The 260,905-nt window shown below is 40.5% G+C and overlaps 13 protein-coding genes and 3 long non-coding RNA genes across 51 annotated transcripts; 5 read left to right on the top strand and 11 right to left on the bottom strand.

The window, feature by feature from the left end:
• Nucleotides 1-24,368: 24,368 nt before the first annotated feature.
• Nucleotides 24,369-30,766, bottom strand: LOC125968455 (uncharacterized). Of its 2 annotated transcripts, none has more exons than XR_007481322.2 (3): nucleotides 30,563-30,766; nucleotides 29,466-29,603; nucleotides 24,369-25,208 (listed from the first exon to the last, which is right to left on the bottom strand). It is a non-coding gene; the product is annotated as an uncharacterized lncRNA (long non-coding RNA). The 2 variants fall into 2 exon arrangements; XR_007481325.2 differs by having other exon boundaries at nucleotides 24,369-25,205.
• Nucleotides 30,767-58,901: 28,135 nt separating this feature from the next.
• opa1 (OPA1 mitochondrial dynamin like GTPase) lies at nucleotides 58,902-73,819 on the bottom strand. Of its 11 annotated transcripts, none has more exons than XM_049716915.1 (31): nucleotides 73,652-73,819; nucleotides 72,477-72,801; nucleotides 72,258-72,354; nucleotides 72,021-72,143; nucleotides 71,057-71,110; nucleotides 70,187-70,263; nucleotides 68,750-68,908; nucleotides 67,291-67,344; nucleotides 66,949-67,053; nucleotides 66,728-66,814; nucleotides 66,386-66,499; nucleotides 66,203-66,283; nucleotides 66,057-66,131; nucleotides 65,888-65,959; nucleotides 65,471-65,570; nucleotides 65,254-65,384; nucleotides 64,999-65,071; nucleotides 64,770-64,842; nucleotides 64,538-64,653; nucleotides 63,748-63,812; nucleotides 63,506-63,582; nucleotides 62,957-63,122; nucleotides 62,649-62,801; nucleotides 62,444-62,552; nucleotides 61,809-61,888; nucleotides 61,263-61,403; nucleotides 61,065-61,181; nucleotides 60,894-60,987; nucleotides 60,645-60,755; nucleotides 60,382-60,454; nucleotides 58,902-60,294 (listed from the first exon to the last, which is right to left on the bottom strand). In XM_049716915.1, the coding sequence occupies exons 1-30, from the start codon at nucleotides 73,708-73,710 to the stop codon at nucleotides 60,390-60,392; spliced, it is 3,153 nt and encodes a 1,050-aa protein (XP_049572872.1). In that variant the 5' UTR covers nucleotides 73,711-73,819; the 3' UTR covers nucleotides 58,902-60,294; nucleotides 60,382-60,389. The 11 variants fall into 11 exon arrangements, with proteins under 11 accessions (XP_049572872.1, XP_049572875.1, XP_049572881.1 ...); XM_049716918.1 differs by having other exon boundaries at nucleotides 68,750-68,905; XM_049716924.1 differs by having other exon boundaries at nucleotides 72,021-72,128.
• Nucleotides 73,820-74,263: 444 nt separating this feature from the next.
• Nucleotides 74,264-94,154, bottom strand: atp13a3 (ATPase 13A3). 4 transcript variants are annotated; one of them, XM_049716895.1, is made up of 34 exons: nucleotides 93,932-94,154; nucleotides 90,353-90,440; nucleotides 89,484-89,570; nucleotides 89,220-89,393; nucleotides 88,707-88,934; nucleotides 88,540-88,610; nucleotides 88,360-88,443; nucleotides 88,025-88,094; nucleotides 87,758-87,892; nucleotides 87,288-87,360; nucleotides 86,881-87,012; nucleotides 86,612-86,794; nucleotides 86,307-86,464; nucleotides 85,850-86,038; nucleotides 85,518-85,579; nucleotides 85,188-85,338; nucleotides 84,733-84,849; nucleotides 84,543-84,560; nucleotides 84,226-84,379; nucleotides 83,974-84,094; nucleotides 83,648-83,772; nucleotides 83,336-83,496; nucleotides 83,018-83,137; nucleotides 82,859-82,938; nucleotides 82,740-82,782; nucleotides 82,542-82,651; nucleotides 82,349-82,445; nucleotides 82,027-82,099; nucleotides 81,776-81,953; nucleotides 81,375-81,553; nucleotides 81,200-81,288; nucleotides 81,036-81,116; nucleotides 80,384-80,467; nucleotides 74,264-78,226 (listed from the first exon to the last, which is right to left on the bottom strand). In XM_049716895.1, the coding sequence occupies exons 3-34, from the start codon at nucleotides 89,532-89,534 to the stop codon at nucleotides 78,035-78,037; spliced, it is 3,783 nt and encodes a 1,260-aa protein (XP_049572852.1). In that variant the 5' UTR covers nucleotides 89,535-89,570; nucleotides 90,353-90,440; nucleotides 93,932-94,154; the 3' UTR covers nucleotides 74,264-78,034. The 4 variants fall into 4 exon arrangements, with proteins under 4 accessions (XP_049572852.1, XP_049572851.1, XP_049572859.1 ...); XM_049716894.1 differs by having other exon boundaries at nucleotides 90,367-90,440; XM_049716913.1 differs by lacking the exon at nucleotides 74,264-78,226 and adding an exon at nucleotides 79,604-79,761 and having other exon boundaries at nucleotides 90,367-90,440.
• Nucleotides 94,155-96,220: 2,066 nt separating this feature from the next.
• On the bottom strand, nucleotides 96,221-98,464 carry LOC125972376 (sulfotransferase 1 family member D1-like). Its single transcript, XM_049726035.1, has 7 exons — nucleotides 98,202-98,464; nucleotides 97,877-98,005; nucleotides 97,651-97,748; nucleotides 97,392-97,518; nucleotides 97,230-97,324; nucleotides 96,539-96,719; nucleotides 96,221-96,401 (listed from the first exon to the last, which is right to left on the bottom strand). Exons 1-7 carry the CDS (start codon nucleotides 98,350-98,352, stop codon nucleotides 96,289-96,291), a joined length of 894 nt encoding a protein of 297 aa, XP_049581992.1. The 5' UTR covers nucleotides 98,353-98,464; the 3' UTR covers nucleotides 96,221-96,288.
• A 1,285-nt stretch (nucleotides 98,465-99,749) lies between these two features.
• tmem44 (transmembrane protein 44) lies at nucleotides 99,750-104,196 on the bottom strand. Of its 7 annotated transcripts, none has more exons than XR_007484172.1 (11): nucleotides 103,959-104,196; nucleotides 103,435-103,561; nucleotides 103,275-103,365; nucleotides 102,990-103,150; nucleotides 102,602-102,688; nucleotides 102,347-102,517; nucleotides 102,119-102,244; nucleotides 101,924-101,989; nucleotides 101,698-101,824; nucleotides 101,547-101,641; nucleotides 99,879-100,017 (listed from the first exon to the last, which is right to left on the bottom strand). XR_007484172.1 is itself a non-coding variant. In XM_049731931.1 (11 exons), the coding sequence occupies exons 1-10, from the start codon at nucleotides 104,141-104,143 to the stop codon at nucleotides 101,573-101,575; spliced, it is 1,140 nt and encodes a 379-aa protein (XP_049587888.1). In that variant the 5' UTR covers nucleotides 104,144-104,194; the 3' UTR covers nucleotides 99,879-100,017; nucleotides 101,547-101,572. The 7 variants fall into 7 exon arrangements, 4 of the variants coding, with proteins under 4 accessions (XP_049587887.1, XP_049587885.1, XP_049587889.1 ...); XR_007484171.1 differs by having other exon boundaries at nucleotides 101,547-101,578; XR_007484170.2 differs by having other exon boundaries at nucleotides 101,698-101,817; nucleotides 103,959-104,194.
• A 553-nt stretch (nucleotides 104,197-104,749) lies between these two features.
• Nucleotides 104,750-109,064, bottom strand: lsg1 (large 60S subunit nuclear export GTPase 1). The gene is made up of 14 exons (XM_049731909.2): nucleotides 108,833-109,064; nucleotides 108,184-108,310; nucleotides 107,955-108,075; nucleotides 107,783-107,869; nucleotides 107,613-107,699; nucleotides 107,468-107,528; nucleotides 107,215-107,391; nucleotides 106,618-106,956; nucleotides 106,375-106,476; nucleotides 106,155-106,298; nucleotides 105,936-106,059; nucleotides 105,703-105,782; nucleotides 105,422-105,592; nucleotides 104,750-105,331 (listed from the first exon to the last, which is right to left on the bottom strand). Exons 1-14 carry the CDS (start codon nucleotides 108,923-108,925, stop codon nucleotides 105,152-105,154), a joined length of 1,893 nt encoding a protein of 630 aa, XP_049587866.1. The 5' UTR covers nucleotides 108,926-109,064; the 3' UTR covers nucleotides 104,750-105,151.
• A 601-nt stretch (nucleotides 109,065-109,665) lies between these two features.
• On the top strand, nucleotides 109,666-111,746 carry fam43a (family with sequence similarity 43 member A). Its single transcript, XM_049731934.2, has 2 exons — nucleotides 109,666-109,785; nucleotides 109,900-111,746. The coding sequence occupies exon 2, from the start codon at nucleotides 109,929-109,931 to the stop codon at nucleotides 110,955-110,957; it is 1,029 nt and encodes a 342-aa protein (XP_049587891.1). The 5' UTR covers nucleotides 109,666-109,785; nucleotides 109,900-109,928; the 3' UTR covers nucleotides 110,958-111,746.
• Nucleotides 111,747-113,415: 1,669 nt separating this feature from the next.
• On the bottom strand, nucleotides 113,416-124,409 carry LOC125976079 (uncharacterized). 2 transcript variants are annotated; one of them, XR_011087623.1, is made up of 3 exons: nucleotides 123,832-124,409; nucleotides 115,902-120,659; nucleotides 113,416-115,087 (listed from the first exon to the last, which is right to left on the bottom strand). It is a non-coding gene; the product is annotated as an uncharacterized lncRNA (long non-coding RNA). The 2 variants fall into 2 exon arrangements; XR_007484173.1 differs by having other exon boundaries at nucleotides 115,902-124,409.
• A 3,146-nt stretch (nucleotides 124,410-127,555) lies between these two features.
• LOC125976080 (uncharacterized) lies at nucleotides 127,556-133,613 on the top strand. Its single transcript, XR_007484174.1, has 2 exons — nucleotides 127,556-128,782; nucleotides 130,478-133,613. It is a non-coding gene; the product is annotated as an uncharacterized lncRNA (long non-coding RNA).
• Nucleotides 133,614-144,426: 10,813 nt separating this feature from the next.
• xxylt1 (xyloside xylosyltransferase 1) lies at nucleotides 144,427-157,426 on the bottom strand. The gene is made up of 5 exons (XM_049731933.1): nucleotides 157,274-157,426; nucleotides 155,981-156,579; nucleotides 154,914-155,061; nucleotides 151,800-151,932; nucleotides 144,427-145,124 (listed from the first exon to the last, which is right to left on the bottom strand). The coding sequence occupies exons 2-5, from the start codon at nucleotides 156,497-156,499 to the stop codon at nucleotides 144,728-144,730; spliced, it is 1,197 nt and encodes a 398-aa protein (XP_049587890.1). The 5' UTR covers nucleotides 156,500-156,579; nucleotides 157,274-157,426; the 3' UTR covers nucleotides 144,427-144,727.
• Nucleotides 157,427-157,803: 377 nt separating this feature from the next.
• Nucleotides 157,804-163,235, top strand: LOC125975992 (serine/arginine-rich splicing factor 11). 12 transcript variants are annotated; one of them, XM_049731916.2, is made up of 12 exons: nucleotides 157,804-158,115; nucleotides 158,764-158,897; nucleotides 160,951-161,060; nucleotides 161,127-161,207; nucleotides 161,288-161,334; nucleotides 161,418-161,551; nucleotides 161,618-161,699; nucleotides 161,902-162,015; nucleotides 162,112-162,198; nucleotides 162,325-162,396; nucleotides 162,470-162,644; nucleotides 162,714-163,235. In XM_049731916.2, exons 1-12 carry the CDS (start codon nucleotides 157,994-157,996, stop codon nucleotides 162,915-162,917), a joined length of 1,362 nt encoding a protein of 453 aa, XP_049587873.1. In that variant the 5' UTR covers nucleotides 157,804-157,993; the 3' UTR covers nucleotides 162,918-163,235. The 12 variants fall into 12 exon arrangements, with proteins under 12 accessions (XP_049587873.1, XP_049587872.1, XP_049587884.1 ...); XM_049731915.2 differs by having other exon boundaries at nucleotides 161,902-162,027; XM_049731927.2 differs by having other exon boundaries at nucleotides 157,806-158,115; nucleotides 158,807-158,897; nucleotides 161,902-162,027.
• Nucleotides 163,236-163,315: 80 nt separating this feature from the next.
• LOC125975929 (ankyrin repeat domain-containing protein 13C) lies at nucleotides 163,316-178,908 on the bottom strand. Its single transcript, XM_049731910.2, has 13 exons — nucleotides 178,247-178,908; nucleotides 176,998-177,039; nucleotides 173,965-174,069; nucleotides 169,197-169,282; nucleotides 168,523-168,568; nucleotides 168,225-168,291; nucleotides 167,774-167,918; nucleotides 167,508-167,639; nucleotides 167,227-167,388; nucleotides 166,985-167,064; nucleotides 166,011-166,109; nucleotides 165,737-165,837; nucleotides 163,316-165,420 (listed from the first exon to the last, which is right to left on the bottom strand). The coding sequence occupies exons 1-13, from the start codon at nucleotides 178,623-178,625 to the stop codon at nucleotides 165,290-165,292; spliced, it is 1,575 nt and encodes a 524-aa protein (XP_049587867.1). The 5' UTR covers nucleotides 178,626-178,908; the 3' UTR covers nucleotides 163,316-165,289.
• An 891-nt stretch (nucleotides 178,909-179,799) lies between these two features.
• On the top strand, nucleotides 179,800-188,487 carry LOC125975945 (cystathionine gamma-lyase). Of its 4 annotated transcripts, XM_049731911.2 has the most exons (14): nucleotides 179,800-180,073; nucleotides 181,876-181,957; nucleotides 182,220-182,315; nucleotides 182,379-182,488; nucleotides 182,657-182,791; nucleotides 182,867-182,924; nucleotides 183,143-183,220; nucleotides 183,753-183,905; nucleotides 183,978-184,099; nucleotides 184,199-184,251; nucleotides 184,756-184,903; nucleotides 186,011-186,082; nucleotides 186,163-186,234; nucleotides 187,298-188,487. In XM_049731911.2, the coding sequence occupies exons 1-14, from the start codon at nucleotides 179,891-179,893 to the stop codon at nucleotides 187,313-187,315; spliced, it is 1,380 nt and encodes a 459-aa protein (XP_049587868.1). In that variant the 5' UTR covers nucleotides 179,800-179,890; the 3' UTR covers nucleotides 187,316-188,487. The 4 variants fall into 4 exon arrangements, with proteins under 4 accessions (XP_049587868.1, XP_049587870.1, XP_049587869.1 ...); XM_049731913.2 differs by lacking the exon at nucleotides 186,011-186,082 and having other exon boundaries at nucleotides 179,801-180,073; XM_049731912.2 differs by lacking the exon at nucleotides 186,163-186,234 and having other exon boundaries at nucleotides 179,801-180,073.
• Nucleotides 188,488-210,511: 22,024 nt separating this feature from the next.
• ptger3 (prostaglandin E receptor 3 (subtype EP3)) lies at nucleotides 210,512-216,220 on the bottom strand. Its single transcript, XM_049732204.1, has 2 exons — nucleotides 214,925-216,220; nucleotides 210,512-213,196 (listed from the first exon to the last, which is right to left on the bottom strand). Exons 1-2 carry the CDS (start codon nucleotides 215,777-215,779, stop codon nucleotides 212,864-212,866), a joined length of 1,188 nt encoding a protein of 395 aa, XP_049588161.1. The 5' UTR covers nucleotides 215,780-216,220; the 3' UTR covers nucleotides 210,512-212,863.
• A 121-nt stretch (nucleotides 216,221-216,341) lies between these two features.
• zranb2 (zinc finger, RAN-binding domain containing 2) lies at nucleotides 216,342-220,435 on the bottom strand. Its single transcript, XM_049732210.1, has 10 exons — nucleotides 220,270-220,435; nucleotides 219,652-219,704; nucleotides 219,272-219,380; nucleotides 219,101-219,183; nucleotides 218,941-219,017; nucleotides 218,501-218,674; nucleotides 218,233-218,393; nucleotides 217,732-217,791; nucleotides 217,158-217,310; nucleotides 216,342-216,974 (listed from the first exon to the last, which is right to left on the bottom strand). Exons 1-10 carry the CDS (start codon nucleotides 220,323-220,325, stop codon nucleotides 216,911-216,913), a joined length of 990 nt encoding a protein of 329 aa, XP_049588167.1. The 5' UTR covers nucleotides 220,326-220,435; the 3' UTR covers nucleotides 216,342-216,910.
• Nucleotides 220,436-224,269: 3,834 nt separating this feature from the next.
• LOC125976203 (hydroxylysine kinase-like) lies at nucleotides 224,270-229,055 on the top strand. Its single transcript, XM_049732206.2, has 5 exons — nucleotides 224,270-224,371; nucleotides 226,026-226,330; nucleotides 226,486-226,628; nucleotides 227,695-227,875; nucleotides 228,163-229,055. Exons 2-5 carry the CDS (start codon nucleotides 226,030-226,032, stop codon nucleotides 228,609-228,611), a joined length of 1,074 nt encoding a protein of 357 aa, XP_049588163.1. The 5' UTR covers nucleotides 224,270-224,371; nucleotides 226,026-226,029; the 3' UTR covers nucleotides 228,612-229,055.
• Nucleotides 229,056-260,905: the final 31,850 nt, after the last annotated feature.

The following is a 260,905-nucleotide window of genomic DNA, read 5'->3' as shown; positions in this document are numbered from 1 at the left end:
GAGGGCCTGAGGATTACCCTCCCTCTGAGCATTAGCCTCTTTCCTGGAGATCTCTCCCTCCTCTCTTTCACCTCCAGCCCTCATCAAGTGCGCCCCCACTCCACCCCCCGATTGTGGCCCTCAGCACTCCACCTTTCCCGTGGGAGTTTGCAAAGCCAGGATAACCTTGAGACCTCAGCTGGTCGGCTGCCAGAAACATTAAAGAAATTCCCTCCTTCCCTCCTTTTGTCTTTCTAGCCTCACCTCTCTGGTACACCCCCATTCCACCACCCCTCAAGGCCTCCTCCTGATCACTGGGACATTACTATTTTTTTCCTTGTTGTATTAGTCCGCCTGCACAGACCCCCCTCCCCACCCCTCCTTAAATTTTGGACCTTTTTTGCCTTCTCAGCCTCCTTCAATTGTCACAAAGATTAGCCCTTTTTCTCTCTGCTTCGCTCGCTCATTTCCTTCTTTCTCATCTTCGACAGGAGCAATAGGGTGGGGGCTCAAGCAAAGTGAAAGAAGGGGCTGTTCACTTGATCTCCAGCAAAGATGACTATTATTTGTAGAATGTCGAGCTGCCAATTTCAATTTAGCCTGCCCTGTTATCAGGCCAAAAATAGACGCCTTATTTGAAAAGTGGAAATCAAACTGTCCTGACATGGGGGGGTGGGGTGGGGGGTGACTGACTGACTGATTGCAAACTAACTGTTTTGGTGGCAGCCTGCATTTTGCCTGGCTTTTGTCTTTAGTCTCTCACACCCCTTCGTTTGCCCTCTCGCTATTCTCTCAGTCGCTTTCACGGCTGTCATATTCCTTTAGCGCCGCAAAGGTCAAGTGCTGCTCACTGCCTGTGAGATCTGAGCGAGCTCAGGAATACTCAGCCACCCGCTTTGCGGCAACAAAGCTCCTCGCTGCGAGCTCCCCTGCACTGCCACCAGCCAGCAGGGGTGGCAGCAGCAGTAGGAGGAATGCATTTATCCCCCAGCAGTTAGCGCCCTCCTTTCATGCTCCCGGCTTCCCCAAGTCGATCTGCTTTCAACGCGCCGCGACGAGGGGCCCCATTTTGGTGCGGGACAGCAGCGGGGTTCAGCTCCCAATGTTTACGGTTACGAGTGACGATAAGTAATGAAGACGAGCGGGAGGCCGAGAGGAATGGATGGGAAGAACATCAAAGGATAGTCATGATTTACATCTTGTACAAGTGGGAGAATATTTTTTGACTGTGGTAATATCACAGCACTCTGCTTTCAGACATGCTTTATTTTGAGACCACATTTCAAAATGCAGGCTTTAATGCGCACCTTAGGTTTTGACAAGGAAATCGAGAACGTCTGCACACAACCGGGGCTGCTTTTGTAATCCTTTCCCATGACATAACTACACTGATGGAACAACGAGGGAGTGGGAATTGAATCCCTTCTCAAATTCGCACATATACTCACACACCGGTATGACCTCATCACCTGGGCATGGCAGGTTTCACTTTGCTACACCCCCAACAAACCATACTCAATTTAAGTCCCTGTCTCATTGCACAGCCACACCCATCCCAGACTCCATTGTTCGCCATCAGAGAGCGTCACCTTTCATCCAGGAGAAGCGTGAACATTCACTGCCAGAAGACTGGGCGGTCCGTTTGCGTAATGTCTCAGCCTCGTGCAATTTCAGCAGTTTCGCTTTCGTCCATCAAGCCTGTGCGTGTTTCAGCGTACAACTCCTTCAATTTAATTCATATTGGATAAGAGCAAATTTAAATACATGCAAAGTGACGTGAAGTAAAGTTAAATAATTGTGTCAAGATTAATTTTTTTAAGACATTATTATTTCCTGATCAATAAATTTAGTTAACAACTGTACCATTAGCTGCCTGTTTCATTTTACCATTGTTTTTCTCTTAAATATCTACAGCACGAAACGTTACACAAGAATGACCACTGTTTGTTCATTAGACTTACATTAGGACAAACAAAAGCAGTTTTGTAAGCAGTTTGCCAAGGACATGTTTAGAATTCTAAGTGATTCCTATAGACGGAGGCGCTACACATCCTTGCTCTACTTAGCCCTCTACTTATTAGTATTCTGTTATTCAGCCTGTGGCACATGTAACATGGATTGTGGGTGGAAAATGGTTTTTAACTCTCTTGCTGCTCCATTGAAAAATTAAAGATATTAAAAACGCAATTTCAAAATCTCATGTATAGATATAGCTGCACACAGGTAGCCGACACTCCCTATAACACAACCGCAGTGCAAAGGTTTATGGTAGCGCCATTATTACAGATAAAATGTGTACGCAGGAACATATGGAACTCCTCAAACTGCACCGAGGGGTTGAGGGTTCAACGAAAGGGCGTCACCGAGGAAGTTGCTCCCGTGTCCTGAAGCAAGGTGACTTAACAGGATTAAACAATAGCCTATCAGATGATGTTGGGATAACAACATCTGTCAAATGAGCCACTTCACTGCTCTATTTATCTAGGAATAAAGCCCCTTGTTGCAAGCACATCGGTAGCAACTTGAAAGGATTTGCCTTGGGCTCAATGGGATGCTGAAGTGGAGACATCTCAAAGCAACGTAGGAGGCAAAGGGCAAGGCCGGGCCCAGCCATGTTGTAAGCATGGATATTTTCCACACAAGCCCCTTCAACTTGTTCTCTCCCTTTCACTTCGTTCGTGCATGCTCAAATTCAGTGGTGATCAAACCAGAGATGACTGATCCACCCCCTTCTTTTCCATTAAATATTTTTCTGAGTAATGTTAATTGTCCTGTGGAAGCCACAACTGGCACACAAAGCGCCAGTTTATAATTCACGCTAGAGAGGAGATTAAGAGGAAGCTCTCGGCAGGCTGGCCTGAGTGACTGAGACAGACACTATGTGATCTTGGGCCAGATGTTCAAGGCTTGCTGAGGAAGCGTATGTGTGCAATTGGGTTTCTTGCTCCCTTGCAGAGACTAATTCATGCCTTCACCAGTTGCACCAGACACACAGGTGAGACACGGCGAGTACTGTTCATGTGCAAAGCCCGAAAAGGGTCTCGCACCAGCCTTCCTGTTAATGAGTGTAAGGAGGCGGACAAGGAGGCGGGGGTGTTGAATGGAGGAACCAGTCGAGAAAGGGTGGGACCAGAACTTCTGCCAAGCCAGGTGTGAGGCTGGGGGCTATGCAGGTAAAAACACGAAGTTCTGCAGCACACGCAGCAATGCCGAACAACTTCCTACTTGTCTCCGTGCAAAGTGCTAAAATTATCAGTACTGATTGGTGACCTCACCTAAATAATTGAAAGGGGGAACTATCATGCAGGAACCCAAAAAATAGTGATGACATTCAAATTGTGATGAAGATGGAGGAGAGGGATTATGAATGAACGGGCTTCTCGGAGGTGTTACCCTCTGGCATGGGAGCCCTGGCTGCCTGTCTTTCATCATCAGCATGCAGGATCAGAGCGTGTCTTGCACATCAGCTCCTGTGTGGAAATGTGTGTGTGCGTGTGTGTAAAGCGAGGGCACGTAAGGGCCCAGACTGCCTGCGGGGCCCCCCACGCAGATGAGCGGGGCCACAAGAGGCTTTGGCAGAAAGCGGAGAGGAGTGTGTTCATGGGTGTGTTTTGTGTGCAGTCAGGGGAAGGAGAGAGAGCATCTATCCGTCTCTGAGGAAGGGAGGAAAGGTGCAGAGAGAGTGAATCAGCTAGCCTGGGCTTATTCTGTCTCCTATCAGCCCCTCTAACTCACCACTCCCTTTGCAACATGCTCATTCCTTCCATTCTTCTATGCACGCTCCTGACTGCACTCGCATCCTCCCGCCTCTCATTCTCAGACAGTAGTAGCTGGGGCTGGGAGCCTGCTCGTAGAGGACACATCGATTTGTTTCCTGTTGTGGGGGCGGCTTCAAAATACATATGAACACACACCAGATTGCAAGATTTTACTCTGTAAAACTCCCTAAAACCTGACGTTTGATCTTTTTTAAAATCAGCAACAGCGGGTATAAAACGTAAACACACGCCTGTCCACTAGGATTTTGTGACAAAATTATTTGTTTCCCTAAAATGAGTTGCCCAGGTAATACCTCACATGAACGCTGGAAAAAGTTAGAAAAGATAGATTTTTTTTCAGCACAAAACCTAGCACTTAACTTTGAGTTTGACTTTTTATCCACACTGTAAGTCCTGTAGCTTACCCAAAAACCTTATTAGGCAACCAGACCATCAACTGCACGCATGCACACTGCATACTAAGTTTGTGCACAGTGGATAGAGATGGTGAAGATGTCCCTGTTAAAATAAGGTTCATTCCTAATTGTTGGACTCGTTTGACTTTGGATCTCCCACTGACAAATGTACTGAATATACCATATTGAAGTCAAGGCGGAGGGGAGTGGGGGAGGGGGGGGGTACATAAAAATGGCACATCTTATTTTGAAGAGAATGTACATTTTGAAATTTGAAACAAATTGCACCGAACATATCAGGCTAGAGTTGCTGAAACAAAAAAAAATTAAAAACTCAAGCTAAACTTGCCACAAGAATCTAGTTCTGGAAAGGCACCAGTATTAACATACAGGCAGTAAGATTGTGATAGACACTCAGACAAGGGCAATGCCATCATTTAATCTATGCAATATGTGCTTCAAGGTTCCAACACTTCTAATTCATGAGAAGAAAAGCAGACTAAGATGGTAGTAGCAGGGGATTTAGGGAATTGGGTGGGGATGAGGAGGAGGGGGGGCACAATCAAAGTGAAAAACAGTCGAAAAGGGAGACTTCGGTTAGCTTTTAAGCAAAAGAAAAAAAGGGGGGGGGACTGATGAAAAGCCAAATATGCCACATTCACAGAAAAGGGGGCCCTTGTTGCTGTGCGGAACCTTTGAAGAAAGGGGGTGGGGGGGGAGAAGCTGAAAGCAAGAGTGTGTGTGAGCGTGGAGGTAGGGGGTCACTGTATTGAAGCACATTATGTCATGGCAGTCAAAACAGCGTAAAGTTGACAGGACAGGACCCATAATCATAAGTCTCCCTCCCTCCCTCGGCCCCCCGCCTGGCAGTGAAGCATGCAGAGTGTGGGAAAGAGCGGCACAGGCACGCGCCAGATAAGATCTTGCCTCTCTGGGCCTCTCCACAGATGCAAACAGGACCCCACTGGCACGCAGTAAACCCCCCCCCCCCCCCCCCCCCACACACACACACACACACACACTTATAACCCCATACACATAAACAATCAGACACAAACACGCCCTCTGTGACCAGCGTCACCCCCGCTGACCGTGGACAGCCGTGCATTAGGGTGCATGTCATCACTTCCTGTCTTGTCTTTGTTTATGACATCATCCATCCTACAGAATGCTCCTGTCAGCCATCTGGACCACCCACTCAAACTGACAATGAACTGTAATAGGCTACATTATTAATACTTGTAAGCTTTTTTTGTAGACGGGAGGAAAAAACACTGATATTGCTAATAAAGTGTGGCAACTTGTGGAGGCTTGTTGGAATTGTATACTGATGAAATGATTAATGTGTATGAAAGTTCTGTTTTAGCATGACTGCAAATTCCAGAGTTACCCACAATAATGTTGGTGTCATTTAAAACAGAGTCAAATGGATTTGTCAATTACAATTGAACTTACACATACAACTTTATCCCACCTTTCCCAGTTCAAAATCACTTTCAAGCTGAATAAAATGTATGTAAGACAAGAGAGGAATGTTAAATTCCTTCAAGTTTAGTGAATTGTTGCAAGACATCATGCGTGATGATTTTATGCAAAGTCGATATTTTCTCTGCACGCTTTGGTCGGTTTGAGGTGTTCAAATTTTAAGGTTCCATGATAAAAATCCTTAAGGATTTACTCTACTAAGACATCCAACCTCTTTCCTACCCACAAATATTTACTTCCATTGAGATACAGGCCCCTTTATCTCTTTTATTCCCATGCGATCAAAATATAACTTGCGGACTGTGCTCAAAGGTATATTTTGATTGACATCAACAGCATAAAAAAATTATGCACCTGAGTCATTTCAATGGAAGTACCCCAGGCTCAAATGCAATGTTACCTGGAAAAAGAGAGCAAAGTCTGATAAAACATTGCTCAACTCAGACCAGTAAATGAACAACATGCCTAGAATCCTGGAACATATTTATTACTGCATTCCAATATTTACGTACCTCTTTTGAACAACATAACCACTATCTTGTGAGTTGCAAATTTCAAAAAACCTTCCAGGTCTTCACAGACATGGAAGGAAGGCGATAGTCTACTCAATTAGGAATAAAGTAATGTAGAGTCAAGGCCATCTCAGCTGTTGCACTAGATGGACTCTGAATATCTCAAACGGGAAACCCCTCTACTTATTGTGCCCCCCTCTTTCTCGAGGGCACCGTACGGTAATTGGGGCCCTCACATCAAAAAAGCCTTCGTTAGAAAGCCTCTAATCCGCCGCCTTCACACACAGGCTCACCCAACGCTTTCGTGCAACTCTGTGTCTGCCATGCTGAACAAAACGTGTTGAGGAAACATCAAAGTACCCGTTCATGCACGTCCCCAAACTCGGACTTGTGTGTGCACGTGTGCCTGTGTGGTATTATACAGCCATGTATGTGCTTATGAAAAAAATGGAAATATATATATATTTTTTTTTTACTGCCAAGTCATCTCAAAACTAAACATCATTTTCTCTGCCTTAAAGAACATCCAATTGTCACTTTGTAAAAAAAAAAATTGGACAATAGTACCTTAATGTCAAATAACCATGCACATATTTTCAACTGTTTCCAAAAATATAATTTCATTCAACAACTTGCCTCTATGCCACTAAACTCTTGAGCAGCTGTCTTCCTCATGTCTCCATTGAAAGAAAAACAACTGGCAGAAGATAAGAGGCACGAGGTCGATGAACCGCACCTATGACCACCATGGCATCACGCACAAACATCATGTACATTCCCACCCATCCCTTCCTATTTCTACTGACCTGGCTCATCAGTCCAGCTGACCTCTTGGGCCATCATACACACACACACACATACGGATACACACACATGAGGATGTGCTGACAAGGAAGTGACTGCTGACTCTTAATTAGCAGGAAGATGCGGTGTCAAGGTGTCACAGGCATGCAGGGAAGAATAACAGCACAGTTCTCGTCAACTATCGATTGCCTCCTGCAAAGCTTTGTTGTTATTGTTTTTTAACACTGACCACTTTTACCTCTCTGGATACCTTGTAAATGAACACACACGTGAAACGTTTAAAATTCCATACTTATAAATGGGAAGAACTGTTGGGAAGAAGGCGAAGGGACATTTTAATTGGCAATTTAGTAACTTCCAGTGCTCAAGTAATAAGAAAAAGAAAGAAAGACTGGGTCTGATGACTTTTAACTCGATTCGTTAAGCCGTCCCCCCGTCTTGTCAGGTCTTTAGTGTGGTTGCTCACACATGAACCAACATACACACGCTCAGTCATAAGTGCGTACGGGTGGTCTGAGGGCACGCTGCGTGCTAACTGTCAAGGAGGGCTTGACCTTGGCTTCCTTTTAAAATGCTGCCAAGCAGAACATTTATTTAAGGAAACACTGAGGGTGAACAGCGACAAGACAGACCTACAGGTCACACAACAAAGAGCGAGACAGTGACATTCAGAACCACAAGACCACATTCCTGATTTCTCTCTGTTCTGGATTATTATACATTTCACAGAGATTATAGTGGCCTGACCTCTTCTTTAATAATAAAATCATGGTTCTTCGCTTACATAATGAGCTTGATTACGTCGAATGACACACACAGGAGAAACGGATTGCGTCGTGTGACTGTTTTATCTCTGCTTTTCATCACCATGCTAGACTGGGAAAATGCCTTGTTTTCAAGTAGAGAGCACAGTGTTGAATGTTAGGAGAAAACCTTCACTCATTTGGCCGATTTATTAGCTTGCATTTGTGTAAAAAGGTTATCTAATGGGATGGACAATGCACCAACTGAAATGGGGTCATCGAAAAGATCGATATAATGTTACATAGATGGCTCACATAAATAGCAGTATGGTCGCTGATGTCAGGCCGAAATCTCATAAATCACAATATGGTAAATTTCCTATTTAAACAAAAATTATACTATTGGTCAGTCCACTAGTTTGGATGTTATTTATACAAATTACGGAGAGCTTTGATGATGCAATATCAATGACCTTTATAAGATTTCCTAAAAAATGTTGGAGGTACAAGAGTCGGTCGGCTCGAGGCCAGTAATACGATTTGTTCAGTTACATTTTTTGTACACTTTAGTCAACTGTGTGCCTGTGCCTGTGTGTGTGTGTGTGTGTATGTATGTGTGTGTGTGCGTGTGCGTCAGGCAGTGAACATGAGTTTCGTTTTAATACTTTAATACAATAAGGTGTATACAAATTAAAATAAAGTCATAATTAGCAAATAAATGTTACTGGACCACAAAATAAAATCTGCAGAAAAAAAAAAAAACACCACCCAATCATCCAGCACAGTGCTGTGGTCATACCATTTCAGTCTGGCAGCATAATGAATAAGCTTTCTTTATTTAAGTTTTTTTCCAGCATATTAAATTATCGACTGAATATAATTTTGGTGTCTTGCATAAATTTCTCACTCTTGCTATTAAAAGTAACATTTTCCGCAAAGCTTGTGGGGTCTTTTATACTGCTCATCCTCAACTGTCCGCTCACAATTTTCTCTGATTCTCTGACTGTATAAAGAACAGAAGTTGAATATATGTGTAGATGTACAAAAACAGTCGCACAATATCTCCATATTGTTTTCAAGTGCCAAGGGTGGAACCTTCCTCCGCCTCCTCCTGTCTCTCTTCCTCCCTACTTTCCCTGAGAGCCTCTGCTTGGTCGGCCGCAGGGCTGAGGAATGTGTGAGAGCCATGTGTCAAATCCCTCGACTGTGGGAAAGTGCTGCTCTCTGCTGAACTCCCTCCTCCCTGGCTCTCTCATTCCGTTTGACCGCTCTCCAGGCGAGCGTCCAGCCCCGCTCCAACCTTGTGCAAGTGTGTGTATGTGTTTGTGCGTGTGCCTGCCTGCCTGCCTCACAGCACTCAGGAAGTGAGCGGAGAGCGTCTGCCAGCGGAGCGCCGCCTGAACTGCTGTTTCCTGCAGACGGTTTCTATGCCAACACTAGACACTCCACAACAGACAAAGACATCCACAAGCAAATACACATAGCCAAACTACACAAAGCGCTTGTCAGAAACAGCCTTAAGAGACATGGAGGCACCAAAAACGTTGACATGGTCTCTTTGTGGAAAGACTGCTTGCCTCAATAAGATGATTTGCCTGTTTCCAGGTGAAAAGAAATTCATTTTATTCAAACCTCTGACCACATCATAAAGCTGTCATTATATGAACCCTAATTGTACACTCATTTTTGCAAATCAAATGCCTGAACAAAATAGTTTGTGGTCCATCTGTCTGTCCGCCATCCATCCATCCATCCATCCATCCATCCATCCATCCATCCATCCATCCATCCATCCATCCATCCATCCATCCATCCATCCATCCATCCATCCATCCATCCATCCACCCACCCACCCACCCACCCACCCATCCACCCACCCACCCACCCACCCATCCATCCATCCATCCATCCATCCATCCATCCATCCATCCATCCATCCATCCATCCATCCATCCATCCATCCATCCATCCATCCATCCATCCATCCATCCATCCATCCATCCATCCATCGTGGACCATATAATACATAGAGAAATTACAGACTGCTTGGCAACTCGACACAGATGTCTCCATAATGAACGTTTAGTTTTGGTTCGTCAGCAGTTGGCCAACAACAAAACACATTTTTAATTGGGTTGCTTTGTTTTTGTATGCAACAAGTTGTGTTTCATTTTGATCTTTCTTTTAGCAGCTTTGGCAGAAGACACTTTCAGTTGCCTTTCCAACGAGACGCTCCACAAGGTCTAAAATTACACGTACACCTGCCACACGTCTGCTGGCCTACCAGCGTCATAAAACATGTCTGTCGAGGCACGTTCACTTTTACTCCCTCTCTTGCTCACACTGAACTGATGACATAAGCAGCTCTCTCTCCATCTGTCTTCCAGCTGGTGGACGACTACCTGTATGTCTGCCGTGTCTCGTCATAGATGTCCAAAACAAAATTGACACCTGTTCAGATTCCAAATCCACTGGAGACGTATGTGATATCGGTCCCATAAATGCCTCGCTGATCCAACTGCACTCAGGTTTCTGCTTCTCAAAATTCAATGTAACGCGAGTACATCAACAGATCTGAGAATAATTATTTTAAGAAAACAAAACCCCCCCAAAAAACGACATCAAAACAACTTTAAGGCTGGTTCAAAGTGGCTGTTTCCTCACCTCCTCCGAGCACAAGCCCACTCAATCATGCGCCAACACACATACACACACATCTATCCCCAGTTAGAGCCAGGCGCCAAGAGCAGATCAACAGTTTGTGTATTCGGCCATCTCCACATCCACTTACAGACTTACAAACACCCCACACAGATATGCAGTCATGATGTTTAAAAAAAAAAACAAAAAAAAAAACATGTCCACACAGGAAGCAGATAAGGCAATCGTGAATAGTTTCTCATATACAATGCAGACATGGGAGTCGTTGAAGGTTTACTGTTGTTCAAGGAGACTCCGACAGCAAACTGTCAGAGCTGGCATTCGAACATTCGCTCACTGGACTGGATTCCATCAAGTGAGCAACAATCGCTGGAGAGTACAGCATTATCACAATTACTAATCATGCTGGTTGGGCGTTCAGAAGCCAAAGCATATATTTGACTTTTCTTTGCAAGGACTATTATTTCTTTTTACGTGACATATTGTCCATACATCTTCAAACAATCAACAACTTAAAGGGTAGCCCCGAGGAGCGCCATTAAAGCCCACTTAATGGTCCTGTCGAGGTGGCTTTGCTTTATGGCACCGTGTGGTTCAAAAGAGGTCAGATGATTTACATTTGGAAAAAGCCTGGACATGCCCGAACACCCGTAAATATTCGGAAGAGTACAGTTTAAACTATCTCAGTTTCCTCTGTTTCCATTTAATTGGACATTAGATCATGACATCATAGAGATAGCTAAGATATTTCATGTTATCTTTGTGGGGGGAGGCAGTTGAAAAGCTGATATGACAGAAAGGTCAAGGAGACTATGGCTATTGAAGCCTAATTTTATATTAGTATAACCTGCAGTCAGCTAGTTGAATTCCTAAAGTGTTGTCTTTATTTTACACGAATATTGGAAATAGAAAATAAATACTGAGGAGGCCCAAAAGGAGGTGCTTGTAAGGGTTAAGAAAGGCACCGCGGTCATCTTATCAGACGTGCAAGCTGTGAGCGATCTAAGTGGGCTGAGAGACAAGAGGAGTGCCTCTGTTGTGCCCTGTGATCCAAGACGACATTTTATGGCATACTCCAGATTGCTATCAGTGTGGGAAAAGACTGCAAGGCCACAGGAACTGTGCTTAAGCATGAGTGTGTCTGTGCACATGTTTGTTTGCTTTGTGTGCAGTTTCTCCCAGTAAAGCAATCAAGAGGGCAGAGGATTGTATGTTTAGACAAGAGTGTGTGTGTGCGTGTGTACGTGTGTGTGCGTCCGTGTGTGTGTGTCTGTCTGTGCACGTATGCATGGCTGCTGTGGAGCCTGATAAGAACTATAAACATCATCCAACAGCAGGCGGGCAGGTTCACCCACACGGGATGATAAAACAGAGCTTTGACCCTAACCGACCACTTTATTCTCATGTTGTGTTGATATGACGCCATAAAAGACACTTCTGTGTGCCGCAATCAAATCTAGAATCACCGCCATTCCATCACTTTAAACAAAACTAATCACTCGGAGCTTGCGATGTCAGTTCTTTATCCCGGATCGTTTGGTTTTTAGGCAATCCGGGATTCTTCAAAGCTGCTGTCAAAGGTCAGCAACTTTATAGAACTGGATTGTGTCTCAAAATGACCCCCACACTAGCACTAGCCAACCAAATGTGTCACACCTGGAGGAGCTGTCTTTTAAAATGCAAATAATATTTTTTCCTTTCGGAACTAATCTATTAATATAGGCAATTATGAAAACGTTTTTATAAAGGCGTCCATCATTTATTGATGTTTGCCATCCAGAGTTTGGCCTCTAATCCTTGTGAGTATTGCAGATTCACTGCACCACACTGTCTCGCCAAGAGATAAATTATTCAACTCATTTGATCATCTTATGATTTGTCTTTTGTGTTGCAGCAAAAAATCTTTTCCAAAAGCAACAAGATTCACCAGTGGGACTGGAGTGGACCTTGTCCGGACCTGAACTGACAGATGAGGTGAGAAAAGATGGCGTTATGTACACATCCACTTATCCCCAGCGGAGTGATGCAGACAGTGACATCCATAAAGTTGCAGTGCGACTGCGAGGTGATGAGGTCACGGCTAAATCGGCGGCAGGTTTGGCTATTAGTTGAGTCACAGATGAGTTCATAAGAGAGACACACTCCACGGGGTCAGTGGCTAAATCATGGTCTGTTTCAGCAACACTCTCTTGCGCTCATAAACGCACACACTGACGCCACTCACAGGCAGACTCTTGAGATGACACACTCCAGTGGGGCCACGGTGAGTCACCTGTGCAGCCTGAGGCGAGGCGCCAAGATTTGTGCAGGTCTTTGTGGATTCTACTCGTCTGGCTCCAGTGATATCATCATCGGGAGACAGTCAGGGCAAAGCTGGCTGATAGATGGCACACTTACTTCCATCCTTGCAATAAGACCAGCACACACCCAAACTACTGTCATAGCACATCCTCATTGTAGAAAGTGCATAACGGAAATAACAATATAAAAGATGGTGGTTGTATGCTAAACATGTACGCAAACTCAAAATGTGGCCCGTAATCAGAGCGAATATAGACATTAAGCAGTCATTACACATCAGCTGTACGGATTGGATGCACCATCGAGGCGTACTTACCCACTTTATGAGCAACCATAACATAGCAGCGCTAGATCAATTTTACTTCCCCACTATGGGCGAAAAACAGAAATAGAACATAGTTAAGAGCATAGCGACAGTGCTTAACACATTTATTAGACTGCATGTCATAAAAACAACCGGTAGCTATTTTTATGTATCAATTAAAAAATGTATTTATTTATTGGTGGCATTATTTTAGAATATTTTCATTTTATTCTGTTACTAATTTATTCCCTAGTTGTACTTTCAATTTATCCGTCCGTCTTTCAAGGTTCAAGGAGTTTTTACTGCCACACATTTACACGATATGGCACGAAATCAGATTGCTACTGTCTGAGTTTAGCAGAGGAGGTCAGATTTGTTCTTGTCCAAAAAGAATGAAGCAATGAATGTGCAGGGATGAATGGGCACGGGGGCTATGACAGTAATTTTAAGTAGTTGTGTTCTGGTAATTTGAGCAAATACAACATTTTGAAATCAGTGAATATTTGAATTATTGTGATTTCAATATCAATCCACATAATCATGATGCGAGGATGAAGAGGCTCAGATAATAGATGGGTCAAAATTACTTTTGAAATAAAAGTTCACATCCTACCACTGACAAAAAAAAAAAAATGCTACAAGTTCTGGTAGCTGGTATCATCTTTCTCATTAGTCAATGTTATGGAATGCCAAGACTCCCATGACTTGACCATCAGTGTAAAATCACATTGATGGTGATACTAACCCTCAAAGCCCTGCCCCAAAACCGCATGACCCAACTGTATCACTCTAGCACCGTACTGAACGGAACTATCATGGGGAACATCACCCATGGAGAGTCACAGGACTGGAGTTTAACATTTATTGCAGACAAGCCTTTGCTTGTCACGTCATCTTGTAATGTAGGTCAGCTGATACATCGTCACCCCGTGAACAGAAAATGTCCCGCGCCTACTTTGTGTTGCGACCATATGCATAATCAAGTGTGACTGCACTAAAGAGGTGTGAATGTGTTTTACACTTGCAGGTCTAAAGGACAAGCACGAGTCACAAATTATTTTTCCAAACAGTAGCATCCATCTACTCTACTAAGTCTCAGTCATTCCAATAAGGACCTTGTGATTGAAAAACAATTCTGCCAATCATTTTTAGCTAACATACAATAGGTACAAAAAATGCACACTACATGATTCCAGGGGGGGAAAAAAAACTGTGCCTGTGCAAACAGGAAGGCCCTATTGCATGTCATCATCTTAATCTCATTTATATTGCCTAAAATGGAGCTCATTTCGTGACTGGTAGTTGAGCCTCACACAGTCTTTAATATAGAACTTGCAACAGCCGATGGAGATCAAACAACCCCCTTTGAAATGGCTCAATCCATTTCAGATAGACCATTTAACTCATCTTAAACAAAAGAGCTCTGCTTCTTCTTCTATTGAGAGAGGCATAGTGGCGGAGAAAGCGATGTGTTGACAGAGAGGATAGAGCAGAGCATGCTCACATCCCACATCTGCCCATCGGACTGGGGCTGCCAGTGTAGCAGATTGAATGAGGGATTGGGGTGGTGCTCAAGTGGGTTGAGGGCAACCTGCAGTCTACGTGACCCCAATCACACTGGAATTAAAGAGCACTGAAAAACACAAGAATGCAAAAAAAAAAAAAAAAAAAAACTAGCCATCTGTAGATAACAGGGAGAAGAAATGGCGGAACACTGTTAGCTAGGCTGAAAAATCACCAAAGTGTGCAATAAGTCTTTTTTTGTTTCCAGTAAAATACCTACTAAATACTTCAGTAAATACCAAGACCTTCCTTTATAGACCTCCCTTTATATCGTTACACACAGAGACTGCAAACAGACATTGCAAATAATTGTTTGCCCATTAAAATATATAAAGCGTGTTGTGAAATGTGGCACAGTTGGCCATATTCGGTTCCTTTTCCCTTTGATGATTCCTTACAATTTTCTAGCTCGGCCTGTTTCTCAGCCTTTGAAAATAGGAGCATTGTTTCACGCAAGGTTCGCACTGAGGCTATGTGGAATGGAGAAAACTATTTTACATTTCAATCGACTGTTTAATCTCTAAGTTCCCGTTTTACCAGCACAAAACACAGATACTCCCTTAATTCAACCATTGAGATGAGATAATTAAGAGATCAGTCAACAGTCCCAATCGTTTTGCCCTTTTGTGTTTTAGACTGTATATGTTGCTTTCAATACCATTGTGAAAATCAGTTTTTTTCCCACCATGAAACCTAAAACATAGCTTTTCATATAGAATAATGAATTTAAAACACAGAAGTATTTTCTGTGTTTTATTTGTTGTTGTATTGTGCTTATTTTGGGTTCCTACAGATTAGCATTGAAAATAAAGCTTGGAAAAGTCTTAAAGTCAATGATCTTATATTATTCGGACTCAAAGGGGTTCCTACATCAATTCCTTTTAATGGCTGACCATTCTTATAAGTTTCAGTAGGAACTCTGTGACAAGGCCCTTGACATTGAAGGACCCTGAGCTCAACTGGCTTGTACTCTAAAGCTGATCTTTTATTATTTGTAAGTAGGAAATTGGCTTTCTTGGTAGGCTCAACAAAGGGCTTGCACTTCTGTGGTTTATTATTTTATTTCCTGAATTCTGTTTAAGAGCAACGACATGGGGCCGAGTGAATTAACATGGACACAATGGTTAGTCGGCAAAGTGGCCTAAACGTCTGCAGCCTCCTTGTAGTTTATCAGGCTTGACTAGTGGGGCCATTGCTCCTCCTAAAATTTCAGCTCTTTACATTTCTATGCAGCAGCTCATTAGCTAAGTAGCATTCCCTCTTTTTTACCACAACTTGGCTCTTTGTCAGGAGGTCTGTCTTTGTCTCCCCTAAATGATCCCACACAAGGCCTATTTTCTGGTTAATACATATTTACAGCCATGTAAGGTTTTTGTGAGAATCCTGTAGTTTTATTTTGCAGGCCATCATTCTAGACACTGTAAAACCATTACCAAGCTGTTTAGGGTAATTGTTTGGCCGTATACGAGTACCATTTGGGGTACTCAATGAGTCCGCGTCTTTAGAGTTGGCAGATGGCTAGACAACACATGCAGGAGATTCCCAGGAACACTGAGTACATTTCGAAACCTCAAAAGATTTCTTTTTTTCAAAGTCGGGTTTGGTAATGTGAGACAGTATGAGAAAAGTTTTACTTCAATAAAGATAAAGGATAGGGAATGTCTGTTGTGGAGATTTCACAGGATTTACTGCAGACTTAGGAAAAAAAATGCTACAACATGATTTTTTGTCTTGATAAATCAGACAAATCAAAAGCACCTTGTTAATGATACACGTGTCAATGTTGTAACATGGTTTGTGGTATTTTTCATTTGTGGGTGGGTGTGTTTACAGTAGCCTCCTGGGGGGTAGGGTCACCCAGTGTCTTTCGTGAATTAAAGGGCCCAGCTGTGATACTGCCTGAAAGGAACATGAGCACAGACAAAGGCGGGGATCCCTGCGCTCCCCCCAAAACAAAAGAACCAGAAACAAGAGGCTGAAACCACACAATCATCTCACCGTCTACAATGGCCAAGCTCCTGTAACAAGCAGGATCAGGATGATCGGCAAGGGCTAAGCCAGCATTGGCAACAGGTTTCAGTAGAAGCGATTAATTCCACTCTGCTTAACACACAATTAATTTCACTCTCATCCAAGAGCTCAAAGCTCCCCAATAAGAGAACCAATTCCGCAACCAAGATTAAAAGGTGAGGCGGCAAAGGTTCTTGAACAGATGGCCATTGACCAAAGAACTTGGTGCATAATGATGAGTAAACGTATACGCGAGTCGCGCCGGAGTCCAACAGTCGCCCTTTTCACATCGTTATAGTATCGAACGTTCTAGCGCTCCTCTAAGGACTCACAACTGGCTGAATGACCATGCGGTGAAGCTATTTGTCACTACATGCAGGTGCCAGTCTTTTTGTTGACATTGCATGAAAAGATCTTTGGTACTAAGTCAGGATTTGGATGTTATTAACATCCCAAAACCTAAATTGAAACAATAAAGTTAACCAACCCGAAAAAGAGAATCCCTGCTGGCTTTTCCATTTGAGTTCATGTGAACAGAGGTAATGCTCCTATGGGCTTAGTTGACTAATTGTGGGTTGACTCAACCACCTGCTAGAACCCAAAGGAGCCAAGGAACTGCAGAATTGTACTGCGTTAGATCCCTGGAGTGCGGACATCCTCCTGGGCTGCCGCATTTCATGCCCCAGAGACTATCATATATGTTTGGTTGCAGAATTCTTAGGCTGGATGCTGGAGGGATGATTTCCTCCGCACCCTTTCTTCTCTACAAGAATAAAAGTGATCTGGCAGGTAAGTCAGATTTGGTCTCTTTCATATCTAATTGTAAAGTTGTGTATCTACACTGACATTCACTGACCATGATTGCTGACACTACTTTCGACTGAAGAAAATAAAAGAAGCCCTGAGCATATTTGATGACTAGCGGCCTACAACCAATCAATTGGCTAGTATGGGGCAGAGATAAGAAACGACTGCTGGCCAGTCGAAGCCTGTGACCTTCCAACCATCCATCTCTGTCCACATCTGGTCCTGTTAAGCGTTTGGTGCTTCGTTCCTCCATTAAGTTCTTCTCGTTTGACAATGCAGGCAGATGCTGCAATCGGATTGCCTGACCAGCTTTGCCTATTAAGAGGACGATATCACGCCCACCTACCCTCTATGTTCATCTCGGTGGGCAGCTTAGAAGACTTTAGGAGGGAGAGTGTCCACAATCCCTTTCATAGTGTCAAGACCCCAAACTAGACTTCTCTAGAGATGAGTAATGGGATCTACTGCCCTATATTGAAAACGCTTTGAAGACAACTCTGGCGCTTTTCAAGAACAGCACAAAAGATAATTTCAAAGTGTGGTCAAGCTGTGGGAGTGATTCGATTTCACACTTCTTAGGTCAGAGGCACATGTGCATTCATTATCACTGAAAAAATTAAAAGTATTTTCTTCAAGTTTTAAAAAGAGGCGTTATTACCAAGTGCTGTATTAATAGGCAAAAGGTAAAGCCCAATCTCCAAAACGTTTGGATTCAGGTGGTTCTTTCTCACATGGTTCTGTAATGCAATTTCCCCCAAGCTGAAATTCACTCAGCCTTTCTGAAAACCTAGACACACAACCCTCTGCTCAAACAAACTATCTGCCTAAACCGCCTGTCACTTACGTGAATTTGTTTGCACGGAGAGTTTAACTCGGCAGGGCATGGAGGATGCCCATTGTGTAACTATGGAGGGGGGTGACTCAGGTGTGTGTTTTGGATGAAGGTGTGTGGAGGGGGGCACCTATGTCAATACTCAAGCATGCCCTTCGTTTACACAGAGCCAAGCCAATCCCTGGCACACCTTCCTTCTTGATAGGCAAACAGCAGGTCAGGACTTCATGGGATGAGCATCCTGCAGAGTCTTTATTAGTTTGGTCTAATGTTGGGAATTATACTACCAGTGTGAACTTTGTGTCATTAACAAAAGAGAAGTGGAGACAGACGGAATAAAAGTCAGCAGGAGCTAACCACCTAAGACAATGTGATTGAAAAGACAACACCTCAGGCAAAAACGAACCATTCTACAGAAATTGAGTGATGAATGGCAAAGGTAAGTAAATGTTCATGTGCTTTTGTCTTAAATCTGTTTATCTATTGCACAAGCTGAAATAAACTTTGAGATAATACAAAGAGACCAGCAAAATGTTCATTTTCCAAACCTGAGAAAGACCTTCACCTATTGCAAGTGCTAGGCCACTTTAGGCCAAACCACAGGAAAGCCTAAAATAGTCTAAAAGTTATATTTTCCACAAGGCTTTTGGATTATGGAATGGCTGAAGTCATATTAGTTGGAGCGGTCAGCAGCTATTGGAGTGGTCAGCGTGGAAAATTCCCTGTGCTCCATCATTCTGATGGCTGTGTCCAATTGCATTGTGCCGGAACAGCAGGTAGCCCTAGCTTCTGGGGTCGCAGTTCTGATGGCCTCGCCCCATTGGCCCAAGAGCTCCGGCCAAGGTTCATGGGTCAGGGCCTTGTTCGGACACGGGCTTGACTCCCGTCCAATGGATCAAGCTGCGCGGCGATGGGCAGACGTGTGATTTATGGTGGTGCCGGACGAAGAGAATGCAAAGCGGCTGCCCTTAAATCTGGCACAGTTGTTGTTAAAGTTTCTTTCATCTGGGAACGTGTTTCAAAACCAGCCGTCTGTTGGCAAAAGTAAAAGAATTACACAGGCTATCCTTTTGGAAAAGTGAACATCAGAGATTCCAGTCCACCGACATTTGTATGTCAAAACTGAGGTAATTCAAGGCCAAGCCCAAATCAATGATTTCTACTGGTTGATATCAGGCATAGAATCTTAGTCCATCATAGGGTCTACAATATGATTTCAAGGAAAGGCGACAGTTGCTTAATATAATCACAAATGTCAATCATACAACAAAGAAACTATGTCTCTCTATATGACCACAACCAATAGGCTGACATTTCCTCTTAAAAAAAAAAGTCTCATGACCAGAGAAATGGCTTAGCATGTGGTACATCTTGGCAGGACACACTTCGAGGTCATGTGGTAATCTATGGCAGTCTGTGATCGTATTCACTTGGCACAATCACCAGCTGCCATTGGCGTGTGGGTGGACAGTTTGTCTCTCTTCCTCTGCAAAGCGGATGCCTACGGCCATGAAACTACGTTGCCCTTTGAGCTAATTGTTTGTGGGTTGACTTTAAATTTATTGACAGTCTTTGTGATATAGTGCTTCTATTGTGTGCCTAGCCTATTGTGAACAGCATTAACTATGGCTCCTGCTTGCCTGGTCTTGGCTGACCAGGGGCCAAAAAGCAGTGTGATGCCCAGCGGGAGTGCCTTGTCCAAAGGCAGAAGAGGAGACCTTTACAGGTGCCTCCGCTCTTCTTAGCAATGGCCTGCTGCTGAAAATTTGTAGCTCCTGTGGATGTCTTTCTCAGACTGTCAGCTGTGGAGCCCCTGATGGGAGATTTGTTGATATGATAACTCGATTAGGGTGCAGAATGGATGACATGGTGGCAAAGAGCAAGTCTGCAAGGCCCAGGGAGCCGCTGACTCCTCTCCTTAACCTCTCCTTGGGAGACCGGCACTCCGCACAAGCTGCGCATGCGGCTGCGAAAGCCCTCGCTGAGCCTATGGTAATCGGTCTCCCCGGCCACAATGGAGCAGTTCACCAAGAAAGCAAAGAATCGCTACCCTTGAAATAATGGAACTTAGACACCAGAGGGCTGAAATGACCAATTAAGAGCACTGAATGGGAAAGTCTTAATTATGTGGATTTTATTTGAGGATTTATCACCCAAGCTGGCTTGTCTGTCTTGTACTTATTTTCCCTAATTGGCCCTGCACTATTTTCTACTTAGCTAGAAAACTAATTGATGGAGCACTGAACTGACAGTGGATCGCTGCATACAGCTTACACTGGAGTTGAATAAAAAGTTGTGGACTCTGTAAATTGGTAATTAATTACAAGCCATCAAAGCCTAACTATTCTGGTTGCTGTTGTGGGGATATAGATGAATCCAAGATAGTCCGGCTGGTATTATCAACAAAGTCTCAAAGGAAACCCTTAATGTGCTCTCCACACTTGCTCCACTTCTATGGAAAGCTCACGGTTGTCGCTGTAAACTCTCATGGTGGATTTTATTCAAAGGCACTGTTCATTTCTGGCACATCTGCTCACGGGCAACAGAGTTGATCAATTACTACTGGAGAGTCCATTAGAGTTTAAATGAACTTTAATAAAGGCAGTCGGCGGTGTGAAGTCATGGCCAGCAAAGGTAATCTCTGTTGGCCTAATCCAGGGATTTCAAATTTAGTTTTGTTGAGGGGTACATCGTAGTTATGGTTTCTCCCAGAGGGCGGTTCTGAATATGAACATATTGAAATGTATGACCGCCTTACAAAAATCACATAAACAAATAATAAACTGATAGATACATTTTGAAATCAGAAGCTAGTTATTTGTTTGTTCAACTATTTTTTACTTTATTTTAAAGTGGGGGATGGTAGCAAAATAGACTATTGTAATATCTCATAATTTTTTTTTAGAATTCCCCAAAAAAATGCTGGAGGGGCTTAATTGGGGCTGCACAGAGTTGAATATTGTACTAAAGCTTGATTTGAAGAACATCTTGAATTGAATCAAAATTGCAAAATCTGTCGGAAAAATAATTATATTTTGTCCTGAAATCATCCAGTCATCTTTAAGAACAAAAAATTAACGTATGAAATGCAAGAGATGCACAAATTCCAAAGTGATATTTCACAGGCATGCTTGAAATACTAGACTTCCATGCTGGACATTTGTCAGCCAACAAACAGGATCAACTCAGAATACAAACACTCACAGACACCCAACAAGTCATTCAGCCTATCTTGAAAAAGGCCAGGCTGCAAATTAGCATCACCAGATGATGACACAATCCTCCTGGATCAATTAGGCAATTCTGGGTGTGGAGATAGTGACTAAGCAACACAGAATATTGATTTTTGTTTTTATGTGACCCTGGATGCTAAATGCAGGAGAATGTCAGACAATGATTGCTTCATGTTTTCTGCTTATCTGTGATCACTGATGGAGAACTTTGTAAGACAGTGGTTTAGTGGATAATAGCCCTGATGTCCCAGAGGTCAAGAGAAATCACGGCCTCAGAAATTAGCACAGCAAATCATCCCTACACATTTTTTTGAAGCACAACACACAAGCTGGACTGGGTGCGTTCCATATGTGGTAAGATTTTGAAATTCATAAAAAAATTAGTTGTACACACAGTAATCTGTTTTAAATTGGTGTTAGTAGTGTGCCAATGCGCACACTCGTGTTCTCAACAGACTGAAATGTGACATATTCCTCAGTATCAAGGGCACTATCACCACCTCCTACTATGTGCTCAAACACTTGCTGTTGTTTTCACACACACTCACAACCACCTCAACGAGTAGCGTCGTGAGTGACGCAAGAAAAGAACGTCATCAAATAACAGTGAATTATGCTAATCTGAAGGCAATTTTCACCAGATTTGCTGTTGGCAGAACAAAAGCGTTCTCCAATAAGACTACATGTTTTTCCCCGCACAAAACCAATATAGCATTTCATACAGATTTTTTTTGTGCAGAAAATTAGGAATTATATTTACACACTGAATGAAGCGGACACATTCTCTCCGTGAATTAATCTTCTGTCTACATGCACCCTGTCAGTCTAAGCTTGAAATAGTCATCTTTGAAAGGGAGATCTTGAACTAGTGAGTGTCCTAACTAGTACTTCTCATGCAGAACACTGATGAGTAGAACATGGTCATCTGAACATAGCAATCATAGGCATGGCATACACTTTCAATCCATTGCATTGTCTGAGTACCCACCTTCAACGCCTCTAATGGGAATAAAGGAGGAGTGGAATATAATGACACAATCAAAAATGCCTCTTCACATAGTACGCCTCCAATGAAAATAAAGAAGCATGAGGAGTGGAACATAATTGCTTCATGATAAAACAATATCGAAAATGCCTCTTCAAATAGTACGCAACAGATGCACCAAGGTTTGTGGTGGGCGGTTGTTATGGACGGACAAGTTGAGGCTTGCCCTCCAACAGACACATGTTCTCTATTGTTAAGCCAACTCCTTTCCTGCCCAGAGCTCAATGTGACCTGTCGAAAGTCACCCACTTGCTGTCAGACTTCAGAATGACGAGTCAAGGAAGACTGGGCTGGGGGAGGCGGGGAGGATGCAAATAACAGTGAGGAATCTCATAGAGCAAGCGGTGTGCAAATGTTTGCATTTTCATTTCAGTCGAGATGGAGGCGGGAAAGGGGGGGGGGGGGGGTAATAGTTAAGAATCAGGAATCCCCTGCAGGTATTCAATGGCTTGGAGCATCCAGCAGCTAGCTGGGAGACCTAAACCAAAAGTACAGAGATTTCCAAAGTGATGCGTATAATAAAAGTCATACAATATAGATTACGTTCAGTTTCACAAAACACAGGCATTCCAGAATTCTGAAACTCTACACCACTACTGAGGCTATCAATCAGCCAGAAGCTGACATGTGCTGGTAGTGGTGGTGGTCAATGTTTGGGTGGAGCAGGTCTGATGGACAGCTGCCCCTCCTTTAACCCCAGCAACGGCATCAGCTTTGTCTGTGGGATCCACTGACACATGTCCTCTCTTGTGGGCCACATAGTCAGACCCGCCAGGCGCCAAACACTTGGAGGGCTTTTACCTCAGGTGCTGACTGACTGACGGAAGGACGGACAGGTGAAGACTGACTCTTGCAGCGGCTTCATGTAGAAGGTCGAGAGGAGACGGTATGGCAGGTGAGGCCTTGAGCACGAGCGAAGGATGAAACAATAGGGAGGAAAAGGACGCTTCTGACTTCCACAGCGGGATGGGAGTGGGTGGGACGGCTGTGGCAAATAAGAGAAGCGGGACAACTAGTCAGCTGTCAACTTTACAGCCAGCAACAGACGCCCGGGCAAAGCGGCTTGATTGGCGGCTGCAGGGACTGTGGGCGGGCAGTTGTCAATCACGCAACTGAGCAAGGCCTGGGGCGCACCTGTTCACCTTTGAGTCCGCTGACCTTTAAATTGAGGGGGGGCAGTAATGTTATGACGAAAGCAGGATGGGGATATTGTTATTCTGCATGTAAAAAGGATCCTCAATATAGATCACCTGAGTGATAGCAGTCCAGGTGGGTAACTCAAAGACTTTCTGTGACTATGCATTTTATGGGCTTTCCAAATGTGCCTTAAGGCTCAACAGCCTTAAACAACTCATGGAGAGGCTACACCTCTCATTAGCATCATGGGACAAAGGTCTGTAGAAAAGGAAGGATATCAAATGAAGTGGAACCTTTGCAAGTCAAATGCCCTAGAGGTTGTTCGAATCAAAATCCAACAAACAAAAACAGCTGTCATGCATTGTCAGCAAATGTTGTAGCACTTCAACTCAGCAAGTATCAAAGTCATTGATGATGAAACTCATGAGTCATTCTGGCCATCTTGCTTTTTCGCAACACATACTGGAAAAGATAAAGCGCCTTTGTGGATGAAGTCATGTGAAAAGAGGAATAAATGTCAATAGCTGCGTGAGTAAAACATTCACAGCAGGAAAATGTGAACTAAGGCATTTAAGTTCTTCTATAGGTCTATCTTTGAACATATTTGCAAGAATTATTTTCAATTGTATTTAGAAAAACATATGTGGATTTATTTGACAGTATGTTTTGGAATTTTACAAAGTGGGTTAAGTCAAGAAACCCTGAGCAATGAGCATTGTCTATTTTCAATTTTACAACAAGCAATGGTTTAAATGACTTACTCTTTTAATGAAAAATATTACCTTTAAAAAAAATGTTTTTATTTATTCAGATGGACGGTGCACATTAATGGACATGTTCAAAGAACTCTATACATACAAACATTTTTAAATGCGCCGAAGTGAGCTTTGCTAGTAACTGTCTCAGGAAAAAAAAAAAAAACATTCTAAAAATTGCCCATACAGGTTTACGATGAACAATGTCTCCCTTTTGCATTAAAAAAGGGAAATGTTCCTGGATCTCCTCCCGAAGGCGTTTCCATTTGGCAAGCTAACACTGTCACATTCAACAATGAAACTCATTCAGCGACTGCTGAGCACGGGTGAAGAACTGTACAACGGGAGTAGGTGTGGGAACATGAACCAACCATCCTGTCCAAATCTGCGATTCCCTACCTCCTCCACACATGAGGCAGCTGTCACACTTTGGGAGCTTTGCAGTGCCGCATCCACAATCTGAGCATTTTTGCCTTCATTGGGATGAAAAGTGCTGCAGTGGGCCGAGTCCTCAGGAGCAACGCTTGGCTGGAGCTTATTTTGGTTTGTCTTGCCCAAATAAACAAGCTGGGACCTCGCGGCCGCAGCTGTGGGCCTCTCCCTGGCTAGCCTCCTTTGCTGTGATTCCTCCACTCACACATGGAGAATGAAGGAAAACAAGTAAGGAGGGGGGGGGGGGTAGACAACTAAGCCAAGCCTGCAGAGGTTAGAACTGGACCAAATACTGCTTATAATCATTCGGGTCTTTCCCACGCCTGCAGGCCTCGTGCGTGTGCAGCCGGCGGCATGCTTGCTTGCCAGAAAGTGTTCACGTCCAGTCATCCTTCCACTTAAGGAGGGGATGGAGTTCAGCGTCTCTCCTTCTTTGTAAGAGAGAGAGAGAGAGAGAGAGAGAGAGAGAGAGAGAGAGGGGGGGGGGGGGGTATTTTGGAAGTTTCTGTGCAAAACGAAGGTTTAAAAGCAGAACGGTGAGAGGAATCCAGAACGCCATCTTTTGACCTACCGCTCACGAAAAAAAGTTTCAATAGTGCATTTGGAGTTTGACAGCTGATTAAATTAAACTAATGGGCCGAGCATGCTGGGACGAAGGTCACAGTGTGGCTCTTCCTACAGAGCCACTTTTGGGAATAACCTGTGACCTTTCTTGCAGAAATGAGACTGTGTTGCATGAAAAAAAAAACAGTGAGCATTAAATTTTCATGTATGGACCATCTTGGGTGAAAATATCGATTGCGTTCAACTTTAGATGCAATTATGTCAAATATTCCATCTTAAACGTATGTTGCCCAGATCTAAATGTGAAGTTTCATGGATGATAACAATCTATAGTCAATTTCCTTATTAGTTCATCAGCACACCACCACCAACGTCCCCTGCAAACAACTGAATTCCTCCTACACACGCCGACACACATCCACAACCGCCTACACATTTCATTTGTCCCCTCACACACACACATCCATCACCTCTAATGAATGCTCAACCAACCACCAACTCCGACATACACCAATGGATTGAACAAATACAACAGGCAGCAGTCTTCTGACCTACTACACCCGCCCACCCGCCTACACACACACTCACAGTCCCACGCACACCCTGTCTTGCTCCGTTTGCACTGTCAGCCTAACGCAGAGCTGAGTCAGCAATTACCCAGTGGCGTGTGTGTGTCTGTTCAGGCCTGCAGCTTTTCAAGGAGCACCGTGGAGAAAGGAGGGAGGAGATGGTCATCTCCTTCGGACAGATGGGCTGAGAGGGAGCTCCTGGGCAGGTAGTCATCCCCAGAATGTGGGGGCGTCTTTGGGGGGTCTCACCAGGGTGTGAATGGCTTTTAATGCCTCCCACTCACACCCACAGAGACGGTCCAGAGGGGGGCTATTGTCACTAAAGAGCGGGCCTCCCTCCTTCTTTGACTTTTAATGCTGAGTGGGTGCATTTTGGGCAGATCGCTGCCTCCAAACACACCTGCGGGAATGCACTCCAATGAATATGTAACATGTCAGCAAATGGAGCGGCATCTGCCATGTGAACACAAGCAGCCTTCCTCTGTGAATATGAATCTCGGGCTTCAAATTTGCAGATGAATTCACGGAATCTCGGCTAAGTCTGAGCAGCAGGAACAGTCTGTCTGTTACTTGACAACAGTTGGTTTGCTTCCATGCCAAGGTGCACCTGCATTCAACAGATGCCCGGAAAGTAAAGAATGAAGACGACAGCTTTAGGGTAGCTTTACGGAAGTGGAGGACAAAGTTGATGTTGAGCCAACTATTTTCTGCGTTGATGTTGGACAGAGGTGTACTAAACTACTATTAAAATCTGTGAAGCTGATGGTTTTTTGGACAGTTAAAAAAAATACATTCAAGCACCATCTGTTATCAAAGCATACATTTAACAATATGAATACACACACACACACACACACACACACACACACACACACACACACACCAATCCATACACACACAAACACAAACACACACGCATTTTAATGACCCCAATCCTTGGGTCCCTTGAAAGATGCTATACGATATGATTTTTCCTGCATTAATAGTTTAAACTGTAGCTACATGTCTAACTATAATCCCAAAATATTTCACAGTTTACAGTAATTTGTGGACGTAAAAAAGCAGTTTCTACCATTTTGAACAAATTGCAAATGCTTTGGCATTTCCATGCAAATGATTATGTCCAACTGATTATGTCTCAACTGCTTCTGACATCATGAGTCACTTATGTAATGTTGATCAAAATATATCGTAATGAGTCTCAATCAAATTGTCACACACCTCACAACATTTTGGTATGAGTTCATTACGTAAGTGTTATGTCTTAATTCAACCAGTTTTCTCATATATCTCATAGCAAGTTGAAAGGATTCCCGTAACCATACAGTAATTCTGGTTATTGATTGCGCTCATGCTGTTGACACACTTGTCATGGAGTCAGAGAGGAAGAGCAGGCACCACCACGACTGCGAGGTGGTGAAAAAGTGCTGTGAAGCAGAGATGCGATGTGCCGTGCTCGCCAGGGACTCCGTCTGGGCTCTGTGACGAGCCTGATGGCTCCGTGTCAGCGTCATTATGTGGGTGCGTGTTCGGGAGCTCTTTCAGCCCAGACGGACGTGACACACACTTTGAAACGCGTGTCAGGAGGCCACCCACGCCCGACGGCAGCAGAGTGCCAGGCCGTGACACACGGAGCGTGGTGAGGTGACAAATTTGACAAGAGATGGATCGGTGCCTTCTCGCCACATGTCAGTCACGTCTCACTCTTCTCTCTCTCAACTTGGCCGCTTACTCTTCCTCTAGCTCAGAATAGGAAAAACATTGGCGTTTTGAATAAACGCAACGTAACCTGACCTCCTTGGAGTATCATTTTCCGTCCCTAAACGTAGATGTCATTTTTCACATTTAGTGCCTTTGGATGTAAAACGAGCGCCACGAGGCCAAGAATGCTTGATTTGTTCTTCCCTAGCTCCGTCCAACTGTGAACCGACAAGCTTCACCTCAAGTCTTCAAGGAAGACGAGATCTTTGGTGTGTTCCGAGATCTCGTCCAAACTCTTAATCACCACAATTAAGTGTCAAGCCCAAGTGGCAAAGTAAACATCAGGCACACTTGGGCAGGCCTCCAGAAATAAACCACACCAGGCAGTAAAAACTGAGAGTGGAGGAGGGCCAAGTGTGCCAAATTTCAAAGGCAACCAATAAAAAGAGCAAATCTGGTTTTCACATTTCAGCTGACAAAAAAAAAAAATGTCGGAGATATCATGCTACGGTGATTTCCGGCAAACAGTGCCATCGCCAGAGCTCACTAGAACCTGATCTCTCTTCGAGCGTGGGGATTTGAGGCTACTAAATCTACAGTAACTATAAAATCAGTCGCCGTCTTTTTATTCAAAGTACATTTTGTGATTCATTGGGGTACCTGTGTAAGGTATCCTTTCACCTCCATGACCTCAAACAGTTTATTTTTTTTAAGCATGTTTCTACTATGAACTGCTCAACACAAATTTAACTGGGCAATGATGTTAAGTGTATTTGGGGTGCCTTGAGAAAGGAATCTCATTTGTCCCGTCACCATACTTCTGACTCAAAAATCTTATCAGCTGAAATGGAATTGGTATTGTCCGTCCATCCGCTCAGAGAATAATCGCAAAAAATAGCACTATAAATAGTATACTTTATAAAAATATATAGTAATAAAAACCAAGCAGAATATAAAGAAAGAGTTTCTGCCATGTCTCAAGTCAATGGAAACAGTAAAATACAAACATATGGATACATATGCATGGAGTTGTAAACTCAGTAAGTCACAGTATTTTTTATTTTTTTCTTCTGAAAGAATGTATGTCACATTGTCTGTAAATGTGTGTTGCTGCACCATTTGTGTTCAAATATCCAATTCTGGAGGGTTACAACAATGACAACAATCGTGCTACTCCTTAGCCCGACACGACCTTCGAGTACGAGTTATGTTTTAAATATTTAACATGTACCCCTCTTTGTTGTATGTTGATTTATCTTATTCATCCTGGCAAACTCTTTTCTAAGACTAACTCACACTCTGGAATTTTTGTGACACATCTTGCATGTTACAATGCCAACAAAGCCAGAGTCAAACATATTGTAAATATAAATAACTTTACTTGCTGGACATGAAAGATTTCCAGCATATAGACTTGCCCAATACCTCCCCAAATATCAATCAGACCTCAGCGACTCCAGCAACCTGATAATCCCTCGTCAACATGTCCTGATCAGATTGGGTTGCCCCCAGACTCTGATCTGCCACCCTGAATCAGTCTATCCGTCTATCGTAGAGTCCCTTTGGCCAACATGGGTCCCGACAAAGCCCTAATCCATAACCTCCTGTCACAGAATGCTGCCCTGCAACACCCCCTCACGGTCGAGCATTAGCCTAATCCACCAGGCCGCAGCTCCATAAGAATGGAGCGCCCACGCGGTTTCACCCCGGTTCTGTTTGCTCGTTGCATCTGAGTCAACACACTCTCCCGGAAGAATGAACAACGCAGAAAAGACCAGCACACCAAGACATCTTCAGACAACTACCACACTGTTGACTGCACCCGCCATCAGAGGATCCTTTTTGTTGTCTTACCTTGGGTGGTGATGCGGGCTGTCTGTCGGCCTGTCTGGTAGATCTCTGGTGTGGTAATGTGATCCGTGGAGCAAACATTAGACTTCTCGATGTACAAAGTGTGCAAGGCGCTGGATGCTGCCTTCAAGAGGTTCATATCTGCAAATTTACACAAAACGGGATAGACGTTTGTGAAACTACGAAATAGGGGACAAAACAGTGCAAACATCTGTTGCATTTCCTGAGGCAGGTTTTCACAGCACAACACACAAAAAAAGCAAAATGTACACTGTATGCCAGGTATGGGCAACTAGTGAGGGCTCATTGAGGCAGAGTTGAGAATTAAAGATAGGGGTTGTGTTTTGGGAGTGGGGGGGTCTACATACAACTACTTATTTTATGTCAAAATTGAATAGCTTGATTTGTTCGTGGCTTTATTGTTGGTTTGAATCAAAAAGACATTTTGTTTTGAATGTTACAACACTATTTCAAGTGGCCTGGCTGACCCCAATGAATGAACCTGTGACTCATTGAAGAAATTTAATGTGGCCCAATTGTATTTTAATTTTCCTGTCATTGATAACACACAAGTGCAGACAAAAGTCATTTAATTTCTGCCTGATATATCGTTGGTATAACGATACGAACAAAGATTTTCAGTCCAATTAAAAAAAAAAAAAATTCAAAGCACATCTGACGAGCTTCTGTATTTAAGAGAGTAGAAAAATAAAATAAATAGGTAACAAATCTTATGTTTATAATAAATAAGAACTACAGAAGGCTCTAACTTGTTGCAGACTTGTTAGAGAAATAAAACACAATAAAAAAAAAGAAAAGAAAGGCAGACTGACATAGATACTGCCGATTCCAAAGTTAAGAAAAAGGTTATCCACCTGAGACTCAATATCAGGTAACATCAGAAGCAGCATTAACGGTGGGTTAAAAAGTAAGCGTTGATCATAAACAATTCACCTGCCCAGTTAACCAGGTGAGAGAACAAGCAGTAATAGGGTACTTCTGAAGTTAATGTTTGTCACCCAAATCGTTTGTTCCTGCACATAGATTTTATATGGACATACACTAATCTAATGCACAACGTGCATGGTTAAAATCGTCACCTCTGGAAAAATCCGCACTTTTTTAATGGGCTTTACTTCCTCGTTGTATTCCTTTCATTGCAGATGCGTCTGGTCGGTTTACTGGTTTCTCTAAACTCGCATGCAGCTTTCAGAACCAATACTGTCCTCTAGCGGCAAACGTAACAACTGCGCCCAGTGATCACCTCAAATAACAGGGTCAGTTAGCATTTAAATATTCATTTTGAAGTCTATAAAATTACTGCTCATTTAAAAATATACGTTTTGGTAAATATTTAAGATAGATAGAAATATATAGATAGAGCAGTCGTGATGCTCTCACTGGTCCAGTTTAATTTTCAGAGGTGTCTGAGTCAAATGGGAGCGAGTTTTTCCTGAACATCAATTCCTTGGGTCCCTCCCCTCCTATTCCCATGCCTCAGTTACAGTGCCGTCTCTCAGCAACTTTCACTTAATCCCGAACCTAAATGTGATGAGCACATCTCCCCAAGGGCCCATCCGTGCAGAAGTTCACATTGTCTGCAACACATATTGTTTTGCTCGAGATGAACACACAAGAGATTATGGCAGCACGGGGAGTCGTTCTGCCTAAGGGCGAGGGAGCTGGCAATAGGACATTTGAGGATGTCCCGGGGATTTGTCGGCATCTCGTATGGCTCCTGTGGGGAATATTCAGGAGTCATCCCTGCAGCTGAGGTGTGATGGGAGACTCAGCAATAAAATGGATTTGTACTTATCATACACAGAACTAGAGCTGCAGGAACAGTCCATTTCTATCCCTCGAGGTACATCTAAATTAATGTTCAATAATGTACCAATTATTGGACTCATTTAACTATTTGTACCTTTTCCTTGACTCAAATAGTATAAACAGGTATGTGTGTTATTGGGCTTTTTCTACTGCCACATCCTGTCTGCATCCAACACTTAGGCACTCGGTCCCTCAATTGGCGTTTGCTCCTCATCGGACGGTCTAACACACAGCAGCTACGTTAAGATCCTGTGCCCCAAAGCATTTTTACCTCCAGAGAAAAGGCAGTCAGGATATAATATTGGATCACCTTGCAATGCCTGCAGCGCCACTGAGCACACATGCACCACTCCATGTCTGTGTGTGTCCTCTCATCTGAAGTCCTTTTTGCACAAGAATTTTCCCATTAAGAATCCCCTTCAATTACTTCACAGATTACACCGCCCTTGTCCTCACTTTAATCTGGCCTCGAATCATCATTATTGCACTCGCAAGCTCAATGAAGGCAATAGAAACATAAAGCCTCTCTCAGCAAGCAAGCACAACACTCTCCTCTTGTCGCCTTTGTCCGCTTTCGGATTATACATTCATTTTTGCTAGGCGTGTGGTCAAACTTGGCCCTGGGAAAAGCCGCGTGTATTCCTCTCTTTCATGTGCCCCTCATGGTTGGGGTATCTAATGGTCATAACCGAAGCGGCCATGCTGGGAGTGCATTTGAAGGAGCGGTCAAGGAGCCCCTAATCCTCTCATACACAGTTTGTAGTGGCGGCCCCCAATACAAGAGCAGATTTTGTTGCAGGAAAAGAGTGAGAAGCTCGAGTAGGTGGTTTCTAGCTTCTGAGGAATTTTGATTAAAAGTAGAAAAACTTTTGAATAAAAATATACAGTGAATCCATGTTCATTGGTCGTGGCCCCTCTTTATCATACAGTTTTAAGTGATCGATGTTTATTAGTTTTAACAGTACACAAGCAAGAATTAAGAGTCTGGCACCTTGAATTCAGTATCATGCTCAGAATTAAAAACAAAATCTTTACTGTACATAATAAATACACAAGTAATTTGTTTCCTGTAGTATGAGCCACACGAGTCGGAGTAGCCACTGGCGGAGCTAAGAAGGGGGGGGGGGGGGTGGTACTGGCCCCATTTGAAATATGTTTGGACCCCCCAAGTGCCAGGTCAGATAATTGACTTGTGGGTATTTTGTATTTTTTCCAGGATTTTTTTTTTCCGCATTTTAACCCGTCCCCCCATAGAAAACACATTATGATAATCAGCGATTTCTGAAGATTTTTTTAGGGTGTGTAATTGTTCTGGTTTGTTTTACTGACCCCCTGACATATCCTTTGAGTTTTGGAGATTACCAAAGTCAAGTGTGGTGCGCTTCTCTGAACCATTAGTCGCTCCTCTCGCAGCGAGAGAGGTGCTCACAGCACAAGTGAAGAAGATGTTTTTTTTTTTCTTGAGCAGCCAGTAGCAAAATAGTGGGGGAACGTTTCTAAACGTCGGCGGGGGCCTCTCCCGACAGATAGCAGCAGGCTGCCTGCCTTCCGATGTCCCCACACCCGCCCCCGCCCTCCAGCAACCATCCAGTTCACCCTCTCCACCAGCACCTGGCCACTCGACGCTTATAGAAAAGAGGAGTAACTTGGGAGAACAAAGAATGCCGATTTGTGCATGAGGAACATATACAGTGTCATTTTTAAAGTCCAATGCAGTTTATTATGGGAAGCGGACTAACTTCTGATGTGTTTTGATTAAGAATATTTGCTGTTCTGTAGGTCAATAATTTTTAACACATTTTATTCCACTTTATCATGACTGGTAATTTTGAGACAACATATGATTATTTTTTAAATATTTGGTGTTTTTAACATATTGTGTATTTGACGCTGCATTGTAATGGTTTGTGTGATGTCAGGATGCCAAATTGACCTCAGCACATGAAGAAAGTTACACCTGCAGCATTTGGTCAATTTCAGGGAGTCAGGTGAAATAACCCAATATTTATGTATAAGAATTAGGTTGAATTATTTTTCATTTTGTGATAGGGAAAGATTTGGTTAAAAAAAAAATATTCAGTGAAGAAAATGTCAATTCCGTTACCGATTTCCTGTCAGAATCACAAAACCATTTAGTAAGAAACATGAAGGATCCGCACCTAGTGTGCCACAGCAAATGTGTTGGGATGGATCTGGCCCTTGGACCTTGAGTTTGACACCTGTGAGGTAGCATGCTACATTATGTATGCAAAAACCCCAGTTAAGGGGACCATACTGACTTGAACCACACTACTTGATGGTACTGTGACTCTTATTCGTTGGATAGGCCAGCAATCTTTTGGGATGGATCTGGCCCTTGGACCTTGAGTTTGACACCTGTGAGGTAGCATGCTACATTCTGTATGTAAAAACTCCAGTTAAGGGGACCATACTGACTTGAACCACACTACTTGATGGTACTGTGACTCTTATTCGTTGGATAGGCCAACAATTTTTAAGTGAAAGAAACTGAGTAGGACACGGTACGTAACACGAGGAAGCCTCCATCATCTACCACCCCCCCTACATCTTCGCCCGTTACACCGACTTCCCGTGTCACCATGTTGTCTGGTCCCGCAAGGCTGCAGGTTTCTGGTCCAGCGGCCCGGGACAAGGCTGCCATTAACTGGAGGGCTGTGCGGAGGGCGCGGGGGACAAAAGAGCCAACACGCTGTCCCTGCCCTCAGACAAGGCCTGAAACAAATGTTACAGAGCCAGCGCAGAATGGAATCATCCGGCCGGTGTCACTGAATACATTTACCTACCTCAGAGTCCTTTCAGACCGCTGCTTTGTTTTAGCCTAGGAAGAAAGGAGGCGGTGAATGGAGGGGGTCGGGATGGGGGGGGGGGGGGGGGGGGGCAGTGGGCAATGAGAAATAACACAAGGAGAGAAGGGAGGAGAATCAAACAAGCTCCTGGTTTCCACAGCGACGGCCGCAGCGCCGAAAACACCACAGGCTTTGGTTGTGTGTGTACGTGTCTTCCCCCACAAGGATGACGGGAGGTCTTGTTGATTGTTGTGTTTTTGTTTTTCTTTTTGGCTTTCCCTGCTCCCCTTTCAGATCTTTTGTCCACTCTTCTCCTGGCTGGACTCTTTTGGTGGCTAATTGGAGAGCCGGAGAGGAGAGCAAACGCCACACAAGACATCCTATAAGCTCCTCCACTCCACTTTTTTGACCAAATCATTGAAAGAGCGCACATCACAAAGTCACATTGCGGATTGGAGTGGCTCACTGTTGTTGTTTTTCCTCGTAAAAATACTTCAGATGTTTGCCTTCTTTGCGCAGACAACAGAAAGGACTTGAGAAGGGAGAGTTGAGGAATTAGTATCATACACAGTGATGATGTTTGGCTTTGTTGCACCAAACTCAATAAAGGAGGACACGACTCAGTCCCACATTTGTGATTAGAAAAAAAGTGTGTGCAAACACATTTCACCCTCAAAAAGTCAGCGTGCCATTCCATTAAGCTGTTATGATTTTTTTTTTAATGACTAAATAATAAATCCTAAAATGTTGTGTCGTAAATATATCTAGCTGCATAAATTCTTAGGAAGAAAAGGCAATGCAAACAATATTAACCATACAATATTATTTATTAACGCTACTATTATTTTGCACATGCACGTTACAGCCACAAATATGCACAATCTATTAAGGATTTATTTGTATTATTCTGTGTTGGGTTTATATATTTACTTGGATGTATTTATTCTAATATTCAAACATGCACATTTTAAAATCCACGCTTACTACTTTTTTCCAATGCATTGAACTATGAATAACTTCAGTATACGATTCAAAATAGATTAATTTTAACATATATATTCCACATATACCTATTACAGACTAATAACTCCAATAGGTGTTTGTCCTATGAATGCTTCCCCCCCAAATACCAAATGAAATCTCATCTTGTGGCCCAACAAAAAGTAATTAGTGAGTCGTTTTCTCCCATAATCCCTTGAGCTAATCTCCTCCAATCCACTGCCTTTGATTCAGTCATCTTTTCACACATATTCTAATCCATTTTGCTTTGGACTTTTTGTGTAGCTCGCGGTCTGCCTGCTTTTGCACAAAGAGCAGTCACTGAGCTATGACATTAAAAGCTATTGTCGAGTGGCCTTCGGCCGCCAACCCCTAATATGGGCCCGCATTTGCGGAGGAAGTGCTTGTTTTCATCCCTGTTGTCATGACGATGAACGCACAGATGCTGCACACAGCCTCTCATAATGATTTTAAGATATGTCAATTCGTTCTTCACTTAAGGACAACATCATCATCTCTCAGATCATAGCAGCTCTCATAACTGAAAAATCACAATTAATCACAATTAATAACGGACTCTTCACTCTTTTGGGATTTATGGGCCAAAGGCGCAATAGATGGACACTATCTTTTGCTTGAAATCTTATTCGGAGCGGCTTTAAAAGCTCTTGCTGTCATAAACAAAGCAAAAAATGCATGCATATTGATGATGCTGGGACACGTGTGAATTTGACATCATCCACAGAGCCCCTCATCCCTCTTCACGACCCCGATAGTCGCAAGTGTTCAATACATTATTCATCGGTTTGGTTGTGTCACATTATCTCATCCTTTGTCACAAGTTGTCCCACGTCTGTGCGTGTGTGTATGCCTGTTTGACTGCTTCAGACATCCTCTTGACTGTCTGCCGCCGTCTCACCACTTACAAAGAGATATGTTTGCCATACATTCATCAGGGCAGTATGTCTAATGAAGCAGGGGGGGGGACTTTTTGTCGCAAGAGACAGACACCTCTTTTAAACGTGCATGACGGCTAATTGAGTTTGTCCGTGAAGCGTTCATTCACTGTCAGACCTTTGACAAGAGACGAGGGCCGCGTTCAAGATGAGCCAAGTTCTCCCCTCGTCAATCTTTTTCTCAAAAAGTCAACAAGCGGGCCAGACGTGCACACACACACGCACACCAGAGTGCAGCGCCGAGGGGTCTGGGACATCCCGCAGGCTGCATCCTGTTCCTGTTGAATGGCCCTTGTGTCACAAAGCACAATTTGGCGACGCTTGCCTGGCTACCTGCGTGGGACCTGAACGCCTCCCAGGATGACTTGTGGTCTTAGCTTTGTGTTTTGTTGGGCCCAGAAAACTCTTTCTCCCTCCTCTCTCTCTCTCTGTTACTCACTCTCAAGTGGTCTGCAGAGAGTGTCCGGCTTGGGAACCTGGCTGGCTGCCTTACTGCTAACCCACACCCCTCCACGCACACACACACACACACACACACACGCACACACGCACACGCACGCACACACACACACACACACACACAAACACACGCATGCACACACCCACATCCCTACACGACAGGCCTCCTGAATTACCTTATTAGCTGAGTGTTTGACACAGTAGTTGCTCATGGTCACTCCCTCATTTGACACATACAGAGTAACATACGGAACAGAGGGTGGCTCGTTTATACACATACACGCACGCACACACACACACCATGCTGACAATAGCAGAGCTGAATAAGCAGTGTGCCAGTGAGAGGGCAAGAGGCATGGGAAGAAAGCATTTTTGCCAAAGTCAGGTTTGGCTTCACAAACAAGCATTAACACACACCGTGCACACACAGTTCTTTTGTCACTCATTGAGGGGGGTACACACAAATAACCATCCACGCCTTATGGAAAACAGTCTACTGAATATGGTCAAACAATACTGGAGTTGATATGATACACACTGGCCTGAAAAAGTTTAATTTTTGAAATTAAATTAAAAAAAATTGAAAATTTAAGTGAGGTAGGTACTGGGTGTCACTACGATGAGTCGCGCCTCATCTTGCTTCTTTGATTATCTACATGTGCGCGTGTATGGATTGAGACAACATGCTGGCTGGTAACTACAATCCACCGGAGGGCTCCTGCTCATTACCCAGAGGTCACAGCCCCTGCCTGACCACTTCCTGCTCGACCGCCCTTCCACAGGCGCGAGCACGCTGGGCTGCGGATCACACTTGCTGCTCACTAACAATCCGGCTTCCTGCCCCAGATGGAGGGAAGACACGTCGCGCTGGAGAGCGCTGGCTTCTATCTACTCCTTGCTGTGCTCACTTCCTGCTCTCTCACGCTCTCACTCTCATTCATGACCCTCCTGTCAATTCACAACAAAATACTCCCAGGGACATCTTGTTCTAAACTTCCTCCCCATACTCCTTCATATTAAGCAAGCATGACTCATATGGACCTCAATCAGGCTTGAATGAGGAACGTTCCACAAGTGGCCCTTGTAAAGTTAACTGGAGGAAGTGTGCATATAAGCAAATTGTGCTATAAATGACTTGACCTAATTATGCTTGTTTGACTTTTTCAGTCATTGCCATAACAAACTAGAGCGCAAACAAGAAGGGACAGCCATCTATTCATTTTGTGTTGCAGTTGTCCTAAAAACTGTCCATTGTCAACATTCATCAACACTATGAAGTGTGTTGACAGTTTGAAATTGTACTGTAGACAATTCCCACCCGGTTCACACAACCCTTCGGATCGAAAGCCAACAGCGAGCATCCAGTGAGGAGCTGGGCTAAAAAAGCAGCCAAAGTGAAGAGTGATGTGCTGAATGGAATCCGAGGACATCTTATTGATGCCAGATGGGCTTTGTGAGTGCAAGATTGGCCCCAAGAAAGAGGGCTTGCACAAACATTATTGTTTACCGCCGCACGGCCATTGTTGGAGCGGCGTCCGTCGGTGACGTCGCCGCATCCTGCCAAATTAGAGCGCAGCGGCAGGGGTGCTGCTCTGCCTTTGCTTTCATGGTCGCCGTAGGACTCCGCACGGGCTTTTTTGTGATTGGTCAGCAGTCGTTACAATGACCCTCTGGGAGACTGACCCCGTGACTCACCGCTGGAGGCCCAGCCGAGGCCTGAACGAGGTCAGACGAGTAAAGGCCGCTGGGCAGGACGGTCCGAGGTTGTTGACTTGGGGACCTGACCCTGGCCCGCTTCCCTCCTGCAGGGTCAGGTCTGAAGCTCAGAAGACCTTGGTCTCCTGCTGAGATCAGGGGATGAGCAGCTATTCAGTGAAGCTGAATCAGGAGCTTTTGTCCGGATCAGCGCTGACCAGCGGGGACCTAACGGGTCAAGCGGGCCAGGATCCTGCTGCTGGCCGCTGAGAGTGAAATCAGACGCTCTCATTAGGGAAGCCATTCTACTCCGGAGAAATGTGTGAAAAGTTCCAATTAGCTGGAATTAGTGGTGGGGACGCCCAATTGATCATATTGATCACACTGCTGGTCTTCAGTCCAATTCCTTATATTCACCAAGGCATGATGGCAGCATACAGCATCAGCCATGCAGCACTAACACCGGAAGAGCGACCAGATGGTCAGTCCTCCTTTAGCCATCAACCAGCTAAACTGTCATTGAGCGTTGACCTCCACCAATGCCACTAGCGTAAATTGCGAGATGTGAGAAAAAATGATTTGGCACCTTCCGTTACTTCATGTAACAAATGTACTGCCAATCCTGGAGGGGGGGGGGGGGACATCTGATCTATCATTGTTGTCATTTTCAATTGGTTGAAATTACAACAAATATCCACCTAGTGGTGAAAAAAGGGTGCAGAGGTGATGAGGTGACTTGATAAGCCATCAAGACAGGCTGTATCTTGTTCCACAAGACGTCCATCTCCCCCCTCATCCGTCTATCGAGCATTCGGCGCATCCATCTCTCTCTGTCAACAAGCGATGACCAAGCTCAGGGCCGCAGAGGAAGCCCCTGTCAAGATAGGACCCTTATCACGACCCGCTCAGCCCCGCCTGTTCCCATCATCCATCAGGCGGCCAGCCACCTGGACGACTGCTGACCCTCGCTACGTGCCGATTGGACATTGAAGCGGAGAAGACACGCAGGAGTGCAGGAGATGAGACAGATAAGGGGCTTGCTCACATTCTTGGAAGTCATACTTTTCTTTGCATATACCATAATTGAGAGGTCATCATTGTCCTTTTGACTCAAGGAGGAGCACCTGGTCTCTTCTCAAGAAACATCGAAGCTATTTTTAACTCCTGCAGTGATTGCCCAATTTTGCTCATTACTTTCATGCTATGTACGTAGCAAGAACCTGTTTAATTTAGCTATTGCAAGGGGAGAGTGAACTTTTACACCAACTGTGGCCTGACTAGTTTCCATTGTATCATTTCTGCAGTGTTGTACTATGATGATATTGTATCTCACTCTCCACTCACATCAATGTCAAGCGATGTTGGCCAAGCGGCTCCTCCAAAGCTGGAATGGAATAGTACAAGTTTGCACGATCATACACGTCAGACAGACATGTCTGGATCCTAGTTAGCATTGGCAGATGTCTGCTCTCTATTTTCTGTTTGCGTTTGAGTTACGGAAAGTCCTGATGCATCCTCAGAGACCAGCTCCTCCTCCGCCTCTTGTGTTTGCTTTGTTTGTATTAGCAGTCGGCTGGAGTGAATTAAGGATGAAGAGAGGAGCATCCATCTCCGTCTGGATTTAGCTTCCCGCTCGTGCAAAAATAAGTGGCCAATTAAGTTGGCGGCAACCGTGTGCGCTTGTCCCTATCTGACTGCAGATTAATGACCGGCCAGCGCTTTCCCTCTCCACGCCCATTTATCAGAAGCAGCAACTAGGTCAGATGATGATTAAATGTTCGGACCGCTGGGTCCTCCTGGGGCCCCGGGTCCTAGCATCGCCGTCGGCTCCTGGCTGGATTTAATTGCTGGCCTTTCTCCTGCCGCCGAGAGGAAAGGAAGGCGATTGCATTGGCAGCTCCTATTAGCCCAAGAGTGCTGCGATGTCTCCCATCTTGAAGAGCCCACTTCATTAAAAGATTCCCACTTAGGCACAATTGGACCTTTCTCACTGTCACTGTCAACCACCTAGTACACTTTGACAACCTGCTGTGAACTAGTGCAAGTACCACTCCAAAAGTTAAGCAATGATGATTGGGGTCCTATTAGAAAAGTGAAGGAATTGGAAAATAGAATTAGTTTGCTCGACTTACCGCTGTTACTTGTAATAACATTTTCTATACTCCTTTTGTCATTTAGGGTTGGTAGAGAGTGGGAGCCAATCCGTGCAGACTCCACCTTGGACAGGTCACTAGTTACTCACAAGGCACATTCACAACATCACTGGGAACTGAACCCACGTTGATAAATAAATTACCCAGACTTAGCTTTACTTGACACACTAGCCTAATTTGTATGATTCATAAATTTATAATCTGAAAGATAGTCACAACACAGACACAGTAACAAGTGTAAAAAGAAGTTAACCACTATTAATACACAACTGTAACAAAAACTACTGTACATGATATGCATGCAACAAAAAGCTTAGCATTACCACAGTCAGCCTACACTGTCACTTTGGATGCATGCGCACACACACTTCACGTCTCTTTTAGGCCGGCTCATTGATCAGTGGGTGCTCTTCTTTAAATGTGATTACTGAGTGCAAGGCAGCAAGAGAGCACTTGATGAAATTAGCCTAGCAAGCGCATGTAATGGAATTTATGTGTGTGCGTGTGTAAGGGGGGGTCAGTCACTCTCACATGAGCGTCTGTCAAGACAGCTGCTAATTGACTACTGAGTCAACAAGGAGAAGTGTGTGCATCTTTAACAGTATTACTCTACCTAGTATTACCTACACACGTTCTTCTCTAAGCATTTCTATAAACTCTTCTATACTCACTAGATTTGAACGTAGAGTCAAATCTTCACAGTCTTTCATAAGATTTTCTCAAGCTGTATTGAGCCAAGCCACATAAAGAGCTCTTGGGTGGCATATCACCAAATGATATAGTAATGAAAGAGCAATTTTGCAAGGCACCTTAGGTAATCAATCGCAAATGTGGGAAGCTCTGCGTAATACTGATCTCACTTCGACTATATACAGAACATTTTATTTAAACCACCAAAAATAAAAAACGGGTATCGCTGGCATGTGAAAGGATTTCATCGCCGCCAGTGTGACCCGGCCGGGCCTTTCAGCCGCAAAGCTTTTCAAGCGGCGGCTGGCCGGACAATACGCGACTGGTGTCCGGACTCGGACCGGCCCCTGAGCCGATTATGAAGCACTAACATCGCCCCCCCCTTACCAGGCCTGCAGGGTCAGCGGCCAGGATGACCTGTGATCTCCCGCCATGTTTGGACACGTCCGCGCACAAAGCGTCTAATTAGAATATGCATGGGAAGGAAGGAGGGCAAGAGGGCTCCGGACTGTTGCAAGCGCTGCCATGTGCGTCTACGTATGATGTTGGCATGGCGACCTGGTCAGTGACTGCCGGACCACCGGACCATCTCCCCCGCATGTGTCCTCTCTTGTCCGAGGTCTCATTGTTAGGAGGCCAGGGGGAGGAATTACACCAGGGATGATCCCGTATTACTGGGCCGGGCCGCCATTCAGGTTGCTCTTAGTTTTGTTGGGCTGCTCTGGTTTTATCCTCCTCTCTGAGTTGCGCCACTGAGCCCAGCTCTTTGATGTCCTCATAGACTGACCGCCATACGGCACAACAAATGCAGCACTAATAATTTGTAGCCTTTGAAAACATTTTCCATTGTTAAAATGAACAGAGCAAGAATTTGTTTTCAAATGAACTTGTGGAAGAAGACTTGCCTTTCTGGATTGGGTGTGACCAATATACGGCAATTTTATAATTGATGTTACGATTATGTTAGGGTAAACATGTTAGGAACATGTTATGTTAGGAAAAACAAAACCCAGCACAACTGTGTTCAATTTACAGTTTCCTACTTTAAATAAAGTTTCCTGATGATCAGAGGCTGCTGTTGTTAAATTGTTACAATGCAGTATGAAGAGAAATTGGACATTTGAAACAAAAAAGGGGAAAATCTCTTGATAGAAAGAGAAATTGTATTATTGAAATGATGCTGTTTATTCAAATGATATAGATGTTAATTTGTACATTATGAAATAAAAATCAATGCTTTATGTGGCCCAACAAAGCAAATAAAGTGAGTTTGCTTCATGTTTCTTGCTAAATATGTTTGTTCTTTTCAGCTTTGTAAAAAAAACTATACTAAAATGAATTTTTTCACTCTCACATTTAATTGCAAGTCTTATGGTCTCATGCAAACCAAGGTTAAACATTTGGGTCAAATTTTCAGACGGTGTGTTTTCACCAAATATACAAGCAATTATTACCAAAAGACGAGCATGACAACAGGTGGGCTGTGGCAACTTTATGATTTGGCCTGTTTTATAAAGATATACGTAAGTATTTTTTTTTTCTTAAAATTTTCAAATTGAGTTCAATAAGTTAAAGGTCAAATTAATGGTTGAAATATTTTGAAATCATCAGTTTCATTTTTACACCTGGCAATTGAACAGGGGTGTGCAGACTTTTTATATACATAATATATATAACTCATGACTGCATAGGTCTGGTCTAATGATAATAATTAAAACTCATAACTTATTATTTGATGCAATTGTGCTACTCTTTATCTCCATCCTACATCATCCAGCTGTTCGGACTTTAAACGGCGACCTGCAACTAACCTCTAAAGCAGCGTGTGTGCGCGCGCGTGCAATGCCTTTGGAGCAACCAGCCGTCCGTACTGTTTTTATTGCTCACGTCATACACAGCCAGAGGGTGTGTGTGAATGCGTGCATGTGTGTCAGGAATGGCCGGGGGTCCCGCTCTGCGTGTACTCATTCAGCGAAGAGGTCGTGTGTCAGGGGTCAAAGGGTCTGCGTGGAGAGCATGAGGTGGCTCGAGGTGCTGGCGAGGTGGGGGTGGGGCGTGATGCGAGTGTGTGAGCACGTTATAGAGGGAGCAGTGGTGCACATAGCCTGAGGTAGATAGGCTATCTTAATTAGTCTCTAGAGACTTTAAGGGGCGGTGTGTTCTGGGAGTTTTTGAAGGCAACCCGCTGTTACTTTTAGGTGATGTATATATTGTGATACGGATACAGTACAAGTTTGAAATCCCCTGAGAAATACATTTCCTGGGACACCTGAGTGCAATTCAAGAGTTCTCAACGTAAAATTGTTTTCAAAAATCGGATTTGTCATTTTTTCCATGTTTATATTTGGTGAAATCTTGCCAGAATTGTAAGTATACATGCTTTGTTTAAGGTTGATTGATATCCTCTCCGAATAGTCTGTTGAATGTGACTTTTATATAATGCTATTTTACTAGTCATAAGTTGTAAAGTTTGTGTGATGGTAACTTATACAACCTAAATTTTTTGTTTTACTGCAACTGTGCATCTTCTGTGAACCATGAATTCAAAGAAGAATTGAATGAGTTCAATTAAAAAAGTGGAACACGTAGAACATACTTTTGGATGGATTCACATGAACAGACCCAATTCCGACCTGATTTCTAGACTGAAAATCATTTGTGTGTGTGTGTGTGTGTGTGCGTGCGTGTGTACATTGCGGCACTGTTTGCTTTGAGACAGTCGGAAGGCTGAGCACATTATCCACCTATTAAAGTTCTGACATTATTTACCTCACTCCTCTCTGAGGGATCGCCTGATGAAAGGCCGCCAAGTGCTTGTGGGTGTGTGTGTGTGTGTTTCACTCGTGTCTGGAGAGACGACGACTACAGTCACTCATTGTTGGCAGAGCAAACATTGCTGAGCATCCGACAGCACACAATGTGCGCGCTCGCACACGCACGCGCGCACACACACACATGCACACACTTGAAGAACCAACGCTGACAAACAATTAGCTGACCAAGGTGTAAATATTTTGCCACACTTCATTTGAAAACATGCAGTTTGATACAATTTCAAACTGATTTTTTTTTGCCTGCACTAAATCTGCCTGCACCAATGCGACAAACTGGAGGTGTTGTTACTTTGTAAGCTGCATACATTTGCTCAATATAACAGGGTAGACAAGGTTGACACACGCCGAGTAGATGATTTGTGGTCGCCATGACAACATCAGCAACACCACACAAATTATTTTCAGTTGTTATTTGTAAGAAAATTGTTAACGGATTTCTGTTTTAAACAATAAATTATACAAGTATTATGCGCAGTGACCACCGCCAGTTTATATTCAGTTATTATTTGATTTAACAATTTGAAGAATATTGAAGAAGAAGTTTACCATTGAAGAAGAAGCTTACCTTTGCCCACAACATAAACACTATTGTGGTTTGATCAGCTGTCAAGTTGCTCTCTAAGGTGGCCAGTAAACATTTCTGATGGACTGGCTGTTCCAATGTTTGCCAGTGCAGAGAGGAGACGTGTGGAGGTCAAAGAAGGTCAGCGGAGCAAAGCGGTGACCTTTCGTCTCTTGCACCAGCGACCTGCAGGTGAATAACCACGCACGCACGCACACACGCACAGAGCAAAAGAACGAGAGACATGTTACATTGGTGTTTTTATACATTACATTAGTGTTTTTTTTCCCCTGATAAAATAGGACAGAATATTATGCGTGTATTGCAAAGTATGCCAAGTGGACCTAAATTGACACATTTTTAAAAAAAATTACAGTTTCCAGATGTCTTAATCACGCATCTGTGACAAGACATACTTTCATCCTCTTCTTAGAGCCCTGTTATGAGGGGCCGTCCTGTCTCACGCAAATAAGCCACTGCCGGCCCACTTTGACTGCAGAATGACAACCGAAGCCCAAAAGGTGTGAGCCTCTTTTAATCTGTGCATCCAACAACACTGCAGCTCTGCTTTGCCATTGGTTTTGAAATGAGAATTGTGGCCAAAATCAGAATTGCTCCCTCACAGACACATTTTCAGAAACAGGCAGCTCCCAAAAGATTTAAATGGTTGTGTAATTTCACACCATAGATGTACAGCCACTGGCTTATCTAACAAAAACATTGATTTTGGATGACTTAAGAAAAGTAATTTTTGTTGGTTTGCTAAAAGAAAATAGATAGTCTTCAAGGAGCAGTGATGATATGTTAAATAGCCACAAATGAGCTCATTTGCCTAAATGGTCCTCATAATCCTATTTGGGACCGTCGTTTGTATCAAGGTCATGTGAAAAAACACTGAGGAATATGCATGGCAGAATTCTTGGCGCCACTTTCCATGTAACATGGCAATTCCCTCGTCTTAATGTAAAGGGACACACAGCATGTTGAACTTGAACAATGGTGGGAAACCTGGCAAATAAGCCTGTTTAGCCATTTAGTTGGCAGAAGCCGTGTAGAACAGGCCTGTTTGGGAATGGAAATCGAATTAAAAGACATAAGCTTGCTAGAAATGAGATTTCCTGAAAAGAGAGCAAAAAAAAGACTCGCTGACTCAGCCAATCGTGTTTGTCGTGCGATGCCGCCAACATGGTGGCGGGTGTTTACTTTTGGTTTTAACGCCTGCTAAGACACTATTGACGGCCAGTCAAGTAACCTCACCAGACCGTTTTTGCTTGGACACTTAGGCGATAAAAGGTGGTCCTCGGCAGCTCCCCTCCGATGACAAGTGACCGATCTAAGGATACAATGTCAACCTGGCAACGCAGCCTGGATCTATCTGGCAACCGGGATCAGTGTTTACCTAAAGGCTCAGGCGGCTCAGGCAGCTCAGGCCACACCTCACCTGCCGCCCTCACGGGTTACCATGAATGGCCACATAATCCCCTTTAATAATCCATGCAAACCCACACAAGTTTCTCGGGCCTAAAGCGCACCCCCCTTACACTCGATTAAGAAACACTTTGTGCCGCCATCACTTTTTCCATGGCAACTTTGCATAAAGAAAGTTCCCACCCACCCCATTTTTACAGACACAAGTCCCTTTTCAACGCTTGTGCCTGCCTCTCTTCCTGCATTACATCACTCAATCACTGTTTAACTGACCGCTTGGCGACACAGGCTCCATTTAGGATATCTTGACACAGCTTTAGATGGGTACTTTTTAACAGATTATCTTTATAATAAACGGACAAGCTGCAGTCCCATTGGTATCTTTATAATAAACGGACAAGCTGCAGTCCCATTGGCTTTACCAAAATGGCACAACAAATTGAAAACTGTTCTCCTTAAAAAGAATCGATGAAAACAACTGAAAAATGTGTTACATGCGCACAAAATAAATTTAAATCTACTTAAATTTATCCCTAAAATATAATAAAATTGATTTTTATTCATTTAAACTTATTACTTAAGAGTTATATGTACATTTATATTTTATCTGCAGGCATCTAGTAACTTCTTTTACATTTAATGACATTTTCCAAAACCTTTTCAGTGACTAATATTTTGATTTGTTATTCAAATTTATTCAAAATGATTATTTAACTTTTCCCCCCACTTTAATCTTGATTTTTTTATGAATTCATAACAATTTAATTAAAATTTACTCAACTGTATTTTTAATCAAGTGTTTTAATTGTACTTTATTACCATGTTTTAATGACTTTTTGTTGTAATTTATTTTTTAATGGCCTATTATTAAATATATTCTTGTGTGTGAAACAAAAATGCATTCCATATCATTGGAATCCCAGTCTAGCTAAAAAGTATTTTTTTTCTGTCTATGTGTGCCCAAATTAGGAGATTACAACAAACTCAGATGAGCAGAAAAATGCAGACAGCACATCAGGGGGATGTTTCACCATTTCACAAAGGACTGATTCATTTGTGACGTCTCGTGCGGGGAGACGCTGAGGTCATCTTGGAAATTCTTGAATGAATGAGATCACGCAGTCATCGTCTAATTACACACACACACACACACGCACACACACACACACATGCATATATTAATGCATACTGGACCACCTAAGAATTCACACCTCCATCAACTTGAAACTTTAAATCTGCTCATAATTTATTGCATTCACTCACACAAACACACACACACACGCACGCACGCACGCACACACGCACACTCACACACACACACAAGAGTGTTCTCGTGTGTGTGTGTTTGTATGTGTGTGTGTTAGGGGCGTGACAAACAAAGGTCAGTAACCTCTATGACTTGGCTAAAATCCCCACGGGCCCAATTCAACGGAATGGACCCCACAGCGCAATGGGAAGAAGGCAAGGACATAATGAACACAAAGGGCAATTGTGACACGGCGCTGCAAAAGAATGAGGCCTCGGGGACAGTAGGCGTTTTGTCGGCTGTAGACGAGAAGCGAGATCTGGACTCGAGTCTGAGATAAGATTCATGCGGCAGGTGACTGTTTACGTTAACATCCTTTTTGTGGATGGAACGGCGCTGACTGAAGTGCTGACAAGTGACTTGCATTGGCCAAATGTAGTGGGCTCTACATAGCAATGACTCACTTGACTTCCTGTACAGAGTGGACAATAAGTGCTTGCTGATGTTATTCTAATCTCACTGAAAACTAAACACAACATTGCTACTTGAAAAGTATCTACATGAGGAATGAGACGACCAAAATCTAAAATCAGGGATGGGCAACTTAAATGCAGGAACAATTTCCACACGTGCCAATTTTTTAAAACTTAACCAAGCTTTGGGTCGTTTTATATTCAGTTATCGGTCTGTTTCACATTAAAGCCACAGAATCTGTGGCTTGACCTCTGTCAATGTTAATATTGAACAGGTTTAAAAATTACCATTGTCAGCCTCAACCCATTTAGAGTTAAAAAAAAAAAAGACAAAAAAAAAGTGGACCGATGCCATTAGGCTAATCATTAGTTGACCACAAACTTCTCGTCCATCCCGCGAGCTCAATTAAGATCTCCATAAGAGAGGAGGAGAACAAAGCCCGTTTGGCCAACAAAAGGGCAAACATTGCTGCTAACGTTCAAAATCAAATCCTCACTATTTATTGCCTTCCTTCCCAAGACCTACCCTCACTTTTCATCAAACACTGACCACTGCCACGCCCACTGCCACAAGACAAAATGTGTCCATGTGGTAATGTGAGGGATTTGGGAAAAAAATGAACAAGACGGGCTCTTTTTATTGGGAAGAAAGACTAGAAATGATGCTTTGTGCGCATCCGCCGCTCTGGCACATTTGACAGGTCTGGCCAGGCAGCTTTTGTGTGTATAGCATAAAGGGGATTGAGGGAGAAACACAAACTCAACTAGTATGCCGTTGTAGCGCTGGCTATTAGTCAACGTGACGGCCTTTGCAGATGCTAATGGCGTCTAGTGTGTCCCGGTATGCCTCCCTGCCGCCAGAACGTGGCCATGTGATAGCACAAAGGCATGCTGACGGAGGTTGACTTTCAACCCCACGCCACCCCACACCCTGCTTTCTTTTCACAGCTGCTACATAGTCATTAGGCACTTTTCCTTCTGAACAACAACATGCAGCAGCTAAATTGCCACACTGGGAGAAAAAGCATGTTGATGAGAGCTGTCTAAAGCCTCAGGTCACAACAGTGTTGCCCCGCCCCCTTTAGTGGAAAAAAAAAACTCAGGTGTCTGACCTGCTCATCATTCAAGACAAGCTTGGTCATGAAACAAATTCGTAACTCGTAAGCCAAGGTACCGTATTTTCCGCACTATAAGGCGCACTGGATTATAAAGCGCACCTTCAATGAATGGCCCATTTTAAAACTTTGTCCATATATGAGATATATACATTTGGCCCGCGGGACGGACTTTGGACACGCCTGCTGCAGTGGCTCAATATTGGTCCATATATAAGGCGCTCCTAATTATAAGGCGCATTGTTGGCTTTTGAGAAAATTGGAGGTTTTTAGGTGCGCCTTATAGTGCGGAAAATACGGTACTTCTTTACACTGCAAGTGAAAGACTCCACATTCTTACCCTTGTGCGACAATTAAAGAGGATTAAAATAATGTAACACGAGGCATATCTGCAACATGAATCACTTTGGCATTATCACCATCATTCATCAGTAAAAGTTCAGCCACTGACGTCATAGTGACTCATTGCAAAAAACAAATGAGTGGAGCTGACCCATTATTCATATCCTCAGCAAAACAATCAATTGCTTGTGGAAAATCATGGGTTGGCCTAACCTGTCCAGTAAGAACTAAATAAATTTTGTTTGTAGGATGCCTGTGAGTGGAGAAAGTCTGCAAACAGTAGTCCAAAACTGTCAATGTGTTTTTCCCCTCCAGGTAGAGTACCGTCACATTCACACAAAAACAACAGATGGTCTATGCTGACAGAGGCAGTCAAACCTTAAGGCAGCCCTCCATTCACATCATATGATGATGAAGATGTCCATGTGCAGTCTTTCCCATTGAGGAACAGCCACATCAAAGCGTGTGGTGATATGTAACCGGCGGGCTAATGGTCAAAAGGAGATAGCATAACAACAACATTTCACATGAAAGAGAAAAGAAGGAGATTACGGGAAGAACAGTCACTTCCCCTCATGATCACACTTCTATTGTCCAGACAACACATAGGACGAGCGAGCCCTTCACTCTCATGTACTGTCGCACGAGATGAGCGAGCGATGTAAAGCGCACTTAATCGCTGATTAAACAAAGTCCAACTGAGGCTGGCAAGGCAGCCTGCAGACTTGGGCCTGACTGGCTCTATGTCACCCTTGGCTAATCTGCCTTGATCTGCCTCGAGCACAAACTCAAACAAGTGGGCTTGATGAGTAAACTGGCACTGGCTGCTCCATACTGGTCATTCGGCTACACGCGAACCTCAATCGATTGTTTTCCTGCAAGAAGGCCCGATGACAACAAAAGCTGGAACAGTCCACTGCAGTAAGATAAATCATTGTGGTTTGAAGCTCAGGGCGACAGTGTCCTAAGTGTCCATTTCAGGTCAAGACAAAGGTGACAAGTATGCACGTGCTCTGCAGTGAAACCAAATCTTACCATGGCTTGTGCGTAGCACCTTTGATGCAGCGCGGCTGCTCAAGTATCTCTTTCCTAACAGATGAAAAGCACACGCTTGTTAGGAGACATGCGAGCACCCTGAAACAGAAGCACAGATGTGGAGTGCTAAATAACAAGACCTGAAAATTGAATCGCATGCAAATAAATACGTTTGACTGGGAAAAGACACTCATTTAATCAGATCTATTCTCTTCCTGTCTTTTATCGTTTTTGTTGTGTTCGATGTTTATATTGTCTATCTGTTTATTTATGTATTTAACTGCTGGCAACTGAATTCCCTACTCCGGGATCAATAAAGTTGTCTGTCTGTCTGTCTGTCTGTCTGTCTGTCTGTCTGTCTGTCTGTCTGTGGGTAAACATAATTGCAAAAGACTTTTTTTAAGCTTTTTGTTGAACAGTGATATATATTGTTTGTTGTTTGTTTTTTGTTGTTTGTATTCTTTAAATCATGTTCAAAATAAAGATTCATTCATTCATTTTTTAACTTGTGTTTTACAGATGAACACCATCAAAAGGATCTCTGTTTAATGTCAATGTAGACTTTGTTGGAGAATCATAAACACAAAAGCTACATACACGACAGCTGTGTTCCTCCATTATTGTTTTGGCTGTGTTGTGGATGCTTCAACTGAACACAAATGCATTCCCACCATTTACAAATCTGTCATTTAGAGAAATATCCAAAACAGCTTGTCATCAGCAGCATTACAACATGTAAACACTCCCTTTCTTCCTCTCACGATAGTCAGCTGGAAGAAAACTCAAAATCCCAACCTTTAATTTTCTGTGAACACATTCCAACAAGGTGGCAGAGCATTAGAGGGAGATTACGACACCTAATGGAGGCATTAAGGAAGACTGTGTGGGGGCACGCTGATATGTCAAAAGAGCAGGTGTGGGCTAGAATGAAACATGACCTGAGCTCCGGCACGGCGGCACACGGGCCTCCACAGGCTCGGCTCAAGTGCGACCGAGAACGATCCAAGTGGGGCGGCGGGACAACATAACTCAATCCGGGCCAATCAGAGCAGGATTACCAACATCTGTCCACATGGATGAAAAGGACTTTAGGAGGTGTAAGGGAAGTAGGCCGCCGACTGTGGGACCATCAAAACACAGGAAAGCCCCCAGCTCGGGCTTCAAAGCTTAACTTGTTCTGATGTGGCTGACAATGTCACACAGACTCATTGAGCTGCTTAACCCGGGAAAAAAAATTGTTTATTACAAGTTGACCAGATAAGGTAATGGCTTGGAAAAACTGGAAAAGCCCAAGATGCTTCTTCTCAGCGAAAGAGATTATCTACAAGGAGCCTGTTGCGTAATTGTCTAGCCTGGACAACTTAAATTTCACGACAGAAATACTACATGACTTTAAAGTCAGTTGGTAAGGCAGCAAAACACAGCGGACACGTCACTGTTCCTGCATAGCAGTAGCGATCGAAAACTCCATTCAGATTCCTGTTTACTTAAGAGATGAGCCCCAAAACACAGTCATTCAAGCGCTGGTCCCTTTATCTCGTCATGAATATTCCCATAATCCTCTGGCTTCTATCCCGGAGGCCCCCTTCTTTTAAGATGCTGGGAGTTGTGTGGGCTACTGCGGGTGGAGGGATCTTGCCCATTGACAAAAAGAGAGGGAGGGAGGCCCAATCCCTTCTTTCAAGAACTTCTCGCTGCTTGAGCCCCACATGAAATGATATCTCGTTCACTCTTACTTTGTAGGGTCTTGCTAAGCCTGAACGCAGCAGAGGGAGAGCGGCACCAGAAAGCTGTTAATTGACCTGTAATTACCCGGCCAAGGTTTTCATTTTGGGTTTGTCAGTTTATCCCCGTGTATTAATCAACATTTCAAATGTGATAGGCTGACATTTGTTCAATCCATGAAACTTAAAGAATGAGAACATTAACAACAATAATTGATGAATGCTCATTCTGTCAAATCATTACAGAATGAAAACCAATCATCTTTCTACATTGGAGCCCACTCTTTCTAACTGGAGGTAAAATTGAGGGAATAGTAAAGAAAATAATGTTTTCAACAGTAGGTCAGGTGCCAAGGTTGAGGCTTCTTTATCCTCCGAAATACTGACAACAGCAGCAGCAGCAGCATCTCACAGTATGGTCGCTAGAGACCCGAGATGAAATTCAAGACGCCGCTTGTCATCGCGCGCACGTAAACTTTACATCATCTGAGTGCCAAGGTCACGGTGTAGCTGAGGACCTGGAACAGTTGAACATTCTGCTCTTTCCATCTTTTGTAAGACAATCTCTTAATGTAACAAACAGAAAGCTCCTGTTTTCCTCCACATGAGGCTTGATTTGTTACTAAATGTGGATTGTCACCGTGTAAAAAGCAAGTCAAGAGCAAAAATGAGCAGTGATGATAGACTGAACACCATGTCAGTGACAGAGCCATGAATCAGCCCTCCTACCTGCATGGCTTATCTAGAAAACAGATTGTTGGGAAAAGAGTGGCCGAAGATGAGGAGGGACATGTCTGAAGAGGTTAAAGCTCCGGGTCAGCCACAGAGCAAAGAGCGCTAAAACTACAAAATGTTGAGGGGGGAATAAAAAGGCCCTGTGATACATTTTTTGAATTTATCTTTTTTATTTTTTTTATTTTAAATAAGGCAAATGTAAAGCTGATCATAAATTCCTCCTATACACGTGTAAGGAGAATAAATTAAGTTTACCATTTTATGGGTGAAGATAAATCATTTTAAAGCATAGCATTGTTGATAATCATAAATCAAAACAGGTCATTTCTCTTGACATTAGAAAGGCAAAAATAATGCTGAGGCGTTATGACATTCCAACTCTGCATCTACTATTTTATTTTCAAAAATGTGAATCTTTGAAAGTGAGCACATAAATCAGGGACATGGCAAATTACATATTTTTAGTTTGGACTGATGAAATACCTATAAGTGGTGCAGCACAACATAAAAATGCAAACAAATTACATTTAAATGTCCCCTTTTGAATAAACAAACTGGAATCTAAAAAATAAAACATCTGAAATTTCATTTGGTGCATTAACAAAATAAATAGAGTGCAAAATGTATTCTTGATGTGCCACCCATAAAAAATGAACGGGCTATCTATCTTTGTGCCAGAGACAGAACTGCTGCTACTTGTCATCTAGAAGAAGCTGCACGTGCACACAGCAGCTCAAGATGATGCGTCATCCTTTCGAGCAGAGGAGAACAGATGAGGCTTTCTTAATCACTCTGGAGGTAGCTGCTCCAAGCAGGAGATGAAAGGAAAGGCAGAGAAGGCATTCCAGTGTGCAAGCCCAGACAACCAGAGCATTACTAGACAACCAGAGCATTACTAGACTCCGCCTCTTCCCCATTAAATGAGGAGAGAGACTGAGTTCATGCATGTTTTTTTTTTTTTTTGGGGTGGGGGGTGGGTCTGTTTACATTAAAAATAACACATACCTGATGCGTTATATTGACAAAAGACAAGGAATACTTCACATGCACAGTCCCAAATTTCACAACATGCAAGGAAACAATACATAAACAACAGAAATATTAAACTTTTCGGATATTTAACTGGTCTTGAATTATTTTTTCTTCACTGATTAAACCTCCTGCACTGGTGGAGCTATGCCACATCCGAGCAGTGTCACTTGAACATTCATTACTTACATATATACTGTACAATTCTGCTCATACTATAAGTAGTGGATAGACAATTATAAATAAAAGGAAAAAAAGTTTAAGAATGCCAAACTTGCTCCACATAGTCTCCAAGACTGATGATGTATGTCTGCACCTGTACATTTTCTAAAGCATCTCTCACTGATGAACAAGACATCTCACACTTCATTAGCAAGTGATCATTCTGGCAACGTGCCGGTGTCCTGCACTTTTTTCCGGTGCGCTCCACACAAATGATGGTTTTGATGAGGTGCAGCTAAGCAGCCAAGTGACATCCCAGTGGGTCTCCAAAGAGGCCTGTGCTTGCACGTTAGAGGCTGGGCCTCGCTCCAACGGAGGCGAGGTGCCATACAGCTGGTCTGGCACATGCTCACTAGCACGCATGCACGCCTCGTGCGCACGCACTCACGCCTCGTGCACTGTAGTTTGAACCGCTGATTAGCACTGCTTTCACGCTCTCACTCACTAATGCACACACCTGACCTCTATTTGTAACCCGATATGGAGCGGGCCTTTCTGCAAGTAGGGGCAAATAGAGCTTAACAGACTGCAGACTGCCCCTAGGAGCAGATTTCTGCCTTTGTTAAGCGTGTTTATTCTTCCTCCTGCCTCCTTTCTTTTCCTCTTATTTGCCCTCTTGAGCTCATGGTCAGGTGGAGGGAGGTGCAGCCTGTTTTTACAGGGAATACAGACACAAGGGTCAACTGGACAGATTTTGACCAAGAGCTACAGATGGAGGGAAGTACGATGGGCAGTGTTAATCTGAGTGATGCCTCCGTCACAGTTTAGGCCTGACCTAATTGGAAAAATAAATGGAATTTTATTCCCGTCAATATATTAGGGAAAGGAGGTCACACTTTGGTAAGTGTTATAAATGCAATTGAATAAGGTGAATACAAGACTTGAATGGAAACATTCTGTTCCGGGACACTAGCCGATCTCTGTTTTGTACATCTTTAGAATGTACAATTCCTGAGTAAAAAAGAGAAAGTGGAAAAAATCTGCCTTCACGGTATTGTATGTAACATTTTAACATTTAAGTATAAAATGCAGCCCAGCTACACAACAGTGTGTACTCAAACTTATATTTGATTGACAACCAAAGACATGGAAAAGTTTGGACAGTAACAGTAAAGGATGCCATATTGTAACCAGCTTGACATAACATCACTATAAAACTCAACTGACAATTTCCAGAATGTTTCCTGTGTAAGGCATATTTTCCAACATCTTTTGGACTTTCTAGCAAACAATAAGCCGGCATGACTGGGATGTCTGGGATGAGTGGGACATCCTACAGCCACACAACCAGCCAGTGACTGACTGACACGTAACATATAAGAAAGCAAAGATAGTAAGCTAAATGTGAGTAGATATTCAATTACTCACTTTTGCTTACAATATTTCAATATTATCCTGAGTGGTAAGGTTTTGTCATTATACTACCAATAGATCACAAAATGGTCAATTACACTTTTACCCTTTGCCATCAGCCATTAACCTTTCTATGTTGACAAAAAAAAAAACCTTACTGATAATACAACATGGTTATTTTCCTAGAGTCAAATTCTAAACTTTTTGACTCTATGGGTTTGATTATTTTCCAAATTTTCCCCAATGCAAGTACTAGTATAATTTTTTCTAGCTGATACCCTTTTACTGCTTTTGACCAATTTGCTGAGACAGTGTTGCAACAATAGCCAAACCATAAACATGGCTACAAACCTGCTAATGTACTTAAAAGAATAGCAGTAAAATGTTTCCGCAGACTTTTGCAGTTTGCTCCATTGTGCTTTGGACCATGTCAATGAACCAGCCCATCCGTGGTCCAGACTGGACTAATGGAGCCCGCATATGCGCACACACACAGGCTGCCTTACACACACATCCTCAGCAGAACAAGTGTCAGACAGCTAATGACCCAGAAATGCCACTCAGCCATTTCAAAGATGAAGAGTTTTTGGTGAGGGTGGGGGATATTCAGTCTATAACTTATAGCTATGATGCAAAAACGAAATTTAAGTGGCAGATGGCAGTTTTTGGAAATACATCAAGTTTAAAAAAACCAACCCACCATTGTCAAGTTTTCCTTGTTTTTTTTATTCCCTGTAAAGAAATGTGCATGGGAGTGTGCTATGGTTCAAACCTGTACAACACATGAGATTCCGACTACATTCCCACATCTGTTGCTGAGTAGGATTTGGTTTTGGGAATTGAGAATGTCAAGTCTGTTTGACAAAGTTTGGGCTTTACTTAAGAGGCGAGGCGGGTCCTGACATTCCCAAGAGTGTGCAAGTTTAAGGGAGAGAAACCCTTGTTTTGTTGGTGGTTCTACCTGCAAATTTGTGTTTGGCCTTCAAGCTTCACCAGCTGGATCCATGTGTATTTAGATAAACTATAAATTTTGCATCCTGCTTTTCAAGGATATGGGCACAGAGGTTTGACAGTACAAAAAGATCTAATAAAGGCCTGTGTGTGCCTTGTTAAGATAGTTACCTCTCCTGGTCAAGCAAATTAAACAGAAAGACAGGCCTTGGCCAACTGTAGCAATTATTTCTTATTAGGATGCCAGGATACGAATTTTAAGAGAAGCATAAACAATGGCAAACGAGTTTTTTCACATATTAAATAAATGCTTGCCTTTTAGGGTTTATTCATTTATGTCTGAATACGTTCATGAGTTGCTTTCTTGGCCACTGCTGCCACCTACTGAGCATTTTTTCCACAATCAGAATCCACTTTATTACCATTTTGACACCTCTGTGTTGCAATAATAGACCCTGCAAAAAATTCTACATTCATTTTCTATACTGCCTTTATATATAACATACTCCTTCACATCTACAAACAATTTAGTCTTTAATTAAACTAATAAGCAGGTTTTTGGAATGTGATTGGAAGCTTGTGTACCTGGAGAAAACCCATGGTGCAGTCCATGCATAATCCACGCAGGAAGGCCAGAGCTCAGATTCGCACCCCCAACCGCTGCTCTTTCCATAGCTGGATGCCATGTTCTTAGACCGTCAAGGTTTGTTGCGTTGCTCTCAAGCTTGTCTGGGCTCGCCTTCTGATGGACGCAAACCACAACAAGAACAATGTAAGAACATTACAAATGCCAGCCGACATAGTTGACCTCGTTTTCAGTTAGCCAAAATACATTGACGGTCTGTTTACCAGGCTGTCCATGGCCCTCTCGTTCCACTTGTGCCTCTTGATGCTCTCATCCTTCACGGCCTCCTTAAGCTTGTCAAAAATGTCATCCTGGTCTTTGCCTTTGTATTCAGCCATGAAGCGAGCAAATTGCTCCTGCAGCGTCTCCCAAGCAACCTGAAAACAAGACCAGCGTTGTCAATCAAAGCAGTAAACAGGAAGTTACTCGTGATTAGGTAGATTGCTTACAGACATGTGTCCAAGGGATGGTTTTGAACAAAGATGCTCTTAGAAGACTTGTTGGTCGGCTGGGGGGGAAACGCTGCATTCCAGCTGGGAGGACGCACACTTCACATTGCTTCTTGTCCGGCGATGGTCATAAGGACTTTGTGCACGCACACAAAACACTGATTCTTGCCTGACCTAGGTAATGCGGACGTCATCAATCATAACTGAGAAAACAAAAGTGAAACGCTTTTGGAGGATTCACTTTCAAGTGCATCTCCATCACCACAGATGTGATTGCACTCGACTGTAGATTCCAATACATTTTCACTGACTTTTCCACTCACACGCACGCACGCACGCACGCACACACGCACACACACACACACACGCACACTATATCCCCTTATGGCATTTTTACAATGGAACAATACCACACCATACCCCCAAGAGACTAAACCAGAGTTGCGACTCATTTATTCTTTTGTTCTGGATAACTCTCTTCACTGTCAATAATCATAATTTCCATCCACTAGTGCAGGTTGGATAACCAGACCACCCCTGTTGTACATGTCCTTGGACCATTCATCAAGAGTATTGATTGTAAAGAAATGTTGCCATGCAGACGAGGCACAACAAACCAGTATGCATGTCTATTGCTACAATCCCTCTTGACAATACTAAAAATATTTTCCTCCTCATTTAGAAGCAGTTTATATGGAGTCTTTTTGCATTCACTTTGCCTTGATAGACTATTCCTTTACTCAATCCAGGAGCCACTAACCATCCACAGCACAATTTGTGCCATGTGATCAACTACGTGTTGGTGACTCAATATGCAAGGACACTATAGACATGACCTGACCTTTGGTGTTTTATGTGTATGATGTAACATTAACTCCCAGACAATTAAAGGTGCCAGTTTGACTAAATTTAGGTGATGACTTACACTTAAACATATTTAACTACCCTCTAAGGAAAACAGAGGATGGGGAGTTGGCGACTTTTGCACACTCATGTTCAACATCAGTAATTAAGTTCTCATTTATGTGAATGCTTCTACAAGCGTACATAGCCCCACATGCACCCGATGCCAAGCCACTGTTCCCTATTCACAGTGGCGATTAGGCTAATTGCTGGGTTGAGGGGCCGCAGTGGCGCCAAACAAGCATGGTGGCTGGCTGAGTGTGATTTGATGAGCTGTGAATCGATATAGCACACAATGGACCAATGGGAACCTGCAGGAGCATGGCCATAAATCTCTGGTTTTCTTAGCCTGTGATTGTCTCGGCTAATTGCTGCAGGAGGGCAGAGCTAACATGGGAAAAGTGTCAGGATAGCAAAAGTAGCCAATCAAGTGAGCTGGGGAAAAGGGAGGAGAGAGGGTTTAAAGGAATCATAAATAGCACCTGTTTAGTTAAAAGATAGACCGTAAAGAACAATTTTGACACATTTTGACTTCCACTTAAACAGTAACTGTTATGTTAAAAATTAAGTGTAAATTTGAGTAATTTGTGCTTACATCTTGTGTCTGGGTGACAGGGTCTCCTCACTATTCTACATTATTTTCTTTTTTTTCTTTCCAGCACTGCCAATTTCCCATGTCACAATAAGTCCTGCAAAATTTCTGGATCTAATATTAAAATTGCAATTTTCCAGTTCGCCATCAATCAAAAATTTCGGTGTTGGCCAAACTTCCCAGAAAGTCTGATAAACTTTCCTTTGAACAAATGCTGATTGAGAAGTCATGGTGAAAAAATGTCATTTGTCAATTTTATTTTTCCGTTAAACACAAATGAAATAAATAAAGAACAAATGACTGATCACGCCTTGCAAACATGACTTTTAACATAAACTATTATTCAAGCAACCATTTCACTGATTTTGTTTCAGACAAGTGCACTTTGTCCTCGTGATTGGTGCTGTGCCGTAAAGCGCCGCTAATTTAACATCACTATACCTGTTTGAAAAAGCCCATTATGTCTTTGTAGCCATATACACAATACATACGTACGTACATACATACATACATACATACAATCCACGAGTACTGTGGTACACACACCCTTTAAGTTGAATTCTCAGAGTAGGAAAAATGAATGTTTATATGGACGACAGTCAGGAGTGTTCCAAGTCAAGATGGGGCATGATCTGGTCTCTAAGAGAAAACTAATTTATCATGGTTGATCATCTATCCTCTACTATCATGGTTGCCAAAGTGCAAAATATTAGAAACAGCTCTGAGTACGACTCAGTGCAGTCCGACACCACTGCCGACTACAACCAGATCAAGAGATACGTGAATAGAACAAACATTGACAAAACTGAACAGTTAACTTTGGAAGGGCATATTTTTTTGTTATTGTGACTTAAGTGTCAATGCAGTGTTCAAAGACCAGAAAGAAATGCAGGACTTTTCCCCTTTATCTATTAGTTTTATTATTCTTAATTTACTATTAGTCCAAATTACACACAGACATGCTAACCTTTTCTTTATTTTTTCCACCAATTGTATTTACACGTTTAAATAAAGTGGATTCTTTTTGTAAAACCTTTTGGAACATGGGAATGCGTACTCATCTGTGTGAAGTGAAAATGAAGCACACACTGATAAACAAAATATGGAACATGAGGGTAAGTTGTATGGACTTTGTGGACAGAATTAACCAATAAGTGCTTTCTTAATTTCCAGTCCAGCACTGACTCTTTAAATAATAATGTGTCCAGGTCCACAGTTGGTTCTTTTCAAATGGTGCCTGGGGATCCAACGAGACGCAAAAGCTCAATGAGACAGGGTAAATGTTCAAATAGCCACAAACATGCAGCCTTCTTCTCCATTGTCATGGTTTGTTGTCTTCTTCCAGATTTAACTATGGGAGGTCTTGTCCCACTCTTGACCAGGACAACTCCCCCCAACACAGAAAGATATACTCCAAGAGAGTCTTCTGATAAATCTTCCTTCCTTTAAGGTCCAAGTCAAGGAGAATGTCAAGGAGGTAAGAACTTAAAGGTGTGAGTATTAAATTCAGATGAGGGGGTTGTGGGTGACGTGTGTGACATCCAGCAGTCCATCATGATCAAATTCTATCAATCAGTGCATTTTTTTCTTCTGTGAGCAAAACATTACCTTAATTCTCAACAGTTCTGTGAAGCAGAGTGGCGGAATAAACAGACATGAGACATTTTACTTATAATTAAACCTATAGTTTTACATCTCCCAAAGAACTCTACCTTATTTCTTATTTCTCTTTGTGTAGAGCTTCTATGAAGGCTTCAAGCTTCTCCTGGATCTCACGAACCTTCTCTGCAAAGGATCACAAAAGTCAGGTTTTGCTCAGACACTGCCCATTTCACTAAATGGTCTTGCACAGTTGAACGGTTTTAAAATACCCGCTTTCTTAAACATTGCTGCCACCTACTGAGCATTCGCGGAACACCTGCAAGTGTTGCAATGTTTCATCCTGCAAAAAATATACAAATGCATTCAGTCTTACTGAGATCCTCGGCAAGTTGGACTCGGCGGCCAGTGATGAGCTGAGATTTCTTCTCCATATCCTCTCCAAAGTCCTCTAGCACCTCTTTGACATTTTTCTCCAGTCGGCGCACTGAGAAGTATAGAATTGAGCAACAAGTACAAGACAGTACATGCATATTATCACTTATAATACCAATGCATTGCTATGTAAAACTTTGCATATTTGAGAATGGTGCCCAATATCTTAAGCGTCTGCACTGGTCTTTACCTTCAGTGTTGGTGAGCTGCTGTCGTAGTGTGTTGGCAGTGATGACCAGCATCCTCTGAATTCTCCAGAAAAGGACGACATCATTGCACTCCAACTGTGGAAACCGCGCAAAAGCCACTTTGAATAACTGAAGGTGAGAATGATAAGCTTAGAGCATTTATTTTCTTTTACCTCAGAGTCAACAAAGTGCCTCTGGTAATAGTAGAAGCCCCTTTTGCAGAGGTTACAGTGGGCCAGAGCTTTTTGCAAAAAGTGACGTCGATAGAGCTGATGCCATGTATCTTTGATCTGGAGTGAAAAATCAAGGCGTTACTCATCAGACCACATTCTAGAACAATTATTCGAGAACAACAAATATCCTGGGCTCACAAGTACTGGGTCCACTTCCACCCCTCGTCCCTCCAGGTTCTTCCTGACTGTGGTGACCTCATCGTTGGCCAGGTAAGCTGTATGCTCATCGTGCAGCTTCAGCAAGCGCTCAAGCTCTGTTCTTGTTTCATTGCGGATATGCTGTTAAGTGTGGGGGATACGCGTTGAGCACTTAAATCATGTATTGTTAAGAATATTTACCGCTGACATTGAAATCCATCGATCCATTCATTATCTGGTCTACTTATGAATAAAATTAATAAAATCGCTTAGATTAATTAAAATTTTGTAAAGTGTGCAAAATGTTAACATTAATATTAACATAAGAGTAAGTGTGCATGTGTGTTGAGGGAAAGAAGCAGCGCAACAATGTTGATAACATGTAAACAAACATGTAAATGACTATCAAGTCTGCAAAAAACTAGCATGCACATTTTATTTATCGAATGAAAAGTCGATACAGTAATCTGGCTGACGCTGCAGTTTAGCGGGAACAGGCTTAGGAAAAGAAGAAAAGTCAATATAGTAATTATTTAGAAAAATGACCTGATCTGGTGTTCGGTTCTTCCAGTTCATCCACCTCTCCTTCCAGTCTGGACCCACCATGTCTTTGATTACAGCTTCAGCTGAAAAAAAAGTTAGGTGACATTATTTAAGACCGTTGAAAAGCCCTAGAGAATTAATCGATTTGTTCTCAAGCTAGCTCAACACTTTGAAATGGCTAATAAAAATTGCATTTAGTGGTAATGCAATTGTGTGATTTCGGCAACTGGGGAAAAAAAACAAAACTTGAAATTAGAGTAAAACAGTATAACTTGATTAGTTCTACAATTATGTCCTCAACCCTTCAATTTCTTTTGCTGTGTTGGGAAACCTTTCTCCGATTGACGCCTCAGTAAAAAAAAAAAAAAAAAAACGGCAATAAGCTCATAAGCGTAGAAATTCTGAAGGGGTTATTGATGTTGATGCATCAAACCACAACATTTCAAACGGCGTCACTGCCCTTAAAAGCATGGATGAAATATAGGTCATCTACTTCTGTAGTCGGTTGCTTTTTCTGAAGTTTCTTTCTTATGGGGGAGTTTGAAATGCTCATTGCACACTTTTTTTAGGGGGGAGGGAATCCAAAGGCGGTCACTTGTCACGTTGCTAATGGAAGAAACACACAGCACAGCACATACTGTCTTTGAGGCGTGACTGCAAAGTTTGTTCCATGAATTGAATTGCTGCATCCCACTGAGGCTTGTCCGTAATGGAACGGTCTTCCAGGGCATTGTGCTGGATCACCCTCTGATGACACACACCACAAGAACATTGTAAGAACATTACAAATGCCAGCTGACATAGATGACCTTGTATTCAGTCTGCCAGAATTTGTCTATTTACCAGGCTGTCCATGGCCCTCTCATTCCACTTGTGTCTCTTGATGCTCTCGTCTTTCACAGCCTCCTTCAGCTTGTCAAAAATGTCATCCTGGTCTTTGCCTTTGTACTCAGCCATGAAGCGAGCAAATTCCTCCTGCAGTGTCTCCCAGGCAACCTAAAAACAATATCAGTGTTTTTTTTCTTTTTTTCTTTCAAGGCATTTCAAATTTTTCAACAGATTTCCTCATCACATTACAATAAAAATTGCATTATACTGTATACAGGCATTGTATACAGCAATGAATAGACGGACATCTTCAAAGCTTTTACCTCAAGGGCTTTGTGTGGAAGCTGCTTGTCAGTCCACTGCTTCAGTTTAATGTCTACAGTGGTGTTAAAGGTCCCCGAGTCCATTGTTTGTGCAGCAGGTAGGTAAATGTTCTCTATCACATGTGTGGAAACACGCTCCCACAGCTTCTTCTGCAGGATGGCTTCCCTGTTAAGAAAATGAAAGATCCTAACATCAGCTGTGATTGCACTTGGCTGTAGATTCCAATATGGTTTCACTGTAACCCTGTTAACAATTAAGTCTTGCCACTGGATCCCCTCGTGGCAAGCCGACAATGGAGCAATACCGCCCTGGCCTGTGCACCACGTCACCATGAGACCAAACCAGGGTTATGACTCATTTATCACAAACGAATGTTCATATTTCAATATGCTTCCTTCTCTTTGTTCCGGATAACCATCTGCACTGTCAATAAGCATGATCTCCAATAGAGCAGGGTGGATAATCGGGCCACCCCGTTCATGTCCATGGACGATTCATCAAGAATATTGATTGCAACGAAGTGACGGCAAACACACAAATTATTTTACCAGTGCTGTGGAGTCACTTGACTCAAGTTGATGACTTCATCCAAGATTTCATTCTTGGCCTTTTCGTACAGTTCATTCTGCAAAAAGACACCTGCATAATTAGTCTACTATCAGATTAAAAAAAAATCTATTTACATTTATCTATTCACGTTTATCCAAAGTGTTATTTGTATTATGAGACAGTTCATACTAGAGCTACTGGATGACATGATGTGTTTTTTTGTTTGTTTTTATTGTCTTACCCGGTCCAGTTCTCTCAAACGAGGATAATTGTTTTTCCACTCTGTCTCCAGGTTGAAGCGGGATGCTAGAAACCAAAAAAATAAAGTATAGTATTTCAAATATGAACATATAACTAACAGGAATAACAGTTTTCTCTAGTATGACGTGCAAGCAAATTTATCAAGCGGTAATTTCACAGATGCTTGTGATTGGATGATCATCAAGGTTAAAATTTCAAGGTAATAAGTGTATAAATCAACAAGCAAGGCCAGCACAGACAAGACATTGTTTTTTGTTTTTTTTTTACACGTATGACCTTACGGCAACTCTGAGACCGTCTGATGCTAATGGTGCATGTACACATCTCTTTACGCACCTGATGTTAAGATACTGCTCTCTATTCCAATTGGAGATTTGGCCAATTGCTCGGTTATAGTGCCACAGTGGTTCTGAACAGGGATGGGAGACTGGCTGAGTGTGATTTGATGAGCAGTGGATCAATATGGCACACAATAGGCCTATGGGAACTGCACGAGTAGGGTAATAAATCTCTGGTTCTCTTAGCCTGTGATTGTCTCAACTAATTGCTGTGGGAGGGCAGAGCTAATGTGAGAAAAGTGGCAGCATAGGAAAAGTATGGCCAATCAAGTGGGCTGGGGAAAAAGGGAGTGCGTGGGATAGAATATGCACAGTATATTTTTGTTCTCAAAAGAATGCTGCTTCTCGGTGAGGTGTAGGTAGATAGCTGGGTCTTGGCCTGAAGCGTTAACTCATTTGTGAAGGAAAGAAGCACAATGAGAGACGACCTACCTTTAAAGACGTCTGCTTGCTGCTCCACAGACTCTCTGACCATCTTCCAGAAGCAGTCTGAAACGGCTAGACTCAAGTTCTTCGTGGTCACCTGGTGGGCCTTCAACATGCCGTCCCTAGGGACAAAAGACACACGTGACTGTCGGCAAAACACAAGCACTATAAAACACTGCATCTAACTTTCTAACTAATGTAAAAAAATGCAAGGAGTATCTGCACTGTTTGCGCTTACCGCAATAATCTGGAGTTCTGGAAGAAGTCCTCCTCATAGTCTTTAATTGAGTCAATACTCTCGCCACTGCTTCCTGTACATGAGTCGGCAGAATGACAAACCCAGTTGTACGAAGTTAAATTACAAAAAAACATTTACTCCAGACAAATCAAGGCAAAAGGGAACATCTGGTTGACAAAATGAGTTGATTGATGTTGAAGTAATACACACACGCTCTAATGGGAATTACCTTTTCCTGTCACGACAGCAAAGTATCCCAGAGCCTTCATGGGAAACAGTTTGCCCTCAACTATTTGTTGGATCTGAAATAATTAATAGATTTGTTTATTTTCAATGCCTGCAACAGCAATCTGTGAGTATCAGATTAAAAAAGGGATGTGCACCCTTTAGGAGAAGAGCAGTTTATAGCTTCTAATAAATGAGCAAATACATTTCTGTTCTTCAGCCTGCAAATATATTTTAAATGACTTGAAAGAAGTCTTACTCTGCTGGGGCTGGCCAGGTTCTTCTCAGCCAAGTCCACTTTGGTCAACACAAAGATTGTCCTTTTCCCATGGGGGTCCATTTGGCTAACCAGATCAGTTACAATGCTTCGCTCTGCATCCACGCTGCCATCTAGATGGAGGCAGATTAGCAACTTTCTGTTACCTTGCTGGCTTCAATATAGTCATTTCAAATGGAAATGCAAGATCACAACTCACCTTGAATGCAAAGGATGATCGCATTGGGGTTTTGCATGTAGGCCTTACTAATACTGAAGATGGTCTCCTTAGTGTCTGATGCCATGCCTGACGTCACAGTCTGATAAGGGAAAAAAAATAAAACACTTCAAGGGCTTCTTTTAAACTTCATGAGTTATTTTTTTACAATAAATTATGAAAATGAAAGACCCCATTGATCTGTAATTGGACAAAAAAGTCATAATAAAAAAAATTATGACTGCATAAGAATGGCTCTCTAAGTGGCTTGTGATTGGCTGCTGACCGGTCCAGGGTTTGCCCTGCATCTCGCCAAAAGTCAGCGGGAAGAGGCTTCGGCTCACCTGTGAGCCTAATGAGGATAACTGGTGCAGAAAATGGACGGATGGAAAATAAAAGACTGCAGCGAGCTTTACTCACACTGATGACACCCGGTAAATCAACAAGAACCATTCTCTGGATTCCTGGGCCTTTGACACTTAAGGATATTGTCTGTTAATTAAAATCAAATTCACAGTTAGACAACACATTCACAGAACAAAAAAGTAAATTCATGCTTTCAATTCACATGGAAAGCTAATGTACAAACCTCACAGCTGACAGTTTGTCCTTCTTTCACACTCTTTCTCATCCGCAGCTCAATCTCATGCCTCAGAGCAGCCAGCTGTACGGCACAAAAAAGAAAGGTTAGTTTCTGTATGTATATTTGTGCTAGATGGACAGAAATAGTCTTACATCTTCCTCCTTGGTTAAGTCAAACTCACGACCACTGTCTTTGAACAAAGCCACATGGTGGGGGCCTTCACTGAGTGTCACCTGCAGAAAGAAAACATACTGTGAAATCAAACAACACTGTTCCTTACAAAAGAAAAGAAAAAAATCACAACAAACTAAATTCACTCTGGTACCACATAGTACCTTAACAGGAGAACGTGTCATCATCTCTCCAGAGCCTCTTGGAAAAATCCTGGCCTGTGCAATCATCTCCAGGACACTTGTCTTGCCAGCACTCTGATCGCCCACCACAACCACCTTTAGGGACAGTAGGAAAGAAAAGAGGGAATGAAAAATTATGCACGAGTGGTTAGGATAATACAAAAGCTTCATTTTGGAAAATGAAATATGTTTATCACGAATTCCAAAATAATTGTATTAAAATAAATTACAAATGGAAGCGACATAAGTGTGATTTCTCTTCCATGTTTTTTGAATTGCACACACATATTTTTTCATGAAGTGTACTCAATGCATGCTTCGTACCCTGGGTAAATGGTCCTGTGTGTTGTAGTTGGCATCATAGTCAGACAGGATGTCCAAAACTTCAGAATACAAATCAATAAGGGATTTCTACAAAAACAAGGAGACAAATATTATGACGTACCTCGTTTACTTTGGTGCAATAAAAACTGTTCATTCAAGGTTTTGGAAACAATGGCAAACACTTAACACAATTGTTGGGTTTTAAACAGAGTGCAACCAACCTTTACTTTTCTTTGGTGGATCCCTTTGTCGTCCTTTTGCAGAACCACTTTCCTCAACTCCTTGTTCTCTTTCTCCAGTCTCTCCAGCATGCGTTGATACTTAAGCTATGAACAGAGGACAGGAAACAATCAGTCCCTTGACATTCACTCAGAGGACATATATCACAGAGTAGATAACGTCTAGATTTAATGCATTGTTTTTTCATAAAGACCAATAGGAATAAACAAACAAAAACAAATTAGCGATTCAAATCACTATTCAGATAATTCAGGACTGTACAATAATATAAGTGTATCAAATTCTATATCAAAACTAAAACAGAGTAGTCGCTGTGAGTCTACCTGGGTACGAAGAAGGTCTTCTTGGAGCTGATCTATCTTTTCTTTATCTGAGGACTAGTAATCAAAGGAGAGGAAAAACAAAAACAAGGAACAATAACAAATTGAGTTAATTCTTCTTTTCTGCATGACTTTCGGGTCACCTTTAAGTCACACAACAATCACTTGTTAGTTGCACATTGTAATAAGACAAATTTAAGTGTATGACGAAGAATAAAAAGTCTGGGGGAAAAACAAAGTCAGGCACACAGTCCATATTCTGCCAAGGTTCTGTTCTTTTCACCTGTGGTGATGTAAAAGAAAGATTCACATGACATGAGCTCTCCGACATTGATACAGAAATCACAAAATCGTTCACAGGCAATTAAAGTGTGATTGTATATTCAAACCCCAATCAGGTACATACTTTGTACATGTGCAGCAGATTTGTTTCAATTATGAACAACAATACAGGGGAGACACCTCAAAGGAAGAAATGGGATTTGGTAGGAAGACAGTAAAGACATTAAACTGCAGAATGATCAAAAGTCCGTTAAGTCTTGATGGAATGCACAAACAGTGTTAAGATTGTTTGGAATGTTAATAAGAAAGAAATAATTGTATTTAGAAGTGACAATCCTGCACACGCCTTGACTACACCACAGACATTTCAAAAAGTACACCTCACACCATGCAGATGTTTTCCAATCTTTACCACATGCTCCATTACAGAAAAAGGAGTCCAATTGTGCACGGTGAGTGGCATCTTGGACTAGACAATGAAGGTCCACGTGTGGCCTGCCAACAAGCTACCTGCACAGCAACTTGTAGCCTGACAATATATACTGTAGGTGAAGGTGATGGGAGAAGGGGCTTTCATCATGGGGGATTAACTCAGTCTAGATTTGAGCATACTTAGAGGACTTTCTAAAATATAAGCAGTATGATATTGTGGTCGGACAATGTATCTGTAGCATAAAATGTTTTTCTAGGGTGTGGCAGTATAATGCAATGTTGGGTGTGGTGGTTACTACAATACTGCTTTACTTAACATCTTGGCTGGATTTGAATTTCTGCTCCAAGTCCCTAATTCAGATTGAACTTTCCTATTAGTTTTTTTATTTGCAGAGACTCATATCCAATGTTGCATAAAACCCACATTCGCAGATGCCTAAACAAGGATCTATCCTTTTTTCAGTGAAGTAGTACACTGGGTTCCAAATTACACATTATATATATTTTTTTATTTTCCTATATAGTCAATGCAAATGATTGATGATGAAGTCATCAGCTGTTGAGTTGAAAAAAGAAATTGTGTCACTTCAACCATGCAGTTTGAAACTCGCCCATGTTAGTTAATTTTAGTGTGTTCCATCGACGAATGCCGCCAGCCTTAGGGTATAAGATTAAACTAGTTGTGAACCTTTTAAGTGGTTTTTTTTTTTTTTTGATAGGGTGGCTCTAAGTACGGTGGGACCTTCACCTTGCGTGTGTGATGAGGGGGGCTGGGGTTCGGAGGCGGAGTGGGAGCAGGCTCTGGCGGTGGGGGACGCGCATAATTGGCAGCAGCTGCCCGTCGGACCTCTTCCTCGTGCTGTTGGATCTGCTGCTGAATAAGAATGAGTTCGCCGAGCAGACCCTGCTGGGGGTATGTCATAATGAGAGTCAGGCAGGAGGAGCAACACAAACAGCAATCAGCCCACAAGGCCATTGCGATTCCCCAACATGGGGCTGACACATAGCGGACCATTCACTGGTAGTGTTGCTGTTCTAGCTTGGGTCAAAGATTCACCTAGGGGAATCTTGCCACCATCATCAGTGCAATGCAACACAACAAAGGCTGAGGTCAAACTGATGGCAGGAGAGGCGACTAATACCACAATTAGCACCTCTCAGCAAGTGGCATCATTCTTTTTTTTTTTTTTTTTTATCCTTTATCACCCTCATCACGATCGAAGACTTTAAAGTAAATACACTTGGAAATTAAACCCATATTTTCACAGCAAAAAAAAAAAAAATCAACAGTTGACGGCTTTCAACACTGTAGGCTGGTGATGCTGCTGAAGATGACAACGATAAGCAAGTGCAGGTATGTTACTGTATCAAGGGTGAAACACATGGGAGCGTGCAACGCCAGAAATTTAGTTCACTCCATCCCATCATGACAACATTTTTGTGCAACACAGAGAATTGTAAATCTATCTGATAACTTATCAATCATCACACTATAGACAAAAGTCTTGGGGTACGGCGCCTCAATGACGTCATTTGGACAAGGATATGCTTTCAGCTTTTTGAGACTGCGCCCCTGTGCACAAAGCAAGGACCCTTTGTGTATTCTTGGCTGAGATTGACAAAAAAATCCAACCAACATAATTGAGCCACGCCCTCTCATCGAATATCAGTGACCTCAGAATCTTGTTTAAAGTCTTTCAAAAAAGGAGTGGACGCCATTAAAGCAACATAACTTGAAGCACCCCAACTTTACCCTAGTATTATATGTTGAGTTGTCTTGTATGCTATTTGATGCGTTATGTTGGAGATGATTATAGATGAGGGGGGAAAGGACATCATGGGGGGGGGCAATATTTTACAATTGCTCACCAACCAATACATAAAACAAACATTGTGGTGGGGGAAAGGAAGAAGAAGGACAAAATAGTATAAGTGGGATGAAGCAAGATGACCAGACACATAAAAAGAACACCTCATCAGTGTGTATAAACAAATTCTGCCGCACAGTGAATACAATGTAATAGGGTCCCCGGGTGTTTTTTTTTTTCAGTGGTGATGTGACCCGAATGTACCACCTTAAACACAAAACCTTTGTTGAGATTCTTGGACCACACATCTTGCAATTTTGGTGAATAAGAAGAGTCAAGCAGCAGGAAGAAGATGTTAGGGTGAAGGGTGAACTTACTTTTTTGTACTGCTTGTCATCTTGAGAGGCTGCGGTAGAAGCATCAGTGGCTTTTAATGGCGGCTCACCTGAAGTTTCTAAAAGAGAAACAGCAGCATTAGATATGTCTTACAGGTATTTTTTGCATAATGCATACATTCCACAGGTGACAACGTCCGTTGCTAAATGTCAGATGTGTGGAAAATCTCACAATGCCTGTAAATTTGCATCGAATGAGCCAATAAAAAGTATTCCATACAAAGATTCTGCACACTGGCTACGAGGTAATTATTTTACATTGCTGAAATGTGTGTCATTTTCTTTTATAGTCTTTATTTGAAGCACTGTAACAAAACACAGAGATTTAATTTTCCACTCTGTGTTTGGGGGGAAAATTGGCTGATGCAATGTTAATAATAAATGAATGCTGTTATTGCCATTTTCCAAGCATCTGAGCAAGATTGTACCATTTAGAACAAAACATATGGACCAGCAGACAGAGAGGGTGGAAGTCAAAGGAGGCATAAATATACTAGTAAGTAATAATAATCATGAGAGGAATTGGCATGACGAAATTTCTAACTGAAAAAAAGAGACGCTACATTCTATGAGATTTTCATTTAAAATGCAATAATAACTGGTTCCAAATAAACTCAAGAGTGTTTGAGACAACACAACAGTTACACTATGCCCAGTGAGAAAACTACTGCACACTAATTTCAGAACCAGCAATGACTGTTAATGGCAGCAAATTGAAAGCAAACATCTCAGCATGGCAAGGATTCCCCAAGTGAACGAAATCACATGAAGATGCTGGTTAATTTTTTTTTTTTTAAAAAGCAGAAAGATGAGAGGCAGGTGGGTAGCACTAGTGAGTTTTGGTGTACACACCTAACAAGAGAAGCAGACCAGAAGCTCCTTTGACTTCACTACCCAAACTGACACCTGCGAATAATGGAGGAGAAAGGAGGAACGACACAAAAAACAAAATAATCATGAAAGACAGAAGCAGTGGGATGATGGTCAATGCGGGGCCACATGAAAATGGCGTGCAAAACAAAACATGCTTCAGCAATTGTTAAGGCGTGTCAGTTCATTTAAATAGCCAATGCATTCATTCTGAGAAATGTTATTATGATTAAATTTCTTTCACTATATGTGAAAACTGCCTAATGTATATATATATATATATATAAGAACTAATTTGCGAATGGGTGAATATGGCAGTAAGCACACAGCAATTATTTTCCCCTCATCATATGGTGGTCTCACATTTTAAAGATAGTAAAAAACAGTATGTGCTTACCTGAAAACTAGGGTTGTAAGGACTATGTGCAAAATATTTGTTTTGTTTAATTCCTCTACTCTTAAAAAGTATGTTCGATGGTGACAATTTGGCCCAGGAACAAATTCACTTCATCACTTCCACTGGGGGAAACTGGTTTTGAATTTGGAACAAACAGGAGGTCTATCAGTGTTGTGACTTTAATGGACATTGTACTATTAGTGTCAAGTCATTGAATAGTGTTTGGCACCGCACCCATCATCAGATAAATCCCGCACAAAGCAAAGGCGCAGACAGCGGGTTACACCCTGACTGTGTTTTTAGTTCATTTTAATGACTGTAAGATTAGTCACACCATATTGCAACATCTAAGGTCGGTTACATGTTGGTCATAAGCATCTGCCCTGTGACACTGGTTCACTTCCAAGTTGTTCTCGTTTCAAATTGTTCGTTTCGAATGAGGTGCAAAATCTCTTGCATTTTTTTTCACATGATGTCATGCATTATGGCTGTCCAACCCCCAAGCTTTGTTTGACTTTTTAGGAAGATGAGGCACATTGACTGACTCACCAGAGGACAGGAGACTTTTGATGAAAGTGAAGTTCTCCCCGATTTTGTCAAAGTCAGGCAGGAGCTTAGCTATTTCCTCCATCTCTGGTAGAGCTTTGGCAAATTTATCTGAGGACAACAACACTGACAATGAAAGTAATTCAATGAAATGCAAGCATAATCTAGTCATCAATAATACAGTATGACCAAGTTTTTTTTTTTACTTTTACTTTAGAGCATAACAATGACAACACTTACCAAGATCTATTTGTTCGCTGAGTTCCCACACAAAGTCAGGAATGACCCAGTTGTATTCGCTCAAATCAGGCAGCATATCCTTCCACTCATCATAGGTCTAAAAGTAAATTGATATAATTGAACCGTTCCACGGAACAAAAATGGTTGTAGATCACTGCTCAATTACAACCTTGCCCTGGATGATAAGGGCGGGGACACAGACACAGATCGAATGCATACCTTCTTAGCCGTGTATCCTCCTCCCACCGCGCTGCCAAGCAGAATGTATCGTAGCTTCAGCAGCCTCGCAGCCAGTCGGGCCACCCAGAAGTTGCGCTTCTGCTGGTAGCCCCTGCCCCCCGATCCCGGAGGCGGCTTCGGTGGCCGCATGGGCAACCGTGACATGGAAGTGAAATAACGGGCCGCTGTGCGATGAGGTGGACGCTGAGTGTTGGTGTTTCCATAATAACGGTGGTGGATGGCGCGGTACAGAGGGTGCAGCTTCTGAAGTGGTATGCGAAATTTTACCCCTGTCCTGGTGGGGACCACATTCCTGCATGCCCTGCTAACAGAACAAAACAGTTGGAGGTTATCCAAAGACACCACCAATATGCAAAAAAAAAAAAAAAAAAAAAGAAATTGGTGCTGAAACAGCTACAACCTATACAATGGTATAACTGGAATAAAATAGATAAGATCATGGAATGAATTCAAATCAAATCTGGCATCATGCTCGCTATTGCACTACAATACACCACTTGGCTCTACTGAGTTCATAAACATGGGCAATTATGAACTGTCCATACATTTAGTCAGGGGAAAAAAGAAGATATGCGTGCTGGTTTCTGCACTTTTCACACTGTAAATGTAAATTTTCTGTGACCCCTACAACCTAAACTTAGTTTTAAACAACAAAATTACAAAGAAGATGAACTTTCATGTTCATCATCCATCAAGATCTTTTTCTATACTGGTATAGTATTGAAGTGACAATGTTGGTATTGTGACAATCCAAGACATGGAGTAGAAATGTATGATTGTAAACAACCAGAAATCATAAAACTATGTATTTGTGATGAAGGTAATGCATTAAAACATTACTTGTGAAAAATGTACATTGACTTAGAGACATCATCCGTTATCTTCATCATGCTAGTTGGTCGTTTGACGAAGCTAATGACAACATAGATCCAGGTAAGGCCCACTCACGGGCTGTATAATGACATTCTACATATTTCTTAGAATGTGTTATCATATTTGAGCAACTTTATATGCACAGGTATTTACTGAGAAATCAAATGAGAAATAATTAACATCGATTTCTTAAGAGAGCCAAGTAGGCTATTGCTACACGTTACCTCTTCGTAGACGACTAGTAAATGATGAGCCCATTTTTGTATAAAATGCAAACTTACCATGTAACTTTACCTCCAACGCGCAACATGTTGCCAGCAAGATGACACAGAAAAGTCATACATAAAACATATCCCTATGCATCTTTCCACAGGGTACACACCTAGCCTGTTTGTTAGCTAAAGGACACAGGGCTAGAATGACAGCCCACTTCCGGTATTCTAGTCCTGCAAAGAAATCAGTCCTGACGCAACCCACCAGCGCAAAAGCTCCGAACTTAATTAAAAGTCTGAATAGTTTCTTCAGTGGCCCTAATCCTCTTCCGTACCTTCACGTGTCCCAAAATAAAATATTAAATATTTACAAATTCATCAATTTAAAATGACATCAAATAATTAAATATAGTATAAAGTATAAGTATAAAAAACTCTAATAGACATAATTAAAAAGCACCTAGATTTTACTATTGTACTTCTAAATTGATGCCCGTCAAAACCGACTGAATGTGGTTTCACGTTCTAGTAAAGACAAGGTGATCTGTGGAAAAACTTACCACAATCTTATGTTCTGCATCACAGAGATTGTAAAGTTCTACTCCATGATTTATCTGTAATCAATGTCTCATATTCTATACTGTATTACTGAATGGCAAAAACATACCAGTACCATGTAAATAATTGTTTGAAAACATTTATTGAAACAAACAAAAAAATAGTCTAAAATACAATTGCCAGGGGGAGGGAGGAAAAACATAAATATACAATAAATTATTGAGTAGAAACATTTCAACACAATGTACATCTCTGCTGATAGAAAAATATATTCAATATGAGTCAATCACTGATGTGCAGAAGCAGTCAATAAAAGCAGATCCAATTAGCAGTGCTGATAGTTGGTCAGCAATAAAGATGCCTCTTTGCATTTGAGTATCAATTTTGATCATATTCTTTTGTTCGTTATACACATATACCCCTGAGGAAACATCCACCTGCGCCTACACACTCAGTGGCTGACTCAAATGCCATTCAATCGTTTGTCAACAAAACATGAGAATAGGAAGCTAATCCTACTGTCACCATATTATTGTACCTGTGTTAAAGCAACATCTCAACATAGATTCAGCAATTCAATATAGCAGTCACCTAAAAAAAAAAAGGCAAATTTGTAGCCTAGAAGAAATGTTAATATTTACACTCAGCAAGGTATTAAAATGACATTCGGTATAAGAATTAAAATGTTCATTATGAAGGTGCACAGTTTTGAAACAAATTGTTACAAAGCAGTGGCGAGGGAGTCAATTCATTACATCATTATCATTTATCACTTTCCCAGTTTCTTATACTTGTACAGTAGAAATTTGCTTTATCGTGTACATCACAGAACTAACCCAGATAAATATTGATCCAAGCAATAGCAGCAATCTAGTTCCAATTTTCAAATGACTAAACCCAACACTGATAGAAAATGCCCATGATTCATTCCCAAGTGAGGAAAAGTACAAATGAATCCAACTTGATATGAAAGTGAAGCTACAAATAAATATAAAAGAATGTATAAATTAATTACTTGATTCTATAAAAAAAGTACCACAACACTAGCCCTTAATAGTCCAAAAACCTATATATTTTTCGATCACCACATATTCAGATTTTTATGCACATCCCAAATTGTAATAGACATAATCCAACTTTTCGTATAATTGTCAATTCAAATGGAGTTACCATAGAGAATGTCTATGCATCTTATTCCATTTCTCAAATAACCAATCAAGGTTAATAAAAAAAAAAAAAGTTTGGAAACAATAACAGCTTTGTATCGGTAGCATGTTGCTGTCTTCATAACAACACATTTGTGCCATAAGTGGCAAATATTAAAAAGCTTGGGCACATCAAGTCCCCCCCAGCAAAACGTTTGGCCTGGTTACTAAATCATTTTGCAAGCAGGCAAAATAATCACAACTACTGTGACATTGCATACATAACAAAATAATTAATTTATCAAAACAGAACTGGTCAAAATGGCTTTCATTAGCATCGTCATCACTTTCCATAACTTTGCCATGCTGCTTGTACTGGACAAAAATTGAGTAGGTACATCCGCTACACGTAATGTATGGTAGCAGCGACATTTTCACAACCCTTTTGCATGAGTATATTGACTTACTTTGGGTCGGTCACTGAAACAAAATGAATAAAAGTAGACATCTGTGAACCTCAGAAAGAATTATTTCTTACATTCTACAGCTTTGTGTCCTTGTTTTTGAGCCTAGAAAGTAGAGTCTTAGTATTCCGTAAATAATTAGCGCCTTGAATTTGATAAAGTGCAACCCGGTTTGGTATGCAACAATCTACATATAACCACAAATACCTATATAGCCAGCTAATTTGACTACACTGATGGCCAGATAAAAAAGTACTGCCTCCAAAATGGTACGTTTATTCAGAGATAAAGGTCTTGGAAGGAGCATTGATTTAAAAATAAAAGTGCACTGAAAATATTACATGACCTTATAAAAGCCTCTGTGTGGTGGACAAATGGATTCAGTGTTGCTTTCAACGCAGCAAAGCAGTGAGCTGATGAAATGCAGAATGCATATGCATTACACACCTTTAATCATTCTTCCATGGGAAGAGTTTTTTGCATGGTTGAGCAAAGCTTCTTTTTGTAAGGTTAAAAAAAAAAAAAAAAAACATAAAACAAAAAAACTGTTTATCTTCGGAGTAACATTCCCAATGCACAACTGAACAGTTTTATCATTGTTTGTAGTAATGGCGCAAAGGCATTTTAGCATCTCGCAAACATGCAGCGTGAACATCTTTACATGGCCACATTTTGCCATTGAGAGGCCAACATATTTTGAGCTTTAGACTATATTTATGATCACACTTGTCAGCAGCAAAATGCTTTGGCTGGTGAGAAGCAGCACAGCAAAAGTCATGTTAAAAAATTAGGGATATCACTTCAGTCTCAGAGGCTGGTTGTTGGTGGCATGACATCGAATTGTCAGTCGTTTGCACAACTACCACCGCTTGCTGGTTTCAATAAAAGACTGTGTCAGTCTCTTACTGTCCAGAAAGTCATTAATCAGTGTTCACTGTGCTTTATGACAAAATCTGTTGTGAAAGTGCAATATAAATTGATGTATTGTATGTATTCAATATTTAATTGGCTTTTAAAGGCCCTCACACTGACTTAATTATTAGCAAGGATGAATAAAGAGCGGGACTGAGAATAACAAATACATAGGGTCACAAATGGTTTTTGTATTTAGTTCCAGGTATCATTCAGAGAGATGTGACGCCATCAGTATTTAATGTCTTGGGTTTTGTAGTTTTTCTACTAGCATTCCTTTGTCCAGTGATACACCTCAAATTTATTTTTACTCCCCGACTGCAGTTCTGTGCTTCTCAGAAAAGTTTAATGGCCATTAATACCCCTCCGGCACTTAGTATAACTAAATCCAGACAACGTTTTTCAAAACAGAATTTGTTCTCGACAAACCACACAGTGTAAGGTCTTCTGCTACGACCATCACTGATGAAAACACCAAACTCCTAGAGGTGGCATTTGCGCAAAGGTAGAGAAAGCATCCGGGCAAGTGTGCATTGGAGTGAACAGCAGCCGGTTCCAGGCAAACTTTGCAGGCGGCGATTTCAATGTCACTTAGCATGACATGGGGAAAATGATACAATCCGTTTACAGAAATTGTGAAGTCTAAGATGACAAAAGCAGATAGCCATCTATCCAAATGATACCCGAGAAAAGCAAAATGGAAGTGTATCGAAATTGTGGATACCCTTTTTAAAATGTAACATTGACTGCACAGGCTTGTTAGTGACTACGACACAGTAGCAAGCAGGACATGCAGCAGACCACCAACAGCCAGTCATGCAACCCACTTAATAAATAAATGCCCCACAAAGAAAAACGGAGTGACAAATCTATAACAAAAGTGAACTCTACAGTTCAAAGCAGGTGATGGAATGGGTGGGAAAAGGCTCTCCAGTAGTCTACACTTAATTACCTTTTGTCATGAAATATAATTCCACGATTCCAATATTTCACCGGGCGCTTTCATAGTCTGAAACTTAATACAGCAATTGCCTGCAATCGTTAAAAATACAATTAGGTTTCCAATATATGCATATGAATCTCAAAATATTAACTGGAAACAAAATCTAACCATTTTGCCAAGCTTCACTTCCAATTTGAGGGTAAAATTATTTCATTTCATTTCATTGACTGAAGACCCCAGCCTACAAGTGGCTCAAGCAGACGTCATGTCATCATTCAAATGTGTTTGAGTGGTTGATTTGTTTTTTTAACTAGATTATTATACAATCCTCAAGACCAGTGACAAGCAGAGATCAAGTGAGCGCTTCAATAAGTTAATGTGCAAACATACTTTTTGCTGATAGTTCCTGTATGAAATGTGTTCATCGATGCTAGGAAATGCTCTTCATTTGATAAGAGGAACCATTTTCAGGGCAGGCTTTGGCTTCAGTAGTCGTGGTTGGTTTTGGGGGCCAGTCAGGGTCCATGCTGAGCTCCTGGGCTAGATGCATGTAGCGAGCCTTGCGGGTCACCTTGTCTGGGCAGCACAGACACTTGTCTGCTGCCAACAGCTCAAAGCCTTTCTGAAATGTCCACAAGCCCACACAGACAAAATATTAATTTCAGAAAATGAAATCAAACGGGAGAATTTCATCCTGTTATACATTATGGAGTTTTTCTAAAATATTTCCAATCATAGGAGACACAGACATACTCATTTGCATGCATCAACTCTCCAAGGAATACTTTAGTCTTATGAGAAAATATTGCCCAAAACGATCAAAATGTACCTCTTAAAGTACACCTCTTAAGATCAGGTGTATGGGGAGGAAAAAAAAAAAGAACTTACCGTAACTTTCGGACTATAAGTCGCGGTTTTTTTTTTCATAGTTTGGGTGGGGGGGTGACTTATACTCAGGAGCGACTTATGTGAATTTTTTCACAAATTTTCAAAATTCAAAAATCTGTGATGTAGTGAAACCGCGATAAACGAACCGCAATGTAGCAAGGGATTACTGACATTTGACCTGCAAGTGACGTCAGCAGCGCGGCGGTTGTTTACATAAGGACAAAGGATTCCATCACGGGATGACGAAAATGACGAAGGGCCCCACGTTTGAAGGATTTAATGATTTGGAGTGACAAGGTTTGAAAAACGTATTTATGTTATAGTTATTTGATATATTTTATTTTGTGGAGCAACTTGTATATGTTTTTATCGTTACAGTTCAGTAGTTGTTGGCTCGTTGAACTCTTGTTAAATAAAGAGCCGTTTACCAAACCCATGTGTTTCCTGGTACTTTGTTAACATTACAATATAGTTGTATACTAGATCTGTGCACGCGGCGTTGTTGACATAAAGGACGAGGAATTTGATCGATGGATTTAATGATTAGGAGTGATACAGATGGTTTGATAATATTGTTGTTATGTGATAGTTATTTGAAATATACTTTATATATCGTTATATGGGTCTGTAGAATAATTAGAAATGCAACTTCCCAGTCTGACGTCAGCGGCGCATATGTGGCGCATACGCGGCATTGTTTACATAAAGGACGATCGATGGATTTAATGAATTGGAGTGACACAGATGGTTTGATAAACGTGTTATTTATGTAATACTTATTTGAATAACTCTGAATGTTACTCAGGCCCGTTCTCAGCTCCTCGTTTGTGTATATGTCACGTTAGCATACCATATCGTTTAGCCTGTTGTTGCTGGTTCATGTCTGTTCTTGGTGTTGGATTTTGACAAATAAATTTGCCCCAAAAGTGCGACTTATGTTTTTTTTCACTGTATTGTGCATTTTATGGCTGGTGCGATTTATACTCCGGTGCGACTTATTGTCCGAAAATTACGGTAAATCTGTTTCAGCATTTCAATTCAAAAGGAGAAACTCAATATACAGATGCGCTACAAAAAATTACATTTCTTTTTTTTTTTTTTTTTTTAATATATATATTTCTGGTGAGAACAGCTTGCAGCTAACATCAGAAAGTTATCCCAATCCATTTAATGGGGCCGTCTCTTAAATGTTTCGAGCTTTATGTGGTTGTAATGAAACAGTTGCAAGTATAATTAATTCTTCCGTCTTCTTTCATTGTGTGGACCAACCTAAAACGCATTCCACATAAGTTAGAGAGCGATGATTTCTTGGGTATTGTTTCCCTTCTAATACATTTGTAACGCTTTAGGCAATAAGCATCATACTATTTGACTACAACAGGTTTGCATGCACTTAAGAACAAAATTGAGCATGGCAGTTTAAAGGAGTTTGCTATGAGTTTTTGTTCAACGCAATCCTTAAAACTTAAAAAAACAAAGCAAATGGAATAACAGATAAAATGAGATTTTCACAGCAAATATTTACATATTCAGCAAAGGAGTCAAATATGAACATATTGGTGAAGAAATTGATTAGCCTTCTACAAACACATTTCACTGAGGTCAGTAACTTACTGTTGAGAGAATTAGATAAGCACTTGTACTACGGAGTGAAGAGACAAATGCAGCAAGTAGAGCTTTGAGGCTAGCAAGGTGCAACGGGAGGGTAGCAGACTGAGAGAGCAGGCGGGTATGAATTTATAAGTCCAAGGGGGGGAAAAAAGTCTTGGTAAGTTGACCACTGCCAAGTTATCACTATTGATCATGATGTGCCAAACCAAAATGGGGGAGGGAACACCACACAGACGGAAAATGAAAGGGGCTAGGAAAGGAGATGTCAGTTTTTTCCAACCTGTGGTGGTGGGGCAGCAGGAGTGATGCCCTGCTTGTCTCTGCTGAACACAAACTTCCATAAGATGATGTCAATGATGAAGGTCTGTGGCGCAGTGGGCAGGGGACAGAATTACAGAGAGGCTAATTTGATTTCATGTTGTGTTGAATATTTTTCCTTTGCAGGGCCTTATCTTTTAATTTTTGCAATTAAGTCATCATTTTGGACAAAAACAACAACAAAAGGAAATTGTGCAGGCGTATTAGCTCACAAACATTGACAATTAGTGCAATTCTTGATTATGCCAAATTATTTTTGTTTGATTGTAGTCAGCAAAACAGTACGATCTCGGGAGTATGCTAAGCACGGCGTGTATGCGAAGGCAGCCAAGTGTTAGGAAGCTCGGTAAAAACTGCTCCACTGAGCAAAAGCAACAATTCATAGACTATCCATTAATTGTCATGCACTTCAAGAGCAATGAATAATTCCATTCTACTGAAGCGCAAATACGAGCAGGAGTCTAAAAAAAAGAATAAGTTACATTTTATAACATATTGAACGATCCTGTTGTCAAGGGAATGAGACAACAATGAGGACACTGCATGAAGGGGGGAAAAAAAAACTCTACATGAGAAAACAACCAGTAGTTACCATATTGGTTCACGCGTCTTACCTCTACCACAACTGACACGACAGCGTTGGCCACGATGACAAGCACGAGTTTTAGTATCCAATCACGAGGAACACAAACAATCTGTGAAGACCAAAAAAAAAAAAAAAAAGTTTAGACAAGCAACCCCTTTTATTTGTGCAGTCTGATAATTCTTACACTATTACCTGTAGAAATTCATCTATGGCTTCAACAGGGTAGAACATGTTGGTGAGGAGGAAAGTGTACAAAATCAAAGCAGTCACGACAAAACGCCCTGGAAGAAGCATATCAAGGAAAGATACTGTTAGGCAAATATCCAACTATTTGCAATTAGTGATTGTTTAGAAGTGACAACCGTACAATTCTTGTAGCTTGGTTGCCTAAAAGGTTTGCCCTTTGAGAAGACAATGGCAACCAAAAGGTACTGGAAGCAGGAAACATAGAAAAGGCTGGTGTTCTCATAATTTTGGATGTTGTGGTCATCGACTTCGGTTTCATTGAGGTTGGACATATTTGTGTGTGAAGACGCGTTGCAGGCACTGAAAGAACAAGGAGATGGCTACTGATCCTTAAAATATGAAAATGTGTACATTTGTAATTGTTTTATACATTCAACAATTAACACAATGTCATTTACCAATTCAAATTTCAAGCTCTTTCAACATATTTTTAGTTTTTTCCAGCACATTAAAGCGGTGGTTATTATATTATTTAAAAAATTGCCAAATACACCCTGATCATGAGTGTTGTCATGTTCTCACTCTGAAAGCGGTGTCCAGGTGGTGTACCAAGGCTGGATTTGGACCCAAAAAAAAGTAACCATCTGGAAGCCAAAGCAGATGAGTATCTGGCTTAGCACAGATAAGAGCAGAGGCGCTGAGATCAGGCCCGATGGAGGAGGATGTGCAACTAGTTCTTTCCATGCCGGGTTCAGACTCACTGAAAAGGAAGAAATCAGCCACCAATAAACACCACTCTTTACTTTCTTAAACCCATTTTCTCCAAAACTTACTGGTGAAGACAACGACAAGGATGATGGCTATATCGATGAAAAGGAACTGGAAATCTCCAAGGTTACTGAGAATCTGAGTGGAAAGGAGAACATTTGTGTTTTAGGAAACTATTCACAGCTTTTCCCAAGACTCCCACAGGCAGGGGTACTCTAAGCGAGAGAAGAGGATTCTACAGGGTTGCATGGTTAACCTAATATACTATTTTTAATTTGCAGTGTTGAAGTGGTAGGACCACAGTGTTATGTTCTTAAACATGGCTGTAGTCCCTGGCAGTACCCCTGCCTATGGGCAGGCGATTGTGAGCAGAACAGCGTTACATACGGAGTAGAGGAGAGTGACACTAATGTATTGGATGATGCTGTAAAGGGCCATGAACTTGAATACACAAAAGGAGGTGATGAGGGCAGCACGGCCTTCCCTGTAAAAAGCCAGAGAGCACTTGTTAGTTTGCTATCCGAGACATTAAAGAAACGTCAAGCAACTGTAAAAGTTAATTTGAAATATGGAAAGCAACCTGATGAGGCTTGGGACACATGAGATATTAGGCGTTCTGGAGGTGAATGGAGAGGCCACAGAAGCTTCGAGCTCTGACAAAGAGATGCCACTATGAGCCCTTTTCAACGCCTGAGGAGGAAAAAAAGCATAATGGCAAATATTTAGGTTTAATAAAATGTATGTTTATTATTGTTAACTCAAAATGCATGCAACTTACTCCACAGTCGTTTGCTCCATCTCCACACATTCCCACAAAGTATCTGAGAAAATGACAGAAGAATGAAAAGTTTATTTTACACTATCATCAGAGTTTAATGCAAATATTTTTATACTCACTCCACATCCTGTAATGCCTCAATGAGTTGGGTTTTCTGATCCGGGGCCATTCTGGCAAACACTGTTCCATGTAGCACCAACTTTAAAATTATTATACAAAGGTTATTAGAAGTTAATCGTCTTCAAATACATAGTAGTCCCTCTGGCAAGAAGTCACACCTTTGGAAGCATGTCTGGGAAATGCTCCGAGATGATTGCAAATGACTTTCCGTTCATGGCAAAATGGTAACGCTCTTGTTGTTTGGGCTCATTTACATCATCCAGGCTGATGCTCACATCCTAAAAAGGGAGTTAAACACGGCCGAACATTACACAGCTTTTTTATAATCAAAACATTTTTTTTTTTTTTACATTTTTGATAGTCCTTAAGCAATAACATTTGAATAGAACCTTCAAATCTGACAGCAAAAAATAAAAAAATAAAAAATTGTATTTGACTAAGCAGGTCATTAATGCATGTTTTTACAGTCATCTCACCTCAAGATGTGCTGCCATACTTGGCTTGTCTGCACACCTCCATGTGATCCTGGCAGTCTGTCCATCATGTGGAGGGATTGCTTCTGAAATAATGACCGTGTCCTGTGGAAGGATCATTCCACAGTCCCGAGCCACAGAGATGGCTGTCAGCATGTTATCGCCTAAAAATGTAAACATTTTAAGATTAATGGAGTGGCTCCTGATTTTCATGTCACCTTTGTGATAAATATACATATGTATTACAAAAATGTATAAAACCACATTGTTGCCTTTTTTTTTGCTGTTGTGACCCGCATAGGTCTTCATTCTTACCCGTAACCATGACAGTACGAATGTTGGCTCTGTGGAGATCTTGCAGAACTGCCGGCGTTTCGGTTTTCAACTTATTCTGCATGATTATTAAACCCAGGAACTCCATGTTTGTCTCGATGTGATCTCTAGTTTATGAAGAGATATACATATTTTGTCTCAGTCGCAAAAATGGTTTTCTTCAAAAAATAAAATATCACGCGCTATGTGTCTAAATACAATATATAAAGATTATTGATTACTGTACTTGTTTTTCAGCAGTGCAATACAAATCCGGCTAAATTACACATTTGTATTCGCCACTTGTTAAAATTACCAAGGCACTATACCTGTTTACATTCTGGACCTTGTGCCACGTGAGTTTAGATTCAAGACGACGATGAGCCAAAGCTATTACTCGGAAGCCTTGCTTGGTGTAACCCTCCAAGACCTCTGCAAAATTATCTGGCACTATAAAGATACAGTGAGAAAATGAAGAGAATTGCTGTTTCTATTTACGCAAAAGCAATCAGATAAAAAACTATTTTTTATAGGAAAGGTAAAATCTAGTGACAACCTATAGTCAATTAAATAGAGCTCACCTGTTTCGGTCTTGCAGTGGCGAGCCACCACCTCTGGTGCTCCCTTCATGTAGGAATCCATACGTTTCTCCCCTAACAGGCGAGCAACCACACTCATCCTCTGGAGCGCAGAGGAAAATGGAAACTGCCGCACAATACCTATCTCATATTGAGACTACACAAAAAACAAATCTGATTAGCATTCTTTTTTATAAGTTGATTAAAACAAATTTTACTCCTGTCATAAAACATTTTTATAGGTTAATAATTCCCAGGAAAACGAGAAATAAGCCAAAAAGAAGGAATTTGATATCTCAAAAAAAAAAAAAAATACTTACAGGCAGGTCATAAAGTTCCTAGAATGTGAAAAGGACAGAAGAACAGTCATTAGAAAGAAAATAATTTGGTGTTTTTTTTAATGAATGTTCAGGAGAAAATTTTTATCAGATCCACCAAGCCTAAATGTAGTGTTGTATTTCCTACACTTTGTGGGCTCACAACCATCCCTCAAGGAATTGCATTATTTACCATGTCCTGCTCTGCTAATGGTGGCTGTGAGGGCAACAGCTGCTTTGTGGGTCTAACCACAGTCGGCATGATGCGATTGTGGAGAGCCGTTTCTTCCTCAGTGGCTTCCTCCAGGATCTAACGGGACAGATTGGAATTTATTATCTAGATTAGACAATGTTTCTCTTGATTTCGCAATTATAGACGTTTCAAGCCATGATTGCGGCAGGCTATCCAGTATTAACTAATTGAGAGAAAATGACAAATGGATGTTTGTTTTTTACAGTCTTAATTATTTCTGCCTATCGTATCATACAATAATAAACTATGCTTCTAATTCAAACAACGATCACCACATCATGTTACACTTAGGCATCATCATGTCATTTTGGGGACAATGTGTGAGCCCAAGTGTCTAGTATTAAATGTCTGGACGGCTGGCATTCTGTAGACCATTTTGCAAGTACTGAACTTACCCAACCAGTAGCCTCAAACATTTTGAGGTCCAGTGGATCTCCAGACAACTGGCCCTCTATTTTGGTAAGAGAATGGCATGTGGCCATGCAGGCAACAAACTGGGACTTTACTAGATTTTCCTTGGAGGCTTTTTCATCTGATTGCAGGAAACTGAAAAGGTAAAAAATAAAGGAGGATCAAATTAATAAATGAATGTATGCTGTATTGTTATCATGAATCATAAGCAAGAGCAATAATCTCCTCCATCACTAATGTAATATGTATTGCAGATAACCAGAAGGGCACCATACAATATTTAAATAAGTTTATGCAGGATAGTATGACCTTACCTTCCATTCTCTACTCTTTGGACTCCCCATAAGTCTAAACCGTCTTCCGTAAGAGTTCCTGTCTGGCACAAGATTGAGGTACACAATCATTTACCTTTAACATTTTAATAACCCACAAGAGATAATGGCACATGATTGGGATAAACAATCATCTACCTTTAGCATTTTAATAACCCGCAGCAAGAGATAAGTAAATCCAATAAAATAATTATTTAGATGAGAATTCCTGGCTGCCAAATGACTGTTATGCAAAATGTCCAAGTTTGGTATTTTAATAACCCATTACCTAAAGAAAAGAAAACGTGAAAAAAAAAATAAGCTTGGTAACTCACCTTGTCAAAGCAGAACAGATTGATCTGCCCACAAATATTAATCCTTTGAGGGCTGATGCAAAAAATGCCAATTTTTTTAAGGCGTTGTTGGGCATACATAATACCAGTTGTCATGGCTGCGGGCAGCGCCGGGGGAACCGTGATGGTAATAATGTCCAGGGATTCGATGATGATGGTCTTGGCTGGCACCTGGGAAGACATAAATGAGTCATTTTTAACTCAACTAGTACTTGGCACATAACGTATCTGGTCTTTTTTTAGAGGGGTCATTGAAGTTCAAGTGTTAACATATCCACACTAGTCTAGTAAACTAAACAGTTTTGTGGACAAATGAATTTTGTGGCAAGCATTGTTACCATATTATAAAAAACTGTAGTCATATGAATGTTTAGAACTATAGTTGTCTTTGTTTGATAAAAGTTCCAGAGCTCTCCACCTTTATTTTGGCAAAGATTACCTTGTTCATGATGCTAAGGGCGATGGAGTAGACAAAGCCAATCCCAGCCACGCCCACCAGACACAACAGAAAAAGGTAGGCATCACGGTACAGCTTGAAGTCTGTAGGTTTGGGGTATAGGATGGAGCGTACCAACTGGCCTTTGGCTGTGCTGAAGCCTAAGTGAGACAAGGTGAAGGTTATACTTTCAAATAAGTCAATGGACACTATCTTCTGAGTTATCAAATTAGACTTGAAAATACTAAAAACATGTCAAAGGCAGTGTGGGTTCATCAAACTACTATTTAAGGGTGGCACACGCCTACCTGTGCGGACTACTACAGCTTTGACCAGTTCACCAGTGTAAAAACGTGTCTGGATGACATTAGTTCCACAGAAGAGTGTGTGTCGCTTATGCTCCTCTATGCTATAGGCACTCAAAGCCTCATCGCCACTCTCCCCTGGCAACTGGTTTGGAAGGTTGGTCTTTGTCACTGGAACACTTTCACCTGTGGAAGGGTAGACCGGTATCAGCACATGGCATTAGATTTGACCAGTGTTTTTTTTTTTTTTAATGCCAAATTCTGTTTCTGACCTGTAAGCATGCTTTCATTGACAATGCAAGTGCCGCTGACCAGCACGGCATCACATGGCATAATGGTCCCATTGCTGGGGATGACGATTACATCCCCAGGCACCAAATCAGTAGACATAATTTCTTCAATATCTGCCATAAAAGAAAAAAATGTCCGTTTAATCAAATGTGAAAATAATCCCTAGTCACAGCCATAGGCTGAATAACCTGTAATTGACAGGTAGCTGAACCTGAAGCAGTCTCAAACAAGTAGAACTTTGCATTTTAGTATAACATCACTCCCTATATTGTGATATTGCTGAGAAGTTATTTAATTTTGTCTCTATAGCACAAATAGTACAACTTTTACCAATAATGCCAAAAGTTATCGGCAGATATTGGGGGGGAAAAAAAATTAAAATACTAACCATTATTGGCTCGGCATACAGATACACGTACAATACTGTGAGCTGCCACCATATCATGAAGCATGACGTATTGCTAGAGAATGGAGAGAGAAAAACTTTGTTTGAAATTGCCTTTTCATTAAAAAAATCTAAACCACAAAAGTACAGAACCCCTAAATATTCAGCGCAATGGTGAAAAGTATGACGGCAACCACCCCACCAGTAGTGGAATTTATGGCAACATTGAAAAGAGATAAATCCCAAGCTCATTATGAATCAAAATCACTTTTGGTACCAGACCAACTAGTTTTAGAATCACTGTGCTAGAGGCTGCACTAAGAGTTCGCCTTATTTCTTTTCTGCCGATTACCTCGCCTTTGATAAGCTAGTTGACAAAGTCCAATATTTCATAACCTGAATCAAGCACACTTTGTTCTTGGATTGAGTTTGATACAATGTTTCTTTGTGTTATAAAATTTCCACAAGCTTACCTTTTTGATGGTATATAGAGAGGTAGCTATGGATATTAAGGACATGATAACAATGGCAATAGCATAATAGTAATATTCGTCGGCACTCCACAATATCACACTGAAGAGTTGGAAGATATAGAAAGGATTTAGGACCTATAGACAAAGAGAAAGTGACAAGACGTTAGATAGACTTGTGCTACAATGATAAAAAATATAAGAATTGCAATTCTGAATTTGGACATTTTTACAGCTGAAATAATATTAAAACATCCTCATAGGTCTTACCTCTTTGATAAGCAGCTTGAAAACAGAAGGCACTTTCACTTCAATTTCATTCAATCCAAAAAACAGTCTCCTACAATATATAAACAAATGAAAAAACATTTTGGAACTTGCTATTAACTGAAAACGACATCAGTTGCTCAGGGGGCTCAAGTAACGACCAATCACAACTCAGCTTGCAAAAGTCCCATGGCCAAACTCAGATAATACACGTGCTATTTGGTGTGTTTAGAAAATAGAAGATATTGTTAATTTTTTTTTTTTTTTTTTTTCCATTTGGCATCCCACTGTCGGTCTTAAAATAACCAGCAAAGGCATATTTGTGATTCAGATATTACCTGTACTCTTGCTGGTTCCTGGTTAGGCCTTTGCTGTGCTCTGAGTGGAGAATGGCAGCAGTAACATTGAGATCATCCAGGCCTCTGTCGGTCAAAGTCACAGCAGTATACAAAACTGACTACATAAGTCATGTCAAAAAGAAGTCTATTTAACAAAAAATGCAAATGAAAAATACTCACGTTAAAACTTCAAAGTTCTGCACTCTATCATTCCAATAATATTTTGTGCTGTGTAGGGTAAAATAATGTATCTGAAAGACAGAAATGGGTAGAGAGTATGACATTTGCAGCAAATGTAACATATGTGTATGAATGGAGTGCAAAGAGAAGACAAGGCTTTGTCCTACCTTGGTGGGTGGGTATTCCGCATATCTTCTGATGAGCTCCTGAGTGGGGATCCCATGAGAAGAGTGGTGAGTGTCTCCATTGGCTAAAGATGAAGAGGAAGAGGAGAAGGAAAAAGGAGGGGGGGACGGGGAAGGGGAGGTGGTCTGGGTCTCCAGGTTGTGGAAGGGGTTGCTTCCTGGGGCTAGAATCACTCGAACCTTAGCCAGGAACCAGCGCCGGAATTCATCCTAGTTAAAAGTACAACTTTTATCGATATGCAGCTAATTACAGCGTGTGCAAGTTTGTAAAGTTTTGCTCAATTTTCTATCCAGATAATCAATAATAAATTGTTCATGTTCTCTGACCCTATCGCTGTCTGGTCCAAAGTAAGTTTTCACTTACTTACACAACACTGGACATAAATTAAAGTACAATCGCCCTTTTCTCTGATCATTTTAGGATTTTTTCCCACCGATGTGACATTAACAATGCTCCTTTGTACGCCTCCATCTTTTGCAAAAAAAATTACAAACCGTAGAACGCAGCAACACCACTTCGGCATCACAGGCTGTGGTAGGGATGCAGGTGGCCTTGACGCACCACTCTGGCATCCAGTAGAGCAGCAGGAGTAGGAAGCCCCCCGTACAGAGTACCCCAAGACCCACCAGTGTCAGTCGCCAGCGGCACAATCGGTAGCCTCGCAACTCCTTCAAAGTGGAAGTAGAAAGAAAGGCATGATATAAAAACTTGAAACAATTTGCACGTTTAGGCTTGACATATCAATGAAGGATACTTACCATCTCTTCATCTTCCCCCTTGTTGAGGACCTTTAGGTCTTCCTTCTCCATGATTCAAAGCTGAATGCAAAGCACCCTCCTTTGTCACTGCAGAGAAAAAAATATTTGTCTAATCAGTTTAAGTTATTGTGGTTACTCATTATATATATTATATAAGGGCAGTTATTGTTTCTAGACTGAGGTTCCTCATTAACCATAGAAGGAGAAGTAAACGGCACAGTAAGAAATACACCAGTTCCACCAACTAGGCCTGACCTGAAGTACGTAAAGGGCCACTGTTGCCTCACCCACCCATAGCTGATCTTATCAACTCAACTTTACATGGGTGGGCGGTGTGGCAGCCAGCGGAATATTTTGCTTTGGGCCAAACCCTTCCGAGTATTGGACAACAGAAGCCCGCTAGCACTAGGAAAGCACATACTTTAAACCCTTGAATCATCTAATGATATCTATGATTCAGATACAACTTTTTTTATCCGACAAGGGACAAATCTTTTGTAACTTCCCCATATGCATTTTTATTTGCATGCATTTCAGATTTTGATTATGTAAAGATCATTGAAAACAACACTAACTGATGAAGAAATTAGGAGCACTGTAAAGGCCAAAATAAATAACTGTAGTGTTAGCAGCCAAGAGATCAGGAGCAAAGATTAGCACAATTTATTGGTTGCTGTCAAAAACAAAGACAATAAATGCTACATCAGAAGCCGCAACCTCTCATGAGCAAGAAGAATAGCAAGGGTGTGAGTTTTAGGACAAAGAAGTTCATTTGTGTCTTTCTGAATTATCAAAACATTAAGTAGGTTCTACTGTAAACCTTAATGTTTGTGTCAGTTTAAGAGAAGGTCTAGAGACAAATGTACCACCTTCCTGCTTCTACCTTGAGAGCCTAGGACAAACTGCCCCAGGTGGTCTCCTGCAATGAGCTTGCTCTTCCCACACCAACCTGGAACCCTACAGGAACAAATAAAGTCACAAAAATCACCCTGAGGGAAATGACAATTAAGGTATATTGAAATGTTTTTAAATGGGGACCCATTACAAACACAAACAAATAAGAACTGATAAGAAATATGAGTGTGCAGTGCAAAATAATACACGTTGCGCTGTACACAAAGAATATGAATAATAATATGATGATAATAATAATATGAAGAATATGCCTGATGCTCGCGAGTTGCAATATTTGAACCTACACCGTAAAAGTGTGTGTGGGGGAACAACAAACTAGTTTTCTTCTCAGTGCATCCACATCAGAGATTAAAAATCGTGCAAAGGAGTTTTTTTTCATGCAAGTCCGAAAATATTTCTTTCAGCAGTGCTAAGCATTACTTTGTGTATATTTGACACAAAGACCTCTACCTTTCTGTACTGTTTTTAAGCAGAGCCACGAAAAGGAAAGGGGAAACAATGAGCCATGACATAATGACAAAGTCCATAATTCATGGAAGCATTTGGAGGAAAATGCATTTTGTTATCATCATGCTGCTCAGTCCATGTGCTTTCTTTATCACTTCCCCTCCTATTCTTGGGCCATAATAGCAAAGCTTTGCTCCCGTCAAGGGCCAATCATGTCGTTTATCATGACAGGCCTTAGCAAAAGAAAAGAAAAAATTTAAAAATCCATGACCACCTACCTTTCTGCCTGACAGACTAAACAACCTTTGCCATCTAAAAATGGACACACTTTTTCGGCTTGCTCAAAGTTGTGGCTCCCCTGCTTTCAGTTTGGATTTGCTTTTTTTTTCCCCCATGCCATGTATCAACTAATCCCTTTGTTTTTGAATGAATAAATGTTATCTTATCCTCAGACGTATTTTAAATGTCTTTCTTCCTCCATGCCTAACTGGATTGATAAAGTAATAAACTTAGTGGTGGAATCAAATACAGTTTGACATTTAACTTAGACTGGGGGTAGTGATTCATTAAACATATCAAACTGGGTGTGATTCGTGAATGGAAGAAGTCTAAGATGAAGTCAGATGGAAAGCAACTTTTAAAAAAGAAAAAAAAGTTAACTGAAGTTATGGGGAAATTGGTTAGGGTGCGATTATCTGATTAATCGATGTAATAATCAATTCCAAAGCAATTTGTGAGTGACAGCACTCTCCATAAGCCTGTTTGTAATATCAAGAACATCCTCTTCTGCATTCAAGGTTCTCCAACAGGCTGTTCCATAAATGGGGACTGTGAAACTGAAAAGTTTCTCTCATTGTATTGTCCTGACTTCTGACTAAAAGGTTTCTCCTGTATTTGTTGAGACAAACGCAGGTGAGGTAGATAATGTTTTACCAATTGACAGGTTCAACAAAAAAAGCGCAAGTGTGACTTACTTAATGATATGGCTAAACCAAATGTGTCTGTTACACAGTTTTATGAGAGTACGTCATGAATTTTACACATTGTAATGTTCCAGCAGATATATAGGTCAAATAGATAACCACAAAGGATGATAACAAAACTATTTTTTTTAGTAGTTTCCTTTGCAGACTCAATGATTAGAGTAACGCACAAATGCTTTTGTTTACACAGGAATTCTAAAATGCCTAAAGATATAGAATTTGTCTTTTTAATTATGGAAATTACTACAAATTGGATATCTGGGTATCATGACCACCAGATTGCAACGTCAAAGTCGACGAGCAGGTCTTCTAAACATTAGCTAAACACATCAGCAGCTGCAGTTTAAATGAAACATTAACTATGCTACATTCCCTTGGTAATAATACTCAAATGTTGCAACATGTGTAAAGTGCATGTTGCCATAAAGGAGAAGTGAGCAATTAATTTTGCAAAAAGGTCACGTTAGGAACCTGTCGAGGGCAAAGCCGACATAACCTCTCTGTCTGTATTTTTTATTTACAATTGAAATTTATAATTTTGCCTTTTCAATAAACTACAGACACAGACGCAACAGATCTCTGCTATCACACCGTAGAGAAAAATAAAAAAAACAAAAAAAGGAGCACGAGTCAAAAAAGACTTCAACGAGTCAGATCGGGCATAACATAAAAAGAAAAATCAACGTCAACCAAATACGCTGCAGTCATTTTGCGCGAGTGAACTCTGATTGGTACTTAATTTGAGCTAGTAATGTTGCTAGTTTTGTTTGCACTAGTAGACTACAGATTTGTGCACAGTCATGTTTCGCACTGCTGATCTAGTGCTCTGGTTGCACTACAAGGAAACAGATAGCAGAGATAGATTGTGTTTGTGAGATTACGTATTAAAAAAGCCAGTCATGTGAAGCAAAGGTTTGCGTCGTACTAGTTCTGTTACACTTATGGCATGCCTCCACTTTGACCTTGCACAGCCTGCATGATTTGCTCAGCTGTTGCACGACTTTACAACTCAATTGAATGATCTTTTCCCCAGTGCAAAAAAACAAGACATGTATATTGTATTGCGCAGTATTTTTATTGGATTGTTACGCCTCTGCTTTTTTTTTTTTTTTTTTTTGCTTTGTATAATTTATCTTTTAAACCCTGATGGCATCTATGTGAACATAAACGTAATTAGAACTGGGGAAACACTTCCCTTAATATTATTAGCAATGTCACAAGTAGCTGCTGTCTTTGTAAAATTTTATTTTAAAAAATGGGATGATGACTTCAAACGCCTAAAAAAATCCCATGTCACAAATTTAAAAAAAAATTCAAATTTTAGAGTGTTGTCAGGATGTATTGACCACTCCTGCCACACTCAGTGATTTAAACAGACTGTTATTATTACTACTTGTACAAAAATAATTGTCTAATTCATATTTAGCATTTTCAAAAGAATCCAGTTGCTACAATTCAAACTTTGCGGGTCAGAAAAACGTAAAAAAGTACATTTATTTTAAAATCAAACATATTTGAATATGTTTTATAGTTATTTTGACATTAAGTTCAAAATGATTTAGGTAATTATGCTTGCAGGTTAATGATATCTTGATTTTGTTTTGAGAACAAGTATCTACTTCATTCATCCCGTGACGTAAACTGTAAAGATTAATAAACCACTGAAACTTCAATTATCTTTGATGATAGTCGAAGCCTTTGAATCTTGCCGTTGCGTTGGTCAAGTGATTTCACGTTGAGGACATTCCAAACACCAAGAAGAAATAAGCCAAATACAAGCATTGACAGAATTTAGCACAAGCATGAGACGAGCAGAAAGGGCTTTTAAAAGGGGGCGAAAGACTGCGCTATGTTAGCGAGCTAGCTGGCTAACGTTGGCCAAGACAGACTGTTGATCTACCACCCAAAACAGGTTGTATACTACAACACCGATCATGTCACTACCTTAAATATTACCCATAGGCTTGATCTAGTGGTTTACCATCCTCGTGTCGCTGTCACGGTGAGCTCTAACTTGCGGTAGCGAGCTTTTAGCGTTTAGCAGAAGCTAAACGCCGACTGGCACACATGTGTCAAAATGACAGGGGTATCGCTGCCACTTACCCAGAACCACCGGGACTCGCTGAAGATCACCTTCGAGTCATCGTGAGGTAAGAGCAGCTGTTATCTTGGGGGGAACGTAGTTGAACAAGAGATGTAGCTATGTGAGAGGAAATTGTTGCGTGGACACAATGTCCGTGGAGAAGCAGGGGGTGCTGTGTTGACAGCTCGGATCGGCTCGGCGAGACACTCTACTTTTGCGCCTTGTGAACTGGCCTGAACCGGCTGTGCGTCTAACGACAGGACGTGACGTATATGACGTCACAGTAGAGCGTTTAGAAACACGCGGGCAACCTGGCAATGAATTTTTAATGTTATTATTATTATTATCATTATTATTATTATTATTATTATTATTATTGAGTGAATTATGAATATAATTCCGTCTTGACTGATTAACATCAAAATATTGTCCACGTTTACATGCAATTTCTACATCCTGTTCATTATTCCGTTAATTGACTAATCAGATTAGATTTTATTTCACATTATGAAAGCATTTTCCCATTATTATTTGATAACCCATCCATCCATTTTCTATACTGCTTGTTCCCATGAGGGTCGCGGGCGTCCACACCTAGGGGCAATTTGGAGTGCTCAATCAGCCTACCAAGCATGTTTTTGGGAAGTGGGAGGAAACTGGAGTGCCCGGAGTAAACCCACGCAGGCACAGGGAGAACATGCAAACTCCACACAGGGAGGGCCGGAGGTGGAATTGAACCCGCACCCCCCCTAACTGTGAGGTGGACGTGCTAACCAGTGCGCCACCCTTTTATATGATAACCAAATATTATTTGATATGGTTTCGGGATGAAAACGCTTCGATTCGTTTTGATCCTCTTGTTTGAAGATGAAATATCTTGTCTTTGTACTGTATTCAGATGAATATGAATTTGCAAATCATTGTATTCAGTTTTTTATTTTACACACAGCTTTATTGGAATGGGGGCTTGTATAATATTTTTAACATTTTAACTCAACAAAGTTCCCAAACAATTCAAGATTATTGAATTCAATACACTCTTCACATTTAAACTGTTTACAGCTAGTTAATAAAGTTCTTTAACTCTTATTGTCTTCTAATGTTTGGCAACTACGCAGCATTTTTTGCATTTCTTGCTTCTAAAGCGGTTGAAAAATGTGCAGAATAGACAAAATAAGGGCTCAGACAAAATGGCGTTGGCCATGCCTTCGGCAAGTAAGGTGATTGCTGACGTACGGGCCAAGAACAACACAAAGGGCCTTTGCAAACTGCTGCTTGAGGTCCTAATCCATGTCCGCCATCCCCTCTGTAAACTAGATTCCATCTTTTTATTTGGGACACAGTTTGTTTTCTTTTGGCACCTGATCTTGACAGGGGCCAGAGGAGGCCCAGAGATAGATATGCCAACTCAGCTTTATGATGACATCAGTCTGCGTCAACTGAATACAAACACATACAAAACTGGATCAAGCACATGAAGCACTGGAATAAATGGGGTAGTTCGCTAACCAGATACTGGTATGGTAGTATCATGTTTAAAATACAAGTAAAAAGTATTGATGCAAAACTAAATCTTTACATACAATAAATATTCTTAAAAGAAATTCAAAACAATTCCCTCTTTTGTCTTCATCAGGCAAAAAAATGTTAATGAATATAAAGTCAACCATGGAAGCCTTCTTTAGGAGAAATTTATTTTTAACAACATAATTTTAAATGGATTAAATTAAAAATAAATAATTTAACCGAAATAATCTGTTATACTTGCGGGGTTTATTAATTCATTTGGACTTTGCATCCACCCACACGTAAATTTGCAAAAACAATGCTTCAGGGCAACATTTGTCTTTGATAGTCATTCAAGGACACATACAAATGTGCACTGTAAAGTTTATCTAATCATTGCATTGTTCTATAATCAAATAATCAAAAGTGCACGGTTGATGTAATAAAGGGTGTGGAGGATGCAGATGATGGAAAGGATCGTGGAACACTGCCTGCCTCTTATCAAGTCACACATTCCCATACCTGACAGTTTTGATAGCCCAGACAAGTCACAACACGAAATGAAACTAATAGGCAATATGAAAGGATTATCACATAAAACGCATGCAAATGGTTCCTTTGATAGTTGTTCGTGCAAATTAACTAATTTCCCCTCGAGGGAGCAAAATTTAGACTTGTTGGTACTTCACTTTCCCAAGAATCTGTAGTTGTTTGTCTGGGTGTGACTATGAACCTGCTTGTCAAACCACCCATTCTTTATTTTAATAGATCAACATTGAAACAAGCAAATTGGATTGCATAGGCAATGACATTTAGAGACTTTATTGTTTAACTCCAGCTAACTAGAGTCAATTGAAATGCTGCAAATCCATTACAACTCTGTTCTGAACGGAATGTTGACGTCCTTCATTTTGGTCTCGTAGACCTTATCAAACTCGGCTGACTGCTGAGGGGTAAAATGGTTTTTCCAATCACCAACCTCTCCTGTTGAGGATAAAACAGACACAATAGTTCGTTAAATTATGCTGACAAATGTGAAGTAAACTGAACAGCTTTGAGAAAATAGATGGTTATTGTTTGAATGCTAGTATAAAATTTGGTTTAGTTGAGTGGTGAATGACCCTTTCTCATGTAGCAGGAGATAGAAGTATCAAAAATCTCCTTAGGAACGAAGGTGTAGTTTGCCATTGGATTCTCCTTCATGTTGTTGAAGGTGGTCAGCTCCACAATGCGGTTGATTACATCATCAGAGAGGGACAAGTCCAGGTACCTCATGATTCGTGTCACTTCACGGCAGAGATTCTGGGAGGGTGAATAAAGTGGAAAAGAGACAAAATTGAAAACCGAATTTGAGGAAAAAATAATAAACAAAAGAGTCACAAGGAACTATAATAAAAAAATCCCAAACTATTGTAATCCTGTTTTGCATACAAAATTACTCCATTGTTTATGTCAAGACTTGTAAGACGCTCAGGAATCTCCTTCCATCAAGAAAGTGGAAAGTCCAGAAAGGCATAATACCTGACTTAGCTCTTAACGCAGTACTAGTAATCAATAGAGGCTCGAGATACAAGCCCATGCTTCCTGGAAAATAAAACCCACCAAACAATTGGACCTGCAACCTTACCAACTCATCTAGCACCCAAAAATCCTACAGGCCATTCCTGTCGGAGTGGACCACCATGGCTGACCCCACTATAACACTGTTGTGTGGAAACACTGTATGATGAGTAACATTAGCTGTTTATTAACAACTCGCACCCCAAAAAATATTCATGATAAAGGCATTGGGAGACCTTAATAAATCAGTACCTCTTTCATGTCTTCATAGAAGAGGTAAAGGATGTTCCTCTTTTTTCGCTCCTCCCAGTATCCTTTCACATGATCGTACCAGGGGCCATATAGGCCTGCAGCGATAATATTCAATGACCCATTACAATCATCAAATAGTCCTTATAAGATATTCGTACTTACATCTTCCATGCATAAATCTTTGTAAATAGCCCTCCCACGATCCAGGATCAGGGCTGCTTAAATTCATTTGTTGAAATTGGTAGTAGCTTACCACGGTGTCCTTAGCATTGCGTGTGATGTAGATTGTCTTTAAGAAAGATCACAATAATTCAATTTTCTCCCTGGGGCTCAAAAAGTGTCTGTGTCTGTCTGTCCGTCCGTCCATCTGTCTGTCCGTCCATGGTTCTGCGTTGTCATCTGTGCAGGTGCACCAACTTACTTTGCACTTGTTTTCCCAAAACCCTGATGGAATCAGCTGAAATGGCAGATGTGTCTTAATGATTCTTGGGGGATTCATTTCTTTCAGCATATCAAGACCTGATGGGTTACAGAAAACATCTTCATCTCAGTGTACAGTATAGATTAGTTGTTCTACTTGAAACTGTGTCCTACATTCACTTCAATTTTCTGCAAAATCTAAAGAGATCTAAATGGTCTCTACATACCTGACTGGCATCCAAGTCGATCGGACATCTCAAAGAAAGGCGCTCGTACTGACAATGATGCTCGTCTGCAGATTTCAGCATCTCCGTTATGAAGAAGCAGATCAACTATTTCCAGGATCCAACTCGTCCCTTATCAGTCAAATTGATAAAAATACATTACTCAAAGTCCCTGTATAGTGAAACTAAATATCTACATTTGAAGAGAGTTAAACAATCCTACTACAAGTCATCTTTCACAGTAGCTTTACTTAATTCCATCAGAAATTGAACATAAGCCAAAAATATTTTATCAGTACCACACCAAGAAAGATGAAAGTTATATAACCTGATTTAGGATAGGATGCGATAAGGAAGTCCGATGGATCAGGACGGAAAGCACAGACGGCCTCAATGTTTGAGGCCGTGTAGTCTGGAAGTAGAATTCCTTTTGCCATGACAGCAGTACTGCGGTGGACGACCTTCCTGTTTTCCGACATGACTGAGAGGTTGCAACGTTTTATGGAACAATGAACAAAAACTTGATTGAATTCTCAAGGCGTAGTTCTGTTTTATGATCTTTCTTCTCACCAACTGTAAGACTCAGATCATTTTTCTTTTATAATGAACATTTTGCCTTGCAGCTCTTGCTGATTTTGAATGTAAGGTAACAAGATCTCGTGCTCCGTGTCAACAACACACACCCAAAGCAGGATGTAATGAAGCCTAAGGGGTTTTTCTTCCCTGTTGATCCTAACAGTAAATTAACTCACCAACTCCTTCCGAGAAAAGGGTCTTAGTACCCTAAAAGTAGACATGCTTCTTTCATCAGAAATGCGTTCTAGAATTTGTTCTTTATTAATCAGCAGAACACAGGATTTTTCAGCAACATCACAAGAAGATACCGTAATTTCCGGACTATAAGCCGCACCGGACTATAAGCCGCACCAGCTAAAATTCAGGGATATTTTAGTTTTTTCCTTACATAAGCCGCACCGGACTATAAGCCGCACGTGCACATGAGTTTTTTACAAAGAAAGACAGTACACAGAAAGCCGTAAAAATCCATAAATATGCCGCGCCGCCATTTAAGCCTCAGGGTTCAAAGTAACCTTCTGAATGAAATGCATTAAAAGTTCACATTCATTACAACTTGTTTTTGGTGAGCAAAATGTCAGAAGAATTTAATTTAAATGCTGATTGATTGGGTTTCAATACAATGCAGATGGTCCAAACAGCGCCACTGCTTTGTGTAATCTCTGAGTCACATGGCGGAGTAAGAGAAAGGGTTTAGAGCCTTTTGACGCAGTTCACCTAGCGTGCATTCCTACTAAAGCTCATAAAAGTCACAAACAACACAGCCAGAATAAGCAGCAGCCATAGTAGTGTTTTAAAATAGTATTTTTGTTGTTTTCTTCAAGATACCGCACAACAGTGGTCCACAGCCTTTTTACGAGTGTATAAAAGTGATCAAGTCATCACAAAAATCACGAAAAAAATCTTTTATATAAGCCGCACCTGACTATAAGCCGCAGGGTTCAAAATTTTGGAAAAAAGTCACGGCTTATAGTCCGGAAATTACGGTAAATGTCAAGAACAGCAATTGAGCTTTAGCAATTCCAGATATAGCTACCTTAATTATTGAAAGGTCTCAGTATCGTGATTTCAGAACATACAAAAGATCATCATGATCTCTCAGCACTCTGCTGTGGAAGAGTGGTTGAGAATCACTGGCCTGGAGTGACTTGCAAAATACAGGATGTAACCCAACAACCTCAAAGTGCAAGTGCAATAATGGAGCAATTTTGTTGCACAGCACCAGGCATTTTCATTAAGAAAAAGAAAAAAAAAAAACAAATTTAAAAAAATAAATAAAAAAGGAAGATTCAAGAGCAGATTTTATGGATTTTTTTTTTTATTGAATCACAAATGTATATACAAATTATGCAACATAATTATCTTCACTGTAATATTTTTTTTTATCATTTTGACTGGCTGACAACCTCATTACAGGACACATCATTCTGAGGAAGTATGCATGAGGCATAAGTGAGTATGTTAAATGGTTTGGGGTTGCTTGGCCACTCCTGCAAGGGGAAGGCCTCTCCATTCTGTGGGTTTGTGTTTGGTTCACTCCACTGTACATTTCCCTCTTCAAAATCCCACTAGAAAACAAGAAGAGGTCCAGATCTAAATCATGGAGAATGAACACAATCACATATGACCTCATGGCATTGAGCGCAAAAGTTGTCCTGACTTTCATTGTGTCCATTTATTCGTTCTGGATACAACGATCACATTTATGCAAGGCTTTATTGAAATTCGCTGTGTAGTACGGGATGCCAGTTCAAGCACTAAAATATGGTATTCATTTTATTATGTCGGACAACAAACTCCAATGACTCCTGATCAGGAGAAAAAACATCTTCCAAAATAGTGCTGGTCCCCTACAGCAAAAGGCAACTGTTTTCCTATGTAGACGTGCCCTGCCCAGCATTGGGCTTTAATCAAACAATCTGTCACAGGAGAACAATTGAGCAGCACATAAAACGTCAAACATTTCCCGGCCTCTTGCCTATTCTCCATTTCTTCACGACGGAGAAACTGCACTCCGCACAATACTGTCCACCCAATATACTGGCAGAGGTGAGTCAGTCAAATATTGTGGCCCACCCTGACATTTCATTTTAGTAGGCTACAGCTAGATCGCATATGAAGGATTCCTCGTAAAAATCTAATCTGCATGCCATTCATTGGACCAGAGAGTCATAACACAGAATCAGGAGACACACCCAGCAACAGAACACAATCTATACTGGTTAGGGAGCAGAGGTTAGTTGTGGCTAAAGGTCTGTAAAGATACATCACCATTTACTTTATATGGTCTGCTAAGTTGTTAGATATCACACTTGTTTTTCCAGTAAAGTGGCACACTCTGATCAAACAAAATACATTCCCTGAAGCTGTTTGACTTCGTCAATAGAAAAGTGAAAACCATTGCATAATAAAAAAAACTTTGTAAATATTAAGTGTAAAAATAAATGACCACTGTTAAAATTAAACTGTAAAAATTCAACAACTCAATCTTATCTTTTTTAATCAAAACAAATTTGAATGGTTTTTCTGATAATAAACCAGCACCAAGAAGTGCCATTAAAAAACAACAACAAAGAAAACAAAACAAAAATTTTAAATCGTCTGATACTCGAATGGAGGCAAGTTAGAGACACAGAGCTCGTGTGTGGCATTTTGCATGCAGGGGGGGGGGGACTCTAAAGTGTTTGCCCCTCAAAGAGTGTTGGTTGGATTGCCAAAGTTGCAACATTTATAACTATTGTGGTTTCACTTAATCGGGTGTGCAAAGCCTGACTCATGCTTATCAAAACCATCATTGCTAGATAAATAAAGCCACAGAATGTATCCTAGATTCTTATCATATCAAAAGTGCTAACTGCTTGTCTCGTGGAACGGACTTCAAATAGCTGGATGACCCACTTCCAACAGTCATGTGAAAGTCTGACTATCACTTTCTTACTGCATTGCAGAGCACTTCCAACAATCCACATTACACCAGGTATCTGATACAAGAGCTTGGAATGACACAGTAATACGTTAATTCAACCATGTTTATTACTATTAGTTTGCAACTGTGTTTTAATCATACTAGAACCAGATTCATATTATTTACACATACCTTTTAAACTTCACTCAGAAATGCATTCACATCTGTTGGGTGTAAAGTTTTATAGTCAGGCACCATCTAGTGGTATTTCAGAGGTGGTACTGGTACTGAAAACGTCATATTAGTGATTATCCGGTAATATTATGTAATCAGTCCTACCCACCTCTAGATCAGAATTGACAATTGAAGAGTCACATGACGTATCACAACCATCAACTCGTACCATTGGGGCCGTGCTGCTCAGAGGGGTGTTGTCCACTAATGTCACCTCTCTGGGGTACATCTGTCAACAATATATTATGATATACAGGAATGTCCATTACACACTGAAAGGGGTGGATATGAGGTTGTGTCTTTTAGTCTTTGGTGTGCGCAACAACTTTGCTTACTTGTTTTGTGGTGTCAATACTGACGTCCATGTAGTGGCCCATCTCGGTCAAATTGAAATGTTTGCCCTTTGAACAAAGAGGTTCCAATAGCATAAAGGTCTGACTAAAAACAACACTTAAATAGAGAAAGGTTGATTTGGAAAATACTCAAAAGGATCTAAAACGACTAGCATACATAAAGGAAAAAGGATTTACCTGTTTTCCATGATGCTTCACAGGAACTTTGTCCTTGGATGAGTCACCCAGGAGGCTCTCCATTTCCAGAGAAAAGCGTTTAAGCTTCTGCCTGGCTCCCATGTGAAACCAGTGGAGGACTATAATCTGACACACGTCAAAGATGAAAACTGCTGCAAGATCGTGAGCTTGGACAAATAGTATTGCATGCTTTGCATTATTAATATTATTTTTGTATTAAAGGGATACAAGAAGATCCAGCAAGGCCCCACAGACAGCAGTCAGCAGCCAAGGCATGACCCTGAGGAGGAAGCTGAGCCTCGTGTCGTAGTGAAGTATGGCAGCAGCATAAAAGGCAGCAGCAAGCGAGCATAGAGCTCCAGAAAAAATGTGAGATCTCGAAAGTGTTTTCCCTCTGTACTGCATGCAAGGGACAAAAAGACACTTTAAGTTAAAAGCCATTTTCTGACTGGTAACAAGGACTCATTGAATATGATCACTTACAATTCTGTAAAGTGTGGGGAACTTGGAGGTCGAGGAGATGACAAAAGAGAGCAAGCCAAGGGTGTAACCTAGGATGTCGGCGTTGTCCTAGTAGTAGCAAGTGTTGGAAAGAGGATTTAAATTACAGTTAATCCGTTAAAACAAAATGCTGCTGATCTTGCACAATTTTAAATTAAAACACTTAATTGTTTCTAAAAGCTCAGAAAATTTGGACATCCAGAGGATGAAGTCACAGAGGTTTCTGAAAATCTTTCAGAAACACGGCAAAACACCTGTATCAAATTCCTTCCCTATTAAAATAAATGGAAATGCCATTAATACGTTTCAGCATCCTGTCTGTTTGTCTCACTTATAAATCACATACCGGTAGTAGTTGTCACAGTCTTACTTGCAGGGCAACATAAAGCAACCTCCTCCCATGGAGCCTCCAGCCCACTGCTGGACTACGGAGGACGCCTGATTTAAGAAAACCTCCTGTGAGTGCCCCCAGCAGAGAGACCGCGAGAAGGTGAGCTCTCCTGCGCCTCTTGATCATTCTTTGCCTTCTCTCTGAAACACAATGCAACATAAAATCCATCCATCAGTCTCCTGAGTATTTTGATGATTACATTCTAGCTACTGTTCTTAACATAAATCCATCATAATAATTAATTGCCATTTATTTTTAGCTCACCTGCTTGCAAGTTCCTGCAAAAACACAGAGGAATGCCAAAGGAGACAAAATTGACCAAATCCAAAGCAGCACAAATAAGTCCCATTAAAACCTGCAAAGAAATGAGATTTAATATCTAAAATGAGCTTTGGCGATTAAATACCCTGACTATCAGGTTTACTTGAATTTGCAGCTGTCTTGACAAAACGGCTCCGGTGAATCCACACACATTACCAAGGAAACAGTAGAGAGAAGTCACAATATGTCCAGGATGTCCTCCATGATGTTTGCACCTCCGAAGCGCGAGACTTGAAAGGTTAAAGCAGGAAAAAACAAGTTAGAAGTGACACTTGGATATGTGAGTTTCCCAAAACTGTTTCCCAAATATGTTTTGTGTTTATGAATGAGTGGCATTGATTCTGCACGTTGTAGGGTGTCGCTTTATAAGGTTCAGTGCATTGATTGTCCCAGTAGTGCTTGGATAATTGACACACCCAATATGGCGGACGCACTGACGTGTAGCCGCCGCTGGGCAATTTACTTATTTCAATTTGAAAACATCTGTTCAATTATCATGCTGTTTAGTCAGAATGTATTTGATATTGTTGCTCATTTTAGTAATTCCACAACGATCTAAACAAATCGATCAACCACATTGCTCATTATAGACTAACTTGCAGGTAGCAAATATTTGAAGGCACTTACTGAAGAGATGAGATCAGTAGCAGCAGAGACGATACGCAGATTAGACGGATGGAAAAACAACTTTGTCCTGGGTCAGTCCTCGTTAAACAAGGGGTGAAAGAAGTGGTGCAAAATGCGAGGAGACTCGATGCAAACGAGTTAAGGTCTTCCTTGGTCCAGTCATTCTCCTGGCTTGGTGCGGCCATGCCGATACCTGCAGTCCGACGCCCATCAGCGGAAAGAAACTGGCCAATATAATTTCACAAATATTTAGGGGTTGGACTTTAAAAAAAAAGTCTATTAAGCTTTATCAATTCGAATCTAATTGATGTAGCTTAATAGACTTTCTAATTATTAGATGTATTATCCCCGTATCAAGATTTCATGTCCATCAATAGATCAATTTTCCAAAATCCTTATCCCCCACTATATGGACAGCAAATCCAATTAAACTTTTGCGATCTGAAGATTTTGGAACTTTAATCTTCAAGGGTCACCTTCTGCTTAAACACATACCTGGGATTCAATGACTGGATTCTTAAGATAAATATATAATTGGCCATGAATGAGTTAAAAATTAAATCTAATCTCCAAATAGTTAATAATAACTGATTTGCTTTCTGAATTTTTCTGTGGATTCTGCAATTGCGCCAACGTAATATTTGTGTTAATGTAGCTGGCGGAGTATCCTCATAGGTGCGTCCATTCCCATAATTTCTGCAGATACAACCTAAAGCAGTTTAAATGAATTATGTTTGCAAATGTGCGCTAAGATGACTTGTGTATGTGTAAAATATGTAAGACACAGAAAACATAGTCTCAGAATTTTATCCCAAAAATGTATTTGGTACATAATTCATATCTGTTTAGTTCTGTACAATAGAAACAGGGTGATCTATTTGTTGAATGGAGTTTTTGCCCACTATAAATTATTGTGAAAGTACAAAAATCTAGACTTTATGATTTTTACTCATGATCTTAGTGCTCTGATTTATAACTGATGGTTGATTCCGTATGTTGACCAACAAACCATAGCACCTCAATATAGCTGATGTAGGCCATTAGCTAACGTCAAAGCATCTTCAGCATTAAAAGGCCTTCTGACCTCCAGATTCTCTCAACTATTGACTCGTTAATGGAACAATTTTGAGTGTTTTGCCATCCTGTTGAGATTAATCTCTATTTGAGATGAGTGTTTCATTTCTTTTGAATGATCAGGCATCGAGATGCTTGGTAAGCCGACGCACTTTCTCCTTCTTGTTCCTGTTGCCGTGTTTCTTCCAAGGTTTGCCCTCTGTCATCTCTGTTACGGGTTTTTCAGGGGCCACGATGCCGCAGCCTGGTTTGTAGCCCATGAAACCCTGGACTCCTTTAGACAGCGCTCGTACATTCTCCTAAAATAGGATATGAAAAATCCCATGAAAAAATTTGCATTGTCTTCAAACCGGCTAACCAACATGGTGTTACTGTTCAAAGTATTTTACCACATGAAAGAAGTTCTTATCCACCGGATTTTCAATTCTCTTGATTTTTCCTTTGTTATCGCTCGCAGAAAGGTCACAGTTGTTAAGATCGTTTCTTTGGAATTTGCTGTGCTGTGGCTGGAAGTCCTCAGGCTCTATGTGAGGAGGTGGATGGCAGTAGAGAAGTTTTCCCTGTAAAAGAGGCAAATGTCTTAAGCAAATCGGTTCCTATGACAGTTTAGAAGCTTTGAAGAGAAACTTAAATTCTGGTTAACTGCCGTTGCCATTTAAACTTAACTCACATTGACGTAATCCTTCAGGATGTAGCGAGCAGATCGGGGCTGATCAGGTTGGCCGTGCGATGTCATAAAGCCTCTCATGTCTGAAAGCAACACAATTCAAAAATCATTGTGTTTGCCTTGATTTACGAGAGACTTCTATTTATCTATCTCTCTCTCTCTCTCCAGATTTGATTCCTGGACTCTTCAAATTTGACTCCTGGCCAGGTAAACATCTGCAATGTAACTAGTCTTACATCCATATGCCATAAGCAGCTCCTCCGAGGTGGGGTGTCTGTCAGGGTCTTCATCCTCTCGTGGCCTGATTACGTTGATACCATACGTGCCCTCCAGGACATGCCGAGGAATCGTTTGGCAGACTTAGGTCACTCGTTAAGTTCATAACGCTGCTTTGAGAAGATGATACTGATTGATTGAAGTATGTTACTCAACTACGATAGCGGTGTAAAGGATATGAGGGAGACTGCCGGTACATGGTCTCTCATCTGGTCAATGGGCAGGATCCCACAGCAGATCATCTCAGCTTTGGTGGAGACAAAGGAGGGCATAACCAGACCAGGGCAGTCACATAGGCACAGCCCAGGCTCGACAAACAAAGTCTGTGAAACATAAAGCCACACTCACATGAATCCCAATTGAGCCTACAGTAATGAATGTAGCAGTAGAGCCTTGTACCTGAAAGTGCTTCGTGTGTCCAGGTGTTGCAGAGACGGACACTTTTTTATTTCTTAGAATGGTGTTGATAGTTGAACTCTTCCCTACATTAGGATATCCAACCTGTTGAATGCATCAAGGTGAAAAGCAATTCATTCATCTTCAGATAAACTCTGATGTCTTGTTCCCATCCCCGGCACACTGCACTATAATGAAAAAAAAAAAAAAGCAACAAATAAGATGGAAAAAAAAAAATGTACCCACCAAGCCGACGGTAAGTTGTCCCTCTTTATATTTGGGCCCGTCGTGAACCATCTTGAACATCTCCAACAACTCGTCCTTGTGCAACAGGCGAGCGGAATTACGGAAAGCGGCCTCGTTGGATTTCCCAACAATATCCTCCTCTTCCTGCCACTCATCTTCTGAGGCAGTAAACCACTCCTCATCGTCGACGGTTATCCTCTCCCGCGGCTCCTCCCAGTCATCGCTCTCCTCCCCCTCATCCTCCTTGTCATCTGCGCCCTTCAAGCTCAAGTCATTGTCTGGCTTTGCTCCATCATCTTGGTCACTCTCTCCAGATTCTGGCTGCTCCACCTCCACACCCTGTGGAACACAGACAGGCACCCCTTAGTATAAATTAAAATGGTGGAGAAGAGTTATTTTATTGGTTAGATTACAGGACAGAAGATTCATTAAAAATGTTTTAAGTCAGCAGTACGTTATAATGATGAAAATTATATTTAAAAAAATATTTCATTGTTCCTCACGACAGAGTTGCGTTCCTATGGCGATGAACTTGTCGGTTTGGACCGTTGTGACTTGCGTGTATTTGATCTACAGTTAATTTCCGTGAGTTCTCACCTTTTCTTCTGCATCCAACCTGTTGCTTTCAGCGAGGGCGGACCAAAAAACTGCCCTCAGGCCTTCTTTCTCAAAATGTCTGGCCCAGGCTCGCCTCTGCTGCCTCGTCAGCAGGTCTGCCTTATTCACCAGCACCATGTTGACCTTGTTCTCTGACACCTCTTTTACATATAACTCCTGGAAGCAAACAACCATAACAATGTCATTAAAACCATATCATGGTGACAAAAAGAATATTAAAAAAAAATCTTACCAGGTCAGGACATCTGAACAATAACGGATTTCTTGCATCCACGATCTGTACCACAACGTCACTGCAGGGAGGCACTAAATGTCACCTCAATTTCCTAACACTGGATTCTAATTGGGAGGTAAGAATTTAGCTTTTTTTTTTTTACCTTCTCTCAATGACTCTCCACAGCTGCCTCCAGAACTCCAAATTCCTCTCAAATGGAGTAAGAAACAACTTCTGTTCCTCTTCCAGCCTTAGGAAACAACGACAGTTACATTCTTGACACATTGATGAATGACAAATGTTTAAAAGTACATCAACAGTATCATGACTCACTGTGCAAGCTGTCTTCTCCACTCCAGGAAGCTGTCCTTTTCTGTCTGTTGCAATGCCTCGCGGCTGGTGCTTTCATCCCAATGGGGGCTGGAGGGAAAAAAAGATAGGAATAGAAATATAAAATTCAAATCATAATGATGTTTTGGGTTTAGGGCGGGGAGTTTAAAGTTACCGTCGAGGGATTCTGAGAAAATGCTTGTTGTCTTCATGAAGACTCTTCAGCCTTTTTTTCTCCTCAGCTGTCAATAAACCTGCTCTAGCTTCTGCCGGTACAAACTTGATGTTGAGTTTTTCTACAATAAATACAAGAAAAATACTAAGTGATGAATCACAGAAAAATATGAATAAAATGATTCACACATTTGATCATGTTTTTCATTCAATAACACGTGATCACTAACCAGCTACAAACTCTGTTCCTGCCAGTTCTGCAGTAGCCAAAAAGTCATCCATGGAAGTTTGTTCAGTCACCGACTGCAGGTTCAACCGTCCCCAGTCATAGCCATCATTCAGCTCACTGGTATGCAGCTAGGAAAACAAAACGTAGACTAGTAAGAATTAAGTGACCTTCCAGGAAACACAATATTACACATACCACCCACAAAATTCTTTACATCTGCTGACAATAATATTTTTTTTTGCGACAATAATATTGTGCTTGGCATACTGTCATGTTGTAGGTTGCAGTGTTTCAAGGGTAATGCACCTATATTTTGGTCACCTCGTTTAAATACCTCAAAATCTAGACATTAGATGTATACATTGATGCTACCTCCTTGAGGTACAGGAATACAGTATTATATACTGCTGTCAGTAAGATAAAGTGCAGTTCTATGCTGCAAACGACAACATAATAAATATAGTAACTTTATTACATTGCTTTATTACCGTGACCTATGCAGCTGTTCAATGCATAAATGAACTGACATTCTTCTGACCATATAATTAACATTCTATGTGGAACGATGCGTTCATTTCTCATCGTTTAAATGTCATGAGACACAACAATAAGAAAACTAACTCAAGGCATTCTGATACAGAAAACATTACCCATGTGTCGCCCTTCTTGTTGCCTCGGGTTGATTGAAATTTTTCTTTTATCAGAGCTCTGCCAAGTGCTCCTCCAGCCTTCTTCTTACCCATAGCTGCTCTTTCAGAATCACTTCACCCACCAATTACTTAGTTATCGGACTGTAAAAGCACGGAAAGTCACTACAAACGGAGATACATGTGCACCGGGTTGTTGTCGGAAGAACCGGAAATGGAACATACCAAATTGGTGAAGGGCTGATAATGGCAATTTTAAGGATGTATCGGATTGTATTCCGAATAACAATGTATGCCTACACGATAAATCCCCAGAAATGATTTTAAATGCAAACTAATCCGTAAAATTCCCCTTACAGCCAACCTAAATTACTCAGTTGTGGTACGTTCCAAACGTGTCCAACTATTAAAAATGTCCTGAAAGCAAACGAGACGATAGCAGATTATAGTTCCATATGACTGAGAGACGGGGGAAAAAGTGGGGGGTAGCGATAGGCTCTATTATTTTAAACAAAACTAAAAAATTGTTATTAAATTTGAGAAAAATACTCAATACATAAAAGTAGTTTGTTTTGTTAGGTTACGTAGTTCAAGTGTCATAAATCTGTGTCCAAGTATTAACAGTTTTGTACAATTTGTCAAATGGTTTATTCAAAATAAAATTAGATCTATTTATTCATTTTGTATTATAATTAATTTATCTAATAAAATATTTAATAAATTCCAAATGCAGGAGTTGCAGTTGTCGTATTTACCAGAGGGTGGCGGCCTAAACACACTTTGAGTATTACTATTGCCTTATGAGAAGCGTCTCACTCAGTAAGTTCAGCCCCGCCCTACAATATGGAAATGGTTTGTGCCAGTGCATACGCCTCAGTGCCGAGACGGCTCCTCTTCATTTGGAACTTGACGCACATCAGACTGCAATGGACCACTTCAGAGGATGGACACATGAAGTACGGCGGCTCGTAGAGTAGCTCACACATGATTTGACTAGGAGTAGAGAGCACTGGACATTTACTAGACTTTACAAGTGCTTTTAAAAAAGTTAAATTTTCCTTCTCTCCCAGTCGAGGTGCTCGCTGCGAACGGCTCTAAAATGCTGCCTTGGAAGAAGAATAAGTTCGACCTGATCGAGGAAGACAAACAGTCCAAACAGAAGGGCTATGCGGTGAGTCTCAACTACTCGGCGCTCACCTCATTCGCCAAGTCCTGCCCGGAAAGCGCGCTCAACCGGGTGGGCAATATGTTCAAGTCCAAGCGGAAAAAGTTCAAGATCACCAGCGACGATCCCACTTATACGGTGCTCTACCTGGGCAACGCCACCACAATACAGTCCAAGGGGGACGGCTGCACCGACGTGGCGGTGAGCAAGATCTGGGGCAAGAGTGACATGGGCAAGAACGGCACCAAGATGCGGCTCACCATCAGCTCGCAGGGCATCCGCATGGTGCACGTGGACGACAAGGCAAGAAGACCGGGACACTTGTACCTGCTGCACCGGATAACTTACTGCGTGGCAGACCCGAGGCTGCCCAAGGTGTTCGCGTGGATTTACCGGCATGAGATGAAGCACAAGGCGGTGATGCTGCGCTGCCACGCCGTGCTCGTGTCCAAGCCGGAGAAGGCGAAAGCAATGGCCCTGCTGCTCTACCAGACCTCGGCTACGGCTCTGGCGGAGTTCAAGCGCCTGAAGCGGAGGGACGACGCTCGGCACCAGCAGCAGCAACTCATCGGGGAGCAAACAATCCCCCTGGCGCCCCTTAGGAAGCTGCTGAACGGCCAATGCTGCTACAAGCCGCCGGTGGAGCGCAGCCGGAGCGCACCTAAGCTGGGCTCCATCACGGAGGACTTGGTCGGGGAGGAAAAGGAAGAAAGAGCCATGCACTTTGAATGCGAGGACATTCTGGACACAGAAGAATGTGTGGCCAATGGCAAACAGGAGCTCACTCAGATTATTAATGATTTGGGGGAGATGAGCATAGGCAACGACGTGCAGACACTGAAAGCTGACCTCAAAGTTACCAGACTACTGTCGGGGGAGAGCACGGGGAGTGAATCGTCCATAGAAAGCAGCCATGAGCTCCACGCACTCTCCAATGGCTTTGAGCAGATAAAAGTACAGTGAAGAATATGAAACCAAGCCATTGTTGTGTGTTGAGCCAATGTGTCTCCTCCAAGGCACAAACCAACTTGTTGACAGCATATGGAGACTTTCTTAAACGTGTGCCTCGACAACCATGTCAGGAGGGGTGGAAAAAAGCACTGACATGATTTGGGAGCTATCATGACATTTAGGAGTGTGTTCAGATGTCTATTTGGGGATGTGTGCTTTTTTAACCTGCCAAATTCAACACACGCAGGACTAATCACCCTCTCTTTTATTTAAGAGGATTTGCCTCAACACTTGTTTACCCAAGTGGTGAAAATAACATCATCTGTTGAAAACGTGCCCACTAGGATCCCCAAATATTTTGTTTAGTTTTTTTCTTCTGTAGTGGTGGCGCCCTATATGGCTTGCCAAGTGTGTTTGTTCCCACCTGCCATGCAACATTTAACCTACACATGCTCATAAAATATGATATTTGGTCGTATTTTTCAGGTTCCCCACCCCTGCCTTAGTGGATCCAAACCAATGTTTGAGTTGACGACCCCTTCTTTTCTGTAATTTTGCACTGTTGTGGACTTTACTCGTGTCACATTGACGACAATGTGCAAAATGTCTGTTGTTGTTATGTTGTCTTAAACATAAATGTCATATCTTTGCTGTGCAAAAGAAAAAAATAACACCAAGATGTAAGTTCAAATGTTTTAAAGTATGAATTAAAAATGTATTTTTTTCTAAATAATATAAAATGTGGCTTGTTCTGTGAACTTCATTAATAATAATAATAAAAAAAAGACAGAAGTGATCAAATGTGTCAATTCATGAGTTTTGTTTGAGCCACCTCTGCTCTTGTGTCACGTTTGCATCCAATGAAAAGCACATTTTGGGTGAATTTTGTTATCCAAAACCAATTTAACAAAATATATTAGATTGGAAATACACACTTTTCACTTTAAAGAACTGAAGGCTTTATCCGTATGGAAACAATATGGGTTATAGAACTGACAATCTGTTAACACATATTCAATTAAATTCCTCTCAATATATTCTCGGGGGTTTTCCCCAATGGGAGCACGAGCGGGTTGTTGAGAGGTTACTCTGTAAGGCCACTGAGGTCTCATTCATTGTCACCAGCCTTAGGGCATGGACAGAGCATGTCAGGCAGTTTGAACATCACATGGTTCTTAATGACTGGGCAACAGAAGCACTGGGGTTAATAGGATGTTTTAAGATATACTATATATATATATATTTTTTAATTGTTTTGTGCACAAACCCATACGTCACATTGTGTGCTTTGCACAAAACAAGAGCTGCCTCTCGTGAGTGGAAGCACAACTCCGAAATGACCATCACCCCAAAAAGTCGCTTGTGACCTGTTTTCGACCTAACACTGAATTTAAGTTGGAAAAACTTCAATATCTTTAAGTTGGGGTTCCATAAAAACTGTTCTAAGCAGGAAATCCAATTTTCACAACAGCAAAAGGTGACTTGCACAATTTAAAATGTGATCCATGTTTGTTACTTTCAAATTTCAAGTTCACCAAACTTTTTTTTTTTTTTTAAACAGTGCAGCAATTGTTGACAAGAAGTTTTAAAAATCTTTTGCACTTCCAGTTGGCGAGCTTCACAAATGTGAGCGTCCCAGTTGCCCCTCATTAGGCTCAGTGATATAACAGCTCGACCAAAACACACATCTCTATTGATGTATTGATACATGTGAAGTGGCTTGCAGTGCAGCTATGAAGCAGTGCACAGCACAGTGGCAGCAGGAACAGGCACAAGGAGGAAAGCAATAAAGCCAAAAGAGGGAACTTAGCAAAGATATGCATGGCGACTCTTATCTTGGAAGGACAGCTGATACAATCCCATTGGCCACGCTAAGGCTAACGTTGAAAACAATATACATTCCCTCTACGGATTGAAAACAAAACCAACAAAAAGACATTTTGTATTTCACCCACTGGGTTAGTATAGTGGCTCGTAACCCGGTTGCCCGATACAACCCCAAAGTGAGTGATTCATTCTTTTGTCTGTGTTGTGCTTTTCCTTTTAAATACCATCTGTGGCCGTGGCCTCGCGCACGCAAACAAAACCCTTGTCAGCCGCTCCTGCGTTAACAGCGGCCCGGCACAGTTCGAGGTGAAAGCATTTTCATCTGACCTACATTTTCACAGCAGCGTCCGTTACACCTCAGCGAAAATCAGCCGTGTTTTCACACAGGCTTTGCTCAACCACTGCCATCTACGCACATTGTGCCTATTTAAAAATATGATAGTTTGAAATGATGAGTGCTTTCCAAACATCCAAAGGTGGCAATGTCTGCACTACCTTACTGATAAGGAGACTCCAGTGATGCCTACTTACTAAACAAACACCTTGGTGTTTGCCCGACTCAGTATTTTGCATGACGGCAGAAAAAAGACTTTCCTATCTACAAGACAGTGATAATAACAAATGAGTCATTGGCTGGATCGACTTCTGTTGGCCATGTTTAATGTTTTGTGTCTTAGTGGAATCTCCAAAATGACAATCATGTGATAGGAGTGGCCCTTCCAGTTAGAATTACAAATTTAGTGTCATGGTTACAATACACAATGTATTTTACTTTGTAGTTAAGAGTTGTTCTAAAAGTGAACCATTATGTTAAATTGAATATGAGCTGAATAAATAAGGGCAGTATGAATTGGAAAAATAATTGGGTTGAGTGCAAAACCAACAACATATGAATTTTACACACAAAAAAGCAAAAACGACCAAATCGATGAAAATTTACAATAACTGAAAGTAACTATTTCTGTTGCCGATAAATTTTCACTGTATTTATTCTATTATTTATTATGTATTTATTTATTTATTTACTTATTTTGAAATTCAAAATACATTGTAATTTCAAAATAAAAAATGTGAACAAATACTGTCATGTTAATTTCAATTGCTAAATAATTTTTAACTGAGCAAATAAATAAACAAATACATAAATACATAAATAAATAAATAAATAAATAAATAAATAAATAAATAAATAAATAAATAAATAAATAAATACGTATGTACATACATACATACATACATGAACACATACATAATCATTTAATTATACAGTTTGAGCCAGACGTAAGGGAGTAAAAGAACAGAGTTTCTTAGAAAAGGGTAGAGCCAATCATCTGGGTCAAAATCTGATTACATCTATAGGATTGCTACAAAATCTCCCTCTTTATAATTGATGAATTTCACGGTTGGATCTGATATCACTGGCGATGTCGCAGTGGCCTGACTCAGAGGTGCGAAGCAAACGTGCAGAAACAGTGCCCTGATTCCGCTCGTGACAAGTTCGTGCACACCCAGAGAGCATAATTAGCCGTTTCCTAGTGGGTGCTCTGAAGACCTTCTGGCAGGTGCTGAGCTTGAGACTGCTATTTGTGATGACAGAGCGTGTAATTAAAACACAGACTTTAATTAAAGGCAACCCTGCTAGAGGTGATTTCAATGAGTCACAAGGTAGAACCAAAAGAGGAATTGCCTCTAATGGAACGCTGACGACAGACAGATTGAGACAATGAAATCCAAAAGAGATGTCGAACGCTTCGCCTAATTTATACTCCTCTGACAGTGTGTGTCATATCACTCATATTTCTAATGAATATTTAGTGTTCTGTTCTCAACAAAGCCCAACTGAATTCCTGAGAAGTGACAACCACAGAATAATGATGCCTCCATGTACACCTTAAAAAGTGGAGATTGCCTACGCAATCATTACATTGCCTTATAGTGGGTGTGTGATCCGTCTAAGAACAAAAACATGAGGGCATAAGCCACACTATATACGACATTTGTTATAGCTGCAGCTGTTGTAAAATGTGTAGAAATCTCTGCTCTAGTTAATCCAAAATGTGTTTGTTAGGGTTGAGGTCAGGGTTTTGACATTAAACTTCTTCATATGTGCCTTTATGGACTGTTGGAAAAGAAAAAATGGCCTTCCACAAACTGTTCCCACCAAGTCTGAATGTCCAAAATGTCACCAATCTTGACTCACTGTGGGAAATATGTGCAGGTGCGAAGGGGCTTTCGCTTCCTTTTCCGGTCAAGCATACACATTTGCATTCAGTACACAGTGTATTTCTGCTCTCCACATCTGAGAGGCTCTGACCCTGTCATGATTTGACAACAGGTTAGTTGCACAGATCATTATCGTAGATGTGTTCCAGTGACAATGTCAACATGCTTATCTTGAACAGTTACACTGAAACTGCAGAAATATGTCATAGCAGGAATAAAAGGTTCTCATTTGTCGTTGGCTCTTTACTTCCTGCATACATGTAAAATTACAAGTAAAAGCATTGGTTATATTATAAAAATAAGCTTTAAAAATCCCATAATATAACTTTGAAAATATAACTTTAATCTTAACATTGGTATTTATACCAATTGCCATTTTCTTCCTAAGTATGACAACTTTATCCTTGCAATTATATGAATTTATTCACCTAATTTCAGGACTTTATCATTGTAGTACATATGCCTTTTTAATATAGTCAGGATTTTATTCTTTTTATGATTTCTTTTGCTTTTTTGTTCTTTATTATAATCATATTTATGTTATAATATATTTGTATGTAAAATTGTGACTATTATCAAACTATTGTGATTTTCTCTCCTGATTTATAAATGTAGTCTTCTTGTTATACTATGTTTTTTTCTCTGAAAATTAAAACTTTATTTTCGACTATTACAACTGTGCTTAGGTAATTCTACAATATTATTTCTGTATTTTTGTGTTGCCACTGGCCCTTATACACTTTAATATTTACATTGCAGGGTATAGATCAAAATGTAGTGCCCTCAGTCGCCATTGAGTTTTAGACAACATGGTGCCTTTGAGACAGAAGCAAGTGTCACACTCATTACTGGCTCTCCTTACAGAGTGCTTGGTGAAATAAATGGTGTCTGTGTCCGTAAACTCACCCCCACGAGGCCGTGTAACCTTATATCTTGCAGTGTCCCATTCAGCGAGTGGCGCACTTGTTTTCCACTTGCTGCAACACAAAAGCCTTGCCTCTGGAGAGCCATAGATTTCAGCAGGGTTATTTTGGTCTTTCCGCTCACAGGGAGAAAATGGAATAATAACCTAGAAAAAGAGAAGAAAAATGACGAGCTGACTTCTCGGACTGTCTGGAGGCGATGCGGACTGGGGGGGATCTGCTCATGAGTCCATTAAGATACCCATCAGTATGTTTTGAGCTTTTGTTGTTCAGTAATGTAACTACCTTAGTTACCAGCAAGTCTGGCCTACTTTTCTCATGTCGAAATCCCCATGTGTAATTTTGCTGTTTGAAATGCAGTCAGGAAACAGATGAAATGTCCAATCAGAGGCTTGTCAGTGTTGTCCCATTGGATGCACTGTCAAAGTTTTTGTGTTTCTGCTGAGGAGTAACAGCAGATCAGGGGCAACATTCCTACTATGGATCAAAAAGTTGTCCTAAATGGAGTACGGCGTTCTGCATTATAAGGCACACTGTGTTTTTTTTGAGTAAATTTTAAGTTTTGAAGTGCGCCTAATAGTGCAGAAAATACGGTAAACTGATAATCTGGCCCAGTTTCAGGACTTTTTAAAGGTAGCAAAGGTATGATTGTCAAGTCTATAACACTAGATCATCCTGAGTAATTACTCTGTGGCGTCAATTTTCCTTTCACTTCAGCTCTGAAAATAGTTTGGGCCAACATTCATAAATCTTAATATTTACAAATGTGTGTGTGGTCGATACTGAGTTAAGCCAATACGCAAACTCCGCGATTGTGACATGAAACAGGATAGAAGCCAATTGGAAAGTGACCTCAAATAGTTTAAGTAAGAATTAGCAAATCCTCTCCTACGATTTCTCTTTTTTCTTCTTTGTATTTTCCAGTAGTGCCCAGTGGCACTAAATGCAGGGAGCAGAAAATAAATATTTCCTTTTCATTGCCACAAGTGTCCTCATGTTTTAAAACCCAGTTAAGATGTGAAGCAGTTTAGCACAGAGACATAAAAGTCCACGCTGCTATAAAACCTTTATCTACATTGTGCTGGGATGGTTACATAAATGATTATCAATGCAACACACCCCTGAAGTACTTTGTGCTTGTTTACAGTCTTCTGAACAGTTATTCGCCACTTCATTATTTGTCCCTTGAAATAGCGTCTGAGCTCACTGGCACAATTTACTAGACTCTACAGGCAGTGATTACATTTTCATGGGTCATCAATTATGATTTTTTTTTTTTTTTTTTTCATGGCTGACTGAGCTGTACATCAGAGACAAGCTGTCCCTGTCGGATGGGTGCTACTGATGACAGTGCATACAGACTGACTGCTATCAACCCACAGTAGATGTGAGAAGGGATCAGCCTCTTTGTTTCTGCACAGTGGATTCACAGCATTTGGCTCATTCTGCATCCCATTAAGACTAGTATGGTTCAAAACCCTTCGATACAGAACCGGGCCGACCCAGTAATTGTACAAAACCACTCTTTGTTTACAGCCCATTTACTACACATGCAACACAATGCTCAAGCAAGTCTGAAACTCACTTTTTGTGTAAATATAAAAATGAGGGGTTTTTTTTGATAAAAAGAAAAAAATACATCTAAAACGACCAGATGAAAAAAAAAACATACGTATGTATGTCCATTAAAAATTTACAGCTGAAAAAACAAATTGGAAATGCAACAAAGTTTATATATTTTTTTGTCTTGTTTTGCTTTGGCGTGGTAGTGCTTAGCACATTTGACAGGTTTGGGATGCAAATCTCAGCTCACGTGGGCAGTTTGCATGTTCTCTCCGTGCTTGTGTACGATTTCTTTGGGTACAACGGCTATCTTCCACTTTTCAAAAATATGCTAGTACGGTTCATTAAAATTCAAATGTGTAAATGAAAGTGTGATAATTGTCAATCATTTTTCTGCACCAGTCCAGGCTGACTTTCGTCCAAATTTAGCTCATTTCTGACCTTAATGAGAAAAATAAACTATTGCAGAATAAAAGTCCCAATCATTTTTATTGACAGGAATTCACAATGAGAGAGGACAAGCAGCATCATGTGAGAGCGCTACGATATTCATGAGGTTATGATTATATGCGCAAAGATTTGCGGTTGAATCATTTTGTCTTTTTAATTGTTGTTTCAATTGGATCTTCTTCAAAGATTTCATTTCAGTGTGGTATGTCAGAAAAGTTCTAGGGCTAGTGTCACAAAAAAATTATGAAAAACTCAAACCACTTCTAACGCAATCGAACCCTTGGTGGGTCTTTGTGACGCCTTGATGGATTGCTGGAATTTTACAGGCCATCTTGATGACATTTTCTTGACTTTTTCAAGAAAAGTTCTCTTGATGACTGCCTTGAGCTTGAGAAAGAACAATCATTCAGAGCCAGGCCTGCTGAGTAGAGAAATTGTTCCAGCGCTGCGATGTTCTCAGCCAGGAATCAGCTGCTCAGGGCATTGTGAGCAGGCATGTTGTCATGGTGAAGCAGCCATGACTTATCCTGCCAAAACTCTCACACACTAAACGAGACGTGCTGTTTGATCGTCTGACCAAAAAATGAAAGGGAAAACGCATAGTTTGGCTTTGACACATTTTTTGTGACACCAGTTCTGACACCTGGTAAGTGCTCTCAAAGGAAAAAGCCCATGCTAGTTGTTTTGCAGTTATGTAATATCATGAGCTGGAGGGTCTTGATTGCATCTTCATTCTCCAAACCACAAAAGCAATGGGATAAAACTTCTGGAGTAGTCACATGAAGGGAGCCAATATATATATTTGTTTGAAGTAGGCTGTGCCAAAAAATATATTCCCCTCCAAGGGCGAATGCAATAAAAAGTCCTTTGATTGCAAAGATCCTTATGAGGTTGCAACTCCATAAAAGACTAAAAGTATGAGCATGGAAAGTTGCCTCAGGTAAATGCAAGTCTGTCGGTGGTGATTACACATGACTGTGCAAGAACAACCTGTTCAGACTTTTCAAAAATACCATGTAATGTAATTGGGCCACTCACTCAGAGCGCATAGTAAATGTGCCAAGGCACAAAGAAAGTATTTACACATGACTGTGCTTGAACATCCCTGTTAGAACTTTAAAAAAAGAAAAAAAAAAAAAAGCATATCATGTAATTGGGGCACTCACTCACTTCACATAAATGTGCCATGTCACACTGTTCTAGAATAAAGAACTTCAATGTCAAATTTAATAAAACAATATTGTTAAAAAAGTAACAACAGTCATAGCTTATTTAGTATATTAAAGATTATATGTAGGTCACAAAAGACTTTTTCAATTGTGCAACCTTCAATTTGTGTAGTAAAAAAACAACTAAATGAAAACTACATTTTGAATTTATTACCTGCTTGAAATAAAGTAAATAAATAAATAAATGTGCGATTGTTATAAATAAATAAATAAATAAATAAATAAATAAATAAATAAATTCATTAATTCCATGTTTATTTCTGGCAATCATCTCTTGCCATCAACCCAATTTTACAACTAAACTAAAGTAAACTGGTCAAATATTTCTTTCTGCAAATGTTTTCAGTCGGCTGCTTTTGGCTCATTTAGGGACTAAAACGTGGCATACCAGTTAAAGGCCCGGGTCAAGTCGGTGTTCCGTGCTTCTTTTCAAACTCCTAACTGACATCATCTGCATTGAAAGCATGTGTGACTGGCTGCAAAGGGTTTAGCCAGATGGCCGATCATCTCAGTGGAGCCTTTGAAAGCCTCTTAAGACGAAGGCCACGAACGCCAGGAGACAACGGAGCAACCGTGTCGCCTGAATTTAATCTCTCTGCAATACGCCACAACCGGCGAATTAGCATGTCATTGGGTCTCAGGAGCCAAACACCATCAGCGACCGTGCCTGTTGCTATGCCAGTCGCCCTCTCACCTGGAGGTAAGCCAACTTGTACTCATACAATGTGGGGCCATGTGTTGCTTTTGATCACAGAGGAGATGTCTCCAACTTTATAAAAGTGTTTTTTTTGTTTAAAGATATTGGAGCTGCGAGTCACCGAGATGAGAGTATACACAGATTATTTCACTTTGTCAATAAGTGTGATTATTTAATATCATCATCACGATCATGCATAAAGTCACATGAGACTTATTTCGTCACCAGTGGCCCCTGACTTTTAAAAAATAATCAAATTGCAATTTATTTCCCCTCAGAAATTTGCTTCTAATTTAAGGCTGGTAAGCACTCCACAAATATAGTTATGACTTATAAACATTAATGTTTTTCTTCCCTGACCCTTCCAAGTATGTGAATGCATCGGCGCACGTGCTAGCTTGTGCGATAACAACTGTGTCGATGACATTCTTGTAGTGGCCCTTTGCCCTTCCTTTGACATTCCTTACTTGTTTTTGTGTCTCATCTGTCCAGCTAAATCATAGCGAGGACGACAAGCGAATGTTGAATTTGAGGCATTATTATTATTATAACATATTTCAATTATTTTCGATTGATAACTGTTTCCTCCCCTCATTTCTTTTCTCTCAGCTGTTATGTCTGTGTACCAACCTTTTCATCCTAGTCACAACAATAACAAACACGTGCATGCTCATGTGTGTTTGTGTGACGCCAAGTTTCCACACAGGATGGAGGAAAGAAGGAAAGCCTTCGTCATTTCCTTCCCGTTTCCTTCATTTTATTCTCCAGTCTCTGGCTGCAACCTGCCCCCTCTTTCCTCCACCTGGAGACACAAAATAAAGTGCACAAACAATGCACGAAACTAAACATACAGAAGTTCAAAGCAGAATGTCATAAATAATTAGCCATTAGCACCCACCAACGTGAATTCATCTTGTCTATTGGAGTAACGTTTCATACCTGGGGCAAGTTTGTGACACTAATAACCTTCCAGGTGCACTCATGGGTTGTGAATGACAAAACAATGGAGCCTTTCAGGTGAAGGAAGCTCTAACAAATTCGAGGGGCAAGGGAAGGCATTTTTTCTTATATTTTAAATTTACAAGTGTTTAAAATCAAAGGAGGTAAAGACACTTGAAAGCAAATTAAAGGAATACAAATCAACAATAGAGGTGACATTCTCCTGAATTGTCCAATTGTTCAGTCGCTAGAGTGTCACCAGCAGGTTACAAAAGAGAGACTGGAAGAGTCACAGAAAGGCATAGAAGTGGACATCCTTGTAAAATCTTCATAAACCACATATATGAAATGTTGCCAGGCCAGGTATTTAATTAAACTTTGATGGATAAATTGATATTTAATTAATTATATTAGTTAAATTCTCCAGATATTTTCCCTGGCACAGTAACTATTGTCACTAATCTGTTATGTTATAATATTAAAAAAAAAAAAAAAGAAGCAAGCACAAAACTTGTAAATGTTTTACGACATTAGAGACATATTTCTGACATAGGGAGGTCAATTTTGACCAGGACATGTGAATTTACACAACTTTACGTCAGGTCAATAAAAAGATTGGGCGTTCCCATGCGACAAAAGTAGTTGCCAGTCACGTGTACAAGGTGGTGCTGAGTGGACGTGGGAACGCAGACGAATTGCGATGCACTGACCTGAACACAAAAGAGCACACGAGGCTCTATAATCTTTTGATTTATGAAAATGAAATTGACAGATACAATTGTTTGCTCCAATAAGCAAAATACACTGAATCAAAGTGACAGGAATGTTCTCAGTCAGGGTACATTAGATTAAATGGGATTGTACTTTGTTTCCGTGTGTGTGAGCGTAAGCATGTTTTGAATGCTGGGTGTGAACATTGACAATGTTTACAAGTTTCTAGACATCAATAAAACACATGCAGTGTCAGTGCAAGGCAAACTACAGAACTTTTATATGATGCGATAGTGGCTGCACTTCATAAGAAATATAAGAGGCTTTAAAATGAAACCAATTACTCTAAAGTGCTTGTTTAATCCGACTCATATTTAATCCAAGTGGTGCGGCGCTAATAGGATTCACACTGTCATTTCATTTTAGCTAAATTGGGCAAAATACTGTATAGGAAGGTACAATCACACAGAACACACTACATTAGAGTTACAGTCGTCTCTGCATTTGGGGCCCACAATCCATCCATCCATCCGTGTCCCATACCACTAATCCTGGTCAGGGTCGTGGGAAATCGGAGCCTATCACATCTGAATTTGGACAAAAGACAGACTGGACTAGTTGCCAGCCAATCGCTGGGCACATATAGACCAACAACCACTCACACTCAAATTCAATCCATCAAGAAAGGTGACTGAACCACCAAACCATGCATTTTTTAATTTTTATTTATCAACCTTTTTTCAGTTCCTGAATTCACACTGTGTTATATTTTCTTATCCAAAAGCAAAGCTTTTTTTGGGGTGTGTAAAAAAAAAAAAACTAGAGTGCGAATGCATGCAAACTGTGCCGTTACGATGTCAATAAATAAAAGCATCCACAAATGCTCTGCACACAATCACAAGCGCTATAAGCACAACCCTTGCTGCAACAGATAAACCAGATAAAACAGCATGATAATCAAGATAGAAACTGCACAAAGGTAGGCAGGAAAACACTCACTATGTCAATCACTGTCTTTTTTTAGCGCAATTAACCACGGTGTGTCAATGGGGTTGCCAACAACAACAAAATTCCAGCAGGGTGGATCCAGTTTCTGTTGAACTGCAAGAACTGTCTGATCAGTTTCTTGAAACCAATTCACACCCTCAATCGACTCATGAAAGGTATGCACGGCATGACGGTCTGATGACAACTACTCTGCTGTACGTATGAATGTCACAACTATTTCTTTTCAAGGGTGTGTAGTTGCAGTACTGCACAGTGGGAGCGGCATTAAATAGTTTAAAGCTTCCTTTTCGAAAAAATGTTCGGTATGTGTCAAACTGCTTGTTGCGTAATCACGCGAGTTATGTTCATTGCGAATACAGCACGCACATCTTTAATTGTTGCTGACAAGTCAAAGCAAAACTGATGACTCATCGCAAAAAAATTTTGTCCACTTGCATCTCAAGGCAACACTGCTTAAATTGATTATGGTTTCTGTCAAATGTGTGAACAGTCTAGAATGTGTCTCACTTCTTGCTCTAAAGTCATTTTTGGATTGGCTCCACCTTACCAAGCATGCCTAATGAGAAAAAAAACACTAAAGAAAATATATGGAGGGATTCTGAGTTCATGTTTTTATTTTGGATCGTTATCAGGGCGATACAAAAACTACTTGAGGCAATTGCGAGAAAACACGGTGAGATTTTTCTTTGATCCTCACTGAATAATGTATGAAATTTAGGTAGCTTTACATTCCAGGTTTAAGTGCCAAATTCCAATTTAGTGCCTACACTGTACTGTATATACAAAAGGAGCTTAGTGAATGCTTGTCTGCCTGTGCGAGTCAACCCAGTGATTGACAGGTACAGAGCGTAACATGCCTCCAACTTCTTCACGACCTTGAACAAAACATGCAGCAAAGAAAATGACTGGAATTTTACCGTGCACTTTTTTTTGGGGGTAAAAAACGTTTCAGAACAATGAATAAATACACAGAGAATATTCACTATTTAAAGACCGTCAGTGTATTTCCAAAGCCGCTGACGTTTAGTATGCATTTGCGCACACATACATAAATGTGTTTCGGGAGCTTGTGAGCTTGAAAGAATGTAAGCGGGAATGTGCATGTTTGTTTAGCGCGTGTATCTTCGGCGAGGCTCATTGTTGTTGTGCAAAGACTTCCTGTCAACCAGAATAGCAGAAAATCTCTTATCTCCTCCACTGGATGGGAAATACGGCTTTACGGCGTTTGTGTTAGCAGAGCCGGAGCTCAACGCCATTGCACACACAACGCTGACTCTGTCCAATATACAAGCGCCATTTTATAAAAAGATACAAACCTATCTGTCGCCCTTCTTTATCGTCGGCTGTGTGGACGTGAGGGTGAATCCCTTCGTGGGTTTCTTTCTTTTGTCTCTCTCTCAACAGTCCTACTGCCCACAAAAATGAGATACAGTGCAACCATCAAAATGAACATACTAGCTTTTGTGATTGATTGATTTTTGTGTGAGAATCAAAATAATCACCACATCACACTACAAATCAAATCTCGAGCCACAAATAAATGTCATGGAGGCCTATGGGCCTTGGGTTGGACACTGGTGCTTTAAAAAAATACACAACATGCAGAAGTCTCATGAGATTTTTGCATTTGAATGATGGTGTCAGGTTGACTTTTGGGGCAATCCTGTTAAGCATAAAAAGATTCCTGCTTGTTTTTCCACTCGTTCTTTCTTCTCATTAGAAGTAATAGAATCCTCCTGGGATTGAACTGACACAATGACAAAGTATTTCATCTTTGGGTCTGTGTGCGTGTGTGTGTGTGTGTGTGTGTGTGTGAGTCTGTTTGTGTTTGGCTGAGAAATAGATGTTAAAAATAGATGCATAACAAAGTAGACAAATAAAACACAACATTTTTAAATAAAAAGGCACACGCACACGCACGCACACACACACACGCACACGCACACACACACACAGGATGTGTGATGCATAAACAAGCGTCAAGCTAGAACAAACTGCTCCACTGAAATGTTTTTCTCGATGAAGTGACCTGCACTTGGTAACCTCCCACATCACCTATGACACATCTCCAAAAATAACTTTTCCATTCTTAATGCTGTAACTGTTATCTTTTATTGGATAATAAATAGAGGCAATAATTGTGATTTTAGACCATGGGTCAAATTGGACCCAAGTGAAAACAGAATAGAGTTGCAAATCATTTTCATCGGAGTTCAATCATTTGCAACTACACTTTATAATTGAAGTTCTTTTTCATTGTGACCTTGATACCCACTGTCCAGTCACAATGACATTTTAGGAAGCGACACTTTCTGCAGCATGCGTGCTTCCAAGAATGAGGAAGTAAGGAATTTCACTATTAGAGAGAAAGCGCACAAAAATTCAGAAGTCAAACCCCCCTTTCTCGCTAGCGACCGAACCATCTCGGTGAAATGGAACAGATGATTCGCAAACAGGAAATGGACGTGTTTTCAGGCTCCTTATCACTTAGACGATTGTTCCACTTGGGCCTCATACATACGTGTGGACAATAGCACCTCGCTGTAAACAGGAAACAGGACAGAGGTTTGGAGAATGTGTTTGGAAGGGGTGTTTGAAAGCTGGGTGACCTGCAATTGGTCACCTCTCCTCCTTGCCTTTGTCAGCCCGCCTCTAAATAGTCATCATCTGAGCTAGCCACTAGATAACAAAGTGTATAAGTATGTATCTTACGGCATTTATGGCTCACTCTTGCAAAAAGATCAGCTGACTGTACACACACTGCAAGAACTGAGCTGTCAGTTTGGTAGTGGAAAGTATCTATTCTAATCTTCACCCAAGCACATGTCTGCTGTTGACAAGATCAAATGTAGCACAGCCCAAATTTTCACAGATTTTCACAGTATGATGTGACTGAAACACGGAACCTTTTGTCCTTATTGTAACGCATCAAATTGATTGTACTTACAGTGCTACTCATTGGCATTTATTTCAAAGGCACAGCTTATGAATTATGTCTCGAATTTTGTTCTTAATTCCTGTGGAATGAAAATTTGATTTACCCAGTTATGTAAATGCTGACGCAGTGTGTTTGAGCACATCAAAACCGCCAATGTTGAAAGCTTCAAAAGTGGTAAAATTTGGAGTTCAACCTACATTTTCTGAAAACATCCATCCTTTTTTTTTTTTTTTAATATAACTCCCATTCATAATTGTGCCACACTCACGGGTGTGATTTTTATAATTTGTTGCGATAACAATTTGTTCAATTTACCGATTTCTAGAATGATTCAGACGGATTGATGGACATTGTTAGCATATTTATGAGTGTAATATGATGACACATGTCAATCACAAATCCAACTGGGCTACAAATTAGACCCGCTTTTATCTGGTGTAATGTCTCCTCTATTTTCTGTCATCAAATTGTCAGGTGCATCAGCGGTGTCGAGTAGAAAATGGACTTCCCATGATTTTAGAGCCCATTGAAAATGGAGCCCAATTATATCAATTGGCTTCTTTTTTTGAATTAGATAACAGAATGTTTTTAAAGTTACCTAAGGTATTGCTTATTGTACAGGTAAAAAGGTCTTAGATCATCATCGGGGGTACAGTTGCCTGGTTTGCCATTTTATGGCGCCGGTGATTTTGACAATTACCATTTTTAAATAACCTTTATGTCCGCATAGGTCACGTGGAGTCACAACTCTCTGACACCACAGCCCCTCCTCTCACTAATTTAAACGCTTAGAACATTAGTGATTCTTTTATTCCCCAGCGAGGTTTTTCTCAAATTTTATCGTTGAAAATCTACATGAACACACAAAATCTACACGTCCACTTAACTGCACGTGCACATAAAAAGAAGGCGCTCAAGGACATGTAATAACCTTCTAACTAGAAACACGTCCATCTTACCACGCGCAACACTGAGACAGTATATTAGAAATAAAAACCACCGTGATCAGGTACGGATTCCACTGAGCGAGCGGTTGAATGAGCTAATTGAAATGTCTGACATAGTGTATGTACTGCAGACTGTGAACATGAAAGAAAAAGAACACTGTGTGGGTGTGTGCGTAGGGGTGTGCTTTCAAAGTATGCTTGCCACTAAAACACAGTGAGTTTGCAGAGTGCGCCGTCTCGTGTATTCAATAATGATGAGCATCATTAAATGAATACAAATGCACCAGATTGTTAATACAACAATTCACTGCCGGCATGAGGTCAAACAAATTTACTGTGCTGAAGTGATGTGAAAGAATGTGTTTACATTGAATGCATTTAAATTATGTTTCAACCTTGATAATTTCTTAATATAACAACTCTAGTGGCAAATGCAACATCTCTCATATTAACTATTCGTAAGATTTGCCTGTTGGTGAAAAATGTATGTATGTACCGTATTTTCTGGACTATAAGGCGCACCGAACTATAAGGCGCACCTTCAATGAATGGCCCAGTTTAAAACTTTGTCCTTATATAAGGCGCACCGGACTATAAGGCGCACCATTACTGCATCATGTCAGCGTTTTAATCCAAATCAAATCATTCTCCATTTTATCTTTTTTATTTCAACTTCAGACACAATAAATTACTTTATAATTGCAAAATAATGATCCATAGTCTTTTTGATTCATAGTCTTCAGCGGGCCACTTATGATTGATTTCATGACACAATCCTTCAGGCCAGTTTAAATTTAGGAATTTGGTCCATATATAAGGCGCACCGGACTATGAGACGCACTGTCAGCTTTTGAGAAAATTTTAGGTTTTTAGGTGCGCCTTGTAGTCTGGAAAATATGGTATGTGAAAATGTTTAATATACTCTGTGAGTTCTGTGAGTAGGAATTTTATGCAGCACTTTGTGCGGGCATTGCGCACATAAAGGTTATGGGCAAGTATCCGGCCAGGCTTTCCTAGTATGTACGTATATTTGGTCACCTGTATCTCTGCTTCTATAGTTAGCAACAGCCTGCCATCCCCCCCGCCCCCCCGCTGAGGCTGATCTGCGTCTGGCACATGCAAAGCAACCTTCTCTGTCTCTGCTGATTAGCAGGACGACTGCTGAGGTCCTGGCTGGGACGACACAGAGAGCGATCTGCTCGTCTGGTCTATTTCAAGCTGCCGCCAGTTTAGGAGAGGAAAGGAATCAGAAGACTCCCCTCCTGGCTCGTATCCTGGCGGGCTCCGGAAGAAGTCCTCTAAAAGGTGTTTAAATCAGAGCAGCCGCTGACGCCAGCGTCCTGATCATGAACCCGTGCCTTTGTTTCAAACAAGGTGGCGCTTTTTGATCAAATTCAACACAAAGAGCTATTGAGGAGACAGGATGTTTGACGATGTAATGATGCTGGCACAAGAACTGACACAGCATCTTTTGGTGGTTTACTAACTTTCAAGTCATCATTCATTAATCGTGGACATACATGGTAAAAGAAAAACATTATTCTTCACCATCCACACCCAGATTTGATCACATACAAAATTTCAGTCTGCTCGCCCATCATGTCTACGTCATCCTCTTCAATCATTAGTGGCTGCAAACAAGCTTAGTACTGAGCTAGTTTTAAATGCGTGTGCTTCCCTGCTGTGGATTGAAGTGGTGTTTTGTGTGCTTGGCGAGTGTGCGTGTGAGTAGTCTACACAGTATTCTTAGCTGATTAAGCAGAGAGGACTGGCGGTCAAAGGTAAGCATGGCGGCCACGACTTAACAGACTGCAGCTCAGCTCCGCTTCTAATTTGCAGCAGAGATTTTTTTAAAAGTACTTTAACACCTTACTGGCCAGGCCCGGTGTGAATCTATTAAAAGTTTTACAGTGCAGTCAAGGGCTTTTGATACGTTACAGTTTTGAACAGAAGAACCGACGAAAATCTGAAAATTGGTACTTTTGGTTAATTTGTTACATTACATTGTACAGCATTATATTATTGTCAGCCTGTTAAAATAATAGCCTAGCCTAATAGAAGTGTTGATGTATGTATAACCATGTTTTTTTTTTTTGTAAAACATATGTCATATACATCCCATCCATCCATATTCTAAACTTGGTCCTCATTCAGATCCTGGTGAGCTGTAGGAGACTATACCAGTTACATGCTTATATAAAGCTGTGATACATAAGAAAATCACTTCCTAACTACATCAGTGGAACATTTGCCTGATGTGAATGTTGGCAAAGTGTGATTATTGATACCAGAAAAATCAACCGTCATGCTTTTTCCTTGTTGGCTGCCAATGAGCATTTTGCACAACAACACACACCGGAGGTCACACAGTGACAACAGACGGTAAGTCCAGTTCAAAATTCTTATTTCTTTACACAGCACAAATCACATATTCCCACACACTAACAGTCATGTTGGATTGTGAAATTTCATCCAGCAACTACGCAAGAGTCAAAACTATTCTCATGGTTATCATGCATTGATGACATCTAATTGACATTTGGGTAACACATTTCCCCCGTCCCTCGTAGGGAACATATAATTCATGTTTACCAATATTTTCTGAGTTTTGTGGGTTTGTAGAGGAAAATAATGTTTTGTGGAGCCCTCGTAGATATTCCACATTGCCCGCCTCCCGAGGGAAAAAATCGTAGCTCCGCCAGTGAAAATGATGCACAACAGCAACAATAATATCAATAACAAAAAAGAACAGAATCCACATTTAAGAGTCAACTATGTCGACATGTTTATGCAAAGAGGACTCATTGGAGTTACTAGGTCAACCGTTTGGAAAGTTTCATTTTTGTTTAGCTTGCTCTTCAAGTGGGTATATTTAAAAATGTCTCCGTTTCCGGTTGAACGTACTTTTCTGTCTTTGCCAAAGAATACAATATAAAGCGGGTAGCACTTCACCAAAAGTTTGTGAGTTAGAACAGGTGGTATCACTGTCTGTCATGTTTCCAAATAAATAGCAGTCAGATTATGTAAGTAAGAAACCAGCCAAAAAAATGATAAGACTCTTAGTTTGTTAATATGAATTCTCTTACATAATGAGTTGATTTATGAAGCTTTCTGCAGTGTAACATTTTCTCCAAACCCCAAAAATACCCCGTTCAGTTACAGATTTCGCAATAAATCATGTGGCATGCAGTACGTGCACTTCCTCACACACGAGAGCTAAAATATTCCTCTGTTGAAACCATGCAGCTATCTTTGAAATACCAGCAACACCCGAATACTAACTCCTTACACTGGAATGAAAGTTTTAACAGTGCACTGCTTTTTTTTATAAGCTTGCCAAGTTGTGACTATTTCTTGGTTGCCAAGAAACAGATGTCCACTTTGCCCCCTAAAACAGAAGCACAATGCAACAAAACAAAGCACCTTCACTGTCAGTGTCCATTCAGCACTACATCTGTCAACTCTTGTTATAAATAATAAGAGAATTGGTCGATACTAACATTCGATATCAGCAGGAATTATACAACCGTTTTTTTTTTTTTTTTTTTTTTAGAATGAAATGTTTGAAGAAACTTGATCAATTGATACTATTAGAACAAACAACAATAGTCAGCAAAAGTAGGTGTGAGAAAATAAACATTTGAGTTACATAAATTCAACTTCAAACATGACAATAATCTGATACTGTTTTTTTTTTTATGATATCAGACCGATATCTGATATCAATGTCGGTTCAGAACATCCGTATAACAATAGTTTGTCAAAATATGAGTCTGTGATTCATACAAAATGGCTACTGGCTACAAAATAGCAAATTTCCTGTTCATCTGGAGGTATGGCTCCTTCGACTTTTACGTGTCTTGTTATAATAGACATGTTTCTTCCATTTTTGTCAATCTTCCTGGCAGCAAATGCCAAGTAATGCCAAGTAAAGTGTATATTTAAGTAGAAAAAGGCCACTCGGAAATGTGCTGGATGTCTGGAAGAAAAACTTCTTTGAGAGACTGCTTTTCATTGCACAATGCACTTTTTAGGTTAAGGTCTATTCATTTTTTTGCTGTTTATCAACTCCCCCAGTTCGACACCAAGACATTCCCTTTTCATCCGTGAGTTCATCCTAGGTCTGCCCTGAGACCTCCTCCCGGTTGGACATCACTGGATATATCATCTCACCGACGAGGCAACTTATCTGTAAGAATTTGAGCTTTGGAACTGGAGGCTAACAGTTTAAGTTTTGCAGTCATGGTCTTGGCAGAAGTCTTCTCTTTTACAGTCATTCTAATGTCACGCTGTTTAAATGTATCTACAAAATGAATATTAAACCAGCAAAGTAGGAAGCAGTCTGAATAATATATTTTCTGAATATGTTCACAGTTGTTTGAAAGTGCTTTGTCTCTCAACTCAGATACATCTTCACTATGAGTTTGCAGGTGACCCAGAGCAGACAGAGGTGTCGCTATATATTTTAGGAGACGAGGACACTCAGGATTAAGCAACCTGTCACAACAGTCTTGCGGAAGAGCACAGTGTGCTGCTCAGCATCACCGAGTTATAACAACGTGGCTGCGGGCGATGTTCTGCTAAATCCAACGGTTATGTAACACACACAGACACACACACACACGCGCGCACACACACGCACGCACGCACACACACAGTCAATTCTATTTAAAATTTCTCATCCTAATACAAATCCAATACAGTAGATATAATTGCAGGCCTAACCTCAAAAAGACCTCAAAATCTAAATGCATTACAATGTTTTATGAAAAAGACTCGTTTAATATTGCAGAGGCCGACCTAATTATAATTTTAGTTTGCAGCTGTCTTATTCACAAATTAGCATATGCAATGAGCAAGTAGTGCACCAAGCTGTCGTTCCTTTGTGCTGTGAGTGTCCTAAAATGTATTTTGTTGGTTAATATTTAGTTAGTTTAAAAAATACATATATATAAATCTAGCTACTGTAATTTCTGGACTATAAACCGCACTCGTATACAAACCGCACCTGTTCGGGGGTAATCCTGTTTTGTTCATTTATAAGCCACACTGTAGTATAAACCGCAGGTGTATTAATGTTTAATTTCCACATGTAAAAGAACATGCACAAATTATACAATAATGTCAAAATCATGAAAAATCCATAGATAAGCTGCACTGTGCAAAAAGTAGCATCTTATAGTCCAGAAATACGGTAGCTAGAAAGTAGGACTGCAACCAACCAATAAGAATATGCACTACTCAATTATTGGGATATTTAAAAAGCCTTTTGTCAAATTCAAAATTAAATGGGACCCTCAAATTTGAACACACATGATCGAATATGCAATTAAAGTGAACACTGATACCGAGCAAAGCAATTGTATTCCCTCTGTCTTATACAGTGACCAGACATCAGCAAATTTTTTTTTTTTTGCTGACAAAGAAAGTTAGACTGGAGGTGTGTGAGCAAAACGTGTCCCTGAATGTGACACAGTCATTCAATGTTGTCACACGTGTCACACTGCTGAGAATTCCCGTGACGAGCTGTGAAGGATTTGTCCGCCTCCTACTGGTTTGACAATTAAAAAAAAAAAAAAAAAAACACGACACAGCACACGAACAGGATGTTGAGACAAGTACACACTATGCATATTTGCAAGAGAACATAGAGTTGTATCAAAAGTATTAACACTGTGTGAGGTATCCCCTTAGTCTCTATAATTAGTGTCCCCGTTTTCAAAGCAATTACTCAAACACCGTGCTTATTTATAGACATTCATAGACATGAAGCGGGAGAAAATAATTCACAAATACTATAAATACCCACAGAGACAGGTACACATGCATCTTTAATAGAAGCGTGACGAGACCTTTGGGTGCACAGTGTGCTGCATGCACGTGATAGTTCAGAATGAGATAGCTAAACTCGGAAAAGGGCGACATGTCCTTTCCACACGCTAACTAGCTCATGCGCTCATAGACGCATGCACACAAATGCTTGCACAGTATCATATAAGCTTGATTGTAAAGACTCAAGGCCTCTTTCTGTAGACTGCATGAGGAAATGTAATGATGGATGCATGTGTAACAACATGCAGCACGGTAAAGCGAGACGTGTTGACACGAAATATTGTCAAAATGTTTCATAGGACAAGAATTGGCCAGCATCAAAAATATGACTGGATGAAATAAATATTTTCCCATTACATTGGCTACAAAGTGGTTAAAGACGCTATGACTACAATGCGGCCCGTGAAAAAAATGAGTTTGACACCCCTGATGTACATGATGTGAATATGAACTCATTCTAAAAGCACTTGTTTGCGTAGCTGCTTTAGCTTAACAATGCAGTGATTGTCACTTCCTCTAAATGCCAAAAAACATCCATGCTTGTTGGAAGTATAATTAATGCACCGGTTTAAACGGGAAGCGTTCAGTCCAGGTAACGCTCCTTTTAAAGTATTCTTTACAGCTAATATAACGGCAAGGGGGAGACCCTTGGGTGCACACTTGAGAACAACAACAACAGAGAGAGGAAACATCTGCAGAGCGGCTCATTGCACACATTGGAATGTACGCATATAAAACATTACTCAATGATGTTTATTTTGCAGTACTGGGTCTCATTTTTTGACACTTTTACGTAGCCAAATAAGGTATCCCACAGGGCACTGCAAAATACAACCTCAATAGTGAAATATGCAAATGAAAATCTTTGCAAAGGTGCCTATATAGAGCTAAATAAAATCACACAAAGTTTCTTAGTACAGTGGTTGTCAAATTTCATAAGTGCCACGTTACAAAATCCAGTTCACACGTCATAAAATCCTGTTCACACATGAACCTATTGAGGACAAGCGTCATAGAAAATGGATGGACAATACTGTGAGGACACTGAGTGACAGTAGAGTCACCATCACGTGTCCTGGTCAGACGCCCGAGCCTCACCGGCACACGTGCCTCACGACTGCTCATTTCAGCCATCATTTTTTCATCATCTAGATGAATGTCATGCAAGATGTAGGTCACTACATACACTAAAGGCCTTTCATTAGATGCTGCTTTCACTGTTTTCCATCTCAGCTACAAATAGGGAGATGGATCTCTTTACTGTCGTTTTTTCCGGCCTTATTTGGGACCCTTGATGAACTCTAATGAGTTACTTTTAGCTCTGAAAAGACATCTCATATAACCATGCTTCAGTCAACATCTTTTACACCTTTTGATGAAATCTGGATCAAAATATTAGTTTAACTTTTTGAGTATTCATAGTGGTAATTAAAAAAAAAACTGTGTAACAGAAAAAAATACATATTTTGTCCTGGCAGCTCAGTAAAATAGAAAAAAAAACAACCAGATAAATGCTACAAAGCCAGCTAGCTATGTCTCATGTGAAAAGACTTTCCTCCCCAGGCACACACATTTATCTCTCTCTGTACAGCTGCAGGCGAGTCCCTGAGGAGTACATGACAACTTTTAATAGACAACTTTTTTTTAAAAAAAAAAACAAATAAAACTTGCATCCCAGATAAAGGGGAAATCAAGACATTTTTTTTTCTTTTTTTAATATTATGTTCCACGTGGCCCAACATGGTGTTATGATTAATTCATGATATAAGAACTGAATGGAATAATTCACCCATATTTACAGATCTAGCGGGCCCCCGCCCCGCAATGTTGTACGTCAAAACTCAAAGCTGAAAATGAGACATTTTGGTTTTGCAAAAGTGGCTGATGGCAAAAGTGAGTATGCATTCAACACCTCAACCCAAACGTGCACTAAATCATTGCTAATAACTTCGAAGCACTCCACTTCTGCAATTTTGCATCCTCGTTTGTGGCCTAAATAACCCCTAGCCCATCCAGTGACTGAGAATCAAGTGTCACACATTGTGAATGAAGAAAACCACTTTGTGAGAAACTTTTCAACTTTCACATGAGTTTGAATTGCGGCCAAAGTTTTGTTTGTTGAGGCACAGATGAATGGCAAACCAATGAAATAGAAAACTTGGACACATTGCAAACAAAGTATTGACTGTCACATTTTCTACTGTTCACTCTTTAACATCATATTTCAATGTATTTCTAAATCACAAAGCCGCAGCGGACAAATTCACAGGTGCTGAACTGTGAATATGCAGGGGTTGATTGTAGTTTAAGTTGTAATAACACCAATCACCACCACATTTTATTTGCCCTCACGCTGGGTCTTATTTTGCCTTACATAACAACGTGAGTGGCCGCTAATAATTTTTTGCAGATTTGAAAGGATATGCAGGACAAATGTAGCACCTCAAATGTATCAACATTTTGAGTGTGTTGATTTTTTTGAGGAAAAAAAAGTGCAAAATGAGTTCTTGCACTTAATGTTGGTTTCGTGTTCCATAATTTTGTATTTTTCTTTAATGGTTGTTTCTAGGCAAGAAAAAAAAAATGACGGTTGCCGATGTAGCCATTTTGTTGTTTGCTTCAAACGCTTTGTTGATGGTTTAGGACAGTAGATTCGTTCTATACAAAATGAAATAAAAAAAAAAGTATGATCAAAAAATAAATATAAAGTATGAAGCGCACGTATTTTGTATTTTTTCATCATACATTTGGTTAGGAAGTGTATGATCCTATGCGGTGCCCAGTAGCACTGATGAAAAATCCCCCACCACCACCACCAGCATTTAAGTTTCTAATACCTGGTCAATATGTTCCCTGCAGTTGATAATTAAGCAGAATAAAATCTGTGCAAAAGAGATCTATTAACTTCTATTTCTCACATCTTTTTTAGCTTTCTAAGCTTACAAACGTTTCATCCAGCATCGCTTTATCACTCTTAAGCTCTGACTCCGGAGCAGGAAATAGACACCCAAGTCCCATCAGGGAGTACCAGACCACCTGACTGTGATAACGACAGTAAGTACTTAAGATGGAAAGAACTCAAGCTGAAGGTGATTCTAAGATGGTCATTTTTAATTTGCATGATTTAGATGAAGAAACTCAGCAAGGACTGCATGAAGAAGATAGCAGTGCTTTTTTCCTCAAATATGTATCGTCGTTAATGACATACCTCGGGGTTTGGGGGCCAATAATGACTTGACATCAAGTTAACTTGAACGCTACCTTTCATTGCAGGACTTTGCACAAACTGAGAAACTATTTCTACAAAACTTTGTAGAGGGTGGGCGGGCAGTAATCTGTATGGCTTTCATACAGGCACACTTCTATGAGTGATGGTAAAACGAAGCTTCAAATTTGCTTCATGAACCAGTTATTGTATTTTTTTCTCTCTAACTTCTGTCACAGCGAGTCTTTCTCTGATTTCAAATAAACAGCTCAAGGTTGCTTATTTTACAACATGTATATCATTTTCACTTTGATTATGCTGCTATAATACAACCCCATTTCAGAAGGGCTTTTTTGGGACTTTTTATTCTTTTCTCATTGGGAGCTATTTGGAAAGCATGTGAGAAAAAGACTGTTGACATGCAAAATCCACAGTTTTGTATACAGGTCTGACCCCACCAATAAGGTGACAATCTCAGAGCTGTTTTATTGGCTCCTCACAGTGAGCCGTGCAACATGGCATGCTCAGGAGAAATTTCACAGCTCTCCCCTTGTACAAAACATCTTCTGATGTGGTGCGGACATCCATTCATTAGCACAGATCAGAGTAAACAGACCCATCTGATGATGTCACTTTTAGAACAAGGTGTACAACTCTGCCTCATCTTGTTCTCTAACAAGTATGCACTAAATCTACCCTTCACCTTTTTGTACTGTGCTGAATCTGGTGTCAGTGAAGAAAATGAGTTGACTTTTTTGTATGACCTTTGCTACATTAGCCTTTATATCAACATAATATATGTATTGCAGTGTTTTTACTCTGCTTAATTGTAGTATCACAACCAATTTGGGCTTATGCAAGCCGAATCCTATGCTTTTGTCTGAATTCAAACGTTTCCTTCAATGTGAATGAGCCGATTAGAAACACTGCTTATGTAATTTTGTCTGCTCAAAGGCGCATGTACTTACTTGTAGCTTTGCTTTTGTTGCGAAAACAAGTTTGCGGCTTAGACCGACAGACACCAACAGCTACCAAATATAAGTACTTGTATTTGTTATTCAGTTATATCCTTTTAAGTCTGGAAATTCGGACTTAAATAAATTTACTAAGCTTTTTGAAATTCTTTTTAAAATAGCCAGTGAATGTTTATGCTTTTTATGGAGAACATATCTGACCTCAGTGCATTCTTCATCACTTAAAACATGAATGCCTTTCTGCCTATCGCATTTCTCTCATTACACCGTTCCTTTTGTGGGCCTTTTTTGTAGCCTCCTGGGATTGAGGAAAAATGGATACAAATGGTATTCCTATTATAAACAGATACCTTTGTTCATTGTCTGAACAAAATCATCTGTTTATAATTGTCACGTAGACATGATGAAACTCATCGAAATAAATGGTATTCCTGCAAAGAAAAAAAATGTCGTAAACAGGTTTCATTATGGTCTATCAGTACTGACTCTGTGGATGACAACTTTTTTCTTCCAGTGAATAACAGGCTGGGCAATCCCATCCACAAAGCTATTTGCATCATTAGCTGGTCAAGCCAAGTCCATTTATATAGCATGAGCTGACCTGGACCTGACCTGTACCAAGATCCTGCATAGTAAGACCACTACACCAGTGACTTCACATTTAGTAATTTTACTTAATTGTCAGTTCGTGCCTCATGCAGTGCAAGTTGTTGCTTTGGTAGACTGAACAATTGTTTGCATGCTTACAGTGCTACTTCTTTATAACTTAACATTGTTTATACAGGATTTTAAAAAAATGAAGTCTACAAGAATGTTCACATTTGTGTCAGTCAAAAATGTAATACCATTTGCGGTTTAGCACTATTTCATAGTCTATTAGAAAAGATATCTAGTATATTCCTGTGGGTGTTGTTCTTTATCTCAACTTGGCTGCAGTCCAAGACATTGGAAACAATTCCCATCGCAGCCACAGTTCATAAGGGTAGTAAAAAAAAAAAAACACCTCAAGTCATTCTTCTTCGTCAAGCGCTCTTCCTACCACTAAATCGCCTTGGGTTTGTTTTTCTGTACTCTCATTGTTTTATGTGCGCCAGGTTATTTTTAAACATTGGGGCTAAATTTATCCTCCTAATCTTATTTTTCTAAACCAGGCAAGAGAGTGAAAAACAGATTAGTTGCACACATCTCCTCCTGGGAGCACAGCACTGTTGAAATAGAACAATAAAACTGAAAACAAAATGTTCCTAACATGCTATTGTTTTGTTTTGTTATATTTTCATTACATTTAAATCTCTTTGTAATTAGACGACTTGAATGGCTACTAATATAAGAAATGAGCACCATTATATTGCATACAAGATAAAACAAAAAGGGTTTAAATTTGACTTCGACAAATTATTTCTCTGTTTATTATATTTGGGTACTTTTGAGGGTCTACATTTCTAATTCTAGGCTGAACACATTAGGGAAAACCTGGAGTTAATAAATTGGGAAAACCTGGAGTTAATAAAATAATTTAAGAAGTACACGTTTGAACTTTCAACAGCATCAAATAAACAAACAGCACAGGAATAAAACGGTCTAATTATAACATTTGGAAAGAATTAGAAAATGTTATGCAACAGCCTAATGAGGCTTTATTTAGGACTTTGCAGAGTGTAGCTAATGTCTTTGTGTGTGTGTGTGTACGCATGTGTGTGTGCAACCTCCATTTAGAAATATTGTTACATGTGCAGGGAAACCACAAAAGAGGTCTTGCCAGGGCAAATTAAAATGTACAGATTCTTAAAAATAAGAGCCGGTTCCATGAAATTGTTGCTGTGGTGTTTCATTGGTGACAAAGAGGAAATTTAGTGAGACATATTTCAGTGGGAGAGAAAGCCAGGCAAGGCCGAGCAGAAGGCCAAAATAGTTTTCCATTGTTCCCTCACTGTCATATTACCAAGCAGAAGTTTAATCAAATAACAGGTCAGGGTGTTGCTGTCCCTTCACAATGAGGTCAGGCTGAACTCATAAAAATACGACATCGACTCATAAGCCATTTATGCTTAGACTCAAGACTATTGATCCCAACAATTTTAAATTCAATCTGGCTCTCCTCAATGGTTTTCGACCAAAGCCCGGTGAGCAAACATTGGCTCAAAAGTTTACTCAATAGGCACAAGCAATAAAATCTAGTATAATGAATTTATTAAAGCAAGGACACATACATTTGTTAGATGCTGTAACGGCAATTCACAGTTTCATTATTGTACAGAACTGTATTAGAGTCCTGATTTTGATCACAAGAATAATACTGATGATTGCATTAGCAGAGCCATCACTCAATGAGGACTGTACAGTGATTACTCCCCCGACCTCACCCTCTATTGCCTCTAAATTCCTTTTCAATATAGGTGCAGCACGTTTCATGCAAAGTGGAGTGTTTCAGTAAGAAATGAAGATGACATGTAACATTTTTAAGTTAAAAATGTCTCCAATGTCTCTTTGTGCTTGCAGTCAATCACATGAAAAAAAAAAAATCACCACACACCACAAAACATTTTTTCTTTTTATCTAAAGACCAAACATCCTTTGTTGAACATGTAACATCATCATTCCATCTTAAAAGCACTCACTTCTAAGAATCGGCTTTTCGGTGCAATCTTGCAGCTCACGTGCTGGCAAACTAGGCAAAGAAAATTGCTTGAAAATATACTGACCCATTTTTAAACCACTTATTTCTTGACCTTCAAGAGAGGAAATACGTAAAACTTACAAATGGAGGCTTGATTTTGTTGACTTTTTCAGATGACCCTTATGTATCTAAAGCCTGTTATTGAGGGTATTTATTTATTTTCTGATTTCTCCTCTCCGCATGACATGTGCTACTTGTTCATCATCATGACCACAAAGTTCAAATGTATTTTCTATCATATATTCTTGAAAGACTCTGTAAAGTGAATTCAGAGATTTGTTCCTAAATACATTAAAGATGTTTCAAGACAAATCCATTAGTAAGGCTGTAGCTAGCTAGCTATATCCACACGCAAAAAAAAAAACCTTAAAAGAGTGCCTCGTTGTCAGTCTTGAATGTGCGAACGTCACGCAATGAATGACAGAAGAGCGAGGAGGGGATTCAGTGGATATGACCAAGCTGGGAGAATGACTTCATTTTCAGATTGGATTTTCACACACTCACATATTCCGTTCTAATTTTCAGATAACTATCAGATATTTAGAGCTGTCCACTTCAAGTGACCCTGATTCAGACGATATTATGTGTATGTAGTAAATAATAGTTGTTGACATGAGTTCTACAAAAGCGAACATGACACTGATGTCTCTCTAATCAAGTTTTTTTGTTTTTCTATGAGTTCTCACATCTCTTGGGGTCAAAGGGCTCTACTGTGAAACATATGGCTAGGTCCAGAGAAAGTATTGGGACAATGTTTGATGTTTTGAGTTTGCCTTGATACAAAAACACAGTAGATTTCAAATTAAACAATCAAACTACGATTGAAGTGTAGAATTGAGGTTTGGCTTTGAGCATTTAATAATTCTATCTCCCTTAGGCAGGAGACTTGTGGTTATTGGCCACTGGAACACGGAATGAGTCAGACAGAACCTGATAAGAAGTGGATGTACAAAGGTGATTAATTGCAGCAGTGCCCTTTAGAAATGCATTCATTGTCCATCCGCTCCTAGAAAGCATGTGCCCACATACACCTTTCCATAAAGTGATGACAACGGCATGAGGAGACACAGAGAGAAAACCAGGAAAGTGAATGTAGGTCATCAATTTAGAAATATATGTCAGTGTGATAAAATACAATATAACACAATACAATATAACTTTATCAATGTATCACATTTCTGGAGCTGTAACAAAGCACTTTACATATAATAACAGGACAACCCCAAAGATAGTGAAATCAGCAAATAAAACCACACCTTATTATATTATAATATTAAAATAAAAACAGTCAGTCAAAAGCCAAAGAACAAAAATGGGTCTTCAAAGAAGTTATAAAATTAGACAGAGAGGGGGCTTGTCTAACATTTAACGGGAGGACATTCGAGACTGACAACAGAAAAGGCTCCATCCCCTCTGAGGCCTCCCATCCATTTTCTATGGCGCTTTGAATGCTCTAGTCACACTATTATTCAATAAAAAGTCCTTGGAAGACATTTAAGTAGCAGGTGGAAGCTGACTCAAGGTATTAGTTCTATACCCCGTGCATGTCAGATTGCATTCATATTGAAGATACACACGCACATTCTCTGGAGCTTTTCAGGAGACCCACGGGGACCTCGTGTCCACCTTTAAATGTGAGCAGCGTGTGTCCCAAATTCCTCACGTGCGCGGCCACAGTTAGACAACAGATTGAGACTCCCACAGAGTGCTGCGACCCAACTATTCAATGGTGCCAGACAATTTAAACTCAAGTTGGAAGAGAAATGGGATGGGCGGAAGATGATTTATCACTCGACCGCCACTTCTGAATTTAAACGCATCCTCACCCTGTGTGAGATGTAATCAGGGTCTGGAGTGGTACAAGAAAAATTGGCCCTGGCATTTCTGCTGAGATGCAGATGCACATGTATACAACGGCGATGTATGGACACCCGATTCAAATGATCAGCTCATCATCATTCTCTTTAGAAGATTGATAACAATTCTGATCATTTGTCAGAGGACTCATTTATTCTTTCCTTTTTCATTATTCATGCACTGAATTGAACACAAAGGCTAATATCAACGAGTGTCCTCCTAAATCGAACCTCCGGTTGTCTGTATAATCAGGCTGAGGACAGAATGTGCACCATAGCTGTGATTATTTGACTTGCATACCTCAAGTGCTAATGATTCATTAGTAGCACTCTAGCAGAGACACAGTGTGGAAACCAGCCATCTGGGCCAAGGAATGAGGACACACACACACGACACACACACGACACACACAACTGTGCACATGTGCACACAAGGTGGTAGCTGAAAATAGAAAAAGGGTGTGTTGAGTAATGCCCGCAATCTGTGATGGGATGCCTGTTTTGTATCATGCAGATAGACCCAAAACAAATACACAAATATTCTTAGGCTATGTTCAAGCAATGATGCCTATAATTGAGATGCAATTACATATTAAATTATTCATTCTTGTCAATATGATAGTATCGGTAATCAATTTGTCACAATATTTATGGGAAAATTAAAACTATGGCATATTAGTGACGGGGTGGCGCCACAGTTTCTCAAAATAAAAATGATAAAAAAAATCTGATATTGTATCACAAGACACAAATTGTGAAGCACAGCTAATTTTGATGATATCTTTTCTCCGCGGAAAAGTCTTCCAATAAAGTGTAGATCTTTTTCCTATGACCGACTTATTGCGTATTGATTCGCAATGGCCCAAATATTGTAGTCTGGAGCTGCAGAATCGAATGGATGCGGCAAAATTAGGTCAACTTGTAATCATTGAAGGTGAAGTCAGGCCTTGCTTCGATTGGCCATTTGCAGAGGAGTGGAAATAATTCCATTTCAATTCATGCCCAACTCCAACACTCACAATAATGTTCAATCTGTGTGACCTACGCAGATCCTCTACTAGTGACATCAGCACATCCTGTTTTAAAGCGTTTAACCCTTCATAATAGATGCTTTGACGCAGTATGGGTGGCTCTTAATCACCACAGGAGATACTGTGCAGCTGCCCTGTTGCATGGACTGTAGCACACTGACCCACTTCTGTTGCATTTGACCTCACACAACGATAAACATAATGAACGGATATAATTGGAATGAAATGTCTTACAAGCCATTCTCTCCTCTTTCCTGAATGACTTGCTCAAATTACAAGCAATGTATGGAGTGAGTCAGAATACACATCTGGGTGGTTCTCAGAAAGCATGGTACAAATTAAATCAAATTACAAGCAACATATGGAGTGAGTAAGAATACAAATCTGGGTGGTTCTCAGAAATCATGGTACAATGATAAACGAAATGTGGGCCTAAAACCGAATGTGTTCAAAACCAGATGAAAATGATATACTATGCTTTAAATAAAAAAGTTCTTTGAGTGTGCTCGGAATAAATAAAGACCATCTATTATTGTATAATAATCATAGAATTATTATAGGACTCTTTAGTAGCGACTGCAAGTTGTAGTTTGCTCACCCCTGGTTTCACTCCTACACAGACACACGTTTAAAGTTTGTCAGCCACTGACAACACGGTAATGTCACGGTGTCATTTGGTTTCAAACAAACACATAACTCAGATCATATCGGTTCTCAACTGAGTTGCTTCGAAACGGATAGCTCATGATGTTGGGTAAAATCGAAATTGTCAAGCAAACTGTTTTATTTGAGTTGCTGTATTTCCATAATGCAATAATCAAACTTAATTAACTGGCATAACATAAATGCTTAGTGGGAACCAGCAGACAAGAGTAATTTGTCAAAGATGTAAATGTAAATTCTTCCTGTGGGGTCTGAAGTAGGGCAATTTAGAGATCTAATTCCAGCGAGATGGAATGATACATTATGTGGGTCGGTTTCCCTGGTCAGTGCTCACAGTTTCCATCTCCCACAAAGGCATTGTGAATTCACATTTTGTCAATAAAAGTCGGTATTATGTCTGGAGACAGTCTAATCCAATTCCTGTCTTCTTTGTGTTGGGAAACAGGTTTCCTGTGGTTTGGCCATTATTATCAAGGTCATCTATTTTACTCGACTGGATTATGCAGCCTTTCATTATATGTCATCTTTGTGCCTTAAAGCAAAACTTGGGCAGGTTCCTCTTATTCAAGATGGAGTAAACGCAGCTTCGGAAATACAAAGGGGAGATTGACATCCATCCCATATTTATTAGCATTCAGTTAGAGCAGTCAGTTAGAGTTTACTGTATTTGTTGTTTCAGTATTGTAAATGGCTATGAGAGGCTCCACGAGACTGATGTTATCCATTCTTGGTCTCACCCAGTGTGAGCCAAAAGAAGTGACATTGAAAGATTTCACGAAAGTAGCTGTGATGGGACTCCCTACTGAGTCCTACAGAATAAACTGTCATTGATCCAGCTTTTCAGTACAACAGAAAAAAGGGACTATAAAATGCTATTTTGAAGGCTGGCTGACTGACCAGCCAAGAGACATACTGTCAAAACTGTGCGATTGTCTCAATGAAAATAATCAGATATAACCGGGGGAAATACAATTTCCTGTCATTGTCCCTCAAGAAGCTCAAGTTTATAGATCATTCGAAATATCAGCAACCTGACAATCCAAGATCCTGCCTGTTATTTTTCTGAGGGAGTGACAGAAATAGGTCAGCTCTTGTATGTATGTCACACTGACATACATAGTTTTGTACAAAGGTTTTGAAATGCATTTGAACGCATGTGTTGACAAGCGCACCACGATACAATCTGGTGAAACCACAGTGGTCAATTCCAGGTCCTGCCAGAGTTTGCCTTTAGCCAAAGGTGAGTTTAATTAAACAGACGGTGAACGAGCTAGCTCTCGGAGATTGATTACCGGCCCGGTTAATTAGAAGTACGTATGGGTAAAGGCAAATTGTGGCGGGATTTTTACTTTCTGGACCTGGATTTGACACCTCTGGCTGAAACTATAGTGGTATGGTCTTTAATAATTTCATCAGTAGCCCCCCACTTTTGCAAGATATAGAATCATTGAGTATCTGAAACTCTTTTGAAACTGCATAAAAGGTCACAGTCTTTTTTAGTTACCCCGAAGATGAAGTGAACCGATGCTTTAAAAAAAAAAAAAAAAGCAAAAGTTAGCATGACATTACAATAAAGTGCAATCAAGAGTTCACATTTGAGCCTCTTAGAAAAGAACAGTAATATTGATCAGCTTTGGGGTTAAATTATGTGAAATGTATTAATCTGAATACTTTCTTTTCACGAATATTTGGTAGCGAGACTTAATGCTGAACCTTCACCGGCCACCACATCACACACTTACGTGATGAATATCAAGTGCTGACATACATTTTAATCTGAGAGTCTGCTCAAAAGTGGGTCAGTGGTTTTATTTGGGTCACAGTTAATATTTGCCAGTAAACGAAAGGCAGAAGCTGACAAAAAAGGACTGAATGTGAGGAAAACATAACAATAACAAGCAGTTTGAATCTGAGTTTGCATGATTAGTCTACAGAGACATTGGTGCAAGTTACCAGGAAAAGGAAAAAGGTCTTAGCAGCCCATCGACCAGCAAAGGGCAGAGAGTCTGTTATGACAAATCCATTGGTGATTTGTGAGGGGGAAAGTCTTCAATTATATTAAACAATACTGCATTTTTATCATCTGTATTTAATCATCTGGTATGGAGGTGTTACAGTTCCCATGGTAGATATAGATGGGTCCATCACACTGATAATACAACTCAAAGACATCTCTGTAGCCATGGTCCCTCCACCAGGTACACAGTTGCCGGTTCCAACCACAGGCCAGGCTGTAAAACAGTTCTGGGTGCTCCATGCTGATCACAGTGAAGAAGTCTTGGTCCCCAAGGTGGCCCTTGATGCTGTATTTTTCAGCTAGCTTGGTCACATTTCGCTTATCCAGTAGTTGGTTGTAGAGATCGGAGGCCCTCATCGCAGCCAAGTCCAGTAACATCACGCCACTGTTGAAGCCGGGGAGACCTTCGGGCGGGGGGTCACCCACTCTGGTTTGAGGGTTTTCCTTGCGGTACTGCCAGAATGTGTGTCTGTGTGCGAAGAGGAGATGTCTGTATGCGGGGTAATGCAATACAAATACTAGAAACTACATATATTTGTTTTGTCAATGCGGCAATAAACAAGAAAAGGTTAGGAAAGAGGAAAGAGCGATGACACATTTGTCAATAAAGTTATGATTCAACAATTTAACAATGAGCTGTTTATTTTAAGAATTCGTTTGTTCGACTGGATTCATGAAACTGAGCAGCAACTCTCTTCGTATGCCATCTGCTGAACAAACAGCCCAGTGGGCAAATAACAGGAAGCTCGCAGGTCCAAGAGTGCCATGCCAGCACAGCAGCATTCGGTGCCAACATACCACCACTGACGCTGGTAAAAGAACCCCCCCCACACACACACAGCCTCATTGAATAACCATTGGTATGCCTAGTTGACCTGTGGGTTTTCAAAATATTATTTTATTCCAAAGGCAAGTTTTATTCAATGGAATTGAAAAGTCATAGGGTAGATGTTACCTAATATTTAATGGTGACTGATGTGTTCCAAATTATAAGGCAAATGACATTTTTCTCAGATTTTTATAGACTATAGCACTGAGCATAATATTCAAATAATTTTTTAAACAAATTTCACAATTTCCCAAATTTTTAGCCCTAGGAGGTTGTATTTTGCTTTCTGCCGAAACAAGTTAAGTTGCATTTTAACATTTGACCTCTTATTTGAAAACAAGAAGTTTGTGAGATTCTATACAAGAGGTTGTATTTTGTTTTCTGCCAAAACATCTAACAAGTCAAGTTGCATTTTAACATTTGACCTCTTATTTGAAAACTAGATTTACAATCCAAAGCTTGTGAGTTTCTAGACAGCTTTTGCTTGAATTTCTTTCCAGTGTGTCAAAAAAGCCTTCCAGAGCTGTTGTTTGGATGTGAACTGCATCCCGACCTCACAGGTCTTGGTTGGCTTGATCGTTAGGGCAGGGTGAGGGCCAAACACAAGTTTCTCTCTTTTATGCCCATGGCAACCGACAATGAAGAGAAACTTCTTGCAGAATGGCCTGTTTTATTAACTTACTGCAGAATGAAGCATGCAAAACCTATTAGGAGTTGATGGAATCCATCCATCCATCCATCCATCCATCCATCTTCTTCCGCTTATCCGGGGTCGGGTCGCGGGGGCAACAGCTTCAGGAGGGACTCCCAGACTTCCCTCTCCCCAGCCACTTCATCCAGCTCATCCCGGGGGATCCCAAGGCGTTCCCAGGCCAGCTGAGAGACATAGTCTCTCCAGCGCGTCCTGGGTCGTCCCCGGGGTCTCCTACCGGTGGGACATGCCCGGAACACCTCCCCAGGGAGGCGTCCAGGAGGCATCCTGATAAGATGCCCGAGCCACCTCATCTGGCTCCTCTCAACGTGGAGGAGTAGCGACTCTACTCCGAGTCTCTCCCGGATGACCGAGCTTCTCACCCTATCTCTAAGGGAGAGCCCGGACATCCTGCGGAGAAAACTCATTTCGGCCGCTTGTATCCGAGATCTCGTTCTTTCGGTCACGACCCATAGCTCGTGACCATAGGTGAGGGTAGGAGCGTAAATCGACCGGTAAATTGAGAGCTTTGCCTTTTGGCTCAGCTCTCTCTTCACCACAACGGACCGGTACAGGGTCCGCATTACTGCCGACGCTGCACCGATCCGCCTGTCGATCTCACGCTCCATCCTCCCCTCACTCGTGAACAAGACTCCAAGATACTTGAACTCCTCCACTTGGGGCAGGATCTCATCCCCGATCCGGAGAGGGCATTCCACCCTTTTCCGATCGAGGACCATGGACTCGGATTTGGAGGTGCTGACCCTCATCCCAACCGCTTCACACTCGGCTGCGAACCGTTCCAGCGAGAGCTGGAGATCACGGCCTGAAGAAGCCAACAGCACCACGTCATCTGCAAAAAGCAGAGACGCGATGCTGAGGTCCCCAAACCGGACCCCCTCAACGCCTCGGCTGCGCCTAGAAATTCTGTCCATAAAAATTATGAACAGAATCGGTGACAAAGGGCAGCCTTGGCGGAGTCCAACCCTCACTGGGAACGAATCCGACTTACTGCCGGAAATGCGGACCAGACTCTGGCATCGGTGATACAGGGACCGAACCGCCCTTATCAGTTGGCTCGGCACCCCGTACTCCCGAAGCACCCTCCACAGAACCTCCCGAGGGACACGGTCGAACGCCTTCTCCAAGTCCACAAAACACATGTGGACTGGTTGGGCAAACTCCCATGCACCCTCGAGGATCCTGCCGAGGGTGTAGAGCTGGTCCACTGTTCCACGGCCAGGACGAAAGCCACACTGCTCCTCCTGAATCCGAGGTTCGACCTCCCGACGGACCCTCCTCTCCAGCACCCCTGAATAGACCTTACCAGGGAGGCTGAGGAGTGTGATTCCCCTGTAATTGGAACACACCCTCCGGTCCCCCTTCTTAAAGAGGGGAACCACCACCCCAGTCTGCCAATCCAGAGGCACTGTCCCCGATGTCCACGCAACGTTGTAGAGGCGTGTCAGCCATGACAGCCCCACAACATCCAGAGCCTTTAAGAACTCTGGGCGGATCTCATCCACCCCCGGGGCCTTGCCACCGAGGAGTTTTTTAACTACCTCAGTGACTTCGACCCCATAGATTGGAGAATCCGCCTCAGAGTCTCTAGGCCCTGCTTCCTCAATGGAAGGCGTGTAGGTGGAATTGAGGAGGTCTTCGAAGTATTCTCCCCACCGACTCACGACGTCCCGAGTCGAGGTCAGCAGCACGCCATCCCCACTGTAAACAGTGTTGACGTTGCACTGCTTCCCCCTCCTGAGACGCCGGATGGTGGACCAGAATTTCCTCGAAGCCGTCCGAAAGTCATTCTCCATGGCCTCACCGAACTCCTCCCACGCCCGGGTTTTTGCCTCAGCAACCGCCGAAGCCGCGTTCCGCTTGGCCATCCGGTACCTGTCAGCTGCCTCCGGAGTCCCGCAGGCCAAAACGGCCCGATAGGACTCCTTCTTCAGCTTGACGGCATCCCTTACCGCCGGTGTCCACCAGCGGGTTCGGGGGTTGCCGCCACGACAGGCACCAACGACCTTACGGCCACAGCTCCGGTCGGCCGCCTCAACAATGGAGGCGCGGAACATGGTCCACTCAGACTCAATGTCCCCCGCCTCCCCCGGGACGTGGGAAAAGCTCTGCCGGAGGTGGGAGTTGAAGCTCTTCCTGACAGGAGATTCTGCCAGACGTTCCCAGCAGACCCTCACAGAGCGTTTGGGTCTGCCAGGTCGGACCGGCATCTTCCCCCACCATCGGAGCCAACCCACCACCAGGTGGTGATCAGTTGACAGCTCCGCCCCTCTCTTCACCCGAGTGTCCAAAACATGCGGCCGCAAATCCGATGACACGACTACAAAGTCGATCATCGAACTGCGGCCTAGGGTGTCCTGGTGCCAAGTGCACACATGGACACCCTTATGTTTGAACATGGTGTTCATTATTGAAAATCCGTGTCGAGCACAGAAGTCCAACAATAGAACACCGCTCGGGTTCAGATCAGGGGGGCCGTTCCTCCCAATCACGCCCTTCCAGGTCTCACTGTCATTGCCCACGTGAGCATTGAAGTCACCCAGTAGAACGATAGAGTCCCCAGAAGGAGCGCTATCCAGCACTTCCTCCAGGGACCCCAAGAAGGGTGGGTACTCTGAGCTGCTGTTTGGTGCATAGACACAAACAACAGTCAGGACCCGTCCCCCCACCCGAAGGCGGAGGGAGGCTACCCTCTCGTTCACCGGGGTGAACCCCAATGTGCAGGCGCCCAGCCGGGGGGCAATAAGTATACCCACACCTGCTCGACGCCTCTCACCGTGGGCAACTCCAGAGTGGAAGAGAGTCCAGCCCCTCTCGAGAGGGCTTGTTCCGGAACCCAAACTGTGTGTGGAGGCTAGTCCGACTATATCTAGTCGGAATCTTTCTGCCTCACACACCAGCTCGGGCTCCTTTCCAGCCAGAGAGGTGACATTCCATGTCCCAAGAGCCAGCTTCTGCAGCCGGGGATCAGACCGCCAAGGTCCCCGCATTTGGCTGCCGCCCAGCTCACATTGCACCCGACCCCTTCGGCCCCTCCCACAGGTGGTGAGCCCATGGGAAGGAGTTGATGGAATCAAGTGGGAAAATAATTTTGTCTGAGTCATGACTTGTTTCTATTAATGACCGCCATCCAGCAGCTGTAGCTTGTCCGCTGTTTAAATCCCCGCAGAGTCGTGTTAAAATGCGTGTACGTGCCCTGCGACACATTCACAGCAGGCTCAGTCAGTAAACAATAATAGAAATTTCTTTCATCCGTGATCTTAACCCGGGTGAAATTGGTCAAATAGTCATGAGAATAAACTTTAAACAGAATAGTTACGATTGGAACAAGTTTGTGTATTTTCTACACTGTCAACGTGACATAGTTTCCTGCTTTTGAATGAAGGGATGGAAATCAAAAGATGCATTTTAAAAATCTGATTCATCAAAATAATAAATCGACCGATTAATAGATCATTGAAATAACCATTTTGCAGCTGTAAATGGAGCTGTAGTGTGAAGACATAAAGCTTTTTTTTTCCCCAAATCTAAATTGAACTGAACTTCAGGATGTGGTCTGAATAGCGAGAGGAAGCATTGTCCTGAAAATGCTCTTTCTTTCCATTAGCACCCAATAGGAGTGGGAGCTCGCAGTTCATAACAGGAAAGTTCTCCAGATGAGAGGACACACACACTATGGCCTGCCAGTACATACTCAATGGTCATGTTGGCTATATTTCAAATCCTTTTCAGCCTACTGTATATTCTATTCAATGAACTGCAAAGACAAGATAATTAAGTTAGAAATGACATTAATCCTGATCCACGGATTTTTGTCTACATAATACTTACAATTAGGACTGCTCGATTATGGAAAAATATGAATATCAATTATTTTGGTAATAATTGAAATCATGATTAGTCCAAAAAATATTTTATTGGTACAAATCAAGAAAAAAATTAACATGTAAAAAAATATTAAGAGAAATTTCTTTGAAACACAATAATTGTATAAGTTCCTTAAGGGACCAAATACTTTTTATGACAATGCAAAAGTACTGTATAAATTCAAGAACGACTTTCTTGTATCTTAATTGTGCATTGGTTATTAATGCATATTAGTAATCATTTTTCTTACGATTAAGCCAATTTGGTAATCATGTAAACGTAATTGTAATTGAATTTCAATTAATTGCACAGCCCTAAATTCCTAATGAAGTGTCATTATGTAACGCATTTTGTATGACATTGCTTATGCAATGGCAGACAGACAAGTAATATCCTCCATGACGTGGGCTACGTACTTCTGCGGACACTTCAATTTCCTTCAGAAACTTTACTTGCAGGAATAGGGTTGTCCTTACTAGACTCGGTTATCAAACACGGGCCGCAAAGATACTGACACAATATTTAGCCTCTGTGTGATGGAGCTGGTTTTTTTGAGTGTTAAATGTATAGGAGAAGAAGTGGATGGGAGATAATTCAGCTGTATGCTAGAGAGACACACATCAATACCAAAAACATCACTATTTATAACTGTGACTTCTTCCCCATCAACACCCATTTTGCCACGCATGTTTAATGTTTATAGTTAAATAGTCTGTTGTGTCTTTGACAACGATGATCAAAACCTGGATGGATGGATTTTGACTTGAGAAGTCATTCTGTTTATATGTAAAACTTTCTCTGTATATATATATATATATATATATATATATATATATATATATATATATATATAGATATATATAGATATATATAGATATATAGATATATAGATATATAGATTAAAATACAGTACAATGACTTTTTTTTTTTTAAAGAAAAGGTATTTTGTGTCACTGGCGGAGCTACAATTTTTCCTTGAGGGGGTCCGAGAAATAGGACAGATTTTCATGGGAAGAAATGCAAACAAGCCAAACATACAAAAGATACAAATAGATTATTTGACAACAGTTAGCAAGCATGAAAAAAAATCCTAATCCATATGTGGCTGATTATCAGGTTAGAGAGCAGTGAGCAGATTGTTAATTTACTCCAGAAAGGGAACAAAAGGGACAGAGGACAGGCATGATTCACAATATGGCAACAAAGCCTTTGCTGATTAGAAGCGTCTCTCTGCCAACTTCACAGTAATCTCCCGAGAATAAAAGAGCAGGCCAACATCACGCCAGTAGCAGCTCAGGAAGAAATACGGTGGGCCTTCATGAGCAAACACCTGAGGAACCAACCCTCCTTTGCCATCAGATACTTTAATTTGACAAATACCAATGGCATTAAACACACCTATAAAAAAAAATATATATATGAAAAAAAAAATTAAAATGTCAGTCCTATTTGAAAAATGCTGAAGTCAAAATAAGACTAATATGATAGCGAATAACATCTCAGTTCTCAAACTGCTGAATATGCAAAATTTTCACATGAGTGTTTCCCATTCACGGGTACGTTCTAATAATAATTCAAATCTTGACAAACACTACAGCCTCTTGAATGGCCGCAAGCTTGAAAATTATGTAAATGAGCTCCATAAAGCCAGTCGGGCTACAGGAAGCGATTGCTACATATTTCCAATTATGTTTCCTTGACAAAGCAAATATGCTATATTGAGTGACGTGCGATACCTGTACACTGGCTGCATTTCCCTGACGATGCCGAGTACGGCTCCTGGTGGGAAGCGGTCAAATTCCTGGAAGAGATCCCTGATGTTGGTCCTGTACTTCAAATCGATGTCAAGTTGCACAATGCGTGTCAAATCTGAAAGAAGGAAAAAAATAATCACAACGTGTACGACTTTTGAGCAGCTGTGCAAACACAAGCAAACCATTCAGGAAATAGGAGCCTATGTGGGGGAGTTAAAGATGTTACATAAAACAGTCATCAGAACAGTGAACACAAGACCTCAAAGAGGAAATGCCGTGAAAATGTGCAAATAAATAAAAAGGTCAGGTAAGCATTAAAAAAAACAAACCTCAAGGTGAGCTTTTTCTAGCATCAGGGTGAACACGGTAGCTTGTTTGTGACTATAATGTATCCAGGATATTCAAATCTCATCTGGTCATTGTTTCAATTTCCTATGTTTTTCTGGTTGGCATGGTAATGAATTGAGAAATAGTCAGTATTGGTGTTATGGAGATCCCATAATTATTGAGCAGTTGTGCAGGAGCTCAGAAGATTTCCAGGACTCCATGAAAATGTGGGAGAGAAAGCATCAATTTTCTGTAAACCACAGGTGTCAAACTCAAGGCCCGGGGGCCAGATATGACCCACCACATCATTTTATGTGCCCCGCGAAGACAAATTGTGCATCAAATTCGTGTGTCATTACTCGAATTGCAAATTGTCTTGACTTTTAATAATATCTCTTTTTTTAAATATTTGACCAGTTTTTACTCGTCTGATTTAAAACGAGTTATTTGTCAGTTTGCTTTGTAGCTTTTACTGTATATAATATGAGGTGCTTATACATTTATTTGGGTTGACAGTCGAAAGAAGCTATGACTACAATGCGACCCGCCCAAAAAAAAAAAAAAAAAAAAAAAGAGTTTGACACCCCTGCTGTAGACAATTCAAGGGAAGGTTGCTTCAATGGGGGACAACTTGTAGCAATGATTTCAAATGCATCTTTACGCCTTTTCTGATACATTTCAAATGTGGAATCCAAATGAGCGGAAAAGAGCACAACAACCTGTTTTCCACGCTCTCCAAACAAGGAAGCTAGCTGCACATCACAATGCCATTGTGCACGATTACAACAGAGACTAATGATGAGCTCTGATGGCTTGTACTAACACAGCTTAACTCGTAAGAATGGGATAGGAAGTGGTTATTCAATCGTAACAACACAGCGATGAGGTAGCTTTGATGTTGGATGCTGGACTTGGCACAAGAGTGACAGTAGAGCTAAGCTGTATTTTTTTTTTCTCAGGAGTTTTTTGTTGTACAGGGGAGAAGAAAACTGTAGTCGGCCTGACATCCACCCAATTCCATCAACTGCTTGTCTCATCCACGTCTGCCGTCAATCAGAATAACACGGCTTTTACGGTTATGACCTTGAGTCATGCAGCAAGGCGCTAAATTGAATTGCAAGGGATAAGCGGTTCAGAGATTGGATGAATTGACGTTTTTTGTTGTTGCATTGATTGATTTTTTAAAAATAATAATTTCGCTACATCCAACGGATGATAAACTCTAGGCTTGTTCTTTTTTTTTTTTTGGTGTATGTATTTGAGACCGCTACGGAACAAAACAGAATAAAAAGGAATTACAAGTCTTTGCTATTCTTGTGTTGTAATGCCTGCTGTGGCAACGCTGACGTTTTATTGGATGAATAACGTGATTAAAGAAGCACAGAGTGCGCTGAAGGCTCTGGTCGGAGGTGATAGCACTACGTAGCGACACCTAAATTGGCTGCAAAACAAAAGGCACACTGTTATCTAAGGACACTTTTTTTTCAGCAAGAATGTAGGTCAATCTCATTAGGCCCTAATGTCCCCCCTGATGTGAGTACTTAAAGCCTATTCATTGTGGGTCGTTGTTTTCTGTTTTTGCCAACACAACTTTGCAGAAACACGTGCGTAATCACACACATCAAAGATACTTTTCACATGAATTACATTTCTAATTTGAAGGTATTTTTTTAATCTGATTTTCAATAGGCTATAATCAAGAAGCAGTGCCCTATTAAAGTGACAAAGCTCCATCCAGAGGCATAAGAGAGTGTTCAACCACATTATTTAAATTCTTACACTCCATAAAAAGTCCGGTCTTATCTTTTATATTACAAAACCTGTCATTTGAAGATCTTTTGTCTCTTCTATGCAACGGCAATTAAATACAGATAAAAGCTCTAAATTGCATGTAAATAATTGATCATCCTGTTTTCTGGGTGCCATTAGAGAATGTGTGAAAGGTTGTCTGTTTCTATGTGTCTGGTGTAATTGACTGCCAACCAGTCCAAGGTCTCCAGCTACCTGTGATTCCACACACAATAAGTGGTATAAAAAAAAAAATACAGATGGATAGGCTGACTGTGTTGTTTCCACAAGTTTCAGTCTGACTAAACGCTAATTGAATGATGGTGGGGACCAACTCACATGACTTGCATTTGGTCTAAAATATATTGATTGGTTCACAGATCAGACAAACATTTTAAGAAGGCTTAGCAATGAGATGTTTAACTGCAATTATATCTGCAAGGTGAGTGAAAAAGCAAATGATCATAAAATGGAAAATAGAGAATGATACTGTAACAAGTCCTTGCATGCTTTTTTCTCCAGAGGGGATGCACGGAAAATGAAAACTGTTTCCTTGGAATCTAGTTATGCATCGTGACGAATTTCTATTTTGTAAAGTAAACTCATGCCAGCTAAAAATAAGCTTTTGGATACCTCTTCAACTGATCATTTTGAAGATGTTATGAAAGCGGTCACATGATGAAGTCTGGCAGCTGCATAATTTTCTCTGGCATAATGAGTGTCATCTGCAAGGGTCCTCGCAAAGTGCTCATCTCGGTGTGGAGATCAATTTTCCATTGTTAGTGTCACTTATTAATCCATGTGTTTTGTGTCTAAAGTGACAATAGATACCCCGTAAGCAATATCTATTTTTATGAGTGCTAAGAGATGCCTGAAGTTTTAGGGTTTTTTTACACACATTTTACCCAAACAATCATTCCTTATGAGCAAGTAGACAAACATTTTGCAGTCAATGTCACTAATGCACATGTTGCGACTTACCTTTGGGCAAGATGTGATGCATGGCTACAGACAAGAAGAAGATGGCATCGCTGTAATAAGCCCAGGAGCCAGCACTGAAATGCTTCTGCAAGGCTTCCACAATTGGGAACAGCTTGTGAGTAAGGGCTTCCACATCATGGAACAACACCTAACACAATGAGAACGGTTTCAGAAGAAAAACTACAAAGAATTATTTCTGCAATCAAATGAATCTCAGAGAACAATGAATAATGTGATTTATTTAATATACTGTACTTAAAAGTTAAATACAACTAATTTGTACATAGACAATGCACTGTATTTGAAAAGTAAAAAAAAAAAATGTGAGTAAATGAGTATTGGGTCGGTTGATATAAGTAAACCCGCTCATGCAAAGAAATTACAATCTCCATTCTACGTCAATTTGCATGTTTTATCCATCCACCCATTTTCTGTACCGCTTGTCCCCCACATCTCGAACCTGCGGACCACTTGTGGTACTCACACCACACTTTAAAAACCTCTGAGCTAAAGGAAGGAGATGGTCCGCAACTGCAGTCATCTGGCGTTTGTAAATGGGGCTCTATGTAGTACTCAAAAGTGGCACCAAGTATTCAAATAAAATTTCCCCTTTCCAAGAACTCATGCATTGTGGATGTTTTCAAGTTGCTTGCATCTAATCCTTAATGGATTTGAGAGATGTACTTTTGCTTCAAAGTGGAAAATTGTGTGTGCTGTTTTGCATGTAGACACAGACAAAGGAAAACAGGACATGCAAGAGGCAGTGAGTGTCCTTGTTTTTTTCCGCCTTGCAACACAAGAAGTTTGTATCCATCCCAGCACGAGTACGATGTTATCTAGCCAACAGTGCCCTCTACTGGGATATCAAAATGTAACGTAAGCGCTTGAAAATTTTAAATCGGAAGAGCTGGCCTTAACTATTGAGACAAAAAATTTAAAAAATGGTTTAACACTCAACATTAACAAAAGCACCTAAATACATGTTGTGCAAAAATGTTATTGCAAAACTGTTGTTGCTGTTACTGTGATGATGAGAAAATAAAACTGTTTCTGGATGCTGTGCTTACCTCAAACTTGAATGTTGCATTGGTGAGAAATTCCCGAAGCATCTTTTCTCCCAGTGCTTTACTGGCTGAATCACTCACAAAATGAAGCACCAACACCTCTCCTTCCAAGAACTGTGCATACTTTACCATAGACAACATGGCCACCTTGAACTTGTCCTGGAGGCCGCGGTTTTTGTCCACTTTAGTGAACATCATGAGAACATTGAAGTGTTGGTCCAAAGTCTTGTCGCCAGTCTTTCTGGATGGAAAAGCATCACTCCCTGACGTTTCCTTCTCCCTGGATCCGTCAAGTTGGGAGAACCTGGTATCCACCGACAAGTCTGCATTATTTCCATTGTTCTTGCGGCTAGCCTGAGACAGCTTCATCCTCTTGGTGGTACTGGAGAAGTTCTGATTCTCTGAGCCAAAGTAATAGAACGTCACCACAGCCAGAACAGAGGCTAGGATCAGCAAAAACTGAAGGGATCTGAACATACTAACTCTGGCCATGAGCATGTATGCTCGTTTTAGGATGTGCATGTCTGCACACTCATGTCAGAAAAATGGAAAACTGTTTTTGTTGATCAAAGTTTTTTGTTGATCAGCATTTCTCTTTGGTTCTGAAAAACAAACACGCACAATTAAATCTAGTTAAGACAACACTGATGACAAATTCACACACTGTTTGTATGCTTATAAATGAAGGGTTTCAAATGATACAAATCTCTGCGAGAAAACATTTAAAAAAACACTTATTCCATGCTTCTTTTCTTTAACAAAACGATATCTTAATCTATTGCTACAGGTGTAACAGAGTGGAAGGGGCTATGAGAAGCAAAAAGGGATTCGTGTAAGAAAGGGATTCGTTTAAGAGGCTTTCAAGGTGACTCGTCTGTGCTGTTTTAGTATGATCTTACGCTATCAATTTGTTTTTTCATGCATTGCCAACCTCAAATAGGAAGCTGAAACTTGTGTCTTAATATGAATACGTGACACAGTGAACAAATTGTCAGATTGCAGCTGATTAATAAATAGGACAAAGTGCATATGGTACAAAGCGATACAATTTTACCATGGCATCAAAAACATGGAGTGACCTGTTGATAGACTGGCTCCATTGAGCACCATCAATCATCACAATCAATTAATCAATCAATACATTCCTTTATTAAACCAAGAAGCAACATTTACAGCAGCTTTATCAGTTCGAAAAGAGAGTCAGCAAGCTACCGCGCTCCGCATGGTTGGCAAACTCAAGAAAAACTCACGTGTAACACATGCAATTATTGAGATATGTGAAGCAAATGGACATACCTTGTTGCCAAAATAATAATAATAAAGAAAAACAATCGCGTCCTGCAGGGCTACATTTTGAGTGGTACGGTATTTAGCAACAGCAGCAAGCTAGCAGATGAGGTAACATTTGACCACGCCCACATAGCTCCATCTGCATTCCGTTTCATGTTGCGTTGAAATACATTGGAAAAACAAACATCGGTTAGGCAACTGATGATTCGAGAAAAAAAGAACAAGCACGGTGCTTCTTTTAATTTTAATCTATTTTTTAATGTAAAAATAAAAATAAGTATTATATTTGTATTACAAGATGCTAATGTTTAAAATACACATAAGCTGACCACAGTGGAAAAACGATTGTCATAATTTTAATAAATCAACAACAAAGAATGTGAACAGCAGAACCGTCACGCGACCCCAGTCTAGGGAGCGCGTTAAATACATTTTATATTCAATAAATCAAATCGAATACAAACAACAAATTATATTAGATTCGTTCCATGAGAAATATTTGCATACAAGTCTAAATTACGGTCTTTTTCACTGTACCCGAACGCAGCATTCGTCATCGTTGCTGCAGCTTTCTGCGCATCATCTTTTGTCTCGGCCGTGATATATGATCTCTTCTAGAACCTTATGTTACTTTTTGTATACACGCAATGCTTGTTTAACCCATTAACGCTACCTCGGTTTATTACTTGCATTTAGCGCCACAGGCTTGATTAAAATTCGCCCGAGATGAATTCCTGCACGCACGTCATTCAGGTGACAAATGTCTCACCAAGCACAACCTCGGAACAAATGAGGACTCTCTTCGGCTTTTTGGGAAACATAGAGGAACTCAAACTCTTTCCACCCGAGTGAGTATCTTTGGAGAAGCTTCTGATGGTTCAGCAGGCCCCGTTGGAAGCTAACGCTAATGCATATCACGTACCCGCAGCTCTATCTCATCTAATCGGAACCACAGTTTATTGTACGGGTGCAACCTAATTTTTCATGAACAATTTAATTTTCTTCTATTTTAGTCTTTATTATTTAGCTATTTTATTTGAAATTGCTTTCTATAATAATTATAAATATACTGTTTCTAAATGTAGTATAACTCATCTAAAACGCACTGGACGCATTAGGTACATCTGCATGATCCAATACAACTGAGGAGAAAATTATTTTTATTTTTCTTAATTTGTTTCTTTTATAATTACCAAATATATTATCCAAATGATAACCGTGATTATAACTCACCAGTACGTCATTATACGTATATAGACTAACAATCTTTTTTATTCTATATAATTCAGTCTTGGTTTTATTTTGTATCTATATACACTTTCCTCACTCTTGCAAGCAAAACTCTTTTTTTGTTTTTTTTCCCATAAGGACACATTCTGTCTCATCAACTTTAGAGCCCGTTTGTCCATTGAGGCGACTGCCTTGAGTTAAGAAGACGCCTTATCTGGTTGTCCATGTTTGTATGCTGTGCACAACATATGTGTGTTTTCTTCCAGTGACTCTCCCTTGCCTGTGACTTCACGTGTGTGTTTTGTAAAGTTCCTTGAGTCTGAGTCGGTGGGCGTCTCCCAGCACTTGACCAACACCGTCTTCGTGGACCGGGCCTTGATCGTAGTGCCGTTTGCAGAAGGTTGGTGTCGGCTTCCTTCTCTGGCTGCTGAACTTAGATCACATGATTTGTATGTGACGATTTGCAAACACAATCACAGTGACCATTGTGTGCTCGTTTTCTTTTCTTTTGTGACAAATCAGACCTCGCTAACGAACAGTCTGAGGTGTTACTAAGGATTTACTTGGCATTAGGAAAATGTGAATTTCTGTCAATTTGTTTCTAGCTGTAAACTTCTCTCTCTGTTATTTGTGTTGTGGTTTTCATAGTGGACAAGTCAATTGCAGAGAGCCCCTTCCTTGCTGGCTGAAAGTGGTCCTCTACTGCCATCGGGAGATTAGAAAAAAATGGCACCAGGCTTGCAAGCCCCTCTTGTGTGTCTCTCTCTCTCCCTCTAATCTTGTTTTTCTCTATTCAATGAATATTCTCTTAGCTAGAGCTACGCAAATGTTTACAAGACTAGCATTAAGGCTTATCAAGATACTTGTCACCAAATCGAATAAGGCATCCCTACAACCGTGTGCATGTGCAGAATTTGCCCAAGTGTAATATTCAGATACATCCCAAATAGAGCAATTTGAATGCACTAATTAACCCATAGTAATTTGTTTTACCTGAGCGTCTCGACACGTAACTCTGAAAGGGTGGAGTGTCTCTCCCATTTTAACAGTGGTGTTTCTTTTTTGTCATTGTGTTTTACAGTTCTTTTTCCTGGTTCAGCCAGCTCTATATACCAGGCCCTGCTGCAAATGCCACCAAGCGTTTTGTCCTACGCAGCCTTATCCTGTTTCCCAAGTGTCTGTTCTGTTGTTGCTGTGCACCTATGCGTGTGTGAGTGAGTGTATGTGTATGCGCGTGTCTCCCTTTTACAATATGAAATTGTCTGATGGAGGAGAAAAAAAAAAACATTTACTGTTTTCAGATTGCACAACCATGGATTGATCTTCTCCATAAGAGCTTCTCATTTTAAATTGACTGTTCTTCTTCCAGCTTTGGGCACATCTTTCTTTCTTTCTTTCTTTCTTTCTTTCTTTCTTTCTTTCTTTCTTTCTTTCTTTCTTTCTTTCTTTCTTTCTTTCTTTCTTTCTTTCTTTCTTTCTTTCTTTCCAGATATTGTTTAGTGTAGCCAAAACCGAGAAGTGTTGTATCTCATTGACGTTGAAGTAGGTTGTGTTACTATAGTACCCTATAGCAGGGGTGTCAAACTCATTTTTTTCGCAGGCCGCATTGTAGTCATAGCTTCTTTCAGAGGGCCATTATGACTGTCAACACAAATAAATGTATGAGCACCTCATATTATATACATTAAAAGCTACAAAACAAACTGACAAATAACTTGTTTTCAAATCGAGTAAAAACTGGTCAAATATTAAAAAAAAAAAAGATATTAAAAGTGAAGACAATTTACCATTCTAGTAATGACACACGAATTTGATGAACAATTTGTCTTCGCGGGCCACATAAAATGATGTGGCGGGCCGTATCTGGCCCCCGGGCCTTGAGTTTGACACCTGTTCCCTATAGTATTCTAATAATAGTGACTGGTATGAGTATCGATACCTGTTATTGGTACTTGCCCAGAAAAGGTAATATGTATAAGCCTTTCCTGTTTGTGTATTGGTAAGTGCTGTTGAAATGTTCCCCTGTTCACACCCAAGTCACAAACTTTGTTTTCTGTATCTCAATGTTTCTGTGTGCTTTATAGCGAAGCGAAGCAGCCGGCGCGAGTCGCTTGTTCATAAAACACCTAATGAAAGTTGAGAGCACATCCCACGGGACAACCGGCTGTGCTTGCTTACGTTTGGTTCATGACTTAGAAAACAAGTACAGGTGATCAAATCTTGGCAGTGTTGAACACAGTGTATAATTGTGACTATTCAACTCCTATTTGCTAATCCTACAGTCATATTGACAAAAGAGCAACAAGTCAGGGATTAAGATTTACCGACATGTGCATTTGTATTGGTCCTTGCTCCAGAGCAGTTAAACTGGTGGATTGTCTGCAAGTCTTGTTTGTGAAAGTTGTGCGTGTTAACCGGTTTGTTTCTGCTAAAACCGCCGCATCTTTTTCCAGGAGTCATTCCTGATGAATCAAAAGCTATGTCGCTGCTGGCTCCGGCCAACGCCGTGGCGGGAATGATGCCTGGGGCGGGCCTTCTTCCAACACCCAATCCTCTGGCTTCTGTGAGTTTGAATCCTAGACGGCTGCTGCTTAGCATTTGAAATAATAAAATGTGCTTCATGTTTCAGATGGGAGGAACCCCATTTGGAGCGCCCAATTTGGAGCAGATTGCTGCAATGGGAATAGCGGGACCTAACATGAACCCCCAGGTCAATCAACAGTTGTCATCCAAGTGTGTGTGAAGCAAAGTAATGCATTTTATCTTATCACAATGTTGTGTCGGTTTTAGGCCCTTTCTGCAGACTTCCTGAAGCTCATGCAGTCTATGGATCCAAAGTAAGAAACCAGTGGGACGTTTTTTTTAAAAATATATTTCATTTGTTTGAATATTAAAACGTCTGTAATGTTGCCCATTCCAGGTTGAGTCCACTTGCAGCTGGACTGAACATAAATCCTGGCTTGAAGAATGACGGCTCAAACAAGGAAATCGAGGAGGCCATGAAACGAGTTCGAGAGGCTCAATCCCTCATTTCTGCCGCCATCGAACCAGGAAGTGGGTTTCGACAATTACATTTAGGAGAAAAACATTCTGTCTACAAGTATTCTGGGGTTTTTTTAGGTAAGAAAGATAACAAACGCAAACACTCTCGGTCCCGGTCCCGGTCACGACGGAGACGCTCCAGATCTCGCTCAAGACACCGGTAAAAACATTTTCTTATCATCCAATCCACAGCTATCTTTGGTGGCAAGAAAATGCTACTCTTTCATATGTGGGATGTCCCTGATCTGGGGGGAAAAAAAAAAAAAATAGCAACCCAACATGTCTCACCAAGCCTGTGATAACATGACATGAGCATTCAAATGTGTTCTGACTGACTGAATGAAATATTCTTTTTCTGTCAGACGCTCCCACAGCAGGTCTCGGAGGAGATCCCATTCAAGGACCAGAAGGAAGTCTAAAAGCCCACGGAGGAGGAAGTCTCACTCCCGAGACAGAGGCCGTCGCAGCAGATCCAGGTTGGCCTTGCGGTAGATATAATAAGCACTCCCACACCGTGCTCCCCGTGGCTAAAACAGTTTGTGTTGACATGATGTTGACTTTTGTGCATACAGGGACAGGAAGGAGGAAAAGTCCAAGAAGAGGTCAAAGACGCCACCCAAGAGTTACAGCAGTGCGAGGAGGTCTCGCAGTGTCAACCGGTAAGGACTACCATGTGTCATGGGGGTTCAGTGGAGTCAGCAAGAAACAATGGAGAGCTGTTCATCTGTCAGATTGTTAAAGTCATCGATTCTTTTTGTTCTTTAATTTTTCAAATAATGTTTCAGGAGGCACAGGCGAAGTCGCAGTGGATCCAGGTCCTCTAAAAAACGCTTAACTAGGTCTCCATCACCCAGACGGTGAGCTGTCAGGAGTGTTTTCATTTTAACTAGCCTGACAGATGAATAACACTGTGGCTGTGCGTGCGTGAAGGCACAAGAAGGAGAAGAAGAAGGACAAGGATCGTGAGAAGGAACGAGAGAGAGAGCGGAGAGAACACAGGGACCAAGGTAGAGAGCAGAGGGAACGTTCATCCAGTAAAAAGAAGAGCAAAGACAAAGAGCGAGACCACGACCGCAAGTCAGATAGCGACAAAGGCGATGTGAAGGTTTGTGAGGCCGATTTAATTTTTATTTGAGCAGCAGAACCTTGTGACTTGAAGGCCTTTTGTTTTCAGGTAACGCGGGATTACGACGAAGAGGAGCAGGGCTACAGCAGTGAAAAGGACATGGAGGAGGATGAGGAGAGGAAGAGTGACTCGGACTCCGCCTCATCACCCAAAGGGCTCAACATAATGGAGAGAAGCCAGTGCCATGCTCCCAAAAAGTCCAAACTCAATGGAGATGATCACCATCAGGAAGACATGGAAATGAGTGACTAAGATCCCCATTTCCAGGGTATTTTTAATGTGGGCAATTTATTACTGTATCTGTGCCTGATAATTTGAAGTACAATGTGGTATTAACTGTAAACAAAACAAAGGTGTAGGATGAAGGACTATAATGCAGTTATCATTTTAAGACTTCTCTTGTACTTTTTGTGCTTGATGTCAGTTTTCAATGAAATACTTCTTCTTCCTCACTATTCAGCATTTCCCATAACATGTCCAGTTCCATTTTCATTTCCAGTCCTTTATATGTGAACACTGAAATATGGTTTTGTTTTACAAAATGAAACTAATAAAACTGGTGCAATTTCACCATGTTGTGTGTGTGTGTGTGTGTGTGTGTGTGTGTGTGTGTGTGTGTAACGTCTTTTTGGAAATAACAAACCAGAGAATTAAGAGATACGTTTTCTTTAAAAACATCTATATACAAAAATAGTAACTTCCACCATGTTACAATCCAATGTTGAATCAAGTCATGTGACACAATATGGAAAATGCTCAACTTGAGTTGAACACAAGAGAACACTAAAAGGAAGAAACTGACTCCCAAGAAAACGTACAGATTGTGCAGATTAAAGGCTTTTGTTTGTGTAAAATGAAAATCAACCCAAAGAACAATCTTTTGTTTCTTACAACAGCTACTAATTATATAATCCCAGTTTTAAAGCGTATAAAGGTGATAAAAACATCAGACATGGTACCATAAAAAATCTGCAGCATTTATAGCATTGCTTCAGTATGAACATTTCAAATGCCACTTTTTAAGGTTGAGAGTTGTGCATTTAAAAACTGAGAGCACAAAGATGCAGTAGAAGTGAATTCAGTGAATTTGATGATTGACTAATCAACAAAACCTATGTCAAAGTACAGGCAAAATCAATATAAAAGTAACAGTAAACTTAAACTTGGTTAGCTTTTAGATATCTTGATAATACCTAACATCATTGGAGTGAGAATTTACGACATTAATAGAGTGAAATGTCATTTTTTTTAGGGGAACACCCTTTACGGTAACATATTTTTTTATGCATGTGAGTGCATCTTGTGAACTGCCTAATCTTATACAGCTAAAATCTGTATTCACTTATATACAACTCTGCATATGATTCCTGCATGTTGGCAGGCCAGTACCACACACACTTGTCTCTTAGTCAAAATAAGTGTTTAACACACACACACACTTTTTACAAATTTAAACAAGTACAAACAAACACTGTTTGGCTTGTGTTTTCATTGTCAAAAATGGGCAGTGTATTTAAAAAAGTGACTGGTATCGTACCACTTTTTTGGGCACACCCTGCCAGTGGTATGGTATCTAAAGGGTGGCTCTAAATGCAGTGCTGTTTGTTGATTGATTGAATAAGAAGACAAATTGACCCCCCCCCCCCACCACCAAAAAAAAACTAAGCTTGCTTTCCACGTGCCAGGAAGAAATTACCGTTAAATACAGTACAGATGTAAAAAAATTAATAAGTAGTGTCACGTTGCAATGATGTCAAGTTATCATTCAATCCCTCCTGTCCCACTTGGTGGAAACATGGCTTTAAATACTGTACTGCTTTTTTTTTTTTTGTTCAGCTAGCCGTGGAGATGTTCATTGAATTGAGGTTAGGGAGAAGTTAGAGACTAAAAGGGTAGGGTTGCCCACTCCCTGAAAAATCAAGAGACACCTCATCAGCAGGGACGGCCGACCTAATTGCCTTTACTGAAGTGATTTTTTTTGTGCTAATTTTTTGTGGGTGAAACAATTTTTTAACAAATTGATCGTGAATATGCATATTTTTTAAATGCTATGAACACATGCAAAAGTTATTCAGAAATTTACTGGATTTTAAAATGAATCTTATCTCTCAAACAGAAACTTTTCCTGTTTAATTTAAAACTGTATAAATGTGTATATGAAAATAAATAATAAGCAAAACATTTGTCCTGTAACTTATGAACAGCGCAATGCCTCATTGGTGGAGGCAGCTTATTTTTTTTTCCATTTAGATTTCCTGAGAACTTTACTACTATGAGGAGTGGTTTGTCTTTGGCTACTGCAGAGTAAAACTCTGAGCTAGACATGCCGTAATTGAGGCTCACAATGAGCTCACCTTTAATGAGTTCAGCAGAACATTTGTTTCACACATCTAAGGACAAAGCTACTGCTGCTTTAACATTGGGGAGGTCAGCCATCTGAATTTGTCAAGTTGTACTTGTTTACAACCCAAAAATATTCCATGTATATCGGATGCTTTTCGATTGCATTTTTCAAGGGACGGTTGGCAACCCTACGTAAGGGTGTCAGGGAGGAAGTTAATGTGTGTGTAGTGAAATGTTGCATCATAATCATCCACCTCGCCACCAACCTGTTGAAGGGTGGGTTAAAGGTCAGGGAAGCGGCTGGGGTCTTCTTTGTACTCGCCGGGGATGGTAAAAATGCTTTCATCAAAGCTGTCATAGCGAAACTCCTGAAAAGTCACGGTGGCTGTGATGGTAGGAAAGACTGGGATGTCTGCAAGAAGACAACATTTGACAGGCTGGTACTCAAATTTTGTCGAAATAACATCTCAGTCAAACGTCTAATGGCTTCTTGAATTGCATTTACTGTATTTAACATTGGTTTAATGTCTTTCTACACCTGTGTGACAGTCAAGAAAAAAAAATATAAGGTGCACAAGTAAATATTTTCTCTTATTTTAGTAAATATTTTCTCTTATTTTCAGGGTGACTTTAATCAACACTGAGAAACACAAAGTGATCATATTTAGATTTTTTTTAAAAGGGACGTGAAATTCGAATCTTTTGGATATCCAAGGTGGTTTTCTTACCGAGCTTGACAGGAAAACCTGGAGGGAGCTTCATTTGAACAAACTCCCTGAGTTTATTAAAGTGCTTAAAGGGTGCAATCACCTCTAGAACATTCAATAACCTGAGGAAAAGAAACAAAGAAACATTGTGTCAGACGTCAGAGCTAAGCTACTAAGGTTCGTCAGTCATATTTACAGCATGCTTTGTTTCATTTTGTTCAAATCTATAAACGTATTCATTCACATTTCAAAAATCGGCATCGGCCACTTGTGTGTCTCATCTCATGGGACTTACGAGTCGATGCTCAGGGGGAAGTCTTGACTCATGGCAATGGTGGCCTTGAAGTTTTTCTTGCTCTCTTTGCACAGCAGCTCTCTGCCCAGATGAGGAGCTCTGAGCAAAGATACAAAACATCCCGCAGGTTAATGCAACGTCTCATGTGTATGGCACGTTGTAAAGTCTACGGTCAAGCTGTTTTCATTCAATACAAGCACACAGGTTTTAAAATGACTGTTAGATAAATTGTATATATATGTTATCATGCGTTCCCTAATGAGTACTTATTAATAAAGTTATTGCACAGAATGCTTGCTGTTTCGCCTTGCAGACGTCCACCAGTCCACAACAAGTCAAACGATGCTGTCTGGAGCTTCCTGACCTTCTACACCTCTGGGAATCCAAGAAAGTTGTTGATAGCTCAATCTATTTTGTTGATGTCTGCATATGGCATTTTGTCTTTGCACTCTTTTCTCATGGTGTCTTGTCTGTGACTTCGTGTTTCACATAGCATTTTGTCCTTGCACTCTTTTCATTTCTCATGGCATCCTGTCTGCGACTTCTAGTTTCACATAGAATCTCGTTTCTTCTCTCATGAGACAAAGCCCACGCTTCCCCCCACCTATCAGGGGCTAGTCTCACATTGTGGGTAGGGCATTCCAAATAAAAAGAGTGAGGAGTGTAAACAGATTTTTAGTGTAGTCGGATTGCTGTAAGTCTGAATGCACTCCTCGCGAGAAAAGACTCAATATTCTGCCTCACTGGTTTTGTCTGCTGATCCTTTTGCTGATTTTGAACCTAACAATGACCAAATGCCAATTTTGTCTCTACTCAATTTCCCCTGGGCGCTCAAAGGTGAACGGTTCGGGCAATTAATCTAAAACATCCATTTTATACCATGTGTAGAACTTGCAGGTAAACTTGAGCCAATCCCAGCTGACTGTGGCCTAATAAATCTTAAAGTGCTTGTCCGTGTCCCCAGAGACACCTACTTTCCATTGTCAGCAGTGATGTATTCTTCCCAGGATATGGTGCAGGGTGAAGGTGGGGTTAGAGATTGCCTCCTCGCAGGCTGGAGAAATTGACCAACAAAACAAAAATCACATTAAGAGGTCAGCCAAATTACAATTTGTCTTTCAGCACTAGATGGCAGTGTAGACAGTATAGAGGCATGTTGTTATACAAATTTCACTCTTCTGCCATGCGTAATGATGATCTGCAAGAAGTGACTCACCTCAAAGTTTTGATCAATGAGGTTCCCTCCTTTGCTCAGACTCTCCATGATGGCTTTGTTCCTCAAGATGTCCTCCTCGCTCAGATGCTCCCGCCTCTTCCTGGACTCAAGCACCAGGCCGTTCACAGAGTAGAAGTCGGCCAGAAAGTTTCCAACACGTTCCTAAGGATAAAAAAATTCAACTCATCTATGCGAAGGATGCAATCTTTCAGTTTGTTTTTCTGCCTACAGTACAATTTGATGAGAATCATTTTGATGAGATGCCGACAGCTGTTACCAACCGTCTTGTCTTCTCTGAAGAGCCATCCGGTTTGTGATCTAGAGAAGGTGATGGACTTGGTGGAGAGCGTGGCCGAGTACACGTCGCTGCTCATCAGAATGTCCACTTCCTCCTCCGTCTCTGTCTCAGACTCCTGAGGAAGTGATTCCCAAATGTCAAGACAACAACCCTAACAAGTTCATTACTGTTTCTTTAATAAGCATTATCAAAAACTGTAATAGTTGCGAGGAACACAGTGATTTAGTTTCATTTCAGCGCCTCACTAACCTCATGGTGTATCCGCTGGTAGACTTTCTGCTCGTTGTCCAGCACCACAAAGGACTCCGAAGGAATGGCGTTGCCGTTGAAGATGAAACTCAGGTCACCGCGTTGACACTTCATATCGGTAAAGTCGATCAAGGTTGTGTCCAGTCTACAGACAAATGCAAAAGTGCAAAAGCATCAGTCAAACAAGAATTTTACTTTACATTACTTTTGGGAGTTCTTACATGGGTTGCATACCAAACTATTTTAAAAAATAAAAAACTTTACAGTGTATACAGTATCTATTTTATGTAAAGCATCCGAAAAACTGCATTGTAGCTCTAAATACAGGCATCGATTTTTAACATTAGCTCCAGATTAAAAGCTATAATTGTTATTCATTTTACACAGAGCAATACCACAAAAAAATTAGTTTTTTCTATTAAATTGATTTACATTTGCTGACATGACTTGCCTGATATTGAGTCCCTGTTTGTAGATCTTACATGCATCCGAAGGAAGAATTCTGGAGAGCAGAGGCACTGCAACATTGGAAGATGAACGTTATGTAAAACAACAGATTAGCGTTCGGGAATACTTAGAAATAAATAGGAATGGAATACTCAAGATGACATGAAAAACAACAACCAAAAAAAACCATCTTCTCCAACCATTATTATACTGACAGTCTTGTGGTCATTTCGTGGTATTTCGGCCTAACAAAGAAAACAAATCCTAAAACCCATCAAACCCGGGATGCAAATTTGACTCACCCCAACTTTGGAAGTCCCAATGAAGCTCCAGGTAAAAGTCTCCAAGCTGCAAAAAAAATTAAAAACATTGATTTGCTGTAAGAATACTGAAGAATAATCATAGACAGTAAATGCAGCATAAACTGTCTACTTGGAATACCACCGCTGAAAACTAACTGTGCATTATGCAAACTGTGGGGGCACACACTTATATTATATACATTTAACAAGAAAGACAAATGCCCTGAGCTTTACAGAACCAAAGAGAGCTTGGGCTCAAGGTGAAGCAACATTCACCAGAATCTGACATTGCGACGTAAGCCTGAGGACATTCAAAGCCTCAGTTAAGAACATGAGGTTGAGGTATCATATTTGGCCATCTGGGCCGTGTGCCCCTAAGGGGGTGCACTATTACACATCTGACCTGGAAACTAAAATCATCGGCCGATTACATTTGTCAGCTAGCCTCCATAACCTCATGTTAGGAAGATACAAGTGTAACGACGCATCTCCTTATGTGAGTCACAATTGATGCTAACAGCGACAACTACTAATAATTTTCATTAAACTGCATCAATGGAGTGCATAGCGGAAAGGCCGCATAGAGGTTAATTTAATCAACTGCTCCATGTAATCAGGTTCTGAAGGGGAGGGGAAGGGACAAGAACAAATCAAGAAAAGAAAATATGACATACCTCTTTCAGTGCATTCAACAACTTTGGCCTCTTTTCCTCGACACTCTCCCTGGATTGTTGCTTCAACTTCCTCAGCAGCGCCGTTACTGGACAGCAAAGAGAAAAGAAGACAAGTTTAATTCATGAGCCATCAACTGCAAGTGCATGACAAGCAGGAATCCTCCAGTTAGAAAGCAGAAAGAGCAAAGTACATAATTCATCACATTCATCAGGAAGAAAAGCAGCATGGCTCCAAAACACGGGAGCTGCATGTAAACACACAATTTATAATCAATACTTTCATATCCACCTTTTGGATGAATCACAATAAATAAATAAATCGACAAATTGCATGTTAAGTATCCTCATGGTCAATTGAAAAATTGACACAAACATGTTGATCCTAATACTCTATATCCCGCCAGAATAAAATGAGTGCAGCCCTCGGTGTGTGTCTAATGAGCGTGGACAAGCTGAGTTGGGGCTCCCTACTGATCACCTCACAACCAGTCAGTGGGACAAAACGGACCACCCAGCCACTACTGGAGAACAAGCCTGGAGACTGAATCAAGCGCTTTGTTATGTCGGCGGCTGTTGTGAAATAGAGGTATTGTATTGTAACATTGAACCAAATTTGCTCTCTTGACACCAATTCACTGTTATACCGATGAGGAGACTTTACTGGAGTTAATTAGGTGATATTTCACCTACACCGGCTAAAAAAATGAGTTTAGCCCTCTCTGGATGAGCTTTCAATCGCTAGTTTAGGCCTCCTTGGCAATCCTCCCAGAACCTGAGAACAGTCAATATTTACCTCCTGGTATCATGTAAATGCACTCAACTGGGAGGCTGAATAATGTTTCAAATATCAAACAGTTAGTACAATAATGTTAAAATACAATGAGAATTTCGGACAGTGCAGAATGTCTCCTATTAAGGAATTATTTGATTAACGTTTGTGTACACATTTTTTTTTTTAAATGGAGTAGTTAAATATCCTCCATGCAATTTTTTTCTTTTTTTAAGTGTTATCTAAATGGCACAAATCTTCCAAATGTGGTAGTTTACCACACGCGAGAGTCAGAAAAAATAGACTTATTCTGCTCTCCAGCCCTCTGGAGCCGATTTGGTGTTTTTCTGGTCAACCTACACGATCCCATCTTTCAGTGGGGAAATAAAATCCATGCAAATATCTTTGCAACATTTTTTTTTCTTTATTTTTCCTGATATACTACGCCTCCCCTGAATTTCCTTGGCATACAAGATAGAAATTAAGGATTAAGGATGCATACCACTCTGTGGCTCGTGCAGCTTTAGGACTCTCGGACCACTGTCTAGTTCATCTGATCCCCGGCCTACAGGCAGAAACTCAAAACTTCTAAGCCTGTGGTGAGGACTGTGAGGAAGTGGACAGTGGAGTCAAGGCAGGACCTCCAAGCCTACTTTGACTGCACCGATTGGGGAGTTTTTGAAGCTGCAACTTCAGACCTGCATGAACTCACTGACACTGTCACATCATACATCAGTTTATGTGAGGATCTGTGTGTGCAGACTAAGACCTTCTGCACGTACAACAACGACAAACCTTGGTTTGCACCGAACCTCAGGAGGCTGCGCAAAGTCAAAGAGGAGGCCTACAGGAGCGGCGACCGATACCTGTTCAAGCAGACCAGAAACACACTGAACCGAGAGGTCAGGAAAGCCAGGAGGTGTTACGGGGAGCGCCTGGAGAGACACCTCTCTGCCAATCCTGATCCCTCAATAGTGTGGAAAGGTCTGCAGAGCATCACGGGCTTCAAGAAACGAACGTCCTGTGGAGAGCCCAAGGCTTGCTAACCAGCTAAACAGGTTCTACTCCCACACAACGGGACCTCCTGCAGCACAATCTACATACTCACAACTGCTCTGTCCACACCTCCATCACCGTTGTCACCGACTCTCTCTCTTGCAGAGGCCGCGCCCGCACTCCAGATCCGCGAGGAGGAAGTGCGCCAGATGTTCCAAAGACAAAAGATCAGGAAGGCACCGGGCCCATACGGCGTGTCACCTTCCTGCTTGAAAGTCTGCACTGAGCAGCTGGCGGCCACCTTTGCACAGATTTTCAACCGTTCCCTGGAGCTGTGCGAGGTGCCCTCGTGCTTCAAGAGCTCCAACATCGTTCCAGTGGCCAAGAAGCCCGCCATCACAGGTTTGAATGACTATATACCTGTCTCACTGACATCTGTGGTCATGAAATCTTTCGAGGGGTTAGTGCTGAACCACCTGAAGGATGTCACGGGCCCCCTTGATTGACCCCCTCCAGTTTGCCTACCGGGCAAACAGGTCGGTGGATGATGCGGTCAACATGGGCCTGCACTACATCCTACACCACCTGGACAACCCAGGAACGTACGCCAGGATCCTGTTCGTGGACTTCAGCTCGGCGTTCAACACCATCACTTCTGACATCCTCCAACAGAAGCTCATCCAGCTCGCGGTGCCTGCCTCCACCTGTCAGTGGATCACCAGCTTCCTGACCAACAGGAGACAGCGTGTGAGGCTGGGGAGCATCACATCTAACACCCGGACCACCAATACTGGAGCCCCTCAGGGGTGCGTCCTCACCCCACTGCTCTTCTCTCTCTACACCAATGATTTCTCCTCAGGTGACTCTCCTGTGAAGCTACTGAAGTATGCAGACGACACCACTCTCATTGGACTGATCCAGGACGGTGATGAGACTGCGTACAGACAGGAGGTGGAGTGGCTGGTCCACTGGTGCAGCCAAAACCACCTAGAGCTGAACCCGCTCAAGACCGTGGAGATGACAGTGGACTTCAGGCGAGACTCTTCACCACTTTCACCCCTCACTATCTGCAGTAATACTATTCTCTCCACAGACACCTTCAAGTTCCTGGGAACCACAATCTCTCGGGAGCTGAAATGGACCAGCCACATAGACTCTGTCCGGAAGAAGGCCCAGCAGAGGCTGTACTTCCTGAGACAGCTCAAGAAGTTCAACCTGCCGCGGGAGCTGCTGAAGACCTTCTACACTGCCATCATTCAGTCTGTCCTCTGCATCTCCATCACTGTCTGGTTTGGATCGCCCTCCAAACAAGACAAGCATAGACTGCAACGGGCAATCAGGACTGCAGAAAAGATAATTGGAATCAACCTCCCATCTATCTAAGACTTGTACCTGTCCAGGACCAGGAAACGTGCAAGTAACATCTCTACAGACCCTTCTCACCCAGGTTGCAGTCTGTTTGAACTACTCCCCTCCGGACGGCGTTATAGAGCTCTGTACACCAAAACCAGCAGACACAGAGACAGCTTCTTCCCCCAGGCTGTTGTTCTGATGAACTCACACCACTCTTAGAGTCTCAGAGTCATTACTGTGCAATAACATCCTGCTCTCCACACTTTTTTTTGAATTGTCTACACTGTAAAAGAGAAAAACACATCATGGACTGGGAAAAGGCTAGAGTCATCCGCACTGAAGAAAACAAACATCAGCGTTGGATCAGGGAGGCCATTGAGATCCGCAAGCGGGGCCCGAGGACCATCAACAGGGATGAGGGAGCCTACATGCTCTCTACGATCTGGAACAGCATTCTGGAGAGGTGAATGGACAGCAGAGGGCGTGACTCACCTGTCAAATCTGACAGGTGAGCCACGCCTTCATCCATCAGCTGATAAAGACGCGTCACAACCACATTGGTGACACTCTGATGAAGGCGGAAGAACCTGCCGAAACATGGCAGGTAATGCACCTAAAATAATTTGATATAAAAGAAACCAGTGAAGTAATTGTCTACACTGTTTGTACTGTGTCCTCTCTGCATCCATTGCATCCTCGAAGAGGGACCCTCCCATCTGTGGTCTCTTCTCAAGATTTCTCATTTCCCCTAGCTGGAGTTTTGAGTTTTTCCTTGCCCTCTTGGGAGTTTAAGATCAGGGGATGTTTGAGAATATTTGCCATTTTTCACATGTCCTGAGTGTTGTTGTTCGTCACCTAAATGTTGAACAGAGGCTGTGATTTATCGAAGTCAAATCCCTAGTTTGGCACGCTCAAACATGGCGAATAAAAACTTGAATAAAAGTAAACTTAGCAGCTAGCGTGAAGCCTGGATCAATCAAGTGCCAAATACAACCACTAATTAGTGTCACACATGAGCAGCAGCATCTCCTCTGGTGAGTAAACAGCAACGTGTCCGTCTGCCTTTAAAGAGCCCAAGCTGACAGCAGTGCAGTGTTGCGAAAATGCAACTTTGGGCACAAACTGACAAACTACCAAAATGAAAATCCATTTATACCTTCCTTTATTTGCAGTAGGAGTCCAAACAAGAAAAGGTCAGGGTGTGACAGGTGAAAATGTAGGTCACAAACATTGGTTCAAAATAACTTCAGATAATAAAAGCTTTGATAGAATATCTTATGCTAAGAATAGCCTGAGCTTACAGTCCGAATACAGCACCGATACAACTTCATTTGGATTTCAACGAAGAGGAAAGCCGGGGTTAGGGTTAAAGCCAGAGGGTAGAATGGGGGGTTTGGGATTAATCAGCCAATGAGGAGAGAGAAAAACAACCAACAATTTTCTTTTCATCCACACACCAAAGGCTGAAGGGCCTTGAGGAATGTCATGCTCAAAGCAGCGCCATGGCCTCATTGGCAGGAAGCAGCGAAATGTGTAGGAGTACTTTTTGGGATTCGCAACTGTTGATTTGAACTGTTTTCATTCTAGAAAGCTCAATTTGAATGCAGAGAGAAAACAATTTAAGTAAATGTCAGACAGTCTGATACTTACTCATCTGTCTGTCTCCGTAACTAATAGCCTCTGCAAGTGGGCTCCATCCTTGAGCATTCTTCACCTTCACTGGTGCATTGTGGGCCAGCAACAAATGGGCGCATTCTGGAGGAGGGAAGAAAGCATGGACAGTACATCAAAAAACAGTGTGACACACTTCACACTGTAACATTTTTATGTGTGCAAATTAAATAAAGAATAAATTAGAAAAATTAACAGGATATTAAAGTATTTTTTTAAAGTACCTGGTTTTATTTTGCTCTTTTACAATTTATTATTTTTATTATTTTACCTTACAGATTGTATGAGGCTCTTGATCTGGTGAAATGAGAGTCGCAAGAAAAATATTTCTTGTAAAAAGCATTCAACCTTGAAATGCTGTCCTAGTTTATGCATTTCTCATTTCCTGTTGTAAATGCAATTTCTTTTCCATTTTATCAACCTACAGAAAAGAGGAGAACATCCGCAAATAATGATCCATCCTACAATTGGACACACATGGGAATAAGACAAAGAAAGCGCAAACATGACAAAGCGAAAAAGGTAGACAAAAGGCCCAGGCATAAAGGCAAAATGATATTCTTGTGCTTTGTCTGTGAACAGCCGGTGACAAAACAACAACCGCCCAAATACCAATCCTGTTATTCCGGCTCAGCTGATACTTCTGTCATGATGACGTCACTCATTAAAAGCTTGGCGGCGTTGAGACAGCTCACTCGCAGACCACTTAGCAAAAAAAGTCCAGTCATCTGCTAAATGCGTAGTGTTTTGATGAGGCAGACCTCACGGGATCTTAAAAGCCATTCCACCACCACCGAGGCAGATAAAGCACAGCGAGCGACTAACTCCATACAGAGTTCAAAGTCACTGTCCAAAAGCAGCTTAGTCAGTCCTAGCGACAACACCCACACATTGAATCACGCAGACGTTTTACAGATAAGTAAAAAAGTCAGGCGCTCATTGTTCATATTCTCGAAAAAGTCATGACTAATTAATTGTTCATATTCTCGAAAAAGTCATGATGATGAATGTCACAAATTGTCAGTCTTGCGCTTTACTGTGAAACACTGGTCAAGAAAGTTTATTTAAAATCAGAGTTGAAATATTGCCACAATGTGCCAAAATTGACTGGAAAATGAGAGGGGCATATGAGACGGAAGGTAACAGGCTCAAGTCAGCCAGTTATAAATCCTGCTGGAGTAGTTACACCAGTTTTCACTAGACCATTTTTCTGTTTAACTGGGTCAATTTGGCTGCTTGTTTAAAGGACAAACCCTTTGGAAAAATATTAAGTATCAAAGAGGATACGTGTCATTAACATCCCTATAAAAACACTCAAAATACTTCTTACGCAATCGTCCTCATGTAAATTTACCGTAAATCTAATTTGAGATCCAGCGACAGGCTCTATGAGCGTTCCTCCCCCCAACGATCCATAAGGGTGGTCTCTAGTTAATGGGATTTGGAAGTGCTGCAGTATTTGCAGCAGATCAGACTGCAGCTGTCATGAGGGTTTTGTATCCGAAGTAAAACATCAAACATCTGTGCCCCAAGCTGGGCTGAACATCTGTATTCCAGCATCGGGATGAAGGAGTTGATAACGGGGTTTACTGCTCAGAAAGCACATGCGCACTTTGACGTAAGGCTCATATTGCCTGAACCTTTTCACCTACATAGGCTATCCAATGATTGTGTAATGACAACATTTAGCAGACACATGTTACATAATCAAAGTGCCTTTTTGCGGTTGCCCTAAGCTGCACGACTGCTAGTTTTCATTGATGGAGCATTGACATGCCTTGCAATTTGTTGGGAATTTCAGCATCGTTTTTTGCTGGAAATTTAATAATGGATCTGACACTGCTCAACCTTAGTGGAATTATGTTACGGGTACAACATCAGTGGCCCACATTTGTATTCAGTTTGCTCTGCTGGTAGCTTACTAATTGTGAGCAAAGCATGAAAGCATTAAAATGACTGGCTTAAAATGGTCATGATTTCCCAGGAGCCAAGGCCACGGATGTATTACAAGTTCCATCTGTAGCAAAAGAAATGCGTAGAAATGAAATTAGCTTGCATTGTGAGTGCATGGCACTGCAGGAATTGTTCCAATTTAGCCATCGGCAAAATATTTTGCAAGTCGAATAATTCACAAAAATGTTTTATGCAGGCTCAACATCCATAGAATAGGTAGTATCTAATTTGGGATGTTTTTTTTAAAATGTATTTTAGTTATTTGGATCATAGATTGTAGTCATTCAGCCAATGATTTCAAAGGGGGCATGCTTCAACATTAGTTGGATGTCTGCACTTACTGAGAGCTCTTGTTCATTCATTTTTAATATACCTGTACATCTCGGGGGTTTGGCGTGGGGTAGTTAATAAAGGCTTGCACAGACAAACAAAGTCTGCACATCACCGACAGGGTAGCCACACCCCGGTTACTGTATGATGTCATGCTGTAGCCCTCCGTCTGTCTAATCTGAGCATCCCCGCAGGACATGGCAGCAGCTCAGGCAAAAACCTGACAACCTCATTTGCACAATCAATTCCACAGTGTTCAATCTGACTCTACTGTTTGAATTCTGTTCAGGCTGTGGCGGAAAAATGGAATCAATTGCAAGCTGTGCTCCAGTGGAAGAACGAACGTGAAGTCCAGCACATGTAACCATGCTTGAACTGTTCCCTGAGAGGATACATTTTTCAATAACATGTTCCACGACCTACTTGCACAATCAAAGGGGAAGTGAATTAATATTTTAATACTCAGGTTTCCAGTCCAGCTTCAGCGAGTCAAATGAAGACAAAAGTCATTTGCAGTTCACACTGCGTGCTTGATAGATTATATCAAACTGAATTTTATTTTCGTGGAGCCTTGAGTTACGAACGTCACTGTTTGCTAACAATAGGAGCTAAAATCTTGCAAAAAAAAAGAAAAAAAAAAGAAAAAGCCCTCTATTTGTGCACAATTTCAGATGAACCTACACAAAGTTTTGGCATGATGAACACCTGTCATGAATGTAACCGACTTACCTTTGTGCCCCAACATGACAGCCAGATGCAAAGGTGTGTTTCCTGGAGAAGGCAGAAGACTGAATTTATTGCATTTAGTAAAAACAGACTACATTAATGAGAAGTAAAAATCAAGTTGGAATAACGTGTTGTCTGTCCATTTCTATACTTAATGGGCAAAGTACTGCACAGTGCATTAAACTGAAAGAAAATTGATTTTAAATAGAGATTAGTAACTTAACACTGAAGTGCAAAGGGTTCATCTGAGGAATGCATTCTTGGAAAATTAGCATTGGCGCATCCCTCAAAGGAGAAACCAAGTAGCACTTGCTGAGCTTTTCTTTTGGGATTAGCAGAAAAACACATTCCAGAGTAAGTAGGTTTCCTTTTGCTGTGAGCCAACTGTGAGTGACAATACACCCAGAAGAATTCCCAATAGACCAATATAATAATAATTCCCAAAGACCCTATATGATGATAAAAATATCTTGGTTAGACAATGCACTTACTTCAAATAGTGATTGTACTGACAAGAAGTTTAGTGAATGTAAAAGCCCGCCTTGTGTTATGTGACTGGCACAAAAGGTTTCAGTTTCTCTGCAGTGCAATCTGAGCCGCAGATTCTGACTCGTGTGAGGGCTTGACAATTGAATAAAAAAAAAAAAAAAAAAGAAGCTAGAGCTCCAACCCAACAGAGATCCACATGGCTGACCCTTGCTTGTGCTGCACTATGAGGACAGGCCACATTCCAGTACAGACAAGAGAAACAAGGGTGTGTTTGGTCGGAAATCCTGTTTTTATCTAAGCAGACTTTGCCCTGCCAAAGGGGTTCCGTCATGTGCAACTTCCACAACTCTGCAAGGCCATCACAAACACATAAGCATGACCTAATAAGATTTGCACTCTACTGAGAGGCGTTTTTGATACATTTTGGGAGATCATTCAAAACAATCCTATCTATGCGAATGAGTTTCCTTTTCAGGGAGGGACTATCCAAACCAATCAAGTTGTTGGATAGTTGTTAAATGAAAACAGGGCTTTCTAGATTTTGTCGTTTTCAATTTATTACCACGTGTCCATGTTTACAAAGTGACTTCTGCTCAGTGCAGTTTTTTTTTCTTGTGTATTAATAGCTTACATTGTTTTCCATGTTTTCCAAACAATGGTTTACTTGATTTCCCTGAGTTGTGTTGCAAACTTACTTAGACTTGAACAAATGAACATGATGTGTTTTGAGAGGTTTCCCTTTCCGTCGCATAAAAATACTCACCATGGATGTCCTTCTGGGATATGTTTTGAGTCCGTATAAGCGACGAAAGGCGTCGCACGTCGCCTTTGAACACACATTCGTGGACCGGAAAGTCTTGCCCACTTCGGATGATGGGATTTTTGTTGTTGTCGTCAACAACATCGGCTGAAGACAGCGTGCTGTTGGCGTTGAGGTGCTGGTTCCTTTTTTGCTGTTGCTGCTGCGTGGACGCTGACTTGACCAACTTGTGGTTACTGAAGATTCGACTCGCCCTGCTTTGGCTGTTTGTCTTGCAGGCGGTAAACGTTCCGGTGGCTGCCTCTTCGTCAGGTTCCAACAAGTCATCGTCCTGACTGGGTCTGTGATCCTTTCGCAGCGATCGGATCTTCTCTCCGGTCATTTTTCTAAAGAGCTGACGTGAAAGGAGTAGAGGGCGACGAGGACCCTCCGGGCCAATTGATGCGATTCGCCAGCTGGAAGTCTTCACGCAACCAATGTGAAGAAAAGAACATGAAAGACACTTTAAAGAGGGGGGTTTCGCTACAAAAATAAAAGACCACTAAGTCCTTATTAGTGGTAAGTGTGTTAGAAATAAAAATGCTGTTATCCACCCATCGCTACTGTCAGCACAACACGAGCGCCTGTCGATGACTTCGTCTAAGTGTCTTCCGCTTCAACTTATCGCGAGAGTTCATAGCAGTAGTAACTGACGGGCACAAGCAATAAAAACAAAATTAAAAAACTGCATTAAATATTTAAAGTAAAAGAAATTCAAACGCGATTCGGGTTAATAATACATTTAAAATCTATCCAATTTATGAAGCTTTTAAATAATCTAAAATGATAACAATCCAGCGGGAGTTGTCCATTCATTTCATGTCCGCGTTTGTTGAGTGGGTTGTGTGCACGGATTTATATAGTAAATTCATCCACTAGTATGAGAAGTATATTACATTAGTTCGTTTTTGTGGGTAAACTGGATCTTATCCCATCTGATTTTGAGCGAAATAAAGTTTGTGTAGTAAAACTATTACTGCGAGAAATTGCGTCATACACACTTGCGTAATCCACTATGGGGGAAGAGGGGGGCGTTTGTTCAATCACAGAAAGTACAACAGTTATTTACAAGTGGGATACAATGAGAAATTAATATTATCTTCATATTTCCATTTGGTTAAACGGACGACACGCTTAACCCACTTCTGCACACCGATGGAAACATTAACTTTCGTTGGCACGCAAAGGACGTTCAACGTTCATTACGTTACATAACGATAATGCTTTTGGATACATTTATTTATGTTTTTGGGATTCTTGATTGTGTGTTTTATTTAAGCGATATGAATGCATTTCATAATGATACACGTTGCCTGGCTGTAATTTAACATGGTTAAAGTTATAAAGGTATGCAAAAAAGAAATGATTGAAATATTACATCATATCCAGTAGACTCTCCCGCTGCAACGACGCGTAGAGTTCATGTGGTTTGGACGTCCTGATCGTCCACCAATTGACGCTGCGCATTCTAAGATTCCAAACGCTGATTGGCTGAAACAGACCAAGAACCGGCGTACATACAAGGGCTCATCCCCTTAGTGCACCCTCACAGTCGCGCTGTCATTTCCAGTTCAGGGCTTCTGACCGTGTGACGCGCACCGCATAGCTATGGAGAACCGCATTGAGGACGATCGGGGCGACTTGTTTGCTAGGTTCAACAAGCCCTTCAAGTCGTTCGCCACCGATGCCATCCACGTGGGTCAGGAGCCGGAGCAATGGAACTCCAGGGCCGTGGTGCCGCCGATATCGCTCTCAACGACGTTTAAACAGAGCGAACCAGGAAAGCATTTTGTAAGTACACGGTAATTGATCAAATTATAATAGTGAAGGTTCCAATACTATATTCCTCTTTTCTAATTAGTAAAGATTTATGGTGGGGTAAGGGTTAATGAGGTTACATCGTACTCTTGGCTTCTTGGGTTCATCTCACGTGGTTGTTTAATAAAACAAATAATTAGCATACCTCCGACAGTTATGAATAAGGTGATGTGCAAAGAAATTTGTCTTTCTTGAATGCGTACTTTAAAAAAACATATATATTTTTTCCCTTCAAGTATTGCCTGGCATCACGGATAACTCCAACATGTCCGCATCTCTTTGATGAAGTGATGAAACAAAGCAGTAGACACAAACTCCAATATGTCCACATCTCTTTGATGAAACAAAGCAGTAGACACAAACACAAAAAAACATTTAATGTGCCAAATTCTCAAACTCACTTCTGCTGGCTTTACGACCTTTGACATTGTTTTGTCCACTCTGGTATGCTTGACCCCACAAACGTGCCCCTGTTTAACCTGGGGCACACATCCTATAGATATGGTCAGAATGCCTATTATATGGCTTTTGGGTTAACGGCTGAAGTCTTTGGACTACTATTTAGTGTATTTAGACTAAACTGGGTTATCTTCACACATTATTCTGCACACATGGTGCTGTTCACAGGGATGTTTACCTGTTGCCTCAAAGCAAACAGTAACCCTGATGACGTGAATCCACGTTTGTAATATGTACAGGTGTCCTCAGTTTACGATAACCCCAATTTGCACAGAAATTGGAACACGCTGTAATACCATGTTTTTCAAACTGCGTTTCCCAGAACCTTAAACTGTCCTTGAGCTGTATCATTACAAAAATGCAAGAAAAACTGTGCCATATCATTTGATTCAATGAAACTAACATAAATACACCAAAATATAAATACTACTACTTATCTTAGTTGGGACCCCACTGTAGTCTATGCCACTCTAAAAAAGCAGTAATTATAGTGCGTATCCATTTAAAACACTTCAAGGCCATAAATATTGAAAAAATACAAAATTATTTTTACGGGGTAACATTTAAATCCTCTTTTTTTTTGCAAATTTTGCATTCTTTGCATACATTTATAATTATAAACATGTTCAATTGCAGCCAGGCAACGTGTATCATTATGAAATGCATTTCTATCTCTTAAATAAAATACACTGAAAATCAAGAATCCAAAAAACTGAAACAAACTTGTACAAAATATCGTAAAGTTTGGCATTATGAGACTCAATTGTTTTACCTTCAGTGCTTAAAGAAATGTTTTTTTTTTCCCCATTGTGTAAGTGGCTGTGACACTCATTCCATTTTTTTTTTTAAATCAGATTACATTATGTATAATGCAACTTCCTTGATAGATTACACAATTGTGTATGATTCAATTTCTCGAAGTAATAGTGACTTCACAAACTTAATTTTCCTTAAAGTAAGTGCAGAACTGTTTATTTTGGAAGGGGGAGGGGTTAAGCAGAGTTGCATAACTTCCTCTGTAATGATTACATCTGGATAGAAGCAATAAAAATACCATGCATACATTACTTATTGTAAAAACAAAAAAACAAAATGTCTTTCACACAATGGCTCCAACATGTGAAGAATGTCGTGACTGTTTTTGATTTTTAACTGGGGTCCAACTTTGTCTCTACAAGTTGCAGCAAAGCCTGGAGAGAATGCATTGCTGTGCATACTTTTGAAAAAAATTGTACAGGAATGCATTGATCTGCTTTATCCGCTGACAAAAAAATTCAACTTCCAGCTTTGTTGAAACTTTTTTTTTTCTCACACAGGGCTACGAATACAGCCGCAGTGGAAATCCTACAAGAGATTGTCTGGAGAAAGCCGTGGCAGCACTGGATGGGGCAAAGCACTGTAAGTGCAACAATGTGTACACATGTAGACTTAAGTGGAACATCCAAGGATGACCACAATTCATTGAAGTATGCTTTTCATTTTAACAGACCAGTTTTATGGAAACCAGGTAAATTAAAATCACAAGTTGCAATGTGTGGTGGCGGTTCAAAGTCGATTTTTATCTGGGTTTAGATGAATGTAGTAGCATTTTACTTAGAGGTGCCACTTTATTAGAGGTGTTTAAGACTTAATTTACATTTTTACTATCTTTTTTTTGCAGGCCTTGCCGTGGCTTCAGGACTTGCTGCCACAGTGACCATCACTCACATGCTGAAGGCGGGAGATGGAATCATCTGCATGGATGATGTTTATGGAGGTCAGTCAAGAGAAGATTAGAGTTTGCAAAGTGGTGACATTTTATATTTTGTAAATCTACAAGGTACCAACCGCTACTTCCAAAGAGTGGCTGCTGAATTTGGGCTGCAGATCACCTTAGTGGATTGTACCAAACCAGAACTACTCGAAGCAGCTCTGAAGCCCAACACAAAAGTAAGTCCAGAATATTTTTTTACAGTTTGGTCACCTTCCAAAAGACCTAACAAGTTTGAGATGTTTATATAGCTGTCTATTTTTTCCATTGTTTGTGTCATTTGTTTAGTATTGTAAATATTGTTATGCCGGATAGCCCTTATCATGTTGTTGTGGCTGTTATTGCAGATGGTGTGGATTGAGACGCCAACCAACCCCACCATGAAAGTTGTTGACATCAGGGTTTGTTCCGAGTTGGTCCACAGTCACAACAAAGACATTGTGGTTGTGGTAGACAACACCTTCATGTCTGCCTACTTCCAGGTATGACACTTGCCATGCAGTTTACTCAATTTAAATTTCAAGTCATATTCATATTTACTTTGTTTCTTTCCTCAGCGCCCTTTGGCTTTAGGGGCGGATATTTGCATGTACTCAGCCACCAAATATATGAATGGTAAATAAGGTTTTCCTTTCCATTTTACTCATAAAAGGGCCACTTATCATTCTGGGTCTCTCGACACGAATATCAGTTTTATTTATTTAGTTGTTTTTTCATTTGGCCCCAGCATTAATGTCACTCACCCTATCTGCATATATTACTATCAAATATTTGCTGACTCACCTAAATGTCCTTTGGGTTGATCCACATTCTGTGTTTTGTATAATCGTCAGGTCACAGTGACGTGGTTATGGGCCTGGTGTCAGTCACACGAGAGGATCTGTATGAGCGATTGAAGTTTCTTCAGAATGGTGAGTAAAAAGAACACATCGTACGTTAGGGCTAGTGTGGCCAAGTGCTCAAGAACCTAATTCACACTCGCGATTGCCGTATGGTTGCGTGAGGCACCAAAAGAACAGTCTGTGTCAAATGAAGAGGAGACAATTTGTGGATTTTAAGACCTGCAATTATGGTTAACCCAGCATTATGTGACCTAGTGAAACATTTATGGGGAAAAAACTTTTGAAAAGCTGTCCTGTTGTTTCCCTCAACAAAAGTCGTGAAACATTTGTGGGGGGAAAAACCTTTGAGCCGTCCTGTTGTTTCCCTTGACAAAAGTCAAGGGTTCAAAAGTTACCATGTCAAGCTGGTGTTGGTAAAATCAAAATCGGTTAGTGATTCACGATTGTATTTGATGTACTGGAATGGTTTGATGGTGGCTGTGAGAAGACAACTGAAAACATCTGTCAAGCATCAAATGTGTTTAAATATCAGCACAAATACAATCGAATGAAAGTGGCTTTTTAGAAACTGATTTGTGAAACTGTTATTCTTTCATTTTAGCTCTAGGGGGCGTGCCATCCCCTTTTGACTGCTACCTGGTCAACCGCGGGCTGAAGACATTGCATCTGCGCATGGAATGCCACTTCAAGAACGCCATGGCCGCAGCCAAGTTTCTCGAGTGTGATTCAAGAGTGGAGCGTGTCATCTATCCAGGTCGAGTGCGAGAATCATGCAGCTGACACTTTCGTCTACTTTATTGACAGTTACAATCCTTTCTTGTCACAGGTCTGCCTTCTCACCCACAGTATGATGTGGTGAAAAAACAATGCACGGGATGTCCGGGGATGATCTCCTTCTACATTAAAGGAAAACTCCAAAATGCCAACGCCTTCCTCAAGAGTCTTAAGGTAATGAGTCATAAAAAAATCGTCAAATTGTCATGTAGGCGTTAAACACAATTGCCATATTCTGCTGTGATGTCACCGATTGTCGTCTTTTGTATTCAGGTCTTTGCCGTGGCCGAGAGTCTTGGTGGTTATGAAAGTTTAGCAGAGCATCCGTAAGTCCTATTTCTGTTTCATATTTAGTGGGAAACGTAATTTCGATCTCTGTGTGTGTCTTGACATGTGAAGAAATTGAGAATAAAGCAGACTTTGATATTTGGTCAAAGCTCGGCTGGCTAGTTCATATGCTTCGCTGTAAAGGGGAAACAGCAGAATCAGGCAAAACGCCTCAAGAGGGCAGCAGAGATCAAACCATAGATTTTTAGGGTGCTGCCGCTATCCTTGATATTTTTTTTAATTAAAGCATGAGTACCTACACTTAAGTGATTATTTTGCTATTTTCCTCCTTTTACAATACCTGATGTTTATTCCTAATTACCAAGTAATCGTTTTAAATACTATGTGTAAAATAAGTACACGCTTGATTGTATTTTACCACATTTATCGGTCCTGAATAGTATTTGTGACCCTGAGTTGCATGAACCCTAAGGTTGTAAGTTCTTGTTGTGTTCGCCACACACAGCAAATGATTCACCCCAAAATGTCTTATTCCAACACAGGGCAATTATGACTCATGCTTCAGTGCCCGAGAAAGAAAGGATCATCTTGGGCATTAGTGATACTTTGATCCGGCTCTCTGTGGGACTGGAGGACAAGGCGGACATCATTGAAGATCTGAATCAGGCACTCGCCGCTGCTTTTCCTAATGTAAGTTTCAAAAGGGCAACAGCAGGTAGCGGTTAAGTATTTTTATAAAATCCAAAAGATTTTAGAGAATCCCTCAGATTTTTGCCCACCAATTAGTTAATTGTTTTATTTTTGTTTTTGCCAGGGGAGAAAGTACTTTGCCCTCATAAAGGTTCACATTGGGTGTAACTTGTGAATTCAATGAATTTGTAAATGTCACTTCAAAGTGTAGAAAACCATTGCGCACACTTTTTAGTGTGTTTGGCTCCATACCAAGACAATACCGACTTATTGTCTGATGTTTTACTGCCAATTTTTATTCTGACAGTAATATATAGTGTGCAGCAGGCACAAGAGAATTGCTCACTTTTTTTTTTTATTCCGGTTAGGTTGCATTTGCATAATTATCTGTTAGTTGGCAGAATTTGTTGGCCCCATAAAAAGAAATGTGCGTATGTCAAGAGACCTTTACTTTACAAGACAGCAGAGAAAGGACGAGGAGGTTTGACAGGAATGGAGTTGCTTTAACGGGAATAAAAAGGACTAAGAATATACATGAGATACAGCTTTTTATACACATTCAACCAGAAACTGCATCTCAAATGATAGATTTGATGGGACACAGCTTCACTAAACACAGTAATTATCAATCAGTGTAAACGCATTCTTGAGTTTTTTTCTTACGCTTAAAACTAACCTCAAAGTGTACACTTTTGAATACCAAAATGGAAAAAAAAGTCAAAACGTTTGATTAAAAACTGCACTACAAAAGTGAAGATTAAGCACAAAGCTAGATGTGGATATTACGTCCGAATTAGCATTTTGCATTTACTGACTTGACAGACTCAATTCATCACCACATTTGTCAAATTGAAAATAAATGAAGGCTAGAGGAAAAACGTGATTGTGTTACTTTGTTGGACGCTGTGGCCTATCCATGCAGCCATTTGCTACCACGGAAACGAAATGTATTTTCTTTACACAAGTCTATTTTCTGAAGATTCTGATTCAGTATGTACTCAGAAAAGCCGTCAGAACACAAATTTCTCTTTCTCCTTCCATTTGTAGATTTTTTAGTCCATTTGTACTCCTCTGTATTTTAGCCTCAGTGTTGTATTTTTACCGCAGAAAGGCGGCAAAGCCGTTGCAAAGCCAGCAGATGGCCCCTCTACAAGCGTCTTCCCAGAATCCTCCTCTCAGGTTCTGTGATGGCTTTGATTTTTTTTTTTTTTTGTCCACCCTTCTTTTTAACACGCTGCAGTGTTGTATTTTTACCACAGAAAGGCGGCAAAGCCGTTGCAAAGCCAGGGGATGGCCCCTCTACAAGCGTCTTCCCAGAATCCTCCTCTCAGGTTCTGTGATGGCTTTGATTTTTTTTTTTTTTTGTCCACCCTTCTTTTTATCACGCTGCAGTGTTGCGCACCATTGCTTTTTGCATGACTTTGTTTGTTTGGAATTAATTACAGTGGAACCTCAAAGTCCAACAACGCAATCGGTTTCGGGACACTAATCACCCTACCATGTGAAACAATATAGATGAAAATATTTTTTTGCCAAGTTCAAGATGTCACCTTCATTATTGATGAATTATTAGCTGTAATGGTAATCGCCTAACATTATTCTCTGATCATTTTAGTCAGTTTCAATAAGGCACGACCTGTTGGGGCGTTCCAGTTTTGAGGTTCCACTGTGCTTGAACCACCTTCAAACCAAAACATCCATGCAAGAGAATTTCATTGCCCCATCAATTACACAATTGCTTGGACCTCATTTGGCACTTTAAAGTAGAATTTAACATATTCAAACGGCCTTAAGTGAGTTGATTTTGGTGCTTTTATTGCCATTTCCCACTCGCTGCCACACTGCCAGGAAATAAAGTACATTTCCAGGAATTGCCCTGCTGACGCTCTCATGCAGCAGACTTCTTTGTAAGACCCCGGCTCTCATCAATACTCAGTATCTGCTGAGTCCTCACTAGCCCATTTGTAGCAAATGGGAATCAGATTGGCACATATCTGTGGTTGTGCGAGAAGACGGCACCTGTAATGAGCGAGGCGATAAATTGAATCATACCGCGGCTCAGATTGAAAAAGTCTAGCATCCTAGTTTTTTATTTTTGAGTCTCAAACTTGGCTGTTGCTTTATGACTTGGAGCTCTCAATTTATAACTGAGCGGCTGTCACTGGTGGGCCGGCTGTTCATCTGCATCTGATTTGCAAAACACAGTCACCCCCCGCCTTCACTCATCAAGCAAAGGCGGGAAGGAACATTATCACAGATCATCATTTTTTTTGTGTTTGGAAAACATCTTATTACCAGCATCTTATTAAAATGTCCGCCTGTTGCTTTGTGGATGTATCTTATTAATGGTTGCTGGCTTCCATCCATCTCTGTTCTCTCTCTTTTTTTTTTCAGAATCCACTGAAGAATTAAAAGTGTCTGGAGGGCTTGCGCTTCGAGAACAACAGCAACTGTTGAATACCAACATGGAGTTAAGCGCACAAACAGAAAATGTCATTGTTCTTGAAAAGATAAAAATATTTTCTTCCTCCATCCTGAATGTATCACTAACCACACACGTGCTATGATGCTGACTCCGCTACGAGTAAACTAAATTAACATCTTTCCTGTCAAGCACCTGATTAAAGACCACATGGCTTTTAATGAATCACAATCATTCCCAAAACAACTTTCTGCACATTCATTTTGAAATGCGTGTGTGCAAGAATGACATATTCTTCATTTGACTTAGTCATGAATGTTACATGGGTTTTATTCCAATTAATAAAATATTTGCTTACTATACGAATAATTTCTCATTTTGCAAAATTGGACATCTTTGGAGTAATAAATCAATATCAAATTAATAATTCACAATTTTAAGCGCCTAAACATTCTTTGCACACAACTATGAAGAGAAACATTAGCACTGACGCTATGCACATGTTGTCCTGGCTGGTCCACTTTTATTACAATTACCCAATTGCTATTGAAGCAGGTGGTGACAACAAATTGCCATCAAGTTATTATTTTAATGTAAAGTTACATATTCATGCTTTAAAGAAGTATTTTGTCACTACCGGAAAACATCCTGCATCAAGAGGCATAAGTTATTTCCTTACTTAAAAGGCATAATTGCCAGTAAGAGTCATTGAAGGAGCAACAATCTATTTAAATCAGTTTTCCGTAACGTAACTGTCTGCGTGTGACTCACTTTCTATCAGACATTTTCCGGGACAAACACAAGGGGACTGAATAACTTAGCAAGGAATTTAGGCAGATGGTGTATGTACTTATATTGGTTTTCTCTGCATATTTTTGCTTCCTTTCACTTTCCAAATACGTCATTAAGTTGAATGATGACTTTGCATACTGTATGAGATGTGCCAAAGAATGAGCAATTAATGATTTAAAAAAAGTAATGATTGTAAGTCATTTTAGCTTCAGGTTTCTGATGATTCAAGGAGACAAATGTGTAAATGGCTAAAGACAATTCTGACAATTTGTAGCCTATGCATGGATGATGGCGAGGAGAAAATAAACATGAATATGAACGCGTTTCACGTTGACATGGACTGTTCATGGAATAAAATAATTGAAGGATACTCTGAAATGTTTCTTTGTAGCTACAATGTTTACAATGTTACAATATATGATCTCACTGTTTTGAGGGGTTTGTATCAAACAGCCTTGCATATGATTTTGTAATCCTTGAAAGGGGTCAAAGCAGTGAACTTGCAATAGCAACCCGATTTAGACTACTAGGTAAAAAGAAGTAGTCATGTTGTGACTGTGAGGAATTTTTTGGGTGTTTGTTTAAAACAGTATGATTCATTACATGCGTTATCACTGATTAAAACTGTAAAAATGTGGAGCTAAAGTCATGACTATAAACAAGCAATAGTTGTGAGCACCAGCTGGTGCCTAACTGATGGACAAAGTAGCTTCATGTGCTCTCCATCACGCATGAGGTCAGAGATGACACTGCATCATCCACTGGTTGAGATAAGGGATTTGTGAAACTTTGGAGGTCAACTGGTGAGCCAACTTTCTGACAAGCTGCTCTAAACGGGGCTGTTTGGGGAGGCTGCTATGTCATGTAATGATTGATCATTGAGGCAATTGAACTATTTGTAGGGGGGAATTGCGCAACAGGTGTCATAAGGTGGCCCAAATCTTCACTGTGCTAATTCTGACCTTTTATGCTCAATGTACGACTGACATGAGTTGAAACGCCACAAGAGTTACCTAAAAAAAAAATCTTAAAATTTTTCCTCATTCAGCTTTTAACCCATATTAGGCAATGGTGTCCATAGCGACTGCTGTAAAAATTCCCAGTCTACTGGTCGTCTTGGTGAATATGATGCGTGACCACTGAACCCGTTATACCTCTTGTTCAAACGGTACTATTTGTCCTCAGGCTACAAATCGAGAAGCGACAGTAGGATGTGTATGCACTGTGGATTTTATTATCCATGTACAATTACAGCGAGTACACAAAGCGTTCATAAAAGACCGCTTTGTCATTGATTGCATGACCATCTGGAACCAAAGCCCCTTAAGACTTAAATTACCATTTAATAGCATGCCATAATTTCAGTGCAGGTCTATGTTTGCTCAAACTGACAAAAATATCCAATGATGTACAAGATAACAAATATAGTACATGCTATGCATTATCTCCAATGTCCATGTCATGTTTACTGTCAATGTCACTCTTTAGGTTTGTCTTCACACCATGTTCAAAACCACAGTCTTTGGCTCCAAAGCTTTAAAACTGCTCATTGCAAATTGAAGTGACATTAATGGAAAAAATTGCCGGCTAAACTAATTTCTCCTGAGAATGCACAAACGTACCTATTTGTATGTCTGTCCAGGTTGCCTCTAATGTGCATGACAAGTATAGATGTAGCAAGAACAATAATTACAGATGAGAAAGCTTTCCAAAGCAATCTCTGTTTCGTGGAAAAGAGGGAAAGAAACAATTAACCCTGTATTGAGTGAGAATTATGTCAATTTCCCTGCTTTTCCCAGAACAACAGTGGTTCGGGGTTCTCACTTAAAAAAAAATATACAAGTATTTTCTCCAATATACAACAGTCCTTGTAAACTGTTTTTTTTTTTTTTTTTTAAATAAACACTAACGCAGCCATAATATTATGACCAGTAACAAAAGCAAAAGAGACCCATGACAACTAAGGTACCGTATTGAACTGCCTTTGCAAATAAATAAATATAAAGTTCAGTTTGATTTTTCTTTTGCCTGTAAGGAGTCCATATATGGAGTCTAGAGGTTAAACAACATGAGCTGCCTATAGTTGGAAAAACCAAGTGATTTTGATGAAAAATCAATCCCAACCTTTACACAAACATTGGTTATAGCCAATAAAATTTGGAATCCAATTTTGGATGAAATTTCATTTGGACTGCCTTGGAGAGTAAATAAAACATTGGTGTTCTAAGCAACAGAAGATAAATGAGTGTCTTGAGGAAGGAAACGAGTTGATGATAGAGATGAGAGTTGTAAAGAAAGACCTTAAGACAACTATCAGGCAATCCTCCAAAACTTGAAAGTTTTCTGGATTGTGAGACCAACAATAACATCAAATATTCAAAAAAGAAAGATGTGCTCATGATCCCAACATACAAGCTCATCTGAGAAACCCCGTGGAAGTAACATCACGTACGGCTGTGTACTGGCGGCGCTTCTTCTCGGACAGCCTCATTTATCTTCATCAACATCATGAAGGCAGCAGTCAAGATAGTGACACAAAATAAACAGCGGAATCAGCACACGGGTTCATCACGGGCAATAAATACTGTACATGGAACAGACAGCCCAAGTCATTCTTAAGACGTGGACACATAGAACAACCAAAGGTTTGTGGTGAAAGCCTGGAAAACATCACAAGAAGATTGCAAAGGTTTGGAGGTGTGGAATTGTTCTTAATGTCCTTAATAAATATCTGCTCCCTAACTGTAGTTAATGTTTTTGATTCCTGGGACACAGTTGACCTCAAGTGGATGCTTATTAACTTGTTCTTTGTGAAGAACTCTCTTCTAAGAGAAAAACGTTTTTTTTACAAATTACACGTTGCTAAGTAACGGTCAAAACATGTCAATTTTTGGATTAACACAAGGTTAAAATCTGTGGAGTGGCACAGCATGACAACTTTTCAACGGCAAAAAAGCATGGGAGCTTGCCAAGCAGAAAATTGCATCTTGTTTCTTAAGATTATAACCACCACCCCCCATGTATTTTTTCCTTCAAGCAATCATTACACCACATGCTCACACTGCCTTCCAGAAACAAAACCGAGCAAGAGGTACATGTCAGACGAGAGAAGAAAATAAAGTGACTCCCGCATGAGGTCGTATTAACATGGAGTAGACTGATGCTTGAGCGAGTTGAGCTGGAGGGGACGTTTCCCCTGCTCCTAACCCAGTGGAGGTGAGCTTCTGCATCAATTATTCACACACCAAGCGAGCGACTTCACTCTTCATTTGTACAACTATTTGATATGTTTGCTTAAGATGGACATTGTTGCTATCAGAGACGTATTAAGTCACAGTATGACAAAAGAGGAAAGGCAGAGGACATTCTGGTCCTGGACTACTTGGCTGCATATTGTGAAAAACATGTTCTGGGCTCTTTTGTTATCATTTGGATTGTCTGTCTCTTCCATTTGTCATCAATTTCCCTCCTGCTGCCACATCCAGGGATGGTGTCTGAAATTTTGAAATAATATGTCCTGTATTTTCCACACTATAAGGTGCACCTAAAAACCTCCAATTTTCTCAAAAGCCGACAGTGCGCCTTTTAATCAGGAGCGCCTTATATATGGACCAATATTGAGCCATTACAGCAGGCGTGTCCAAAGTCCGGCCCGCGGGCCAAATGTATATATCTTATATATGGACAAAGTTTTAAAATGGGCCATTCATTGAAGGTGCGCCTTATAATCCGGTGCGCCTTATATATGGACAAAGTTTTAAAATGAGCCACTCATTGAAGGTGCTCTTTATAATCCGGTGCGCTTTATAATCCGGTGCGCCATATAGTGCGGAAAATACGGTAGCATTGCAGTCACAGGAAAATCAGGATTCTTGGAAATGGTCTAGCCCTCACTTTTAAATTTCTTGTCTACAAGGTTTTTTTTGGATCACCTGAGATAACACTCGCCTTGGCGGACCGCTTATTGAATTTATAAACAGATTCTTTTGTTCAGACAATAAAAATGTAAGTTGTTACCTGCTGACTTATGATGCACACCTTAGTTTAACTTGTAGGTATGGTCAAATTAATTTCCACAGTTTCTTGAGGTACCATCATTTTTGTCCATTTCAATGAGTTTTTTTTAAATTTGTTGAACCACAATTAAAAAACAATGTCTGATTTTCATTGGTTGCATTTTATTACATTTTTAGGGTATCAGATAAATTGCATGGAGCCTATCCCAGCAAGAAGCAGGCTTCATCCCACACTTGTTGCCAGGCAATACATATGTGGTAAACTGTGGCATTCAGATATTTGCAGGATTTATTCTTCAGTTAGAAACTCACAACTGACTTCTTGACAGCAGATGTGCAAATGCGTTATGTGCTTCCTGGAATAAAAAATCATCTTCAATTTATTCATTCTTAGCACAGTGGAAGGCTTTTCTGGGTGTTAAAAAGTCTCAAATGAAGCCTGGGATCAACATTTCTATCTTTTGTTGGCATATTATTAAAAAAGGGATCAGACATAACCCGCCTCTGACCAACATTTCAGTCCCTTGATAGAATATACCCCAATGTATTCTATTCTATGATGAAACTGATGTAACTTTTTTTTTAATTATCGTAGATTTTCCATGACGAACAAAGGGCTTAAAGAAAATTCTTGTGGGCTGAGACCCTGATTCAGTGAAGCAATATCTTTCCGAGACTTATCGAAGTGATGCTTTGTTATGGTGCATTCGTGTCAATCTAGGACCCGATGTTAGGCTACTGATGTGGCAAAAAATATTTTCCAACAATAAATCCTGAGGGACGAGGATAAGAGCCCAATTACGTTCGCTCCAACCACTAACGTGTCTAGGTATATCAGTGGCAATTTTTTATAGCTCCGATTGGGGTGATCCATGGCATGGATATTTTGCAGCTGATGCAGTAACTTAGTCTCAGAAACAACTTATCTGTGACTCACATCATAATTAATTTATATCTCTGAAACGTAGAGGAAACAACATCTAATCTCTCCAAACACTTCTACTCTCTTGGAGTAATCTCCTTGAGTCCTTGAGGGAAACTCAAGCTTTTTGATGTTGTGGTGAAATGCAAACCTTGATTTCACATTCATCTGTTGTTTTAGAAGTAGAAAATGTAGATTTATGATTTTGGACAGTAAATATTGCAAGTGTACTGCAACGTCTTTGTCAGCAAAAGCAAAACATGATCAATAACATAAAACAAACTTGCTACACACATTTTCACCAGCTAATATGTCAAACTATGGATTTACATAGTGCCTACCCACTGATGTGTGTTTTTTCTATTTTTACCCAAATCTCACTGTTTGAACAAGAATGCTATGGCCCTTTTATGAAAAATGTGATGCAGCCTTCTTCTGACAGGATGAAACAGGATACTTGTACTTCTAGAGCACATTAGGTAATAAAATTTTCACCAAAACAGAAAAGATGTTTGCAGTCATAAATTTGTAATCAGTAGTATAGTGGCATCAAAGTACTAAAATGAATATATTTTCTTAGAGGCTTCACCAATTTCAACGTATTCCAAGGCAATCTTTTGATACAAATCAATCAAAAGCAACCAACAAGAGGAGCTGCACTCAGCAAAGAGGCTACACCAAGGTGAAATTTTTTAGAATCTGTATCCAAACTCACAGCTGGTTATTTTCTAAAACTTTGTTAGACTGTTAAAAGGACTTTTTTTCCGAATGTTTTGGCAAAGTCTCGAGTTGTTTTTTATAGTCTCCTGTGTTGGCGAGCCCATGATGTCACAATTCAAGATAAGAAATTGCCCCGCCATAATTGATTATGTAAATTCAAGCTCTGAGATCAGATCGGTGGAGGCAAGATTGATTGGCGATAGGTTGATTTGCAATTTAATAAATACACAGAGCCTTAAATCATCACACGTCATATATAACAACTAAATACTCCTGTTTATTTTGATCAGTGGCCTATTAGTATTTAGATAAAGAATGCAATTCATCGTATCATGAAAGACTGTGTGCGATTATACTCCTATTAGCATGACCATTCGAGTGAGAAATGCTTGATGGGATGCAATCTACACATTAACCTGTTGACTCCCAACAATCTGAATACACAAAGCGCTTTTTCCGCATGGTAAAGAAGATGTAGCGGAGCCACTTTACAAACATGAAAGTAACACTTCCTTATTGATGGATTTGCATTCATGACACCATCTGACAGCGATAATTTACTCCTTACCATTAGTCGGAGCACTGCATATTCTGCTGGACAGTGCAGCTAAGGTCTGATTGACTCACTGAAATTTCAATACATATTCCACAACAGTGTAGATGCCCATTTATCGCGTTCTTGTGTTCGTTTCAAGTTTTGTGATTAGCTTCTTCAATCTAACATGTTCTCATAAGACAAAACCCAATAAGGTTGCAGTGATAACATTCGAATGGAACCCAGTAGAACACAGACTTCTCACAAATCCTCAGGATAAAAAGCACAATTCTGCATCTGGATCAAAACCAGAATGTTCATCCATTTGGGCTCGGCTCATAACCAAGCCACACACGCACAAGATCTCATCCAAATTGCATTCCTAACTTTCTGAAGTATGCTGGTCACAAAAAAGTAATCTAGAAAACTTTAGAATTGTAGGACAAGCTATACCACTTTGTGTTTCAAGTTATTTTCCCACAGAAAAAAACATTACTTTTTTTTTCACTCCCGGCGGACCAAGGGTGTTTTATTTTACATGCCACTGGTGCACCTGACTATTTTGCGACAGTAAGTAGGCTGGACATTAGACCAGCTCGGAGACGGTCAAATTTGTGGCGCAAGTGGTGTAACTTGATTTTGATAAATTTGATTAAGACACAGGCCGACAGAACGACATATGGACACGAATGATCGGGTTGGGAGCCAGTCTCCATATGCCTACTTCACAATGGTGATCTGTGATCACGCTAGCCAGCTTTAAATCACCCATTTCTAAGTGAAGACATGCAAAACTACAAATACACTCCAAATCACTAAATCCAATGAATTCTTCATCCTTGGTGTCACCTTTAAACAACTCCTCTAACTACGGAAGTAGAAGATGAGGCACTTCCTCTTCTACATGGGTTACGTCAGACTCATCTAGCTGCAGTTCTAATTATTCCACAGGCCTAGAGCACCCTCCTATCGTTCAGTGTGAAATGATATAATGTATTAATAATTTCACACATAAGTCGCTCCTGAGTATAAGTCGCACACCTGGCCAAACAATGAAAAAAACTGCAATTTACAGTCCAAATTTACAGTAGTATAGAAGATGGCTGGATTGAATGACCATGCATTCTTGTGGAGGGAATCATTGGGTGTGCACGAATAAGCAGCTCCTGAACGTTTGTGTTTGGCTCCAAGGCAAAAGAAATAATGTTTCCTTTGCTTCTACAATCGATCTTAAAATGAAAGAGTACGATATTTGTCTTCATGGAGCCGATTTTCACCCCTGAAAAAGCCCATCGGCCCCCGATGACACTGCATGTCTGGGCGGCTCTCAATAATTTCATGCTCTTCCTTGCCGCGATGCACAGCACTGTGTTAAAATGGACCAATAATAAGGTTTCCCTTATACTGCTGGTCGAGTAACGTTTGATGTGCACTGAATAAGAACCCACCAAAGGCAATCATCTTAGGTTGGGATATGATTATTCTGAAGTTCCTCCTACAGAAACACATGGTGTCAGATTCCGGCAATAAGAACGTCACGATTCAGAATATCCAAGCATCTCTTTGATGGATAGTATTTCTCAATGTTTCTTAATCAGTGGTGATGTATGTTTGATATAAAATGGCCTGAAACCACCATCGTTTTTCAAATGATATCATTAAAAAGAAAAATTTTAAATGATCGTCCGTATCAGTTCATGCACTCTTATGCGAATAGAGTGGAATAATACTGGGAAACAAAAACATTGTGTTTTCCTGAGGCTCCACCTTGGCCTACTCTAACCATCTGTCGTGAAGTTCGGGAACGGCGGTTAAATATTCAAGTTTCTGCTCTGAGCTAATTTGTTTAAACAGAAGCATGAGCTCCTCAGTGGTGCAGCTGGTCCATCTGTCCAGCAGGCAGGTAACGTCTGGGAAAGGGCACTAATCACCACAACATTTACACTGCTTACAGTCACCATTTATTATGATCCATCAGGGCTTGGCTGCTAATGTGCAGTTAGTGCTCCCTAAACATACAAGCCAAGAATCGACACCCTGGGTAATTTAAACACCAAAGTAGACCGCAACAATACACTTCTAAAGTATTTGGACAGTGAGTTTCTAGGATTTCTCCTTTAAACATCACAACAATGGATTAGAAATGAAACAAGTGATTGATTTTGGATTTTTATTTTCAAATTTTATTTTAATACTTTGACCTTTTTATCCGTCCAAATTATGACATTCTAGAAGATCACATTTCCATAGATAAAACTAAAGCAAAAGACTATATTGATATTTTTTGCACATTAAAGGATAATGATTCTGCCATATGATTTCTGAATAAGTAATACTGAAATCAAATATAATGCCAGTTATTTTATTTCAATACTTTGACCTTTTCATCCGTCCAAATTATGACATTTACGAATATCACATTTCCATAGATAAAACTAAAGCAAAAGACTATATTGATATTTTTTGCACATTCAAGCATAATGATTATGCCATATGATTTCTCAATAAGTGTTAGATACATTGTATATATATGTTATCATGCGTTCCCTAATGAGTACTTATTAATAAAGTTATTGCACAGAATGCTTGCTGTTTCGCCTTGCAGACGTCCACCAGTCCACAACAAGTCAAACGATGCTGTCTGGAGCTTCCTGACCTTCTACACCTCTGGGAATCCAAGAAAGTTGTTGATAGCTCAATCTATTTTGTTGATGTCTGCACATGGCATTTTGTCTTTGCACTCTTTTCTCATGGTGTCTTGTCTGTGACTTCTTGTTTCACATAGCATTTTGTCCTTGCATTCTTTTTATTTCTCATGGCATCCTGTCTGCGACTTCTAGTTTCACATAGAATCTTGTTTCTTCTCTCATGAGACAAAGCCCACGCTTCCCCCCCACCTATCAGGGGCTAGTCTCACATTGTGGGTAGGGCATTCCAAATAAAAAGAGTGAGGAGTGTAAACAGATTTTTAGTGTAGTCGGATTGCTGTAAGTCTGAATGCACTCCTCGCGAGAAAAGACTCAATATTCTGCCTCACTGGTTTTGTCTGCTGATCCTTTTGCTGATTTTGAACCTAACAATAAGTAATACTGAAATCAAATATAATGCCTGCAATAGATCCCCAATAATTTAGGGTCCCTGAGAACAATCACAAGCCATTTGAGAGGATCCAATCCATAGAAGTCCAATCCATAGAAGAAATCAAATCATGCATTCCTCTTTTCTATTCTGTCTCGAAAGGCATGAGCAAACTCATGCAATTAGCGTCCATTTATTGTAGTATTGGCTCATTAGAATTCAGTTCAGTCTCAGGTCAGAAGCATGAGACCTTTACTTCAGTCACTGTAAGGTGCTGATGCCAGGAAGACCTACTATGGCTGTGTAACGAGGCAGGAAAAGACACTGAGTACTTGTGAGAGAGTCATCGGAAGAATATGAAACCTTTCCTTTTGTCAACAACAGCAAAAAATGCAACAAAAAGATATGCAGTGTCTGAGGTTTAATTATACAGTAGGTTATTTATTTATTTATTTGCTCCGTTAAATACAGTACTTCCATGCGCTTGTTATTGATTTTGTGGTGTGGCTACAATGACACACTGAGATGTGATGAGAATATTGCAGTGGTCGTTTGCTAATGGTAGAAGCCAATGGCCTGCTCGCTTCTTCGTATAATTGGTTTATGATTTACGGAATCCTGTGACTCAATAACGCTGTTTAATGGAAAAGCTAGCGCTTGGATCAGCACTGCGGTCAACTTTGATGTGCCAAAGCAGTTTCATTGCAACTTGAGTGCATAGTTTTTGGTTCGGGCCTTTATTGATTTACTGCAGCCACTTGTCCATTAAAACTCAATTTGAAAAACTGCCACGTGTCCCTCTTGTTCTTCGGCAGGCTGCATTGTGATTAGCTTCTTGAAGGTCAATACGAGCGTCGTCAAGGTAAACAGTGTTGCTATGTGACGCTCAAATCCAACAACGTGCAAACGTTGTCCATTAGCAGCCAAATTACGAAAGCCGTGGGTGAGGTATTACAACAATTATGCTGATTTTAATGGATTAAGTAGGTAAGTGCACACTCATTGTGATATCTTATTGCGAGTTCAGTTAAAATAAAGATCCTTGTGCACAAACAATGATGCATTTAGAGTGCTCCTGGGAAGAAGAAAAAAACCTACTGAGTTACTGGAACCTGTTTTGCAGAGCAGATAAATATCTGGAGGATTTCCATAGAAACCGCAGCTCAGCTAGATTAGCCAAAGTGACCGGTCACCCTGGATTGAAGCTGAACCAGAGTCTGGCATATTACAGACCATGACTCTTGGCTCTGCCGAGCCATTAGACACCAACTTGTCAATTGGGTCGTTGTTTTCTTTGGACTCCCAGAGAAAGGGTGGGATCCATAAACACACACAGACAAGGTTGTGAACTCGTTTGATGACTTTATTGAGCCATCAGTAAGGAGAGATCAAATTTTCTCCAGTGACTGAGATGCAGACGTTTGACATTTGTTTGTGTCATCTAGAGGAAAACTCAGTGAAATTCATAAGCACAACAAAAAAAATAGGATGAGTCACACCTCACTACTGACCTTCAAACATCTTCTTGCTGTTTATCAAAAGTTGATCTTTTTTATCTTTTGGCAAACCAAACTGATGTTTCTTTTAAGTTGATTTATTTATTTGTGTGTGCGTGTATGCCTGTGTGTGTGTTATCTGGGCCTGTTCTAGATGTCTACATGGTCACAATATGTCTCATTTCACGTTTTTGGCTCGAGGAGGAGGCAGAGCCAGATGAGTGGGCTGAATGAAATTAGCCCGTTTCCTTAATTGATTTAAATTATCTTCTCACATTCCCAATATGCGGCTTTGGTAAGCAGGAAGGAAGAGAGAACCACCATTAAATGGGTGGGAAATGTGAGGCTTCAGGAGGATTTAAAAAAAAAAATCCCAAAACTGTCAAAGTGGAGAGCAGAAAATAATTCCATCTCACATGAAGACGTCGGTAATTATTTGTAACCACTGCAAAATCCACCCATGCAGATCCCACTGTTTTCCCTTTTGGCCAAATTGTGTAAATGTTATCTGGCTGTTCTAGCAGCAAGAACACTGGATAAAAAGAATGTTTGCCAGATTTTCTTCATAAATTTGGTGGACGAGTTATCAATTTTCAGTTCACATAAATAATGCAAAGCTCCTCAACCCCTCAGATTTTTTGCAACTATAAGAATGCAACTATACCCACCACATTCATTATTATAACCATAGTAATAATCTCTGCTACTCCCAGAGGTAGAAGATTACACATTCTAAACTGAGCTAAGAGCTCATGTATGAACATCACTGTTGACTTGCCAACACTGAGTTATACAGCAATTTTCTGCAGCCTGTCACTTCCTGTTTGCACCCTCACAAATATCAGATTAGGCTTGTACAATTCAATTGAGGCAGACTGTTCCTTCACAGTATTCTTTGCCATTGTACACAGGTTCATGAGGGAATATTAGATTTTGCTTTACAAATTTCATAATTGCTTCAGTCTGATGTCAGGAGAGAAAAAAACACAGTCACAATTTGAACAGCAGCCATTGCTAACAATAGAGTAATATAAAAGTGAACTAGAAAAAAAAAAGAAAAAGTGATAAACAGACAAGTTGAAAAATGCGGCATAAAACGTTTAACGACCTTTGGCACTCATCCATTTAAATTTGCAGGCAAGATGCAATCAGACCACAGACTCTTTCCCTTGGGTCAGACATTAGGCGGTCATCTTTATTCTACTCACAAAATTTCCAAACTCCTCACAGACAGTTATGGCACATTCAGATGGATTTAAGAAAGCATACTTCCACCAAGGATACTGTGTAAGATGAGATGGCGCTGGGCCATATTCATCCTCACAGACCGAAAATGCATTCTCATCCTTTGACGAGACACATTCAGCTAATGGCTTCCAGTCACTCTGATTGTGCAGCAAAGTGCCACAGTGGGAGAGTGCCACCTGTTTTGAAGCCTGCCAAGATAAGGTTCCTTTTGGCCTTTTCCTTCTTGACTGGGCTAAACAGGTCAACAATTTACCTGCTGAGTTGCTGCTCATAGCTGATTGCTCTCCAACTTAACACTATCCCAGCCAGACTTCTGTAAAAAGTGTACTGTACACCCAAGACAGGGGTGTCAAACTTATTTTTGCCGCGAGTCACATTGTACTCATATTTTCATCTAGGCTACACAACAAACTGATGAATAACTAGTTTTGAAATCAGTCAAAACTGTTTAAATATTTTAATAAGAGGAATGCTAATAAAAAAATTCTAGCGATTATCTATTTTTTAAAAGTGAAACCAATTTGTAATTTTAGTATTGACACATGAAGTCAATGCACAATTTGTCTTTGTGGTCCACATAACATGATTTGGCAGGCCGTATCTGGCACCTGAGCCTTGAATTTGATACCTTTGACCTATGACCACTTGGGCAAAAACTGTATAAATAAAGGTGTATTGTATCATATTGTATCGTATTGCATTGTATCATATCGTATCGCATCGCATCATATCGTTGCATCGTATTGTATTATTTATTCTCGTCTTTTGCGACTCTTGCATAAATTAATTTAGCGATTAGCATGACTTATCTATCTTCTCCTGTCGATCACATGATCAAGTGCTTGTGCTGTCCAAAGTACATATTCCATCAAAAAAAAAAAAAAATTACAGCCCTATAGCATAGGCTAGCAAACGCAGCCCAAGCATCTTTATGCTTCATTTCCTCCCTGACATTTTGATAAGTCAGTGGCGCACTCAATGAAGTGCACACAATCACCTAATAATAAGCTTCCAACATTCTAAGTTGCATTCCATTAAATCACTTTGATTCATTAGTTTCCTCCGACATGCACCTCTGAGAGGCACAGCCATGTGGTCTTTTATTCCTTTTATATTATAATGAGACACTCGATTTATTTTATCAATGGACTGGCTCAATGAATAAATATAAAATTGTAGGATAAAATTAAATATAAGTACATATAGGATAAAACTCATGCATTCATTTTTTGAAGTTTTGCTGAGCCTTAACAACTGAAATTGAAACACCTTTTAGAATTCTTTTAGAAGTCTTATCACACTTGGCAGAGACCGTTGCTCTATTCTGCTGTTTTTATTCTCCACTGAGGAGAAATAAAACACAATTTAACTTATATTGTGCCATCAAACAGAGTCTAGTTTCCGAATGCATTACTTCTGTTAAATAAGATTACGCTACACATTTCAGCAGCTGGAACTGACAGCTCTTCATTTTTTCATCTAGTATGTCTGTCGCTGATTGATTTTATCATTACTGTATCTAAAAAAAAAATATATATATATAATTATAATAGTTATTTGTAAGTTAAACTGGTTGAGAATTACTGGTTGAGCTCAACACTTGTTGCAATCAAAACTTTGTGTTATGAGAGGCTGAATTTTGAATACACCTCATGTATCGCATTACATTGAGTTTACTTAATGAAATTATTTGTGTACGTCATGTTCTTATGTGGTCTTTATTATTTAATAACCTAAGCAATCTATCAAGCTTTTAGTCCACAAAGAACCAATGAGCATTTGTCATTCTTGACAGACTATTAATATTCCATTCAAGTATTTTACTAAATCTTTACCATATATTTTATCAAACGGAGGGGGCCATTTCATTCAGTACAACAGAAGAAATATTTTATTTAAGAACATCTTGTACAAGCTTTTTTACAATTCTACAATTGAAGTTGAAACATAAAAACACATCATCATTATACTTTGTGACATCAGTACTTTTGAAACAATGGATTTAACTTTTCTAGATACTAATGAATGTAAAAACTTAGTTTTAATGATTGACTGACTGATTGATTGGCTGATTGATTTTATTGAGCTTGAAATACAGTTGATGGATTTTTTCCCTGAGTTCTATTCAGATGGTGAAATTGTATTTTATTTGTATTTAATCCAAATCTGCTGACTCATTTGTGCATGGCAAAATGACTTGTATTGGAGAACAGCAACAGCAGTGGCCAGCAGTCAGCAGGAATGGTTAAAAATCAAAAATATGGATGAAAACCACTTTAGTTTCTCCTCTTAAAAAATGAGTCAGCATTTCATTTTCTTTTGCCCTTTGTTGTGTAACAGCAGGCAGGACATTTAGCTAAAGAATACAGTTGGGAGCTATTCTACCGTCTTGCCAAGATACACCTTACTGCCAGACTGAGAATAAGCTTTAAATCTTGTCATAGTATATTTTGCACAATAGGGTTGAACAAAGAAGGGCATGACATTAAAATCCTTGTTGTGTACAATTTCCAACAATATATTAAAAAAAAATATCTTCTATTTTCAATATTGGGAACAGATTGTGAGAACAGCAGTGATTTTAGTATTATTGTGTCTGTTTTTGTTTTTCTTTTTGTAATCTCAGGCAGTAAAGTGGAAATTATGAATTGACTGCAGGTATAAAAACTGATTATGATTGGTAAATGTGTTGACAGCTAAGTGGACTGCAAACAATAGGTACTGAACAAGCAATTGGCAGACAACCCAACACATAAGAGCCCTCACCTGACCCTTGACCCTAATCTTTCACTATTATTATTGTCTTCGGTTCTCCATATTGCTTTAACAGGATGCAAATGTACACTAAAATTAGTCAAATGTTAGCTCACGAGAAACAGACCGTTAGATCCATGAGTCCATATGGCACATTATTTCCTATTCATGTTATTTATGTTATTCTTCCATTCAATAATAATTTACTTGACAGTGTAGGGCTACTGTACATTTATGACGCTGTCTTCGTAACATACTTTAATATTCCTGCTAAGGGCAATCTAGACCAGTAGTTAATCATGGTGCCAGCAAGTGGGATGCAAAATAATTACAATTATGCATCTGTGGGCCATGAAGGTCGCAGGGCAGAGTATTTTACCAATTAAATTCAAATAAACAGTTGCCGTTGCCAAGGTGAAGCTCTTTAGTTTCCTGTCACTAGCTAACGATAAGGCGTCAGATTTACATAAAAGAACAGTAGAAGTAGTAGATGAAAAAAATCATGGACAGGTATTTAACCCCAAAAATAGAAATGAGCCCCAAGGTTAAAAAGCTTAAGAAGCCCTGCTCTTGTGTCTAGTCTGAGCACATGCCCAAGGCCAATAAAATTCATTACTGGCTATGATAAACTGACTGGACCTGTAATTAAAAGGATTCTTCATTATAGTTTGTGTGCACAGGCACAGTTGTTGTATGATAATGCTTCTTAGGGAAAGATGGATGCACAAATGCAAAATGAGCTCCTTGACAGAGAATATTTCTGGTTTAAGCAGGATTATGCTAGATACTAAATTATAGATTCATACTGTCAGGGGTTCAAAACACCAAATCATACATATGCCATTTCTACCTAATTAGTATAGAGCATCATTTCATCTAAAGGACTTTAGAATTGCAGAAAAAATATGGTTGAGTTCTTCCTGTGCCTGAATGTTTTTTCTGTAGGTATTGCGGGTTTCTTCTTCATTTCAAAATATGCACGTTAGGTTCATTCAGCATTTACCACTGCGCTACCAGTGCATGAAGCAGAAGTTTATTTAAAAAAAAAAAATCTGTGATTAATTTCAGCTCTCTGCTGAAACCTCATGCAATTATCAAGTATTTAGTTGTTCTCTCAATTTATGGCAGTCATTTGCTTCAGGGCGCTCCAGTAATAGTTCATTACGTTTTAATCTACTTGTAATCCACTTTGGTATATTCCTAGATTGGGTGGTTGTTACTAAAAATGCTGTTAATGACTGCAAATTAATTGTTAATTGGTGATAAGGTGAATCTGCCTCAATGAGTTTGAGAGTTTAAAAAGAACTTAAGATCACGATGTGAAACATTGCTTTATCATCCCAGATTTTTGTTTTCTCCGGTTTTGGTAGAAATTTCCACCACCCCTGGCCACACCTCAGCTCAATACTCATTGAACATTCTTCCCCTACAAAAGAAACAAAGATTGGCTGCGGCTGTTCTCTGCTTGCAGAATATTGGAAAACTCATTACACCCGGAGGGAAAGTCAATTATGGAAGAGAGACCGACTACATATACGATATTATATGTATATGTGTATAACAAACAAAGCCGTCATTACTGACATTGGAAAAACAAATTTACCATTTAAGAAGTGAAAGCAATAGATTATCTTTTTGATCCTAGGCATTTTCTTTTTAATATTTGGTACAAGGTCTGAATTGTGCTCTCACCATTATTTGCTGTTTCATTCCGAAAACTAAGACTAGCCATCTCATTTACGCACTCAGACTGCAATTTGAAAATGAATCACTCCCGGAACCAGTGCTGATTTGTATTAAATAGATACTCAGCGAGCGGTTGAATTTAGCCCTTTGGTGTTTGAGTGGAGCCCAGCAGCCTGAAGGAAGCAAAATTCACCCAGAGCTATTTACAAAGATGGTAAACACACTGAATGACACCAAATCGTTAAGAATTTTAAGCAGCGGAAATAAACATTCAGTGGATTGAATATAGACGTCACTGCAGCAATACTATATTTAGTAGAGGCTAAGTCAAAAGTTGTCCTCGGAAGTGTGGAATGTTGTTTTATTTTCCCACTTTATGTCAAACAGGGAGCCATTTTCATAATGTGTTACCGTTGTATTTATAAGTGGATTTAAACGAGGCAAACCGGTGGGCGCATGCTTTGTTTTTCTTTATTCAATTGAAAGGAATGTTAAGCCCTCGCATCACTTTGAAAATAAACGTTGTTAAAGAAAAAAACTTATGAATAGTCCATCCCAAAGGATGAACCCTAATGATTCCATCAATCAAGCACCACTTACAAGTTTACATACTGTCTAAGGAAGTTTAAAGATGAAATATGCACTCATTACTTTCCTGCTTTGTTTCATTTAGAAGATTACAATTCCCTTCCCGCTTTATTTTGCAACTTAGATCAAATTCAATATAACCCTCGTTATCACAGACTTAGTCTGCAGCAAATCCACTTTACACCGTGGAGCTTGCTTTGCAAGTGCACCACTGGCTGCTGTCGTATTCACTACCTAAACCATGGCAACCGTCTTTTGACTGATGACATTATGCTTTATTTGAGCAATGTGGGGGCTACAATAGCACTCATCATGGCTATCTTATTTTCATCATCATTTGTCAGTCATCATTCTTATATATAGTCAATTTACACAGTTTTACTCAGCGGTACACAAGATTTGTCAGCATCACTGCTGTTACCTTAGCAACGTGCTTTCAATTCCTTTTCTGTTTCCTGAGAGGTATTTCTTAAATTTAATTTACTATTATGAATGCAGCATACCAGGAGAAAAAAATCCCTTCTTAAACTGCACTCTAAAACAGGGGTGTCAAACAAATTTTTTGGGCGGGCCGCATTGAAGTCATAGCTTCTTTCGGAGGGCCATTATGACTGTCAACCCAACTCATTTTCAAATCAGACGAGTAAAAACTGGTCAAATATTAAAAAAAAAAGATATTAAAAGTGAAGACAATTTGCAATTCTAGTAATGGCACACGGCTTTGATGCACAATTTGTCTTCGCGGGCCACATAAAAAGATGTGGTGGGCCATATCTGGGCCCCCGGGCCTTGAGTTTGACACCTGTGCTCTAAAACAAGAATGCAAAGTGGTGTTTTGAGGAAGAAACATCAAGAGAATAAAAATAGGGAAGGAGGGGATGTGTTTTGTTTGCTTGAATCATAACTCTAAGCCTTACTTTGATAAATGTGAGAAGGGCTATTACTCTTACCACAAGGGAGCAGTGAAAAGATATTCATATCCTTAAATTGGCCATAAATACCCAAGAGTACAACTATTCACTGCAATCTGTATTACGATTTATATTCTGAAAGAATATGTTTTAAAACATTGCAGTATAGAAGGTGTGCATGGTAAGAGTCTTGGGAAACTTGGAAGCTGAGCTGACCACTCCAATATATTCCACTCAGTGTGAAAACCAGATGAAGACGTTGTATATAGTCAATAAATTTCAAAAACACTTATCAAGGGAAATAAGGGCCTGCACAGGAGGGATTGAGGACTACAATGAGTAAACTTGCCAAGGTCTGAGCTAAATAGAAGTGAGAGAAAGGTGACCAGAAGAAGGCTTGCAATGTGAGCCAGACAACATTGTTCTGGCTTTGGACTGCTGATTTGTTATTCATAATTATTTTTCAATGCCTTACAAAATTATATGTTTTAGAATGCATATGTGGTTTGTTTTATTAGAATCCAACAACCTGGTATTATTTTTCAATTAGGCAACCTGGATGTGTCAACTTGAGCAGTGTCCAGTTATATTTCAGTCATTATACATTAGCATGAGAGAATGACAAAATTACCTTTTGTCAATTTGCGCTGCTTTTTTTTTTTCTTCTTGATGTTTCTGCATGAGCCATGATACAGCCAAATGCCAAATCTCCGATAGATATTTTCATGTCTTCAGATGGAGGGCAAGTCATATGAAACCAACCTGTACAGACATCACAGTACAGCCTCAGCACACACAACATTAATGAAAATGAGTAAGTCACCACGAGGAGAGCTCTACACAGACAGATGTATTTCGCTAAACAGATTTTCTCCGGATTTATGGCTTCATTAGTTTGTGTTTAGACCACAGTGAGCACCAGTGACAGACAGCCGGTTAGAGCCCGATAGGAATCTTGGATAGACCCGCAACTATTCTCCTAGTCCTAATAATAAAAAATAAAAAAAACATAAATCAATTGCAAGATTATTATATAATACGGTTGGTGAGTAAACACACTTTACATATCACCCTATCTCAGATTCATTATCTTTTATCACACTGACTGATATAGCTGAGACAATGTAATCCAATAGTGTGGAACAACATCCCATCACTGCCACTATATGTTGGATTTTAATGGATTTATTGCACAGCTTTTTCTCTGGTGACCACCCTGCTGAACAAAAAATATTTCTGTACTCTGCAACCACAGCTTCTACACTGTGTACGTGATTGGCAATAATGATGTAAAGTCTGCCATGTTTTTGTAGTATAAAAAAAAATAAGACCAAGGTAAATCATTCCACAACTTGTTCTACCATAAATGCATCTTCTAACCTGTATAATTCAATTGATTTCTTTTTTTTTTTTTTTTTTTAGTGTGCACACTCTTTTACATAGCTGTGTTTAGAATTACCCAATCACATTCAAACTTGTGTCAAATGGGAGTCTGGACACTTGCCAAAATTCAAAGTGTCTCTGATTTGCCCCTAATAAATTTCAGATGTTCTAGAACAGTGATCCCCAACCTTTTTTTGCACCACGGACCGGTTAATTGTCAGAAATATTTCTGCAGACCGGCCTTTATATAAATAAATAATAAACTTATATATATATATATATATATATATATATATATATATATATATATATATATATATATATATATATATATATATATATATATATATACGTATATATAATAGTTATATAAATAAATAATACAGTTAAATAAATAAATAATATTTACTATAAACTACATAAAAATAAAACTCACCATTACGTTGAATTAGTCGGAGCACTGAGCTTGTTTCTCAGAAACAAGCCGGTCCCATCTAGGCGTAATTGGAGACAATGACACCCGAAGTGTGCTGTTGATGTTCACGTTTTTTTCTTTCAAAAAAATTCCAAAGGTTTTTTATAATGCAGGATGCTTGGTCTGCATGTGCCGAAGCAGTTTTGAAGGCTTCATTACCTCGTTAACTCACCTCGACGAGCGTCTTGACCTGAATTAACCTGTCAAGAGACACAGATGCACCGACGGATGTAATTGGGAGAGAATCGCCAATTTTTTTTTTATATTTTTCAAAATAAATTCTTACTCATTTTTCTTAGCTTTACGGGCTCGACTGGGGGAAACATGTCACGTTACCGGGACGAGCGTCTTAACCTGAAATAATTGATCGTCGATTAATAAATAAATAAATAAATAAATAAATAAATAAATAAATAAATAAATAAATATATATATATATATATATATATATATATATACATATATATATATATATATATATATATATATATATACATATATACATATATATATATATATATATATATATATATATATATATATATATATATATATATATATATATATTTTTTTTTTTTTTTTTTTTTTTTTTTTTTTCTGTGGCGGCTTGGTGGCCCGATACCAAGTGACCCACGGACCGGTACCTGACATTTTTTTGCAGTTGTGTCTTTGCAGCATTAGCTAAAACGTTCTCTACTCCCATTGCCGGATCGTTTTCAAAATGTTGCCCTTTCAAAGCTTTCATGTGCATTCAAAGCATGCTAATGGAATGCTGTCAAGCCGCATTAAATTGATTACATCTAAAGTCACAAGACTTAAAGTCACAACTGCTCTACAGAGTGGCTCTTAAAGAAGCACTTTTATAATTGAGCTTAAAGAAGAATAGCAGACTACAAAAAAGCCAAGACAAAATTATGAGGTCACTTGCAACACTTTGTTATAACCTTTTATATTTCCTTTCCAAAAATCTCACTTTATAACTTTCACTCCAGAAAGCCTCATAATTTATCCCTACATTTATATAGTTTCAATCTTACTGTATGATGATTAATATAGCACACAATACATTTCCTTGTAATATACTTGGGTAGCCTATTGAGAGGTGAAGTGATAAATACTGACACGATAATGCTTTTAATGTGCCCACTAAAATTTATTGCTCACAGGCAGGCCCCTGACTCAGTAATAAAAAAAACTTCATGCAGTGCAGGCAGAAAACATGAACATTTTAAATGACGTGAGACTTCATGCATTGTCCACATTATTATTATCAAAAGCTTTTTTTTCCCCAGTGGAATTGAACAAACCAATATATTGCGTTTTAACAAGTCAAAATTGTCAAGTGGCAAACATTGCGGGATATCAAATCTGGTGTGCCTTTCCACCCACCAAGCATGAAATCCAAAAACTTAGAGCAGATCTTTTGACAGCTGATGTAAAACGGGTACCTATGGGATACATGCACTGCTTTAGAGCATTCACATTTTCTGCTTCTACTTCAGTGTTGCTCAAGGAAGAAATAATTATATTAGTCTGATTACAAGACGGAAAACCTTTTCCTTTAACCTATGCCATTGTTTCCTGTCTGCATAATACAATTAGAGCTTCATTATACACGGGCCATAAAGTTGGTGCCATTTTAGTGGCATTTATCCACCCATTATCTATTCGCCGCATCCCGTCCTGTGAGATGGTTTGCAAGGTTTGAGTGTCACTCGCTGTGGATCAGTGCCCTCCTGACGCCTGTCCAACACACTGCTGATCAATCACATCAGGGATTTCACATGGCTGCACGCATACACCAAGCTCATCTGGAAGCTCCTCTGGGATCCCAGCTTGCTAGTCCAGTGCAACACATCGTATACATTTTACAACCCTGAAGGGAACTCACCATCTCTACTCATCAATAACACCATCAGCACTGGATTCATTCAAGGTCTTTGTCACCATCATTAAATGATGCTCAAACAAGGAGTCAGAAGGGCATAAAAGTGCCAAAAGGCATTGTCAGATCCACTTCCAAACCACGTTAGTTCATTCTACCCTAATAACAAGTTTGGTATAAGAGCCAGTGAGGACATTGTGGGGGCTGCAATGCATCATGTGAAAAGATCATTGGGTTTAAGCACATTGATCTGCTGAGCTGCTCCAGAAACAGACAACACAAGAAAGGTTAAATCATTAAAAGGAGCTGACCTCAGAAAGCTTCTGTTATTCCATGATTTAAGTAAATATACAAGATGTGAATTATAATAAAAACATTACTATATAAAAGTATTTTTAATGTCAAATGATTTTGTTCCCTTCCCTATTCTTACTTTAGTTCAGTGGTTCCCGACTTTTTCTATTCTCCACCCACACTCCTAAATCTGAGTATTACTCTGGTCAACAGTTAATCTTAATCAGAGATGACTTATTATGTACCCAAAAATATTTTTGATGTTGATTTAAACAAATGTGTTCAATGTCAATTTTGTTTATTTATGATGATTATTATTATTATCATTATTATTATTATTATGCATGTTCTAATTGATGCTATGACTATGGGGCAAGAGTGAGGAATAAAGACCTGTTAAAAATATGAAACAAATTTCTCTCCTTTATTAAACTTGACTTGGACTGACAACATTACAGCACCACATAAAGTAAGTCACATTGCAACTACAAATGAATCAAAAATGGGCATGGCCAAAGATTGCATAATTACAGCATTCCTATTTTACACTCGTATTCAATATAGAAGCATTGCACATTAAAAAAATTGGAACAGCAACCTTGCAGCATGAATGTGTAAATAGCCCTCATCTGAGAATCGGGTCTCAGGGGTCAGTAACGACATATTTAAAGTGAATGTTTTTTATTTATTTGCCTTTTGGTGGGATAAAATGAGGATTTTGTGAGACATGTTTGTCATATTTTACAGATAGTATGTGCACAGAAATACATTAACTTTGCCGAATGTATGAATATAAAAGTGACTGCTCCATTTTTGTTTCAAAGACAAACATGCAAGGTGCAATGTCGCTTAAATGCTTCTTCTAACGTGATCAGTAGGCAGACACTCATATCAAAAATATCATATTAGCAGTTTTTCATTTCCAGTCAAAAGTGTTCTTTACTTTGCGCAAATAAACGTATCTGCCAATTAAAGCTGAAAGTGAAGAGTAACAATATTAATTACCTTTTATTGAAGCCAAGATTTGTGAACAAGGTCAGAAAACTCATTAAGGATAAATATTTGGAGAAAACATCCTTTTACTCAGTCACTCTTATGCCATGTTAAAAGTGTCAATATTATTCTAACTGTTTTTTATGGCAGATCACTGATGAATAATCGAGCGTACAAGCAAGAATCAATGCTTTTTTGTTTTTCAGATAAAAAGAAAAACTAACAAAACAAATATAATAAAAAACAATGAAACAACACAGAATTGTTTTCTTATTTTTTTCTTATTTAAAAAAAATCACAAAATTATTTTTAATCCAAAACCAAGACATCGTTTACTATATCTGTAGATGCTTTACAGCAATTATTGTTATACTCTTGCAGGTGGATGGCGTAAAATGCAAATAACATGGCTCAGGATCACGCGCAAGCTGGTTGAGTCTGGTTGTTAAATGTGACAATTAAAAATGTTGTAGAGGTGTTTATTGACAATTGAACGAGTGCTTGGACTTGAAGCGCTCAATTTGAAGCGGCACTTCAAATTAGTGCAGCATCAATTACGCCAAGCGGTGATTTCTTGTTAAGATACACCTTCACGTTCAAAGATCAAGAGGTCACGTGTGAAGCTCATCACTTATGCATTAACTCATCCTATTGTTTGTCCCATCTGAATCGGGCGATTATGTCAAGCTATGAAACATTCTTGCTTGGGTGGATGAGCATGCAAGTGGGAAATTTACAATGGTTGATGAGCATACAGCTGCTGTTTTGTATTGTATGCACTTGACAGGCCGGCAAAAACGCATCCAGCTGGCTAATGCGCTGAGAAGGCACAGTTTGTTTACAATTTTCCTACATGACAATGGTGAAAATGGCAGTTTTCCCAATAAATACCACAATAAATAAATACATAATAAATAAATGTCAACTCAAATTAGAAATATGTCTGTATATGACATTAAAATGGCAACAGTTGCCTTTCCCTCATGCGGAGCAACAGTTAGAAGTTTGGCACAAACAACAAAATTCACAATTCTTGGAAAAAAGCAGCTCAACACATAATCCAATTTCACATACTGCATTGATGCCTTAAAGCCAAACATCAGTGAAACATCTGTTGATTTGTGTGCACTGGCGGAGCAAGAGGGGGGCTTGGGGTGAGGGCACTGTCCCCCCCCCTTCAGGTGCCAGGTTAGATATATTTCCGTTTTGAGGTTTTTTTTCACCACATTTCCACAGAACGTATGGTGAATGTTCATCAATGTTTTCTGCAGATTTTTGTGAGCTTGTAACTTTTTGCACCCTCTGAGTTACCCTTGCACCCGCCCTCCCCAAGGAATACAAATCCTAGCTGTGCCAGTGTTGGTGTGTTGTTTTACAATTTACATTCAGTGATACCCAATAGGTAGCATTGTAAGCTCTTGGCCCAAAACGTATTTACCACGACATTCATCATTAATAAATATTCTTACATTCCATTTTTCTTTCTGCTATTCATTAAAAATAGTTACATTCCTTTATAGTAAACGGTTTATATCTTACTGTAAAAATGTGATGTCAAATGAAATATGCGTCACTTCAAGTTAGAGTCACTACTTGGGAATTATATGACTGAAAAGTAATAAAAAGACTTCTTGTTAGGCCGTGGAATATATTCAGATGATGGTCAGTTGACTTTTACAAAGAAAAATATGCTTCCACATGCCGAATCTTCATTTTATTAATTTCCATTCAATGTCTTATAAAATGGGAAAATCTTCCTAATTCAAAAGTCTCCTTTGTTACTTTGGGACTTTTCAAAGCTTTCTTGATTCTTCTTATTAAGTGCATCCAGAGCTGTTTGTGTCTCCTTGTGATCCTCAATGGAGCAGTTGGAGACGGCATTGGCTACCAAGCAGAATTTGCGAAAGAGGATCTCCCTAAGGAGCAGGTAAACCCACGGGTCCAGGATCTGATTGAGTGAGGCCAGGCGGATGGCGGTCAGAAAGAAGTTACAGTCCAACTGGACGTCTCGCACGGAGGAAGGGTGGGAGCTCTCTGCTGAGGAATTACATTCGTGAGAGGACACCTGGGTGGAGATCATCCTCAACATCAAAACCTGTGGAGAGAGAAAGATTAAGTACAAGATTAATTTAATCGGTGAAATGTAACTTCATTGATGTACTCAGAAATCTACAGAAACATATTTGCAAATTTTAATAATGATGCAACATGACTGATTAAGAGAGCCTTCATCATGCAGAACACACTGCCAGATGTATTGAGGGAAAGAAATGTATCTTTTGGACTGGCAGAGTGCTCTCAAACTCAAGGCCTGGGGGCCAGATGCGGCCCGCCGTATAATTTTATATGGCCGGCGAAGACAGATTTTGCATCGGCTTTGTGTCATTACTAAAATAACAAATTGTCTCCACTTTAAAAGAAAAAAATAGAGATATTGCATGCAATTTGTGTTTTTAACATATTTGAGCAGTTTTTACTAGTCTCTGATTTCAAAACTACTTTGTTGTATATAGAAAATGTTGACAATCACAATGGCCCTTCAAGGGAAACTATGACTCCGATGAGTTTGACACCCCTCCCAGTATTCATGTGCAGTTTTCATATAACCAAAATGTAATCAAACAAAATCCATGTAGCAATAATTCTATTAGTTACAAATTTGATCCCAAGATTACAATGACAATGTTTTGTAATAACGTCCTTGCCCGGACGATTACATGTGAGTGACAATGCGTGCCCTCACAGCACATGCAGCAGACCCCTGTAACAGATCTCAGCTAAGTGCATTGGACCTTAATGGATAGCAGGGGTGTTTCGTCAGGTGTCACGGGGGCGGCAGGGCACCATTCATTTGCTCAAGGCCTGGCAATGGAAAGAAATAAAAAGTACAGCCTGTCCGCTTGGAAAAATATAAGAACATTTTCAGCACCTTTAAAGGTACATATCAAGACTTGGCTTGCTAATTTGAGGCAGATAAATGGACACGTTTTTCCGGCTAGTGTGAGATCAAACAGAACACTGTGGTGTCTGCTCTCGTTAATGTGCTGCCGAAGGAAATGAAGCATCTCCAGGGACTAACAGCTGCAAATGTGTGTGCGTGTGTGTGTGCACATACAAGTTTGTGTACATGCGCGTTAGTATCTGTCAGTCGATTTTTGCAGATGACAATATAATAGAATGTCACAACGGTTTATACCTCACTGCACCTAAAGTAAATCGGGCACACAATCGTCAGAATATAACGATTAGGTGTAAATATTAACTGCTCCCCGTGTACTCCGTAACCAAGACACAAAAAGATGGGAGCTTGTCGAGTAACAACAAACAGCCAGTGTTTTCCAGAGATTTCTGCAGCTCCTTTAGTGTTGCTGTTGGTCTCTAATCAGTTTTAGCCACTTCCAGTTAGTCTTCACTGTGTCATGATTTCTCCAATAGATGACTGCCATCACTGTGTTCTATTGAATATTTTCTGCCTTGGACATTTTACACTGCTCCTGATTGATAAGTAATGTCCCTCTGAAGCTGTGGAAGCTCTCTGCAGACCAATTAGTCTTGGGCTGAAGAACGTGATTCCAAAAATGTCAGGAAACTTAACATAGTTTACCATGACTTTGAATGTGGTTGGTTAATTCGAAACACCGGCTAATGTCAATAAAAGTGTGCACACCCATGCAACCACACATCAAACTGCATTTTACAGACCTTAAGATTTGTAAATGATTTATCTTTAGCTGTTTTTACAACATGTTCCTTTGCTCTTTGAGGGTTGAGAAATACTTGCAACATGATCCACCATACTTCAACAGGAGCACTGATAACATACCAGTAGAGGAGACCAGCACACAAGCAGGACGCACATAATCCCCATGAGTTGAATGACGGTCTCCGTGGTGAGTCTTTCCCACTGTTTGGAGGCCTGAGACGTGCCAGATTTGTTTTTGCAGCGAATAATCAGGCCCCGGATGGTCACCACGTTGCAGGACACAGTGACAAGCAACGAGAAAATCCCCAGTAAGGCAAAAGTGAAGGAAAAAAATATGTTGCCGGGGACTTCTCTGTCCCCGGTGCTGATGAAGCACCAGGTGCCGGGCCACTGACGTGTGTACTTTCCCACCCCTGCAACAGGCAGGAGAGCGAAGAGCAACACCAGGCACCAGATGACCACCAAAGTCTGCTTGGTCACGCTGGTCTTCATGTGGTTGGAGTACCAGTGCGGGTTGGTGATGGCCGTTGCCCTCTCGATAGCCATGGCGCTGGCCATGAACAGTGCGCACAGGCCGAAAGTGGTCATGCACACGCCGAAAAAGGCGCACAGGTTACCGGATGAGTCGATGCGCTCCCATCTTAGGTCGGCGCGATAAACCGAGATCACAATCGGACTCGTCAGGAGCTGGCCGAACAGGTCCGTCAGCGCCAGAGACCCAATACAAAGCAAGAAGGACTTCTTCCTTCTGTTCTCCTTTTTCCGGTAGGAGATGTAGACCAGGATTAGAGCCAGAGAGTTGCCCACCATGCCCGTGGCCATCATGGTTATGGGAAAAACAACCGACACGTAACTACAGTCGGAATCCGTCCTGGTGGCGTTTTCTTCCCCTGCTGACTTGGTGACATTGGACGTCAGCATGGCCCCAGTTCTGCTTTGCGAGCCCTCCAGAAGGTCACAATTGTCCGAAGTCATCCTTTCGGACGCTCTGAGAAGCAGGGACGAATCACACAAGCCGTACGTGCGCTCACCATCCCTTCCGAGCGCCACAATGCTGAGCTGCGCGGCTCTGCGCGTAAAAGCGCCCGACAGTCCTTTTACACGCCGGAGGCGGGACCGGCGGGGAGGTCTATTGCCTCCCCAGAATAAAAAAAAAAAAAAAAAAAAAATGGCTCAAGAGTTTCACTGACGTTTGTGATTAATTTGTTGTTTCATGACTTTCAGACTTCCCGATTGCCCCCAGATAGATGGTTGGCACTAATATGCCATTTTTCTTGGGGGGGTTCGTCCAAATGGGGACGTGCTCAATGATAGGAAATAGATATTTAAAACGCGTGAAAAAAAATGCTTAACAGAATATATATCAAATCTAATCGTTTTAACAACTCAAAGTGTAGCTTTGACTTTTGGTTACAAGCTCAACCATTTAACAAGATTTAAAATCAAATAAATACATTGCAGACAAAATAATAAAACAGGTACAGAGAAAAGTTTACCATTTTAAATGCTATATATCTTCAGACAAATGACAAGGAAATAAGTTGACAAGACTTTATTTACACACGTACAGTTATTTAACATGTATACTACTATATATAAAGAATGCATTGTCATAACATACTGTACTAAAAAGTCTTGGAAAACTAATCTGGGGAATTTGTTACGCAAATCTGTTCTTCTCTCCAGGATACATAAATGACAAACGTTTAATCAAATGAAAACTTTCAATGAAATTTGTGCCGTTTGTGGGTAAACATTTTGAAATACTTACCTTCAAAACAAAAACTTTGTACTGTGTACTTTTTCCTAAAGAGATGCATTTATATTTTAAACGGAGTGCCCCAAGGGAAATTTTAAAGTGTCCTAACGATGAAGAGAAATACTGCTACCAACATTGACATTATTAAATGATCGTGTATGTATTGATAGACACCTGTCACAAGTTGGGCAGAGATTGAGATGAAATATTTAAGAGTTGCTACTGCAATGTGTGTGCGAGTGTGTATAGAAGGTGGGGGGTGGTGAACACCATACTGTATGGATGTGGTTGTTTCGCTCATGATAACATGCACTTGAACTGAGGTTCATTTCACCGAGGCACTGAAATTATGTTTTTTTCTTTTTAGAACTGGAGCCAGAATGGGAGGAGCCGGAGGACTGGTTGCTGCGCCTGAAAGCACACAACATGATGGGAAGGGGGAGATTCGTTAGCATTGATTGTCATCAACATTCAGCTCAGCGTGCCTGTAATGTGTCAAGTCAAGTTCAGAGCATCGAAAAACCAGCACGACAAGGTCGTGAGCGAGGCCATAAATAGTGAGTGCCGCTGTGGTATTCCACTTTAAACCCAAACCTTTCGGACGAACGGGATCGAGAGCGCCTCCGTTTTCTCCCTCCAGATGACGACCTGGAGCGACTGCGCTTCTGCCCCGCCTCGGGTGAGGAAGGCGGGCTGGCGGACCTCTTCCGGGGTGAGGAGGAGCCCTTTCCAGACCTGGAGCTGGATCTTTTGTAGGGATAAACCAAGCACCAAGGTCAGTAGGGTCTTTGGAAAGTTCAGTACTAGGATGAAGCCTCAGAGTACAAGCTTTATGGCTTGAAAAATGTACAACTTAGTAATGATGTTGAATATCATTAAAAGGCAATGTAACCCAACAAGCAGGCTCATATTAATGCCATTCAAAAGATACTAAGAACATGTGAGCACATCCGGTGGTCGAAAAGCCTAATTTTCAACTGAGGCCAAATTACAACTTATAAGCACATTGGGGCCAAATTGTATGTAGATAAATCTGCCTGTATCATGTATAATGTGTTGCGATAACTAATCCCAGTGCAGCCATAAATAACTCGGTTACAACTTTGCGGAGCCTTGGGGCTCATACAAACACTCTCTGCAGGGAGAGAGTGCATGTCACCTCATTCACCTGGAGCGGGACCTTGAGCGAGATCCAGATCGGGAACTAGAGGAGCTCCTCGAACCGGATCTGAAAGACAAAGACACAAATACTCTCCAATATTTTTTCTCCAATATTTTTTTTCAAAAAGTGCACCCAACATTGTGGTACACCGTGATAATCAAACAAAAAAGACCCTATATAGTCACTAATTTGAATGAAGTCACAATTTGCAGTTAATGCCTCGCATTACCCTTCAAACCAGAGTTATAGCACCACCTGCTGTTTTAGCAAGTGAATGGCAGTTTGTGAATAGATTCTCCAAGTCAAATGTAAAAATGGTTCTCTTGGTACAGAGTTACAAGGGCTCATTGAGTTTACGCTGTCTTTACAACACAATAGGAGAGGCTCTAAACCACAATCAACACAAACGGCAAAACAGAAAACAGCAACAGGGAAAGTATGGAGATCTGAGTGGAGAGCTGATACTGACATTTTGCCTGGCGTTACCCTTGACCTGCACCCGTTTACCTGGACCTCGACCGAGAACTGGAGCCGGATGAGCGCGAGGATGAGCGGGAGCGAGACGAGCCCGAGCGGCTGCCCCTTTTCACCGGCTGCTGCTTTTCCTCATCGCTGGCGTCCAGGTCGTACTTTGACAGGTCACCGTCTTCGTCATCGTCCTCATCATCCTGGATGGCAAGTTTTTAACATCACACTTCCTCCAAGATTGCACGAAACGCTTTCAAAAGCGCTACAGCTTGCTTGATCTTTTTTTCACATCATGCCGTGCGCTCACATCCAGTTTGTATTTGGACAGGTCACCGTCTTCATCATCGTCATCCTCCTCCTCTTCATCCTCCTGCTGCGGTGGTGGCGGAGGCTTCTTCCCTACTTCCTTCTTTTCACTTCCTTTTGAGGAAGACGTCTTGCTCTCGCTTTTTCCACGATACTTTTTCTTTTTCCTCCCAAACTGTGACATAAATCAGATATCAACTTAACGGCAGAAGGCGATTTTTTGACAACCTCACAGCATTTCTAGTCTCGAAGTAGATTGTACATTTTAATATATGCCATGAACGTGAAAAAAAAAATAAATCCATTTCCCCTTTAAACATTGTGGTGTGTTTTTATAAACTAATTTACAAGTAGCTTCTTATTGTTCCTAAAGATGGTAATGCGACATGATTACATTGAACACATGCACACTCATTTACGGCAAAGCAGCACATGGCGCACCTCATCATATTCACCATCGGATTCCTCTCGCTCAATATATTCCACATTTTCCCTTTCATTAAAACCACCACCATAACCTGAAATTGTGTTGGAGAGACATGAATGAGAGATTGCATAATTGAGCAGATATTACAATGTTGCACATTCTTTTCTAAATTACCTGTCCTTTCTTCAAGCTTGGCATATTTGGGAGTGTTACACATGTTGCACTCTGACCGTCTCGCCCAGTTAACGTTTCCACATCTTGATTAGTGCAAGAGAGAGGGCAATAAAAGAAGAATATAAAATAGATTTAATAGGAATGCGGGTCACAATTCGAGTTTACACTTACGTTTTACATTGCCAATCGTTAGCACTGAACAGTCCTCTACTCTTCTCAGCCAGAGTTTTCCCAATCTCGGTTCCTCCTGCTTTCATCATCTTGGCCTCTGTGGTCTTATCTACCCACACCAGAAGAAAAAAGTATTTGTTCATGCACGTATCCCAGTGACATGCAGAGCAATTAAATATTCTTCCACTAGATGGCAGAAGGTACAATTAACCCGTGTACTGTACTTACCTGTTGCCATTCAAACAGAATTTGAATTTAAAACAGACCCCGATCTTACAATAAATAAGTCAAGATGTGTAAATGATGGTCATGCAAAATGTGCTTGTTAAAGGTTAGACAACAACCTTATAGAGTAAACATTAATTTAATCGCAAACTCACCTCTTCCACATCTATTACAACTTGTTCGCCTTGCAAAATTCACATTTCCACATCTAGAAAAGAAAATCATTACATAAGTAAGCAAATAATCACACACAGCGTGCCATGCGTTGACTTTGTGCAGCACCGTGACACAGTTCCCATTATGCCGGAGAGCCAAGTAATAAAACCTGCAGCTGTCCGCTCCTTGAGACGCTAGTAATGCATCGTAACTACGTACTGATAATTATGACCATCATTGAAATACATATAACAAATTGTCCTCCACGCCAAGAAGGGGAAAAGCACGACCCACGATCACTGTAATCGAGGCACTTCGAAAGAAGCTAACGTTAGCCGCCTCGTTAGCTTACAGCCAGTCAGCACACACGTATACAATAGCCGAAAATTAAATTTATGATATGACTGTAAATCAAAGCTCAATCTTCTTAATTTTCTTTCAAGCTTCTTGGCGAAATAATAAGAATGATACCGATTGCTGGCTACTTTGTAGCTCACGAAGGAGGGCCTAGTAAGCGAAACAAAGTTGACCTGCAGCTGCTTCCAGACTCGACCCTTTAAAAAAGGATCAAAATTTCCTAATAATCAAAGATCATCTTATTTTGTACGATCACTTACTTTTTATCTGGACATATCCAATCCCCGTCGCTTACTCGAAAGCTCTTTCCCGACATGACGATTCTTGGTGAAACGCCGAGTGGCTCAGTTGCTCTTGCTAGCCAAAATGTGCACTACGTGGTTGAACAGAGCCGCCCACCCCCAATGCTGCATTCAAATGCCGCTGCCCACTTTGCTATCGTCTCATACATCTTACAATTTACGGCGTCATCTTACAGTTTAGAAATATTCAATGTCGTTTTCAGACAAATAAATATTTGATATTGATATGTATTCGACGATCTGGTATTTGAATCGGAGTCAAAGGCAAAAAGGTGCACATTTTACCAACACAATAGAAACAGCTAGAATATTTGAATGCATCATTGGCAGAGCGCTACAGACGTCACTGATTTTTGCATTTTGGGACAATCAATATATATTAATTGAAAATACAGGTTAACACTGTTGAACACTGTTTCCCCTCTGGGAACTCTCATTTCATTATATACTACTCACACACAATTTGCATACTGAGTTGGTATTAAAGGGACAGAAAGAAAGCTCATCATGTGATGAGACGTTTTAATAGAAATTTATAAAATAAGTAATTGACAGCAGGGCCGGACTGGGAGATTTTTTCAGGCCAGGAGTCAGTTATGTAACCAGGCCACCCTGGCCTTGCCCACACGTGCATGTTCACATCCACACTTAAATGCATGGGCACAAGCAAAATGCATTTGTGCGCACACACATGCACACACAATAGTATGTTTTTGGCTGATTCAAAACAAATGCACACTCCAATATAAGCATAATCACAACAACACTCACCCTGAATATTTTTAGTCCTGGACATTTCCAAAACTCAGCTGTGGAGGGGTTCACCCACCAAATATTTGGAAGCAAAATATGAAATACACTGTCATGATCATGTAAAGAAAAGGTATATTAACAATATGGCAAGTACAAGTCAATATTTCTGTTTTCATTTTTCAAACCAAATAATGATCAAACAAAATTATATATAATGTCTTGCCAGTATACTCAACAACCAGCATAATAATTATATTATTGACAATAACACATTTAATCAATATCAAAAGAATGATATGGTCAAATACATGCTTTTTTTTCCCAAATGTTTCATGCATAGTCATAGCCTATTCAATCCCATGCAGTGATAGATGACTGTCTGTTCTTTACCTGTCAGCTGCTCTGATCTCATCATCATCATCGGCGGTCACTCGGGAAGAGTATGACTGTCTTTTTCTCAGGGTCGTCTACTTGTGGGTCCGCAGGTGGGCGTAGAGGCCGATCCGGGATCCACATATTTTTGTGCAGTGTGGGCAGGGGAAAGTGGTGGTGGGTTGTGGTCGTGCTGAAGCCTGTTTTTGTCTTTCCTTACGGAGTTGTCGTTTGGTTTCTGCGACACGGCGGAGTTCCTTTTCGTGATGCGCTGCACCTTCTTGCACCGCTGCCCTCCAGCAGTTCCTGTTCAAGGCGATGCGCTCCCAGTCCTGAGATGTTATTTGGAATTTCTTGAGATTGGTCTTGAGGTTGTCCTTAAAACGTTTCTTTTGCCTGCCCGGGGATCGCGGACCTCTCTCCAGCTGGGAGTATAACATCTGTTTGGGGAGGCGGGTGTCAGCCATGCGGATGAGATGTCCTGTCCATCGGAGTTGGTGCTGCATTATTAAAGTGGTGATGCTCGGTATCCTGGCTTCCTCCAGAATGCTGATGTTTGTGCGTCTGTACTCCCATTTGATCCTGAGTATTTTCCTCAAGGTTCTCTGGTGGTGTTGTTCAAGAGCTCTTAGGTGCCTGCTGTAGGTTGTCCATGATTCTGCCCCATAAAGTAAGGTGGGGAGAACCACAGCTTTGTAAACCAGGAGCTTGGTGTCAGCCCGGAGGTCTCTGTCTTCAAAGACTCTTTTCCGGAGTCTGGCATACACTCCACTGGCACAGCTCAGGCGATGGTTGACCTCAGAGTCAATGTCCGCTTTGGAGGAGAGAAGGCAGCTGAGGTAGGTTGATGTAGCACCTGGGTCTTCTTGATGTTCACGGTCAGACCCAGGGCTCTGTATGCCTTAGCGAAGGAGTTCAGGATGCCCTGGAGGTCTTCTGCAGAGTGTGCTGCAATGGCATTATCGTCTGCATACTGGAGCTCCACAACTGTGGTGGTTTTGATCTTGGTTTTGGCTTTGAACCTGTTAAGGTTGAAGAGCCTGCCATCAGTTCTGTACCAAATTGGGATTCCGTGTGGTAGTTCTTCGTTGATGAGGTGGAGTATGGCGGCAATGAAGACAGAGAACAGAGTGGGTGCAATGATGCATCCCTGTTTGACCCCTGTCTCTACAGTGAAAGGCTCAGTCAAGGAGCTGTTGTTGAGCACTGTGGCTGTCATTCCGTCATGTAATAAACGCAGTATTCTGACGTATTTATCGGGGCAACCATACCTCAGAAGGATGCTCCATAGGGCCTGGCGATCCACCGAGTCAAAGGCCTTTGTCAGGTCTATGAAAGCCATGAACAAAGGCTGTTTATGCTCACGGCATTTCTCCTGGAGTTGGCGTGCTGTAAAAATCATGTCTGCGGTGCCTCTAGCTGGGCGAAAACCGCACTGCAATTCTGGGAGAACTTCCTCAGACAGTGGCAGTAGGCGGTTGGCAAGAACACGAGCAAGTACTTTGCCAACTGTTGGAAGGAGCGAGATACCCCTATAGTTACCACATTCCGCTTTGTCCCCTTTCTTGAAAATGGTCACTATCAGAGCATCCCTGTGCTCCGAGGGGAGTACTTCTTTTTCCCAGACCTTCAGAAAGAGGGAATGGAGGTGGTGCTGGAGCTCTAGTCCACCTTCCTTCAGGACCTCAGCTGGGATCCCATCTGGCCCAGAGGCCTTGTTGTTCTTCAGGCTCCTGATGGCATCTTGGACCTCTGCTAAAGTGGGAGGTTTACCCATGTCTTCCCTGATGGGACTCTGAGGGATGTGAGTGAGGAAATCTGACTGAGTTGTGCTGTCACGGTTGAGGAGTTCCTGAAAGTGCTCTCTCCACCGGTTGTTTATGGACTCATTGTCCTTCAACAGCTCCTGCCCGTCTTTAGAGCGCAGGGGTTTTTGGCCGCGATGGCTTGGGCCGTAGACAGCCTTGGTAGCACTGAAAAAGCCTCTGGTGTCACCAGAGTCTGCCAAACTCTGGATTTCCAGTGCCCTTTCTGTCCACCAGGAGTTTTTAATCTGTCTCACCCGGCTCTGGACGTCAGCCTTGGCTCTGGAGTGAGCTTGTCTCTTTGCTGTGCAGGTGATGTCATTTTGCCAGACACGAAAGGTTTCCCTTTTCTTGGAGATGAGCTGTTCTATCTCTGTGTCGTTCTCATCAAACCAGTCCTGATGCTTTCTGGCCTTGTACCCGAGAGTGGCACTGCAGGTGTCGAGGATGGAAGACTTGAGCAGGCTCCAGTGTTCTTCAATGTCCTCAGGGTATTCCTGATTGAGGCTTTCTCCAAGAGAGGCCTGAAACAGCTGCAGGGAGGCAGTTTTATTGAGGGTCTCAAGGTTTAGTCTTTGCCGGCTCAGCTTCTTTTGCAGTCTCCTCTTCCTCTTGAGTCTGATGGACATCGTGGATCGTATCAGGCGGTGATCCGTCCAGCAGGCCTCTGAATCCATCATGGCTTTTGTGATGCTCACGTCGCGCTGATCCCTGGCTCTGACTATGACATAATCAATAAGATGCCATTGCTTAGAGCGAGGGTGTCTTCATGAGCCCTTGAGTTTGTTCTTCTGGCGAAAGATGGTATTGGTGATGATAAGGTCCTATTGAGCACATTTGCTAAGAAGCAAAACCCCGTTGGAGTTGATGTTTCCAATGCCTTCCTTTCCAATGGTGCCCTTCCAGAGGTGGTGCTGAATAAATCTGTAACTTTTCTGCATTTGGCCGCGTCCTCCTCCAGGGCCTTTCTTTTTTTGTCCCTCCTCCCTCTCTGCACCGCCTTTCCTCTTCTTTTTACCACGTTCAAAGTCACTTGCACCGCTCGCTCATTACACACAGTCACACACCACAGCAGTCGGCACCTGACATACGCAACACACCCCTTCCTCCACACTCTTACACAAGCTGAGGTAAGTTGAAAACTTTGCAATATTTAAATATACAATGACTATTTTTATATTTTTAAGTGACATTTGTATTCCTCTTGCGCGATTAGGGATATTCCGTTACAGTGTTTTTAAGTTTTGAAAACCCAAACTGCACTTGACATTATAAAAGGTAAACTAAAAGCCATATGCATGGCAATATTGAGTCTTTAAAAAATATTCATTGCTCATGAATTTTTCAGTTTTCTTGAATCTGACGCTTTGGACAGAAGAACCACAGTACGAGAAGAGAAAATTAGCAATAAGGAAAAGAACAGGTTCAGATACAAAGCATATAGTAACAGCATCGAGGTGAACATATCTTATTCATATCCGAGTCATGCGTGTTAATCAAACTGGTTCACTGGTCACTTCACTGGTTCTTTTATATCAAACAAATTATTTTAGTTGCATTACCTGACATGTTTCGGCGGGTTCTTCTGCATTCTTCTTCGTGCATTCTTTTAATGCACCTAAAATAATTTGTTTGATATAAAAGAACCAGTGAAGTGATTAAAAAGGAAAAACAGATGAACTTAGTACAGCTATTACGAAGAAGTTATGGTTCACTGGTGTTTTGATAGTACTGTCAAAATTAATTGTGAGATTTACACTGTAATGTGCAATATTCTGCTCACAGTCAGACAAGGTAAGGCAGCTTAAATTTTCTGGTAAATTTCATACACAAGGTTATGTGTTTCACACAAGCAAAGACACAACATCCATCCATCTATTTTCAATATTGCTTATCTTGTTCACGGTCACTCACAAGACACAACACATAAAAAACAAAACAGCTAACAGCATTCAGAAGCAAAGCATAGAAAAATAGAGTAGTTCAGCAAAGCTGTTTTTTCATTGAGTTCTTTACTCTGTAGAACCACATTTTGGCATTCAATAACTTTAGTCAATATCATATCTTTTACTTCATAAAGTTACTTTTCACTCAAAGTTATTTTACAAATGATCCAGATCATGGAGTCAGTAATAACATTTCACTCCTGGTGTTTCATGTATTTGTTTTTAATTGACGTTTATTAGTACTTTAAGCTAATTTGTGTTAGAGATTTGCTCACTCCAACTTATTTTGCAAGAACCACACGGGAGACAAGTAAGTCCTCTTGGACACCTGCAGGTGGAGAGTCCATTCGTCGCTGTGCGTGCAGCGATGATCGAAATGGAGGTCTGACTCAGGCCTCATGCAGGAGCATTTTTATTGAGAGAAACAGAGTGGGGGTTGAGAGTGGGGGTCAGAGTAGACAAATGGCCGAAGCCCCTGGCTGATCAAAGCACAGCAGGGGGTCCTTCACGATGTTGTGTGAACAAAACAACTTTGATTGCTTCCTCTGCAGCTAGTCAATCAGTTCAAAAGATCTTAGCACTTTGTTCTACTACTTTTGTTAAGACAGGACAGGCGAGTTTAATTATTACAGGTTACATTCCAACATAATCATAGGATCAAGATAACCTGGAAAACCCTAACAATTTGCATAGCATTTTGATCACCCTAGGTCAAAGGTTAGACATGAAAGTGTCTCATCATCCAAAAACATCTGGACCATACCAGCGTGTGAATGGGCAGCGAAGATCAGCAATATGACAAATATGCATTATCATTAGGTTTTGTGTTGTCTTTCAGCAAAATGTCAGCAAATACCACACCCCGGCTCAACCTGTCCCAGGCAGCAGAGCTCGTGAAGAAACACTACAAAGTGACTCCCTCTGAAATCCACCATCTGCCCGCATTTGACGACCAGAACGTTTATATTGCGACAGTCGAAGGTGGCGAGTACGTTTTGAAGATTATCAATTCAGAGGACAGTAAAAACCCCGTCCTGTTTGAACTACAGACTTATGCCATGAATTTCCTGCATGAGAATGGACTTCTGACTCAAACAATTCTGAAAACAACCACTGGACAGGACATGATCCTGATAGACATTGGTAGGAGACCAGTGTCACTACGCACACGATGGTGCTCAGATAAAATGGGGTGAAAAGGTTTTTTTTTTTTTTTTAAACAGAACAAACCTGAATTTTGTCAATAGTAATTTAAGAGACAACTGAAACGTTAATTGTTGGTTTGTTACTTTTGACAGATTGCGGGTATGGCTTACAGAAGTACCTGGTGCGTCTGTTGACTTATTTGCCTGGAATCCCTATCTCCAAAGCTCCTATCTCACCACATCTTTTGTATGAAGTCGGCCAGACTGCAGCCAGAGTGGACAACGTCCTCAGAGAGGTACAAGTGTAAACCATTTGCATTGTTGTTTTATACTACTAAAAGTGAAGAGTTTTTTGTCTTCTTTTATTTAACTGCCCACCTGACTGTTTATGAATATTTTATGACACCCAACACCACTTCATTCAAATTGCTTCTACTTTTATATATATTTTTAAAAAGCTGCAAATAACAGCACAGTAGAATGTGCAGTTCCCCTAGGCCTACTGGTAGAGATAGAATATTTTCCTTGGAGGGGCTGTGGGGGGTTGCAAGGATATCTCAGGGGGTCCACCAAAAAATTTTTTTTTTTTTTTTTGCAAATCCAAAAAGTCTTTACAAAACGCTGTGAAAAAATTCACTTTATGTTCCTTACGGGGGACAGGTAGAAATATAGAAAATAATTCACTGAAAATTTGGAAAATAGGCATATTCCAGGCATATTTGGGAGGGGGTTCCCCTTTTTGTTGCATCTCAATACAAACTGCATCCAAGGGAGTATTGTAAAACACTATACACATTTCTGAAAGTTTATGAGAAACCTCTTGTGTAATGTGATGGCCATGGTATTCAGAGAATCATACTGATAAAATGTTGCAGAACAGGAAAGACAAAAAAAAGAAGCACAGGAAGAAAGAGAAGCTAATTCCCACCCTTTTCCAATCATACGTCTTTTTGTGCATTCCTGAAGTTAGTTGTGCTAAGTTTATTTTGTTTTTACTTATTAATCACTTCACTGGTTCTTTTATCTCAAACAAAATATTTTAGGTTGCATTACCTGACATGTTTCGGCCTGTACTTCCACCTTCATCAGAGACTCTGATGTCAGGTAATGCAACCTAAAATATTTTGTTCGAGATAAAAGAACCAGTGAAGTGATTCCTGTAGTCTAGATTTTTCTTTCACAATCTTCCTACCAACTCTTCGTGCCGTTTATGACTTGGAAGGAGATTCCATATATTCCATTCTATAGTTTCACTGTATAGCTTGCCGTACTTTTCCTGTTGCAGTGCCATTCTACAATTTCTCCTTTCTTTGAGAAAACAAATACAAAAATCCAGAATTGTTTTTTCCATTTTGTTTTCAGCTGAATCATCCTCAACTCAGCAAGTTGCAGAGGGACAATTTCAAGTGGAGTCTATCAAATGTTCCCATTTTGGAGAATTACATGCATGTACTAGATGGAGACCCTCTCCAGGAGATTGTTCAGTTCATCCTCCATCAGCACAAAACTAATGTCACCTGCAAATACCCCAGTTTCCGCAAGTGTAAGTATAATGCTATTATTATTATTATTATTATTATTATTATTATTATTATTACTATGAGATAGTAAAAGTTGGACAGAGCCTGTCTGCTAAATTAGCCTTTAGCCTGTTTGATGTTATTGTAACTACTAAGTGTTATTCATGGCTTTCCAACTTAACATATTCAACTATGTCTAATAGTCTTTGTCCAGGCTTTATTTTATTTAAAAAATAAATAAAAAATCTCCAATGTCATATTTGGTAGATATCGAGTGTTTATATTCTGCTTTGTGTGTGCCGTTCCTCAGGCCTCATTCATGGGGACTTAAACGATCTCAATGTGCTTGTACAAGCTGATGAGAGCAGAGGCTACAGGGTTTCTGGTATTATTGATTTTGGTGATATTAACCTTGGTTACTCTGTTTATGAGCTTGCCATCAACATCATGTATATGATGCATTTGCACCCCAACCCCATCGAGGTAGGTGGATACGTTCTAGCAGGCTGGGAAAGCGTCTATGCCCTCAATGAGGCTGAGAGGGACTGTCTGTTTTGGCTCGTCCTTTGTCGCTTCTGTCAAGACTTAGTGTTGTGTTTGTCCATGTCAAAGTGCTACCCTGAAAATAAGGAATATTTGTTGCATTTATCCAAGAGTGACTCACTGATTTTACGCAAACTTTATGAGGTAGGGAAGGAGCAGGTGGAGAAGGTGTGGTTCCATATTGACGCTGCTACTCAATTCAATGACTTAAAGTAGGAAGTAAATAATATAAATGAAGGCTTGTTTTACGACTGACATTCAGAGTTGTTGTAGAAGAACATTTGTTATAGGGTTTTCACAGTTTTGTATTGCATTATACCACTCATGATAGTAGTACATGACACAGACACACACAAAAAAAAATAAAAAATCAAGGAGGATTGAAATATGCAAACAGGTAGTTTGCATATTTAACATGAGTGTAACTTTTGTGCATTCAGTGATAACAGCTGGATCTGTTTGAATATATTGTTGACATTTTGAGAAATAAAGCCTTTTTTTGTATCAATGTTGTTACTCAGAATAAATCCATTTATGTCAAGATAGATTTATGAAAGATATTTACTTATCTTGTCATTAGTACTGAAAACAGCAAAACTAACTTCACATTGACTCTATGTAAATGGAAATAATGAAAAATAAAAGTTCAAAACTTCTTAATTTAGGTGTGGTAAAAAGTTCCTATGCATTTGCACACATTGTATTTTTTAAGCCTCTTAGCTATCACACAATCTGCAATGTAATGGAACAAAGGAACTCACCATGTGGAGAGCGTATTTCATTGAGGATAAAATGCGCACTGTGACAGAACTTTCCATTAATTAAATATGAGAGAATGTGAGAAAAATATATCTTCTGGCTGAACAACGTTTAAGGTGGACTAAATAGAGAAAAAAATAATTGAAAATGTTTGATTAGGGTCTCACTTTTTGCTGCTGTAGTTTTGGATTGAAATTGGAGAAATACTGCTCTCGTGTGGTTGAATGAAGGAAAGGAGCGACATCCTGATGTGGGTATGTATGAATGTGAAAAGCAGCCTTCTGTTGTTTCTCAGCATGTTGTGTGGGTAGTGGGAACAAACACCCTCACACATTTTGGAATGAAACGTTTTGGACATTCCCAAAAGTAATTTCAATTTTTAAATTGCATTTTTCAACTTTGAGTAATTTCTCAAACTAATAAAGGCTTTTCTGTCCAAAATTAAATTGACTTGCACAACAAAACTATTTTCCACACAATTTTGCAATTTTTAAAAATATAATTTTAACTTAATTTTCATTGTTTGGACCATTAAAAATATATGCACTAGTAATTCATAGCATTTCACCTCCATTTAAATCCTACTCTTTGGATTGTTATCTGTGATTCAGTGCATCACAGTAAAGATGCTTCAAGAATATTCGACTAGCCACTCGGGAGTCATACAGGTCTACTGAATTGAGGGTGAAAATATTTGACACTGGCAACCCATGTTACTTCAAACAAATAATTGTATTATTGCCTTCACCACAAGCTGTGTTGTTTTCAGCAAAATATCAGTGAAAGATGCCAACCTTACTTTGCGTCAGGCAGCAGAGCTTGTGAAGAAACAACTCAAGCTGCCTCCCTCTGAGCTCCAGCTACAAAGACCAGAACGTTTACATCATGACCGCTTAAGGTGCCGAGTATGCAGTTTTGTTTTCAAACTGCTGAAATAGTTTGGCTTTGACAAACAAGTTTTTATCACTTTTGCACCTGCTCGTTTCACAGGACAGGAACAAATTCTTTTTTTTTGGTGCTCCATTTGGTGTGAAATGACATTGTCCCATATGTCTTGAACATGGTAGTTCTTTTTCATTGAGTGCACTCAAGATGAACAGGATTTTAAAATCCAAGATTGTTTTAATCATCATGTATCTTTTAGGGGAATGTGCACTAGATTTATGAGGCCTGCACAAGGTTTATTGGGACACGAGGGGGTCTCGCAAAGATGGTATCTGTGAAGCGAGGGAGGCACATTTTATGACTCGGCCTCCTTCTGTTATAGGAAATGACTTTTACACCTTCATTCTTCACACTATCAAAGCAAATTGGTGTCATAGCTCATACGAACACCAATCTGCTTAAGTGCATATAATTAGTGAAAAGGCATCCTTTAGATGACTTCCTGCTCTGTCATTTTACCTACATAGCTGTCTTAAGCTAAGGCTAGCGTTGTTCATTAATAGTGTGACTCACCCCCAAAAATGCAAACATGACTTCCTTCCTTACTCCTACCTTTACTACTGTGGCAAGAGCTAAATTTGGGCTCACTGTCGCTATGACAACAACCTGAGATGGACACATGAAGATGATGCAAATGAAAAGCCATTCAAGGTATTTTGCACTGCAAAAATGTGAACATGTAGTCAATGAAACATCTCCCCGTTGTACGCCGTGCACGGGTGGCCTCATTTATAAAAAAACAAACAAACAATAAAAATACATGTGAGTACAGGCTTTAAATACAACTTTTTACTATCACGCACGTTTTTTTTAGAGGACACTCAGGACACATTCCCTGGATGTGACAGGCAAACTACAACGTGTTAGTCAACCCCATCGGCGTTCTGTAGAGCAGACAAGTGCACAGTGAAACAGCTTGCTCTGGCAGATGCACAGCTGCATTGTGCCATATCTCTGCTCCTCTCATCCAGTCCTTATCACAAAAGCACATCCATTTGGGAAACCAAAGCGAGAAAGAACGTGCTTTGAGCAAAGAAAACACGGTCTAGAAAGTGTAAGTATAAAAGTGAAGAGTACGGTGTGAAAGCCAGTATTTGGTAATACTGTCATGCAAGATGGACTTAGTCATTATGATCTTAGGCTAAGATCAGCAAATTCTACAAAAAAAAGTGAGTGGCAGTTTCTGTTGATGAACTAATCTGTGGATTGGAAAAAGATCATCGCAATGTTCTCCTCCAGTGTCCATTCTTAAATGCTTTCGTTAGGTGTAACTTGTAGACTTTAATTTAATTGGCACAAATCACCTTTTTAAGTGGCACAAATCCTGAGCTAAATGAAAAGGCTTAGGAAAACAAAGTCAATGTTCATTTACCACCAGCAGGCAGTATAACAGTATTTTTTTTCTTCGGCCAAGAAATAAAACCTTTGAATCTTTTATGTCAGAGTGACTTGGTCAATAGTAGAATAGTAGAAAAATTAAGGTCCCAGGGTCATTTATGCTGCAGAGCGGTAGACTTAAAACATATCAAACATCATCTATCTATTCTGTTGGTGATCATTATCGACACAACACAGTGTGTTCTAATGTTGTGTATTCGCCGAGCCATTAATGAGGTATTGACAGACGGCGCGACATCAAGGAGCAGCTCGACTGACAATAAACTATATACAGAAAGCAATTTTGCAACCTGGATTCAATTTACTGTGTTTTTACACTGTCCGCTTTTCGTGACAGTTGATGTTTTTTTTTTTTTTGCTTAGCAAGTCAAAAATGCTTTTGGAGACTTCTGGATGCCAAATTTACCTCGGCACATTAAAAAATTACCTCATCAAGCGTTTGGTTTCAGTTGTACACTCATTTTCACTTTTTATTGCTTTAAACATGTTTTCAGGCAGCACTGTGCAAAAAGTGTTACCTTTCACATTAGTTTGGGTGACCTAATCAAAAAAGCTTTTGGAGACTTCAGGATGTCACATTGACCTTGACACATGAATAAATTACCACCTGAATCGTTTGGTTTTGGTTTTACACACATTTTCCCTTTTGATTGCTTTAATTAAACACATTTTCAGGCTGCACTGTACATATTTTCCACCCTCCTTCACTATAGCTAGGGTCCTCTAAATTGATTAATCTCACCCCCCCTTCCCCTCACTGCTACGTTTTTCAGAGAAGCTGTTTAGATTCCAATATAGCAGTGGCTAATGCAGGTAAATGGAAAGCAGCTTCCTTGCAGCCTGCTCTATTTGTCACCAGGGTCTGCTCCCGCCAGTGACACAGTCCTGGCAATAGGGTGATTAATGGGATAGGTGGAATTTGTCTCGTTATGTTGACAGCGGCTAATAAATGCCTTGTAAACAGTCGGTCACAGCTGTTAATGCATCATCATAATCCTGGATTAGATGGTGCCAGGAATGACCAATCAATGCAATTAGTTAGAGGGAATTAATTTGCCCATTCTTTGACTTTCCGAAAATGAGTTTCAGTTCATTCAGAACCTCGATTCACAATCTGACACTGAATATCTCACGTTCAAGACGGAACATCTGCTGTAAGAACATTTGTGTCCACTGTAGCACACAATTTGTTGAATATATGCACACACAAGATTGAAATGACAACCAGTATCCATCCTTTTTTTTTTCCCTCCATTGGCTCAAAATCCCAGCAGAAAGTGCAGACCTGCTGTTGCAAAAAAGTCATTATGTAAATTTTGCTTTTAATTCTTACCTCCCAGTCTCTCCGAGAGAAAAGACGGGTGACTTTTAAATGTGAGCATTTGGTAAAGAGGTCACTAAGAATGTCATTAACAGGCTGTCACTTATCTCTGTCACAGCTCACTGGTGCCAACTCGATTAGCTTCTTCTTGGAGTTTGTCTCACTTTGTTTCTTTTCAGCAGCTGCATGGGATTTTGCTTTAGTAAATTTCCCAAAACCTCAAGCACCCGGTCAGCTCATCCTATTACCGACGTGCCGGTCAATTGAGATGATCAATTTGCATAATGGAGCATTAAATTGGGCCCATCAAATCCACTTCTCAGCAGTTTGCTTGCATGGGAAGCAGACCGGCAATTTCCTCTCGAAGGGGTGACATGTATCCTGCAAGTCTAAAACTATACAAGCGGAACCATTTAAAAGTCTCTCTTTAAGGCTTTTATTACTGCATAAACTTGATGAACATATAGACCAGGGGTGTCAAACTTACTTTTTTTCGCGGGCCGCATTGTAGTCATAGCTTCTTTCGGAGGGCCATTATGACTGTCAACCCAAATAAATGTATGAGCACCTCATGTTATGTACAGTAAAAGCTACAAAAACTGACAAATAACTCATTTTCAAATCAGACGAGTAAAAACTGGTCAAATATTTAAAAAAACAGAAATGATGAAAAGTGAACACAATTTGAAATTCTAGTAATGACACGAATTTGATGCACAATTTGTCTTCGCGGGCCACATAAAATGATGTGGTAGGCTGTATCTGGCCCCCGGGCCTTGAGTTTGACACCTGTGATATAGACAATCATGCGTAATGAGGATAAGCGATACAGATCATGGATGGATTGATGAATTTTTTACTCAACCTTCAGTTTAAGTATATTAAGCTTTCTTCCTTCCAACAAGCTGTATGGCTTTGGGACATTTCTCAAATTTCAGTCACACCTTTAAATTCCAGGAGTCAATTTGGGGAACAGCTAGTGAGCAGGACTAGGTAGCAGCACAGACACACTGAGAAGTGCGTGGCCGGAGAGTTGCGCTTAAGTAGGTGTGTTGGTGACCGGGTGAATAGGAACAGGTGGCAGGCAATGAGTGCTGATCATGGCGAGGAGTAGCTGAGAGCAATATGCGTCAATGGGGCGTGGCTATGAACGATGTGCGTCAGGGAAATGTATTGACATGATTAATACATGCGGTGTATGAATGACGTGGGGAATACGACAGAGAGCCATTGCTGCCAGTGCCTACATCTTTTACCGTGTCGCCATTGTGCCAGGGTCATTCTCTGGGTCAAACCCTACTGAGAGGACAATGGTCCAAGGTCTATGTTTTCTTTACTAGACTCTTGAAGGGGTGTGTTTTAACTTGGTTGGTTTGTCCAGAAGCAAAGGACTAAAGCGAATCTGTTCATTGTTCCTTTGTGTATTTAATATTAAATAAAGAGAAATGATTTTCGTGCAAAATCAATCCATTTAGAATTCAAGAACGAGTTTGTGCGTCATTATCAATTTATTTCAGTGTTCAAATCTAGAATTTCACAACCAGTGAAGTAGCTCAGTAAGGTTCATTACTATTATTTGTTATTCACAGATAATTCAAAATATACGCCCGTGGAAATGGTTTTATTGTCTATTCATATATAGATTGCTTGAAGCGTTAGAATACTGACACATAATAAATGGTATTTGTTGACCCGTCTACGTCAGTTTGTATTGTTTGTTAGTATCAGGCTATTTAAGGTAAAACCAAAGCACGGCTCATATCTTGAAAAACTCCCAAGTTGGTTCACTCAGTATCATGTTATTTGTCTAATTAATTCATTTTCTTATTGTGTGTCTGCCTGGAATTTGTTCTGGCTGTCTCTTCACCGTCCTTTCCGTCCCGTGTTTGGACAGGCGCCCCAAGGACGCAGCACACTGACTATGATTGAGCAATTTTTACTCGGTGTGCCCTACAACCTCTGCCTAGCAACATCCATCCATCTATCCGTTTTTCTACACCACTTATTCTATTCAAGGTTCTTAGGAGCTATAGCATATCCCAAGGAAAACGGGCAAAGGGCGGACAACATCCTGGTCAATAACAGGGCACATGTAGAAACAGACAAGTTACTTTCACAGATTATTCTTCATTTGTCACTTTTCACCAAATGGGAGCTTAAAATTAAACGCAAAACCAGTCCATGGTGTAGAGAGCTGACCTCAGCTCCCTGAACAGTGAGTTCTATAAGAAATAGATGGATGGGTACGGCTTCCATTTTAAATACACAATTTAACATGTTTTGAACGTCATCTACAAATAGTCCAATAAAAATAAAAAAACTCACACCCAAGGATGTTTGACACCTTATATCTATATCTGAGCCAACAAGCTTGCAGTCACTGTCACGAGCGGTATTATTTGTTCTCTCCTCAGCATGCCACCGGTTGCTATTTTCAACCATATCTCCTCCCTGCTCATTAGTGAAAACAGTGTGGGCAACGCAGTGTTTTACAGTTTCAAAATGATATTCTGTACTGTTCATAGAAATGTGTCTTACTATTTATGTATAGTAGCAACTCTGTTCTCCACCTGTTTGGTAGAAGGATTAAGCCTTGTGAAACAACAAATTTATGTGATTTAATTTATCTCTATAAGTAAAGATGACATGGATGATGCAATGCACGTGAGGGTCGCATTTCTGTTGAATATCTGGTTAAGTTTGTACAAGTCCAACTGAGTCCCTGCCTCTGACAAGATTAAAAACATACCGCTATCTGAAAGCAACACTTTCTTCATCCTATTTTAAATGTCACGCCTGAAAGAAAACTCAGATGAGTGTTTGCACCTCCATGCTCTAGATTCATTTCATTAGCATAAATGGAGAATCAATTATTTCAGCCCAGATGGAGCCGATTATGCAGAGAATATAAAGGCAGACGGAAGGAGTCTTAATTACAAAATGACCTTTGTGGCCTTTCCTCCATCACCAGTGTAGCAGCAACATGTTGGTGTTTCACGGCTGAGTCACTAATTACCTGATAGTAATGGCTGAGGAAAGTGGATTGATCCATCGGCATATTACTTTCAAAAACAGCAAATTAGCACTGCCACATAACCAAACAAAAAGCCACCCCAACCCTCTCACAAAACACAAACACATCCCTCTTACGTAGCACAAAAGTATCCCCTCACGTTACATTAGTTGTCAAATATGACTAAAGTGTCAAGCTCTTAATACTGCTTCTAATGAGAATATCTAGATCTGTGCAGGGTGGGTTGAAGAACATAATGCAAAAGCCCCTATCTCCTGAAGCAGAGGTGCGGTGAAAAGCCACCTGGTAGCACAGCAAGTGCAGAGAAGTGAGGCTTACTGCTTCTATGTCACGCCTGTCAGAATGAGAGATGGGCTGAAAGCGAGGCAGATAGAGCGAGTAAGGGAGATATGAGCAAATGAGTAGCGGGAGATGGGAGGGACCAGCTGCTGGGTTTATCTCTGATGCAGCTGATAAACAAAAAGACACTGCTGGATAAATGCAATGATATTGCAGTGGTTACATTTATTAAAAGCACAACAAATGACAAAAAGACAACTATCACTATTAAGTGTCTTTGGTGTCCTCATCAGAATCACTCAGAAAATGTAGCAGAATAATGAAACTCTTATTATAAGTGGATACACATACTGAGATATCATACATCATAAGTCTTTTAAAATGTGTTTCTTTCTTTTTGTGCTACCCTCGAACCCCATAACATGTATGTGACTTAATGCTCTGCAACTCGAATATAATTAATAAGGCATAATACGTTTCACATTACATTTTACATCATTTTGTCCACATATATTTATGTGATAACACAAGTCTTTCAGTAATTTCTGGACTATAAGCCGCACCCAAATATAAGACGCACCAGCTAAAATTAGGGGGAAATCCTGTTTTGTTCATATAAAAGCTGCAGGTGTTTGAATGTTTAATTTCCCTTTATACATATAAGAAAATATGCACAAATCATACAATATCATAAAAGTCATAAAAAATCCATGGATAAGCCGCACTGGACCATAAGCTGCAGGGTGCAAGGGTTTTGCAAAAAGTAGCGGTTTATAGTCTGGAAAATACGTTAAATTTTGCACGTGTCCTTGAAATTGTTGTCCACCATAGGTAGTTTTAACTGCCAAATGTTATTCTTTGTCATTTAATTTGCCAAATTATATTATTTGTCATTTAATTTGCCAGTTAAAGTAGTGATTGGGAATGAAACTTCAAATTTGCTGCATGAACCTTATTGTATTTTTGTTTCCCCTAGATGGCACTTTTTGTTCAACATTTGGCTGACTTTATTGAATTTTTTTATTTGAAACAAGTGTTATCCAAAGGAGTCAAAGATACAAGAACTGGTTTATGAAGCACATTTGAAGCTTCATTTTTCCATATGTGTGTGTGTGTGTGTCTAGGTGGGGTGAAGGGGAGCGCAGACAATATTATAAGCTGCGTTATCCCATTTTACACATATTTACATATGATCTAGAAAGTGGATTTTTTTTTTTTTAATGAGCATGACACATACTAAAATAAAGGGTAAAAATTGTATTTCTAACTCTAAACATAGTAATTATATAAACCTCAGATCACTAAAGTTAGGGTAACTCAATGTACATTTAAGCAAAGGGTTGCTTTTCGTTTTAACCAATAAACTGCACCAAATACCAATTTTTTTCCTGCATTAAAACCTCTTTAAAGTCACACGATAGCAATAATTGAATTTTCGTGATTCATCATTTTATTAAAATTAATGAAGTGAATCTTTTTATCTACCCATCTAGTCATCAATAGAGTGGGATCACACACTTGTCTGCTCTGCTCTTCCCACAGTTTCCTTTGAACTTTGAGGGTGACCGAGATTAATGCAGATGCAAGGACGTTTTGATGACTTTTTACATAATAATACACAAATAGAAACAGTCTGACAATTCTGCGTAGCGACAAAAATACAAAATATGATCACCTTGGCTACACATAAGCACATATATTATGGGTACATGGCTGTTTATAACCCTTTGTAAATGTTACACTGGGTGCTAAATCATACTTAGGGTGTATTTTCCTATAAAGCATGCAGTAAGAGAGAGAAGATAGGCTTATAAAAGAGTATTCTACAGTTTCATAGTCCATCTGGTACGATTTTGTTTTAAAACTGAGGTGACATGCTGTCTCCTTGATGGACGAATAAATATGACCTAACGATGTGGTGCGCGGTCAGATTGTTGCAAATTCTCTCCCGGAGCATCCATATTGACGAGTATCTCGCAATTTGCCGCTACCTACCCAGACAGCTGGCCACAATTGTGTTTGGCAGATGTCAAGGCATCCTGGCCGTGCAACACAAATGTGACACAGTTGGACTGTGTCAACTAACAAACTGGACGCTCTCTCATTTCAAAGTCACCACCAGAGGACACTGTTGATATAGTAACCGCCTGACTGGATGTTAATGTTGATGCCCTTGTCGGTTTTGTAGATGTGGTTTGGATTGCAATTTATGAAATGAGAGCGCATGGAGTAAGTCAAGGGGTTGCATGGACGGTGATTTAACTCTCGAATGACTTCAGTTGAAAAGACTATTTCAGGGTTTAAGATAAGATGTGACAATCACTTGTTATTGAGAGAAAGAGAGAGAGAAAATATCACAGAGGTGTAGCTAATAATGAATGTGAAAACCCATTTGAGCTAAGCCTTTTTAGACTGTTGCAGACTGACACAATAATATCCTCCTGTAAGTCAACTTTCTGTCATGTTGACACCCTTCGAGCTTTTTTCCTGGTTCTTGGATATGAATGCAGATGCTTAATTATGGAGAAAACACTATTAGGCCGAATTACATGATTTCCTTCCTCGGCATAATCATTCTTACGCCCGTTCAGATGGTCACAGTTTGTTCCCAAAAGACTGCATTTAAATCAAACACGCTGACACCGCATTCATTTCACACAGGTAGACAATGACCGAAAAAAAAAAAACGAGCAGCATATTCCTCGAATTTGCATAAATATCATAGTGACACAATGATGGTTGTGATTGTGATATATGTATGATCATTTTTGGAGAAAGCATCCTCTACAAACATTACTGTTAGATTACATAGTAGGACTTTACAAGAAAAGAAACTCCTTTTCCATTGACACCAAATTGTCAAAAAATATTATCAAAAAATATTACAATTACATTTTTTTCATTCTTTCATTTCATTGGTGAAAGACAATTTGAGATATGAGTGTTTTGAGTTACAAGGATGCGCAAAGAACAAATTAAATGTAAATCTCTAGTCACCGCTGTGCAGACAATTATTATCACTTTAAGGCGAGCGGCAAGCATTCACGGAAATTTGCAAATTGCAACCTGGCCACAGTAATGTTGGCTTTTTAGTTTTTATTTTGAAAATACGTTTTCAAATAATCACTTGAAATGCAAACAGCATCACACACAGTATCCACTATATAGAAAAACATATTTACTCAACTCAACTCAATGGATATCTGCAATTATCTCTGTATACAGTGACAATTCTTGTTCTACAAAAACATCTCCTCTTGAGACAATGTATCGGTCGAGCATGAAAACTTGCTGTGCTTTCAGTACACGTTCTAAAGCATGTCTGTACAAATACAGTGCACAAAACACAATCGATAACTATCACACACTCTGTAAGAGTGCACCCCAGTGTTTTGTACAAAATATGTTGAAGGTTTTACTCACATGTATCATGTGAATAACTAATTCAAGTCACAGATGGTTGCCTGGCTACCCCAAGGCAATAACATGCACAGGAGGTCACAGCCAATGAAGTCTACTTGTACATAACCTCCAATTAAAGATGGCATTTCACTCTTTTGTATCACTACAAATTATTATTTTTAATTGCAGATAAAGGAATTATGACTAAAGGTACCGTAATTTTAGCACTTCTGCCTCACAGTTCAGAGGGTCAATTCTTCGACCCTCCATTTGTGGAGTTTGCATGTTCTCCCCGTGCCAGTGTGGGGTTCCCCCGGGAACTCCAGTTTCTTCCCACATCCCAAAAACATGCTTGGTAGGCTGATTGATTGCCCCTAGGTGTGAGTGTGAGTGCGGATGGTTGTTCGTCTCTGTGTGTCCTGCGATTGGCTGGCACCGTAATTTCTGTACTATTACCCGCACCTGAATATAAGTCGCATCAGCTAAAACAAGGGTGCCCAAGTCCGGACCTCAAGAGCCCTTATCCAACCTGTTTTAGGTGCAGCCCTACTACAGCTCACCTGATTCAAATGTTCAGCTCATCAGCAAGCTTCGCAAAAGCCTGATAATGATCCTGATGATTTGAATGATGTGTGTTGCAGTAGGGATGCACCTAAATCAGGTTGGATAGGAGCTCCCGAAGACCGGACTTGTGCACGCCTGACCTAAACCTTGGGAATAATCCTGTTTTGTTCATACATAGGATGCACTGGACTATAAAATGCGGGTGTTTTAATGTTTAATTTCCATATGTAAGAGAATATGCACAAATCACACAATATAAAAATATCTGTAGATAAGCCGGACCCGTCTATCTATCTATCTATCTATCTATCTATCTATCTATCTATCTATCTATCTATCTATCTATCTATCTATCTATCTATCTATCTATCTATCTATCTATCTATCTATCTATCTATCTATCTATCTATCTATCTATCTATCTATCTATCTATCTGTCTGTCTGTCTGTCTATCTATCTATCTATCTATCTATCTATCTATCTATCTATCTATCTATCCATCTATCCATCTATCCATCCATCCATCCATCCATCCATCCATCCATCCATCCATCCATCCATCCATCCATCCATCCATCCATCTATCTAGATATGGTGAAATGTTTGATCAAAAATAGGAGAAAAGAAACAGAGGCCATGTCCTCCTTCTCCATCTCAATCACTTCAGTATGAAGTGATTACTCATGTTGGAGAGTTGGTTACAACCTCTCTAATCCAATGTGTGAATAATCAGCAAAGCTTTTTAACCAGCCATTGCGTGCATCTTCACAGCAAAATGTGCTTTTTCGATTATGGGCTACATACGTACTTTGATGCTTTGAGGGAACAATACTATACTGTACATCATGTTTTATAGTCTAAATTTGATTGTCTTTGATACGCTCAAATTAAGTGCTGTGGCATAAATAGCTTGTTATATTATGGATAAAAAATGCAGACAAAAAATTATGCATGCAGCCACAATAAAACCATAAAATTATGAATAAACAATTATATTAAAAATTAACTTACTTAATTTTTAAACATGTTGTTATAATGTTGGCCAGATGCTTTATTTGCGCATGCACAAGTCAATACACTTTGGCATTATGGGAAAAATGCTACGTTTTTAGAATTTAGCTCCAAGTAGGTTCGAACACATTTGCAAATACATTTGAACGTATTTATGAGTATGTTTGACCGTATTCAAAATATTTCGGCAGCAACCCGCCTCTCTTAAAAAAATTCAATTCTTATCAGAGGATATTAAAGCCACTCCCTGTCCTACTAGTTACTCTTTTATCCTTTGCAATGGATGGGTGTTGAAAAGTAATTATACCCAATAAACCCAATAATTAAAAGCATTTGCCGAGGACCCTCTTATTAAGCGGCTCAATATTGTTCAGTGTGAGTGAATGGATGTGTTTGTGCTCATAGTGTTAGGGTGCACATTTCTCTCCTCATTAAATGTGAGTTGGATTGGATTGTTTGGATGTTGTGTGTATGCATGTATGTGTTTGTGTGACATGGCTGTCATTTTGGCTGAGGCCCAGGTTGCCACATCCAAACATTCGCAGCTGTTGCGACTGTCCTTAGAGGCAAACATGACACACTTTGTGAAAGACACTTACTGGTAATTCTGCCCCAGTTAGAAGCTCAACTCTACATCATCTCGCTTCACAGATAAGATCAGAAATGCCATTCGAGTACTGCGATAGCTTGCATTTCCTCTCCATTACATAGTGGCTTTGATGAGATTGTCACATCAGGGCTGCCTAATGAGCCTGCGGTGACTCCTCAGATGTGGATTGGCCTTGTCAAAGGTTGATAGGTAGGCATTTGAAAACACTGTTATCAATTTGAAACTGATCAATAATTTATTGTCATTACAGATGGCCTACAGTCACCCCTTAACTTTGTTTGCTGTGGTTGTGTCTATTCAGCTGCTTTGTTATTTTGTTCCATTCACAACATTTGATGGACAACTAGGTGGACCGCCATAAACACAAATTTTACATATATATATATATATATATATATATATATATATATATATATATATATATATATATATATATAATGAATCAAACATTCTGAATGAGACCAAATAATATATATATATATATATATATATATATATATATATATATATATATATATATATATATATATATATATATATATATATATATGACATGACTGCTACCCCATGCAAGTATCCTTATCTATTAAGGCAGTTTATAGTTTATTATATGGCAGATGGTTTAGTTACAAGAGCATCTTTTTGGAAAAGCTCATGCAGTCTTCAACGGGACACTTTGACGCATTTTAATCTAGAGCACTTGATTGCACTATTCCAAGCAATCCCCATGGAAATAATCTTGGATTATCCATGAGCAAATCTTATCCCATCCCACTCCAACGCTTCTGAAATTGATTGCCCCAAGATGCCAACCAGCACATGGTTACCAACTGCAGTGTTTGTCATTTGCAATGCCATCACTGTCCATATGTGACTGAAATGTTCTGGCCAGTATGGTCCTCTTTCTTCCGTGACCAGAGGCAATGAGGAATGGGACTGGGCCAGCGTTTTATTGCATCTATCCGTGAGGCTTCAATGGGTTGCCTGCCAAAGGGAACACACTTATAGATAACAAAGAGTTTAGGTGTGGTACCGTGAAGGTCACTGTCAGTCAGTGCCCATTATTATTAAAACAGCAATATGTCAAAAGGACAGTGGAACCTCTGAGCACACTGTTCAGCAGGTTTTCCTACAGAGTAATTGAAATTGAAATAATCTATTCAAGTGTGAAATTGTCACCTTCATAAAAATCTTATCAATCATTTTAATCACTTTACCAATATTTACCATTTTCTCTGTTTTCCCATCAAATGAGCTGCAGTGTTCAGAAAATATTAAAGAATGGCAATTGCATAAATTATATTGTTTCAAACAGACTTAAATGGGAAATAATGGCCCTTCACAATCAAGCTATAAGGCCCTTTTGGAGTTCTGGAGTCCATGCAGTGGAGAATGACGTAGATAGCCACAGGCAGCCCATGAGCAGTTTTTGCGCCCAGTTTTCTCTTGTCCCTAGCTTTCTATGTTCCCTCCCTCCATTTCTTCCTCTCCTTCACACTCCTCTTTCCAAGTCTCCCAGAATTGCCGCACCTGTCCCCGTACCAAAAATACCCAGGGATGATAGCAACACTGCAATCTGTCACCTCCAGGGCCTCGTTGACATTTTTAATCAGGAAAGGCTAGGATCACAGCTATAAACGATATTTCCCCCCTTAGCAAACGCACCTTCTTAGCTATGATTATGATTTGTGAGCATCCTTGTTGTGAGAGTGGAATACACTGGTAAAAAAAATTAGGGAGGAACCAGCGTTTTCATCTAAAAGCTTTTTCTGAATTGCTGCAATGTATACAGGTCGAAATGTCCTTGTGATTTTGGACCGACCCTATTTGTTAGCACCATTCCAAGTCCATATGTAAACTATTCTTTTGGACTTTCCTCTCTTTTATGTGTTATTAGTCTCTCACTGAGTGAAGTAATAGATTTTACTTGGAGAGCAGAGAGATTTCCTAGAAGCTTTACAATAAAACTAAGCTGCCCCAAAAATGTCCTAGAACTTGACACTTTTGTCTGAAACATTTAAAACAATTCACGATTGAGTAAAGGATTCAGACATATACCCTCAGTCAAAGGATGTTGACCCTCATAGCTAGCGGTCAAATTGTAGTGATTTAGCAGTGCTTCTCCAGATATTTGTTCTAATTCTGGGTTGTTGCTGGCCCCCTTCCCATCGCCTGGTGTGCTGGCCTGTCACATGCCATCTCATTCGTGCTCTTGATGCTGTGCTGGGAGACACAGGAAACCTTTTGGCCCATGGTGCTTGTATGTGCCTTCTTGAAGAAGCTGTACTTCCCGAGCAAGTTCTCTGGGTTAAAGACACTGGCTCATCTTTTCACGAATGAAAAGGTCAATGGGAAAATGCAAAACTAGCCAGAGAAATTGTCAGAATGGAGGGGGAAATGGACCATAACTGCCACCTGGAAAAACCTTGCCTTAAAAAGGGCTGTCTTGTTACTTGCTCCTTCTTTCTACCTGTTGTTTGAGAATGGGCATTATGCTTTTGCTGTTGAGCAGCGTAGAGGTTATGCATAATAGAACAAAAAAGGAATACGAGGAGAAATGTATAGGAAAATGTGTTCATATCTAAACATAGTCTATTTGTCTTTTGCAAAACTTTATTAGATTCCATCGGCAATTTATGAAAATGTGTGCTTAAGGCAAAATTCCCTTGACGTCACTACAAAAGATTTCTTTGTACCGTGGGATGCCGCTGCCTCTGGAAAAATAACAACGATTCTCTTGAGCTCGGATAGGCAGAATAAATCCCAAACGGAAAGTGAATTTTTATTTCAGTGGTGCTAATGGATAATTGATGCAAGACTGAGTTTGCGAAATGTCCCGTACACTCATTGTGAGGACCCTGCTGGGAAGAAGGCGCACTGACTGGCAGATGTTAGCCTTAGGCGACTGATCTGCAAATCACTTTCCCTCTTCCATCTTAACATGGACAATAAGAGGGATATTTATAAAATCTTCTCAAGATGTGCAACGTCATTAGTGCAGATGCAAGTTGCTGAGACGGACAGGTGAACAGGGCCAGCAATCAAACAAGCAGTTCAAAGTTCTGAGTCCCACCGGAAGGATAAGCGTTGCCTCACTCTAACTTTTACAGTCTGCTGTATAATTAAGGGTCTCTCATCTCGCCATTTCAAATTGCTCTTTTTTCCCCGGCAGCCTATAAATACGACTGTGGCTGTATCCCATTTTCTGGATGAAAGTGCCTGAGCAAGGCAACAGCCGCCACCCCCTCAGTGGTTGAATAATAGTGTGATGCCCCGGCTCTGCAGCCTCTTGGGGATTATGTTTCAACAGTGACCTGCCAGAGTAAAGGTTGTGGCAGTAATTAAAACCAAATATTTAAGAGCTGGCCAGCAGTCAGACACTAAATTTTCAAATCAGTGTGTGCCAAGCCCGAAGACCTTGTTGTCTGCCCAGGGCTCCGTGTGCCCCGCAGTGAAAGTCAAACTGATTGAGTCCACTCAGCCGCTGGCCAACTCACCGGGCTCGAAGGTAGAATTCCACTTGAGATTCTCTTATGGATGAAAGAGAATGCTCACTATACTGTATTGGCACGCTAACTGTGCAATCACAATTAAACTGAACGCTGAAAAAACAATCACCTTATTGAATTGAGTATACCGGATGCTTTAAATTAAAAATTCCCACAGCAGACGGTGGAGAATTTATTTTATCTTTTATACAATGGTGCCTAAAAGCGGCTGTCATACTTCAACCAACCTGGAACTGTGTATGCCAGAACCAATTTAACTCCAACTAACCCAATAAATGAGATATCAAATACCCCATGTTGAGATAAAAAACTTTGTGCTTTCTAATACAAAGGATTCTCTGAAGTGAAATACTCTGACAGTCACATCACGCAAGACCTCTGCATATTTTGCAAGACTTCAGAAAATCTTGCAAGACTCCAGCGCTGTTAACATCTAAAAAATTAATTGCGATTAAGCTTACTGCAATGTAGGAAATCTTTCTCGGTCCTGGCAGCTCTAAACAATATGGTTATTACTTTTTTGTCTTCTGCTGTCAATAATAGTAAAATATCCAACCTGAACAAAAAAATAAAAATTAACACTAATTTATTTGACAAAGTCACAAAGACATAGCATATGGACCAAACAGTCACCCACAACCCTAACAAGCCCAAACAATATAGAAACAAAATCGATGGACATCACACCAGTCTTCAGATTTTATCTTGAATTACAGTTATACTGTTCCCCATGTACATATTTCTGACAAATGTCAGTCACACCTCCTTCAAAAAGTCAGATGCAGAACTGCAAAGCCAGGTTACAATTCACATCCTAAGCTTCAAGAGTCTCTTTTGAAAAAAAAGAAAAAAAATCCCTTCCAGTCAAAAGTAATGCAGAATTTCAAATCACAGGACAAGTGCCAGCTCCTGTCTTTGGCAGCAATGTCCTGGAGGCGGTGAGTAGGCTGGTGGAAAACATCCTTTGAGGATCATCATATCTTCTGCACTATTGCTTCAAGACAAAAACCCTTAGGCCAAACCTGAACAACACACTTGACTTCTCCAGTACATTCTTACATCTACAAACTGATAAATAATGTAAGCCTTAACCACAAACAACATTGAGTCCTTTATGAGCAGCGAACACAATAGTTCATTACTATTCCAAAGCCATGTGATTTGCATCATAATGAACTAAACTAAATGTAAAAACATTTTCTATGAATAATAGTTTGGAGTCAATACTGTATGAGGACACAGCGCCGTATGACATTACATTAATGTTCAACTAAAAGAGAAATAACGATGACTTTAAGGGATGAAACCATTTTCATCTCACATTAGCAAATGCTTACATCACTGTTTGCACCATCTGCAACCAACATCGCTGAACCAACACACACGTTCCCTGCATGACTCAACCATTACAGTGATTCAAGTCAGCTCCAGTTTTCAACTGAAAAACATTGTACTGTATATACAATATTCATATGCATCTAAGGTAAGGGAAACCATGTTTCCCTTACATTTGAAGCTGGCAATGTTTTGAAAAACGTTTGCATTCTTAATATCATCCAACTATCACTTTTCAAAACTGCTTATCCTCATTTGGGTTGTCTGGAGTCTATCCCAGTTCACTGAGCTGCAAGGTGCAGCCTGGACTGATGATCAGCCAATTAAAACACATTCAAGCAACTCCCAGACCTTAAAATTCACCAATAAACCATGCATGTTTTTGGAACGTGCCAGGAAGCACAGAAGTCACACAGAAGTCCAGATTCGGAGCGTTTATGTTTGCTGTACTGAGGTCTTGTGAGACATGCTGCCGTTTAGCCAGATATTTTGATTCTGTGTGAAATCATGCACGATGGCCCTTTGAGCTCTGATGCCTTGTGTAACATTTGCCAAATCTTTGGATACATTTCAAAATGTACCTCCATCAGGGTCAATTTTGTGGTCCTAATGTATAAGTATAGGCCAGTTGTGTACAGTCCGAGAAGACACAAATGGCCTCTCTGTAGGCTACTTCTGTTTCTGACAGGGCTACTCCAGCCTGAGAGACCCAGTTACAATTCTGCTTTGTTCCAAATTGAGAGCAAGTTGCCTTGACATAGAAACTATTTTCATCCTGGTCTTATGTTGCAAGCAATATACTCAAAATCCCTTGTTGTCTTACTTTGCCTCTATTCAGCACATTGCTCCTGTTTTTGCTTAAGTCACTCAGTGTCAGCCGCCACAGGGCTAGCTAACTGTGATTGGGTGTTTACGTGTGGCCACAGCGGACTTTTTGCAACCCAGATACATCATTTAGAGCAGTGACCCGTTTGATTCCCTCTAATGGGAAGAGCAGAGTGCACACATCCTCTAGGGTGTCATCGCTCATACTGAATGGGGTCGTATCTTCCACAGGTAGAAACGAATCAGGGTAAAACTAACATTTTATGACGCATGGTTGAAAACTATTCTCAATAAACAGATGCTCTTAAACACCTTGTGTAAATTATTGCAGAATACAAAGATCTGCACTACAAAGACAGGATACCTCACTCTCACCTAAACAGTTGAACCTTGTCATCTTGAACTAAACACTTTGTGAAGTTTTTGAGACATACAATTCCCAATTAGTAATTTAATATTTTACATAGTATTACGAGTTAAATAAAGTCAATATATCGATAGTGATTACCTATTTCAAGCAAACAGCTGAATCTGGTATTTTGAAACTGGTTTGTCTGGTTTATATATAGGTACATTTATACAACATATTTTTTCATAGACTGGTCAGTAAAAGACTGATTGAGCTTGATTGAAATCTGTGGCCAGGAAATAAACCCAAATCAACAATCTTTACTTTTTAGTCCTTTGAATTTTCTTTGCAAGGTCTGCAATTACCATCAGCCATATCTGTTTTTATACAGCCCAGGGGACCATTGAAGTTGTTTTCTCCCTGAGGGCTGCAGCCCTAGCCACATCTGGAGAGGTCACGCAACAAGGACAAACCAGCTGATTACGCTCAACGGGAGGGCACATCATGATGCGATGAGACACACTCCCTGAAGGACCGTTCATAGGAGACCTTGTTCCGTCCACCTCATACCTCAAAATAATCCCAAAGCAGCCAAACAACACATCATAAAAGGCCCTCACATTCCGTTTGTTGCATATATATATATATATATATATATATATATATGCATCCGAAGAGCATTATTTCTCTCAAGCGACACGTGATATGCTACAGCAGCCAGGTGCTTGAAGTTCACGGCACTTTGTTAAACTGACTTTGTCTTGCCATCAATCAAAAGCAACGGTGACCCCAAAACCCATCGCCGTAATTGCCTACGGAATTAAAATGGATTGGTGACTTCACTGAAATCCAACATGTATTTTTTTTTTTTTTAAATGCAGACCGCAATTAGGGACACAAGGCACAAATGTGCATATATGGTAATTTCTGCTGCCTCATGTAATAAAGAAAGCATGATTCATGCAAATGGAGCCTGCACTGTATCGGCTGTCATTTTCCACAGCAGTTGACATCACTGTGGCATGCTTTTCCCCATGTATTCAATAATGAATCGGGTCTCTACTGAGAGATGGGATCATTTGAGGTCCTGTATTGTCTCAAGCAAGCAATAGATGTGATTACATCAAACATTAGATTGCATAACATTAGATTACAGTTGGTCCCTAATATAAATACAGAGAAGGTCAAATGACTCACTAGATTGCCTGTAATATGATTACAGTTGAGTCAATGGAGGATAAGCATCCATGCAAGCAAAATGATTTTATCAACAGCGTGTCATAGAAGCAGCGAGTTGTTGCAGTGAAAGCCAATTTAAAAGATGCACTGTGAAAACAAGCTGCATCACAAGGCACAGCCATTTGCATATTTATGACACAAAGAGCCATTCAGATATTGCTCACACATTAATTGGGCCCGAGCCTTGCCGGCCATAAATAGAAGACACAGATTACACGCAGCATGTTCCACCCAGTCATTAGCTATTGTTTACTCCTCTCACTCTCTCAAATGTATTGTTTATTTCTTTCGTTTCTCTTATAGCACTGCGACTTGCTCTTGAGGCCGCTCAACCTACTCTCACTTGGAGACATGCGCTGATTCCTCATGGTGCTGTTAACCTCCATTGTGTGCACTTATTACAGATAGGCTTTTAACCCCTGCCCTCAATTTATACTTTACTGTTCATGCCCCTGCAGTGCAGGAAAGAAACAGCATGACCATCTACGCCCCTTCAGTCAGACAATTACCATCTTTTAGACTAGCTCTTTTATTGACATTTCCATCAGCCAGTGGATCAATAGAGGCTTCTAATGGGACAAAAAACACTGCTTGTTAGTCAAAATGTTCCACACAAGATAGTTCTGACTTTCCTGTAAATGTCAGCAAGCACTATCACAAAATAATGGATGCATTTTGATTTCACTGTCCAAAGTGGCGGTGTTTAAATCCAAATGTACTTTTTGTACTGAGGCAACTTGATTTGAAGCTCACTGGCCTTCGTCGAGTCTTTTTATATTCAACTTCTTTCAAAGAGAATGGAAGATGTGCAACGTGGGTGTTGTGTCCAGCCAGTTGTCTTTAGGCCAAGGTGTCTGCAAACGCAGCATGACGAATAACATTTGCATGAAAGCTGTCTGGTAGCTTGTAACCAGTGTGAATTTTTTACCTGTCCATGGATTCGGCTGCACACATTGGTCATTGTTTAATTCCAGCATGCTCTGACTACAAATATAATAATGCATTGTGTGCGTGCTTCTGCCTGAAAGCAGCAGTAAACAATACATGAGCCCCATACAGTGTCATTTATCCTTATAGCAGATTTTTTTTTAAACAATTTAAACATTTGTGTCTTGACCACATGTATCAGTGACATATATTACCAGCATCCCAACCAGGTAGGTAAATACTCAAACCCCATTTGGGGGGGGGGGGGGAAAGAAGAAACCAAAAAGAAGAAACCTTGAGTAGGGACCACAGATTGAGGTCTCCCCCTTCCAGGTCAACCAGATTGCAATGGATGCTGAATGGGCAACAGTTTTCCAAAGAGACTGTAATTTGTAAGAGCTGACTATACTTATCCACACCAGTGATTCATTCTGGCAAGCAAATTGCAGGGGTCTTTAAAAAAATAAAATTAAGAAAAAAAATCTTTGTCATGTTTTTGGGTTTATTCCAAGACCTGACAAGGGCACAATGATAATAAATGCATACATATACCTACTATCTTCAGCCTGGGAAGATGAAAACATCAATACTATGCTTTTATATTAATTCTTCATATTCATTAATTTGATGTCTGTCCGCAGGGCACATTTTATGATAGATGCCATCTTGGAAAACATGTATATCTGACAAATAAAAGTGGGACATCAGATGGCATCATTGCACTCACTCACACATGGTTTTAGCTGTTTATGTTAAGTAGAGACAGTGACTCACTTGGCGAGAATATCAAAAGAATGTCCCTGTAGGAAACCAAAGTAATAGGCTTCCCTTTCCAATTCTGCACATATATAGCTGCGGCTGCACATCCATCTGTTGGTGTATGTACAATGAAACATTTATGTCGGATTCAGGTGGACCCTGGGAATAAAACGCTTTGATGGTTGAACAACTCGGAACGGTACCAAATATGTATGGGAAAATACAGGTATTTGACAACCCAAAGAAAATACTTTTACAAATATTTTGGGGAATGACCTTATTCAACAATGAAGAAAATGAACAATCAATCATTTGGAGATTTCACCAAGGCTGACCTGTACAAACATCAGGGGAAGAAAGTCCAGGTCCGTGCTGACACCTTTTGGACCCGCTGGTGAAAGGAACACCTGAACCTGCTCCAGAGTCGTAAGAAATGGCAGCACAACAGACTGAATCTAAAAGAAGGGAACATCATTCTTCTGAAGGACAAACAACTTGAAAGGAACAACTGGCCTGTGGGAGTCATTGTGAAGGGCCTCTCAAGCAAAAATGAAGTTGTAAGAAAGGTGGAGGTCAAAGTGACACTGGAAAAGGCTACAAAGACTTTCTACCGGCCCATCTCAGATGGCATATTTCTCTTTAGGAATGTAGAATCGTTTTAGTGGCAATCTTACAATAATGCCAAGCGAGGAATGTATTGGATCATACAGCATATTGTTTTGCTGCTGGCCACTAGAGGGCAGATGAATAAAATAAATGACTTCTCTCATAAATTAACCTTCTAATAGTTATCTTGCTCATCTTTTTTTTTTAAATTTAATTTCTTCATGACTTTTTGGTGAGCAGTGGCACAACACCCTAGCACCCTCTACTGGCTAGCCGACATTCAATACAAATATAATCCAGAGGTCAGACAGCCTACTGGAACAAATTGAGTTCTGCGAGCCCGATGTACTTTACGTCTGTGTAATCTGGCACAGATGTTGTTTTGGCTGTTACGTTTTTTGCTAAACACAAAACCTTAATGAGATCTTTCTTCATCCAACACCGTTTCCTGATTCAGTTTCTAATGTCAGACTTGGTGATGGAGCCAATGTGGCAGATGCCAATCTCTCTTTTCCTCGAAAAAACAGAGCGTTGCACAGGCGGGCTATGGTGATTTAATTGGAATAATGTATGAAATGAGTCCGAGACGGAGGCAGGGAGCGTTAACTCTCAGCTGTGCCAGCTTTGACAGAGATCAATGCACCTAACCTCAATTCAAGAAAACATTCTTTAATGGATCCCCACGGGACCTGCAGACAGTCGCTTCCTTCCTCTTATTTTATTTATTTATTTCAATCCTTTTTCATTTTGACTGCGGCACATGCTTTTTAATTATCCGCCGGAGGATTACCGAACCAGTGGGAGAGGACGATTTTTTATCCTGTCACACCAAACAATACGGTTTCACCATGTTCCTTTAATTCTTTGTCTGTCCCCTTCTCCTCTGCAAGGAATTTAAATTTATGATGTCTCTCACCTGACAGCATAGAAGGTTATGTTTGGAGCTGCTGCTGTGTTTGCCCTTTACCCTTTATCACATGTTGCTTAAATGTCCATTTCCCTTACCAATATTCACAGGGCTGCACACAAACGCAGACCCCCCACGCCCCCAAAAAATGCATAGATATATTCTCTGAATTTTGACACAACTGTACCAGATCTTGGGCAAATCAGTACTCCTTGTTCCCCAAAATAAACTGTATTTCTAGGTTGCTTTTGTCATAGATAGAGAATTCATGAATTTTGCAAATGTGGTCTTGTGCTGAACTACAAGTCGAGCTACACAGTTGCTTTTTTCGGGGAAACATAGTATCTCGGATATGAACTGTGATTGACGCCTCTTACTTTTTTTTATCCCCTTGAGATAACTCATATTTTCATATGAGTAAATCACATCACAGTTGTAAAAGGCTTTCAACTATATTTGACATTATCATGATTTTTTTGTTTTTGTTTGTTTTACCATGGGTGTTGAAAAGTTACTGTCTAAAGCCACACTATTCATTGAGTATTTGCAGACATTGGAATTTGGTTAATCATCACCCCAATACATAAAGAGCCTGATTAGACACGGGAGCATTTATATTAAATATATTAATTTATATTAAAGGAAATTAGACAAGTCGCTGTCTGTTGATTAGTTGACAGAGAATCATCACTTCCATGCTACAGTGGTAATGGAAAGGGAAGGGAGCATTTTCTCGAGCAAAGGCCATGTGTCAAGAAGAAAGAAGACAAAATGGTTAATGAACTCTTTTGTCCTCCTTTGGGTAAAATATCCAAACACACCATGGTGTGTAATAGTTAATGGTTTACCATTAAAAAGACATGCGCGCTTGCGTTTAATTGTGTTTCAAGACAGTGATGATTGTCTGAGGGATCACTGGTGAATTAAGTGCATCGTTATCTAACACATTGTATGGTCTGAAGTTTGGTTTAAAAATATATAACATAAATAAACGCTATATTTTAATTATGGGTGCAATTGCCCAATTCAGATTTAATGCATGTGTGTTTATTTGTATGTCCATTTTAAGTTTGGATGGCCAGGGTATACTCAATCTGTCACTGCCCTCATATTGGAGTTGTAGCCACAATGGTAAGAAGCTTGATATCCCATTTCATGCAATTTACTTCCCTTTACGCTGCCCTAACAAATATCCAAATTGTGCCACTTGAAAGCAAAACATTGGAAGTCAAGTCAAGCGTATTTATACAGCCCTTAATCCCAAAAGCGTCTCTAAGGGATTCAGAAATCCGGAGTTCACAAAAATTGGCGAGATCCCTTGGTTTAAATTAGACCAAATTAAAGCTCACAGAGTAATCCAGTCAAACTTTATTTGCTTGTTTTCTGTCTCATTTGAATCTTTGAGATGAAACGCACCATGACCTCATCCACACTCTAAAGCTCAAACCATTGTTACTTTTCAAATGGTTTTAAATACTTCCAGTAAATTATTTTTCATCCAAAAATAGTATGATTAATTCATATTTCAACCATCCAAAAGCTATCAAAGAGACGCGGCCCATTGTACCTTAGGCCAGATAAAACCCTACAAAACTCCTTATCCTTTGAAAAAAAATAAGAAATAAAATCTTTGTAATTGAAGTGCTGAACGTTTATGAAAGCTCTTGCTGCAAATGGATTTTTTATGATTCCACAAATATCTCGATAACTATCTTGCCAGTCAAAGCATGTGCTGGTGTGGAACCATACTGTATATCAAAGCATGACCGCAACGGTAGGCAGTAGTAAAGGCGATTATTGAGACTCAGGAAGACAATGCGTTTCAAACGCCAGCCCCATCACCTTGTCATTGCCTGTTGTCTGCTTGGTGATAACACAGGCTCCACAATAGGGCTGTCAGATTCACAAAAATCTTTTGTGATGGTCGGGACACAGCAGAAAGACATTTTGTTGCTGCAATTTCTTGGTGGTCGTGGGCGTGGAATTAACTGATCTGACAGAATTTATGCTCTGCCTCTGTCATGTTTTGATTTTGGTGTTCATGCAGATTTGCTTTTTTATACTTATCATTTGTGGGATTTACTAGTTTTGAGATGAACTGATGAACAAACCAAATAAAAAAAAAATTCTAGTTTAACGTGCTACAAAGATGGGAACTGGCATAAAATTAGCAGCCATGGATACGGCGTTAGTATTACCAACATTGGTTCACTGTGCGTGTGCTGCGTACACAGAGTGTCATTTAAATCATTACCAGGCTCTCTGTCTAAGAGTGATGATGGGCAGAAGCTTTTGCATTGCTTCATTTCCATTTCTGTTTAATGTGTTTTGTTCTACCCGCTTCGTTCGACTGCATTTTTTTTGGGCTCTTCACTTTCATCTGCAAGCACGAAGCAAAACCTGATTATTTACCGACTGAGACGCCACAATAGACGGTGATGTGAAGACTTAAAAAGCATCACTGGCAATCAGATGGTGCGCAGTGCAGTCTTCCTCTCTAATTAAAAAGCAATGAGCAGCCTGAGTTATACACCCAGTGCATCTCAGGTGAGGTTTCAGAATAACCACTTCTCTTCATGATTTGCTTCTTTTCCAGCCTTCTTTGTTTGTGTCCTATGTTTGCATGAAGACATGACAAATATTCTGTATAATCACATGTACAAACACACAAGGGACTAAATTCAAAAGGAAGAGCATCTTAGTCTACCTTGAGAAAAAGATGAATTAAATTGGGAGTCCTGATTCAGTGACATGCCAAACCAACACACTCTCATCTGAGGTTGTCAACGAGGCCTAACAACACTATCAATCAAGGCATCCGATAGTGAGGCATGGCTGTGCCACATGCTATATTCCGTTCTTTTTCACTCAACTCCTGCTTCATTGTAGGACATCAAGCGATATCAATAACACCGGAACACCAAAGTAGAGAGCAAAAAATTATTTGACTATGATCCACGATGGGGAAAGAAAACAACAACCAACCAATGCTTGCTGGATGATTTCCCATTGTGTTAATGTAGAGTAGCTGATTTTCTAATAGGTGGCATCACGAACTTGATTTGACAGCAAAACAATTTGCGCTGCATCAACAGCTCCTCTGTTGGTCATGGTCAAGTATGAAACCTCATTGCTGCAAAATCTTGATTAACAACTAATTCCACGCAATCAAGTTGCACACCAGCACAGGAGGACAATTGTCAATGTTCTAGCAATGATGTGGCAAAAGACAGGAGAGCCTACCCTTATTAAATACATAATGAGTTGCTAATAACCCCTGGCGACTTAAAATGTCAGCAGAGCTTAATATCTGTGGTTAAGACTGCCAACTTCTTCTGCTGTGCCAGGATGTCCATCATGGGACATATTCAGTTTGGCCAAATTGACAAACATGTACTGAAGCTTTATGCACTTGTACAAAACCAGGAAACTCTGGTATTTGCACTCCGCTGGTGATAGACCTATAAAAATAGAGCCAGTAGTTATATTCATTTCTACGAGTTAAAATTTTATTGCTGATAACAGGGCAGGTCCCTAAAATGGCTTGAGTATATTTGTAAGCATATACAGTGGCTGGCCAAAAGCTTGTAAATGCCCTGACCTGGACCACAATCGTAATTTTAAAGAAAATGAATGACTTGTTTCAAGCTTTATCCCCCCCATTTTGTCCGTTTGTGTTTTATGTCACAAACACTGTCCTGCCTTGCTATAGTTAATATTTGAAACAGGCCAACTCTCAATCAGAGAAGAGTATGTGTGAACACCCTCTTAATGTGCATGTCCATAGATTCCACATAAAGCAGGTGGCTTGAGCATGTTTCATTTCCCAAAGCAAGAAAATGTCATTTGCCCTCAGCAGAACAAATGGGCCCTCTTTACAAAGCTATTTTACACCGTTTGCATAACAACAGGTCAAAGTGACAGTGGCTTTTGTTTTCATTGAGCCATGGAAACATTCTTGACTGCCCTGTGTGTTTAGTACAGCTACAATCAATCATAAAGGGCAACTGTGAATTATTGTGCCGGTCAGCAGCTTTCCAGCACATCTGCAGGTCAACCAGTGGCAGGGTTAAAACACAGTCAAAGCAAAAGCAAATGGGAGTGCTGAGGTGTGCTAATTATGTTAAAGCACTCTCGGGCAGCAAAGGTGAGACCAAAGGTTCGTCATTCAGTTCATTAATTATTATATACAACACAGGCCACAAAAAACAAATCAAATAAAAGCTGCAAAGCAACAACAAACCACAAATGTTTTCCACTAGCCTTAGTTATGACTCAATAAAAAGCATTTTATCTAGTTTTGCTGCAATGCAGGTTCAATTTTCCACTCATAACAAACGGTTTCTTTTAAATTAGGTGTTAACAAGTAGCTCTGACCAATAAACGTGGAAGAAAATACACTGACTGCTAAGAGAAAATAGAACATGATTTTTTTATATATACACAGGTAATGTATAAGGTTGAAATTTACACACACACGCAGACACACTTTTATCATCCATCTGGGAATGTATTTCTATGGGCCACTGCATTTATGATGCATAACTACTTACTTTTAACCATCATTACCCCTCGTGTATTCCTATGACTGACAATGTAATTTTAATTTGATCACAGCACCAGAACACTTTCATTCAGATTTTGTTATTTTATACTTTCATATTCCCACCATGACAATCCAACTACCTGAATGACAGCCAATTTATCCGACAAAATAATGATCTTTGTAATTAGATAATGAATTCATTAACTCTCCTGATCATGAGCCGCGCACTTTCCATGCCGATTACCATGTCAACACAATCTCTTTGTGTGATTTGCCAGGCTGAGGGGTGTGTGCTGAGATCGGGGCGCCATACGTGCATCCCGAGAACTAATTAAATTATAACCCCAGCTGTTCAACCAAAGTCAAATTTTACTTCCACTCATTCCACTTCATTGCTAACATCAAGTTTCCTGCCTGGCATGAAATGCTAGCCTTCAATTATCATGTTATTGAGATATATCGATATATATGTCAGAAGCTTTTCAACTGATCGATTACTGAAAGGCTTATGAGAATAAATTAAACATAAATTACACATTTGGTTAACACGTCTGCATCATAGTCAGAGGGACTGACTTGAAAGAGGTCCTACGACAGAACCTGGCTCAGAACCTACTGCGTTCAGATTGCAAGACGTTGTACCTGAATGGGTTTTCTCTGCATAATTTGGTTTTAATATCCTTTGGAGCTAAATGGATAAATTATACCGTGCAGTTTATACAACAAGCTTTTATAAACATACTGGAGTGAATCAAAATCATCTTCATTGGTCAAAAAGGTTAAAATACACAAGGAATTTGTCTTCACTAGTCATTCTAGTATTAAAGTAAAAGACGTCTGGGATTAAGTGGCTGGTGATTGGGAACTATTGCCCTAAATGACACCTCCCAATTTTAGAGGAAACCAGGAGGCAAAACAAATCCTAACTGCAAGAATGTTCACTTTTGTGTTCTTTCAAATAAGCAGTGAAAACAAACATAGTGAAATCTGAAGACCAGCTAAGTATTGTGTGACACTTTAACAGAGACATCTCCAGCCGAGCATAATTGCATGCTTTTGTCCATTTGTCCAAAATTCATAAAATATCAGCCTGGCAGATTCATAACATAGACAAGACATACTCCATATTTCTATGATATTACATACAGGTCATCATAAGAGTTGGTCACCGGCCTCAGAAAGCTTGCACTCCTGAGAGAGAAGTTTGTCCAACTACACGAGAATCACCTGCTGCCCCATTTAATACCAGCACAGCTCTGCATTCAACGAGGCATGAAACCCTGAGAGGGCATTTGGCTGGTATAAATCTTCCAGATTCTCTTAAGGGAACAGTCATTTACGTGCAGTTCAAGGAGACATGGCGGCTTAAGACACTCACTCTCCAGTGAGATATTTGCAGAGTGCTCACAAGAGCTTGTGACATAGGGATGACATGAACGTCGTCAGGTGCCTCATATCGAAATCTTTCCGCTAAACTGCATCATGGGGGACTGCATGCGGAGATTATATAGGATGGATATTGTCCTTCACCCTGCAGCTTCACTTCGAAATGATGCACCCCTTCATATCTGTGCTGGCATTTTTGCAAAGACACTTGATGTGTTGATGCTAGAGATAGAAACTTTGGGGCTGTGAGAGAAAATTTCAAAGTGAAAAAGCACCAATGGCATGCCATCCTTTCCCCGTTGAAAAGATTATCTGTCTATCTTAAGACGATGGATCGCAACATGAAAACAGCTGCAGGGTGTCGCCTGAATAAAGATCAGGCTCCAATTGGCTCATCTGTAACTCTCTGTGTCTAGTTTGCGGCAGGCAAGTCGGCTGATGAAAACAACTTGAGAACACAAGGCTGTGTTTGGGTCTTATGAGAGTTTCCCATATGATGTCCTAGTTTGTCTTCATGACATTTATTAAGACTGCCATTAATTGGAGCTATCTGCTGACCAAAAAGCAAGCCCATTTTTCAAATAGGAACATGTTACGTCAAGCAGGTCTAGTTTTGGCGCATCATCATTACAGTAGTAGCACCGGTTGGTAACGAAGCCACTTTTATTCCATTAGTAACTTTTCAGAATTTTCAATAAAACGTCAAACGTCTCGTTTCAATTATATTCATCTATTGTTTGATATTTTCTACAGTAAGTAGTATTTGTTTTTTGATTTTTTGTTTTCTAAGGCTGAACTAAGATAATTATTTCTTTTGTGGGGTGGTGTTTTTATTTAATTAAATCATTGGCCATGAGAAAAAAAATAATATTGAGCATGAAAGAGTTCATAGAAGTTGAAAACGATTTAATTGATCTATTATTTGTGTCGTTTTCACATTTTCACATTTCACACATTTTCATTTCTCAAGTTCAGCGCATTCTTATTAACATTGTATTGTGTAGGTTTTAAAAACTGCTCTCATCATTTCTGTGTGGATCGTAGAAGCATTGAATACAAAAGTATAATTCACACCCACTCTTGTTTTTTAATGCTGCTCTTAACATTAACGCCCATGTTAGCAATAAAAACAAACCACACTCCAACATGTGTGATGCAAGATGCTAACATGCACACACACATACAACCTAGATAACAAACACATTTCATTTAGGATGGGCAATGGATGGATGGATGGATGGATGGATGGATGGATTTTTTTTATATTGTTGCAAGCATCAAACAAGAAAAACACAGCACATGCAATTTTGAGAGACACCTGTTTCCAATTGCCAGGAAATGTCATCTTGTGCAACGCTAGGGGCGTGAGGACAGAATTAGCCCACAGACACACACAAACACACACACACACACACACATACACACACACACAAATACACGCACGCACACACACAGTGCACTCTGCACGAAAAAGACATTTTGAATTACACTCATCTTCTCTAATCGTCTTGTTTTTTTTCTTCTTCAAATTTCTCCTGAGGCTGAGTGGCCAAGTTTGGTGAATAGAAATGACAGATGGGTAGCGCACGTTATTCCCATGTAAGCATCCCACACAATCAAACAGCGGCCACAAAATATTTTGTTCCCAAATAAACACAGAAGATCATGTGAGCAACATGCAATGCTTGATGTTGAAAATGGAGGCGAACATAAAGAATGTTTACTTTGAATGAGCAAGTAACAACTTGTGCATCATCACAAGAAAACCCACAAGGCAAGGGTAATAAACTCCAATGCTAACAAGACAAAGTTGAGCCATCACCAAGAAGAAAGTTTTTGTGATTGTCTGGCGCACTGAGATGAACATCAAACAAATGCACACTTTTCGGATTACAACTCAAATCAGACTGCTGAGCTGACAAATTCGATTCAATCGTTCCACATTTTAAAATTTCATTATAAAAAAGACTTTATGAGTGCAAAAACTAGTAAAAGTTAATTGTATAATAAATGTATTTAGGCTGAGGTGTTCAATGAGGCTCATAATAGAAAATGGCTATGCTGTCCAGAATAGATATGATGCAGCGGGAGGAAATCTACCACTGATTAATAGTAAATAATCACAAAGGCTGAAACAAGGTCAGTTTCATACGGCATGTGTGTATGAGATTATGTGTAATAAAGCTCGATGTCCCCCAACCCTCAATAAACAATGTGTTGCATTTGGTTGTCCTGCTCATCTGTCCCTGATAGTTTATCAGACTGCATGGCCATATTGTGTCCTTCTCTCCACTGCCACTGTAATTTTTCTGTCACTTTGGTTCATCTGAATCAAGCTCAATCACCTATTAGGGATTGTTCATTTGAGCTTTTATTGAGCATTGCAATTCACATGACTGCCACCTTTTGTGTTTAAGAGAGTGCCTGGTTAACAAAAGGACAGGATGGCTCGTAATGGGTATTTTTTTCATAATGAACAGGAAACTACTCCGACGCAGGCCCAATCCTTTCTCTCAAAGACTCTTAATCATGCAGGAAATGCAATGATCACCATTGTCATGATCACCATTGTTTCCCTGTGAGCTCAGCCTTCTTGTGGACATGTGACCTTTTCAATCCTCAAGAGACCTTTCCTCCACACGTCTGGTGGAAACAAATTCTTTCCAGACTATTTTGTAGTTTCTCATTTGATTGTATGCAAAACGAATGCGCTGTTTGTTTGTGCTGCCTTACTGTTATGACACAGAGGAAGGAGTCATGACGAGACAACTTGTGTTCTCTCAGCGGGATGTCACGCA

The sequence above is a fragment of the Syngnathus scovelli genome, chromosome 10, assembly GCF_024217435.2.
Source record: "Syngnathus scovelli strain Florida chromosome 10, RoL_Ssco_1.2, whole genome shotgun sequence".
Classification (NCBI taxonomy): Eukaryota; Metazoa; Chordata; class Actinopteri; order Syngnathiformes; family Syngnathidae; genus Syngnathus; species Syngnathus scovelli.
Note: the sequence above shows the minus strand (reverse complement) of the source record. Positions and strands in the feature narration are given on the sequence as shown.

What these genes read in the sequence shown, in the direction of transcription:
- opa1 (XM_049716915.1), bottom strand. Translation starts at nt 73,710, where the DNA reads ATGACTTTTCTGTGTCATCTTGCTGGCAACATGTTGCGCGTTGGAGGT. An exon ending in AAGACCTTCTTCGTACCCAG is followed by an intron (nt 67,054 to 67,290) that starts GTAGACTCACAG and finishes CTCTGTTCATAG; the next exon opens with CTTAAGTATCAACGCATGCT. An exon ending in ACCTGGCCAGCCCCAGCAGA is followed by an intron (nt 65,072 to 65,253) that starts GTAAGACTTCTT and finishes TAATTATTTCAG; the next exon opens with ATCCAACAAATAGTTGAGGG.
- atp13a3 (XM_049716895.1), bottom strand. Translation starts at nt 89,534, where the DNA reads ATGGAGAAGGAAGACCTAAAGGTCCTCAACAAGGGGGAAGATGAAGAG. An exon ending in TGGTGTTGCTGCGTTCTACG is followed by an intron (nt 88,935 to 89,219) that starts GTTTGTAATTTT and finishes ACTTTTAACTAG; the next exon opens with GATGAATTCCGGCGCTGGTT. An exon ending in CAAAGAGTAGAGAATGGAAG is followed by an intron (nt 85,339 to 85,517) that starts GTAAGGTCATAC and finishes TTACCTTTTCAG; the next exon opens with TTTCCTGCAATCAGATGAAA.
- LOC125972376 (XM_049726035.1), bottom strand. Translation starts at nt 98,352, where the DNA reads ATGTCGGAAAACAGGAAGGTCGTCCACCGCAGTACTGCTGTCATGGCA. An exon ending in CGCATCCTATCCTAAATCAG is followed by an intron (nt 98,006 to 98,201) that starts GTTATATAACTT and finishes TTGACTGATAAG; the next exon opens with GGACGAGTTGGATCCTGGAA. An exon ending in CTCCTGCTACATGAGAAAGG is followed by an intron (nt 96,402 to 96,538) that starts GTCATTCACCAC and finishes TATCCTCAACAG; the next exon opens with GAGAGGTTGGTGATTGGAAA.
- tmem44 (XM_049731928.2), bottom strand. Translation starts at nt 104,143, where the DNA reads ATGGCCGCACCAAGCCAGGAGAATGACTGGACCAAGGAAGACCTTAAC. An exon ending in CAAGACAGCTGCAAATTCAA is followed by an intron (nt 103,366 to 103,434) that starts GTAAACCTGATA and finishes ATTTCTTTGCAG; the next exon opens with GTTTTAATGGGACTTATTTG. An exon ending in TGCTTTATGTTGCCCTGCAA is followed by an intron (nt 102,689 to 102,989) that starts GTAAGACTGTGA and finishes TGCTACTACTAG; the next exon opens with GACAACGCCGACATCCTAGG.
- lsg1 (XM_049731909.2), bottom strand. Translation starts at nt 108,925, where the DNA reads ATGGGTAAGAAGAAGGCTGGAGGAGCACTTGGCAGAGCTCTGATAAAA. An exon ending in AGGAACAGAGTTTGTAGCTG is followed by an intron (nt 108,076 to 108,183) that starts GTTAGTGATCAC and finishes TATTTATTGTAG; the next exon opens with AAAAACTCAACATCAAGTTT. An exon ending in ATAAGAACTTCTTTCATGTG is followed by an intron (nt 105,332 to 105,421) that starts GTAAAATACTTT and finishes ATCCTATTTTAG; the next exon opens with GAGAATGTACGAGCGCTGTC.
- fam43a (XM_049731934.2), top strand. Translation starts at nt 109,929, where the DNA reads ATGCTGCCTTGGAAGAAGAATAAGTTCGACCTGATCGAGGAAGACAAA.
- xxylt1 (XM_049731933.1), bottom strand. Translation starts at nt 156,499, where the DNA reads ATGCACATCCTAAAACGAGCATACATGCTCATGGCCAGAGTTAGTATG. An exon ending in ATGCAACATTCAAGTTTGAG is followed by an intron (nt 155,062 to 155,980) that starts GTAAGCACAGCA and finishes TCATTGTGTTAG; the next exon opens with GTGTTGTTCCATGATGTGGA. An exon ending in GAAATGCAGCCAGTGTACAG is followed by an intron (nt 145,125 to 151,799) that starts GTATCGCACGTC and finishes CTTCGCACACAG; the next exon opens with ACACACATTCTGGCAGTACC.
- LOC125975992 (XM_049731915.2), top strand. Translation starts at nt 157,994, where the DNA reads ATGAATTCCTGCACGCACGTCATTCAGGTGACAAATGTCTCACCAAGC. An exon ending in CTCAAACTCTTTCCACCCGA is followed by an intron (nt 158,116 to 158,763) that starts GTGAGTATCTTT and finishes GTTTTCTTCCAG; the next exon opens with TGACTCTCCCTTGCCTGTGA. An exon ending in GCGACAAAGGCGATGTGAAG is followed by an intron (nt 162,645 to 162,713) that starts GTTTGTGAGGCC and finishes TTTTGTTTTCAG; the next exon opens with GTAACGCGGGATTACGACGA.
- LOC125975929 (XM_049731910.2), bottom strand. Translation starts at nt 178,625, where the DNA reads ATGACCGGAGAGAAGATCCGATCGCTGCGAAAGGATCACAGACCCAGT. An exon ending in TGTCATGTTGGGGCACAAAG is followed by an intron (nt 174,070 to 176,997) that starts GTAAGTCGGTTA and finishes TCCCTCCTCCAG; the next exon opens with AATGCGCCCATTTGTTGCTG. An exon ending in TCTTCAGAGAAGACAAGACG is followed by an intron (nt 167,389 to 167,507) that starts GTTGGTAACAGC and finishes TTTTATCCTTAG; the next exon opens with GAACGTGTTGGAAACTTTCT.
- LOC125975945 (XM_049731911.2), top strand. Translation starts at nt 179,891, where the DNA reads ATGGAGAACCGCATTGAGGACGATCGGGGCGACTTGTTTGCTAGGTTC. An exon ending in CTCTGAAGCCCAACACAAAA is followed by an intron (nt 182,489 to 182,656) that starts GTAAGTCCAGAA and finishes CTGTTATTGCAG; the next exon opens with ATGGTGTGGATTGAGACGCC. An exon ending in TCGCCGCTGCTTTTCCTAAT is followed by an intron (nt 184,904 to 186,010) that starts GTAAGTTTCAAA and finishes TTTTTACCGCAG; the next exon opens with AAAGGCGGCAAAGCCGTTGC.
- ptger3 (XM_049732204.1), bottom strand. Translation starts at nt 215,779, where the DNA reads ATGACTTCGGACAATTGTGACCTTCTGGAGGGCTCGCAAAGCAGAACT. An exon ending in TGTGCTGGTCTCCTCTACTG is followed by an intron (nt 213,197 to 214,924) that starts GTATGTTATCAG and finishes CTCTCTCCACAG; the next exon opens with GTTTTGATGTTGAGGATGAT.
- zranb2 (XM_049732210.1), bottom strand. Translation starts at nt 220,325, where the DNA reads ATGTCGGGAAAGAGCTTTCGAGTAAGCGACGGGGATTGGATATGTCCA. An exon ending in TGGATATGTCCAGATAAAAA is followed by an intron (nt 219,705 to 220,269) that starts GTAAGTGATCGT and finishes TTTCTTTTCTAG; the next exon opens with ATGTGGAAATGTGAATTTTG. An exon ending in CAAGCTTGAAGAAAGGACAG is followed by an intron (nt 219,018 to 219,100) that starts GTAATTTAGAAA and finishes ACACAATTTCAG; the next exon opens with GTTATGGTGGTGGTTTTAAT.
- LOC125976203 (XM_049732206.2), top strand. Translation starts at nt 226,030, where the DNA reads ATGTCAGCAAATACCACACCCCGGCTCAACCTGTCCCAGGCAGCAGAG. An exon ending in TGGACAACGTCCTCAGAGAG is followed by an intron (nt 226,629 to 227,694) that starts GTACAAGTGTAA and finishes TTTTGTTTTCAG; the next exon opens with CTGAATCATCCTCAACTCAG. An exon ending in ATACCCCAGTTTCCGCAAGT is followed by an intron (nt 227,876 to 228,162) that starts GTAAGTATAATG and finishes GCCGTTCCTCAG; the next exon opens with GCCTCATTCATGGGGACTTA.